At 39.8% G+C, this 243,793-nt stretch overlaps 2 protein-coding genes across 2 annotated transcripts; both read left to right on the top strand.

Annotated features, from left to right (window-relative positions):
* The first annotated feature begins 1,686 nt into the window (after window positions 1–1,686).
* Window positions 1,687–97,859, top strand: ZCWPW2 (zinc finger CW-type and PWWP domain containing 2). The gene is given in 11 exon segments (XM_047876548.1): window positions 1,687–1,707; window positions 1,709–2,022; window positions 13,181–13,340; window positions 38,599–38,713; window positions 51,251–51,297; window positions 74,733–74,791; window positions 75,881–75,948; window positions 82,142–82,266; window positions 85,610–85,772; window positions 96,344–96,420; window positions 97,506–97,859. Coding segments are annotated over 9 exon segments (1,071 nt in total). The 3' UTR covers window position 85,772; window positions 96,344–96,420; window positions 97,506–97,859.
* A 31,328-nt stretch (window positions 97,860–129,187) lies between these two features.
* LOC125175454 (ATP-dependent RNA helicase DHH1-like) lies at window positions 129,188–144,560 on the top strand. Its single transcript, XM_047876035.1, has 3 exons — window positions 129,188–129,324; window positions 129,874–130,154; window positions 144,304–144,560. Exons 2-3 carry the CDS (start codon window positions 129,885–129,887, stop codon window positions 144,430–144,432), a joined length of 399 nt encoding a protein of 132 aa, XP_047731991.1. The 5' UTR covers window positions 129,188–129,324; window positions 129,874–129,884; the 3' UTR covers window positions 144,433–144,560.
* The last annotated feature ends 99,233 nt before the right edge of the window (window positions 144,561–243,793 follow it).

The following is a 243,793-nucleotide window of genomic DNA, read 5'->3' as shown; positions in this document are numbered from 1 at the left end:
CTCTCTCTCTCTGTCTCACACACACACACACACACACACACACACACACACACACACACAGGAGGAAAACACACATAATGTGATGTGAAATGCAAAATAATGTCTTGCCCAAGGACAACTGGTGAGTAGCCGAACCAGGAGTTCACATATAATTTGCCTCTGAAGTCTGAACTCAGCAACTTCTGCTATACCATCTAGTGGCCCAGAGAATAGGGAAGACTAGCCATTTCAACTGCAATCTAAATTGCAGTCTTGCTTCTTGTAAATTTCCTCACCAGTTAAATAACCAGAAATCTTAAATTAATATTATTAACGGAGTGCCTTGATGGCTCAGTTGGTTAAGTGTCCGACTTAGGCTCAGGTCATGATCTCACTGTTGGTGAGTTTGAGACCCAAGCCAGGCTCTGTGCTGACAGCTAGGAGTCTGGAGCCTGCTTGGGATTCTGTGTCTCCTTCTCTGCTCCTCCGCTGCTCATGCTCTCTCTCTTTCTCTCTCTCCCTCAAAAATAAGTAAACATTAAAAAAATTAAAAAATAATTCTAATTAATATTATTAGCAAAATTTTATATTTATCTTCCAGAAGATTTGGTCTTCATGTTTTCAGATTTTTCCACTCTTCCAGTATGATAAATAGTGCCACACTATATATTCTTGGGTCTTCGTATATGTAGAATAGTCTCTTGTAAGTTTATTTTCTGTGGATACATTCACACGAGCAGTATTAACAGGTAAAAAAAAAAAATGTGAGCCATGGCTATTGGCATATGTTGGCAAATTTCTAAAGCAATTTGTGGTGACCCTGTAATACGATAAGTAATTGAGTTTCTAAACATATGATTAACTCATGAATTAAGAGCTTGTTTAAATGGTGCTTATACTTGGAGAATGGTATTTTACTAACTCATGAATATGGTACATTGACATCATTCTTTAAAGTAGGTTTTTATTGCAAAATAAGTTGCTAATATTTTTACTTTATTTTAGTTATATTATTTTTAGTGCACACATAATTATTGAGCCTAGAAGTTGGAGGCTTAATCATATAATTCTAATGTTTTGTATGTTAAAAATTTTTATAATAAAATACTCGGAGAAATGTTTTTTTCAAACCACTTGAATTAATGGATAAAAGGCAAAACTGTATAAGCAAAAGATTCCTTTAGTTTTAAAAGGAGATTTAAAACTTTGATATGGTGAAATATTTTGTTACACTTGATTTTCATCAGAAGTAGAAAAGGGTTATCACATAATTTCATATACATATACATCCCAAGAGGCAGTACAGTTTAAGTAGGTAAGACCACAGAATTTGGAGCCAAATTGCCTGCATTTAAATCCCAACTCTACCATATCCTAGCTCTGGGACTTCAAACAAATTACTTTTCTTAGCTTCAGTTTTCTCTGTAAAAATGGTCATACTTATTTTTATTTTTATTTGTTACTTAAAAAATTATTTTTAAGTTTGAAGCATTTTATGCCCAGAGCAATTGATGCTTCTATTTTGTTCCTTTCTTTCTGGGTAGGTAGAAACATACATTGTTCAAAATGTATAGTCTTTATGGGATAGAGAAGATGTAGACAAAGAAGGTATAATAGAGCTGTTTCTCTGATTTTAGTTTGAACTTTCTTTCCTCATATTCTTGAATATTTAGTCTTTTCTTCTGGTTTTCCAGATTAAATGCATTTATGGAAAAAGAAAAATTGGATGGTAATAGTAGAATACTGTAATGCTGCAATGGATTCCTCAGCGGAAAACAGTATGTACGTAAACAAATTGTGGGTTCAGTGTGAGTATGAAAGCTGTTTGAAGTGGAGATTGTTGTCAAGTGAGGATGCAGCCAGAGTTGATCACAATAAACCATGGTACTGCTTCATGAACACTGATTCAAGATACAATAAGTGCTGTGTTGCTGAAGAAGACTTTCCTGAAGAGTCTCAGCTTCATCAAAGAGGATTTAAGATTGTCTATTCACAACTCCCTCTTGGAAGTCTGGTTTTGGTAAAATTACAGAGTTGGCCAAGGTAAAGTTTTTGTTGTTGTTTTATAATAAACCATTGAGTTACAGTCTTGCTAAGTTTATGAATTTTTTAAACTTTTCAAACAATCAACTTTTTTCTACTATTTGTCTGATTTCTTATTTACTGTTTCCTGATCTCATCACTATTATTTCCTTGATACTTTAGGGTCTGATTCTTCTTTTTCTAATTTTTTAAATTAGAAACTTTAGGTAAATGATTTAAATCCTTTTTCCTCTTGAAATAGGCAACCAAAGCTATAAATTTATCTTTAAGCACAGCTTTAGCTATTATCCCACAAATTTTGATATATTGTATTTTATTACCTTTAGTTTCAAATATTTACTAATTTTCTGTGTGATTATCTTCTTTCAAATGAGCTGTTAGAAGTGTATTTTTAAGTTATGTAATATTTGGGGATTTTTAAATATCTTATTGATATTGAGCTCTAGTTTAAATATATTGTACTCAGTTTCTTTGAATCTTATTTTATGGCCCAGCATAGTCTGTCTTGAAAAGAATGTATATTCTATAATTGTTGACTAGATGCCCAAAATATTTTTTTTCTTTTAGATTCTATAGATTTACTATTGTATAGCTCAGCGTTTCCCACACTAGACTGATTTTCCCAAATGTGCAATATGTACTGTCGTTTGTCTGGGAAACTGTTTATCGCTCCTTATATTCTGAATGATAGCCTTGCTGGAGTATTCTTGGTTGCAAGTTTTGGGGCTTTTTTTGTTTTTTTGTTTTTTGTTTTTTTTCTTTCAGCACTTTGAATGTATCATGACCACTCCCTTCTGGCCTGCAAAGTTTCTGCTGAAAAATCAGCTGATAGCTTCATGGGGTTTCTTCCCTTGTATGTAATTGTTTTTTCTCTTGCTGTTTTTAAAATTCTCTTTATTGCTATCTTTTGCCATTTTAATTATTATGTGTCTTGGTGTGGACATCCTTGAGTTGATTTTTTTGAGCATTCTCTATGCTTGCTGGATCTGGGTGTCTGTTTCCTTCCCCAGATTAAGGAAGTTTTCAGCTGTTATTTCTTGAGATAAAATTTCTGCCCCTTTTCTCTGTCTTCTCCTTCTGGGACTCCTTAATGCAAATTTTATTATGCTTGATGATGTTACTGAGTTCCCTTAACCTGTTATCATTTTTTATTATTCTTTTTTCTTTTTGTTATTCAGTTTGTTTGCTTCCCGTTACCCTGTCCTCCAGATGTTATCTGTTCTTCTGCCTCGTCTAATATGCTACTGATTCCCTCTAGTGTGTGTGGTTTTTTCTTTAATTTCAGTTACTGAGTTCTTCATCTCTGACTTGTTCTGTTTTATATTTTCTAGCTCTTTCTTGAAGGTCTCACTGAGATCCTTCACTCTTTTCTCAAGTCCAGTGAGTATTTTTATGACTATTACTGAATTCTTTATCATGCATATTACTTACCTCTGTTCCATTTAGCTGTATTGCTGTGGTTTTGTACTGTTCTTTCATTTGTGACATATTCCTCTGTTTCCTCATTTTGTCTAACTCTCTGTGTTTGTATCTATGTATTAATGAAGTCAGCTATGTTTCCTGATATTGAAAGTGGTGGCCTTATGAAAAGGAGGTCCTGTTGTGGCCTGTAATGCAAGGCTCCCTGTTCACCAGAAACAGAGGTGTGTCCTGTGTGATTTGCTTGCACCCTACTAATGTGGCTGAGTTGCATTTGCCTTAGTCCAGTTGGCTACAGTGGCCCACTTTGCTTGTGGGTGCACTAGGCAACGTTTGGTCCTTGTGCCATTAAGGGGTCAGTCTAGGTTGTCATGGGCTTGTGGTTGGGTGGTGTCAGCAGTCAGACCAGATGTCTGTCCCCAGTCTGCCTGCTGGGGCGACAGTTGGACTGATCAACAGGGCACCCTCTCTGTGCTGCCAGCTATAAAGTTTGGCCACTGGGACTGTGGGGGCACTGATATGTGTGGTTATCTTCCCCTCTCCCTGGGGCAGAAGTCATTTTGGAGTGGTACCAGTTCCCCTTGGAGTTGCTTGCAGGCTGTATTGGGGCAGGAGCTGCTTTGGAGGGACTCATGCTGTGTCTCTTTCATTTTATATGACATGAGTTCTGTTCTTTAAGAGATTTTTTTCAGTCTGTTTTCTCTCTGTTGTTCAGATTGGATCATTTCTACTTTAAGTTCACTGATTCTTGCCTCTTTCATATTCACTCTGCTGTTGAGAGTATCCATTGACTTTTTTGTTTTGGTTATTGTATTTTCTGTTGTAAAATGTACATTTGGTTCTATCTTCTATTTATTTTCATTTTGGATTTTATTTAAATCTGTTTTAGCAGGCTGCTCCTACTACTGCACTGAAGGGATATGAGGGAACCTCTTTTTACAGCCAGGTGGCAGTTGGAAGCCTAGGTTTTCTACTCAGCTTTCACTTAGTCTCTTGGAAGGGAAGGGTGTTTCATTACTGGTAGGCAGGGATGAGAGTTGAGCCAAGTCACCAACTTGGCTGAGAGAGGTAGAGTATCTTGTTACTCACCTCCATTGATACCATGGGGGGAGAACCATGTTAATGCTGGAAGGTGATAACAATTCCAGCTTCCCAGTAGGCCTCTTCTGCCACCACCTGAGTGGGAAGGACATGGGGCTTTATTACTGCTGGGTGTATTGAAGTGTAGGCTCACCATTTGACCTTTGTTGATGGGGATAGAGTTGGGATCTGCAGATTTTTCCATGGTATTTAGCTGTTTTCCCAGCTATTGCTTAAAAGTTTTCTGTCTTGCTAGGCTTTCCCTATGCTGGTCCTTTGACTTGAGAAAGCAGGCTTCATATGGACTTTTTGTTCCTTTGCATCCATTGGTGTCTCTGAGTTGCTGGCTTCGTTAGCACCCAATCTAGGAGATAATGAGGCAAAAAGAACGCTCAGGCAGCTCCCTGTCATATCATTCTTCAGGTCCCAAGGTCCTTATCTGGCTTATTTTCTCTTCATCTTTTAGAATCTTCTTACGTTTGTTTGAAATATAATACCCAGAAATTTTTGGTGTACTTAGTGGGAAGAATATAGAGAATCGAGTCTATTTCAACTTGTCCAGAACTGGAATCTGAAGAATAGATTTTCTTTAGCCTTTTTGTCTAAATCGTATACCCAGAGCCCCTTATTCTATTATTTTCTCAAAGTATCAAAAATACGAACTTGTTTTCTGAAATTTCTTAGCATTTTTCTTTTCACATATTTCCTCCCCAGTTCCACACAACCTCACATACTATCAATATCCCAAAACAGTGTGGCACATTTGTTACAGTGTGTGAACCGGCATTTACCTATCACTGGTGACCAAAATCCACAGTTTACATTAGGGTTTGATCTCTGTACTGTGTATTCTGTAGGTTTTGACAAATGTATAATGACATGTATTCACCATCATAGTATCATACAGAATCGTTTCACTGGTCTAAAAATCTCCTATGTTTCACCATTCATCCATCCCAGCACCCCTGGCAACTGGAGATCTTTTTACTGTATCCATAGTTTTGCCTTGTCCAGATTGCTATATTATTGTAATCATGATATGTTGCCTTTTCAGATTGGCTTCTTTCGCTTAGTGATATGCATTTAAGTTTCCCCTATGTATTTTCATGGACATACGTGGTTGTTTTTATTTGTATTTCCCTGATGACATGTCATGTGGAGCATTTTTTAATATGCCTATTTGTCATTTGTATATCTTATTTGGTGAGATGTCTACTCAGATCTTTCGCCAATCTTTTAATTCAGTTGTTCATTTTCTTATTGGGGAGCTTAAGAGTTCTTTGTGTATTTTGGATATCATTTCTTTATCAGATATGTCTTTTGCAAATATTTTCTCCCAGTCTGTGGCTTATCTTCTCATTCTCTTACCAATGTCTTCTGCAGAGCAGATACTTTTAATTGTAATGAAGTCCAACTTACCCATCTTTTTTTCATGGATGGTGCTTTTGGTGTTGTATCCCCACTTTTATTTGTACCTTCTCTTTCCTTTATCTGTATTGATCCTTTCTTCTTTGATTTGGATTATACTTCCAGCAATTTCTCATCAGTGTAAGCTTTTGTCCTGATAAAGGAGTTTTTTGTTGGTTAGTTTTAAGTGTTCATAGGGCCCAGACTGCTCCGATACCTTCAGGTTTTGTTGTAACCCCCCTCGTAGTTTGGCTGCTGTGCTCACGTTGACTTGCTGCACTTTTCAATAAGTACTTCTTTCAGTTTTGAGGTTCTTATTTCACAAACCCATCAGACCTCTGGTTGCCTTCCCCCTCCCACCGTTTCCCCTCATACAGATGCTAGTAATATGTGGGTCTTGTAACTGTCAGTAGTTTGAACCTGCCTGCTCTTATTTGGGTAGTTTATGTGGATAGCTTATCACTTAGTTTTGTTATAGATGTTGTGTGTCAGGTTTTGGCTTTGCTATTATAGTTGTTCCACCCGTACTTATGGGGAAATTTCAGGAGATTCTAAAACTACAATAACATTGGCACTATCTTCCCAGAATCCCTTGCTATTTTACATTGCATTCTCATACTTAACATTCTCAAAGCTAGGATACTCTGCCTCATATTACCTTGTTTTCATTCACAGTTAGCTATTCTTCATGAAGAATATAAGATGTTTTCTTTCATAGAGAGACTGTGATGGACTCACGTTAACATACATATACACATTCACACACACACACACAACACACACACACACACACACACACACACACACACACACACAACACATACATAAGAGGCCTTCAATTCAATACCTACATTTATGTTCTTATTCTGTCACTTACTGTTGTGGGCTGAATTGTGGTCCCCAGAAAGTCATACTTTCAAGCTCAAACCTCAGAAGTGACTGTATTTGGATTCAGAGCCTTTAAAGAGGTGACTAAGTGAAAATAAGCCATTAGGGTGGGCCCCACACCAATCTGACTAGTATTCTTATAAGAACAGGAAATTTGGACACACAAGGAAACACCAGGGATGCACATGCATAGAGGAAAAACTATGTAGAGATACAGTAGGAAGGTAGCTATCTACAAGCCAAGGAGAGGCTTCAAGGGAAGCTATCCCTGCTGACCTATTAATCTTAGATTTAAAGCCTCCAAACCTATGAGAAAATAAATTTCTGTTGTTTATGCCACTCACTCTATGGTATTTTTTGTGGCAGCTTTAGCAAACTAATGCATTTAATGTCTTTGCAAATATGGAAATCTCTCTGAGATATGTACCATTTGCTACTGAGTACTTTTCTAGAGATCAAATATGAAATATTGTAAATATATACATATTATTTATTTAAATCATAAAAATATTATTTTCTTCTGTAAAATAATTAGGATTGGCATGAAGAGGAGCTAGATAGCTACGTAAAAAAATATTTTAAAGGACATGAATATTGGAGCACCTGAGTGGCTCAGTTGATTGAGTGACCAACTCTTGCAGTTCAGGTCATGATCTCAGAGTCGTGGGATCAAGTCCCGCATCCAGCTCCACCCTGAGTATGGAGCATGCTTAAGATTCTTATTCTCTCTCTCTCTCTCCTGCCCCTCTCCCCAACTCACTTGCTCTTGCTCTCTAAAAAAAAGGCATGAATATAAATGCTTATTTTATGATGTTACTTATGACAGTATTTGTAGTCCCATGTCATTTTTCAGATCTAAAATTAATATTTTGAAAGCATAGAGGTTTTATTTTCTAATGGAAATTCTTAAGGTTCAATAACTAATTCAAGAAATGTATTTGTTTCTTGTCACTAAATCTGAAATATTATGTTATAAATCTGATTAGGAATTTCTTTTGCAGTTTTGTGCTTATAACTGAGGGTTAGAACTTGAAATACACATGAAACATGTTTTACTCCAGCCCCTAAATGTGTCTAATCTATGATTAGAACCATCAGAATACCTGCAAAATGCAGCTATATCTACCTTCTTGCTTATTGGAAAGAGTAGAATGCGTTTGGCTGAGTAATCAGATGTATTCCTCTTTATGAAATAAGTATAGTTGAATACAGGCTTAAAATATAACTTTAAAATATAAAAACTCAAATCTAGTTATATTTTTTTATTTGTTACTGTAAATACGTACAAAGATTATAACAGGATAAATTGCAATAGCAGAATATAAAGGTAGAATTAACCCACTAAAAACAATCAAACATCAGTTCTTAATTAAGCAACATTAAAGACGTTGAAGTTTCAAGTGGGAAGACCAGCTAGGTGGCTATGGAGACACTTAGGAAGTAACATTATCTGGGTCAGTTCTTGTTAGCCTATGGGTCTTAACACTGAGCTTTGAAGGCTCAGAAATTCAATCTTATCAACATCTCAGAGTTAGTCTTTACAAAAGAGTTGACCTTTTCTAATAAAGCTGAAAAAGCCGAAGAGAGACTGATACAGAATCTAGAAAGGCCTATTTAATCTTTATGTAATAAAAACAAATAATTGTCAAGAGAAAGCACTTTGTCTATGGGCAAACCCCATGGAAAATCAATTTATAATAGTTACATTTACCTCCGCATTGTGAGATACCTCCACACTTACATGCTTACAAAAGTACATATGTTGCTTCTTGTCTTTGATCTATGCATGTCTGTTGTGCTTAGGGTGGGGATACCTACATGTACTAAGAAGAGAAAAACTATCTTCCTAATGTTTAAGCACCCTTAATTTTTAAAAATCGATCAAATAGCATGGTATTCAGCTAGAAACGGCATAGAAGTTAAAAGTGAAAAATAATGGTGCATACTTTCCTTAGCAGAAGAAGATACATTGTCAAGCAGAAACTAGGCTCTATTTAGGGTAACTACCTTGGGCATATTTACACAGACATTTTACAAAGTTTTTCATAAATACGAAAATAAGTTTATAGAAAATATATTTGCATTATAATGTAGTGTACTAGTAAAATTTAATAGTAAAATATGCCTTTAAATTAACAAACAAATCCAGTGATACATTTTAGATATAGTATTTAAATTTCTAAAATGAGATTTCTACTAGATCCTTTCACTATTATAAAATATTATTTGATTACTTCTTATTTGCATTATTTTGCCTATAGATTAATATACTTATAATGTGGGGGGGTGGGGATGGGGAATCCTCTCTTCCCATCAGCCCCCTGTAGTTGGGTACAGCTTAGAGATTTTGTGGCAAGTATAACATTCAGTTAGTGATGATTCCAATTCATCCATTTTGTTTCCCACAGATAAAGAAGGAGGCCCAAGTAAAATCTGCTCTCCTCTTAAACATCCAAACCATGGTTTGAAAATAACAGTCATGTACTTCTCACTGAGTATAAATACACAGCAACTGAAATCATGCTTAAGCTTCAACTTCTATTGAAGGCAGTAGCTATCTTATTAAAGATCATTTCTGGGGCACCTCGGTGGCTCAGTCGGTTAAGTGTCTGGCTCTTGGTTTCAACTCAGGCCATGACATCATAGTTTGTGAGGTCGAGCCCCATGTTGGCCTCTGTGATGATGACACGGAGCCTGCTTGGAATTCTCTCTCTCTTTTCTACTCCTTTCCTGCTCATGCATGCTCCCTCTCTCTCTCAAAATAAATACACATTAAAAAAAAAAAAAAAAGATCATTTCTACTGGATGAGAAATGTGTAAGACATCAGTTTCTTCATGGTATATTTGCACTTGAAGTTACCTGTTGTATCCAAATTTCTCCTTTTCTCCAAGTGGATTCCAATACATGGATCTATTTGTGTTGTATTTGTGTATTTTACCTCCCACCGCCCACAGATTCTAAAATTTATCACACGACTTTTCTTGTAATTCTGATACCTTCCCATCGGGTTGCCATCTCTTACTCTCCCTCTCTCCCTCTAAGCCCACAGACAACACTTTAGAATTTCTCAGCAATATGAATGTGAAAAATCGGGGGGTGGAGGTGCACAATGCAGTGTCATTGTTGACAGTTTTAGAACTCAAATGGAGTTCAGAGTGAGATCAAAAAAATGGACATCAGCTTTCTTCAGTCACACGGAGTCAGAGAAAATGATGGCTGTCGCATGTGGAGAGAGGTAATCTTGCTTTCTGCAGCCATTGCCTCTCCTCAGCCTCTCCTGCAATTTGGTACATTCTATCTAGTCCTGCTTGACTAGGAGTCAGACAATTCCTTTGCACTGCCTGAAGAAATACTAAAGTGCCCCAGTTATTTGGACATTTGAGGATACTTTTCATAATTCATCTGTAAACCAGCATGCAAAATTTTCTATAATGTAACATGTTTTAAATAATGAATAGAAGCTTTTTTCTTTCATTGGCATCTAATTATTTTTAGGAGTCACCTCTATTTTTATTTATATTTTTTAAAGTAATAATTTAAATTGAATACTCTTGGGCCCAATAGGTTTGTGTGTAAAAGAAGTTGTATCAGAATTTGTGTCAGAAAAGCTTATCTTAAACAGAGTAACTGCAAAATTTCTTTTCATGTCTCAAGTGTTATAAATCCTGTGATTGTTTTACACTGAATGGAGTTGATGCTACTTATAATTTGATATTGCTTGGCAATAATCCTTTTTAAAATTGCTGTGAGGTGCAAATCACCTAGTATTAAACACGAACCCCTTACGTTTTACAGAGCAGTCAACAAATATAACAATCACAATTTGGCTTCTTTTAAAGTAGTTATTAATCCAGTTGGAGGACCTACTGTTTCTTGATTTCTGATAAGTAAGAAGTGTCCAATGCAGCTGCCATTCATTCTTAATCATTTATTTGGCTATTGAAATCTTTTTCTTTTGAGTGGGTTCCTTCAGAAATGTAGATTTCCAATGTAGGTTTAAAAGATAAACTCCACTCAAGGTTTCTTTTAAGCACTCTTGAGCCCAATAAGATTGCCAAATAGCAGTGATACTGTGATGTGAACCTGATCGTAACTAGATAGGTCCTGAACCTCTCTTTCACTTTTCCATTATCATTTCCAGTTTTCCAAAGTATTAGACTTCTTTGGGTTCTATGTTGTCTGACTCAATTTGTGATCCTCCAGCCCTTCCTCTTCCCTGATCTAGGGCTGCCAGACAGCCCCTTCTCCTAACTCAGAAAGGCCCAAGAGTCAAAGAACTCTGCTCAGCATCCTGTTCAATTCACATACTCCACCATCCCTGGTGACTGGTGCACCCAAGTCATCACCTGGCAACTATACTTGGGATGTGTCAGCTTCTTGGAATCAAATTTTTTTTTTTCATTAATACTAACTATGACATATTGTGTTAGTTTACATTGTGTTATTTGTGATCTGTAAAGACTTTTTTTTACAGTGGTATGGTAGATGTATTTCTATATTTAGGACTTTGTAACTTTCATATCAGTAGATAATTTAGTAGAAGATCAACCATCTATGGTCCTCAAACCCAAGAAATTTGTAGATTTTGCATTTTTGTGATTTCAGATTCTTTATAGCATGATTTGTATGCTTCCTCTAGGTTTTAAAATTACCTAAATGTCTAATTTGTCCAGTTTCTAAATAAATGCGGCAAAATAATGCTTTGTATCATTCTTCCTACTTCTCATTTATACCAACAATCTTACTGTATATGATTGTATTAGTTTGCTAGGGCTGCCATAATGAAGTATCAAAGACTAGGTAGCTTAAAAATAACAGAAATTTATTATCTTACCCTTCTGAGGCTAAAATTCTCAGGTCAAGGTGTGTCAGCAGGGTTGATTTCTTCTGAGACTCTCACCTTGGTTTGTGGATGGTTTTCTCCTTGTGTTCTTCATATGGTCTTCCCTTTGTGCATGTATGTGTCATAATATTCTTTTTTATAAGGAAACTAGTCATGTTGTATTCGGGCCCACCTTTTAACTTAGTTATTTCCTTAAAGACACTATCTCCAAATACAGTCACATTCTGAGATACTGGAGATGAGGACTTCAACATGTGAATTTGGTGAGGGGAACACAGTTTGGTTCATAATGATGGCACTCTACAATATTTTGATTTGCCAAAACCCAAAAAATGTATAAAGCATGTACTTGTTTGAATTTTATAACTAGGACAGTGAGGAACCAGAGTCATAGCAAGGCTTAGTTACCTGCTTGAGGCCTCTTGTCTGGTAGAAGGCAGAACAAGAGCCTGAATCTTCTCATTTGAACCTGACTACCTTTTTTCACAAGAGAGCTGCAAACCGAAGTAGAACTTGGCATTCCTTAGTCACAGCTTCCTGACCTTATTTGCTGTCTTCCTTTCCTGCATTAGTCTCCGAACAGTAGGTCAGAGTCTCAAAAGATTGCTAAAACAGTCAAAACTTAATTGATGTATATATATATATATATCTTAAAAACATCTATATACATATACAGATATATATACCTTTATATATATAACATATATATATCTTTATATATATCACATATATATGTGTGATATATATATCTTTATATATGTAACATACATATACATATGATATATATACATATATACATATATATATATATTTATATGTTTTTGCCAAATGGAAAAATGAAACCTATCAAGGAATTTCTAGAGGTTTATGTCACGAAAGAACATACCTCTAAAGATTTATTTTTAGTAAAGGATAAATCTTATTTCTAGAACTAAAAATTTTTAGAAATTTGGTCTTCCAGTGGAGCAGATGCAAGGAAGGGGCAATATAGAACTGCTGAGCTCTGTTTCTGCATTTCCTACAGTAGTTAGAATTTTTAGTGTTATCGCAGCCTAAGCTGCCAGTACCCCTTTGGCAGCCCTGAGCCCTTTGGCTCAGGCCAGCTCTCTTCTACCCTGTCAGAAACTGTCAGTGGGTTGACATTTTAGTAATTAAGCCTTCTGATTGGTTAGAGTTGATTCAAAGCTGCCATGAATCTTACATTTCCTATTAGCCCTGACTAAATGTCTCTTACAGATCCTGGAGATCATCCTTCTGTCTTATAATTCTTTTTCCTTGTATCTTATGTTTATCTTAAATATGTGACTTTTCCAAAGCTTTCTATATCTACAAAGATACAACTGATTACATCTATCAAGTGAATATCCTACTTTTAAAGGATACAAGTATGAATATGTTTAATTTGGGGGAGTTTTAAAAATTCCTAGGAGAAAGTTTGATATATGATTAGAACAGATGTATTGATTTCTGCCTTTTTTTTTTAAAGCATCAAAATAATTAAAACTACTTTCTTTTGAAAGCTGGCCAGGGATACTTTGCCCAGATCCTTTTAAAGGGAAATATGTGACCTATGACCTGGATGGAAATGTTGAACAGTATCACGTAGAATTCCTGGGTGATCCCCATTCAAGATCATGGATAAATGCAACATTTGTTGGACATTATAGTATCACATTAAAGGTAGGTACAGTAACATCCGAGTTTTATTCTTCTTGTGCTTGTTTTTAGTTATGTCCATTTTTGTCTCAGAACCTAAAAGATACATAATTATTTAGTTTTATACTTATATGAACAAAATAGTATATACTATTTGTTTAAACCAAATATTTGGATTTTTAAAGAAGTTTTTTCGAAGGAAGTGTGAAAACTAGAGCAGTTTTAAATTTTATTTTTCTAATGGCAATATAGTATGAATCAATGGAGGACTTTACATAATTGCCTTTTGAAACAATTTTAAGATTATCAGTTGGTAATTTTTTAAAATTTCCCTTGAGAAGACTCTAAGTTGTAGCCCTAGCTCATAGGGAAAATTAATTGTGGAATGCAACCAGAGTTTCAAATTTCAAACAGAATATTTCATTATACTAACTCCTTCAGTATCTTTTTAAACTTTAAATCACACACTACAATTAATGAATAGGCTGGACTCTCAGGTTAATGAGAGTAGGTGACGTGGATCTATTTCCATGGGTTTGGTTTAGTTATTATAAATCAATTCAATTATCTGTGTCTGTTTTATAATATTGAAACTTTTCATCTGAAAACCATGCTTTCATTAGAAATCTGATTTAAAAATAGATGTCAGAAATGTGGATTCCTTTGTTTCTATTTTATGGTGAAGCATATATATGTTCCAATACACATATAGGTGAATGTACATTTAAACCACACCATTTAATCCACAGTGTAAGTAAATCTGTGTAAATTTGAGGTAGTTTAAAACAGGCTTTTACTATATCTTTGGCCTAAGCACTATCTTTTTTCCATGCAACTTGAAAGAAACTGGAATGGAAGGCCATTTTAATAAAAATATTTAAGCATGAAATAACATACATACATTCATTCCATGGTAGTTGTGAGTCAGTCATCTTAATGTGAGGCACCTTCTCTGCTTTGACATTTTGGATGTGTTCCTAGCCACTTCTGCTGGCAACCACAGAAGACAGGAAGAATTGTTCTCCCTTCTGTGCCCTTCTCCCCTTTCCTAAAGGACGGGAAAACCTTCTAGCTCTCATGAAGCAGGCCTTAGAATCTTAGACATTTGACAATATGGTAAAGAGCAAGGCATTCTTAAGAAATTATATTTAAATGTAAGTGAAAACTAGAAGTGAATTTTTAAATTGTCTCAACTAATATTTCTCTCAAGATTTGAATTCTGTCAGGATTAATTTAAGTTGATTCCAGTGAGCATACCATTAATCCCTGGGACAAGGAAAAAAATCTGATGCTAAACAAAGCTAAACTCAAGCATCGGGACCCAGAAGTTTTTAACCTTCTGAAAGCATTAAAGCAAACTTGGAAATTCTTGCAAAGACCATCAATTCAGGGCTCCTTAAATTAAGCAGACCCCTAACAAGGATGAGAACAGAGAAAAATATTCATTTCCCCTTTTCCTTCCCCCAGTCTCCCAGCTAGCCAGGTACTCTAGGTAGATAACCCATTGGGTGCCCACAGGCTTGGGCAGTTCTCTTCTCTACTGTCACTCAGGGTACCTTTCCTACATGCTCTTTTGTGTGTGTGTGTGTGTGTGTGTGTGTGTGTGTGTGTGTGTGTCTCACTCTTTTTGTCTGTATCTTTTTCTTGTTCCCTTGGAGCTGATAATAATAGGGGTGACTTTCTCTGTGGGTCTCTTCATTCAAGGCTAAAATTTTAATTCCCTTCTACCTAATTCAGCTGGCACAAGTCAGATTATTCCTTTGTGCTCTGATTCCCCACTCCTGCCTATCTAAGGATCTCCACTTACCAGGATGGGAAGACTCATATTGAAGCCTCATTGCCCCCAAACTACTCAAGAAACAGAAATGAAGGAGGTTGACTCCAGAAACCCTGCCAACCAAGGTAGAAAAATGGTAAACAAAAATGTTACATATGAGAAATTGGTTGAAAAAGAATAATTTCAATCTATGTATTATCCAGGGATAGCTGAGATTTCCCTGTCCCTGGGAGATGGAGATAGTATTAGTCCCAACCTACAGTTCTCTTGTCTAGACTTCCCAGAAATTTAATATTTTAATGGTCCTTTCTTCACTGGAGCTCCCATAGCATCATATTCTGTCTCTACACTATACCACATTGATCCAGATATTAAGTTCACACCCCTTCCTCCATAAAAAAGGTCACTCACATGAAAAATACTGTATAGTAGCCAATGTGGACTTAAAGATTTTTCTAGAATTGGAAGAGGATGCACATTGTACAAGTTGTCTGATCTTTTTTTCTAAAACTGGAAAAGGATTTATAACTTTCACTGCTTAAACCCAACTCTTATTTCATATATTATTTTAACATCATTTTATCCTAATTTGTATAAGCTTAGTTTAACAGGTGATTAAATATTTAAGAGTTTTCACTAAATATGGAGTACAGTGCAGTGTATATGTTAACGTGGGAGAGAAATATGTAACCCTACAAAGACATTATATGCACCTGTGAGAAAATGAAATATTGTTATATTTTAGATTATGAAACATTTAACTCTTTTAGTTCATGTTTGTCAATTTTTTTTTGAATAGTCAGTTTCCCCTGGTTGATATATTTATGGGACCACTGACTTACTAATTTTATCGTTGAAAGCACAACAGAGCTCTGTCACTGCCTATTGATAGGTATAGAGGATAAGTTTTTCCCCAACATATAAAACTTCTCATAGATACACTGGATATACTTTAGAAAGCAGTTGAAGGCAATATTTAGATTGTATATTTGTAATTTATATTAGTTTATTCATACAGTTATTTTTTCATTTACTATAAAATCAGCAGCTCTATAGACAGCTGAAACCCATCTCCCCCCTTACTTAAAATAAATATGAACATGTACCAGATGGCTATTTTCTTTAAGAGTTGATACACGGAATACAGTTCTTTCCCCAATTAACCCAAATGTTGTTCTTTTGTATTTAGTAGATACATGTCTGCAGAACCCATTATTTGCAAGTTTATTTTTTAGCTTGACAGACTATATGACTTAGTTTAGCATTTCTGAAGCCTGGCTGTGCATTAGAAAGCTTTACAAAATAACAAGAAAATGACAACAGCAACAACAATGTGGCAATGCCTGAGCTCTACTCTACTGGATCATTTCGATCAGAATCTCTTGGTGTAGGGCCAGGCCTCAGTAATTTCAAGTTCCTCAGATGAATCTAATGTGTAGGCCAGAGACTAAATTTTCTCAACTTGAGGCAGAGTTTTGTTGGCTTTATCTTGACTAGTGTAGTAATATAACTTTGGTTATGGCTTACTGTTTCCTGTTGGCTTCTATTTCTTTGCTTAGTCTTTTACTTTGGTTTGCCTGGTGATTATGCTTACTGCCATATGTTCACATGTCACACCCATAATAATCTGTTTGATTGAACACAACTTTAAGGTCATTCCTGTCACTCAACATTCTGCATAATTTATAGATATTGCTGATAAAGCTGATATATAATTTGAATTTAATTTTTAGTAGGTTTAAGTTGATCATCCATCTTATTGGTTGTATAGAGTCATTATAATTTTTCTAGGACATAAATAATGCACTCCAACCAGTGATTGCTTGGCCTGCAGTTTTCTAGTTTTTCATATTGCCAAGAAAACATAGATAGTTCACCCCTGATGCTATGATGCTCCAATGCAAAATTTAAGGGTTTATTTTGTCCATGATGTGAATGGATTTTTTTGGCTTTATATTCTAGTGGTCTGCTTACTACTGTATGTAGGGTGTACCTGTAGGTATGCAACTATGTCTTTGGATATCATTTGTGTGTTAACCCATTATATTATGGAGTTGCCTGTATTTTCCAGGAAGATGAGCAAGGAGCAATGCCATATTGCTAAAGTTGAGCTCTGCAACTCCTAATTCTGTTTCCTAATTGGAGTAGCATTAATAATGCTCTCCAAAAATTTCCAGATTTCTTTCCTCCTATTACAAAGAATTGCATATTTGATACTTGTGGTGGGGTGGGGCCAGTGAGTTGTGTGGAATTGATGAATGCCACCTTTTTGAGCACATAGTGTGTGCAGGGCAACATCCTCCAGAGTTCACTTTCCCCGTGGCACTGTGACCAAAAATGTTTGAAATGTCGATTTGCTACTCTCTCAGCCTGGATCCCTGAATGACTGCTACTGCCCCCTCCCTACCAGATAACAGATAAGCAAAGTGAAGAAGATACAGGCCTTGTTTAGTTAAGCCCATGGGATTATTCCAACAAATGCACTAATGATGGCACAAAGGATGTCCCAGTTCTTTGTAACTTGTATCTTTAGATGGACCATTTTGAAATTTCAGTACTCTGAAGAATTTGGCCAAATGACTAAAATCATAGTACTCTAAATCTTCCAGTCTGTAAATAGAAATAACACAACTTGTTACCCTGTAGTAACTTATAAAGTAAGTTTATTTCTTTTCTGTATAATGATAAACATATGAGTAGAACTTACCAACTGATGATCAATTTATTGAATATAAATTGGGTCTAATAAATATCCTCCAACAAAGGGCTCCGATGTCAACATGCACTGTGATGACTCAAATGACTAAAAGAGCCCACAGACAGCAAAGATGCAATGAGTCTCTGCCATAGGCCGTGGGTTGAGTAGATCCTTTTCATATAAGTTTTAAAGTCTCATAGCAATCCCATGAAGATTGTCACTATTTGACATATAAAAGAAACCAAGATTCAGGCTACTTGTCTAGCCCAACATCATTCAACTACCAACAGATGAGATAATGATTAGAATCATTGTCTAACTCCAAAGTCCAAATTATTTATCTTTCTATACCATGCCAGTACTTATGCATCAGCAGTGGCCTGGTTTATTGTGAATGTTTTCCCCGCATTTGCCTACAAAATGAGGAAAATTCTCATCTTTTAATTCTAAAAGGTTGAATCGTGGAAGTCTCTGGTAGACTTGCTCTTTGTTTGCCCCTTGTTGTTCCCCTTTGGAGGACTAGTGACCAAGCAGAACTCTTGATATTTTCAAATTACATTTGCAATCATCATAACAAGTGAATATGGATTAACATCTATTTGAGCAAGTGTTTTGCTTATTAGGATCCAAATTCTAAGAGTGTAGTTTGTAATAAGGATTAGCAAATTAGTGTATAACTAGATCATCAGGCAGTGTTTTGCTCTTAGAGTAATGGAATAAGACTGGATGCAAATCTGTTGACCTAACTCCATGGAAAACTACATTTGTAATATCAATTATATATATGTGTGTGTGTATGTGTATGTATATATACATATATATATATATATATATATATATATATATATATATATATAAAACCCATATTTCTTATAGTGTGGTTACATTCTGATAAAACCATAATAAGTTGAAGATATCATGAGTCCAAAATGTATTTAATATTTCTAGCCTACCAAACATCATAGCTTAGTGTGGCCTACCTTAAATGTGCTCAGAACACTTACATTAGCCCACAGTTGGGCAAAATCATCTAATACAAAGCCTAGTGAATAATAAAGTGTTGAATATTACATGTAATTGAATACTATACTGAAAGTGAAAAAAAGCATAGTTGTATGGGTATGGAATGGTTGTCAATGTACCGGTTGTTTACTGTAGTGATTGTGGCCTGACCAGGAGCTATGGCTTGCTGCCACTGCCCGGCATCATGAGAAAGTATCCACCACGTATCGCTAGCCCAGGAAGAGGTCCAAATTCAAAACCTAGAGTATGATTTCTACTGAATGTGTATCATTTTGCACCATTGTAAAGTTGAAAAATTCTAAGTGGAGCCATCATAAGTTGGGGATCGTTTCTCTATATGTGTTTTTGCACCGTGTTCCTGCTTGCAAATAATCTGCATAACAAGCAAATTCTCATAAGTTTTTATTGTATGAATTCCATATTTGATATAAAATTTGCTGTAAATTTGGTATTATCGGATTCAGATTTTTTATTTGTGTGCTTGTTTTCTAAGCATTCTTTAGTTCTTGGCCTGGAGAAAGGTTAAGAAAATTAGAGTATGTTTCCATAACTGTGACCTTATTTGTGACTAATATGCCAAGAAAACTTTTGTAGTAATGTATATTAGGAAAAAAATTAACTTGTCATAGTAGTTCAAAGGGCAAGCCCTAGAGCCAGGCTCTTTGGGTTTGAACGTTGGCTGTGTTACCTACTAGATGATTGACTACAGGCGAGTCACTGAGTCTTTACATACCTCATCTTAAAATGGAGGTTATAATGGTATCTGCCTCCTAAAGATACTATAGAGGCTGAGATAATACATGCAAAACATTTGTCACAGTGCTTGTCATGTAATAGGTTCTTTTTAAATTATTATTATTGAAACATAGTTGACTTAGGGGCGCCTGGGTGGCGCAGTCGGTTAGGCGTCCGACTTCAGCCAGGTCACGATCTCGCGCTCCGTGAGTTCGAGCCCCGCGTCAGGCTCTGGGCTGATGGCTCGGAGCCTGGAGCCTGTTTCCAATTCTGTGTCTCCCTCTCTCTCTGCCCCTCCCCCATTCATGCTCTGTCTCTCTCTGTCCCAAAACATAAACGTTGAAAAAAAAATTAAAAAAAAAAAAAAAAGAAACATAGTTGACTTACAAAGTTATATTAGTTTCAGGTGTACAGTATAGTGATTTGACAATTCTATACATCCCTTAATGCTCATCACAATTAGTGTAGTCTCTGTAGTAGGTTTTTAATAAACATTAGTTGATGTTCTTCACTGAAACTACAGGTGAAGTATACATTTAAAATTATTTATTTCCTTTCCCTAGAAACCCACATCTACAGAAAGGAGTACCAAAAAGATACCAAGAACAATAAGATAGGAGAAAAGATCTTTTCTTTTGATGAAGATCATATGTGAAAAATGATACAATTTTAGTGTTTTTTATCAACTAACATTATGTTCCCAGAAATGGGAGGAAATAAAGCTAATTGATCATCTTATCCTTTAATTCTTTAGCACATGACTGAAAGAGGCCATTGCTGCAATGCTTTTCTAGTTGACTATAAACAGAAGTGCTCTGAAATATTGAAAGCAGGAGATAAGTTAGAGCCTTCTTAATCTGACTCCTTGGTGAGTGAATAGTCCCCAATATCAGCAATGTCTTGAGAATACTTCGGATTTGTTTGATGGAATTTGGAAGGAGAATAGGAAATATTATCTTTCATGTTCTTTGCAACTGAATGAAACCAGTTTCTTTCCCTATCTCTATTTCTGCTTTTTGATTCACTCACATTTATGTATGCTGACTTTGCTGCTCCAAATAAATTCTTGAATTCACCTCTGTCATCTTCCGACTTCATCTCTTATGAATTTAGATAGCTGTGAACTTCTACTGAAGTTAAAAAGTCCAAATTCAAATAATACGACCAACTTTATACTCAGATTATAAAGCATAGAACAAGTGGCTACCTTTCCCATCATCAAATGCATGAAAAATGTATTAAGTATCACCTAGGTTTCTCATATTGACTCTTCACTGGAACAGTAGTAATCTTTTCTAGGAAATTCCAATATATAGCTTTCTCAATTTTCTAGAAGTGTTTAGTTTCTGTTAAAGAAATCAGAATCAGATCATTGTTCATAAGCCAAAATATGAGGCTTACTAAATTGCCTTCAGAGTCATATCCCTTATTAGTAAGCCTGCTTTAAAATGAGTCTTTAGGGTGCCTGGGTGGCTGATTTGGTTGAATGTCTGTCTAACTTTGGCTCAGGTCATGATCTCATGGTTTGTGGGTTTGAGCCCTGTGTCGGTCTCTGTGCTGACAACTCAGAGCCTGGAGCCTGCTTCAGATTCTGTGTCTCCCTCTCTCTCTGCCCTTCCCTCACTTGCATTCTGTCTCTCTCTTTCTCAAAAAATAAACAAACATTAAAAAATGTAAAATAAATAAAATCACTCTTTTAGGTTGATGTTCTTAAATTTGTAAATAGTAGTGGAGTAACTTTTTGGTACATTCTTCCATTAGGGAATTGTGAAGTTCAAAACTCATAATCATATAACTGAAAGTTTACAATTGATCTATTAACTTTCTTTTTTCATTGTTTTTAAAAAATTCCCCCACATATTGATTAATTGTATCACATCTTCTAGCCAAAAGCCAGGACCAGTCTATGACTCAGACAAAACCCATTATCGCTAAACCCTAAACAATACTGATTGGACTAACTTTGAAAATAAATTTCAGAATTACGACTTACTTACCATTTGTTTAGCTCCCAGAATATGTGCTGATTCTGCATCACATATTTAGCCATCCTCTTCTAGAACTCCCACCTGCTTTTATGATTCTATCATGAAGCAGAATCTGGGCATCTGTTTGTAATAAATACAACTATTGTTTTCCCATAAACATATTCTATTAAAAATAAACAAGCAAATGTGGGGCAGAAAATCACAACCAGGATGCCTGGGTGGCTCAGTCTGAACCAACAGACTTTTACTATCATTTTGATTTGGCCATCCCCATAAGGTTGAAGGAACACATGAAATAATGTGGATTTCTATTTAACGAATAATTTTCTAAAATATTCCTTCTGATATGGTGCATCTGAGCGGCTCAGTTGGTTAAGTATCTGACTCTTTTTTTTTTTTTTTCAACGTTTATTTATTTTTGGGACAGAGAGAGACAGAGCATGAACGGGGGAGGGGCAGAGAGAGAGGGAGACACAGAATCGGAAACAGGCTCCAGGCTCTGAGCCATCAGCCCAGAGCCCGACGCAGGGCTCAAACTCACGGACCGCGAGATCGTGACCTGGCTGAAGTCGGACGCTTAACCGACTGCGCCACCCAGGCGCCCCAAGTATCTGACTCTTGATCTCAGCTCAGTTCTTGATCGCTGGGTCATGAGTTCAAGCCCCACATTGGGCTCTGTGCTGGGCGAGAAGCCTACTTAAAAAAAAAAAGAAAAGAAAATAGCATCCAACTAACTTTCCTTTAGGTCCAGGTCTTGATAACCATACATACTGTTGCTTAAAATCTGTTAGACCAATCCTGGCATTTTTAAGCCCGGGATAAATAAGCACATGTTATTTTCCTGGTTGATTTAAACCTGTTTTCCCAGTTCTGTTGAATGTCCCTAGCTATAACAGGCAGCCTAGCTAGAGCAGTGCTTTAGATGAGCAGAGGCCTTAAAAATTATCTATTGGCTCAGTGCTCACTTTGCTTCCTGTGCTCTATTTCATCAATATATTAGTAATACTTCATTACTAACAATTTGTTACTAATACTGTCATTTTACATAGCAGTATTTACAGCAGCTCTCTTGCTGTAGACTCAGTGATATACTTAGTTTTGCAAAATAAAAGTCTACAACTTGGAATCAGAATATGTAAAATTCTTTAAACTGTACGTAATAAATAAAGTTGATTTAAGTTTTTGATTCTTTTTAAAAATTGGGATCAAATATATGTAACATAAAATTTAATATTTAACCATATGTTCAATGGTGATTTAAGTTTTCAACTACTGATAATAATCCTAGAAAAAATTTTCCTAAGTAGTGTAAATATGACCTGATACAGAAAATCCAGATGGCAGTTTTCTGTTATTTTCAGTACACTGTATTTCTTATGATATGGGCTATGAGCCTTTTCATAACACCGTCTTTGAGATTTGTGAAACAGACTTGCCTTTTATTGAAATGAAATTTTATAGTGGTAGAGCCCATGAATTCTGGAGCTTGATGTGTATGAATTCCAGCTCTGTCACTTACTAGCTATATGAGCTTGGGCAAGTTCTAAACTCAGTGCCTCAGTTTCCTCTTTTGTAAAATGAAGATAACAATAGTACCCACCTCCTGAGCTTGTTAAGAAGTTAAAATGAGTTGTTTGTGAAGTGCTTAAAACTGTACTTGACACCTAATACTACAGAAGCATTGATTGAATTAGTAACTTAAAAAATTAATAATAGGGGTGCCTGGGTGGCTCAGCTGGTTAAGCATCCGACTTCAGCTCAGGTCATGATCTCATGGTTCACAAGTTCGAGCCATGCATTGGGCTCTGGGCTGACAGCTCAGAGCCTGGAGCCTGCTTCAGATTCTGTGCCTCCCTCTGTCTCTGGCCCTCCCCAACGTGTTCTTGCCTCTCTGTCTCTCTCTCTCTCTCTCTCAAAAATAAATAAAAACATCAAAAAAAATTTTTTAATTAGTAATAGACTCTTTAATAGAACTCCAACAGAAATAAAATGTATACTCAGTCAACTCCTCCCTACTGTGAATAGAGTTCCTATCTCATTTTCTAGGATTGCATAGACCAAATGATAAATATTTATGTTCTGATCACTTATGACATTACTAATGGACATTCAAAAAATGCTTTACATTTTATAAAGTACTTTTTACATACACTATCGCATGTGATCTTCATTCATTGTTAAGAAAGTTGAAGCTTAGGTTAAGTGACTTGCCTGAGATCACACAGCAACAGAACTGGGACTGAAGCCTAGGTCTTCTGATTACAAACTCCAGGTTTTTACATTATATGTCAACCTTCTTGACATTTTATTGAGCCATCTGCTTCTAATCTTCAGTAGCATACCAAATTTATAATAAGCTATCATCTGTAAACTGGAGTATCCCAAAGTCCTTCTTACTGATATCATGCTGTTAATTCAGCCTACTTGATTAATTAACTTAACCATAAACCAGAACTTTTCAAAGTTTGACAAAGGTGTAAAAGCTTTTTTCTTCATGTTTAGTGTATTGATTCCTGGCCACAGATTTAGAACCTCTCCATGGCTGTCATTAAAGCTTAGTATTTATTTTATTCTCTTGTAACCTTAGAAGTAATTGGTTATCATTTAATACAAACATCGGTGCTTGATGCCAGGATTTGTGTTTTTGTTTTTTTGTTTTTGTTTTATACTCTACTGTTGGTTCCCAAAATTGCTCAGTATCACATTATCCCATAGAGCTCTTTAAAAACATTACTGTTCTTTGTTATTGAGCCATTAAAAAAGATAAGGAAATTCTACCATTTGTGACAACAGGAATAGACTTTGAAAGAATTATGCTAAGTGAAATAAGTCAGACAGAGAAAGACAAATACTATATGACCTCACCTACATATGGAATCTAAACAACAACAAACTCAGAAAAAGGGATCACATTTGTGATTATCAGAAGTGGAGGGTGGGAGGAAGGAACTGAAGAAGGTAGTCAAAGGGTACATACACACTTCCAGTAGAAGATCAGTAAGTACTAGGGGTTATAAGGTACACCATGATGACTGTAGCTAACACTGCTGTGTGATTTATAGGAAAGTTGTTAAGAGAATAAATCCTAAGAATTCTCATCATATGGAAAACAATTTTTTTCTTCTTTCTTTTCTTTTTATTGTATCTATATGAGAAGATGGATGTTAGCCAACCTATTGCGGTAACCATTTCACGATGTATGTAAAGCAAAACATCCTGCAGCTTACCTTAAACTTCTGCAGTGATGGGTGTTAATTATTTCTCAATAAAACTAGGATAAAAAATACACACACATGTGTGCATATCTATCTAGCTATTCCTGAACCTACATACTGGGGAGTGTTCTGTGAATCTATATAGTTCCTTGGTGAATCTGAAGAACCACTATATAGCAGGCTATCTTACCATAAATACCTACTTTCTATCTTTATTAGAATTAGCTAAAGAAGGTGTTTATGAAAATGTTATTTTTTTAAGTTTATTTTGAGAGAGAGAGAGAGAGAGAGAGAGACAGAGCAAGTGGGGGAGGGGCAGACAGAGAGGGGGACAGAGAATCCAAAGCAGGCTCTGTGCTGACAGCAGACAGCCTACTGTGGTGCTTGAACTCTCACAAACCATTAGATCATGACCTGAGCTGATGTCAGACATTTAACTGACTGAGCCACCCAGGCACCGCCAAAATGTATATTTTTAGTGTGTGTGTGTGTGTGTGTGTGTGTGTGTGTGTGTGTGTGTGAAATGTGTAAATGTGTTTATGAGTTTGTGGTGCTAAACAAGCCAGACAAATCTTTAGCAAAATTGTGATGTTAGACTCCCCTGTCCATTTAAATAGTTTCTCTCCTTTGGTGTTGGTTGATTTTCTCCCTGCAATGACACCTGGAGCCCTCTTAAGACTTTTTCTCTCCTCTCAAAATCTGATTTCAGGTCCATCACACTAAATGACCGATGTATTGTTTGTATAAAAATTGTTTTCAGAAGGATGTCAGTGTAAATAATAGACCAGCCTAAAGTGTCAGACTGAGACTTCTTAAAAAAATAATAACCACAGCATATAGTAGTTGTCTATCCTAATAGGAAAAGAACTTATATATTCAATATCTAAGTAAATAGACATTATGTTAGTAAATATATGTTAATAAAAAGTTTATATCATAGCCTGCAATTTTTTCATTTTCCATTCAGACTATTTTAAACTGCTTGGTTTCCTATCCCTCCCTCTATACCCAGCTTTGCAAGGAATACTCAGTTCCTGTTTTGGTTATATTTGGTAATATTTCCCAATATTTCAAGCCAAGTAATGGAATCGTACTTTAATTGGACTCTCAGATTTCCTTATTCTTTCTTCCTAATTTCTCCCCTAGTATTCTTTGCATTCTCAGTATTATCTCTCAGGGGTGATACATAGTCTCTCAGATCTCTGTGAAGGATCAGACTAAACAGAACTAGAACTTTTTTATTTTTTTTTGTCAATCTAGCTAGTTCACACTTAACGTTAGTGTGGGGAGAGGGGGACATAAATTATTTTCATCTTAAAACCCTGCTGAATTAGAGTAAGCAAAATTCCTATTTACGTCTTTGGAAACTTAGAGTAAACAATAAATAAGATCTTAAAAGCAGTATTTGCTTCTGGTGTTCAAAAATTGGAATAAACTGTCTAAATAATCCAGAGTTGATTATATGAAGATTCTATGAGCCTATGTTAAAGATGAGAGATGAGAGTGGAGGGTATTAGGAAGCCAAGGAGTGTGTGATGCACATGGGTGTGCTGTGACTGACCATCTTCTAGTGTGCATCCAAGGAACAGGAATGTTCTTACTGTCTGGATTACTGGTTGCTTTTGGAGAAATCCAATTTAAGGAGGACAAGATATCCTTGTGATTAACTTTCTACTGAATTGCTGTAAGTGAAAACAATCTTCCCAACAGAGGAGAAGAGCGATAGCTTTGATGAGATAGTAAATAGAACCATGCATCAGGGCAATGCATGGTTAGAGTCAGCGAGCTGCACTGCAAGTTTGAATGTATAAATAGCAGCAATTAACGTAAATCACTAGGCAGAATACCTTAGAATAGGCAGTAGTGTTGATCCCCAAACATTTAGTGGAGATGCATCCCAAAGGAAAATTATTTTGTATTTTTTTAGATTATGAAATGTATGAATTATATCCTTATGTTTCTAAAGACATATTATGTAAGAAATAACTTAAAGTAATGGTCAATATGTGAAGTCATTTCAGTGAATTTATGAAGCTCAATAAAGTAGGCTAAGTACCTATGATTCTAGTTTTTCAGGTCTTTAATATATGCTGAACGTTGTGTGTAAAAAATACATTTTGTAAATTATAAGTACTTATTTTGCAGTTAACTTTAATATTGATATAGCCAGAATGATAATTTTGGATCATAGATGTTACTGTTGTATCTACAGAATTGTAGTGAGACTCTACCCTCCCCAAAATAGGTCACATTAAAAATCATTTGATTGAATTACTTTAGTTTTAAAATTAGGTATGAGTTTTTGCATATTTAAAGGACTTGAAATTAGACACACTCTTTTTCCTAAGAAAATATATACTACTAATATCATGGGCTAAATCAATGGGCCCATGAAATATTTTACAGATCTGAATTCTGTATAAAAACTGAAGTTCTGTATTGTCTTTGATAGTTATCATGTTTATAAATTTTTCTTCTCCTTTTCTAGGGTTAATCACATAATTCAGGATTAAAATATAGTAGCTTTTCATTTTCATCTCCAATTTTCTGACTGGATTGTATCAATGCCACCCTGAACAAAAAAAAAATCTATTTTTAATAACACTTACTGAGCTCCTATTGTTTGTGACTCTTCTAGGCTCAGATGTAAATAAAACAGACAAAATTCAAATGCCCTCATGAGACTTAAATTAATAGGGTAAGACCCATAGTAAACAAATAAATGACAATAATGAAAGATAAGGTATGTTAGTTGTTGATGAGTGCTGTGGGGGAAAATGAAGGGAAAGTAATAGGGGGGATAAGGAAGCAGGGTGCCAAGGGGAGAGGAGGGAGGAGGACCTATCTATTCTAATACTCAAAGTCCCTTAGCGAAGAAATTCTTCCCCACAGCCAACCAAACACCAATGGGTGGTTGATAATACTTGTTTTGATTGTGTCTTCCCATTTCATTTATTCTAAAAGGTAGTCAGGCCCCTGGTGCTCCCCGGTCTCAGGGGAATTTTCTGTTGTAGAGATCAAAAGCAGAGCTTGCCTGTCTTCCTGACCTGAGTCCCTCAAGGGTGGGAAGGGTGGACTGGGTACAGAGAAGTCAGTGCCTCTGAGAGGGACGGGCAGGGGCATCTGTGCAGAGAAGAGCCTCTCTGACTTGGAAGAGGACAAAGTCTGTCAGTGCCCTGGGCAGCAGCAGTACCTCAGAGGAAAATGGCACTGTGTCACCCAGAGGGATGCTGAACTCATGCCATCAAGGTTCCCAACTTCCAAAAAGCTTCTTTTGCCTCAGTGTGGCAAAGAAGCTGTTAGACTGTCTGACTTCAAGGGACTGGAACAACAATGTTGTTATTCTTGAAACCACTATGGGTTGTAGAATAATGATCTGTCTTCACTCTTCAGGCATCATATATTTCTTTCCAATTTATAGGAACCTAAGGAAAGTAAGGGGTGGCTCCCAAATGCCTGAGATCAAATTTCTTATCCTTGTTGGATGTGGGATATTACATTGATTTTTATTTAGCAAAAATTGGTAATGGAACACTGCTTACACATTCAAGTTTGAAGCATAAGATTTATCCTGCTAGAGCTTCAGGTTTTTGTACTTTGAATAACTCATAGGTGGGGAAGCAATCTTAAAATACAAAGGAACAAAAGATACGAATTTCTGCTGGATTGCAGATTTCACTCCTCTGGCTTTCCTGGGTGAACAGGCACATATACATTATTTTCTTTGACTCTGCCACTCCATACTAGTATGTGGTGATAGCACAAACCTTATTCAATGAAAAGGGACATTCAATTTCTTCCTCAAATCCTGGGAAATGTAAAAATGATATTAAGTCCTTTCAGTCAGCCAATAACACTCAGTTGAAACAAGATCACATAAAACAGTACCTTACAACCTTTTCAGTTTTGGACATAGCTGGGAATTTTCCCAGACACAGGGTACTGTCTTCCTTGTCTAACCATCTGTCAGAGTCTCAAACCTCATCCTTACTCCAAATATTTACATGTTTATTCATCCACCAAGAATACATCTATCAAGAATCTCTTATTTACATTCATAAATTCACACAAATTTTTAGACTGTGAGTCTTCCTTTTCTTTCCATGATGATTACTTCTTTTTCTCTATGATTACTTATTTTTCCCCTTCACCCTAAATTTAATAAACTGATTGATAAACCTCAAGTTGCCACAGTAATATAAATGTAACAAAGGAATTGATATTCTGTCTTTGCATCATAGAATTTACTGGGATTTGAAGATGTCCTGTCCTTTCTATGATCTTACGTAAAGTTATTGATCTTAATCCTTCACTTTATAACCTTGAAAGTTTGCTAAAGAGCTGCGTTTAAAATTTCCTTCTTAAACAAGTATATTTGAAAACTTTTCTGTGTTTTGTTTGTTTTGGGGTGGGAGAAAATTTGGAAGTTTTAACATTAAAATATATTCAGGTTTTAGTGAAATACATTAAGTCTTTAAGACTACAAAAGATGAAGACAAAAATAACTTTTCACATTGCAAACTAAGGTACAAGACTTTCACATTGCAAAGGAGGGGCTAAAACTGGCTTGGCAGCCCTTTGCCTAATTTATGCAAGGATATAAAAGGTTTGAGGTTGGGGGCGCCTGGGTGGCGCAGTCGGTTAAGCGTCCGACTTCAGCCAGGTCACGATCTCGCAGTCCGTGAGTTCGAGCCCCGCGTCGGGCTCTGGGCTGATGGCTCAGAGCCTGGAGCCTGTTTCCGATTCTGTGTCTCCCTCTCTCACTGCCCCTCCCCCGTTCATGCTCTGTCTCTCTCTGTCCCAAAAATAAATAAACGTTGAAAAAAAAAAAAAAGGTTTGAGGTTGAACATACAGGAATTTCTTTGGAGAAAGTAATGATATTCTATGGCATTTTCCCTATACCTCCTCACTACCCATTTTGTGAAAAGGAAAGATGTTCATTTTCCTGTATGAGGGATTTTTTGAGAGCATGATGTGTGTACTCTTGAGCTTGAGCAACACAACATACTGGTGCTTTCCTCTGAGTAATCTGAGTGAGAGTGCCTGGTTATCAGGTCTAGCAACAGAATGAAAAGATTTAGAGGCACTGAGAATGGCCAGCATTCCCATGGTTTGGGGGAGAGAGGATGCAGGCAACATGGGAAAAAGAATCGTAGTCATTTTAATTTTTTTTAATGTTTATTTATTTTTGAGAGAGACAGAGTGTGAGCAGGGGAGGGGCAGAGAGGGAGGGAGACACAGAATCTGAAGCAGGCTCCAGGCTCTGAGCTGTCAGCACAGAGCCTGACCCCACAAACTGTAAGACCATGATCTAAGCCGAAGTCGGACACTTAACCGACTGAGCCACCCAGGCACCTGAGTAGTCATTTTAGAAGGGTCTTCTAGAAATGGCTTCCTCCATACAGAGAAAGATACCATATGTTTTCACTTTATGTGGATCCTGAGAAACTTAACAGAAACCCATGGGGGAGGGGAAGGAAAAAAAAAAAAGAGGTTAGAGTGGGAGAGAGCCAAAGCACAAGAGACTCTTATATAAAACTGAGAACAAACTGAGGGTTGATGGGGGGTGTGGGGGGGGAGGGTGGATGATGGGTATTGAAGAGGGCCTCTTTTGGGATGAACACTGGGTGTTGTATGGAAACCAATTTGACAATAAATTTCATATATTGAAAAAAAATAAAAATTAAAAAAAATAAAGATGGCTTCCTGCTCCCGTGAAATCTAGACAGAGCAATACAGAAAAAGTGGTAATGGGGTAGGGGGTTGATTGAAAGCAGCCAGCTCAAGAAAGATCTCCTCTGTCAGGGAAGTTGTTCCTAGTTGGTAGAAAACATTCTCCAAAAACCAACAAAGCACCCCACAATAAAAAAAATGCTTTAAGCCTAGAAAGCACCACCCCCAAACTGCTATGTAGCAGTCAAAAATATTTATTGCAATTTCTCTTCCATTCTCCACACCAAATCTTTTCAATCCCAGAGAAGCCAGAAGATGTGGGGAGAGAAAGAGAAACACATGGAGGAAAAGGAGGACCACTTTAGCCTACAGTATGTCCCTAGCTTGAGGAGGAACAGGAGCTTTAACTTCAAATGCAGTTTTGGAATTTTGTTTCTTACATGCAAGTAGACATTGTAGTTTTTGAATTTCAGGGAACTAAATAAGTAACTCTGGGACATTTTATTATCCAAGAGTTATCAGGAAAGTCACAAGAGTTGCTGTAGGTTTCAGTCAAGTGTTAAACACCTCCACATTGCAGTTGATAGAGTGAGTTTGAATGGCAGTTACTTTCTGCTTGAGTTTGAATCCTATTTTCAATACCACTTGGTTTTGAAAAAATCTTTGTTAATCTAATTATCTTACTTGACTTTTGGCTGCAATAGTAAATTTAAATGTTTTCATGCCTTTAAAAGATTATCTTTGTTTAAAAAATTTTTTTTTCTTAAAAAAAACAGGAAAAGGTAGTTTTTGCCTTAGTTTAGGCTTATTCAAAATAGAATTGTTTCCTTTGCTGAATTTTGTCTAAAATGTAAACCTTCAAGTTGAAGATTTATCTCATTAAATACTATAGTATTTTAATATTGAACCTAATCACAGTGTTATTACTGTAATTCATTCAAGCATGATGTTCATTCATCCTTTACAAATTTTGCCCTAGTAATTAGTGTACGGAATGAATCTATTATGTTTGGTGAAATGCTGTGTCTTTATTTCTTTCTCATCAATCCAGAAGCCCTTTCTTGGCAAATTCCAGTTGAAAGATTATGATAATGTATTAAACAGTTTAGTATATGAAGGTGATTACAAATAAACATTTCTTTTTGGTAGCTTCTGCAGAAGAAGTCTATTTAAATAAACGTGAATCACTTCTGCATGTCTTGAAAAATACATGAACTCATTCAACTGAAAGTTCTATTTTAATTAGAGAAGACATTGGTTGTTCTGGTAGGAAATTTGGGTTTTTAAAAGTATGTAAGATTACTACAATTATGTAATTGTCCTGGTAGAATTGGCTAATATAATTAGCCAAAGAAAGGAGCCAAAGTACATATACAGGAAAGAAAAAAAGCAAGATTATCATTATTAGTAGATAATTGTTTACTTGGAAAACCCATGGAACTCAAATCTAAAAACTATTTTAAACAATAAGAAAATTCAATTATATGGCAGTTACAAAATTAGTATACAGAGGCAACCAGTGTGAAAATATGAATGGATAAAAGTTCCCATTTATAGCAACAAAGCATACATAACACACTAGAATAAGCTTAAGAAGCATATGTAAGAGCTATGTGAATACAACTTCAAAATGCTACTAAGAGACAGAAAATAAAACCTAAGTAAATGGAAAGATATAATCCTCTTTTTGGTTTAGAAAATTTAATATGGAAAGATGTCAATTCTCCCTAACTTATTTTTAATGTAATCTCAATTTTAAAAAAGGGCTTAAGATGAATGCTAAAATGTATAGGAAAATTAAACATAGAAGAGGGAAGTAGGCCTATAAAATACAAAATTATAATAAAGCCCCATTAGATAAAGCAGTTTCGTGCTAACAGTGATTTGACAGATAAATAGAACAATATAAAGTCCAAAAATAGACTCCAAAGTACTTGGAAATATAGTTAGTGGTTAAGATTGTATTCAAATAATTAAAGTTGTATTATTAATAAATTGTATGGGTACCAATGGCTACTTGGGAAAAACATAAAGTAGAAGCTATACCTCATAACTTACACACAAATTAGTGCTAGAAAGATGAAAGATTTAAATGAACAAAATGAAAATACAAATATATCTAAAAAATTAACTGTCAACAGGAAAAGATACTTGCAATACATGTAGCAGTGTATTACTTTCTTAATTTATACAAGACTCTTATAAACCAATAAGAAAGAGACCTGTATAAATATTAACACAGGACTTGAACAGTCACTTGTAGAAAAGAAAACATAAATGGCTTTTAAAAATGTGAAAAATTGATGAATAAGATCTGGGATCTAATGTACAACATGGTGACTAAAGTTAATAATACTGTATTATGTATTTGAAAGTTGAAAAAAAAAGCAGATCTTAAATGTTCTCACCACACACACACACACACACACACACACACACACACACGAGTTATTGTGTGAGTTGATGGAGGTGTTAACTAACTCTATTATGGTAATAATTTTACAAGATACACAGGTATCCAATTATTATGTTGTGCTCCTTAAATTTGCATAGTTATATGGCAATTGTACCTCAGTAAAGTTGGAAAAATATTAAAAGTTTCTCATAATTACTAAATTTAAGAAATGAAAATGATAATAAAAAAGAAGTACTGTATTTCTCTTAAAATATTGACAGAGATCTGAAAGTGTGGTCACAGAAGTCTTCTCCAGGGTGTGAGGAAACATACTGTTTGTGGCATTGTAAATTGTGACCATCTCATTCAAGAGTGAATTCACAGTAACTTCCAAAATTTAAAATACACCTTCAAACCTGGTAATTCAACATCTAGGAATTTACTCTTCTTACACTTTCACATGGGCAAAGTGATATATGCACAAATTTTTTTATTAAAGCATTGTTTCAAATTACATAAGATTAGAAATAGCTTAAATGTTCATAGCTAGGGCATTTGTCAAATAAATAATGGCACATACAAAGCACGTGTGTGGATATACCTTCATCTGTTTCCTCATTACTTTGGTTATGTCATCCAGTTTCTTGGCTTTAAATTCTGTGTGTGTGTGTGTGTGTGTGGATGATTCATAAATATTATCTGCTGTTCTCATTTCTCTCCTGAATTTCCTTACCACACACTTACTTGGTATCTCCACTTGGATGTCACAATAGACATCTTGTACCAACAGGTCTGAACTCTTGATCTTCCCCCCCAGAATCTCACTTCCTTGACAGCCTTCTTCTCACTTGACAGCAAAGTTCATCCTTCTGCTAGTTCAGTCCAAAAGCCTTAGGGTCATCTTCTGCTTCTCTCACACCCAATTTTCAGTTGGTCAAGAAATTTATTTTGCTGTAACTTCAAATTATGTCCAGAATCCTACCACTTTTCACCACAATGACTGCCACTATCCTGGTCTATACCACCATCATTTCTTGCCTAGGTTATTACTGGTAATCTTATATCTACATGCCTTTGTATAGTTTATTTTGGTCAAAACAATCAGAATGACACCAAAAACCATAAAATACCTAGGAATAAATCTAACCAAAGAGGTGAAAAATCTATACACTGAAAACTATAGAAAGCTGGGGCGCCTGGGTGGCGCAGTCGGTTAAGCGTCCGACTTCAGCCAGGTCACGATCTCGCGGTCTGTGAGTTCGAGCCCCGCGTCAGGCTCTGGGCTGATGGCTCACAGCCTGGAGCCTGTTTCCGATTCTGTGTCTCCCTCTCTCACTGCCCCTCCCCCGTTCATGCTCTGTCTCTCTCTGTCCCAAAAATAAATAAACGTTGAAAACTATAGAAAGCTTATGAAAGAAATTAAAGAAGACACAAAAAAATGGGAAAATATCCTATGCTCCTGGAGAGGAAGAACAAATAGTGTTAAAATATCAATACTACCCAAAGCAATCTGCATTTTCAATGCAATCCCTATAAAAATAACACCAGCATTCTTCACAGAGCTAAAACAAACAATCCTAAAATGTGTATGGAACCAGAAAAGACCCCGAATAGCCAAAGCAATCTTGAAAAAGAAAACCAAAGCAGGAGGCATCACAATCCCGGACTTCAAGCTGTATTACAAAGCTGTAATCATCAAGACAGTATGGTACTGGCACAAAAACAGACACTCAGATCAATGTAGCAATAGAGAACCCAGAAATGGACCCACAAATGTATGGCCAACTAATCTTTGACAAAGCAGGAAAGAAAATCCAATGGAATAAAGACAGTCTCTTCAGCAAGTGGTGCTGGGAAAACTGGACAGCGACACCCAGAAGAATGAACCTGGACCACTTTCTTATACCTTACACAAAAATAAACTCAAAATGGATGAAAGACCTAAACATAAGACAGGAAGCCATCAAAATCCTCAAGGAGAAAGCAGGAAAAACTCTTTGACCTTGGCTGAAGCAACTTGTTACTCAACAGGTCTCCAGAGGCAAGGAAAACAAAAGCAAACATGAACTACTGGGCCCTCATCAAAATAAAAAGCTTCTGCACAATGAAGAAAACAATCAGCAAAACAAAGGCAACTGACGGAATGGGAGAAGATATTTGCAAATGACATGTCAGATAAAGGATTAGTATCCAAAATCTGTAAAGAACTTATCAAACTCAACACCCAAAAAACAAATAATCCAGTGAAGAAATGGGCAAAAGACATGAATAGACACTTCTCCAAAGAAGACATCCAGATGGTCAACCGACACATGAAAAAATGCTCAGCATCACTCATCACCAGGGAAATACAAATCAAAACCACAATGAGATACCACCTCACAGTTACATTAACATTAACAACCCTTACAACAACAGATGTTGGCAAGGATGCAGAGAAAGAGGATCTCTTTTGCACTGCTGGTGGGAATCCAAGCTGGTGCAGCCACTCTGGAAAACAGTTTGGAGCTTCTTCGAAAAATTGAAAATAGAACTACCCTACAACCCAGCAATTGCACTACTAGGTATTTATCCAAGGGATACAGATATGCTGTTTCAAAGGGGCACATGCACCCCAATGTTTATAGCAGCACTATCAACAGTAGCCAAAGTATGGAAAGAGCCCACATGTCCATCGATGGATGAATGGGTAAAGAAGATGTGGTATACATACAATGGGGTATTACTCAGCAATCAAAAAGAATGAAATCTTGCCATTTGCAACTACATGGATGGAACTAGAGGGTATTATGCTAAGCAAAATTAGTCAGAAAAAGACAAATATCATATGACTTCACTCCTATGAGGATGTTAAGATACAAAACAGATGAACATCAGGGAAGGGAAGCAAAAATAATATAAAAACAGGAAGGGGGACAAAACATAAGAGACTCTTCAATATGGAGAACAAACAGAGGGTTGCTAGAGGGGTTGTGGGAGGGGGGATGTGCTAAATGAGTAAGGGGCATTAAGGAATCTATTCCTGAAATCATTGTTGCACTATATGCTAACTAATTTGGATATTAAATAAATAAATAAATAAATAAATAAATAAATAAATAAATAGTATAAAAAATCATAATGTTTTAAAACACTGAATCAAATCAAATGTTATTTTTCTGCTCAGAACTATGGAATGGGTCCCATTTAGAATAAAAGGCAAGATCCCTGCAATGGCCTGAAAGGACCTCCATGATCTGGCCCCTGTTAATTTTGTGATCTCATTACCTGTTACTCTCCTTCTTCATTTAGCCTCAGCCACCTTGGTTTCTTCGATGCTTCTTGAATATACTTGTATCCTCCCACCTTAGAGTATTTTTTTTCTCTGCTTGTAGTTCTCTTTTTTGGAATATCTGCATGGTTAACTCCCTGTCCTCTTTCACGTCTTTGCAGATGTCACCTTTTCAATGAGAGTTACCCTACTTTTTTGCCTTAACTTTTCTTTATTACATAGAACTTGTAACCTCCTATTAACATACTGTAGGTTTTATTTATTTGTTATGCTTATTGTAGATTGTCTGTTTCACTAGCTAGAATGAAGGTAAGCTTTATCTACCTTCTTCAGTGGTAGATCCCAAGGGTTTAGAATATGTCAAATCAATCAATAAACGAAGCAATCTGCAAGAAAAATTGAAAAACTCAAAGTATATGTAACTGTTCACAACACTCTGTAAAATTAGATATATTCATACAAATGACATAAATGTTTGTAGATCCATACGGTAGCTGTGAAAGACTGTGAAAGAAACTGGTAATAATGGGTACCTTTGGGAGAAACAATACCAGCGATGGATATGGTGGCACATTCCAGCCTTCAGGGTGTGTACACACCACTTTAGTTGGAAAATACAGTGCATAGTTGAGCCTAATTGTGGAATTCAAAATTCTTTATAAATTAGTCTTAATTTTTTGTTTCTTTGAAGATGTTTGATTGTACTACCACTAGATGGCACATACTTCCTGGTAAATTCTTAAAGAATCTCAGACACAAGTTTTTAAAAAAGCTTTTTGGTTCCCCAAACTCACCGAAGTTTACTTTAGCTATCTATAGTATTGATTTTTCTCAAGAAATTTTCTTAACATCAATTGTTTAGTGCCATATCAGCTTCTAAGCTATTTTTCACTGATTTCTTATTTAGCACCATAACATTAGAGCTGCAGAAATATCTTAAACATGCAGATACTAAGTTAGATATTCTTAGTTTAAATTTTCTAATGTCTATTAAATTGTATCTGCCTAACTCTTTTTCTATGAAACTAATGAATGAAATTTAAATATTTTGTGCACAAAAGTAGGTTTTTGAAAAAAAAGTAGGTTTTTGTTTGATTATATTCTTTGACTCCTTTTTATAAATAAATCATTGTCTAGAACAACATGCAATTTAACAAGCACTTTCGGAATGCTTACATAATATGCAGTGAGATTAGGCAAATGGGTACTATGGAGGATAGAAAGATGAAATATTATTTACTGCCTCTGTCTTCAGGGACTTTTCATTTTATGGGTAGGGGCAGTCATGAATACAAATAACTATAATACAACTCAGAATGTAGTGAATGATTAAATGAAAATATTAAGTGTAACAGGAACAGATAGTTGATATTAATTTGGGGACTCCAAGAATAAGGTGGAGTTTGAGAAGAGCTTTAAATATATGGATAGTTTCATTCTCTAAATGAATTAAATATAGGTGTTATATAGATTTACATTTCTGTATAAGGAGTAAATTATGTATCTGAGATAAAGATATGATTATTATATGTAAGTGGCAAATATGGAATAATAGAACAAAAACCCAAAAAAGAAAATGGTGGTATGAATTTTATAATTTGTAACATTTAAAAACATTATAAAAAGTTTTTTAGGCAAATTCTTGGGTGCTTAGTTGGCTCAGTCAGTAGAGCACGTAACTCTTGATCTCAAGACTGTAAATTCAAGACCCACGTTGGGTGTGGAGGTTACTTAAAGATAAAATCTTAAAAAAAAAAACTTTTTAGTCAAGTTCTAAAGTAACAATGGAAAAATTAGTGGGTCAGATAATTTTTAAAGTCATTTTTAACCTAGAGATTCTTTCACTCTTTTTCTCTTTAAAAATTTCTGTAAAAATAAATTACATGTAGAAAAAGTACTGAATTCAAGTAGAATAACATTGATTGAGTGCTTGCTATGCCAGAAAACTGTCATCTATTATTTCATTTAATACTTCTGAAACTTTATGATTAGTATATGCTGTTATCCACATTTTAGAGATGAAGAAATTGGGGCAAAAGTTTAAGGAACTTGTATGAATAGGTCACTTTTCTGCCATAACTCAAAACTGGATGTGAATGGAAGTAATTTTCTTACAATAAGAAACTTGGCTTTTCAGTTTATACCACTTCAGTATCATTGTTATGTTACTTAAAAGAGAATCAAATTATGCTAACAAAATATATTAATACTGACTACTTTGTTACATTGGTGGTCATAACTTTTTGTAACTTTTTAAATGTGAGAGGAATTATATTAAAATATTATCTTAGTGAATCAAGAATCTAACCCTTTGTCTTTTAATGTACAACATTCCCACAACTTTGCTATACTCTAATAATGAAATAATAATTATATACCAAAGTCTACATAATGTATGTTACAATGCTTAAATCTGGTTAATTTCAGCTCAATAGCTAAATCAAGTAGATATTAAAACAAAATTATACATTTAGAAATGAGTCATTATTTTTCTGTGTTTCTTTAGCTAGGAACATGTACGAAGAAAAAGAAATGGTATAAAAGTGCACTACAAGAAGCATACCTTCTCTATGGACATTCTCACGAGCGAAGACTGGAAGTGTGCCGCCTATCCAAACAGGGTATTTGAGTTTTTTTATTCTTTACCACCCCCAAATGAGGATTTATTCAGATGCATGCTTTCTGAAATATATTTGCACATTTAAAAAATTTTCTTTTCATAGGGATAGGATATATCTTTGTCCACTGAAAAATTGGTTTTCTATGGATTAATAGTATGTATTTCACCCTCTGAAACTAAGCATACACTCTATTTAAATGCAAGGGTTTTAATTAACGCTTCTATCATCTTCTTTACTCTTAGACTATCTACGTAAGTTCTTTTATGTATTTCAAAGTATCGTATTTCACAATTAGAAGCTATGTCTTTAAAATATATTTCTGGGATGAAACTTTCATTTGCATGTGCTGTATTATTTCAGACCAAAGTATTTTTCAAAATGTTTTATTTGTGAACACATTCAAGGCAGAGATAAAAACAATCATCAACTTTTTTTTTTAATTAGGTAAAAAAATATGGTAAGATTTCAGGTCATTTTCAAAGAAAGTTCTTTTGAATCATCAATATTCTGGTTTATAGATAGCTTTTTAAATGAATTCATCATAATGATACAGTAGGTAGGATACATTTTTAACTCTGAATGTGATTTCACATAAAAATGATGATTTTCAATAAATTTAAATATGTTTTTAAATTTTGCTGCTTAGCGATAATAATTATCACCTTAAGTTCTAAAGATTATGGAAGGATCTGGCCTTCAGTGCTGACTGAATTTGAAAGTAAGAGTGGTATTTTTTTCCTCCCTTGGAGAAGCTTAATATATATTTTTAAAAACTTATAGGTGAAAATATTTTATTTAAGAAAAATTTAAATATTAACCCAGGTATCTAGGTTTAGATTTTAAAGGAAATAAGTAGATTTAAAAACAGTGGAAAAGAATGACAAGCACATTACTCTGGTTTACTCTGAAACTGGGAAAAGGGACATTTATTACCATGAATGTGATTTTTATTCCTTGTGCTGAAAATATAATGTCTCTGTTTATTAGCAGTAAAGGTTGAACTCACTGTATTGTCACAAATGCAATTTTATTCTTTTCATGGATTATACATTTTTTTTGTGTAACCAAAATAAACTTTGAAATATTTAGGGTTTTTTAATATAAATACTGTAAACTAATATAGTCAGTTATTTTTTAAAATTATATTACAGCCATTTCACACTAGCAATGGATACACTCTTTCAATAAATATGGAACTGTGTCTTTGTCATTGTTGTGTGTGCCAGAGTATTAACGTCTGGGTCCTTTGGCATTCTTACTTGTCCAGAGTCTATGGAGAGGGGTTATTTCTCATTGGTTTTGTAGCAGACCATTTTTTTTGCTGAAAGACTGATGATTTTTGCATGCAGAAATTGATGTAATTCAGTCTGAATGTAGAGAATCCATGCCTAGAGACTTTCATTTTGTTCATCTTATTGTTGAGTTTTAAGAGTTCTTTGTGTATTTCAGATAACAGCCCTTTGTCTGATATGTATTTTGCAAATATTTCTCTCACTCTGGATTATCTTCTGATTCTCTTGACAGTGTATTTTGCAGAGCAGAAATTTTAATTTTAATGAAGTCCAACTTACTAATTATTTCTTTTGTGGCCCTTGCTTTTGATGTTCTATCTGAAGTCATTAGCAACCTAAGTCATCTACATTTGTAGATGGGGGGCATGAAGAGACTTGCAGGAATTCAGTCTTTGCCATAAGAGGCTCGCTCACTTCAGACTCACTCTTTACTATCTCCAAAAGAGACAATATAGTCCTTGCTTAGCTTCTAGGGTGAATTCTCGTACGTATCCAGCTTCTTACTTTGTTCAAAAGTGGTTTTGAGACATAAATAGCCATTATTCAGATATTTTACAAAAGGTGAGTAGTTTAGAGGCAAACAACTTATTTCATCCCAACAACTTTGAGAATTTCTTCACCCCAAAATTTATTTTTCCAACCCAGAAATAATAATGACTCCTAATTTCTTGGCCTGAATTCTCCCTACACTGCAGACATTGACACACTATTATGTTTGATGCAACTCTTTCAGTGTTGAAATCTGCCGGGTCAGTAAATGATATGTAAAAAATACAGACCTGCTCATACTGTAAGAGATTTCAAAGTCCTGTCCACATAATTCAGTTCCCCTGTTTTTTGTTATATTAACTATTACTCCAAGTAAGTGATTCTTTTTCTGAGTATAGAAAGATTTTTCTTATGTAGGAACATTCATTATAATTGTATTTTTAAAATGAGTAGGGTATTATCCATATAGTCTCTTTATAATTTAGCTTTAGGATTTTGTGTTATTTGTAGGATTAATATTTTCTTACATGCTTTACATCTTAGAGTGGATGTTCCTATTTCTACCTTTTTTTTCCTAGAATTGTTTTGTTTTGTTTTAAATAAACTATTTTTTAGAGCAGCAAAATTTCGGGTTCCCAGAAAAATTAAGCAGTAAGTACAGAGTTCCCATAAGCCCCCGCCCTATACCCATACAGTATCTTCCACTATCAACTTCTGGCCCCAGAGAAGCATGAACCAACACTGACATATCATTATCACCCAAAATTCAGAGTTTACATTAAGGTTCACTCTTTGTGTTGTACATTCTATGGGTTTTGACGAATGTATGATGATGTGTATTCACCGTTGTAGTATCATACAGAATTGTTTCACTGGCCTAAAAATTTTGTGTTCCACATGTTCATTTCTCCCCCACTCCTACCCCTCTGCCAACACCTCACAACCTTTTCTTTTTAGTCTCCAGAGCATCATATAGTTGGAGTCATATAGTATGTAGCCTTTTCAGATTGACTTCTTTTACTTAGTAATATGTGTTTACATTTCTCCATGTCTATAGATTCTTTAGCACTGAAAATAGTCCATTGTTTGTATGTAATACAGTTTATGTATCCGTTCACCAACGGAAGGACATCTTGGTTGTTTCTAGGTTTTGACAATTATGAATAAAGCTGCCATAAACATGCAACATAGGTTTTTTTGTGCACATAAGTTTTCAGCTCATTTGGGTAACTACCAAGGAACACAATTGCTGAATCATATGGTAAGGGTATGTTTAGTTTTATAAGAAACTGCCAAACTATCTTCCAAAGTGGCTGCATCATTTTTACATTCCTACCAGAAATGAATGACAGTTCCTGTTGCTCCACATACTTGCCAGAATTTGGTGTTGTCAGTGTTCTGGATTTTGGCCATTTTAATAGGTCTGCAATGGTGTTTTAATTTGCAATTAAATGTCATTAGAAAATGACATACAATGATGATGAACATGCTTTCATATGCTTATTTGCCATCTATAAATCTTCTTTGCTGTGGTGTCTCTTCATTGCCTGCTTTTTAATTCAATTGTTCATCTTGTTGACTTTTAAGAGTTCTTTGTATATTTCAAATAACAGTCCTTTTGTCAGGTATGTATTTTGCAAATATTTTTTTCTCACTCTGGATTATCTTCTCATTCTCTTGACAGTGCATTTTTCAGAGCATACATTTTAATTTTAATGAAGTCCAACTTATTAATTATTTCTTTCATGGGCCTTGCCTTTGATGTTATATCTAAAGTCATCAGCATATCCTAGGTCATCTACATTTTCTCCTGTGTTACCCTCTAGGAGTTTTATAGTTTTGCATTTTTCATTTAGATGTGTGATTTTGAGTTAATTTTTATGAAAGGTGTAAGGTCTAGATCTAGATCCATTTTTGGCACATAGACATCTAGTTGTTCAACACCAGTTATTGAAAACACTTTTCTTCATTATATTGTCTTTGCTCTTTTTTAAAAGATCAGTTGACTATATTTATAGAGTCTGTTTCTGGGTGGTCTATTCTGTTCCATTGATCTATTTGTTATTCTTTTCCCAATATCACACTGTCTTGATTATTGTAGCTTTAGAGTAAGTCTTGAAGTCAGGTAGGATGAAGTCCTCTAACTGTCCTTCAATATTGTGATGGCTATTCTGTATCTCTGTCTATTCATATAAACTTTAGATTCAGTTTGTTGATATCCACAAAATAACTTGTTGGGATTTTCATTGAGATTGTACTGAATCTATAGATCAAGTTGGGAAGAACTGACGTCTTGACAATATTGAGACTCCTCATCCATAAATATGAAATATATCCACATTATTTAGTTCTTTCATTTTGTTCATCAGAGTTTTGTAGTTTTCCTCATATAATCTTGTCCATCTTTTGTTAAATTTATGCCTAAGTATTTCATTTGGGGGGTGTTAGTGTAAATGGTAATGTGTTCTTAATTTCAAATCCTACTTTTTAATTGCTGGTAAATAGGAAAGTGATTGACTTTTGTGTATTAACCTCGTGCCCTACAACCTTGCAATAATCACTTATTTGTTCCAGGAGTATTTTTCTTGATTTTTTGGATTTTCTGCATAGATATTCATGTCATCTACTGAGAAAGGCAGTTTTATTATTTCTCGATCTATACTCTTCTTCCTTTTTTCCCCCTTATTGCATTAATTAGGAGTTCCAGCACAATATTGAAAAGAGTTCTGAGGCAGGAACATCTCTGACTTATTCCTAATCTTAGGGAAAAAGCTTTGAGCTTCCCACTATTGAGTATGATGTCAGCTGTAGGATTTTTATAGATTCTCCTTATCAAATTGAGGATGTTTCCCTTTATTCCTAGTTTGCTGGGAATTTTTATCATGCATGGGTGTGTTGGATTTTGTTAAGTGCTTTATTTGCACAACTTATATGATCATATTTGACTTTTCTTTTTTAACCTACTGATGTCATTGATTACGTTAATTGATTTTGATTGTTGAAGCAGCCTCGTATACCTCAGATAAATCTCACTTGCTTATGGTGTGTAATTCTTTTTATACATTGTTAGATTTGATTTGTAGTATGTTGAGAATTTTGCATCTATGTCCATTAGAGAAATCGGTCCATAGTTTTCTTGTAATGTCTTTGTTTGGTTTTGTTATACTGGCCTCAGTGAATGAATTAGGAAGTATTCCCCCTGTCTATCTTCTGGAAGAGCTTATAGAGAATTGCTATAATTTCTTCCATAAATATTTGGTAGAAATCACCAGTGAACCCATCTGGGCTTGGTGTTTTTGTTTTGTAAGGTTATTATATTGATTCAATGTTATAAAAAGATACAGGCTTCTTAGATTGTTTATTCTTGTGTGACTTTTGACAGATTACGTCTTTTAAAGAATTGGTCCATTTCATCTAGGTATCAGATTTGCGGGCATAGAGTTATTGACAGCATTTCCTTTTATTATCCTTTTAATATCTTCACATCTGTAATGATGCCCTCTCTTTCATTTTTGATATTAGTAATTTATGTTTTCTGTCCTTTTTTTCTAGTTAGCCTGGCTAGTGTCTTATTTTTATTGATCTTTTCAAAGAAACAGCTTTTGGTTTTATTTCCTCAATTGATCTCCTGTTTTCAATCTCATTGGTTTCTGCCCTAATTTTTATTTTTTGTGCATACTTCGTATTTTAACTTGCTTTTCTTTTTCTAGTTTCTTAAGATGGAAGCTTAGTTTATTGATTTTGGGTCTTTGTTTTTTCATAATATACACATTTTAATGCTGTAAATTCCTCTCTAAATACTGCTTTTACCGCATCTTACAAATTTTCATAAACTTTATTTTCATTTTCATTTAGCCCAAAGTATTTTTTTTTTAAGTTTATTTATTTTTGAGACAGAGAGAGACAGAGCATGAACGGGGGAGGAGCAGAGAGAGAGGGAGACACAGAATCGGAAGCAGGCTCCAGGCTCTGGGCCATCAGCCCAGAGCCCGACGCGGGGCTCTGGGCCATCAGCCCAGAGCCCGACGCGGGGCTCGAACTCACAGACCGTGAGATCGTGACCTGAGCTGAAGTCGGACACTCAACCGACTGAGCCACCCAGGCGCCCCTAGTCCAAAGTATTTTAAAATTTCTTTTACGATTTCTTTTTTGACCCATATGTTATTTAGAAATGTGTTGTTTAATCTCCAAGTATTTAGAGGGTTTTATAGTTATCTTTCTGGGGTTTTTTGTTTGTTTTGTTTTGTTTTGTTTTGTTATCTAGTTTAATTCCACTGTGGTCTGAGAGCAGACTATTGTATGATATCTGTTTTCAAAAGTGAGTTAGGGAGTATTTTATGGCCCAAAACATAGTCAATCTTGGTGAATGTTCCAAGTGAGCATGAGAAGAATGTGTATTCTGCTACTGAGGTTGTAGTCTGTAGGTGTAGATTATATTCAGTCGATTGATGGTGTTGAGTTCAAAGTACAATAGTTTCCTCTTATATGCAGTTTCACTTTCTACAGTTTTAGTTATCCGTGGTCAGCTGTGGCCTAGAAGCAGGTGATCCTCCTTTGATGTTTCATCAGAAGGTCAGTAGTAGCGTAACAGTATGTCACAATGCCTCTGTCATTCACCTCACTTCATCTCATCATGCAGGCATTTTATCTCATATAACAAGAAGGATGAGTACATTACAATAAGAGATTTTGAGAGACCACATTCACACAATTTTTATCAGAGCATATGGTTATAATTATTCTATTGTATTAAGATCTCTTACCCTGCCTAACTTATAAATTAAACTGTATCATGACTATGTATATATAGGAAAAAATCAGTATATATAGGTTTTATTACTATCCATGGTTTCAGGTGTCTACTGGGGGTCTTGGAACATATCCTCCACAGATAAAGGGGAACTACTGTATGTCCTGACTGATTTTCTGCCTTCTGGACCTGCTCATTTCTGATAAAGTCTCTAATTATCATAATGGGTCTATCTATTTTCCTTGAGTTCTATCAATTTTTGTGTTACATGCTTTGACACTGTTGTTAGACACATTTATATTAATAATCATTATGTCTTCTTGGAGTAGTAACCACCGTATTATTAATTAATATTCTCTTTATCCCTGATAACTTTCCTTGCTCTGAAGCATTCTCTGTCTGAAATTAATATAGCTTTCTTTTAATTAGTGTTAACATGCTATATCTCTATTTTTCTACTTTTCACCTCTGTGTGTCTTTGTAGTTAAAGTGAGTTTTTTTTGTAGACAGCATATAGTTGATCCACTCTAACAGTCTTTGTTTTTTAATTGGTATAATTAGACACTGAAATTTAAAATAGTTATTGATATAGTTGGATTAATAGCTACCATATGTGTTACTGTTTTCCATTTGTTTTTCTTTGCTCCTATTTTTTCTTTCACTCTTTTTCTGCCTTTTGTAGTTTAATTGAACATTTTATATAATTCTGTTTTCTTTTCTTTCTTAGCATATCAATTATGCTTTCTTTTTAAGTTTCTTTAAGAAAAAAAACTTTTTAAGGAGATGGTTTTCCTAAATTGAGCATATTGTTGCTGTTATTACTATTTTGAACACATTGTTTTCAGTTAAAGAATAAGAAAATTAAAAGTTTATATTTTCCTTCACTTAGTCATTCCCTGATGCTGTTCCTTTCTTTATGTAGATACAAGTTTCTACTCTACATCATTTTCCTCTCTCTTTTAACATTTCTTGTAAGGTAAATCTACTGGTAACAAATTCCCTCAATTTTTCTTTGCCTAACAAAATATATATGCCTTTATTTTTGAAGGATAATTTCACAGGGTACTGAATTCTAATTTGGTGGGTTTTTCTCTCACAACACTAATTATTTCACTCACTCTCCTCTTGTTCTCACAGGTTCCGAGGGGAATTGGATGAAATTCTATCTGCTCCTTTACAGATAAGGCACACCACCCTCCCCCAGGCTTCTTTCAATAATTTTCCTTTATCTTTGCTTACCGCTTACCTTTGGCATTTATACTGCTTGTCCTCTGAGCTTCCTGGATCATTATTCGGTATCTGACGTTAAATCGGGGGAAATTCTCAGTCATTATTGCTTCCAATATTTCTTCTGTTCCTTTCTCTATTTCTTTTCTGTCTGTTATTCCCATTACACATATATTATACTATTGTGGTTTTCCCATTGATCTTGGATATTCTGTTCTTTTGTTTTCCAATTTTTTTTCTCTTTGCTTTCAGTTTTAGAAGTTTCTATTAATATATCCTCAAGCTCACAGATTCTTTCCTCAACTGTGTCCAATCTAGTGATGAAACCTGTCAAAGGTATTCTTCATTTCTGTTACAGCATTTTTAATCCCCGGCACTTCTTTTTTATTATTTCTTAGAATTTCCATGTCTCTACTTACAATAACCACTTGTTCTTGAATGTTGCCTACTTCTAACGCTAAAGCCCTTACCGTATTAAGCGTACTTGTTTTAAATTCACAGTCTGATCATTCCAGCATCTCTGACATACATGGGTCTGCTTTTGATACTTGCTCTGTCACTTCAGACTGTTTTTTGCTTTTTGTATGCTTTGTATTTTTTGTGGAAAGACAAACATGATGTACCAGGTAATGGAAACTGTGGTAAGGAGACCTTTAGCAGTGTAGTGGTAAGGCATGTGGGACTAGGGAAGGCATTCTATATTTCTTTGTTTGTTTGTTTGTTTGTTTGTTTGTTTTGAGAGAGAGAGAGAGCGCGCGCGCTAGTGTGAGGGGGGAGGGGCAGAGAGAGAGAGAGAGAGGGAGAGAGAGAATCCCAAGCAGGCCCTGCACTGTCAGTACAGAGCTTGACATGGAGCTCAATCTCATGAACCATTAGACCATGACCTGAGCCAAGATCAAGAGTTGAATCCTAACCAACTGAGTCACCCAGATGCTCCAAGCATTCTATGGTTCTATGATTAGGTCTTAGTCCTGGGCTTTGAACTGTACAAGTGCTTCCCATTTTTTTTCACCCCCTTACATGGTACATAATGGATAGAGGGGATCCCGAGTTGGTATGTCCCTTCCCTTGTGTGGAAAACCATAGAATGCTTGATTTGGGTATTTCCCTCCCCCACTAATTGGTCAGGCTCTGAGAAAACCAGAATAGGTTAGGCTCTGGTAAAATAGTTTCTCTTCAAAGCAAACGGCTAAGAACTGAATGCTCTGGCATATTTCAAAATGGTTACTTTTTTCTTCCCACTGAGGAAGTGCAAAGGTGTTTTTCTCCAGTCTTTATTATGAGAACCCGATATAGCTCCTGGAGGTAAATGCATAAAAGTGTGCCTCCCTCCTGCATGACTGGGTCCCCCAAGAATTTTTCTCTCTCAGGCTTGTTCACATTGAGGCTCCAGCAATTCATCAATTACAGTTCATGTGTTCCTACCCCAGCACTAGTTCCTGTGGAGGTTTCTGCTCCATTAAGTTGTGATTCTTTGTATTCACCTGTCTCTCCAAATTTGGGGGCCACGGTTTGCCCTGTGACCTCATTTCTCTAAGGGATCTAAGAAGAGTTATTGATTTTCAATTTGTTCAGCTTTTTACCTGTTGTGAGGATGGAGTGTGACTTCTAAACTCTTTACATGCCAGATCGGAAACTGGAATATCCTCTACCTTTTTAAGAACATGCTTTCAGCTGTCACCTTTAAAGAAGCATATGCTAACAGATTTTCTGAGGCCATCAATGGATAAGCTTTAAAAAATATTTTTTTTAAAAAAGAAGCCACTGATTTATGTTAATATTTGTACTCCTTTCTAATACGGTTGTAAATAAAAAAAATTTAACATCTGTTATGAGTCATGAGGCATAACCACCTCTACTGATTCGGAACATTTTCATTTTCTACCTGCAGCTCCTCTTTTGCACTTTAAAACGATGATATGGATGTAGCCCAGAAGAGGAGTAAAGGCCCTTTTAATTATCCAAATCTACATTTCCTGTTAACTGCTTTTCACTCTGTGTGAGGGTCCCTACATGCAGAGATTTCTGAAGGGAGGAAATTAAACCTTTCTCACTAGGGAAAATTCAGCTCTTAGAAAGTGTTTAATGTTGCTGAAGTTGAACACGGACCTACTGTTATTAATAGGAAAATTGCTAATGATTGTAATGTTTTTCAGCATTACATCAGACTTTCCCTTTGGCAAATCCCTTTGAAAATCAGAGTGGCTGTTGTTACCCCCTGAAACACTTCTATATTGCACTGGGAGATGGTTGTACAACGTTTCAACATAAAAAGTTCCTTGAACAACAGTTTGGATATTTCTGTTCCAAATGTGTCTCCCTACTGGAAATTTTACATAAGAATGATGTATATTTTGAAGAGAAAAATAACAAAATTGTATTCTTTTTTCACTAACTGGAAAAAAGACCAGTATATGACCAGGGTCCATTGGATCCAATTTTAGTTTTGAGTTTCTTTTATGTGCATTTTCAACTGCGTGTACAGATTGATATTTCATCATGACTTTCATTGTTATTAGAGGTCTTCAAAAGAAGAAAATGAAAAAAAATTTTAGATACAACAAAATTTATTCTATCTTGTAATTATCATCAGGGCTCTTTTGTAAATCTGAAATGCATTATGGAATTTTACTAATCTTTGCTATTTTATCATTACTCATCAGTTTATTCCCAACTATGTTAAAAAGACTAAAACAATTATTTAAATGGTAGAATGATGGAATCACTTAACAAGATGATACAACAGTAACATGTATAATCACTAACCTATTTTTCCTAGTATTGCAAGGGTTAAGATCTCTCTGTATGTGTCTCTGTCTCTCTCTCTCTCTCACACACATGCACCCATACCCCAGAATGTCTTTATTAGCTAAATGTAAAAGAACACTGTTAATAATCTATTATCTACCACACATTGTTTTAGGAGTTTTATTTACATAAATTCTGTTACTTGAATCTCACAATATACCAATAAGGTAATAATTATTACTCCTGGTTTATCAATAAAGAAACTAAGGGTCTGAGAACATATATGGTGTTTTATATCTTACGTTGTCTAGTATAGTAACTTACACCATGTAAATGTTGTATGTATTTTTTTTTAATTTTTTTTTTAACGTTTATTTATTTTTGAGACAGAGAGAGGCAGAGTATGAACGGGGGAGGGTCAGAGAGAGAGGGAGACACAGAATCGGAAGCAGGCTCCAGGCTCTGGGCCATCATCAGCCCAGAGCCCGATGCGGGGCTCGAACTCACGGACTGTGAGATCGTGACCTGAGCTGAAGTCGGATGCTTAACCGACTGAGCCACCCAGGCTCCCCTGTTGTATGTATTTTAACTCGTAAGTTATATTAATTTGTTCAGGTAAAATGTGTATTTCAGATCCATGTGAGATTTTGAATAAGATACATGTACATTTATTAATTATAAAAAAAAACTGAGCACCTACTGCATATAAAACTTGGCCCCTGACTTTAAGGCACATTCTAGTTTTGTAGGGTGCTTTGACGTATATAGAAGTAACCATAAGACAAGGAAGAAAGTTCTGTGTCCTGTCATGACTGTGGTTTTGCAACAAAGATGGTTATTTCTCCTAGTTGGAAGAATTTTCTGTGACAGTGGATGGTCTTATACATTCATCAGTGGGGAGAAAAAGGGTATTCCAGAAGAAGGGATTATTTCAAGCACACAGCTGAACATAGGAAAGAGGACAGTTTACATGTGGCCAACTAATTATAGGCATAAATATAATAACCTGCTTCTCTGGATTTGTATGCTTTATGCCAATAATTTTTTACTGCAAAATTTGCTTTTAGATAGGCAGCATTTATTTACTCTCATATCCATGGATATTTATTCTCTTTGTTTGTTTTAAGTTTTCATTGTGAATTATAGTCCTACATTGATAAATTAAATTTTTGGGTATTTTTTAATGTTAAATGTAACCCTAAAACCTTATTATTAATGTCCATAATTCTCTTCATTTTTCATTACCACAATATTAAGGTTAATAAAACATATGTGTGAATAAAAATTTATGTACAACTCATTTCGTTGGAATTCTACATTGAACCCATAAAAAATATAATTTCTTAATTATTATTGCCAATAAGTTTTACTAATTCACACGCACAGTTTTACATATATCAAAATTATATCTTAACATAGTTTTCTACGTGCTATTTGTTTATCATCCTCCTTGCTGAGTGTTGCTTAAGGGTCCTGCATGGAAGCTGCAGACATAAAGATTAAACACTTGCAGTCAGATGGGTCTGGCCCCACTGCATGGCCTCAGGCAGGGTACTTAGCCTTAACTTTCTTAGCTGGGAAATGGACTACATACTTTTTTGCAAGTTTATCATGAGGTTTAAATAAGAGATTGTCTATGTAATGTCTTTATCCATGTCTGGCATAGAGTAGATGTGCAAGTGGAGATAGCTGGGATTTCATTCCAGGTCCTGTATACTCCAGAGCACATTAGCTGACCAGAACCTGGAATAAGATACACTAGTTGCTAACTTGGAAACATCCAGCCAACCAGTTAGATTTAAGGGAGGAGGCTTGTCAAATAACTATGCAGATCCCTGATATTATTACCTTTGGATTATTTTGTTATACTCAACTTGGAGAAGTTGAGTTTAATAGCATTATGATTAAAAAATCATTGAAAACACATATCACAGCATGAGAAAGTAGAAAATTCTAACTGTATAATGTTGCATTTATTTGAACAGGAGTGTAGGCACTTTTTTGAAACAGCCATACTTTATTATCTTACAGATAAATCCAAAGCAGATGGCAAAGTTGCTGTGGTAGCCAAGAAAAGGGTAAGATCATGTTTCATTATATAAAATATGCAGACTTCAAATTCCATTTGATTAAAGCTATTTTTAAAAGAAAATTGAATTAATATTTAAAAGCAAAATGACATATAATCAGTATTTTCTTCTAAATGTTAGTTGAGTGCATTTTTCCTTTTTTAGGTTAACACTAGAAATTTAATTTTTATGATTACTTATATCAGTGTTACAGACTTATGAGGAATTAGAATGATAGCAATATTTAAAGTTAACAAGTAAGTAATTGCTTTTATTTATATTTCACATACAGGGGTGCCTGGGTGGCTCAGTCAGTTAAGTGTCTGACTTCAGCTCAGGTCATGATCACAGTTTGTGGGTTTGCGCCCCACGTCAGGCTCTGTGCTGACAGCTCACAGCCTGGAGCCTGCTTTGGGTTCTGTGTCTCCCTTTCTTTCTGCTTCTCCCCCACTCATGCTCTGTCTCTCTCTGTCTTTCAAAAATAAATAAACATTAAAAAAAATTGTTTTTAAAAGTTGTATTTCACAAACATACTCTCCTATACTAAAATATTTTTAAATTTTTTTTTCAACGTTTATTTATTTTTGGGACAGAGAGAGACAGAGCATGAACGGGGGAGGGGCAGAGAGAGAGGGAGACACAGAATCGGAAACAGGCTCCAGGCTCTGAGCCATCAGCCCAGAGCCTGACACGGGGCTCGAACTCACAGACTGCAAGATCGTGACCTGGCTGAAGTCGGACGCTTAACCAACTGCGCCACCCAGGCGCCCCTAAAATATTTTTTGTATACCATGTTATTGGAATGTGTGCAATCTCATGGAAGATTTAAATAATTAAAATTCACAGCTTAATATGGACTTTACCTTGAAGTTGAGAACAGTATCAGCCATTTGTATAAATCTAAACATAGAATCTTTGAATAAAATTTGTTTTTTTTTTATTTTTTTAATGTTTACTTTTGAGAGAGAGAGAGAGAGATGGAGAGAGAGAGATGGAGTGCAAGCAGAGGAGGGGCAGAGAGAGAGACGGAGACACAGAATCTGAAGCAGGCTCTAGGCTCTGAGTTGTCTGCACAGAGCCCAAGGCAGGGCTGGAACTCACGAACTGTGAGATCATGACCTGAACCGAAGTTGGACGCTTAACCAACTGAACCACCCTGGCACCCCTAAAGTTTGTGAAGTCAAGAGCATTTTAAAAGAATTCTAACACATCAATTTGTATATGCAGGGAGATGTTTAACTCTACCTATTGTCAAAACTTGATTGGGATAGGATGAACCTTTGACATTCTCCTCAAGTGACAGTATTCTTAACAGGACACTACTGAAAAAAGAGAAAGAGCCAATTCTTAAAACAAATTCTTTTAGACAAATAATATATTGGTGTCATAAAAAGAACTGTGATTGAAAGGAAAGCCTATCCCTGTAGTATTTCCTGGGTTGAATGGTGGTGGTGGTGCAGGGTGGACCCAGGAAAGGTTGAGTGTAACCTGGAAGAACAGAAAAGATGTTGGACACAAACCTATAGATGAACAGGCAAGGAAGTAAGTGTTGTTTTTATATTCTGAGTATGTATATAGGTCATGGGCCTTTTTAAAATCAACTCTTTTGCTTTTTGACTTGTAAAAGTAGTCTGTACTTTTCACTGGCTAAATAATGTTGCTGCACCTTTGCAGAGAGGAAGTCAATATCATAGAAGACAAGGTTGCCTTTTAAAAAAGAAAGAAGGGGTGCCTGGGTGGCTCAGTCGGTTGAGCGTCCAACTCTTGATTTTGACGCAGGACGATCTCAGTTTGTGGAATTGAGCCCTACGTCTAGCTCTGTGCTGACAACACAGAGTCTACTTGGGATTCTCTCTGTCCCTTTCTCTCCGCCCCTCCCCTGCCTGCACGGGAGTGCGCTCTCTCTCTCTCTCTCTCTCTCTCTCTCTCTCTCTCAAAATAAATACATAAGCGTTTAAAAACAAACAAGAGGAAATAGGACTTGTGTGTATGTCTGAAGATTTAGACAGGAATTTTTGAGATAGGATTGTTAATGTGGGTAGAATTGTTTATTTTAGTCTCAGCTAAAGGATATTTAGAATAAAAAATGATAAGGATAATAACTAACATTTTTATATACTGTTTTATTTTTACCAGTGATTCTCAGTGAAAGCTATACTACTGTCTTTAGGACAGTGCTATTTAAAGTGTGGTCCATGGACCAGAGCTGGTCTGCAAACTATTTATTATTGGTCTGCAATGAGATAAAAGCCAAAAATGAGAGGAACCATTTAGAAACTTGTATAGTAATTCCACAGGGTCATTTTTTCTGTTGAATGTAATGATAAAATAGAACTTATATTTTATATTTGTTTTCTATTTCACTTTTTTCCTAGTAACTTGTTTCTGTTTTTAATTTTGTATAGAAGTATAGATCTTAGGCAAATTAGGGACAAAACGTCCTTTAACACAGATAATTTGAGAGACATCTCCCTATGAGATAGGTTAGGAATTTGTAGAAGTGTCTTGGGTTATAGTAATTTGGGGAATATGGGGCATTTTGTTGGGCAAAGGTTAAGGAAACTAGATATCTTGCAATGCATGGAACAGAACTATTTCACAAAAACTGTCTAACATTTGGCATGATTTTTGAATGTGCTGCTAGACTCAGCAAACTACAGAGATACAATTGACCCTTGAACAACAGAGGTTTGGGGCACTGACCACTATAGTCAGAAGCCCATGTATAACTTCTGACTCCCCCAAAACTTAACTACTAATAGCCTATTGCCAACTGAAGGCCTTACTAAAAACGTAAATAATCGATTAATACAGATTTCTGTATGTTATATGTAATATATACTATATTCTTGCAATACATTAAGCTAGAGAAAACAAAATGTTAAAATCATAAGGAAGAGAATCTACATTTACAATACTGTATTGTTAAGAAACTGCATGCAAGTGCAGGCTTTTTATGGAGTGGAATAAACACATTGTTCTTGAAATTATTGAATAATTTACTTATTTTCTATTCAACATATTGTAATGTATCTAAGTATATATTTAGCTGTAAGAATAGAAGTGCAGTTACTGAGAAATCATGGAAAACATTTATAAATCTGTAATAGGAAATTTGAGATGACTTTTAACAGTCTTAAAATCAAACATTACTAAACACAGATACATGAAATGTATTGATCTCTTTGTATTTCAAAAAAATAAACATTTAGAAATATTTCATAGTATTGCTACCCTTTCCATTTGTAAACACTTTACAATAGTGATAAGAAATCTATGTTTAAATATTTACATATTGAGATTATTTGGGAAGAAGGCATAACAGACATTATCATCATCATCTTACAAAGGAGATCATTTATAGTTAGAGAAGTTAAGGAATTTGCCATACTCCCACAGTGCTCCTTAGATAATTTTACTTTATCTTAGTTTTTCTTAGTTCTTATTAAAGTTTAGCAAGCTAGTCCTATTAGAGTTTGAGTGTTAATTTCAACTAATATGGTAGCTTTTATTTTTTTATACATTTGGATCTATGGATATCGAAGACAGTATTTTTTTTAAAGATAGAACTGTTTTGGGGCGCCCGGGTGGCTCAGTCGGTTAAGCAACTGACTTCGGCTCAGGTCATGATCTCGCAATTCTTGGGTTGGAGCCCTGCGTCAGGCTCTGTGCTGATAGCTCAGAGCCTGGAGCCTACTTCAGATTCTGTGTCTCCCTCTCTGTTCCTCCCCTGCTTGTTCTCTCTCTCTTTCTCAAAAATAAATAAAGGTTAAAAAAAATTTTAAAGATAGAACTGTTTTATATAAAACACTATAGGTGGACAAAAGAAAGTTGCTGGTGTGAAAGCAAAAGATGATGATGATGATGATGATGATGATGATGATGATGATGATATGTGGGGCACCTGGGTGGCTCAGTCAGTTAAGCGTTCAGCTCAGGTCCTGATCTCGCGTTCATGCATTTGAGCCCCGGGTGGGGCTCTGTGCTGACAGCTCAGGGCCTGGAGCCTGCTTCAGATTCTGTATCTCCTTCTCTCTCTGCCCCTCCCCTGCTCGTGCTCTGTCTTTCTCTCAAAATTAAATAAATAAAAATTTTAAAAAATAACAGTATGATGTATTAAGTGCCTACAAAGGCCAGGGATACACATACATTACTTCATTTGATTCAACAACAATTATGTGAGGTAATCATTGTTGTCTATGGTTAATGAATAAAGAAAATAGGCATAGGGATGTTCACCACTGCAAAAATTACATTACAAAGATGAATGATAAAAACAAGTAAGGTAGTTTTCTGTACAGCCCCTTACCCTGGGTTGCAAGTCTTAATAGTCTATTTTCTTTATTTATATAAACAGAGGTACATATGTACATGTATAAATGCTTTGTGATTGTCTTGTTTTTACAACAATGAGATCTTATTATATATATTATTCTACAGATTTAACTACTTAAGCAGATACAGATCTGTTTTTAGCCTTCTACATAGCATACCATAACAGATATATCAGTTTTAATCAGTGACCTCTATATTGATGAATGTTTGGGAGTTTTTCAAGTTGCTGTTGTGGTTTGATACTGCTACATGCAATGCTTTAATAAACATCTTTATGCATATATTTTAAAATACTGATGCCATTATTTTTAAAGGATAAATTCCCCAAATGGGCTTGATAGATTAAAGCTAACCACAGTGTCACTTGCCTCCCTTGAATCATGAAATGACCTTGAGGAATAAGTTGTCAAAGTTAGGTGTTGGCCTGTGCTGAGTTGTAGTGGCAGTCTCTACAACCTGTTTGAACCAAGGTATAAGAATGTTCCCACCTTGAATACTGTTCCTAAGTGCCTATTAGGAAAGTGCTTCTTGGGTCAAGTATCAGAGCTCTATCTGCAAGCCTCTGCCATTCCCATAGGCCCCTTCTTTTAGCTCTTCAGCCATATGTTAAGATAGAGGTGAGTAGTAAAGGTGCCCACACCTTTTCACCTGACCACTGCTCTGCCCAATGGCAGCAGTCTGAATGAAAAAGAATTAGAGTAAGTCTCACCTACCTCTGAGTTCCGCTTGCAAAAAAAAAAAAAAAAAAAAGAAGGGGAAGATCTGGATTGTCTCCTAAGTCCCTTCCTGCTCTAATATTCCATGAAATATTTATAACAGCTCAGTAAATACTTTCAGAATGTCAAAGGACTTGTGCAGACCAGAGTAAATATCTGGGTCACTTGGCCCAAGAAATAAATAAAAGAATAAAAATAGTAGTGTATGGGGAAGATAGGTGGAGTAGCTGATGGTGTTGCCTGTTACGGTTCTGCGAGATGTTTGAATATAAAAAACAAAGATTCAGGAAACACTATAGTGTGGGAGAAGGAGTAGGAACTTATGAATGAACCAGATCTGCTTTCAAGGGCTAGTTCTGCTACTTAGTTGTGTGACCTTAGGCAAGTTAACATCTTTGTGCCTCATTGGATTAATCTCTGATTTGGGAACAATAAGAATTACCTTGTATGGTTGTTATAAAGGTTAACATGAAAAGCAATTAGAACAGCATAGAGTTTGCTACATTTTGTAGGTACTTGTTTAATAAATGCCTAGTACTTCTCTAATTTCTTCTTAGAAATAGGAAGGATTTAAGAATATTTAAAATTTTCAGACTTATAATAGCATCATAGTCTATTAGTTAAGATTATGTAAAAGTCTTTTTTTCAAGGAAGTCCAACATTTTAATCATAATATAATTTTTTTCGAAGTAATATAATAACATTGTATTTGGAGAACAGAATTTTTAAATCATCCAAAATCCATCCCCTCAATTATAATTTTTAATTAATTTTATGCATTTGTTTACAGTTATTTCTATATGCATATGTTTATTTGCATGGCTTTAATCATTGAGTAATGTACCATTATTGTTTTCATATATGCATTATATCACAAATCTTTTTCATGTTGTTTTACCATTCTTATTACTTTTAAGAGTTTTTTTGTTTTGTTTTGTTTTGTTTTTAATTAAAGAAGTAGCATTGTGAAAAAAAAAATAGGGGCACCTGGGTGGCTTAGTCACTTAAGCGTCCGACTTCAGCTCAGGTCATGATCTTATGTTTCATGGTTTCAAGCCCTGCTTTGGGCTCTGTACTGACAGCTCAGAGCCTGGAGCCTGCTTCAGATTCTGTGTCTCCTTTTCTTTATGTCGCTCGCTCCCCCACTCAAGCGCTGTCTCTCCCTCAAAAATAAATAAGTATTTACAAAATTTTTTTAAACACAAAAAATAGGTATAAACCCTTTCCCAGCTATAATTTCAATTTTAAAAGAAAAGCAACTGTTAATAGTTTTATATACTTTATGCATGTATAGATATAGGTATCATGTGCACAAATAAATGCTTATGAATAAATAAAATATGTATATGTATACATATATGTACTTTATTAACATAAATGAATTAAACTTTTTTCATTCAATAATATATTGTGGGGGCGCCTGGGGGGCTCCGTCGGTTAAGTGTCCAACTTTGGTTCAGGTCAGGATCTCACAGTTCATGGGTTAGGCTCTGTGCTGACATCTCAGAGCCTGGAGCCTGCTTTGGATTGTGTGTCTTCCTCTCTCTCTGCCCCTCCCCTGCTCACACTCTGTCTCCCTGTCTCAAAAATAAATAAATATTAAAAATAATAATAATAATAATAATAATAATATATTTTGGACATCTTTTCAAGTCAGAGATTTACCAGGTCTTACCCAGTAGCATAGCATATAATTTTATGGAAATGTCTTCATGTAGAACACTCTCTTGGACATTTAGGTTGATTCTGAATTAGTAAAGTTATAAATAAAAATGCAGCAACATCAGTATATACAAACCTCTTTAAATGTTTCTGTAAATATTTCTACACTAAAAATTTCTAGAAGAGGGCTTGCTGTTTCAAAGAGTAGGCACATTTTAAATTTTGCCAAATTGTTAAACATCTCCCATCCAAAATATTCCCCAACGTTATTTTACCAATTACTGTCCTGTTATTAGTGTAAGAGAATATCGAGACTGCTTTAACATGCCAACTCTAGCCATTAACAGTCTTTTTTCTTTATAATTTGTTTTATTGTATTTTTATTATAAACTTATGTAATACATACTAGGGAAAAAATACCAAGGAATACAAAAGTGTTTAAAGTGGAAAGGATAAGTCATTTTCTTCCCGCTTGTTACTTCACCTCTAACATTTCAGGATTTCAAAATCTGGAAATAAGCATCCTTGTCCATTTTTGCACATTTGTGCACAAATTTCAACAGAATAATTCCTATAAGTGAAATTGCTTGGGTAAATGATGTGGGTGTTTAAAATCTGGTTATGTATAAGGAAAGATTGAAATATTGTTACATATTGAAGGAAACAAAAGGCCATAACAACCAAACGTAATGCGTAATCCTAGTTGGATCCTGAAACAAAAAAAAGGACATCAATGGAAAAACTGATGAAATTTGAATTAGATCTTTATTTAGTTAAGAATTTTATAGCAGTGTTATTTTTTTGTTTTGATAATTGTACTATGATATGTGTAGTGTTAACAATATTAGGGGAAGCAGGGTGAAGGATATATGGGAACTCTTTTGAGCTAATATGCAATTTTCTGCAATTCTAAAATTACTTCCAAATAAAAGTTAAAAATTCTAGTAAAGTACTGTCAAACTCTTTTCAAAACAGCTATATCTGAATATTCTTACCAATGTTTTTCTCACTCTCTTGCCAGCTTTAGATATCACCAATCTTTACATATTTGCCAATATTTAAAAGGTGAAAAACATGTCATTGTTACTTTCATTTGCTGTTACTTATTTTTTTTATTTTAATGAAGTTGAGCATTGTTTAATGTACTTATTGGACATTATATTTCTTCTGAAAACTGCCTATTTATACTCCTTCCTGTTTCTTCCATAGGCTGTCCTCTCTCTCTCTCTCTCTCTCTCTCTCGATTTGTAGGTGCTCTCTTTAGTTATTGATCCTTAATACTTTGTTAATATGCTGCAAACATTTTTTCGGTTTGCCTTTTAAGTTTTTCTCTAGTTCTCTTGCTGTGCTTATATATAGTAAAACTTTTTCTTTTAGGACTTTAGAGCTTTCGTGACATGATTTAAAAGACTGCCCTTTATTAAAATATGTTATGATTCATTTCATCTTTCTCCTATTGCAGTTGGTCACACTTTGATGCAAATCTCTGTGAATATTGCTTCCTTTCCCACCACATGTTTTGTTTCCTTCTGATAATTCCCAGTAGAAGGATCCCTAGGACAATAAATAGAAACATGTCAGGTTGTTCAGTCTCATCAGCAGTGCATGCAAACGCCACAGTCATCTACAGGTGTTATTACATAAAGATTTTGTTGCCAGGGTACATCATACTTTATTCTTTTAATTTGCATTTCTTTGACTTGAGGTAAATTGTGCCTGAGTTCTTAATATTTTCTTACAAATTTATATGAACATTTTATTTATTTTTTATTTTGTAATATTTTGAAATGTTTTTTTTAATTTTTGAGACAGAGAGAGACAGAGCATGAGCAGGGAAGGGGCAGAGAGAGAGGGAGACACAGAATCGGAAACAGGCTCCGGGCTCTGAGCCATCAGCCCAGAGCCTGACGCAGGGCTCGAACTCACAGACTGTGAGATCATGACCTGAGCTGAAGTCAGACACTTAACCGACTGAGCCACCCAGGCACCCCTAGATGAACATTTTATACACTTGTAATGAAAATATTAATTTTTTGTCATAGTTTCAATATATGCTTGCTTTTCTGTCATTTTTTTTCCTGGAAATACAGAAGTATTTGTATGTGGTGTGCTCACATCTACATTTCTGAGATTTTTTATTTACTACTTAGCATAGACTTCATAGATACCAATGCAGTAGAATGAGTACGGAAGAGGACATCTAGAGGTAGACTGTCAAGGTATCCTGGCTCTGTCACCTTCTAGCAGTGTGGTCTTAAGTTAGCTGCTTACCTCTAAGCTCTCAGTCTCTTCCTGGTAAGTGGGAAGAATGGAAGTATTGCAAAGTAAGACTGCTCTGACAATTTGTGTAAAGCGCAAAGCACAGTGCTATGTCCTTTATGCATTTCATAGCTTTATGCATTTTCCTATTATTATGGGAATATGGATTTATTTTTATATGAGGTGTGAGAATAGGGTGTAAAAATTTTACACAAGTTGCTAATGATGGGGTTTGGGACATGCTACCCCCAAATATGACATCTTGGTATATTGAGTATTTCAAGTGGAAGGAATTTGTGAAATGGCAGGTGTGGGAAGGATTTTCTGACTTTCCCTGGAGCAGGTTATAAGAGCCTCTTGTGAGATGTCATCCCTAGACTGGAAGAAAAGGGGCATTCTTGCCTCTGAAGACAAAGGGAGCCCAAGAGGAATCTGAGGGAATAAGCCTTACTGCTTCCCACAGTTTACTGCAATTAGCTCCTACCCTTTCCTGTCCTGTCACATATTCCCATGACCTTCCACTCTTCAAGCGTAGCATAAAAACTCTCAGGTTTAACTGCTTCTTTGGGTCTTCATGTTCTTAATGAAGGCTCCTAGGTCACATAAAACTTAAATTAGATAAATCCGTATGCTTTTCTCTTGTTAATCTATTTTTTTGTTACAGGGGCCCCAACTGAGAACTTAGAAAGATAGAGGAAAAAGACATTTTTCCTCCCCTATACTGCTAGCTATTCCAATACCATTCATTTAATTTTTTTTAAGTTTATTTATTTTGAGGGCGTCAGAGACAGTATGAGTAGGGAAGGGGTAGAGAGAGAGGGAGAGAGAGAATCCCAAGAAGGCTCCATAATGTCATCACAGGGCCTGACACATGGCTTGAACTCACAAAACCATGAGATCATGTACTGAGCCAAAACCAGGAGTCGGATGCTTAACCTGAGCCACCCAGGTGTCCCTCCGATACCATTTATTGACTAACAAGTAATCTTTCCCTTCTTTACTGTTTTGAATCTTCTTTATAATGTATAATATATCTTCTTCATAAAGTAACACATGACATTTAACATGTCAAAATACCTATTTCTATATCTATTCATCTATCTGGTCTCTGTATTTTAAGTTTATTTATTTAGTTTTGAGAGAGAGAGAGAGAGAGAGAGAGAACATGCACACACCAGCACAGGCAGGGAAGGGGCAGAGAGAGAGGAAGAGAGAGCATCCCAAGCAGGCTCTGCATTGTCAGCACAGAGCCCAAGGCAGGGTTTGAAATCACCAGCCATGAGATCATGACCTGAGCCATGATCAAGAGTCAAATCCTCAACCAACTGAGCCACCCAGGTGCCCCAATCTATCTGGTCTTAAAACAGATTTCAAATTGCTTTAATTATCGTTTATCTTTAATGTGTGAATTCGTGATCCTTCATGACTAATTTTTCAAAAATTGTTTTCCTGGTTTTTGTCTGTTTACTTTTTCAGATTGTATTGTGTCTGTGTATACGTGTGTGTATGTATATTTCTGTTTTCTGTATATTATGATGTTTTGCCATTTAAAAAAACCTTTCTAGTGGGCGAAGGACTGCCTCTTTTAGGTAGCAAAGGGTACATCTTTCATAGGCAAACCTACCAGTCCCAAACCCATATCCCTCAACCACCTTCTTACCAAACTCTGAAACATGAAGCCATTATTTCCATTGCCCTAAATCATCCCAGAATCAAGTACCAGGCAACTGGAGACCATTCCCATAGGCCAGAGCCCTCCAGAATTATTCAAACTAGCCAATCCTGAACAGTTCACCCTACCCTATCTTGCCTTTCCTTTAGCAGTCCCAATAAAGGCACAATTTAAATTTTTTTTTTTTAGTGTTTATTTATTTTTGAGACAGAGAGAGACAAGGCATGAACAGGGGAGGGCCAGAGAGAGGGAGACACAGAATCTGAAACAGGCTCCAGGCTCTGAGCTGTCAGCACAGAGCCCGACGCGGGGCTCAAACTCATGGACCGCGAGATCATGACCTGGGCCGAAGTCGGCCGCTTAACCGACTGAGCCACCCAGGCGCCCCAATAAGGGCACAATTTAAATAGCTTCAACTACACACAAATGAACTTTAGAGTTATTTAGTGAAGTCCCAAGAAGAATTCTCTTGAGATGATGATTGGCATTGTAGAAAATCTCTGTATTAATTTAGGGAAAAAGTACATGTTTATAATTCTAAATAAACGCATGCAGAAACATAACTGTCTATTCATTTCTCTTTAGTTTTTTTTAGTGTAAAATTTTATATATTTCTAATTAAGGCTATCTCAGATTCTGTTACTAATTGGAAAAGGATCTCTTTGTCATTTGGCTTTCTAATTTGGCTTATATACAGAGATTATAATGTGCATGTATGGGTATCTTTTTTTCCTAACACTTTGCTTTTATTAATGCCAAGACTTTAACTTGTAACACTTTGAAAGACAAAATTAATGATCACTCTCTTGATTTATACATTTCTGTATGAGGAAATCAGGCTATTATATTTTCTGATGAAAAAAATATTTTCCCCTAAAATTATTGCAAAAATTCTTTATACTAAAGCAGGAAATTTTCATTAGCCCAGTTTCAGTATAAGTTGCTTATATTTTATGACTAGATGTCTAAATATTTGTGTTAATTAATAAGCTTGCTGTTAATATGGAATTCATGTACTGCAACTCACTTGATTCACTAGCTTTATATGCATCTTTCCCCAAAGATAAATATTATAATAGATCCTTACTGCTGGCTTCTAGCCCCAGGCAGAGAGAAATCTCTGAAAAGAATAGTAAGCAGAAGAACCCCTTGGGAAGAGTCACAGTCAGAATTCAAAACTCATTTGGTTTCCTTTTGGATTCTTTGTGGGTGTCGTTCACCTTTCCATAGACAGGCCAGTGTTCCCCAAACTTGAATCATTCAGGTATTCTATCACCATTTTGCCATTTTCTATATTGTTAGTTACTACAGTTTTCTTCATTTGACTTACATTTTTCTTAATTTAATTTTTGATTGAGGTAAAATTTAAACACAATGGAAGATCTTAAGTGTAGAGTTTCATGAGTTTTTAAGTGTATACAATCCTGTAACTACCATCCCTGATCAAAATAGAGAATATAGGGGCACCTGGGTGGCTCAGTCTGCTGAGGGTCAGACTTCCGGCTCAGGTCATGACCTCCCGGTTTGTGAGCTCAAGCCCCACATCCAGCTCCCTGCTGTCCTTGCAGAGCCCACTTCTATCCTCTGTCCCCCACTCTCTGCCCCTCCCCTGCCTGCGCTCCCTCCCAAAATCAATATATTTTTTAAAAAAGAGGAATATATTTTTATCACCCCAAAACATTTCCTAATCTAAATTTTAAAATGTAATTTTACTATTTTGTTGTGCATTTGCATTTTTCAAATACATATAAATATATATTAATGTAGAAAATCATCCATTTATCACTTTAAATCATCTTTTTATACTAATTTCAATTATCCTGTACCACTATAAAGCAGTGTTGTGAAGTAGACTTCCAGGGAAGTGATTTTTTTTTTTAAGATTTTATTTTTAAGTAATCTCTATTCCCAACATGGGACTCAAAGTCACAACTCTGAAATCAAGAGTTTTATGGTCCCCCGATTGAGCCAGCCAGGTGCCCCTGGTTTTTAACAAGATACTCTTTAGTAAATTAATAACTAAAATGCTTAATTAGTTTGTAAGATTTCCCTCTTTATCTTGAAATACAATCTATGGGAGTTCTATAGGTAACTATTAGCAGTAAAATACTAAAATTAGAAAATGGATTGATCTTGGATATCCAGAACTTTTTTTTTTTTTTTTAATTTGAGAGCAAGAGAGAGTGCACCAGTTGGGGAGAGTGGCAGAGGGGAGGGAGGGAAGGAGGGAGGGAGGGAGGGAGGGAGAGAAAGAGAGAGAAAGAGGGAGAGGGAGGGAGAGAGGATCCTGAGCAGGCATCCACACCCATCTCGATGTGGGGCTCAATCCCATGACCCTAGGATCATGACCTGAGCCAAAATCAAGAGTTGGACCCTCAAAGAACTGAGCCACCCAGACGCTCCCCAGAGGTTTTTATATACCACTTATGAGAGCAAACAAAGATCCCTTGACTCAGAGTACCTGTTTTCTGGTGTGAATGATTATATTTGCTCCTTAAATTTTTGAACAAAGTTTACTTTGGGACTTAAATATTTGCCTAACTCTTTCTTTGCTTTGACTTTCAGTCCATGGATCTGACTTTAGCCAAATTTGTCTCCTTGTCATTCTAATAAGATGGTCAGTGGGAGTTGGGGGATAGGGGGGAAATGTGCCTTATCTTCCCTGGAGATGAAGCAACAGTGTCCTAGTGTGAAGGTCATGCATGCTATTCTCCAAGTTCATGGGGCTTGCTTGCTGTGGAAGATGTGTTGGCTAGCAGCTGGCTATTCAAGGCATCTTTACCATCTCAGGGCTGTTGGGCTGCCTGTTGTTGTTGGGGTTGTAGTTCTCAGGGGTGCTGTAGAAGGTGCAAGTGGAGAGGAATATTGGTGATGCCTTCTTAAACCAGTAATTTTTCCAGTGCAGTGATTATCTGAGAAAATTCAAGGTTTGTTATGCAGATGTGGTACTTGGTAAACAGAAATTTATGTTTATCAATAATTTTCTCTCTTTTAAGAATTGTTTTTGTCCCAATTACTGAAAACAAACAAAAAGTATCATTTTTGAATGTTGACACTAAAATAATAGAAGTGTTGAACAGAATAGTTTTTGCTTCTGTATACATAATACCCATTTAAACATTCACTCAAAATATTAATTCACTTGGAATTTGAGTTCTTACATACTTAAAAAAATTCAAAACTTTTCAACTATTACTCTCTTTGTTTTCTACTCCATATTTTAATGTTGAGCCAGAAGGCAATAGAGATAATTCTACAAAATGTGATTGCTCTTTTGTTAACAACAAAAATCTCTTCATGTTGAGTCCTGGTTATCACATGAAGTTTCTAGGTATTGTCCTTTCTGTTATTTGGAACTAAAGGTTATGTTATGCAGCTTTCTTCCACTAATTTTGCTGATTATATTCATTACAAGTATTATCTTTTCTTTCTGATTCAGAGACCCATCGGTCATGTCTCCAACATCAACCTATATACAAGATGAATCTGTTTTTCTTCTAAGACTTGGAATATGTCTCATCCACCATCACCTTCCTTATCCCATTCCATTAAAACCAAAAACAATGTTATTAATAAATAGAGAGTGGTTATTGATTTAAGGTATAATAGGAATTTGAATAATGAGTTTGTATTTTATAGACTGTAGGTATTGCACTAGATATTAAATGATCTTTCTATGCCTAATAGTAATAACTACTGTTTTTCTATTTGCAAAGGGAAAGAGTTATCATTGGAAAAAATAAAATGTCAGTGAAAATTAGGAGAATTTACTCATAACGTATTAGAATTCATCTGTAATTTCAAATTTATAAACATTTGGCTTCTTCCAACAAGCCTTCCAACTTTTCATTTATATTAGACAATGCAACCCTCTTGCCTTCTTGAAGACCTATAAATTATTACCTTTTAATCCCTTAAAGTTATAATGACTTTGAAATGATATTTATCTTTCTTTTTGCTTGTGTATTTAATACCTTCACTTTGATCCCAAAATAATTTGCTGTATCATGAAATACATATATTAGGCACACATCTTAAACTGTATGCCCCCTACATAGTGGGGACATACATAGTCATACAGATTAAAGGGAGATATATCCTCCATGCCCTCCCATGAATGTAAGTGCAAGAATGTCTTCCATTTCAACTTCTGAAATCCTCAGAGAGTTGATTTAAAGACTTGGATCTAGACAAAATTTCTTAAAGAATATTTTTTTTAAATTATGCTCTTGTGTAGAGTCTATGTATTCCAACATAGAAGAGAGATCATCTTCTTTTGCACAATGCTGAGGATAAAGGCTCAGAAGATTTGACAGTGTCCATGGGTCAAAGAATCAGGCTGGTTATCTTTACCACTCAAGCTGATGGAGCAAAGAAACAGATAATGAAGCTCTCAATGTTCGTTCTTTTATCCAGAACAAAGGTGTAATATGGGTACTATAACCATTGGATGCTCTCACGCATCAGCTTTTTTAGCATTTAATTGAAATGCAGGCATACCTCATTTCATTGCACTTTTTTCTATTGCACATCACAGACGTGTTTTTTTAACAAATTGAAGATTTGTGGCAACCTTGCATTGAGTAAGTCTATTGGCGCCAATTTGCCAACAGCATTTGTTCTCTGCCTATCTCTGTGTCACATTTCGGTAATCCTTGCAATATTTAAACTTTTTCATTATTATTATATTTGTGACACTGATCTGTGTTCAGTGACCTTTGATGTTACTATTGTAATTGTTTTGGGGTGTCAGAAATCATGCCTGTGTAAGACGGAAACTTAATTGGTAAACGCGTTCTGACTGCTCCAATGACCATCCATTACCCTCTTTGTCTACCATCCCTGTCCTTGGGCCTCCCTATTCCCTGAAACGCACCGTATTGAAATTAGGCCAGTTAATAGCCCTATCGTGGCCTCTCAGTGGTCAAGGGAAAGGTAGAATTACATGTCTCTCACCTTAAATCCAAAGCTACAAATGATTCAGCTTAATGAGAAAGGCCTGTCAAAAGCTGAGACAGGCCGAAGGTTTGGCCTCTTATACCAAACAGCCAAGTTGTGAATGCAAAGGAAGAGTTTTTGAAGGAAATCAAAAATGCCACTCTAGTGAACACATGAATGATAAGAAAATAAAACAGTCTTATTGCTGATATGTAGAAAGTTTAGTGCTCTGGATAGAAGATCAAACCAATCATAACATTCCCTTAAGCCAAAGCCTAATCCAGGCCCTGTCTTCAATTCTACAAAGGCTGGAGAGGTGAGGAAGCTATAGAGGAAACAGTTGAAACTAGCAGAGATTGGTTCATAAGGTGGAAGGAAAGAAGGTATCTTTATAACATAAAATTGCAAGGTAAAGCAGTAAGTGCTGATGTAGAAGCCATAGCAAGTTATCTAAAAGATCTAGCTAGCATAATGTATGAAGGCGGCTCCATTAAGCAACTGATTTTCGCTATAGATGAAATAGCCTTATATATAGTGGAAGAAGATGCCATCTAGGACTTTCATAGCTGGAGAGAGGTCAGTGCCTGGCTTCAAACCTTCAAAGGGTAGGCTGACTCTCTTCTTAGGGGCTATTGTACCTGGTGGCTTTCAGTTGAAGCCAATGTTCACTTACCAGTCTAAAAATTCTAGGGCCCTTAAGAATTATGCTAAATTATCTGCTCTGCCTGTGCTCTATAAATGGAACAACAAAGCCTGGATGACAGCACATCTATTTACAATATGTTTTACTGAATATTTGAAGCCCACTATTGAGACCTACTGCTCAGAAAAAATGATTCCTTTTAAAATATTACTGCTCATTGACAATGAATATAGTCACCCAAGAGCTATAATGGAGATGTACGATGACAGTAATGTTGATTTCATGCCTGCTAATTCAACATCCGTTCTGTAGCCCATGGGTCAAGGAGTAATTTCAACTTTCAAGTCTTATTATTTAAGATACGCATTTCAAAAGGCTATCGTTGCCATAGAGGGTGATTCCTCTGATGGATCTGGGCAAAGTAAATTGAAAACCTTTTGGGAAAGATTTACCATTCTAAATGTCATTAAGAACATTTGTGATTTATGGGAAGAGGTCAAAATATCAGCATTAACAGGAGTTTGGAAGAAGTTGATTATAATCCTCATGGGTGACACTGAGTTATTCAAGACCTCACTGGGGAAAGTCACTGCAGATATAGTGGAAATAGCAAAAGAACTAGAATTAGAAGTGGAGCCTGAAGATGGGACTGAATTGCTGTCATCTCATGATAAAACTTGAACAATTGAGGAGTTGCTTGTTATGGATGAGCAGAGAAACTGGTTTCTTGAGATGGAATCTACTCCTGGCATAGATGCTGTGAAGATTGTTGAAATGATGACAAAGGATTTAGAATAGTACATAAACGTAGCTGATAAAGCAGTGGCAGGGTTTGAGAGGATTGACCACAATTTTGAAAGTTCCGTTATGGGTAAAATGCTGTCAAACAGCATCACATACTACAGAGAAATTGTTTGTGAAAGGAAGAGTCAATTGATGTGGCAAACTTCACTGTTGCCTTATTTTAAGAAATTGCCACAGCCATCTCAGCCTTCAACAGTCACTCCTGTGATCAGTCTGCAGCCGTCCACATTGAGGCAAGACCCTCCACCAGGAAAAAGATTAGGTTTCACTGAAAAGTCAGATGATGACTAGCATTTTTTAGCAATAAAGTGTTTTTTTAATGTTTATTTATTTATTTTGAGAGGGGGTAGCATGCATGTGCACATGCAAGTGGAAGAGGGACAGAGAGAGAGGGAGAGAGAGAATCCCAAGAAGTCTCCACCCTGTCAGCGCAGACCCCTGTGTGGGACTCGCTCATGAACTGTCAGATCATTATCCAAAACCAAGTCGGGTGCTTAAGAGACACCCAGGTGTCCCTAAAGTGTATTTTAATTAAGGTATGTACATTGTTTTCATAGGCATAATGTTCTTGTATGCTTAATAGACTACAGTATAGTGTAAATATAATTTTTATATGCACTGGGAAACCAAAAAAATTAATTTGACTCACTTTATTGCAATATTCACTTTGTTGCGGTGGTCTAGAACTGAACCTATAATATCTTCAAGGTAGGCCTGTATGTCAATTCTGGGAAGTCTTCCTTAGAGACTCTATGTTATCCTAACATTCCTCTTGCTTTAGGAAAAACTATGTGCAAATAGGAATTGTTTGCAACTGACTTGGATTCTTAGAATATCAAAATAGAGATGAAATAATCTAATTTACTGGTACCATTTAATCAGATAAACAACTGTGACATAAGTGCTGCTTTTCATGGGGGTCTTTGAGTCTCTAGACACCCTGTTTTTATTGGCTTTTAGTATTCTTAATCTCTTTATAGATATAATTGAAATCTTTCCTATTTTTTTAAAAACCATAGTGAATTTGTGTGTTATATCCCCGCTATAGATAGTAAAAAACTATTAAAAAAATTAAGTCCAAGACTTTAAAAATTGTCAGTGAAGTAGCTAGTCATAGAGTTTCTTGAAGTATGCTGTTACTTGTATCCTCAGCCAGGATTGGGAGGTGTTAATAGAAAGTCTTTCATGCCTTCTATTTAAGGTGGTCTAGTGGTCAACTTCTATTTTTAGGGAAAATATTCTCCTGTGTCTCAGCTCACTGCTTGAGTACACACTCCAGTGTTTTCTCTGCTAAGCCCCTCAAAGCAGAGAAATCCTCAGTACTTTAGTGAGAACTTAGACATGGCTAAAGATAGTGCAGGGGACAGCAAGATATTTATAAATCGTATTGCCGAGGACTGATCTCTGATATTGTCCAAATCTTGCAGGAATACTGAACTCTAGTGAGAGTGACTGGACTGGAGCATATGGTAATTGACTGACATTTATGTAAGAAGCACTAGATTTGTATTCTATTAAAATCGTGTTTAAAATAGAGCCAGAAAATGATTATTTAACTTTCCCCCTTTTCAAAGAAGATTGAAAAACAATCATTATCTAGGTCCGAAGACTTAACTTTATTATTTGTACTCTCCAGATACTCAGATTAAGTAATAACCACCACTTACAATGCTGCATAAAACTGGTTTTCATCCTTATTCCAAGCATACTTTCCCAGTAGATTTTCCAAAGGGAAATGAGAATATTGGCATTTCCTTCTATATGATAACTTTTGACAAGGAGTTTGTGTACATTATTCAAGGCACAGATTCATGTTTGGAAATTCTGTCAAAGTAAGCATCTCTTTAGTGATCATTGACTGATAATTACTCTCAATGGAAGGTTACAAAACATATTTATGTCTTCTATGAGCATAAAATGCTGAATCAAAATTTTATGTCCTCAGATTTAACACAGCGAACAAACTTGTTCTTCTTAAAAATAAAATGATTTTCATTTAGATGAATAGTGATTTAAGGAAATGGACAATGTCAAGTCACTTGATGAAGATTATATAAATCTGATGTAAACACAATTCCTATGGATTATTTGATCTTGGCAATTAGAGGCACTTCTATCACTTGCAATTCAAGCCAGTAATCCTAATTATCATTATATATATGTACACACACACACACACACACACACACACGTTTTTTCGCAGTAAATGGCATTTGCCCTCTTTATGTATGTCTCTTGTTTTTTTTAGATCTAACAACAAAAGAATTAATACTTGCTTTGGTTTCCTTATAATCAATGACAATATATAACATATTTGTATGGATGGGTGTGGGCTAGATAGACTAATGCCTGAAAAACTCCAGTTTGCATACAAGTCTTCTGAATAGCTTATTTAAATATGGATTTCTGGACCCCACAGTAGGCCTAGGATGGACATAAGAACCTGCATGTCTAACAAACTCTCAGTTGTTGCTGATTCTCACATGGTGGTCCTGACTCTGAATAGCCTGGGGCTCGACGACATAGGAGAATCAGCAGTGTAAAACAGGAAGAGAAGTGGAAGGGGTGGAATAGATAAAGATTATAGTGTCTACTTGTGGGTGAATAGCAGCCCCCAAAAGTACCAGGAACCTCAGAATGTGACCTTATTTGGAATAAGGATCATTGCAGATATAATTAAGGTAAGGATTTTTATGTGAAATCATCCTGAATTAGGTGGATCCTAACCCAATGAAATTGTCCTTAAGGGTCTGTCCAGGGGCACCTGGGTGGCTCAGTCAGTTATGCATCTGACTGTTGATTTCAGTTCAAGTCATGATCTCCTGATTCATGGGATCAAACTCCATATTGGGCTCTGTGCTGACAGTGTGGAGCTTGCTTGGGATTCTCTATCTCTCTCTGCCCCTCCCCTCCTCATTCTCTCTCTCTCTCTCTCTCTCTCTCTCTCTCTCTCAAAATAAATAAACATTTTTTTTTTCAAACACACACACACAAGAGTCTGTCCATAAGAGACATACTTCTATCCTACAGCCCTATAACAAAATCAATTTCTGATGCTTTACCAAGTTCATGGTAATTTGTTATGGCAACCTTGGGGAACGAATGGACCATAAGTCCAACCATACCAAAGTGCTAATAAGTTCCATTTGTCATATGCTTTAAGGAAAAAGGATAGAATTCTGACACTAATCCAGTGGAGTAGTCTAATAGTTAAACAAACAATGATCAAACGTAGACTAATTGTTGAGTACTGTTAGATACTTTCTGGCATGGTATTTAATTTCATCTTACCCCTAAATGCTCTGAGGTAGTTATTTATTTATTTATTTATTTATTTATTTATTTATTTATTTAAGCAGTAGTTGTAAAAGAATATCCTGAAATGCAGAATAGCCATTTAGTTGGAAAATATTTGTTAAGTGTTGACTTCATACCAGGCTCTTGCTAGATATTCCAGTGGTCAGTGACTTACCAAAAGTGAAACAGGTAATAAGTACCAGGGATTAAATTCAAATCATGATCCTGTCATTCCAAATCTAGTGTTCTTCTCCATCACGTCATATTTTATCAAAGCCCTGGAGCAGGAAAGCACAGGACATTTGGTGATACTGACTAGTTCATTTTGGCTGCTGTGGAATATTTAACAAAGTAGGAAGGAATTTATTATCTCTAACAGAAATCTTCCTGATTTATGGTAGCTATTTAACAGTATTTCTTTCTATTAATACCTATGAAATAGTTTGTACTTTGTTACCTTAATCTTATTTCCCCTTGTAGCAACGCTTTCACTCTAAACTCAAATATGCACATAATTTAAGCTGATCCTTAATAATGAGTTAAAAATAATAGCTGTACATTGTCTTTATAGAGATGTAGATCAATGATTTAGACAATCTAGTTCCATATACCTTTTTACCTTATTTACTTTCATATATATATAAAACAAATGGTGGAAAAAATATTTGAATACTAACTTGAGGTTGAAGATCACAAAAAAACACCTATTTTTTTGGCATCATAATAATATGAATTCCCTGAGTGTTTTTTTACAAACTTCCCTTGAATGATTATTAAGGTATTTAAGCTATTTAATAATGTTTTGAGAGTTATTAAATTCAACCTTCATCTCATTATAGTTAATGCGTTTGAACATAGCAATATGAATGGCACTCTGCTAGCTGCTAAACATTTAGTATGTTAGAAAAAAAAATCCCACCCTTGCAGTGTGGATACTTAATTCAAGATCAGTAAAATTAAGATCAGTGTAACTATGAAAGATTTAGACAAAATGGGCTGAGACACTGCTCACTTTAGCAGGTAAAAGTGAAAAGACAAATAAAAGAAGGTAACAAACATAGAGGTGAAAGTGGCATTGAGGTTCTGTCTTAGGAAATGAGGGTGAATCGTACGAATTCCTTAAAAGCCCAAATCGACAAACAGGACAGTTCAGAATGGACGGGAACACTGACACTGTATTCTCCTTGTGATATTTGTGTTTATTGTATCTCTGTCTGAACACTTACTCATTCATTTGTTCCACGAACACTTTACCTGCACCTATGGCATGCAGGGTATGGCATGGAGACAAATGTACTACCAAGTGAGAAGCTAAGTCACATATACCAGTAACTAAAATATGAGACAAGAACTCTGACCTAAATGACATAGATCATAACTCTTATCACAGAAAGGTTTATGGGACAGTATAAATTCTTATACATCTATGAATTGATTACAAATTTTATTCACTTATCTTTTGGGGTTTGATTTCTTAATGTATTTTAGTCAGTGAATATGGCTCTAAAACAGCGGTTACTATTTTTGAGGCTTCCTTTGTGACCTAGGAGGTGGTCAAATTTGTAAATGTTTCAAGCTTGAAAACAATATGTATTCTTTAATTATTCAGTGCCAGTTTCTATATGTGTTTATTAGAGTCAACTTATTATTTGTACTGTTGAATTCTCCTGTTTCTTTGCTAATTTTTTTGCTTTATAAGTTTTTTATGGGAAGTAAATAAAAATATCCCATTTTAACTGTAAATTTATCAGTTTCTACTTGTAATTCTTTTCTGTTTTGCTTTATGTATTTTAAGGCTAAGATTTTATGTATAGACAGGTCAGAACTGTTATACTTTCTAGGTGGATTGTTTCTTTTTGCATTAGGTAATAGCTTTTTTTTTTTTTTATCTCTGATTATGCTTTCTTCTAACAGTAATATTGCTACATTGGGTTCCTTTTGCTAGTCATTGATATATTCTATCTCTTTACTTTCCATTTTTCCATTTCACCAAGTTTTTGAAAAAATTATACCTTTATTGAGATGTAATTTAGTCACTCTTTTTAAGTATACAATTCAGTGGTTTTTAGTATAATCACAGTTTTGCAACCAAGACCACTTTATAATTTTAGAACATTTTTTCATCACCCTCAAAGAAAACCTCATACCCATTGGCAGTCACTGCCCATTTCCCACCTTTTCCTAGTCCCTGGAAACTACTAATCTTTCTCTGTCTCTATGGATTTGCCTATTTATGGACATTTTGGATAAATGGAATCCTACAACATGTGGTCTTTGGTTCTGACTTTTTTCACTTTTCGCTGAGCAAAATGGTTTCAAGATTCACCCATGTTTAGTATTTTTCAGTATAATTAGTCATTGTTTTTAAAGGTTAAATAATACTCCATTGTATGGATAGATCACATATCATCTCTCCATTGATAGTTGTTTCTACTTTTTGACTATTATGAATAATTATGTTGTGAACATTTATATACATTTTCTTGTATGGACATAATAGTTTTGTTTCTTTTGGGTACATACCTAGGAATGGAATTGCTGAATCACATAGCAATTCTACATTTAGCATCTTGAAGAACTATCAAGTTATATTCCAGGGTGGCTCCACCATTTCACCTTCCCTTCAACAATGTAGGGAGCTTCCAATTTCTCCACATCCTTCATCTCATCTTTGCTTAGACATTAAAATCCCAAGCCCTTTGGCCCTATCCTGGTATACACTTTTGGTAGGCCTTCACCATGTCAGTTCCTATCTATAGTTTTGCATTCCACATGTTTCTGGCATCTGAATAGTTCTTTCTTTTTTAAAGGTCATGTATGTATAAAAATGTAAAGATTGTTTTACTTTGTATTATTATGTGTCTGTGAAGTGAGGAAGGGAAATAGATATGGGAGATGGGAATTCATATTGGATTAGTCTACCATTCCTGGAAGTTGAGAAGATTGGTGTAATTGTAGTGACTATGAGGTGGTTGACTTAGAGTTATAGGTGTGGTTGAGACCTACAGGTCAGAGTTTTTCTTCTGGACTAAATTACTTGGGCCATTTGGACTCATTATCTTACTGAACTCATCTAGTCTCATTTGAACTAATTCATCCTTTTGTTGTTATTTTATAGATGCAAGTTTCCAGAAACACTACTGGCAAAAAGAAACCAAAATTTAGAAGAAGGATAAGGTATGGGTTTTTTTTTTAATTGAAAAGTATTGTGATGAAATTTAAGTGTATGTAATAGATTTAATTATTATGACATTTACCCCTGATTCTTTATTCTTTTTCTCTAGGGACGCATTAACATTTTCTAAAAGAATTAAGGTGATAAGTAATAGTCTTAGAAGTATGGAGAAAACTTTATGTTTATATAAATATGTTGAACCAGAACAGTATAAGATTAATATCGTGTGAGCAACCATATGAGAAGCAGGTGTTTAGTTTAAAATAGTGCAAACCAGAAACAGGCCTTTATAATGAATTGATAAGCCACCAATGACAAGTTTTAGTGTTTATCACTGAACCAACCATACAGTTTATTTTTTTGATGAATGATAATTAGTGCTGTATTAAGAGTAGTCCTGCTTAAAGACAAATACTGGCTCTGATATGATAGTCCTCCTCTTATTCTTTGTCCTTTTTCAGAGGATGAGTAATTACCTTTTTTTTTTTAAAAAGACTTACTGCCTTATCTTAGTTATATTTCACAGTAACCTCATCAAATAGGTAGGGGGTATGTTATAATCATCTCTATTTAAAATATGAAAACTTTATGACTTAGAGAAATTAAGTGGCTTTCTCAAGATCTTATGGTTAGAGAAAATACATTTGAACAAATGTTTTCTAACTCTAAATCAGTGACACAGGTAGTGGAAAAAGCATGGATTTTGCAGTCTGAAAGAATTTAGCCCTGTCATGTTCAACCATTGCCTACATTGTCAAATTTCTCAATTTTGCAGAGCCTCAGTTTCTTTATAAAATGAGAGCAGCAATTACTTAGTAGGTTTTCGGGGCGAGAATTACATAAAAAAGCCTGTGTAAGGTACTTGGTAGATCATTAGTGCTTTTCACCTAGTGAGGGCTCAGATCAATATTATTCCCCTTTGGTTATTCACTGCATCATGCTGCCTTACTGTATTAAAAAAACCAAGGAAAATTACCTCAAGATAAAGAAATACATTCATAATTTACAATGATCAATGAATATACATAAATGGCCATTTAAATATATGTGATTAATCTTTTGAAACTAATTCTGTCAAATCCTTTTTCTAGGAAACCTATTTTAAAATACTCTTTCGAAAATGTTTGTTCAGATGATGCCATGTCAAAGGAAAATGTGGGTATGTGAAGGCCTGTCCTGCTTCTGGTTCTTATACCTCTAATTCTACCGAATGTAGTTGCTGTTCTTTGAAGAAAAAAAATGTTGTACATATATACATATAAGAGAACTCTTAGTGAGTCATTTTGGTATTAATTTTCATACTAGGTATTTGGGTTGTCTTTGGGTTTCTATTCTCTTGCATTAAATTTGGCTCTGTCATGTATTTAATTTCTTTTAAAAATAAAGCACCAGCAGTTGTGGGAGGAAATACCTACATCAATACATTAAAATTCAGACCTCCCCATTCCAAAATTATTGGGGGCCTAGGGGTGCCAATGGGAGAGAAAGAAGAAAAGCAGCAGCTTGGGGCTTCCAGCTGAATTAATTGCCATTGGTATTAGAACACAGTAGGGTGAATGTGGGGAGAAAGTTTAAGTTTTCAAAACCACTTTACTCTTCCTTCATTTTTGTTAGTCTTGAAAAGTAGGCAAATGCTTATTTGCGAGATGGAACTTTGGCAGCCACACAAAGAGGTTTCAAAGCCCACTAAACCCCAAGAAGTTACCCGCACCATATTCCCTCTCCTTTGTGGCCACCCCCAGGTCCTATGGCACTGCCTTTCAAATGGCTAAATCAGCCATTCATTTTTAGTCTTATCAAAATAAAGGAAAGCAGTCAGAAGAAGGACAGAGTGGTTATTTTTTTTTAAATCCTTTTGTTCCTGTCCTAAACCACCACAAAATTCTGTTGTTTCTATCTCTTCTTAAATGTATTCCGCTGCTGCTTTCCTGCTAACTCAGGTGCATTTTCTTGGCCAAGTTGTCCCTTTGCCTCCCATGATTAGTTCAGATATTGCTGTGGAAAGGCAAAAGTCTGCTCATCCCTGGACTGAGTTCCCACTAGGAGACCTTGGCACTGCAGCTGAGGGCTCCAATGCTGGGATCCTTTCCCCCTCTGACTCAAATGGGCTACCTTGGAAGAAACCCCAGGACATCACAGCCATGACTCCATTGACTGGAAATCACTCTTCTGTGTAAATGGGTGAATACATCTCCATGGATATCCACTGATACCCTTTTAGGAGTCTCACATTCTGAATGGCTCTCAAGTCTCAGTAGTTAATTGTTCAGACCGTGAACCTGATCTGTGTCTTACTCTTTCTTCACATTTTGAACAACTAAAAAACAGAAATATCTAGTTTACTGTGTTCTTTGCAAGAGCTGACTATTTCTGGAAAGAGTGGTTCTTCTTCAGTAAATTAACCCTCCTCAGTTTTTTTACCCCTACTCATATTTCCATGGATCCCTTGATCTAAGTCTCTGATATCACTCCTTTTCTTCTTAGCCTGAGGTAGGATCAGTCCTTGATCAAGTGAAAATTCTACCGTCGTCTTCTTGAATGTCTGCCCCACTTTTTGGAGCCACTTTCCTTACACTCCCAAGTGCTAGAGTCTCCCAGGAGCCTACTACCCAGATTTGCTGTTCCTTTCTAATTTTTAAGCTCTACCCATTTCTTTTCTCTGTCCTTTAGTTAGAGATCAGGAGGAGAGCTAACTAAGTGCTACTTTACCTGTCCAAGTATCAGTTGCTTCATCTGTAATAAAGACATGCAGTAGAAGCCCTCTTACCCAACAAGGAGAGAATTTCTGGAAATTAATAGAAAAAATTGAATAGAAATTAATAGAAAATTAATAGAAATCATTAAATATTTTAAACTGTAGCCCATGGCTATATAGATTTAATCTAAGAAATAACTACTTGTGGAACATATCTATGTTTTGGGGAAAATTAGCACCAGGAATATTATGTACTATATTTGTATTGTCCCTATAACTCTTTTTTTTTCAGTGTTTAGGGACAAGAAAATTCATCTATAATACCAACACCTGTATCAATTACTCTGTGTCTTCACTGTTCTAAACACTGTGAATATATTAGTGTATTTAGCCCTCACAAGAGCTATCTATATAAGATAAACAGTTAGATATTATTATATCCCCCATTTTATCAATGGGGAAACTAAGGCACTTAAGAGGTTATATGGTTTTTCTCAGTCACTATCTTCCTTTTTTTAATGTTTATTTATTTTTAGAGAGAGAGAGACAGAGTATGAGTGAGGGAGGGACAGAGAGAGAGGGAGACAGAATCCGAAGTAGGCTCCAGGCTCTGAGCTGTCAGCACAGAGCCCAGTGCAGGGCTTGAATCCAGGAGCCGTTAAGATAACGACCTGAGCGGAAGTCGGAGGCTTAACCGACTGAGCCACCCAGGTGCTCTTGTCACATATCTTCTTAAAATTAATCAAAGTGTGCAGCTGTTTCCTTGGTTGCTTTGAGTATCAGGAAACTTAAAGCGAAATACAGGGGGGTTGGGCACAGTACTGGTAGTTGACCTAGGCACTTTTAAAATCTCATTATTGCCCCTTGTATCCCCCTTAATGAATTGGTTTTGATTTCTTTTGGTCTTTTGGTTTTAGTAATTCGTTTTGTTGTATCATTGTTTTTTGTTAGAAAATACCTCCTTTATTCTTGGGTAGTAAACAGTCTATAAAAGTTTAAAAAAAGATTGGCAGATTACCCCAGACCAACCGATAATCTATGACACTCATTATCAAATTAGCAAAGGATGTGTTCATCAGCCACCTGAGATAGATAAGCATGGAAAAAGATGGTTAATCTAGGAAAGGTCTGGATCATGGGGTGAGCCCCAGGGGAGCATGAAGACCTTAGGGGCTGGGGCTGGGAGGTAGAAGGGGGACAGGGAGACAGGTGATTTTTTGCTGCTCAGGACAAACTTTGCCCACCTACTCTTGGTTTGGAGTCAGCTTTAGCCTCTAGGGTAAAAGGTGGGGTTGGCCCACATGCCCCTTTCCTAGAAAGCTCCTTGCCTCCTATTTCTGTTTGTGTCTCCAGGAATGGTGCTCTCTTCTTCATTACATTCTAACTTGTATTGTACTCATCTCTACATTTAAATTGTAAGCACACAAGAGGAGTGTTTGTGGTTATTTAATAACAAAACAAAACCAAGTACTTTTTCTTCCTCCTCAGCCTCCTTCTGTAAGAATGCTTTCAAAATTTCAATATTGAAATGACCCTGCAAATTTATTTCAGATGATATTTTTCAATACCAGCTTTGGGGTATATAAGGAAATAAACAGCTTCTTTAAACATTTAGTAGAAAAATACAGATTGGAGAAAACCCCATAAGTATACCTTGAAGGCTTTTAAAATAGTGACTGATTTATTTAAGAGACAAACAGTAAGCTATTTCTTATCAGGAATGGAAAAACTACACAGATTATTTTATAAAAATTCATTTTTAAAATCCAGGTATGGACTTCAGTATAAGAGATATATTTTTCTTACCTTTTTGAAAAAAACTTTTTCTGAGTGATGGAATAACTGTAATGCTACCACTTTACTCTAAACAGCAAATTGAAACAAGTCAGGGAAACCACAGGATAATCAGTATTGATAGAAGATGATTGGTCATGCAATCAGCAAAGGCATTCATTCTGCCTCTATCTTTGGAGTATATCATTGGCCAATTTTGATAACCTAGTTTGTACATTACGGTAACTGCTATTTCTTGAGAATTATTTTTGAATTCTGTCAGTTTACAATATAGAAATACCTATTTAGAAAAGCAAACCTCCCATTGCTCTGGAAGCAGAATTTGACATCAATCAAGTTGGTGTTATGAACCCTAGTTGATTTATGAAGTCATCCATTACTTTGTCTACCCTTTGAGCAGAAGGCAGTGTACATATTTTTCCAGATCACTTGAAAACAGAGAGCCTACAATGCCATTTGGCAATGACATTCATTATCATAAATTGATTGTATTTTAGCCTAGCCTTAGAAATATAAAGATGTTTGTGTCCATTTTTCCTTTACAGCATAGCTCAAAATTCATCTTCTCAACGGTGCATTAAATGTCAGTATCAATTTCCATAGACTCAGAATATAAAGTAGGAAAACACAACATCTGTAAGTGGGACTGGAGAATCAGTCTGAAGATAACCACAAGTAGTTGTCTGTTCAGTAACAGGTTACTAGTAAGAAATCTATCATAAAGAGAAGTCAATTCGTTAAACAAAATAGCTTCAATAAAAATGTACATTCCTCTAGAAAATCCTGATTCGGTAAACATGGGTTGCATTCATGTATTTTTTTAGTAAATTCTCCCAGTGATTCTTATGCCCATCAAATTTTGAATAGCACTGTTTTAGAATGCAATAATTAAAACTCTGTGTTCTTATGCTTTACCAATTACCACAGAACACATATCTATGTGGACACAACTAACATGTCAGCTACAGTTTTTGTTTTGGTTTTAAACATAGGAACTGATTCTAAGGTGTGCAAATGGCTTATCAGAAAGCTACTTTCAAACTGTTTGGAAAGAAGTCTACCATAGAGAAAACCTGAGATTGGCTAGGAAGAGATGATGGCCAGGAAGGCTCGTTGGTCAATGCCTGCTCTTGAGTCCCTCGCCCTTTGTAGGCACATAATTGATACTTGTTGACTGAATAAAAAAGTACTTGGGGCAAGTGATAAGTACTGACAGAAAAATTATTTTTGTAGACAAAACTGTGATGTGAAAAATGTTAACTAAAAATTGTTTTTTAATACTGTAGTGACAACCAACAAAGGGAAAATTTTCTATTTCATAACCTCCCATGACTTTGACACTATTATTTAATAACATTCTAGCAGAATTTTAAACTTTCTTTCTTACGAGTACTAGATAAGAGGAAATTACCAACAAAGAAGATTCTAATAAAACATGGATTCTTTTGAACTGGAGGAAACAGTGCATAAGACTTTTCACATTAATAATCTCTGGTTTTTACCTTTAAACATGCTTAGTTTACAAGGATACTTCTGTGTGTGTGTGTGTGTGTTCACACACACACACATAAAGGGATGCATATACATATGCAATCTTCCTAAACATGATTAGTTAGAAGAATTTTAAATATGTTCAACAATTAGATTAAAACTGAATGTTAGTGCTGAGAATGCCCTGCTTGCATATTCACTGATAATAGGTTAGCTCCAAAGCATATGTCCTGCGTGGGTCTGTTTTCGTGTTCCATGAACTTTTAGATGTTCTACGTAGTGGGATTTTTGGTGTCCTGCCAAAGAATGGTGGATAATAGAGGGTACTATGTCCAGTTTTTGTCACCCGAGTGGAAAATAATGGGGTGTGTATTCATGGCCTTTCGCTTTGAATCGTGTTGCCTTTGGAACGACTTCTCAGATGCTCCATCTGTCTGTTGTGCAGGACAGCAGGCCACATGTGGCTTCCTTTCCTTGATTTTTACTTCAACAAGTCTATATGAAACAAAAATGTTTATTTTATTTAAGTCAGGAATCCAACTGCATGTTATTAATCAGTAGTTGAGTCTATAGAGTTATTTAATAGGAGTTAATTTCTTTTGTGGGGATATTATTTTATGTCCGCAAATTCAGTGAATTCATGTCACAGTAGTACACACACACACACAAATTTTGTAAGTGTGGTATTTAAATATATATATATATATATATATATATATATATACGCACACATATATATAATACATATATTAGGCAATTAAGATGTGTTGGTATTCGGATTAGGAGTAGACTAGCCTCTGTTTAGCCTGACCACTTAATTACATCGTCTCTCCTTTTAAACAGTAGTTTTAATAGTTTATTGTAGGCATGGCAAACTGGCCCACAGGCCACTAGTTTTTGTAAATAAGGTTTTATCGGAACATAGTCACTCTCATTTATTTAGGTACACGTGTATGGCCTGCACTATAGCAGCAGAATGAAGTCGTTGTGACAGAGACCACAAACCCTGCAATATTTACTCTGTGTCCATTCATGGGAAAAGTTTGCTGACCTCTGGTTTATAAAAAACAATTTAGTTTGGCCTTGATTTAAAAAAAAAAAAAAGCAAAACAAGACACTTCTAGTGAGCTTTTTATGATCTACACATAGCAAGAATATCACCTACATTTTGACAGGAATAATTGGAAAATATTCACCTGGAAATCCTTAATTATTTTGCATTAAGCAGAGCCCATATGTGAGAACTATACAAAATATTTGTTTTTTGTCTTGTAACATTTAGATTTTCTCTTTTGAGTTGGTTAAGATTATGGATTAGATTGAATTAATTAAAATGTAGCATTTTTTCTATTATATTAATGATGATTTTTAGTTGTCTCTGAGACAGAAGTTTTACTAAAAGAGCTGGAGCAAATGCTACAGCAGGCACTAGAGCCCACAGGAGCGCCTGATGAGTCTGAAGAGGAGCGTGGAGAAGAAGTGAATACAGGAGAAAAGGTAGCACCGGTAATCATTATCAGGCCTAAATAGCAAGTCCAGATTCTGTCAATGGCAGAAATTGTTCCTGGCTGTACATTTTAGTTATATGAAAAACATTTTTCCCTTCTGAAATTTGAGCCCTTGATTATCCTGAAGTGAATAAACTCGTAACCTGTTGAAAGGTCAGAATACAACTATCAGTTTTTGAAAAAAAATCTGTGAGTGTGGAGGAGCCCTTTGTTTTTTGGATCTTTGAGGTTGGGATGAAGAAGGAGTGGAAGGAGCTCACAGTAGTCGGTCGGGTGCCACTGTAGAGAGAACTGCCTACCGCTGCCAATTTCACAGTCAGGAGAGGAGGCTGGATAAGAGCAGCTTGCTAGGAAATCTGCCCTGCCTGGTTCATGCACAGAGACAACTTCTGTAGGGACAAACCTCATTAACACACTGGAGGTAGAATTTTTCGTTGGAATACTTTTCACCATTCATAACTAGATTTGTCTTTTTTTTTTCTTTTGGCTAGCTATGTTGGACTGAGAAAGGCCATGCATGCTTACTTTATTCAGTTCTTATATGTGATAACATAAATTACCAAACTTCCCAGCAAATCAGCTCCATGTTTGTGCAAATAAAATGAGGGTACAAGCCTAGGTCATTAATACAGAGCAGCAGTGTGGTAGGTATGAGAAAAAGAAGTCATAAGGCAGACACTTCTTCAAGGCAGTACAGCTGTTCTCCAGATAGGAAGAAAAATGGCAGCAAGAAGTCATGTATCCTTAAGGTTTCATTCATTCTCTCATTCACTCATTTAGATATATGCTGTGCCTGGAGTCCAGAGAACACTGGACTTGGAAGTTGGGAGTTGGGAGTTGGTTGGGAGTTCTTACTCTGGAATATAATACCAATGTCCTAAGCCCAGTCCTGCCAGGGAGGACTTGTGTAATTTGGCACAGTTGCTTATCACTTGCCCAAGAGGATTTCTTTGTGGGTTAAATAAGGCAAACCGGGAAAAGTACTTTGCATAGTAACTGACACCCAAGGTTAGCTGTTATTACAGATGAGAATTGGCAATGGCAGTCCCTGGAGAGAGTAAGTGCTGAGACTTCCTTACTTCCTCTCTTTTCCCACATTCTCCTGTTGAGCAACTGCCCATTCCAGAGTCTGTCTCTTCTCAGATGCTGGAAAAGGTGGATTTATACGTGGACAAGGTTGTTTACCCACTTTGGCAGACTGCCCAATTGCATGATTTCATTCAGAACTTCAACAAGAATAAAGATGATTCATAAACACCTCCTTTATCGAGTTGGAAATCAAAATATACAAGATTTACAGTTAAAGAGAGCAATACACCAAAAGGAAATAAAATTAATGCTAAAAACTCTTACCACATTGAAAACCATAGTTTTCTTAAGTAGCACCAGCAATATCAACTTGTGCCTGAATTTGTACCGTTGTGAATGCCATTTTTCCAATTAGAGTTCCTTTTTGAAAAAAAAATTTTTTTTTCTTTCTTAGATCTTACCTTTTGTCAAACAGGATCTGTAGATTAGCAACATATATGTTATAGACATATAATTAATATACAGTTAGTCTTTTCCAGCAAATGTGTGCTTTCTTTGAGCACCATATGGTTTTGTGCAACACGTTTTCAGTGTTTGCAGTTTCTCTTCTCAAAAATACAGCCAGGTTGATTTTTTATAGAGATGTCCTGGAGCTTTTACAGCCACAGAATTGGCTTCTATTTTACCATTATAACTAGTAACTTGATAGAACAGAAAATTACTTTGGATTTTTATTCCTTAAGGTAAAATACATAGTTTTAATATATCACCAGGCAGGAGCTTGCTTTTTGTTTTAGATTCTTGTAATATTTTATGCTTTCAAAAGCCACTTAAGAATTATAAAAATTAACCATCTTAACTTGCTGGCAGGCAGGTGAGTGCCTCCTGCAGACTGGTTCATAAGCCATTCTCCACACTGAGCTTTGTAAGTCTGGCATTCACACCAGGTTCTGTATATTTAGGGCCTTGTTCACTTTTAAATGAGAAGAATAGCAATGAAACCAACTATCAAAGCTGGGACAATTTTCAGTTTAAAAGAAAAGAAGTGATCACCACAAGGGTTTCTTTTTTTTCCTTCTTTCTTTCTTTCTTTCTTTCTGTCTTTCTTTCTTTCTTTCTTTCTTTCTTTCTTCTTTCTTTCATTCAGTTATTCATTCATTCATTCATTCAAGTTAATAGGGAAAATTAATATGGCTTCCAAAGTTAACACTGCTTAACGCTGGAGCTGTGTTTTATTTGTAGGAGAAAGTGGCCTCTTATAAGCTAACACACCAAAAAGAGCCACCTGATAATTTTAAGGTGCTAAGCATGTTTATTCTCTGAGCAGATTTGGTTAAGCTATTTTCAAAGTTGTAAATTTGATGGTATTTTCATTCTTCATTTCATGTATCAGGTTTGAGGTTGATAACTCTCAAGCATTTATACCAATGAGCGAGAGTGACAACATAAAAAAGAAAGCATACACACATGGATAATCAAAATTCGTTTCTATTTGTCATTGAAATGTTTTATGAGAATATTTTCCTCAGTAGAGTCACCTTCCTAATTATGCTCTTCCTTAGCTAATATTAACACTGGTTTTCATGCCCCAACTTTGTAAGCAAGAAGAGGAAATTAATATCAGATTTTTATAAAATCTTCCAGAATAATTCACAAATTAGATAAGCCATATACAAATAAAACAGAGTTTGCTGAATAATTATTTGTATTAAAAGGTACAGTTTTTGATGTTACATGAAAATACTTGTATAAATTACATGTATTTTTTTTTCTTAATTTCATGGAAGTTATCTCTACCTTTAATGAATCTTGAAGTTATAAATCTTGTATGTGTTTATGTATATCTGCACTGTTTTTACTTGTGTCTCTTCCCACCGAGCTAGATCAAGCTATCGCTATTTGTAAGTCATGCAGAGGCTTAGGAGAAGATAGGCATAGAAGGTGTGACTCAAACAGTTTTAAGCTGTATTCCCTATAATAATAATTATAAAAATAAATAAATATAGAAAAGTCATAGAATGAAACTGATCATGTTTTTCCAACACGTAATATTAAACCTAAAAATGTATAATGTTGGGGGAAAGAAATACGACCTGAATAATAAGTTATTCTTATATGAATACATTTCTTGTACATTATACTCTACATGGGGATCATTATTTGACCACCAGCATAACAGAACACTTTGGGTAACTGCTGTGGCTTGTGGAGTTACTGACTACTTTACATTTGGTTCAAATAATTAAGCCGGTGTTCCAGTAAATTTGATATCGTTCTGATGAATTGTATGGTTATTTTTACAGTTATCTGAATGCAGCCCTGAAGTTCCTGCAGGCGGTCCATTTGAAAACCACTATGAAGAAGACTGTCTTGTAATTGATGGGATGAAATTAAAAGCTGGAGAATGTATTGAAAATATAACTAACAAGTTTAAAGAAATAGATGCTCTAATGTCTGAATTTTAAGGTATTATTGATATTTTCAAAAGTTAATTATAAAAAGTTACGTGTTTATATTTTTCCAAAGTCAAAAACTTGAAAACATGTAGGGAGATAGGTATATGTTATACCAAAGCTGCTATTTGTAACAACTTCCTGTTTTACGCTTTTGAATATCCATTGTTTTGAGAGCCAATCAAATGGTATTCAAGTTAGTGTTAAGATTTAACATTTTAAAAAACAATTTACCATTTAAGAAACCCTGATATTTGTATTTATAGATTTTTTTTCTTGTTTGCCTTAATTTTAAAATGGTTTATGAAACTTACTGTGCAAACACGTGCTTTACAATGATTATTTAGGCCCTTTATTCAAATGTGGCTATTTAGATGGCTGTCAAGGCTATTATAATTCTTCCATATAATTCAAGCATAGTAGAGATTGAGTATGTGTATTGGTAGTGGAATTAAGCTACTATAAAATAAAAGGAAATAATAAAAAAATTATTGTATATTAGAGTTGGGGTTCTTCTCAAAGGTGTCAGTTGCCTTATACTGGAAATAATCATTTCAACCATGATTCCAAAACCTGATTAAGTGGAGGTGGGAGGCTGTGGAAGATCAGAATCCTGGATGCTTCCCTATTAAATCAGTATCTCTGAAGGTGAGGATGGGAAACATGGTGAAAAACATAAGATTAAGTTAAGCATACTCATAATAAAAAAATTCTCAGCATTATAGGACAGCAAAAAGTACATCCTACAATACCACTCCTTAACGCCTCCCTGAAACCCCATTCCATAGGGATTCCCATGAGCAGTTTCAGGGGGTGTCCTTCCACATAAGTGTTCTAACGCACATCCATCTCCAGTACCCACTCTCGCTCTCTCTCCATGTCTCTCTTGGGAGTATGGGATCAGGGAAAGGGCATTCCAAGCACATCGAAACAGAAAACAAAGCTTGAAGAGAGAAGAGAAAGCAATTCAGCATCTTGGACCTATTGCTAGTTGAATTAGCTGGAGTAACCACATGCTGGTGTGAAGGTAGCCACAGCAGATGAGTAGCACTGTGTACACAGGCTAAGGAACGTGTACCTGTAGGGGCCAAGTGAAGAGTTTTAGACCGTGGAGTCCCTTTTACGTTTCAGAAAGATCACACCAGCAGCAACACAGAGAATGGAGTGAGCAAGAGAGCACTGGAGACGGGGCTCCTTGTTAGGAGGCTGCTTGGGAAATCCAGTTGCAGGATTATGCGCACCTGAATATGGTGGTGCTATATGGAGAGAGCAGAATGGTTTCCAGCTGCATTAACATCAATGAATGGATTATTAGGATTTTGAGAATGGAAATAGGCATGCGACAGTAGGGGGGCGGTGGGGTCGACTTCAGGGTTCTTGTATTCACAGTGCTGTTCACCGAAGTCAGAATAGGTGCAGATTAGAAGCGTGGGGCAGATACCAAGTTTGGGGCTAAACTGTGTGAGTTCAGCAAAGGTTCGAAACTCTTCATGCTTTGACAGAGCCTGCCTTTCAGAACCACGCCATGAGCCAGAGTGACTATGACTACTCTCTCACTGCATCATATTTACTTCTAAATGGTATCAAACAGTGGAAACTAAGGCTTCCTCTTTTTCTTCTAACAGAATTTACTCCATAGCCTTTCAGAAAAACTTTGCCTCTTTCTCTCACCGCTATGATTTTATATTCACAGCCTACAAAATGTCTCAAGAAGTAATCGATCCCATTTTCCTGTTACTTCTTAGAATCAACAATAAAATGACTACAATTGTATTTGAAAGACTTTACCCACAATTCGAGTGTTTGATCTAAGCCCCCAGGTGGTAGACTAATTAGATCACTTGCAGCTAATTCCTGTTGGTGGAATAGCCAGTGCTCTTCCAAGTTAGAGTCCACGGGTAAGACACTGAAATTTCCAGACTGAATTCATCTCTGCCATGTTCTAAGCTGCAGAAGTCCGGAATTTCCACTGAAGTCTTTGTGCACTTGGGCAGTTCAAATTGGTCCTGAGGACAAACATTTGGGTTGGCTCTGTCTGCAGAGGAAACTTCAATCTTCTTCCAAGAAGAGGCTCTTAGGGAAAAGGCCTTTTCCAAGAAGAGGACAGAGGGGAGCCTCTGTCCATGTGAGAATATAGCCTTTCAAATTTCCAGATAGAATGTGCTCAGGAAAACGGATGAAGGAGCAGTCAACTAACATCTCTGTCCTCAAGGCTGAGAATCCTGCCTGGCTGGCAAACCCTACCTGCTGGTAAAGACCCCATGTTCAGGGCAGGCCGCTCAACATACACCAGGGCATAGCAGTGGGACTGTGGAAACACGATGCCTGCCTTCAGGTCCTGGTGCTGCCGACGACTCATTGGGAGACCTGAGGCAAGTTACTTGACTTCTCTGAGCCAGGGCTTTTTTCCATCTATAGAGTAGAAGTTGCTGTGAAAGGAAATGTATGAATAGACATAAAATGCATAGAGCATTCTTAACACACAGAAAACTATGCAAGTCATGACCATGATTGTTGTCTCAAAAGCATTTCTCTTCTGACTGCCTCTGCCTGGTTATCCTAGGCCTAAAGCCTAAAGCCTAAGTGCTTCTTTCAGCAGAACCTGAGGTGATACACCTGCTTCTGGGGGACTGGGGCCAAAGACTTCTCTGACTATGCTGACTCCCAGGGCAGGCCTGGAGGTGGACAGTACCCTGCCTCTATAGCTAGGGCCTCCTGCTAGGCCCAGAGGAGGACATTATAAGGAAATTGTATCTGCTCATCAAGGGAGATTAAATTCTAAGCACACTAGTTATACCAAGTTTGATATGGGAGCTATAAAGCAATATGTTAGGACCTTCTGCCTGAGCCTTTGGGTTGGAATAAGACCTCCTCTTTGTCTAGTTTGAGGAGTGGCTGACTAATCCTCTTTGCAATGAATTGAGCAGCTAGTCGTAGCCTCCATGAACCTATGGAAGGGCTGGGTCCACCAGAAGCTGAGTCCCCACTTAGATCTACAGACTGTGGAAAGTTAAACACCAAAGCCAACTCTGTTGCCCTATATTCTAGGAAGTCCTGGTCCATTTGCATCATGCAGAAGCTGAATTTATGCAGGTATTTCCAGTGGTAAGAAGCTTAGCTCTATCTTTAGTGGAGACAGGCTACGTATTTTGACTTGTTGCCACCAGTGGGATAAAGAGAAGAGTGCACCCTTGCACTTGCAAAAGTCTGTAGTGTCTACAGCCTTGAATTTCCTGGCTCTGCAGTGGAGGTGATGAGTCACAGATAGTTAATATGTCCACTAATAGACCTAAGCACTATCATAAACTATCTAGAGGCTTTGTGGAAAAAATTGGCAGTTAGCTCTTTTTGGAGGAAACTTTTATTCATGAAAACTGAAGTGAACTGTGTATTGCTTTTCATGGAACGAAACCATTCTATAACCTAATGCCTCTACCAAATAGCTGGCATTCCATAACTCCACCACTTATTGGGGTTAAGAATTGGTATAGTTCTGTTCCAGATACTTCCAGACCAGTAGAATTTGCATCTGTGGACATTCCAAGGGACAAAGGTAAGATTTTGAAAATCCAAAATAGAAATATCCAAATCCTGCTCTATTATTTCTTCCTCTGTATGGTTCCAAGAAGAGGTCTAAACATAGTGCAATTAAAAAAATTCTAAGTTCTTTTTTAGGGCTGAGCCAACTCTTGCTGTCACTTAGTAGAATTCTGAAAGAGTTGTTTAGTAAAGACAAATTTGACGTTAAGGTCCAAGTGGGATATTCTATGTACGCAAATCTAAATATTAGGATTTTCCCACCCACTGAGTGGTTGCATGGTATAGGCATGCAGAGTAGTGAGCAGCAAATGAAAGGGTAGGGAAGAGAGGAGAAACTTGTTTCCAAGAAAAATTCTGAAAGAATGAGTTGTTTTCTTTTAAATGCATATAGGAAAAAACTATGAGAAAGGAGATATGCTCAGAACCAAACAAAATAAAACGCAGTTTGCAAGCAGCCCAGAAGTTGCTGGGTTAAAAAATAAAACTTTTTAATCTTCAGCCTCTCCAACCAGAAAAAGATTCTCAAATTAAAATGTAGCCTGGGGACAGTGATCAAGTCCAGGGGTTGGTTGTTGAATCACAGAAAGAGAGACAAAGACCAAATCTAGGGGGCTTGCAGGAAAACATGGCCTCAGGGTAAGGACCCAATCAGGGGTGTGGCTAATAACATTACAAACTATTACAAAATGACTTTTAAACCTCCTGCAAAGCTTAAAGGTATAGTAGTGCAGCCACCTGACATGCCCAAAGTGCTGGTAATTAAATCTGGAGAGAAAAGCCAGTCTTGAAAATAACTGTGGTTTTGACACATAGAATAGACTAGAATCAAATACATAGAAAACCCACTAAGTTGTAGAAAAACTGACACCACCTTAAGTACTAATAGCCTGAACTAAATGAGACTGAAACTGTTTGAGAGGGGAAAAAAGACCCCTGAGCCCCCAGTTTTCTATGTAGGAAATAGGCTAGGAAAACTTAGCCACCCAAAAAAAGTAGAAGTTTCAGTGTCCTCTTCAGAAGCAAATGAGGAAGATGATGGAAAAGGAAGTCTCAGAGGACAGAGCTAGGAGCTGTAGAGAACAATGGACCAAAGATCTTCCTCCTACACTACCAGATTCCACCCCACCCCCAGCTCACCTTCCCTTCCCCTGGGAGCAGGACCAAGGTCTGGTGAAGAAACATATCCTCCTCCTTTGGCAGGGAAACTTGGCTAATTTGCCTAGAAGGATTTCAGAATCACTAAGGAACAAGTTTCTTCATTTTGAATGAGGTGTTTACTGTGATTTTCCTGTCTGTGTTATACCAATGCATATTGTGTGGGTGTGGAAAGGGGGTGGGGCCTGTGATTTGTCTTCTCAGTTTATAGGTCCAATTCATATCTGGACCAGATGTAAATCATGAAGTCCTAAATGTTGAGCCTGATACATGATTGGGTGAGACTTGTGGTGTCCTTTGATGGGGATGGGCTGTTTTCATATTGGAGAGATGTGAATAATGTAGCCAAGCAGGTGGACAGTCATTGATTGAGTTCCTGATCCAAGTTCTTTGTATCTCCCTGCATTGTATAATTATCATGGCTGTATCACAGACAGAGTATAGTACTACCGGGCCTTGTGACTTTGCACTTGGCCTCCTGCTTTGATCAATGAAATAGAGCTGGAGTGATGGGGCCAATTCATAGTCAAGGCCTTAAGCGGCTTTTGGTGTTTCTTCTTTACCTCTTGTACCTCTTTCCAGCTGTGGCAGCTTTCCAGCTGTATCTGACCCATGGGTTGTTTTCTCCTTAGGGTGGAGCTTCTATCAAAATAGCCCTGTCTCCTGGGTTGGACCCAGCGTGCTAGCCCAACGCCTGCCCAGTGACCCTTCCAGCTTTTTTTTTTTTGGATCAGGCCCAGATGGGCTCTTCAACTGATGGGGCTTAGCCCATTCCCTGCCCAGCCTCAGGTTGCTTTATCACGGAGGCAGCATATATAGAGATATTATAAGTTAATAGGATATCAGCACCACCAAAATATCACTAAGGGTTCATAAGAGTGGGTCACTTCTTTTTTTAAGTATTTTTAGACTCTATAATAATTACAAAAGGTAGATAGGCCCATAATGGTGAAATGTCTCATTTGGCCAAAAAAGAAAAAAAAAGTGTGCGTATATTTCCATCCCCTTTCTGTTCCTCGAGTCTTCCAAGTCTTCCTTACCCTTTTGGTATTGTATCAAAGGATTTTAAGTTGCTAAATCTAGTTTTGGGTTCAGATTTTACCAACTTGCCTAAGTCACATGACCAATAAATGGAAAGGCCAGAATTTGAGTACATTTCTGTTTGTTCAGATCCCATTCCCTCTATAACTGTCTGTATTGTTTAATGATGTGGTTACTAGGTGGGTGGTGGAGTGATCATCTAGTTTCCTCCTATGTAAAATGAGGATGGAACTATCTAAACGAAAGCGTTGTTGTGAGGAATAAACGAGATCTTATGTGAAAATGCTCTGTAAATCAACTTTATCTTCTATTTAGTCTTTCTGAAGGAAACTGAGTATGTGCTTAAGTACACTGCAATTAATTATTACTGAGATAAAATGTAATTATGCATTTGAAATGATCACTTGTCTTACTCTTGTATCTCTCCATCTACCATCATCAATACCAGAATTTTTTTTTCTCTTTTTTAAAATTAAGTTTTGGAAACCATCACTGGTGGCATGTGACCCTCTCTCTGATGGGCATGTTAACAGCAATGTCTGTCTTTTAAGGGACATCTATCTCACTGTTAAATTTAACTTTTTTTAATGTTTATTTTTGAAGGAGAGAGAGACAGAGCATGAGCAGGGGAGGGGCAGAGAGTGAGGGAGACACAGAATCCGAAGCAGGCTCCAGGCTCTGAGCTGTCAGCACAGAGCCCGACACAGGGCTTGAACTCACGAACCTCAAGATCATGACCTGAGCTGAAGTCGGACCCTTAATCGACTGAGCCACCCAGGCGCCCCTCACTGTTGAATTTTAGCTCTGGCTTTAAATCACCTTGTTTTCTTCATTCTGTTAAAAAAGAAAAGGGGTGGGGGGAGTCTCAGTATTGATGAGTAGTGGCAGATTCTGTGGCATTTTAGATGCTTTCCTATAAACGTATGGATGCCTTTCACAGGGAGCACGGGTTGTATTTCAGCATGCCCTCCTCCAAGTTGGAATTTAGGCCCTGGCTCCAAAGACCTTTTGAAAGCCAGAAAGCTCACCAAAATATATGGCCAGAGTTAGTCTATTTTGGCAATGACACTTGCTTATTATGACATACAATTAAATTACAGAGATTTAAAATTTTGTACAACAAGCCTCTTGCAGTTTGCAGAGGGAAAGGAGCAGGCAGAAGAGAAATATGAATATGGTCATGCTCCTCTCTTCTGGAGCTTACAATCCAGTGATGGAAGAATGTAAATAAATATAGGTGCTCCACAAAGCAGCAAATGCATTTGAAGATGGAATGTCTAAAAGCAGAAGGGAGTTCTCTTTCTCGGTAGCTGAGAGTCAATAATTACAAAATCCTTTAATACGATTCCTTCAGTCTCAGGTGCCCCCTGCCAGAAGTGAGAAACCACCCTACGGAGTCTGACGTCTACAGACAGCTTTAGCCCTCAGCTGCCAACAGCTATGCATGGAGGGAGTTAAGCCAGAACTAGGGCTCCCCACTCAAGCCCTCCTTTGGTTCCTCTTGAATTGCGGAGAGGGCCAATGACAATGACACCTGATCTTTAAACCCCATAAGGTCTTGACCTAAGGGGACTCAGTGCTTTTACCAATACAATTGGATCAGACCCCAGGTCCTCTATGGGATCACCATCATTTATGCTCTCCACTTCCTGTTGAGTCTCCTGGCTGCAATCCATCGCCCCCTGTTCCTCCGTGACCTCCATAACTTCCCCTGCTACGGTGATGAAGCCAAAGTGTGGGAGGCCAGAAGGGGAGGTTGGCAAGGGACACTCCTCCTGGATAGGAGTTCTAAATGCGCCAGCAAGCTCTTGGAGCCCTTTCACTGCAGAGGGGAGCAGCCTTGTGCTTCTTCAGGGTAGAGGACTGGCCACACAGCCTCCAACTACCGCCAACGGTCTTTCTTCCACCTCCCCCATGGACTCCTAATTTCATCTCTCAGCAGCAGCTGCTCTCAGGCAACACCAGAGCTGGAAACTACCTGATCTATGAAAGCCTGACTTCTTCCAAGCAAAGGAGGGTTAGGGTGTGGATGTACAGAGAAGTGTGAAAGTGCAGATTATTTGGAAATGGGGGTCCAATCTTACGAGGTTATGTGTTAGGTACTTACGTCTTAAGTACTGGAGTAGACCTGTGAAAGGAGAGGAGAGGAAGATTAATTCTGACTGCAGACACAGCTTCATGGTGGCATTTTATTCATTCCTTCACTCAATACTATGGGCCAGGTTTCATGCGAAGCGCTAGTAATACAACAGTGAACAAGACACACATGATCTCCAAACCTGTGGAGCTGATTCTGACTTTGAGCAGTTTGCTTTAGCCTCACTTTCTTCATCTGAGAATTGGGATGATGGTGATGATAATAATAGTAATAACACTCATCTCCTAGAGTTGTTGAACAGAATAAAATGAGTTAAGATGGGCAAGGTGCCTAGCAAAGTTCCTGGCACATTGCATGTTATGTAAGTATCACTACTATTTTTACAGTCTAGTTGGGGAGAGACCTGTGAAGCAAAGCCAGAATTGGAAGGTGGAAGAGTGGGCTGGCTGGATACGATGAAAGTCACAGTCTGAACAAAGCACAAAGGTGGGAAAAGCAGGAACAGCAAATACCTAAGCCGAGTAACCAGAGTGCAGGGGGTGGAGGGTGTGATACGAAGAATATTGGGAGTTAAGGCTAGACCAGGCAGGTTGGGCTTTGCTCAAGGAAAGCCTTGTATATCACACTAAATGGCAGCTCTTCATTCAGCAGGGGAGCCAGGTTAGTGCAATGATGAAGAGCGGTGACCACCACAATCTCCAAGATCAAACACCCAAGGGTGCTGGGCACCATGACCAGCTTGGAACCAGACCATTGTGCGATTTGCATGCACGGAGGGGCAGCAGGCAGACATTGCTATGCCAACCTGTGCCCCTGTGTCTGAGGAAATCCGTGCCCTGATGTTAGCTCGGATTGTCAGCTTCCACAGTGAGTGCCTTAGGGTTGCCAGCAGGCAGCCGGGGACCGGAAGGTTAGGTGTCTCTGCGAAGTCTTATTAAACTCTCAGCTGCCTGGGAATAATGCACCACAGCAGCAGAGTTTTAAATGGCAAAGGGTCTCTGGCTGTCAGCAAGGTTACAGGTAGATACTTTCATTTGTCCTCCATGAAAGCTTAATATCATTTTCTTCTGTTCAAGTCAGCTTATAGACCTCATTACTTCAAGTTCATCGGGCAGCTGAACAGACTTTTTGATTTTACTGTGCTTTCAGAATCATGTTGGAGAAGAGCTAATGCATTTTTAACCAACTTCAGCAAATTGAAGCTCTTTGGTGCTGTAGTGTACTAATACAATTGCTGCTAACTCTCTGAGAGCAGCATCTGGGTCCGGAAATTCCCGCTATTGCGGTTGTGAGCTCCAGGAGGTAGGGCCTACATGTCCTTCCACTTGTGACCCACCCAGACCATAGCATAGTGCCTGGCACATGTGAGAACAGCAGTTCTATTTTTAGATTGATGTTGAACTTTCTGCCGGTCTAGCCTGTTCAAAAATGTTTTCTAACAAGCTCTATACTCAAGCACCTTTGGACTGAATCTCAGGTGGTTGTTGCTTTTTGATTCCAGTTCCCCAAACCCTGACAAGCTCTAGCTCTATCCGTTATCTATCGCGACAGTGATGCAGGGTAGTAGGTGACCACAAAATGCCAATGGCAAACAACAAAGCACGTCTCTTAGCTTGGGAGCCTGAAAAGTTCAGCCAATTTGGCTACTTTCAGGTGATCTCACTTGTCTGTCTGTGAGCAGCTGTGGGTCTACTCAGGTGTGGTTCTTCTGTGGCTCATACTAGGTGGGCTCACTTACCTATCAAGGACCAGCTAACAGTCTTAGATGGGGAAATGGGGCAACTCAGCTCTGCTTTATGCACCACCTGTCATCTTGCAACACGCTAGCCCAGGCATGTTGTCCTGGAGATAGCAGAGGAACAAGAGTAAGAGAAAATTCCAATAAGAAAATCCAAATCACCTGCAATTCCACCAACTACAGATAAATCACTGGTGACATTTAAAAATTTCTTACAATCTTATTTCCAAATAAATATGTACTCTTAAATGCACATAAGGAGCAACAACCACATAGTTATTTCCATAGCCTTTTTCTCTTTTTTATAATAATTACTTTTTTTTTCAACGTTTATTTATTTTGGGGACAGAGAGAGACAGAGCATGAACAGGGGAGGGGCAGAGAGAGAGGGAGACACAGAATCTGAAACAGGCTCCAGGCTCCGAGCCATCAGCCCAGAGCCCGACGCGGGGCTCGAACTCACGGACCGCGAGATCGTGACCTGGCTGAAGTCGGACGCTTAACCGACTGCGCCACCCAGGCGCCCCATAGCCTTTTTCTCTTAACCATATATTGTGAATGTAGTCCCATGCCATGAGATATTGTTCTACAACATGATTTTTAAGGATTGCATTGTATTTTTATCCATACAACAAAATACTCTCTTGATGGATGTTTAATTTGTTTTCACATTTTCTTTTCTTTTTTTCTAATTAAAAAAATTTTTTAATGTTTATTATTTTGAGAGAGAGAGAGAGAGAGAGAGAGAATGAGCATGAGTGGGGGAGGTGCAGGGAGAGGGGGAGATGCAGAATCCGAAGCAGGCTCCAGGCTCTGAGAGTCAGCACAGAGCCCGACATGGGGCTCAAAGTCACAAACCTCAAGATCATGACTTGAGCCAAAGTCGGACGCTTAACTGACTGAGCAATCCAGGTGCCCCTCCAGATTTTTAATTATACAATTATAAACCACTCTGTCATGAACATCCTTATCATTTTATCTTTGTGTACCTTTTCTTTCAACTCTTTTCTAGAAGAGGAATTAATAAGTCAGAGTGTCTACACAGTTGCAAGGCTTTTTGTGGCTATCATCTATTATCTTCCACCAGAGGTGTGTGTCTATTTCTCTGCTAGACTGGGGTTTGGTTTCTACTTGAATTTTATGTTACTTAAAACAGTGCGTTGGGTTAATCTCTGTCTTAAAGAACATCGACTAAATGACTATGAGATGGTAGGTTTTTTTTTTGTTTTTGTTTTTTTCTAATTCCTTAGAGAAGGCTGAAGACTAGCATTAACATAGGCCATAGACTCAGGCTGAAAGGTGACTGAGATAAGAATAATAAACCAGGTAATGGGCAAATGTGAAAAGAAACAATGGTCACTTGATTTAGACATTGGATGTCCTTTTGGTCAATCATTGTGACAAATACTAGGGCAGAGTCATTGGTCTGGAAAACGTTTTGGTCGGCTGATAAAATTAAAAATCTAGGAAGTTGCATTCCAATTTGGGAGGAGTAGGGAAATCGAGGTGCTTGAGAGAATAGACAAGTTTTCACTGAATACTTCTATTAAGGTAGTCACATGGCTTCTGCTGGTGTATTATAATCACGATTGGTGAGTTTTTGATGTTAGATTACTTAGGTGATGATTCCTAAAATCCACCTTTCTTGTATTAAATTGAAATTGCTTATAATGAGAACATGAAGACTTTTATTTTCCATCCACATATGTGCTTATTTTGTGTATCTGTAATTTTTATTTTTAGTGCCCAGAGAAAAACTGGTTTTGGATGATAATTCTTGCCCTGCAAAATGTATTTAAATTCATTCAAAATGATTATTGCTCCAAAATTATGACCTTCCACACAATGGACTATGAGTACTCCCTTCCCAGGGTCTGGGCTTTATTCATAATCTGTGGTCCTAGCACAGAAAACAGGGCCTTAATAAATATTGTTTATAAATGTTTAAACACCCTTGCCCAAATGAGGGTTAAATTTGCCATCCAACTTAGCCTTTCTAATTATATAAGTCTAGATTCTCAAAATTAATTGAACCTTGAATGTTTTTACCATGTAGCACTTAATTACACATGGGCATGTATATGCCATTATTTATTTCATGTGTGGTAGCCAGTCTCTAAGACGATTCTCACCTGGTGTTCACACTCTTGTTTGGCTCCTTCCACACTGAACAGGGTTCGCCTGTGTAACCATCAAAATTTCTCAAACATGACAGACTCTGACCTCTAAGCCTGGGTCATAAAAGACATTGTGGCTTCCACTTTATTCTCTTTTTGGATCACTCATCCAGAAGTAGTCAACTGCACGTCATGAGGACACTCAAGCAGCCTTAAAAGAGGTCCACGTGGTGGAACTGAAGCCTTCTGCCAACATCAGCACTAACTTGACAGCCACCTGACTAAGCTCTTCTGGAAGTAATGCTCTGGCACCAGTCAGGCCTTCAGATGACTACAGCCCAGGCCAGTATCTTGACTGCAACCCCATGAGACACTCTGAGCCAGAAACGCCCAGCTAAGCACTCCTCAATTCCTGATGCACAGAAACTGTGTGTGATAATAAATGTTCATTGTTTGAAGTTACTAATGTTCTGGAGTAATTTGTTACACAGCAACGGATAACTAATATAATGTGTGACAGGCTTTTACCAACAAATAGATTATAAGCATCTTTAAAAAAAGAATCATATCTTTCATTTCTCATAGTGACCTGCATGATATTGAGATATTAGCCAAAATAAATGATGTTAATACTTCACAATTACCTTCTAGTCAAATCAACAAATATTTAATGCCCACCAGACACTCTTCTAGGAAAGCAGTAAACAAAAAAGAACTAAGTAAATGCTAGTGGATAAGACATATAATCTTTGAAAATATAAATATGGACCAGGTCAGTGAAGATATGAAGCTCAGAACAACAATAAAAGATGGGCATGCTACTTTATATATTTGATATTGGGTGTCAGGAAGGCATGATGTCTGATATCAAATGTCATATCAAATGTCTGTCAAGACATTTGAGCAGAGAACTGTGCATGTACCTGTGAAGGAGCATCCCAGGCAGAGGAAATGGCCAGTTCAAAGGCCATGAGACTGGAAGAATGTGGCACATTCAACTGGGCCAACACGGCTAAGGCTGAGGCCGCCATTTGTTGCCGATTTCACGAGTTAGCTTGTTGTATTTCTCGCCAGTCCAACTACACATTTAAATCTGTCTCAGGGGCTCGGACCCCACTTTCCCTTGGTTTTCTGAATTTGAACAGGGCACCAGATACTGGTGTAATTTAAACAGACCTTTTTATGTAAATGAATCATGATATAAACAGGAACACAGCTAATGAGTCAAAATAGGCTAATATTTGTAGCCGGAATGAAGAATTAGACAATTCACTGATTGCAATCTTCCTTTCATTACTTCTGCACTTGAAGCTTTCTGACTTCATTAAAGCCATTAGTGCCCACCAATAAATTACATAGCTTTGGTAGTAACACAAATATGTGTGAATGTTTCTGACATTGCAGGAAATAATCAGGCTCAATCAATATATGTTCATCAAGACATTAGGTCTCAAATCGATGAGTAATTAGCTCTCCCAACAGAAGAACAAATAAAACTGTGTTTCCTAAATGTTCTGTCATTCTCTGCTGCAAGTTTCACCTCCTTTCCCTCTCTTGCTGGAGGAAACACATGTCACAATGAATCGAATGATCACTGAATAATGAGTTCTGCTTTGATTACAGCATGTTCGTGATCATAAATAAATGAAATTGTGTTTGTATTTCATAGACATCTGAATTTTTTAATCTTGCATTTCACCTCAGATAAACAAGTTTATCTTTAATAGGTAAACACCCCTCTGAGAGGCATAATGCAGAACTTAAACTCACATTCAACATTTTAAATTATCACGTAAACAAGAGCTCCTGCACGTTCTCCTATGGCAGCAATCGCTGTTCTCTTGATACAAAGGTGACTGATTTTCTTTCTTGCTTGCTCTGTTTCATAAACAATCTTGGCAAATTAATGAATTATTTTATTTGTGTTTTAATTCTGAAGAGTAGATTTCATAGAGAGGGAGACATAGGGGAAGGCAGGGAGTAGGGTAGAGGGAAAGAATCAGAAAGGAAGCCAGAAAGAGACACAGAAATAGATGCAAAGACAGAAATACTGGAGCATGTGCACGTGTGTGTGTGTGTGTGTGTGTGCGCGCGCGCGCCCGTGCAGGGGAAAGAGAATAGAGAGATTGCCACTGAGATATAACTAGAAAGGAGAAAGGACAACTATTTAAAGACTAGGATTTGTTTGTGGGAAGGAATAACAGTATGTTATTTAAAGAAAAAAGATGAGTACTGAAAAAAAATTACTGTACGTGTTTTTCTTCTTAAACAAGAGGCTATTCAAATTATGAGGCAAAATATTACAAATAACCAAAAGACAATGCACTTAATAAATACTTTACCCAGAAACCTACTGCTGTACATTTTTATCAAAGCAAATTAATTTAAAATACTTGACGACCAGGCATATGTAGTATCATTTATAATGAATTTTTTCTCAGTTCTAAATGTGTTTACTGTATCTCATAGGTTATGAAAGCGAGTTCTTTAAATCTCTACAGAATTTTTTTATTAGCCTAGTTGTGCATAGGCAAAGGAATTTTTAACAAAATCTCTCTGTGGGGTGCCTGGGTGGCTCGGTTAAAAGTCCAACTTCGGCTCATATCATGATCTCACGGTTCGTGGGTTCGAGCCCCACAATGGGCTCTGTGCTGACAGCTCAGAGCCTGGAGCCTGCTTCAGATTCTCTGTCTCCATCTCTCTCTGCCCCTCCCCTGCTCACACTCTGTCTCTCTCTCAAAAATAAATAAACATTAAAAACAAATTTTTAAAAAATCTCTCTGGTGCATATTTAATTAATATGAAGTGTTTAAAATATAGAGACACTTGAATATGATAATGATTTACCAAAATCATTAACTTCAATGGAAAGCAAGCAAATGAATTTTAAAAGTAAAGAAAGTTCAATCTTTCTTTCAAATGATTTTTTTATGAACTGTAATACCAATGACCTTATAAATTTGGCATAAATGTAAACATATGCTGAAATCTGTTCGTGTTAAATGCATAATCCTTAAAGACATTTGATTTAAGAACATTAAAACAATTTTTTTGGATTGACAGAAACTCAAGAATTTGGTTCTCTAAGTAGCAAGAACTTTAAATATTTATTCTCCAGAGAAATGGTTGTCTCTAAACAGCAATTTAAAGATAATTCAAAGCAGGGGCGCCTGAGTGGTTCAGTCAGTTGAGAGTCTGACTTCAGCTCAGGTCATGATCTCACGGTCCATGGGTTCGAGCCCTGCATTGGGCTCTGTGCTGACGGCTCAGAGCCTGGAGCCTGCTTCAGATTCTGTGTCTCCCTCTCTCTGTCTCTCTGCCCATCCCCTGCTCACACTGTGTCTCTCTTTCAAAAATAAACATTAAAAAAAGAAATTTAAAGATAATTCAAGGGTAATTTTACTGAAGAGAAATTTTCGGCACTCCTTTAACTGTTTTAAGTAAAACAACAAGCAAACAAACAAAACAAAGCAGTAAATCCTCATAAATATTTTCTCCCAAGGACTCCTTTCTTTTGGAAACTATATTTCAAAGGAAACTTAATCTGTGTTCCTGATTCATTTATACACCTCAGATCCATTTGAAACACCAACACATCTTATGAACCTTTTTATAAGGCTTTTCAAAGGTATTTTTATTTGAACCAGAAAGTCATGTTTTGTTGGCAGTAAATGGAGCTTGGGGTGTGAGAGAAAAAGTTAGCTTGGAGCCCACAGAGTTCAAGTGACTCTAAACAAGGTCAAAGCTGTTCTCTCAGTCTCAAATGAGATTGAAATAAAGAAAAGAAATGTTCACTGTGTGATAGCATTTGTGAGCCAAAGGTTTTTAAAAAGAAATAAAAAGTTCTTCAGAAACCATTAAATATCTAAAGCTCAAAACAAATTCTACGAATAAGTTGGAATTTCTTGAGAAATTTGCTTGGTGTGCGTTAATATATATATTGTTTTTTGAGAAAAAGAGAAATTGAGTGCATGCATGCAGGGGAAAGGGGAAGAGAGGGAGAGAGAGAGAGAGAGAGAGAGAGAGAGAGAGAAAATCTTAAGCAGGCTCCACACTCAGTGCAGAGGCCAACGTGGGACTTGATCTAATGAACCATGAGATTATGACCTGAGCCAAAATCAAGAGTCTGGTGCTCAGCTGACTGAGCCACCCAGGTGCCCCAATAATTTTTTTTTATTTCAGGACAAATATGTTTTAAAACACATTTTTGTAAATTGTGTGTTTGTATTGCTGGTTGTCTTAGTTGGAGTTTCCCCCAGAATCAGATAAGACTTGGGCTCAAGTGGTTTATTTGGGATAGCTAACACAGATCATTTGTGCCAGAAAACAGTATAGTAGGAAGGTGGGGAAGTGACACAGGGAAGGTAAGAGGTCACCGAAGCTGTGTTGTCAGCAAGCTACCCCCACGGGCAACTGGAGTTCAGTCCTGCTGGGGAACCCTGGGAGCCAGCATAGGGCACATGCCTCAGAGCTATCCCACCTAGGGGGTGAGGAACCCGGGGTATTTATACACCCGTTCCCACTGGTTAAGGGCTTCTGAAGGATGGTAATTCCCCAGGCCTCTGGCCTGCTGTGCACATTAGAATGGACTGAGATGATCAGGCTGGTGGTAACAAGGTGATAGGAGACACGCAGACAGCATCTACTAGTCTGACACTCATTCTGTTTTATTTCAGAGTAACAACCATGGGAAGTTTATGGTGGAGAATCAAGAAAAGCTAAGTGAGTTTTTAAAAAATTTATTTATTTTAATTAATTAATTTTATTTATTTTAATTAATTTATTTTTAATTTATAGAGAGCATGAGTAGGGGAGGAGCAGAGAGAGAGGGAGAGAAAGAGAATCCCAAGCAGGCTCCACACTTTCATTTCAGAGCCCGACGTAGGGCTCAAACTCATGAACGATGAGATCGTGACCTGAACTGAAATGGAGAGCTTAACCGACTGAGCTACCCAGGCGCCCTCGAATTTGTGGTTTGTTTTTTTTTTTCAATTGAATGTTTTTTTCAAGAGAAAGAAAATTTGTGATGGGTGTAAATGGCATTTTGAAGGCCTTAATTATCGAGAGTTTAAAAATCAGACTTGGTGTGTATTTGCTTTGACACTCCACTTTCCTTTACGTGAATGATGGTAGTTGACTTCACTCGACGCTTATTATGTTCCTGGCACCGTGGTCTGTGCAGAGGCTTGAAATAACACATTTAATCCTCATAGTCTCTCAGTGAGATGGGCATTGCTACTGTTCCTGTTCTACAGATGAGAAAACTGACACACAAAAACCTTCTGTAACTTGCCCAGTCTGGTAGCCAAGCAGGGGTTCCGATTCAGCCAGGCTCCGGAACTGTGGCCTTCCACACGACACATACTGTCTTGCTCCATAGCCCAGTGTATGTGATTTGACCAGTCTACATTTCTTCTCATGGTGACTACCAGCCATACTAATGCCTGAGGCTAGAGAGATGCAGGACGGCTGTGCCCAGCCCTATCTGCTTCGTAAGTGCACGTTTGAGTTTCATGCTCTGCAGCCATTTGCAGAGTTCATTGGTGTTCATGGCTAACCGTTGCTAAAACATAAGTGCCAACACTGCTGACTTGTCATCTATTGATGAGCTTTCCCAGTGACTGCTGGGCCTGTCCCTGGGTTAAAATGGCACATCGGTGCCTTTTCCCACTCATTTTGGTGGAGGAATGTGATGAGGAAGTTATTTTTGGAACATGTGTTCTTTCTGTGCCCTGGCTTTCACTGAGTTTTCAAGCTTTTAGGAACTCATGGTTATCTTGAAGTCAAATTAAACTTAAAAATAAATTTATTGAGGCACCTGGCTGGCTCAGTCGGTAGAGCATGTGACTCTTGATCTCGGGGTTGTAAGTTCAAGCCCCACCCTGGGTGTAGAGATTACTTAAAAATAAAGTCTTTAAAAATAAATACAATTGCAAAACAGAAAAACACCTTTGGAGCCAAATAAAGAGCTGAAACTGTTTAGCAAATTGGTTGGCATGTCTTTGTCTAAAATGATCAAGTTGATAGGGTGCCTGGATGGCTGTTGGTTAAGCATCTGACTTTGGTTCAGGTCATGATCTCATGGTTTGTGGGTTCAAGCCCCGTTGGGCTCTGTGCTGACTGCTCAGAGCCTGGAGCCTGCTTTGGATTCTGTGTCTCCTCTCTCTCTGTCCCTTCCCCGCTCTTGCTCTGTCTCTCTGTCTCTGTCTCTGTCTCTCTCTCAAAAATAAACATTAAAAAAGATTTTAATGACAAAGTTGCATTATCACTCCTTATAGCATATTTATTCATGGTTTTTCAAATGTTTATTTATTTATTTTTGAGAGAAAGGGAGAGAGAGAACACAAGCAGGGGAGGGGCAGAGAGAGAGAGAGGGAGACACAGAATCTGAAGCAGGCTCCAGGCTCTGAGCTGTCAGGGCTGAGCCCTACATGTGGCTCCAACGCACAAACTGTGACATCATGACCTGAGCTGAAGTCTACACCTAGCCTTCTGAACCACCCAGGCGCCCCAGTTCATATGTTTTTAGAAGAGTTGCTATATGTCCCCAAAACAGGAGGTGGGTTACAGAGAAGACATTGTGAGAAAAGTAGCACAGCTTTTCAAGAGTTACTGGCTGAATGGCTTAAGTTAGGTAAGTCTAAGTATTTTCTTTCCAGTTTGTAGTAGAATAAATGAAAATCTGGTATGAAGGAAGCTCCATTTATCATGCATCTTTTTTTATGGTGCACTTTTTTGTGTCCATTTTTCAATTATTTGGTTTTTTTTTTAATGTTAAGTCCTTAATTTTTTTTTAAATGAACAGTCAAAATTTCTTTTGGTCTCAAATCTATTAAGACAAAGTTAAAATGTGAGTGCAGGGAACTCAAAGTTGGAAATACTCATTTATTCTCATAAAAAAAGAAAATGGGGGGCACCTGGGTGGGTCAGTTGGTTAAGAATCTGACTGTGGCTCAGATCATGATTTCATATTGTGTGAGCTTGGAGCCCCACATTGGGCTCTCTGCTGTCAGTGAAGAGCCTGCTTTGGATACTCTGTCCCCCCTCTCTGCCTCTCCCCCTCTCATTCTCTCTCCCTGTCTCTCTCTCTCTCTCTCTCTCTCAAAATTAAATAAACATTTTTAAAAAGCCTTAGAAAAAAGAAAATGTGGTTATTTAAAGTGGCCAAGAGACCAAAATTAATTCTGTATTCTGAAAAGAGAATAAAGTGGTCCCCCAAATGATAGAATAGTGAGTTTTACCCCTAAGCTCCAGAAAAGATGTTTTTTAGATATTATTTCAAGACCTCATACTACAATGTGGGAAAAAAATAAACAGGGAAACACAACCTTTTCTGGAAGGGAAAATCATTCTAGCTATTAAATTCTTGAAAAGAGTAAACAAAAATGGCATCCCTATTTCACAGGACTTTATGAAATTAGTTTACTTGGATTTTAAAGGCTATGATAAGGCTTTCAAATGAAGCCTGTGACAGGCTCAAGTCTCCATAAGCCATGTGGAGCATCCAAAGGACACAGAACAGCTACCTTTCGGGGTACAAAGGACCAGTCCCAGCTTGTCCAGGGAAACAACCTTTTAAATGCTTTTTTAAACTTTATTCATTAAAAAAAAAAAACTTTATTCATTTTTGAGAGACAGAGCCTGAAGTGGCGGCGGGGGGGGGGGGGGGGGGGGGCGGTGGTGGAGACAGATAGAGAGGGAGACACAGAATCTGAAGCAGGCTCCAGGCTCTGAGCTGTCAGCACAGAGCCCGACATGGGTTAGAACTCGTGAACCGTGAGATTATGACCTGAGCTGAAGTCGGATGCTTAACTGACTGAGCCACCCAGGCGCCCCGATAGTACTCTGTTCTTATTACCATTTACTCTTCTTGATTGATGACTTTGGATCTGGAATGGGGTGAGATGTTTAACAGTCTGCAGTGCATGGAGATACAGGTGGAAGGAGGAATCACTCACAGTGTTTGGCCTGGGAAGATGGCCCCATGGTGGCAGACATTTTGGAAAGGTTTTCTGGCCCCTGAACACAAAGAAAACTATCTTCTCTGAGGGTGTACTCCATCCTCCCCAGCTATTTGTCCCTCTCAGTTTAGAACTGGAAACAGAAGCAGAAAGGAGGAGTTGCTGCAGGTTAAGGGAAAGTGTTTGTAGAAAAGGTCTATCAACTTGAATGCTGGGACTCAGCCTCTGCCTAATTCCTGTGACATCACTTAGCTCTAGCTATGTAGCAAATTTCCCCAAAGTTCTGTGGCTCACACCAACGAGCATTTATTAGTATAATGCACACATTTAGTAGTTGTCTGTCATGCATCATGGGACTGTCTGGGGGCTCTGATTTTAACTGGGACAACTCTATTCCATGTCTGTCACCCACTCACGGGGCAGAGACCTAGCTGAGGCATGTTCTTCTCATGGCAGGAGCACAAGAGAACAAGCAGAAACATGCAAGGTTTTCCAAAGAGCAGGCTTGGAATTTGCACACTGTGATTTCCATCTCATTCTATTTGTCCAAAACAACTTACATAGCTGAGCACAGTCGCAAAGGCAGGGGGATTGACTCTGTGTCTTCAGGGAGAGGAATGACCAGTACTCATGCCATAGGGAGAGGTGAGCACCGGGGCCTTTGATGCAGTCCTCTATGCTGCTCTGGGGGCATCTTGGTTGCATTGATTGCTTAGCCTCCCACATCTATTCAACACGTTCACTTCTTTTCCCTGCCTCATGAGTAACAAGGAGGAAGCACATCTGAGACCGCTGCCCCTTAGCACTGCCGAAGGAATGAGCCCTACTGTGGTCCTGGCTTAAGAGCCAGTTGTCATATCCATGGCATCGGGTGGAAGAGGCAAAAGACCATGAACCAAACTCCAATTTATTTATACTGGCAGTCCCTGGGACAGGGAAGGTCGAACAGTTCTGTAATCCAGAACATCCCAAAACACATGGAGTTCAGTTTTTAGTCAAATCCTCAAACTCCTTTAACTCCATCCAAGTCACTGCCTGCTACCTTCCTCGGGGAAGTCCATCCCCCAGGACCTTCCAGTAACACTGTGTATTTCCATTCCCAAATCAGGCACCTCCTTGTATCACTGTGTCATTAAAATAGAAGGAGTGATTTGTTGTCCTGGGACATTTTATTTGGTGATGACTCCCCCAGGGCTCAAGATGACAATGGAATATGCCTGGACAGGGCTAGCTTTACCGGTCTAGAGGAATGGAGACCTTTTTCTGATTGACACACAAGTGTCACCTAAGTCCTAAAACCCCTGGCTTTCTTAATTCTTCTTTGGTGATAATTCTAATGCTGGGTGATTTTTCTTCCAAATTAGTGCAAACTGTAGATGCCTTGTGGTTCAAATTATTCAAAGAACCAACTTTTACCATCTGGTATTATTTATAGCCACCAGTTGGTCTTTAAAAAAAAATTTAAGTTTATTTATTTGTTTTTGAGAGAGAGACAGAGAAAGTGAGCAAGAGAGGGGCAGAGAGAGAGAGAGGGAGAGAGGGAATCCCAAGCAGGTTCCACACCAAGCCTGATGTGGGGCTCGAACTCATGAACTGTGAGATCATGACGTGAACCGAAACCAAGAATCGGATGCCTAACCAATCGAGCCACCCCAGTGCCCCAACCACCAGTTGGTCTTAAACTGACTTTTTTTTTTTTCCTAACTCTCCTTGTATTTTTGTGCAAACCTATTTTCCTTTAGAATGTTAACTGTACTTATTTCATAAGTGCTACTTGGACTTGAGCATACTAATATATTTTGTTGTCAATTTTACTGCCCATCTCTAGCTGAGACTGACTCTGGCTACTTATATGCAAAAGGATCTTAGCTAATACCTCAACCTAAGAAATAGTGCAAAGAAGCACCAGGATTGCTTAATCAACATGGCGGCTCTATCTGCAAAAGTTTAAAAAAAAAAAACAACGCCAACGTAGTCTTGGCTGTATTAGCAGCATCAGGCAATTACAGAATCTGCTGCAATAAATGGCCAAGGTTATGACACCCATAAAGTTTAATTTGCATTCTGAATATCACGATGTGTTCACTGAGAATGCAAAGCAGGTTCTGCAGGACGGGAGCAGCTAAATTCGAGTGCATTTCAGGATTTCTTCAGTTGGTGTAAAGGCAGGAGGGAATGACTTGTTTGGTGTGTGGTCAGCCTCAACCTCTGCCTCCTTCAGCCGAACGTACAGAGCATTGAAGCAGATGGTCCTTGTGGGCTACCCTTGGAGGAGACGGAGTCACCAGATGGTCTGATGTGCATTGTGACTAAGCGGCACTGCAGCCAATTGGATTATCCGGTCGTTTTGGGGATTAATGGAGATGGCCACAAGATTTATTGGGTTGCCATGATTGGAACCTGCTGGCAAGAGGATGAAATGATTGAGCCAGTTGTGCCAAATGTGTATTCCAAGTCACCCAGGGAGAAACTGAGCTGGCATCGTGCAGAGACCCTGCAACCAGATGAGGATCTCATTGCTGGAGAACTAGAACGTATAGGAAATCGTATTTCCAGGTCAACGGAATCACACTTCTACAGGGGAGATCGCCCATAACACTTTCACACAGCTTCACGCATGGGTCAGTGGGCAAGGAGGGGAGGCCAGGGCTCTAAACTTCTCTGTTTGACTGCATAAATCTCCCCATCTTCTTTTCCCCATTCCTGGGCACCTTCCACATGTCAGCGTTTCCAATGAACCAGTGTGGAACCGAACCTCCAATGAACCTCCCCGTGTGGAACCAGGGATGCCCTGTGTCTGCCTGCTCCACACCTAACTTCTCTACCATGACCACTGGCATAATGGGCCTCAGACTTAAAGAATCATAAGGAATTCCTTTTTGGTGAAATGAGATGGAGTTTTAGGACACGGGAGAGAGAGAAAGAGTGAAAGACTGGCCAGAAGTATTTCACCATCCTTTATTCCCTAAAAATGCAGTGTGCCAAGCCAACTCAGACATGACCCCAATAGCAGGTGAAGGGCCTCTGCTGTTTAATGCTCCAGAAACTGAAGAGTGGCTCAGAAAACTCAGTCTTGCATGTAAGGGGAGGGCAGGGGAGACGGGGAGAGAAGGCAGTAATGCTTCCTACCTGAGCTCGACTCTCTGAGCACCAGCACTCCAGAGGGGGAACTGACCTGGCCACTCTTCCCGAATTACAGAGGGCAACAACAGGGACCAGCTGTGACCTCTAGAGCTCCCTTGACTCATTTGAGACGTTTATGAGCAAGGATTTAAAAATTTTTCCCCTCACTCCCTTAATGATAATAGAGTTTCTTAGATAGTTGGTTTCTTAGAAAGTGGGTTTTTTGGTGAGGAATTTTTATTGTGGTATCTTCTGTAATAAAGCGAAGTGAACAGATTAGCGGCCAAACAAAAAAGCCTATGGAAAAGAATGTATGCAGCAGACCAAACAGTTTAAAATTATCGTTATATAATCACTGAGAGGAAAATATAACCTAGGAAAAGGAAAATAAAAAGTATCCATCATCCCCCACTTGGATGTGCATATATTCCCTTCTGGCCATTTTTCTAGGTGGGTGTGAATCATTTTATAAAAATTGTAACATTGTATACACATACACATCACATATACTTTTCCATTTAAGATTATAGGACAATCTTTCCCTCATATCATTAGTCTTAAACACATCATAATTTTGATGGCCATACTATAACTTTCTATTCTTTTCATGGTTTTTAATAGGGAACATGTTTTTATGCTCATGAATAATATGTTTTTAATTAAATTTGTTTGAGAGAAAGAGAGCGTGTGGGAGCAGGAGAGGTGCAAAGGGAGAGAAAGAGAAGGAGGCAGAGGGAAGGAGAATCTCCAGCAGGCTCCATGCCTAGCGCGGAGCCTGCTGCAGGGCTCGATCCCACCACCCTGGGATTATGACCTGAGCCAAAATCAAGAGTCAGACATTCAACCGAATGAGCCACCTAGGTGCCCCACTCATGAATAATATTGAATGAATATCTACTTATATAAATGTGTGAGTATCTTTCAGTTGATTTTTTTGGTATTTGATTACAGGATTGTAACTAAAGTTGTATTGCAGAGATAAAAGCCGTCAGGGAGACAGCAGTGGTGAGAGATAGACCCAAAGGTGCCGTGGATGCCAGCATGCCCACCTTTCCCTACTCCACACACCATTCCCAGACCACAGGCCACTGACTACAGGCCTGCCACCACATACTTGACCCCCATTGCAATCCCAGCCCCACTGGGGGATGTGCTTGCTAGTTCCACTCGTCCGCCTGTGCCACAGTCCCTGTTACTGACATTCCTCTGGTCCTTTGATGTCCCTTTTCCAGACCCATACTTCTCCAGTCCTCCCCACAGTGCTGTAAGGTCTCATTGCTTTAACACATTTTTTTTTTATTGTGCGATAGTCATGGCGGTTCTGCTTCCCTGATGGAGTCCTAAGGTGTGCTTGGACTGCTTCATAAAAAGGGTCCAGTGAATCCAGGCTTTACTTTCGTCGTCCTCCTCCTCCTCATCATCATCATCACCCATCTGCCCAGTACCTACTTTAGGTCTATAATTTAATGCAAGCATGCATCTTAGCTTTTTTTCTTAACTTCAACAAAAACCCACCCACAGAAACATTTGTAAAGTATAGTAAATTGTACCGACAGGTGTAGGAGGATATGAAGGAGGATTTTCTGTGGTAGCTTTGAAAACAAGTCCACGTTGAAGAGCCAGACTTCTTATTCTTATTCTTGACTTTCTTCTGCTGACACTGGGAACTCTCCCTGGTTCTTTACCTGATGTACCCAAAATGCTTGCCTCTTCCAGGCTGTTCCCCTTTTTCTCTGCACTTCTCATCCTCAGGTCTGTTTTCTCCTCTTTCCCAAGAGTAAACCCTACTTATTCTTATTTTGCCCTGCAGACCAGCTTGGCCTTGGCCTTGTTTCTTGGACTATTGTAGTGGTTCTCAACCAGGAGCATCAAGGGGGCATTTGGCCATGTCTGGGGACGTATATGGTTGCCCCGACCGTGTCTGATACTGGCACCTGCTGGGTAAAGGCCAGGGCTGCTGCTAAACATCCCGCAAGGCACAGGAAAGGTCCTATCCCTAACTAAGATTTGTCCAGGGGAAAATGTCAAAAATGCTAAGATTCAGAAACCGCATACTAGTGCAAGAACCGTGTTCTCACAGCCTCTCTGTGACCCCAATTAGCTTACCAAGCTAGTTTTCCAAGGAAAGGTACTTCTCTCTCCATGAGGTGTTTGGGAAAGGAATTGTATTTCCAACTCTGTATAAACCGAAGCTATGGCTATCTCTACCCTGCGATGCCACACATGTTCCAGTGTCTCAGCTATTGGGTTAGTTTCTAGAGCTGTGCTGTCTAATATGATAGCCACTTGATACGTGTGGTTTTGAATTCATTAAAATTAGAGTTAAAAATTTGTGCCCTCAGTCACACTAGCCACATTTCGAGTGGCTACCAAATTGGACGGCACAAATATGGAACATTTCCATCATTCCAGAAAGGTCTATTGGACGGTGCTATTGTAGAGCTTCTGACGTATATCCTTTCCTTCTGGGTCCCTGGACCTCTCTCTTCACTCTTTTTTATTCACTCTATAGAGCACTGTGTTCATGATGATCCAAGTTAGCAAACCAAGGCAGGTCTTGCCCCCATTACCAGGGCCAGCTGAAAAATCTGTCTCCAGGAAAGGCATTCTGGCTTACGTATGAGGACAGTAATTTAAAGATGCTTAGGGTCTTTGAAAGGAATTGTAAGGACCTTTTCTTTCCTTTTTTAAATTTAATTAATTTTTTCTAATATTTATTTTTGAGGGAGAGAGAGACAGAGTGCAAGCAGGGGAGGGGCAGAGAGAGAGGCAGACACAGAATCTGAAGCAGGTTCCAGGCTCTGAGCTGTCAGCACAGAGCCCGATGCAGGACTCGAACCCACAGACCACGAGATCATGACCGGGCTGAAGTCAGATGCTTAACTGACTGAGCCACCCAGGCACCCTAAGACTTTTTCTTTCCTAAGGATCCACAGCACATAGCATGGTGCTTGGTGCATGGTCAGCATTTAAGAAATAATTGTTCAATGAGTAAGTGAATTAATTACTTTATGTAGATTGTAAGAAGTTATGTATCTGTGTGTTGGCCTGAATCTTGGGCACTCCAAGACTAACCAGAATTGGCCCTCAGGTTCATGTAGCTGAGAGTTACATGGCAGTGTGGAGGAGTGAACAGAGAATGGGAGTTTGCGTTTGAAGGCTTGAATTCCAGCTCCTTCCCGGCAAGGTGACTTCGATTGCTCAACCTCTGGAGCCTCAGTTTCCTCCTCTGTAAAACAGGGATTTAATATTTGATTTCTCTACCTCCTGGGGTTTTGTGAAGCATGAATAAGGTAGCATATGTGACAGCACTTTGTAAAATATAGACAATAGTGATTTTAGTTATCACTGTAATACAAAGTCAGTGGTTCTGTAGAATTAGCAAGGACCATGTATTTCTTCCCACCACAGAACTCTGTCTTTCAGACTCATGGTAACATTTGTTTATCTTACTGCTGAAAAGATTCTTCGTTACCTTGAACTTATTCTCTGACCCTCTTTCACTTCCTTTATTAAAGAAAAAAAAAAGACTCTAGTGCACAGGGCTTTTGCTCAGGAATAGCTAATAAATTACAGATGCCGTAAATGCCAAGCAATGACAACAGGCTTCTCTCCAGGGTTCAATGTCATTGAATTCCACCACAGCAGTCTCTTCCACTTTCTTTTCTGCTGGCATTTAATGCCACACCTGATGACATCCTGGTCTCATCTTCGGAGAGTGGTGTAACACAAGTTAACACTTTTGTCATTATCCATTGAGCTGATGTTGAGATTCCTAGGAGGGTTTAAAAGCAAGAGCCTCTGGATCCAGTCATAGCAGATACTCTTTAGAAACCTGCTCTTCTGAAATAGCGAACAAGGCTGCATCTAGGTCTATAATGGAATTCATCAGAGCTGCTGCATTTCCCTTTCATTGGGGGGCTGTCCGAGTTTAGGGCTTCCTACTATGAGACTTTGAAGTTGTAAGCATTATTTCTACAGCATATATTTCCAAGCCCTTGCCCTGATTGCGTTGCTCTTTATTTCACTGTATTCACATCGTTTCCACCTTTCAGGGTCCGTTTCTTTCTTCTGTTCTTCGGTGGACCTCTCTGGGAATATTACTGTCATTTTTTTCCTTCCCTGTGGTAAGAGGATGGAATGACAGACACTTGACATTGGAAGGGATCTAGAGGACCCTCTAGCTCAAATATGCCACAGTGCTTGAATCTGTGCTAACTAATTGTTCAACAGGTGCTTGAGCCAAATATGATATCAGTCCTCTTAGAGTTTATAAAAGTGGTTCTAATGATCTTGTAACGTAGTTTTTACTCCTCAGTGAAAGAGATATGGGTTGTGCCTTCTTGATCTCTTTCAACCCTTAACATAGTGCTAGATGTTAGTATTTGTTAGGATTGCTTTTGGCTGCATGTAACAGAAAACTGAATGACAATGACTTAAACATATAAGGTTATAATTTCTCCCATAACAAGAGGTCTCAGAAATGGGCATTGCTCCTGTTGGTTCAGGGGGTCAGTGATGTTGGGGGCCAGCAAAATCTTTGCTATGGATCTCTTTGCTGGAACAGATGTCCAATGGCCCCACGATTGTATTCAAGGCAGGAAGTGGGAAGTTGCATCCGTAACTTGTTATCAAGAGAACAGCAGCTTCTCCAGAAAATTTCCAGTAGATTTTTGCTTATTTCTCACTGCCTAAATTGATCATGCTACCCTCTTGTAGTTACAACATTGGCTAGGAAAACAGAAAATAGGATTGCCCTGTTTGGCATATCCCCCAGATAATCTATTTCTGGGGGATGGGCTTACTGCCTCTCCTCAAAATATTAGGGTTCTGATAGCCAGGGAAAAAGGGAGAATGGATATTAGGAAGACTGCTGCCATAGGCTGTGTTCCTCCAGAAGCTGATCATGAGACAAGCTTGCAAGGAAAAGGGGGTGTTTTATTTAGAAGGTGATCCCCGGAAGCATTGGCAGGGAGTGGGAAAACAAGAAAAGGGAGAGAAGGTAGCCAATTAAATGTATACTAATGAGAAGGTGAGTGCTGTAGGCAACTGGGACTCATTCCTGCTCAAGACCTCTGAGACACCAGCATAGAACATGCGTCTGACCGGTCTCACCCAAGTGGTCAAGAAACTGGGTATTTGTTCACCCATTGCTATCCGGCCTTGGCCGAGAGCTGCTCCCAGGCCCAGTAACTGCCCAGTACCCCCAGCCCACCCCATGTAATGACTCCGTGTCTCCCTCAAGCAGAGCCTCAGATGCTATCCATGTAGTTTGGAAGAGTGAGTTCCCAGGGATATGCATAGTGTCTTCTAAACTACCATCAGAGCCTGTCACAGTCCTTACGAGGCACTCAATAAATACTTTAATTCAATGAACATTTATTGAGTACTTACCACTTGCAAGTACTGCACAAGATATTTACTAATTAATTTATTCTTAGGCAGAATTTCTTGGTATAAATAAAATAAAACAAGTGGCATTTGCACTCAGATTTTGGTAATTGTAAAATGCACTTGCCTGGAGGCTGTGACCCTTCTCCCTTCCCTTTTCAACATTGGCATGTAAACTCCTTGTTCCTATCGAAAGACTCAGTCAGTCCTAGAACATCTTGTCACAGCACGTAATGCAGTTCTTAGGAAACAAGTTGTTTTATTTAATGAAGTGTTTAGCGTTTCAGAGTTCTACTTTGTCCTTAAGAGCAGACATTTACTAAATAGTCCATTAGTTGCCTGAAAGAGTGAATGCTTCTTTTTCTATTCTAGACCAGTGATTTACTGCCATGAGCTATCTGGCATTATAACCATCATTGTTCTTTTCTTAATAATTAAAATCAGGAAGTGACTGCCATGAATGTAAGACTTGGCTTTAATCCTCCTTAGGAGTTATTGTTGGTTACCCACTACAGCAGGAAGAATATAATCAACCTACCATTTGAGGCCATTTGCTTCAGTGCGAGGTTGTCTTTTGCCTAGTGAATTGAGTCTGATGCTGTGCTGTGACTGTTTTGTTCTCAAATTCTTTTGCTTCCTTTTTCTCCGGCTTTATCCCCCTGCTCTCATTGATAACTGATTCAGCAGGCTGTTCAGTGGGCACCAACGCCTTGCTGGCATCTGCCCCATCCCTTTTCTGTTGTGGCAGACATGTGGTTTCATGGCATCGACCACGCCCCCTACACACACATACACACACACACAGATTCAGGGACAGGACATGATTGGCTTACATCAATTAGATTATCATATTATGTTGGCCATGCTGATTAGTTCATGGGAGGGTGTGCGATGTAATTTAGCCGAATAAGTGTGGAGCCAGCCAGAGGACAAAGATTATACAGCAGAGAGAGACAGATCGAAGAGAACAGTAGTGAAACCAAGTTTCCATGGACCCATCTTTACTGAAACAGATAGCTTGTACTTCCTTTCTGGTGGCAGCCTTGAATTGAACCCACATTTCACTCCTAATCCCTTTTTTGTTTCGTTGGATTCCAACTCTGGATTCCAGTCTAACATGCATGGCCCGACCTCCTAAAAATGTGGCCAGTGCTTGACCAATGGAAGGAGTCAGTTATCTAGTTGACTAAGACTTTCTTAGACATAGAAATTTACCATACAACATATGATAATTTTATCTTGTAATAGTGAGTCTTTCAATTGTATGCTCCAAAATGGTTGCCTTGTTCTAAATATATATGCAAACTCTGAGGAAAGAAAATGTTGAAGATAAGGCCAGTTCTGGAATTGGTGTTCAGGGTTGTTATTCCTTCCACTGTAAGCCAAAAGTCATGTATTTATAAATGGTGAGTGATTAGCTCTGGAACCTGAAAAGTGTAATTTTCAGCAAATTATATTTAATGTCTTTCACCTTGTATTGATCTCTGAGGGAGAAGTCATTTCCACTTATAAGATTCAGTCAAATGCAATGCCTTTGGTACAACAGGTATTCTCCAGTGCTCTCCAAATAGCATAAGAGGAGAGAGTTTCACTGGGCCATATGAGAGAGTTACAGTCGTTATGAGGAAGCTTTTCTTCCTGGGAAGAGGCTTAAGAACTGGATTGGGTCACTCAAGGATGTTTAGGAACATATCCACTCACATCTTTAAAAATAGAATCAACAGATTCTTAATGGTTGGGTATGGTTAATTGGGGAGTTGCTTAAAGACACTAGAAAATAGACTCTTGGGACGTTTGAGGTTTAACACAGAAAAGCCTATCCTTAGTTTCATGTCTAAACACTCAAGTGAACCTTCAGGACGAGTAACACTGTAAACGCAGAAGCAAAACTTTACACCATCTTGAAGGTGTGGGCTTTTCCTCTTTTCTCCTAAACAATCATTCCACAGAACTTGTTGGCCTCCGATATTCTGGTGTGTAGCTGATGCTGAAATAGGTCAGCTTTGGTTGAAATCTGACAGCTACGTGGCACATAGATTTTGCTCTCACTTTGACCATTTTTTGAAACCTTGTTGGATGTACTCCCGTGTGGTCAGAGGATATTTATGGTTTGCTCAATAATCTTAGAACTCTTAATTTAGAAGCAACAGGTACATGTAATGACTCACCCAGTCTTGTTGATTATCTTTCTGATTCCAATTTAGAATGCAGTGCTTTCTCTTCTTTCTATGTCCACTGACTTGTTAGAAATCTTATTTCTTGCTTCTGTTACTGCTGTAGTGTCGTATTTGGTTTCCTTGACCTCTAGTCTTACTCTTGTCCATAGAGTTGTCATAGAAATCCCCTCCGTTTTCTTATTTCCAGCTTAAAATACCACAATCATTCCCCCGTAGTATGCATGGTCTCATGTCTGAACTTCTTACCAGGACACAGAAATGCCTTCATGATCTGGATCCAGCCAACTTTTGCATCAACCTGATGCAATTCTTGCACACACTTGAGGTTCCCATAATGTGTCACATTACTCTCATCCTCCATGCTTCTGTACCTGTTGTTCTTGATACCTGGAACAGCACGCTCCCTCCCTTTTATTCTTCCTTGTTAACATTTCCCCATCCTTCCAGATTCAGCCTTGTGCTAATTGTCAGTCTCCAGGTCTCCCGGAGGGCTAAAGCTGTGTCTTGATATTTTTCTTAGTGCCTGGCACAGGTCCTTGAGAAAGGTTTGCGAAATGAACGGATGAGTGAATGAGGTTGACATTGTGCTTTGCATTTTCATTTAGGGAAGAAGAAGTCAATGAGTCACGCTCATTATACATAGTCCTGAGAAGTTTGGACTATGGTTGAGCAAAAATGCTGTTCTCAGAAGAAGACCATGGTTGGCCTTGTTTTGCTGATTAAAAATGTAGACTGTACTATACAAAAAGCACAATGCCATGAGTTCTACCATTTAGGCATACGGAGAGAAGACCAGGGCCCCAGAGCTTGTCCTACCTATATAGAAGGGTACCTAGATTGATACAAAGTTCCTATGCACCCAAGAGTCTGGGAAAGGTAGGTGAGGGCTGCAAATGCAGACAGCAGCATTCTTGATCACTGTGTCCTAATGTATCCCGACTAGAATCTCCTCTGTGAAAAGTAAAAGTTTCAGTGAAGGGATATTTCAAGAGTGGATCTACTAACATTTACAATTTGCAGTTGAAATGGAATCTAATAATAATCCTTAATGTGTATTAATAAGTGTGATAGGGGCGCCTGGGTGGCTCAGTCGGTTAAGCGGCCGACTTTGGCTCAGGTCACGATCTCGCGGTCCGTGAGTTCGAGCCCCGCGTCGGGCTCTGTGCTGACAGCTCAGAGCCTGGAGCCTGTTTCAGATTCTGTGGCTCCCTCTCTCTCTGACCCTCCCCGTTCATGCTCTGTCTCTCTCTGTCTCAAAAATAAATAAACGTTAAAAAAAATAAGTGTGATAACTAAGAGCTTGAGGTAATGTTATAACTTAACCCCCATGACCCAAAGGTATAGGAACTATTATTATACCTATTTTACAGATTGGGAAGCTGAGGCCCAGAGACATTTAATAATTTAGGTAACTTTCCAAAGTCATACCTTTACTGGTGGTGGAGTTAGGATTTGAAATGATATGATCAGACATCAGGGACTTGTACTTTTAATTAATCACCTCTCTTAAGCTTAGCTACCAGGGAAGGCAACATGTGCACATTCTCAGTTCTTTTTATTGATACTGTGTCAACAAAAGCATATGAGGTTTTAACTATATAAACAAGCTAGCAAGATATGAAGCATCAAATATTTAAAACTAAGAATCTGGAATATAAGTAAATATGCAGAGAAAATATAATTCTAGCTGTGCAAGACAGAGGTTATTAGTTGCAAGGTAATGACGAAAAAACTGAGATCAGAGAGAGGTGTGCTGAGTTGTCCAAGGTCATAGAGTAACTGAGGTGGGATTTGAACAGAAGAGCCGTCTTACTCAGAAATCTTCACGGGGCCCCCACTGTTGGGCACTGGTAAGGCTCTCACTTAAACTCGTCACAAAAATATAGAGCAGCGATAAACTTACTGCCAGAAATCCTGCTTATTATTTACCAATGACCAGAAGATGAGATTGAGTTGATGATTTTTGCTACCCAAAGCCAACTGTTCTGGTATTAAAATGAGCTAAGAACTACCATGAGGTACCACTGCATACCCATTACGGTGACTATTATCAAAAAGACAGAAAATATAAAGGGTGGGCAAGGATATGGATAAATTAGAACACTCCTGTGTGGTTGGTGAGGATGTATATGTGCAGCCACCAGAGAAAACAAGCTGGTAGTTCTTTAAAGAATTAAAAATAGAATTACCGTATGATCTAGAATTTCAGTTCCATGCATATGCCCAGAAGAACTGAAATCAGGCACTAAAATCAGGGACCCATGTCCCTAGCAGCATTATTCCCAATAGCTAAGGCCCCATCAGCAGATGAATGGATGAACAAAATCTGGTACATACATACAATGGAATATTATTTATTCTTAAAACGGAAGGAAATTTGACACGTGTTGCAACATGGATGAACCTTGAGGACATTAAGTGAGATAAACTAGGCATAAAAGGACAAATACTGTATAATTCTACTTACATGAGGTAACTAGAGCAGTCAGATTCATAGACAGTTGAATGGTGGTTGCCAGGGGCTACGGGTGGGGAGAATGAGGAGTTGTTTCATGGGTACAGAGTTTCAGTTTTGCAAATGAGCAGAGTTCTGGAGATGGATGGTTGGTGATGGCTGTGGAACATACATGTATTAGTGTCACGGAACTACACATCTCAATACGATTATGATGGTAAATTTCAGGTTAGAAGTATTATATAATAATTAAAAATAACTTTAAAAACTGAGCTAGCTGGATGTATCAGTTGAGGTCCAATCAGCAACCCAGATGCCATTGTACTCTTTCACATGGAAGGGATTGTGCTAGAATTGGTCACATGTGGCAGCCAGAGGATGTTGAGGGCACCAGAGGCTAGCCAGAGCAAGAGGTTGGTCCCATCCCTAGAGCTGGAAGCCCATGGGGAAGGAGGATGTGTTACCTCATCCCAGAATCTGGGGTTATACAGTGGGAATGGGAGCCACAGAGGGTACTAGTACCCAACCAGACATCTGGGCTGTTGCTGGACACAGGCAAGGCAGACAGATGGACGAAATACCCCAGTGTCTCCCCCCCTTGCACCCTCTTGTTTTCTACCCGTGCATCCCATGGACTTAAACCAACCAGAGACAAGTTAGCAAGGGAGCCCAGAAGTGTAGTTCCCTGTGACACAGAGCAGAGCAGGAGATGCAACTAACCCAGTGAGGAACAGGTTTGAGAGCAAGCTGGCATGGGGTCATGCAAGATTTCTTTCCTTGTCATTTAAAAAGCTCTCCAATTCCTGTAAAGACTTTAAAAAATCTCTCTACATTGACTTTCAAACATTACAATGCTCGGTGATACTGGTTAATCCCAATTAAATTAATTTACCTTCTACAAGTTAGACACATTCAAAAAGAGTCCATGGAGAAATATATTTGAACAGAGGCTCGGCTTTGGGCATCATTCGTTGCTTCAGAGACTGTCTTGTGGCAGACCAAATGAAACTCATCCTGAGCTAAATGTCATTCTGTGCAATAAATATTAAAATATATTTATAAAATTTATAAATATATAACTATGAACATTCACAAACACATGACACAGATTGTGTATATATATATATATATACGCACACATATATATGTATATATATACACACAGACACATATATATATGTCTGTAATGTGTGAGTGCTGATGGCATAAAACTCCTACTATCCCTTTAAATGCACTGCCTTCTTCCTTCACTCTCCCAAATGTAGGATTGAGTTCCATTTCCTTGCAACTTCTACACCCTGCAGTGTACTTGGAATATAATGCTGATAACAATCGTAAATTGTACATTTTTTTGTTGATTTGTCTATTTCTGCAAATACCTATACATTGCTTGAGAGCAAAGGCAGAAGATATGTGAACATATATGTGTACGTGTATACATATTATTCATACATATTTTTGCGTGTGTGTACTATTGTATCTGTATCACTAATAATTAACAACAACCAATGCAGGACCAGTTACATCGTAGGTACTTGATAAATGTTTTTGCAAGAATGAATCCGCTATCTGATGACAGAGAGCCGACAGGTTAGAAGAAATGGGTGTGGGGCCACAGGAACAGGAGGAGTAAAAGCTGCAGGTGAGCCGTTCAGCGATGGTGACTGGGTCGATGGTGCTGATCATGTAAGTATGAAGAATCAAGCGAGGCTTGACTTCAATAAAGTGAATTAGGCTTTTGAAAAATTTGAATAGACAATCAGAACTGTGGAGCTGGCTTCAGAAGAGATGTCAGGACTCGGAGGTAAAGAAATGAAAGTTATCTTTATAGTAGAGGAACCACGCTGTGGCAGCTTGTTTTGTCGAGAGATGGTTGCGACAGTGTTTCTTCCTGGCCTCCATCCTCTTCTGGTACCTTCCTATTTCCCCATTGAGAGGTGGAGTCTACGTTACCTCCCCTTGAACATGGACTCTGTGTTTGCCTCAACGGACGGCATAGCAGAAATGACACTATGCGACTAAGTCATAAAAATGCCTTGCACTTCTGCCTCCCTGTATTAGGTTCTTTGCTTCTGGAAACCAGCCACCATGCTGTGAAGAAGCCCAAGTGGCCATTGGCGAGGCCCAGGTGGAGGGAACGGAGGCCCTGAGCTCCCATACAACGGCCAGCACCAGCCTGCCAGCCCCATGAGTGGAGCCTCCAGCCCCAGCTAAGCTGCCCCGGCTGGGGCCCCACGGAGCAGAGGCATGTCATATCCACCGAGCTCTATCTGTACTGTAGATGTGTGTGCCACAGAGACGATGATGATTGTTGCAGGCCTTGGGTTCTGGGGAGGTACATTACACACCCGCAGCTGACCTTTCGGTGGTGAAAGGATCGTGCAATTTGAGTCAGCCATGCCTGGGTTAAAATCTCTGCTTCTGCTACTACCAGGGTTGTGGCTTTAGGCACGTTACCCAGACAGGCAGAACCTCTGTTTCTTTGTGCATCAGATAGGATTAGTAATGGCTGCCCCAGAGAGCTGTTAAGATCATTAAAGAGATGCCATAGGTAAACGTCTAATGTTGGGCTTCATCTCTCTGGTGACAGTGAGCACTATTCCCCGGGATGAGCAAGCTGAAGTTCTGTGAAGAAAGAGTATTCGTGGAGTAGAACAGGTCATTTGGAAACAGATAGGAAAAGAAGAGTTAAAGAGACGGTAGGGAATAGTCAGAGGGTGAGGAGGGAATCGAGGCTGAGTAGCTTTTTGAGAAGGTTGGGGTGAAATATGAGACCGAAGGCCAGCTGAGATCAACAGCTGGAAAGGTGTTGATTTCAGCAGCGGGGAGGTGACTAGTGACACATAACACAGCAGTGTCGACAGAGCACAGCCTGGAAGCCTGCATGCCGAGGAAGTAGTAAGAGGAAGCAAAAGTTGGTAGTCACTTGCACCTTAATTTCTAATCATATACATGATATTCTTAAAGAACCCGAGAATACTATTCTATGAAAAAGGCATATAACACCCATTCAAATTTCAATTTCCCCACTAGAGTGGTCCTTTTCTCTAGAAATACATTCAGGTGAATCTTAGAACTCATCACCACACTCTGTTGGTTTTCCCTAGGAGCTCATTTATTATATTTACGGCTGTCTCCGTGGCTTGTTTCTTGTTTCCTGCTTACATTTAGATTCTTGGTTTTCCAAAATGTCTTGCCTAATTTTTACTATAGTTGTACGTGTTGCTTCTCCTCTGCTTCCAAAATGAAAAACACAGTGTGCAAATAAGGACATAATGACCAGGAGACCAATGGCCGTATCTAGAAATAGGAGATCTGCTATTTAATAGATGAAAATGAGAACATATTGTTACAAACGCCAGAGTTTCCTACTCTCACTTGATTATTGGATGCTCTCTGTGTGCTCTTAACTGGTCAGAAAATATCTACTCTTGTTATCTCAGATCTTGGAGCTGAAAGGAAGGATAGGTCCCTCAATTAATAAAAAAGGAAATGAAGGCTGAGACAACGTACTGCAAAGTTAATGGTTATTTTCTTTCCTGTGGTAATTCAGTGAATTTGAAACAAACACGTGACCACAGTAAGTCCATGATGGAAACCTACTTTCCAAATGGCCTATTCTTGTTTTACTTTCTTGAAGACTAAATTTTCCCAGATGAGATGCAAAGTCGTTTCTAAGCCTTCGCATAAAAGGTCTTTAATATTCATTCTCAAACATTTATTTAGTCCCACCATGTGCAAGGCACTGCATGAGGTGGGTCTTCTAAAATATACTATACAAGGGAATGAAAGATAATATATGGTTTAAAAAGACACATCATGAAAATGTAATATTTATTAGGCTCTTATAAGATAAAAGGCACTTGCTAGAGCACCACCTCTGCAAGCTTTACACCTCTATAAAATGTCTGGTTTGCTCAGTTGATTCTAGCATGATGCTAATGAGAGCCAGGTCAGGAGTTTAATTCTTGACAGTTTTGTACGAGGAATGTTAATTCTGACCAACCACATCTAAGACCCAACAAATCAGTTCTACAATTGAGGGGAGTGTGATTGGTAGAGCTGGTCATTGCCTGGTGACCACACGGGATCGATGAGTGGATATGATCGATGGGAGGAAATGGAGCTGTTCAGGGTGGGCTCCCAGAGTTCCCGCCCACCACAGGAGGCACCATGCCGTGAGGAGGGTTGGGACATAGGACTTGGGACAAATATTGACGCAGAATTTGTTTGGGGGGGCTTACCACTTCTTCCCTACTTTTGATGTTTCTTTCCATATGTAGGGAATCCAGGACGCTCCTGGTGTGTCCTCTTTTAGTCTCGGTCTTGGGTGTCTTAACTGCCCAATGAATTTGGGAAAAATGAACTGAGCTTACAGGCCTCTCTTCCTTGTACCTTCTGGGAGCTAGCCGCCTGCAGGGTGCATGCAAAGAAAGCTTGCAATAGCCCCAGAAGGCTGTGACTGAGTGGATCTGTCTGCCTGATCCGGAGTTCAAAAATAGGAAGACCATTTGCCTACAGATGCAAGCTACGTACTCCAAGCTGCTCTTTATTGGTAACAAAGGTGACCTTTTGGCACCAGTCGAGTCTAGAACTAGCTCAGCATAGCCGACATTCTATCTTAGATGTAGGAAGCCACATAGGCGCTCACACTTTGCAGAGCTGCTCCAATATTGCCAGAGCAGATATGGCACTGCCCTTAAAACTGCAACGTTCTGGAATATTTTCAGGTGACCCAGAAACGAAAGTTCAGAATCCTTGGAAATCCTATATCTGTAAACTACACCTATAACTTCAGCCAAGAAACATGGGTGCGTTTGAATAAGCAAAGGGTAGGGGAATCCTCCAAATGTTGCCTGGAACAATGGTTAGAGGTTGTTGGCTTTAATCAGCTGCGTTGTTAGGTGTGGGGTATCAGCAAAGTGGTACAAACGTAGAACCGGGTTTGGCCTTTGTAGCCCATCAGGGGCAAGGGAGTAAACATTTTCTTTTTCTTTCACGGTTACTCTGCCCCCCTCCCTTCTGAGGTAGACTGATGTGGACTTTTAAAGAACTTGCCCTCACTTTCTGAAGGAAAGGAGTCTGGTTGAGGGGATCTGAAGATGCCTGCGTGAGAGTCAAAACGAGTTCCAAATAGCCTCCGAGTTGGCGGCCAACCTCCTGAAATCATATTGTCTGAAGTCCCTTGGAGTTTCTTTTCTGAGGACAACAAGGGCAGTCTATTTATTGGTTTCAGTTGCTATGAAGTGACCGTCCTCAGAAGTGAGGCTGTTGCCCTTAGCTACACATTTCTTTGTGGGCATAATCTTGTATCACACAGTACCAAATCAGCAGCCGGGCAAGGCAGAGACCCTGATGAAATATGAATACGGCGATGATGAAATATTTTTCCTAGTGTTAGCCTCCTTTTGTGAGATAGGTTGTGGCCAATTCAGCTTGGAAATGACACATGACCTTTTCAAAGGCAAGGGCTGACTTTAACACTGTCCTCTTCCCTCTCAAGTAGGGATTTGCTTTTCTATTCTGAGATGTGTCAGTTAAAGTGATGTCCCCCGAATAATCTCTTTCCTGATCATCTGCTCCTCAGGGGGTTTTGTTGGGAAGGCTGCAGGGGCATGACGTAGGGAGCGCCAGGCAGCGCTAATGTGATGGTGTTTGCTGCTTGTTATTTTCATCCTGGAGAAGGGAACACTCAGGCTGCTGGTGCTGGTCCTTAGATCCTGAGCATTTTGATTTCATATTCTCCTCCCTCCCTCTCCGCTCACCCCTGCCCTCCTGTCCTGTCCCATTCCACAGCTTAGGTACTTACATTCAGGGTAACTGTTGGGTACATTTCTACTTTGAATTTCATTTGCTATCTTCTGCCACCTAAGCTCCTTGACCCCTCCTTTGTTTTGTATCTCATCTTCCATTTCGAGAGGAATCTTCAAGTTTTATATTTATTTCCCACAGAGATCCAGTCTTAATTTATGCAACTTTCCACTATGCACCAATAAGATGCTGGGGGAAAGGGTGTCTTCATGGGTCTTCTACCCAGAATCTACTTGCACTCTTTTGTCTCTTTTTCTTAAGGCAGCTCCAATTACACCCCGTGTATGCTGGTGTTTGAAAAGGCTGTAAAATTAAAGCTATGTAGCTATAAATACTATGAAAAAGGTTTTGACAACTTTTGGTGGCATTTAATTCAAGTTAAACTCCCCTCATTCAAAATAGTAAGCATAATGTTACCTATTATGTAAATGAGGTGGCAAGGCAGATGTTTTTCCTCCTGATATACTCACTGGGGATTAATACATACAAAAACTGAGCAGGAGGGGCCTGTGTTCAACCTGGGAGTTTGAACAAGGGTTGAGCAACAGGAAGGATGCTTACTCCAGAGCTGCTCTGTTCAACAGGGGAGCCAATAACCACACAGCGCTATTTACATTTAAATCAATTAAAATTAAATAAAATTAAAATGAAAAGTTTCCCTGTCTTAGCCATAATTCATATGCTCGATAGCCACATGTGGCTGGCGGCTACTTACCGAAGAGCCCAGATACAAAACATTTCCATCACTTCAGAAAAGTTCTACTGGACAGTGCCGCTAATCACAGAAGTTATTAAAACAGAGCCAGGATGCTTGTGGATTCCTCCTCTCAGTTGGAACTTTATCTGTAAGGGTTCTACAAACTTCTTACAATGGGTGTAGATCCGTAAAGAGCCAAGAGACAAATAAAGGAGTTGGGATCAGGTTGCTGCTGTGGATCTCAACTTTAAATGTGCAACTTATCACCTGGGGATCTTAAAGTGTAGATACTGAGTAGGTCTGGGGTGGGGCTAGAGAGTGGGCATTTATATCTGGCTCCTGCTGGTATGGGGATTGCGCTTGGAGAATCCCTGATTTATAGCACTGATTTCCAGTCTTGGCTACCTATCATAATTACCTGGGTAGGTTTAAAAACTACTGGTGCCTAGCTCTCACCCCCAAAGATTCAGGTCGGATTTGTCTGGGGTGTGTGTGTGTGTGTGTGTGTGTGTGTGTGTGTGTGTGTGTGTATAGCCTGGGCATCGCAGATTTAAAAAATCCCCAAGTGATGATTCTCCAAGTGATTGAAATTTAACAACCATTGATGGTGATAAAGCAAGTCTGTTAGATTTGAGGACCTGATCCATTGGCTTTACCTGGAAGTTTGTAGAAATGCAGATTCTCTGGCCCAAATCCTGTCCTGCTGAGTCATAACCTGCATTTTCCACAGCTTTCCCCAGGTGATACCATGTACCTTAAAGGTGAGAACTACTGTATTGGATAACCTTTTAAAGTAATAATTTATTGATCCACATGTATGTTCTTTAAAGAAATTCTTTAAAGTAACAAGTTCTTTTAGTTCCTAAAAAATACTGGGGCATATAATTTAGTCTACCGTTATACCAAATTACTGAAGCTTTATTAAATGATCATTTTATAGGCTCAAACTTGGTGGTTTCTGCTTCCATTGTAACAGAAGGAAATCAATAATCCTGTCAGAGGAGGGGAAACTGTGGACTTTCAAATCTCAGAGGTCAAAAATAACCAAAGCTTTTAAGGAACTAATTTTACATGTTTGCATAAAATTTGTCATTCAAGATAAAATGCTATTCCCTTTTTAGGTTAGTGTTGTTTTTAAAAAAAATTTTTTAATGTTTATTTTTGAGAGAGCGAGAGCGAGCATGAGTGGTGGAGGGGCAGAGAGGGAGACACAGAATCCAAAGCAGGCCCCAGGCTCCAAGCTGTCAGCACAGAGCCTGATGCAGGCCTTGAACTCATGAATCGCGAGATCATGACCTGATCAGAAGTCAGACACTTAACAGACTAAGCAACCCAGGCACCCCAGGTTAGCGTTTTCTGATGTGAGAAAATGATATACTTCTAATCCACTTACCAGTACACAACATTGTTACATTCTTAATTTGTGTACCTTCTCATTATGCAGCACTAAGATCCTGGGAGGGGAGGGCAGGAAGGGACAATAATGTTTTGACAAAAAAAAAAAAAGTTTCTATGATTGTGTTTTCCTAATAAGTCTCTTCCAGTAGTGTTTTAGGAGAACAGTGCCAAAGATAATTATAAAGTAGAAGGGCCAACTATGTGATGTATTACAGCTTCTCCAATTGCATGTGGTAGGAATCCCGTGGGGATCTTGTCAAAATGCAGACTATGATGTAGCAAATCTGGGGTGGGGCCTGAGACTGTACTTCTAACAATACCCGTGTTGAGATGCTGCAGGGCCACTGATGACATTTTGAGTAGCAAACGATTAGATGGTTCTTTCAGGACACCTTTTTGTAAACTCTCATTTCAATGACCCAAAACATCAAAATGGTCTGGTATAAACAATAAGAGGGGTGATTTTGTTGGCAGTCCTGACTTGCTAATTTGAATCATCTAAAAGAGAGACATCAAAAGGTCAAAATTATTCATAGATCCATCACTATCGGGAAGCTAATCGGGAATGAAGTCATTTAAGGCAAAAGCAAAATAGTACCACAAATACCTCAGATGACTACTAGGGCAAAATTTTCAAAATGTTGCAAGCTGTCTGCATGCTTGAAGTAGCAATTTACATGCATAATTAGGTGCAATCAACAGTTTTGAAATGTAATATATTTTCTGAGCCCATATTTACTTATGACAGATGCAAAAAAAAAATATCTGTGTCCCCCAAAAAAATAGAAGGGCAGAGAAAGAAAAATATTTGCATTTAACAGTGGGACTCTTTGCAAGCACATACCTAAATTTAGAACAGATTTAGTGGAAGTATTGTATCTTTATTTTGATTTAATCTTCATTTAAGCCTTGAAAGAAGTTCACAAATACATTCGAAAGTGACAAGCATGTAAGCATCATAACTTACCGGTCGGCTGTTCCAGATCCTGTTGGGCCTGACATGTAGTTTTTACTTCTACACTGGAAGGAAAATCTGACAAATTCAAAACTTTATTGCACAGAACACCACACCGACTTTCTTCCTGCCTTCAGAAGGGACTTCATTCTTTGAAGATACCAAATACCTTTGAGAATAATTTATATAAACAGATTAAACTGACGATTTCCTCTTCCTAAATCAAGGTCCTCAGATGAGTGTCACGGTGAATTTCTATCACCTTACTATTTTCAGCATAACAGGTAATGATTGTGGAGTGCTCACTGTGCACTAAGGCACTCTGCTAAGGACTTTACACAGATCTAATTACCGTTGTAAAAATACTAGAAGACTTGATTTATAACAATATTCTGGGGAGGAGATGGAGAGTAAGGACTTCTTTGGAGGCACATAGCTCTCTAGATTTTTGGCTGGTATATTACTGCCTAAAGGGTCATATGTCATTTAGAAGTACAGTGGATTTCATACCAATGCAAGCTCATTTTATTTTTAACAAGTTCCCAAATTCGAAAATGAGCTTGAAATCCAGTTTTCAGAAACTCTGAAGAAAAGCAAATCAGTAAGTCAGTCCCCAAACTTTTTCTTTCCAAAAGCATGCTGGCGTTGCAACATCCAGATTGGCTGTCTACACCGATTAAATTAAAGTGGCAATTAATTTCGGTCACATTTACAGGCAGAGTCAGAGATTAAGAGATTGCATTGAAGGATAGGACCTAATGACGTGTCCTTGTGTAACTGCATGTATTGAGACAGTGTGTCTTGATATGGAAAAGTCTTTAAGTTAGTGCAAAGCAGTCACGAACAATGCAATTTTCTAGTTTCATTAGGTAAGCGTTATCTGCGATGCATTATATGTTATGGTGGGGGGGGAAGCCACCCTCTGCTAAGAAATGCATGAATAGTTCATTTATCTGCTGATCCATTTGGGGGCATTATGGAACTCAAAGCCCAGAACAATGGGCTCTATTTAATATTAAACAGGTTCTTAATAACCTGCTATTTCTCTCCACAGCTGCTGGAGGGTCCCCTCCTGGAAGCGCAGAGTTGCAGGAGCAGTTCCCGTGAAGTTGTAAGCTACTCCCCAGGACCAAGCGGCGTTAAATTTAGAAGTCATGCTGATCACCTGACTGTCGGCGAGCCCCGATTTAAGAAATTCCAAGTCTACCCTTGTCACCTCTATCTGTCTATATTTGCAGACGCAGCTCGCCGCCCGGCCTGGGGTCACCACCCGAGCCTCCTGGAGACCTGCCCTGCGGAGGACGCCCTTCCAGCACCGGAGGGCTCGCCACTTGGGAGCGGCGGCGCCCAGTTGGCGCCCACCCCGGGACACACTGCAGTCAATGCCTGGCAGCGACTTCTCGCTTCGCCCTCAGCCTCCCCCATCGACCCTCTCTGGCCGACCTTTACGCCCAACTCGGGCGCGCTGCGAGCCTCGCGTCCTCGCCGTCCACGCGGGGCCCCACCCCTTCCCGGTTCCTGCCCGCGATCGGGTCGGAGGCGAGGGTAGGTCGATCTCCTGCCCGGAGCCGGCCGCCGGCTCCGCTTCTTCACTCCAGTTCTCCGGCGCTGAGCTGTGCGGCGCGGAGCCGGCGGCGGCGGAGCCGACCGAGGCGCGGGAGCCCGGGGACACACTCACGCACGCTCCGGAGGGCTGACCCCGGAGACGCGCGCGGCGCGGCGCGGGGGGCGGGGCGGGGCGGGGGAGAGCGGGCCGGCGTGGAGGTGGGGGTCGCCCGGCCTTGGGGTGGGCGCGCCTGCCCCCGGCCCTCCGCGTGCTCGCCTCCTGCCAGTCCTCGCCGCCACCACCTGGCGCAGGTCGGAAACCCCTCCATGCCTTGGCTCCTCGGCGCCGGGGCGAGGGCAAAGGTGAGGGGTCGGCGCTTGGTCGGCGGGAGGGGATGGTAGGGCTCACGCGCACCTGGCCGTCCCCATTCCTGTCCGTTTCGCCCGGCCGTTCTTCCAGTAACTTTGTTCCGAAGGTTGGAGGGGAGGGGAGACGCCGAGGGGCCCCAGGAGAGGCTGCAAAGCACCGCGAATCTGGAGGCCCGACTGGAGAGCAAGTCCCCGGGCGGCCCCGGGGCTGGGCGCGCGGCTGGGAGGCGTCGCCGCCGCCGCCGCCGCCGCCGCCGCCGCCGCCGCCGGGATGCGCTCTGCTTAGCGGGGCTGCCGGGGGCGCCCGAAGGCCACCGCTCCAAGGACACGCGGCCCCCCGCGCCCCGCGCGCCCCGGCCCAGACGCCGCCAGCGCCGGAGCCGAGCGGGCGAGCGGAGCCGCGGGGAGCGCGGGCGAAGGGCGGCAGGAGGGAGGGCGCGCGGGAGGCGGCCCCTCCTCGGCGAGCCATGCGTGCCACGGGCAGCTGAGGAGCCGCCGGGCGCCGCTGCCAAGTCCCCGCTCCGCTTTTGTCTTGCCCTCCAGTGAATGGGAAGATGGAGATGGATGTTGAGGGAGTTTCTCCGCGCCCGGAGCCCATCCCCCGCTCCCAGGGGGCTGGCGGAGCCTGCCAGGCGCCGCCACAGCCGCCCCAGCCCCAGCCCCAGCCCCCGCCGCAGCCGCCGCAGCAACAGCAGCAGCAGCAGCAGCAGCAGCAGCAGCAGCAGCAGCAGCTGGCTCAGGATGAAGTGCCCGGCGAGAGTGCTGGCGTGGAGGACAGCGACGATCCCGAGGCGAGACCCAACAGCGAGAAAGGAGAGAGCAAGGTAGGTCCACAGTGTTGGAGCTGTGACACCTTTTGGACAAAACCGAGGATCTCTCGTAGTGGCTGTCACTTTAACCCCCCCGCTCCCCCCCACCCCTTCCCTCGTTTGTGTGGCGGTGGGGGTTGCAGAGGTGGGGAAGGCGTGAGATCGAGGGGAGTCGACGGGAGAGAGTGACTTTCCGAACTGGAAGGCGTGTGCCGGAGCCTGTCCTGGTTTCCGTATTCAGAGGTGTGTGCAGGGAAAAGTCTTCTGGTACTTGCGGTGTGATGCCCGGGGTAGAGCAGGGCACTCGGGGAGAGCCGTGTGGGGGGACCTCTTGTTGCCCACACAGTCTGACCAAGGCTTCTTGAGATGATGTAGGTCAAGGGGAAGCGTGTCTTCAGGAGCTGCCAAGTGGCTTCTGAGACTCCTTGGAGGGAGGTGACATCAAGCTTAAGATGGCAACAATGGGAGCAAAGTTTGGCTCCTTTGCAGAATGGAGAGCACTGCCTAACCCAGCTCTAAAGTCGAGGCCCTCCTCCTCAGCTGGCCCCCTCCTCGCTAGGAGGGCCGGGACCAGGTGCCTGGCAGCAGAGGAGCCCTGGAAATCTTTCGCAGCCCTGCTGTGTCATTGTAGACCAGGGGATAGCTACTTCTTACTGTGGCCGGGGGAGTTCTTCAAGTAATTGGATTCCAGTAAGAAATGGCTCAGATGCCATCATTCTCTGGTGCTGATGTTTCTTCTGGAGAAAATTGGGAAGTGAAGGAAACAGCATAGAGAACAACGCTCTGGTAATATGATTGGAGTGTATTTATTACAGCTTTGTCTCTGAGCCTATTTTTCCATTCACGCTTGGAGTTCTGTTTTGTGCAATGGAAGCTAGTGTTGTTTAGTTGTATCTGTGTCAAGCGTACACGTGTGGTTGTGAATACATTTGGAAACTGCCTGCTAATGTTGGGGAAGAGTTGGTGCAACAAATGAGAATAGTGGAACCAAAGAAGGGTCTGTCCGAATACTTTCTTACTTTGCATCACTTAAGGAAGCTACAACAAAATAGCTACTTGGGCTGGTTAGAAGAGAATTGCATGCGTTGAGTGCTTCCGTGAGTGCTCCTCCTACAAGATTACCCTGGTTTCTGTTGGACCTTTCCGAAGGTACTAGTGGATTAAACAAATACCTGAAACACACGGGGATCATGTGGAGTGTTGCTGTTCTGTATTTGGAGACAAGCTCACTTAACAAGTTGGTATTTGCAAATGTTCCAGATTGCCTTGCATTTTGAAACTGAGGTAAGGATTGACATTGTTGTTTATCTGCCCAAATCAGTATTGTAATTTAAATGGCAGTCGACCATGGAACTTGGAATCTGGGCGCCCACTAGACCCAATTGGAGTGCCTTACGAATGCATACAGCATTTACATTGTAAAAACTATGATGAATTTTAATAGTCCACTATCCTGTGCTTTCCAGTGGCTCTTGATTTCATGAATATTTAATTCTGTCATGAGTGCATATTTACTACTTTAAATGACTGTGTGCGCTCAGTTTTATGAAATAACCATAACTGAGCATTGTCTTATCGAGTCAAACTTAAAGTCTCTTTTGCAGAATAGGTGTGGGGAATAATTAAAATACATAGCCGGTGCTGCCGTTTCCGTATTGTTGGTTCATATGCCCTGAGCATGAGAAATTCCTGCCATCAGCAAAAATCTGTGCTTATTTGTTTCCCTTTGATGCACCATGCAGACTGTCTAATGTTCTACCATTTGTGAGGAATAAGGAAGGCAACGCACTACAGAATTACAGCAGGTGAAGACAGGCCTGAAAGCGGGTTGATTACATATCGTTAATTAGCATGTTCAGTTAATTGAGTATTCCACTGATGTGATTTGCTTTAGGTTTGTCTGCAATTTCTTGAGGTGGAAACAAGATACCACTTTTTTCCCTCCAGGTGTTTGCCTTAAAAAAATTGTGTTGCATCCTTCTCTTAAGCCAGAAATCAGCTGTTTTAACCCTTCGTTTGCCTCTGGCGCTCTCCCACTGGTCCTTCTGAGTTTGAGGTGTTTCAGACTTTAATAACTCTTTTTGTCTTTGATGGATGCTAAGGCAAGTTATCAACTGATTTTTCTGAGCAAATCCTGGTTTCATTAGTGGGAGGGCCTTTGGATGTCTGACCAAGTTATTCTACTAAAATATAAATGGAAGACAAAGTGGGATAAAATGGAATGTGGTTTTACCAAGCTGCTTGGGGTGAAGCGGGGATATTCGCGTGATAGGATTTAAACACAGTAACGTACAAATATAATGCGGTGAACTATTGTGGTTTTTTTCACTTGTGAAAGTAATAAAATATGAATTTTGAATACTCTATCTTAAATCCGCCTCTAAGCAAGGGTACTGTAAATAGAATGTCAGTGGATATGACTCCTCTCTCCCTCAAATGAAGTGTCCAGGGAGTAATGGCATTTTTTTTTCTTTTTTTCAGTTTCTGATTTGGGGCCACGATTTACTTTCTCATGAATTTACCCCAGTTGTCTTATTGGAGAAGAAATCAGAGCTTAGTGCCAGATCAGCTTGTCTCCTGAATTGCAAGTTTATGCTTATACATCCTCAGAAAGTCTCTGAAATAGGAGGAAAGGTTAGAAAACTGGATCAGTCAAAGGATTTTTTACACCAGAGTTTCATGATGTGACTGGCACTCTCTGTTCCTAGAATAACAATGCCTGATCCCTCTCTACCAACTACTCTTTGGAGAAATGTTTTAAAGCAGCTACATGCTATGTATGCTTTGATTCCATGAATTGGAGTAGACCCTAAATCGACCATTTATTTCTCCTCTGTGCTCTCACGCAGGTTTATGTTAAACCTTTGCAAAAAAGTTTCCTTTTCTTGCAATGACATCCAAAGACAATGTGGTCTCTCCCTTTTGGGGACCTAGTGAGGTATTTTCTCACCCGTTATCTCAAGCACTTAGTCGTCGTGTCAGAATAGAGTTTCTCGGGGCGCCTGGGTGGCGCAGTCGGTTAAGCGTCCGACTTCAGCCAGGTCACGATCTCACGGTCCATGAGTTCGAGCCCCACGTCGGGCTCTGGGCTGATGGCTCAGAGCCTGGAGCCTGTTTCCGATTCTGTGTCTCCCTCTCTCTCTGCCCCTCCTCCGTTCATGCTCTGTCTCTCTCTGTCCCAAAAATAAATAAACGTTGAAAAAAAAAAAAAAAGAATAGAGTTTCTCTAAACTGTACAAACCTCTTTTTTTCTGGTCTTGCAGATAAAGATGAAATGGTCATGCCCTTGAGTAAGAGACCTTCCCATCCTTGAAAGAGTTCCCGACCCTGGATCTGATCATCCCCAAAAGTTTCTTGCAGAGTTCTCTGTAGGCCTAAGATATCCCATTAAGAAATGTGCCTTTTAAGACCCCTCTGAAGTGCTTTGCTTATGCCAAGTGGCTCTTGGATAGGTATTTCTGAAACTTTCTTTGGAAAAGTTAAAAAAAAAGAAAAAGTTCCTTGTGTTGAGGACCAGCACCTAGTAACTCACTCCATTTGTGTTATGTAGTTACTGGTACAGATGTGTGAATTCTTCGCCTGATCCCAGATGAGTGATGTAAATGATTCTTTCTTGTCTGCTTTAGCTTCATCTCATTCATGTATTCTCAGCTTTTCTCCCCTCGTCTTCCCGCCGTTCTCTCACACACAGACACGCATACCATTTACCCTGAAGCATATATTTATGGCCCAGATGCGAGGTATCATGATCAAGCGCTCTTTTTTGTTAAGTTCTCATTAAAGCTTTGGTTTGCAGAATATGTTTATTCTTGTGGTTTTGGACTAGAGAGACTCTGTGCTGCTGCCACCAATGATACTTCATTGATGAGCATGACTCAAGATTCTCATTTCAACTGCATTTCATCAGTGATGCTGTCTAAATCATCAGTCTTACAGAGGATGTAATGCTTATTTATTTTTGAGAGAGAGACAGAGTGTGAGTGGGGGAGGGGGCAGAGAGAGAAGAGAGAGACAGACACACAGACAGACAGACAGAATCTGAAGCAGGCTCCAGGTTCTAGGCTGTCAGCACAGAGCCGGATGCGGGGCTCGAACTCATGAACCGCGAGGTCATAACCTGAGCCGAAGTTAGACGCTCAACCGACTGAGCCACCCAGGCGCCCCATTTTTTAAAGCTTTTAATTTTGAAATAACTTCAGATTTATAGAAGAGTTGCAAACATAAGACAGAGAGTTCCCATATACCTCTTACCCAGCTTCCCCTCACGTTAACCTCCTTCTTAATCATGCTCTGTGTATCCCAATGAAGAAATTAACGTTGATACAGTACTTAAGCTAAACTTGTCCAGTCAACTTTTGTTGAGTGAAAGTGCCAGCATATTGATGTTCTTCATTTTATCCTTTTAATATTTTCTTTACACCTGAAAGGTGTTTGAGAGAGTATTTAAGAGCCAGGTTTAATTGGGGTTAACTATTCTCCCTTTTCTTCTGGTGGGCTGGAGCAGCTTGCAAAATACAAAGGTTGAGGTCCCCCGAGCTGTGCATTCTGAGGCAGTGAGCCCTATGGGAGTTACACCTTTGGCAAAGCTCTTGAGTGCTGTTAACTTATGGGGAGTGAGAGTCTTCTTTTTTTATTTTATCCTGAAAAACATTCCTGTGCCAGGTAAGATAGGGTTTGTCAGTACACAGAGGACAGCATAGTCTCAAGTGGCAAGTAGAGGAGAAAAGGCAATTGATAACATCAAGACAGTTCACTTTGATGCCTAACCCCTTGGGTGTTTGTTTCTGGTGTGAAAAATAATGGAAGCCCTTTCATTTTTGTGTTGTATTAGCCGGGTGAACTCTGATTTCCAGCACAGAAGCGGAAACTTGCCCACGTTAGGAAGGATGTCATTGTGATCAAGTGTGTTGGCTTTCTGATTAAGAGAGAAATCAGAAAGACCTGCATTTGCTCTTGGCTCTTTTATTGCTCTTAACCTCAGTGAGATCCTGACCTTTCCAAATCTCAGTATGTTCATCTGTGAAATAGGCATAATTAATTTTGTATGGCTTGAATGAGATAAGCTGTATACAGTTTGTAATTCAGTGCTTCATAGGTACTGACTGCTTGGTAATTGTGATTATTATTGTGATTATTATTATTATTATTGTTCGTATTGTGATCCAGGGTTCTGAAAAGGAGAATGAGTTGGGGCTCCAAGTTCAACTAGAATTTTCAGTTTCGTAGAGGGTTGTGGGGCTGGAAATGATACAGGTATACTATTTTGGAATCAAAACAAGTTGGTGCTCATTAACCTGATTTTGCCCTGGGGAGCCTTGAGGTCCTTTTCTGGTGGGCAGGAGGTTAGGAGAGAATTATCCTTTATCTTGACTTGTCAGTGGACCTCTCCTCACTTATCAGGAAAGCGAGGGAGGACCTGGATAGAAGGCCCCCACATCCCAGTCCAAGCCCCAGGGGTACACGCAATAACAAAATAAAATAATAAATAATAAGTAATAAGACAATAATAAAGCAATAATAAAATAATAATTGCCCTGCTTTTACACATTTATGGCTTCTTAGGAGAAGTAGGTGGGAAATTTTAAGACTTAAAAAAGTGATTGAGCTAAAAAGTTGTATTTTCTAGGCCTCTCTGTTTGCAAGCAACAGAAACTGACTTGCATTTTATTGTAAGGTTGTAAGGTAATCGCAGAATCAAAGGAGAAATGATACACCTGGTTTGGGAAACACTAAAGCCAGGAATCTCAGAAGATCTATGTAGTAGAAGGTGATGAACCGTTTCTCAAGGGCACTGACACAAGAGGAATAAATTCCAGTCATCTTTTTGCCTTTCTGTCACTCTGCTCAAGAGCCAGAGTCCATGGCAAGGTTATCTAATTGACCTTGCTTGGATCAGATAGCTGCTTCTTGGTCAGGGAAGTAGTGGGCATTACATTGCATGTTCTTGCGGTTTGTATTCTTTGGAAGGGGTACAGTTCAGGGTGGGGTGGGGGTGGGGAATCAAGGTGCTGTTGCCAGCTCAGGGAGACTGGGTATCAGGGGCAAAACACCTGGGATAACTCCCCTCCTGGAGAGGACCAGAAGGCAGTGGGAGGAGAGGGGGACAGAGAGGGAGGTATTAAGGGAGGGAGAGAAAAGAAAAAAGAGAAATGGAGGCAAAGGGAAGAGATGAGAACCAGATGGGCAGATACAGAGGCAGAAAAATACACAAGAACTTGGAATTTTTTTTTTTTTTAGCATTTATTTCCTACCATTTGAAAACAGAGAATACAGAGGAAAATTAGGTATTTTATTGCTTGTGTATAGGTTAGTTTCCCCACTTAGAAAATGAAATTAGTGATACATTTCACATCTGCTGAACAGATAATCTCAGGATGAATGTGATGGGGCTCTGATGTTTTAAAATATGGATCGTCCATGGAACTCATGTCCATTAGAATGAAATACATTAACATTTTTTTGTGTCTGCCCCTAAATTAAAGCAAGTTGGTTTCCTGCTCCAAGCCCTAATGCATTTTCTTTGACTTTGGAATCTACATGTCAGGATATTTCTGTTTTTACATTCGACGTGTCCTCCTACAGAGGGAGTCCTATAGGAGGAGGCACCATTTTCCTCATTTTTGGATGGCTGATGTTGGGGGTGAGCTGTTCATTCCTGCTCACACTCTCTTCCAGCACCATGCCTGGCACTTAGTGAGTGGGCCCTCAGTAAATAACAGTTTACATCGAATGGTGCCTGGATGTGTCAGTCAACACTCGTTATATACCTCCTAGATGCTGGGATTACAAAATTGAAAGAGAAACCCACAGTGTCACGGAGGAGGCACACTTATGCGCAGATCATGATGCAGTAGGACATGAGGACTATCAGAGAGATGAGAACATAAGGAAATTCTTTACAAGTGGGGCCACTTCACACACTTTTTTGCAGCAAAGTGTTGACCTGTCTAACAGGCACTGGAAGTAGCCAGATGAAATGAGACTGGGCAATATGGAGATACTAGCTAATAAACGAATCCCCTATTCTTGGTTTGCTCTCCCGATAACCAAAAGTTCAAGTCAAGCCCCATTCGCAAAACCAGTGGCAGAGTTGACCCTGTCCACCCTCCCATGCTTCGTCCTCCATCCGTTTCCCAGGATTGCATCCTCCTTCCCGGGTTAGACCCCTTGTATCTTACAATCTATTTGCTTTTAAAAGTAAGATTTCCTGGCATAATTTGCAGGTAGTAAAACTCACCCTTTAAAAAAAACTTTTGCTTTTTTGTAACATTTATTCATTTTTAAGAGACAGGGAGAGACAGAGCATGGTGGGGGAGGGCAGAGAGGGAGACACAGAATCCGAAGCAGGCTCCAGGCTCCGAGCTGTCAGCACAGAGCCGGACGTGTGGCTCGAACCCACGAACTGTGAGACCACGACCTGAGCCGAAGTCGGACGCTTAACCAACGGAGCCACCCAGGAGCCCCAAAACTCACCCTTTCTAAATGTACAGTTCCGTGAGTTTTGACAGTTGTGAATACTTGGGTAAAGGCTACTTCAAACAGGATGTGGAACGTTTCTATCACCTCCAGAGACTTCTGTTGTGTCCCCCTGCAGACAGTTCCCTCACTCCACCCCAGCCTTTTCCGAAATTTCATATACATAAAGTCCAATATTCTACAGTCTTTTGCACCAGACTTCTTTTGCTTAACGAAGTGTATTTGGTAGTCACTCGCTTTGACCTTTGTACCAGTAGGTTCCTTTTTCTCACTGCCTAGCATTTCATTGCATAGAAACACCACACATTGTGTATCCATTCACCTGTTGATGGATATTTGGGTTGTTTACAGATTTCGGGCTTTTATTAAGAAACAGTTTTTTGTGGACATACATTTTCATTTGTCTTGGGCAAACTCCTAGGGATGGGACTGCTGGATTGTAGGATAAGTGTATTTAACTTTATAAGAAGCTGCTAGCGTGTTTTCAAATATAGCAAATGTACCAATCCAGCATGCATTCCTGCTGTCAGTGCCTGAGAATTCCAGTTGCTCCCTAACACTGTCAACACTTGGTATTGTCAACATTTTTAATTTTAGTCATTCTTGTAGGTACGTAATGATACTTTGCTGTGGCCTTAATTTGTGCTTCCCTAATGACAAGTGATGTTGAACATCTTATGTGCCTGTTGCCATCCATCTGTATTTTTCTTTGGGGAAAAGTCTGTTCAAATTTTTGACAGGTTTTAAAAAAAATTGGGTTGGTTGTATTCTTATTATTGATACAGCCTATTATTTTCACATAGGTTTAGAGTTCAGAAACCCTGGTGGAAGTTTGAGGAGATTACAAAGAAAGGAAATTTTGAGTTTCCTTTCTTGGGGGTTTTTGGCGAACTAACATTTATGGGGTGTTTTTCATGTGCCAGTCATGGAGTGAAGTAGATTCACATTGGGTGATCTCATTTTATGCTCCATGGTAATCCTGTGAAATAACTATTAGTCCTGAGGTCACACAGCTAGTATATGGCAGAGGAAGAATTTAAATTTAAGTCTGGCGGACTCTTTCTCTTTCCACTTCATCAGATGTGACTCCAGGCCTGTTCTCCACAATTTACTGGTTAGGTTCCCAGCCCAGACTGCTTTCTCTGCTCTGGGTGTTTTAAAAGCAGCCCTTAGGTGAAATAACACTGCTGGCATTGACATGCAAATCAGGACATTGAGCTTAAGGCAAAAAGAGTGCTCCCAGTTTTATTTCAGTCCTGAAAAAACCCTATTCACTTCATAAGGTAGAAAGGTGAGAATTCTCCAGAGAAGTAGAAGGTTTGAGGTATGCATTTACATTTTAGTACCCAAAGATGTCCATCTCGCTCAGCTAAATTGTGGTGCTGTGGTTACCCACAGGGCTAGGGTAGGACTAACCCCTGGGAGTCAGATCCCCACTCAGACCCCAGTTTTGACCCTGCAAGCTCTGAGGACTTTGGGCAAACCACATGAACACTGGTTTGAATCCTCTTATCAGTTAAGGTGATTGGTAAGTCCCTAGTTATTGCCACATCTGAGTGTTACGAGGATTGAATTGCCTGGAGAGTGACCACTCATTCGCTCCCAGGACAGTAGGTCACTCTGATTACAGGACACATGCATAAGTTGGTGGACCATTGCAGACTCTCGGGATATGAGAGCTGTCACTGTTGAAAGTGCTTTGGGGCATTCAATCCATGAAGTCTGAAAATGACTCATTCTATTTCAGAACTAATGAGGCCCTGTGAATGATTCCAGGTTCTCCAGATTGACTTAAAAAAAATAGTTGAAAACAAGACTCTGCATTTGAATTGGACGAATGTCATAACTTTTCTGAATAAGTGGCTATAGAACTTTCCAAAGCAGCTCTTTATGGCCTCCCACTCTGAAGTAAGTGTGTTTTAGGAAGTTGCTGAGGTCTCCCTGGCTAGAGAAGAAGAGGCTCTTTGGGGGTGGGGGGGAGGGGTGCCTTCACCGGCAGGACAAAAACCTCAATAAAAATTTTTTTAAAAATGCATGGTTGGAAACTTCTAGAGGAGAACACAGGCAGTAACTTCTTTGACGTTGGCCATAGCAAATTGTTTCTAGATATGCCTCCTGAGGCAAGGGAACCAAAAGCAAAAATAAACTACTGGTACTACATCAAAATAAAAAGCTTGTGCACAGCCAAGGAAACAAATCAACAAGTCTAAAAGGCAGCCTGTAGAATGGGAGAAGATATTTGCAAATGACATATTCCATAAAGGTGAGGATCCAACATATATAGAAAATGTATAAAACTCAACACCCCAAAAATGAATAATCCAATTACAAAATGAGCAGAAAACATGAATAGACATTTTTCCAAAGAAGACATAGATAGCTAATAGACACATGAAAAGATGCTCAACATCAGTTATCATGAGGGAAATGCAAATCAGAACTACAGCGAGATATTGTCTTATACCTGGAAATGGCCAAAATCGAAAACACAAGACACAAAAGGTGTTGGTGAGAATGTGGAGATAGGGGAACCCTATTGCACTGTTGGTCAGAATGCAAACTGGTACAGCTGCTCTGGAAAACAGCATGGAGACTGTTAAAAAGAACTACAATTCTACAATTGTACAACTAGGTATTTACCCAAGGAATACAAAAAATACTCATTGAAAGGAATACATGCATCCTAATGTTTATAGTAGCATTACCTACAATAGCCAAATTATGGAAACCACCCAAGTGTCCACTGAATGATGAGTTAATAAAGAAGTGGTAATTTCATATATATGTGTACACACACACACACACACACACACACACACCAGCCATGAAAAAGAATGAAATCTTACCATTTGCAACGACATGGATAGAGCCAGACAGTATTATGCTAAGTGAAATAAGTCAATCAGGGAAAGACAGATGCCATATGATTTCGCTCATATGTGGAATTTAAGAAACTAAACAAATGAGCAAAGGGAAAAAAAGAGAGGCAAACCAAGAAACAATTCTTAGCTATAGAGAACAAACTGATGGTTACCAGAGGAGGTAGGAGTGGGTGGGGGGAATGTTAAATAGGTGATGGGGATTCAGAGATGCCCTTATTGTGATGAGCACCAGATGTTTTGAAAGTGTTGAATCACTGTATGCTACACCTGAAATTAATATTACAGTATGTTAACTGGAATTTAAATAAAAACTTAAAAAGAGTCAAAAAAATTGCATGGTTGGTGGAGTTGGCGTCACTAAGGATCAGATTCAGTATTTTCCCTGGGACTCTCAGTTGGAAGGAAGCCGCCCATGTAGGGAAGATCATGGGACCTGGGTGCTATGACTTTGAATCCTGGTTGTGCCCTTTCTAACTGAAGTCTTGGACAAGTCACATTTTCTTTGAGACTTAGGGTTGTCAACAGTGAAATGGGGATAGTATTTTTCTCTTTCTAAGGACTGTCTAGATTGGAAACAAATTCAGTAGTACATGAGCAGAGTGTTTTATAAGCTCTTAGAAAACTCTGAGTGTGTGTGCATAAGTCTCTTCGATTTTGTCGGATAAATGAGCCCCCCCCCCACGTGGTTTTCTGTGACCCTATTTAAGAAATTGAACAAGATTATTTCATTAGAGTTAAAGGTGTTTGAATCTGGGGTCCACAGGACCGTGTGGTCATTCCTGGGAAGGATGCCCTCAGGTAATGTTGGGTGGGTTCAGGCTCCTGCGAGGTCCAAGGGGCTGAGTTTTGGCTGCAGTACTTTGGGAACATCACCAACTGACCCTGACAGTCAGCTCTCCTGCCACTCTGCCTTGCTTGCTCTTTGGATGACAGTAATATTGGTGTTTTTGTTTTCATTTATTTAAGTTTCTGGAGTTCACCCTGTCCTACCCAGAGCCTTTGCCGAAGCAATTTACTTTGCCTGGAATACTCTCTCCCCCACCCCCTTCACTTCCCTCTCACCCAGTTAGTCCCAATTCAGCCTTCGAAGAAGTTCAGTTCAACACTTCAAAGAAGTTTTTCCCTGTTTGCACCTTCCCCTGTCTACCGTGTGTGAGATCCCTGTCAATATGGTATCATACATTCTTAATTGTATAATTAGCTATTGAATATAAGCCATGAGGACACGGACCAGGTTTGTCTTTTTCACGGCTCTTTCTCCAAGCCTAACACGGTACATTGCATGTAGGGGACCTGCAAATATATTTTTGACAACTCCTTCTGACAATCTTTTATTTAATGCCTAGTTTCTAGCCCAGAATGGTCCATGTTCTGATGCAGCACACATTCTGCTGGGAGAGACAGACACTAAGCGAGTAACTAAACTAAATAAATATGACAGATCATAAATAAATAGCTAAATAAATAATATGACACCAGTGGCCCCCTGGCTGTCTGGCTACAGGCACATATTTACAGTCCCTGCCTAACCATGTTTCTGGTTAGCATCCACTTAGGGCGGTAAAGAAATAATGTCTGTTTTCTAGATTTGCTGTCTATCTAATGGCCTCAGAACCTGGTCACCTGCTCTGCTTCTCTCTACTTCTTCTAGCAGGTGTGTTCTCCCCATACTGGCTTTGTGAAATCACAACACACGTGCCACCAACTCCCCTTCTGTGTTCTTGTGCCACATCCCTCGTTCACCAGAGCACACTTTCCTAATGAATTCAGCCTCAACCTCGGAAGCAGACTTTCTTTGACAGTCAGTTGGAGGGGGCTCTGCCTGCCCTGGGCTTACAGCTTTCCTGGCAGTACTTCCTCACTTGCCTGCACAGGACACTCAGTCCTCAGCACTCCCCTCCTCAGTTTCCAAACCTGCATTATCTAATATGGTAGTCAGTAGACACATACGGCTATTTAGCATTAAATGGAATTACAAGGAAATAAAATTACAAACTCACTTCTTCATTTGTACCAGCCACACTTTAGGTGCTCAAAAGTTCTAAGTCTAAAGGCGTCCTGTTGGGCAACTTTCTATCATTGCAGAAAGTTTTATTGGGTAACCATCTCACAGACTGTGACTTCACCTCTCCAGGCCTGCCCTAGCCATCATCGACAGAAATCCCTTTGAGATACCAATCCTTTGACAAGGATGGAAATTTTATAGGTTCCTAAGGTTTGGTTTAGGTTCTTGGTGAATTACTTACTAATTGCCTTTGAACTACGTACACTGTTGTATGTAGAGGCTGCCTGGAGGAAGATCTCATTCAAAAATTTTGTCTAGTGGTGTTGCTATTTTTACTTAGGTGTTCCACTGAATCTTGGTATTTGTCCTTGGCTGTTATAGAAAACAGTCTCTGGTAAAGTGGTTCCAAGAGATGGCTTTTCTATTATCCAAGGTCAAAGCCTTTATTAGTGGGTAGTTGAACCTGTGGCTGAAGCACCATTGACACCTCTTCTTTGCCATTTACTAATGATTGTCTTCTCACTGTAGGGATTACTGTAATGACACTTGTCAGAACCCACAGGCAGAGGAGTCTTGCTGAGAGCCCCAGTCTGATATCATCACAGAGCCCCTGTGCTTGCAACAACAATGCAGGGAATAATTTTCTAATTATATAATGGATAAGGAGTACTAAGTTACAAAGTCATACCCTTTGAAGGTGGCCTATATTTCTTTTTTCATTTTTTTTGTATCTCACTAAATATCATTCCAAGTTCATTATGATTACTAGGGGTTTCAGGTGTGGATAAATAAGAAAAAGAGAGGATATGAAAAAAAAGTCTGATAATGAAAACTACGTTTTTAGATCTCTTTTGTATTTCTTTTTTTTTCCATTCACGAGTGAGAAGAGTGAGCTTGTTAAGATTGGAGGAAGGACTGGGGAGTTAGTCCTAAAAGATGCTAATATGGGACTTGCTGTGCCTTTGTCTAGCACATTACTTGCGTGTCAGCAGGAAAAGAGATGGGAAAATGGCCCCAGGGTGGGTGTGGTGAATTTCCTCCCTGTTAGCGAGGATGAAAATTTGAATGACACCTTGAAGTGATTTAAAACTCTTTTATTTACACATCCAGTTAGCTGGGAGGCCCCTAGGCATCACATTCAGAATGTAGCAATGCTTGGAAAATGGTGAGAGATGGGACCACGGGACCACGCTTTCCTCTACCCCAGCTGTGGCAGGTAATCTGGACCAGGGAGTGAGAATGCAGTCATGGAAGAATCGTCAAGAAAGAAAAGGGCCTATGGTGAGGCCGATAATCCTGACACCTTTGGGTATTTTTATGTACTATTTAAACAAGTATCAAACACACAGAGGTACCAAAAAATTAATATATCTGCCAAAAGTTAGAGTTGTAGCCAAGGCAACCATAATTGCCCATTAGTCATTCCCTTCTTATTTCTTTATGTTTGAGCTAAAGACAGGAACTGGAGCTCATTTTGGAGTCTTATGCATCAGGGAGGGTTCAGTTTTCACCACTGGGAGGTCTTGAGGTGAAGGACGGAATCCTGGTGTCTGTGTTGTCAACAGCTTCAGGCAACTCAGGGAGGCGGGTGTCCCCGGGAGCAAGGCTCAGGGAAAGTCGGCCGACGGGTGGGTTTTAATCCCTGGGGCCTCCTTGCTTTAACCACTGTCTCCTCCCAGTCTCATTGCACTCAGAAACGTGCCCATGTTACCTGCCTGCTGCGGTAACCAAGGCTCTCAGCTCAGAGAGCGACAACCTGAGTGTGGGACGGCCACGTGTCCACTGTTTTTTCTACTTTCAGCTTTTAGGCCATTTTGGAGTTCAAAGAAACCCGCTCATTGATGGCACAGTTCCTGAATTCTGTGGGGATTTGCTGTCTGCGACAATATCAACATGTCACATGTTGCTTCGCTGGTGTGTGTCCCTCTAGTGAAGGAACAAGAGGCAGAGAAGAAAGGAAATCCTTGAGGGAAAAGCAATCCCGAAGACTTAACATTTCACTGCTGCTGTGATGTTTGAAAACAGACGTGAAGTCTTTATTTTGATGCATCAGTTTAATTGTGGCCTCGAGCTGAGATTGGCATCTCTGAGGCCATCAGATGTAGAAATACAATAATAAAGTAACACCACGCACTTGGCTCCATTATTTAGTTTCACTTTTTCCCTTTTTCTTTTGGTGGCGGTCGTAGAAGCTGTCTTGAAGAAACCAGAAGTTCTAGAAGGGGTTAATTTCGTGCTGCCTTAAGTACTAAGGTCTAACCTTCTTCAGAGCCAGACCGTGTGTTTAGTGCCAAGTAGGTAAAGCAGAGTCCGACAGAAGTAATGTTCCTGCTGAGGATCATATCACTCTCTGAAAAATAGTCTGGCTTTCTGCTGATGATTCATCAGAAAAATGAGCACGGTAATTGAATTGGGGATTTAAAAGGATCTCAAGGAAAACAACCACATTCGACTGTTGGCTCTGTCATAAGAAATTCTGTTAATGTGCAATATGTAAGGCGATAATCTATCGCAGGGGACCCTGTAGCAAACACAGGCTACTTAGATGTTTGCCCCGATCAGTGACAAGAGGCTGTGCCTCACGGCTGTTGAATCAGGGAGGGGTTTGAACACACGGAGTTGAAAAGGGAGGCTCGCGGTGGATGCCTTCTCCATGTTGATTACATTGTGGGAAGGGAATCTGGGTACTGCAGCAAAAGATGACAATCAGAGAGAGAAACCAGCCCAGAGGAACTAGCCCAGTAGTCCTTAGCTGAGGGCCGGTTTGTTTGTGCCCCCCCCCCCCCCCCCCCCCCCCCGCCGCTCCTGCCCCGCCTCTGGGGACATTCAGTAATCTCTGCAGACACTTTTGGTTGTCATCCAGGGTGGGGTCCTCCAGGTGTTTACCGCGGAGGCCGTTGATGCCTGCTACACATCCTATAGTGCGTGAGGCAGCCTCCTACAGTGATGAATCATCATGCCCAAAGTATCTGTCGGTGGTGCCAAGGTGGAGTAACCCTGGTCTAGGGAATGTTCTAGATATTTGGGTCTTGACTATGTATATACATTATGTGGATAATATTTTGAGTAGGTGTATGAAGCAGAAAACATCTAAGCCTTTTCCTTGTAATAGAGTGCCAGGGTTCCCACATAGGTAAATTCATCCTTTTGCCAGATCTAAGAAGAGATGAGTCTGAGAAGAAAGTTCTTTATACCAAGGATTCCAAGTATCTATCGTCTTTGTAACAAAACTGACACTCGTTGAGACTCTTTCTGTTGCCTTGAAGGTGTAAGATGGGAATCCTCCTCCCTAGACTGTAATGAAGGTTTTCTCTTTAACTGCCAAAATGTATATGCTTTGTGTTTCCAAACCAGTGAATTCAAATCCTGTAGCTGTTACACTCTTATTAAATTTTGCTACAAGCACTTTCTTATCTTGTACGATATGGATTAATCCGTGCTTATGGCTTCACATCAAGAAAAACACTGTGTCTGAAGTAGTTTACATGTTTTCTTCTTAAAACCACAATATAAGGCTAAGAGTATTTAGCCCTAGAAAGTATTGGTGACCAACTAAGTAAGACATGTTGGAAAAAAGGCAGCTACTTAAACTTACCCAGTGGTTTAAAAGCTGTTGAACAAGTGGATGAACAGTCCAGATTCCATCTTTTAAAATTTCGGTAAGCATGAGTAAGGCAAAACTTGGTTAAGAAGGGAATTTCTTTTGACTCCACCCAAAATCTTGAAAGATTCGATCTACTACATTTGTTATTTTAACGTTATTAATCCAAGAAATTAGGGACCAGTGTATGTGACATAACCAGGAAAGGGTCCGACATCAGTCTAAACATTCTGAGCCCAAAGTGAGAAGTGTGATACTTTATTTCAGGGGTTGGCAAACTCTTCGTGCGAAAGGCCAGAGAGCAACTATTTTCAGTTTTCTAAGCCATATAGCCTCTGTCTCAGCCACTCAGCTTTGGTGTTGTCTAGTGGAAGCACTTGCAGACAATTTGCACTCCGATGAGATTTTGTTTAGAAAAACAGGCACTGGTCCTCCTTTGGACCTCGGGGGCCAGTGTACTTCCCTCTGTTTAATTTGACCCAGAAAGCCTTATCCATCCTGGGCAAATGTGTAATTCCTGTTGCATTTTTTTTTTTTTTTTTTACAATGATGAGGAAGCCCAATATTATCTTCAGATTGGGACTCCAGATTGGGAATCATTGCAGGATGCACTTAAGTATTTGGTTTATATGCCTTCTGCAACCTCAAAGGCAAAGAAGACCCTATACACACAAATTGATTTTGTTAAAAAGTGATATGGTGTTCATGGAAGTTATCTACTAGAGGTTCATGGAAATTATCTACTAGCTTATTAAAAAAATACCATGTCATTTTTTAATATTCGCTAGGTTTCTATTTTGTGAAAAAATCAGGCTGGAAATAACAACAACAACACAGCCATGTCAAAGGAGGATTCCCCACAGACTGGAATTGTGCCACTGACTGCTGGTCACAACAGTGGCTCTTACTCAACAGTCGTCAAACATTGCTGGGCTCTGCCCTTGGTAGTATGTACTAAGGTATGGCCCTGTCTTGTTCGGCTATGTTCTGGGTCTTCCTGATACACTTTTCTGATGTGGGGTTCCGCTATTAGGCCTCGCCAGTGTGTCAGCTAGTATAATGTAAGGGCGAGTGACGGTTCCTGCAAACTGTAAAGAGAGAAATGAGCCACTGTAAGTTCCTTGCTTTCTAGTCCTCAGTAATCATGCCGGTGTGATCAAACACTGTGACATTTCCAACAAGCCAGCTAGTCGCTATGTGGAGGCACTGAGATCCCCGCCCCCACCTCTTAAGTGCCCTCAGTCAAGAAAGATAAAACTGAAGTAGCCTTGTGTGAGGGTTCTCAATCATGGGATGGGAGAGACTCAGTGTCCCGTGTAGCAGCACGAGCATAAAATTGCCCTGAAGTCTTCATTTTATGTGAAATGTGAGGCTCTTAAGAAATAGTGTCTGATTTCCTGAATGAAGTATCTGCTATGTTCAATTAGCCATGTTTTTTTCCAGTCCACCAGGATACACACACACACACACACACACACACACACACACACACACAGAGAGAGAGAGAAAGAAACCTTTGAATTTTTCTGTTCAGATGAGCCAGTAATCAGTTCATGAATAAAGTCTTTGCTGCCATGTTCAAAAGAGTGTGTTACACGTACAGAACTGATTTCATCATATGACTGGGTTGAAGCAAACCCAATATATTACTTCCATGACCTCTGGCACAGTCCTCCCTATTTCCAGGAAACCTTAAATTTTTTTTTAATGTTTATTCATTATTGAGAGACAGAGCATGAGCATGGCAGGGGCAGAGAGAGGAGGAGACACAGAATCCGAAGCAGGCTCCAGGCTCTGAGCTGTCAGCACAGAGCCCGATGTGGGGCTCGAACTCACAAACCGTGAGATCATGACCTGAACTGAAGTTGGATGCTTAACCGACTGAACCACCCCATTCCAGGGAACATTAAAAACAACTAGAGGTAGGCAAAGCTTTTCAACCTTAGGTAGAGCTATCTAGCTCTCTCTTCTCCCTCCTCCTACCCTCCCCCTTCCCTCTGCTCTCCTTCCCCATTCCTTTCTCTCTCTCTTCTTCTAAAACAAGCTAATGAATTGGTTATCTACTGCTACATAACAAAATCTACCCCCCCCCCAAATTAGTGGCTTAAAATTGGTAAGCATTTATTATTTCCCAGTTTTTGTAGGTCAGGAATTCAAACAACTTAGCAGATCAGGGTCTCTCAAGGAGCTGTAGCACACAGATGTTAGCTAGGGCTGCAGCAGTATGAAGGCTTGACTGGGGCTGGATGAACAGCTTTAAAAAAAAAGTTTTAATTTTTTTTTTAATTTATTTTTGAGAGAGAGAAAGAGAAAGCACGAACGGGGACAGGGCAAAGAGAGGGGGAGACAGTATTTGAAGCAGGCTCCAGGTCCTGAGCTGTCAGCTCAGAGCCCAATGCGGGGGCTTGAACCCACGAACTGTGAGATCGTGACCTGAGCCCAAGTCGGATGCTTAACCGACTGAGCCACCCAGGTGCCCCTGGATGACCAGCTTCTAATATGGCCTAGTCATGTGGCTGCCAAGTTAGTGCTGGTTGTTAGTAGGAGGCCTGAGTTCCTGGCCATGTGAATTTCTCCTTAAAGCTGCTTGGTTATCCTTATGACATGGCAGCAGGTTTCTCCCAGAACAAATGCTCGGAGAGAGAGGAAAGTGAGAGTCACAGTGTCTTTATGACTTACCCTGGGAAGTCACACTGTGTTATGTTTGCAGTACCCTACTGGTTACACAGCTCAGCCCTCTTCAGTGTGGCAGGTGTGAATTCACAAGGTGTGAATACCAAGAGGTGAGAATCTCGGAGCTGGGCTCCTATGGCCAGCTACTTGGAAAGATTCTTCAAATGACTACCTGTCCTGAGTTTTCATTTGCACGGAGGTGGAAACAGCAGCAGAGATCCTTTCTAAACCTATGGAAATCATAACTACCCTAGGCTTTTCACATAAACAGATATGACACTTAGCATACACCCGATGGATTCAGAGTTGTTTTTTTTTTTCTCTGTTAGTAACACCTGTCAGGTATACTGGCTGGACATTGTAGTGGAGGCCAGTTGTTCAATTTCTAAACATTCTCCTAAAGGTGTGCAATTACATGTATCTAGATTTCATTGGTTGCTTAAGTGTCCCAACTGGTCCTATGGACTCAACTCTTTTGTGTAGCTTTCCTCCTAACTAAGAGAACTATTGTTCTCTTGAACTATTGTTAAAAAAAAAGAAAGACCTAAAGATGTATAATGTCTCAAACACGATAAAACTTAATTTCTCACTCATGTTCCTATCAGTCAGTGGTGGCTTCTCTTCATGCACTGAGGCAGGGATCCACACTCCTTCCCTCTGATGGTTTGCCATCCCTGAAGGCCAAACTATCCTTTGCATCCAGTCTGAGGAAGGGATAAGAGTGTGGAGGAGGCAACGTCACTAAGATTCTGTAGGACGGAACTTGTCACAGGCTATGGCTTGTCCAAGGTAGCTGAGAAATGTGACCTCATGGGGCATCAGCTTCCCAGATATAGGTGTGTTCTCCAGGAGTGGGGTTGGGTGTTGGGATGGCTTTTGATAGAGAGACAACTATGTCTACTCAGTTGAGATGCCAGACTTCAGAATTTGGCCTGTCTGGGAACCGTCACATTTTATGAGATCTGAAAATATGCATATGTGAGATTTTGTGACAGAAGTTAATATTACTTCACTTTATGAGTCCAGGTGAAAATAATGTGAACCCAAACCCATTGTAAAAATTTTAGCATGAAACACAGAATTTTGTATTTGGTGGTCAAGTCCATCGCAAGCTGTTTATGCTATTGATAAGTGGTGGGGGTAGGAGCCACCACTTTGGACTGATACAACATAAATGCCCAGCATCTTTTTTTTTTTTAGGATTATTCTAGAATAATGTGAGGTCTTCAAGATATCAACCCTTCCACAGGAAGCAATCAGCCTTGTTTACCCCAAGTGTTCTTGGACTTAATTGTGTGTCCCTGTGCCCCGTAGTATTACCACTTGCATGTCTAAACCACGTGTTTTGTCCCAGTGTTGACATGATCACCATCTAGTTGTGGTGCTTCTGAGCAATTGCTGTTGTCATTGCCTTCTAATTGCTATTGTTATCATCAGCCACACCACTTACCTGACGCTTACTGGGGCCAGGCATTGACCTAAGTGCTTTGCTTATCTGTTATCTCATTTAATAATCCTCACGAAACCTTAGAAGGTAAGTGTATCGCCCTCATTTGACCATTAAGCTAATTGTGTTTCAGAGAGCAGGGCACAGTTAGTGGTGGAACCGAGATTTAAATATATGCCATCTGGTACATCGCTCTTGCCTTTCTTCCACAATATGGTGTGCATCAGACTAAGAGTAATATGGGGAGGGTATTTGTCTTTTTGGTCTCCTATCTCTAGGCTAAATTAACTCACGCATTTCTCGATCCTTAAATCACACTATGGCGGTGTTTTCCTACTCCTTTTAAAATCATTCCTGATCCCAAATATGGCCTCCTCACTCTCTGAGCAGAGGCATTTTCTTTCATGTGGTGCCTTTGCTCACAAATGCTTTAAACAACCTTTTCCTTACTCTTCCTTTGAACACGGGTCTCCTTTGTGAATGAATTTGCAAGCATCTTGAAGAAAATGGAGCACTGGGCAGTAACCATTTTTGGCTTTAAAGAGGAGAATCCAATCTCTTGTGACAAATAGTGGCAGGATTGATAATTCTTGTGAGGGCAGCCTAGAAAGAATTCCTCTATTACCACCTTTAGCAAGGCTTTTTTTTTTTCTATCCCCCACTACTAAGTCACCAGTAAACTAGTAAATGGATTTAGCTGATACGGATTTTCTCATTTGCTGGGCTCACAAACCCATGTTGTCTTCAGCAACTCTTTTCTTGGTCTAGCTTCTTTGCATCCATCTTCAAAAGTGGTGAAAAGGACAATCTTTCAAATCAGGCAGCTCTTTTGGGTTGGAATCCTGGCTCAGAAACTTCACAGCTATGTGTGATGTTTGAGAGATTACTTAATTTTTCAGCACGTCAACGTTCGATTCTGCAAATAGAAAGGATGACACCTAAAGATTAGAGAAAGCAAAACAAATAAAAATAGTATAGTGTCAGGAGACTGGTAGGTCTCCAGTAGTTATTGCTACATTAATTGGTTGATAAAAATATCAGTTCGGAAGGTGGCAGGCAACAGACAGTGTGAAACATAGCTAGAAAAACCATGGTTGATTTTTCTCAGCTAATAAGTCTGCAGATTGGTGACTGCCAGTGTTGTTCAGGAGCTGTGTGACATTGGGGCTGTAATATCTGTGGTGCTCTTGCTTTTGCCCTCATGTTGACAAGATAGCTTCTGCAGCTCCGGATATCAAGGTGAGAGGCAGAGGGAGGTATTAGCTGTTTTGTTTTTTTTTTTTTTTCTTCTACTCTCAGGAAAACACAACAATTATGCAGAGATTGCCTAGCAGTTTTGTGCTGATGCCTCATCAGCCGGGCTATGTCCTGTGAGCACCATCCCTAGCTGCAAGAGAGACTGGGGAAGTGAGTACTTAGCCTTCCTAACTTCTGCAGAGGACCGGGGCAGTGGCCCAATTCATAGTCTCCTGTGGGGATACGAGCAGCTTAAGAAGGGGGATGAAAAGTATAAGAGAGGAATGTGTGTAATGTGAAAGCAAGGTGGAAAATATGACCACGCAGGAGTGAGGCTGAGGCTTCATTATCAGAGAGGAAAGAGTATTGAGAAAGATGCTAAAGAATGGACTCTAAGCAGAGAAGAGAGAGGGGAGTTTACAGACAGTAGCAATGGGATGCAGGGACACGTGGACACGGCATGCATTTCGTGCTTGGGGGACTCGGTGGAGACTTGGGTCTGGAGTGTGTGTATTTGGGGGGGGGCATGATGTAGTTGTTGGTGATGGGGGGATGGTTAAGCTGGATAGATAAGTTGGAACTGGATTTTGAAGAGCCTTGTACAGAGCAGAAAGCAGTTTGGACTTTGTTTTAAACAGGGGTGGGGTGGGTACTAGATTGTCTTGCCCAAGGATGAAATAATGAACATATGTTTTGAACTAGAAAGAAGGAAGAGGTATCAGATGCAGGTTAGGGATGATGGAGGATTGGGTTAGGGCTGTGAGAAAAAAAGAGAAGATAACAGATACCAGCGGTATTTAGATGGTGGATATAATTTGTTCTTTTTTTAAAAAAAAATTTTTTAATGTTTATTTTTGAGAGAGAGACAGAGTGTGAGAGGGGGAGGAGCAGAGAGAGAGGGAGACAAAGAATCCGAAGCAGGCTCCAGGCTCTGAGCTGTCAGCACAGAGCCCAACGTGGGGCTTGACCTCATGAACTGCGAGATCATTGACCTGAGCCGAAGTCAGGCGCTCAACCAACTGAGCCACCCAGGCACCCTGGACATAATTTGTTCTAAATTGCTTGAAGAATATTAGGGAGGAGTTAAAAATAACCTCGCGATGTCTATTTTGGGTGCATGATGATGTCATTGAAAAGAGAGAAGGAATCCTGGGAAAGAAGCAGGCTGGTGGGGAGAGGGTGAGGAATTCAGTTTTCGACATGTGGAGTTGAATGGGTCTGCAGGACTTGTGGACATTGGACATTCGTTCTGAGGGCCAGAAGAGAGATTAGTGGAGCACACAGTTACAGAGCGAGAGCAGAGGTTAGCCTGAGGTAACATGTAGAGCGGTGGAAGCCAAAACTGAAGGGACAGGCAAGGGGATGGGAAGAAACCAACTGGGAGTGACATTCTAGAGAAGTGAGTGTCAAATGCTTTAGAGAAGTCACGCAGAACAGAAGAGAAACCGTTGACTCTCAACCCTCACTTACCTTTTCATTTGCCGTGTCTTTGCCACATCCCCCATTTTGGGATGGACCCTGTCTAGACCCTACTTTCTTTGTTGTCTGCACTGTTGTGTTTTTCTACTTAGTTTTGTACAAAGCAGCAAGTTGTCTTCCTTAAGAAGTTTCCAAGGATAAAATAACTACTAGATTTTTTTTCTACTACAGAAGCAGTATATGCTCACTTCAGAGAAAAATTGGAAAATATTCATAGGTAAACATATAGGGGCAAAAATATCAACATTTTATTACCCAGCAAATAACCACTACCACGATCTGGGTATGTATTTTTCTGGACTGGTATTTTTAGACACACATGCAAATATATATACACTTGAACATAAATCAGAAGTCTGTACCTGTAGTACCACAATCTACTTTTGTTTTCAATGTTTATTTTTTTTATTAAAAAAATTTTTTTTAACGTTTATTTATTTTTTGAGAGACAGACACAGAGCATGAGCTGGGGAGGGGACAGAGAGAGAGGGGGAGTCACAGATTCTGAAGCAGGCTCCAGACTCCGCGAGCTGTCAGCACAGAGCCCGACATGGGGCTCGAACTCCTGAACCATGAGATCATTACCTGAGCCAAAGTCGGATGCTTAACCGACCGAGCCACCCAGATGCCCCTCACTGTTTATTTATTTTGAGAGAGAAAGAGAGAGAGCGAGAGAGTGAGCAGGGGACAGGCAGAGAGAAAGGGAGATACAGAATCCGAATCAGGCTCCAGGCTTCCAGCTGTTAGCACACAGCCTGATGCGGGGCTCAAACTCACGAGCCGTGAGATCATGACCTGAGCTGAAGTCGGACACTCAACCGTCCGAGCCATCCAGGCACCCAGCCTACTTTCTTAATATAATATACTGCATCATAAAAATATTTGTGTTAGTACTCATGTAACAGGATTACTTTTCATGGATGAATAATATTCCACTCAATGTGCTCATAATTTTAAACAATTATGCCATTAATAGTGGACTTTTAGGTTGCTTCTAGTTTTTCCCTATTATAAGTAGGGCTGCAGTGAACACCCTTGCAAATAGATGTTTGTACTGTTAGTAAATAAATGTTGATGTTAGGGAATATCTTTAGGATAAATACTTAGAAAGGAATCGTTGGGTCTTCTTATACCCTTTTGATAATTGCTCTCGGTTTCCTCCACCACTCCTGCATATCTCAGAGACCCCATGATGTACTTCTAGGTCCATTGCAATTAATATGAAGGTGCCTCTTTGCTCTTCTCTGCACGTGACTTATTTTCATGATGCAGAGGGTTTCCTGGGGAGCCACCGGTGAGTCTGGCGTGTTGTAAAGGGAGAACCAGAAGCAAAGGTCAAGCAGAACAGCAGCTCATCCTGAGAGCAATTTGATAATGCATTTCCAGTAAGGCAAGAGCTTGTCGCTGAAGCTGGATCAGCAGTTACCCTCGGAAATCAAAAAGAGAAGAAACAAGTTAAATCCCTAGGGTGGGTGATTTAAGTTACCTACCTGGACTCATTTCCTGCTAGTGTGGGCTATTGAGCTTTGAAATGTGTTCCTGGGTGTGACTTTGGAGTCTTATCTGGAGACCTTTCAGCATTTTTAGAATCTCTTTTGGCAGAAGTGGTTAAGTGGACTTGTGTTAGATGAGATGCCCCTCTCGGTGACCTCTTTAGGTTATTGCTAAGTGCATGAAGTCCCTTCGACCAGGGAGATGTGCCATTACGCAAGGTTTATTGTACTTGGTTCAGGTGATTATCATTTAAGCCCGTTTTCTGTGTATGTTTGTGTGAATCACTCTACAGAGTAGATTGAAATCTGAAGTTATTTTTCCACTTCAATTCCTTTGTCCATGAATAGTGCTTCTTTGAGAAAAGAGATCAGTGTTGTTTATTGCTGCTGCTCTTGTTTTCTTATAGCTGGAAGCTTTTTCCATCAATACAAATTCCAATGCTTTATGAAAGATTACAGTTAGTCACAAGGAATCTGTATATCCAGGGTTACTCTAAATGACACCATTTTCAACCTCTTGCAAAAATCACTTCCATTTTAATCTGTTTCTTCATTTCTTGAATTTTGGGCTTTCTTTAGAAATATTTCCCTGTTTCCTCTTTCTTTGGGGCTAAATGCCTGAAGGAGAAAGTATAGGCGGTAGGTGAATATTTTCCCCTCTAAATAAAAGATCACAGAAGGTGCCTGAGGAAATTTAGACCGCGGGGAAACTAAAATGAACATTTTAACTCACTCTTCTGGGACTATGTTACATTTTGGGGGGCCTTTGCAATTTTTTTCTTTTTTTCCTTTAGGTAGTTTGTCAGTGAGAACTAATTTAATTTTCTAGTACCACAGTGATGGCAACATGTGATTAATAAATAAAGAAGGTAAGGGTTTTAATTCAGGGAACTATGGCCATATCGTATTGGACTTTCCACACTGAAGCCTTTATTCAGTTGTAGAAAAATATTTAAAAGGTAAATATGAAAGTATGGAACTACCAACTACTTTTCCAAAAGTCCCTGATTTCTTGTACCCTTGACTGTATCTTTCTCCATCACTGATAGGTGAGTTTTTGGTGCTCCCCCCTTGAAAATTAACAGCAGGCATCACAGGGCTGTGTATCGTTACTTACAGTAAAGACACTGGGTTCACCAGAAAGGGACCATTTTGGGAAACACCTGATCGCAGATATGCACCTTGCGGAAAGAAAGAAGCTCACTGACCTAGGATTTTGGAGACCTGTGGTCTGTTCCTAACTGTGGAACTAGCTCTCAGGCCTTTCTTTATCATCCTGGGCTTTACCCTGTTCACAGGGGGCCTAGTCTGAGAGTCAGTGATCCTAGCTTCTCATTTGTGGCCTGCTGCTAAATTACTGGATTTATTTGTATAAGCAAGACTTTCTCTCATCATTTTCTCATCCATATAATAATAGGAACACATACTTCCAAATTACAGATACATCCAAGTGAGCATTGAGTGTCACAGGTTATACAGTTTCCTTAAGTGCCCCTAAATGCTCTGAGTGTATTTAAGTGTCACTTTTGAAATCACAAAACAAGTCTGAATTTGTGAAATGTGGAAGTAAGTGTTACTGATTACTAAAATTCTGAATTTTTAAGAAACCGAATCTCTCTGTGATGAACCAAGTCATAGGAAGCAAATGATTACTTGGTTGAGAACCCAGCAGGTAGATGTGGGGCATGTGGGAAAAATAAAGAGGTAAGAGACAAAGAATTAGGCTAAGGTCCCTATCTGCTGTTAGTTGGCACGTCCCGGAGAAGCTGAAAAGTTGGGTGAAATAGAACATCTTCTAGAGAGGGTGTGCATATGTTTTTTGTTCTCCCCCAGGTAAGGCCTCACTCTTGTTTTTTGTTCATTTTCCACCTTTGATCCTTAACACCTTTTGACCCTTTTCAACTTTCCTATTCCACATATGTGCTTTGTTTAATGTGTCCATTCTTTTTTTTAATTTATTTAATTTTTAGTGTTTATTTTTGAGAGGGGGTGAGGGGATAGAGCATGAGCCGGGGAGGGACAGAGAGAGAGAGAGGGAGACACAGAATCTGAAGCAGGCTCCAGGCTCCGAGCTGTCAGCCCAGAGCCCAACGTGGGGCTCGAACTCACAAGCCATGAGATCGTGACCTGAGCCGAAGTCAAACGCCTAACCGACTGAGCCACCCAGGCACCCCTAGTGTGTCCATTCTTAAAAGTACGTATAAAATGTGTCATCCTGTGGTGCACCTGGGTAGCTCAGTCGGTTAAGCGTCCGACTTCGGCTCAGGTCACAATCTCATGGCTTGTGAGTTCGACCCCACGTTGGGCTCTGGGCTGACAGCTCGGAGCCTGGAGCCTGCTTCAGATTCTGTGTCTCCCTTTCTCTGCCCCTCCCCTGTTCACATTCTGTCTCTGTCTCTCTCAAAAATAAATAAAACATTAAAAAAAAGTTTAAAAAAATGTGTCATCTTGTTTTGTGTTTTATACTATGGTTCTCATTTGGTTTCATATTTTACCCCACGTGAGGTCTCTAACGTCTACCCATGTTCTGTGTACAGCTGGTTTGCTTCTTGCAGCTGCAGAATATTCCAAGTGTGTATCCGTCACATTTTGCTGATTCATTTCCCCAGTGGTGGGCATCCAGAACGCCTCCACATCCCAGCCACCACAAGCGATGCGCCATTGTGTCAGAATGTCTTTGTGGGCGTATATTCAGGGTTGGATTGCCTGGCTATAGCATATGTACATGGTGTAAATACTGCCATATTGCTTTCTGGAATGGCTATACCTGTTTATCTTATATCAGCAGTGCAAACAGGTTTATGAAAAACATATATGAGAATCATTCTTACCATCACTTGAAATTTTCCCCCAATGGGATTTAGTTGCATTTCTCTTATTAATAGTAAATTTGAGCATCGCTTGTATTTGTTAGCCTTTTGTTTCTCCCCTTCTGTGATGTAATGTGATGTGATGTGAGTGTGTGTGTTTGTGTGTGTGTGCACGTGCATATGTTTAATTTGGATAATTTTGGAAGCTGCCCTCATTCTTTTATTTTCTTTAAATTTTTTTTTCAACATTTTTTATTTATTTTTGGGACAGAGAGAGACAGAGCATGAACAGGGGAGGGGCAGAGAGAGAGGGAGACACAGAATCGGAAACAGGCTCCAGGCTCCGAGCCATCAGCCCAGAGCCTGACGCGGGGCTCGAACTCCCGGACCGCGAGATCGTGACCTGGCTGAAGTCGGACGCTTAACCGACTGTGCCACCCAGGCGCCCCTGCCCTCATTCTTAATAGCTTCCTTATCTATCTAAAGGAGTCAGCTCTTAATCTCATTAGTAATTTACTCTTAATAAAAGCAGACAATTAGTAGGATCCTTCTTCCATCCCACCCCAACTTGATAGAGTTAAAGGCTTTCTTACCACCAGTTTCAAATAGCCAGGAAAAGTTTCCAGGCTCATTGGAGTTGTTTGATTGCATTAATAGAGGTGTTGGTTTGATAGTCAGAGACTAACTTCTCATGACTTGCTGCTAATTTCTTGGATATATTTGTTTAATATTTTCTCTTTTCATTTTGTCATATTTAAAATAAATAACAGGAATAGATGTTTCAAATCACAGACACATTCAAGTAACCATCTAGAATTAGGGGCATTTTAATTTCCCCTTTTCTTGGTCTGGCATGTAAAGAGTTTGGAGTCCTGTCTACACAAGAGAAAAGCTGAACCAACTAGAAGGCAACAGCTCTTCTTAGATCCGTCAGAGAATCGAAGTCACAGGATAAACCACTGCCTCCCAAATTGGAGAGACAAGTGAATACAGAGAATTACTACTTAGAGCAGAAACCTCTGTGGGAACTAATGGCAGAGTTGGAAAACCTAAACTGTAATTGCTGAAGGCTAAGTGTGGAAGAGTCTGAGAGTTAAGAGTTCCAGGGGACCCTGGTCTTAGAGGAGCTCCCACACTTGTGTGTATTATCTCCAGGAGACTGCCAGGCTCTCCAGTGAAGATGGGAGAAAAATCCCTGTGTGCTTCTGCCAGGGGGAGGGGAAACCTCACCAGTTTGAACTGTGCTAGAGCATTCTCTTCTGCCTGCCCTCAAGTGAAACTGTCACCAAAGCCTAACTGACTGGTGTTTTACCAAAGCGTGACCTACTTGGAGGAAGGTAGGCACCGTCTCGCCTTTCTGTCTCACCTAAGAAGGGTGAGGTAGGGACCGAGAAGCATGACATGAGGTCATTGTCCAGGGGTACAGACTCAGTGAGAGGTCAAGACTAATCTCAGGGCTACAGAAAGCTTCCCCTCCTGTCCTCACCACCACCTCACCAAAGGCCTTTCAATAAAAAACCACAAGGCATACTATAAGGCAGAAAACACAGTGCGAAGAAACGGAGCAAGCATCAGTGTTAAACTCAGAACTGGCAAGGATATTGGGATTATCAGACTCAGAAGCCTAACTATGATTAACCTGTAAGGGCTCTGATGGAAAAAGCAGAAAACCTATAAGAACAGATGAGTAACGTGAGCAGAGAGATGGAAAGTTTAAGAAAGAATGAAGAAAGACATGCTACAAAAGCACTGTAACAGAAATGAAAAAAGCCTGTGACAGACTCATTAGGAAACTTAAGTGCCTCTACACGTTGTGAGTTTATTCAGATGTCACTGTTGAAGTTAACAAGTTTAAAATTTATTGTAATTTCTGGAAAAACTTTGCTTTTCATGTAATACATTCCAGTTCTGGTCATGCTGCTCTTTACTTTAAAATGTTCAAGGGGTGCCTGGGTGACCAGTCGATTGAGCATCTGATTCTTGATTTCAGGTCAGGTCATGATCCCAGGGTCATGGGATTGAGCCCCATGTTGGACTCTGTGCTGAATGTGGAGCCTACTTAAGACTCTCTCTCCCTCCCTCTTTCTCTGTCTCTATCTCTCTTTCTCTCTCTCCCCCCTTCTGTCCCTCTCCCCCATTTAAGCTCTCTCTCTCTCTCAAAAAAGAAAAATATCCAAAGACATTTTTGAGCTTGAGGAGAAATAGGAAGAGGAAGAGAGCATAGCACACTGCCTTTGGATACATTATATGCAACTAGAAATTGATTCTGGATGAAATTGGCAAATTGTCCTATAGAAATTATTTGGTGAGAAATACTCTTGCCTGAGTGAAGATGAATTCAGATTGTGGCATGAAGTACTCTGACATTAGGTATGAAATTTTGATACCTAAAATTGGGGAGGTGTGAATATGAACATTATAGGAAATAAAATGTTCTAACATACAATACACATTTTCTCAGTGTATTCTATCAACACTTCTTTTTCTGGAGAAATTTTGCATTTCATGCATTGTTACTGCTTGATATTAATTGACAGTAGCCATTAACTCTGTCTGGTTATGCAGAGATTGAAAATTTAAGAAAAGTAGGAACCGAAAAGAAATATGTTAGAAGCATTTTATAATATGTTAGGATAGTAGCAAGGCACATTATTAATGTACTGTTTTTATTTTATTACTTTTTTCATTGGGATCATCTAAAACATACCTTTGTGCAACTTGCTTTTGTCAGTCACATATCGTGGGCATCTTTCCCAGTCATCACAAATAGATTTGCCTCATTCTTTACTCACTTCATGGATGTACAGTAGTTTGTCCAACTGTTGCCCTGTTTATGCCATTGCCTATTTATTTGCTTGTAGGTAGAGTGCCTTGGTAAACATAATTATACAATATGTGTTTAAGTTGTCATGCTAGTGTTTCTGTAGGGTATGTTATAAATGTGGGATTAGAAAGTCATGGATTGCGGACATTTACCATGTTGGTAGTTACTGTCAAATTCCATCCAAAAAAGATATCCCAGCCTCCTTTCTTCTAAGATCAAAGTGCCTGTATCTTACACATTTGCCGTCACCCAGCATGATCAATCATTTTAATGTGTGTCAATCAGTAGGCTTTAATTGGTATATGGAGGCTCTGGCTCAAAATGCTAGACCGATGATCTGCATCTAACTCTTCTCCCATTAAAATTGTTGAAACATAATTTTAAAAAGAGTAAAACAGTAAGGAGAAAAGTAAAGTTACTGTCAGTGGCCAGAACTTTGGAAAAATATGTAGAAGGTAGAAAACAGACGTGATCAGATTAATGGCAACAGCTCAGTAGAAATACAACGCAGAGCAGCTTCAAGCCTGGGGTCAACAAAGAGCTAGAATGGGCCATGGAACAATCATTAAAATTGTTCATTGTGTAGAATGGTGTTTCTAACAGCCTGGACCTTTGGTCATTCCCCCTATTCCTTGTTAATCAGAACAGCTTGTAGGAAGGGGCTTCTGCCCCTTAGCTAAGGCAAAAGGTCTTTCCTAAAGAAAGTGATTGATCTTAGGACAGATCGCAGAGAGAATATAGGAGTCTATATGTGAAGCGGGCATATATGTGTAGGAAATCCTGATCTTCACAACAGACATGCCAGGGAAAACAAGAGATATGGGTGGGTGCCCAGGAAAAGAATTCTAGCAAACTATTCTATCCCTATAGTAACTGTGGCTGCCCCCACACCACGAAACCACAATGTCTGATTGCCCCACGTCCAACCATAATCTAGGATGTGTGCCTGTTGACATCCTCCCATACTCCGTTGGCCTACCTGTATTCAGTCTCTCCATTTAAGGGAGAAATGCTCATGTAAGCAAATGTATACAGATCTAAAGTAAATTCATTCTACCTGTCTTAAACCATATATTGAAAAATATGAATGGACAAACAAGGTTTGCCAGATATTTGATGAAAACCAAGAGAAAAAGCACAAGAGAACAAAGATGAGCAGAGCAACTCATTTAAATTAAAAATAAATGATTCAGGTAATGGGCAAAAAAATTCAAATTCATGTTCTCAGAGTAAATAAAGAGGTTTCATCCATAAAAGAGGCAAGAGTGTCTGAAAATAAAAAAAAGTAGTTTGCTGACATTAAAACAAAAATCAATGGATGGGCTTAATAATAAATCAAATGGGATTGAAGACCTTGATGGTGTTCTTGGAGATGGAATCAAGGAGACCTTCCACACTGTCCAGTAAAAAAGTCAGAAATTCAGGAAATAGTGTTAAGATGTGAAGCAGCTGCCTAGGCATCCAATATGATTCTAGCGGGAGTTACAGAAAGAGGCAGTAAGAAAGAAGAGAGGTTGTAGCTAAAATATAATAGAAGAAAGTTTTCTTTTTTTCTTCCTTTCTTTTTTTTTGTGGATGAAATATAACTCTTTAGATTGAAAGGGTTCAGTAAGTGCCAAACAGAATGAAGGAAAAGAAAACCTGGTGCTAACTTAGGAGACTTCTGTTGTCTCTTCAGCCTTTTTACCTTTTTTGATAGCTTCTCTACCTTATGCTAGAACTGGCCAATTAATGCTTCTTAGGGAATCCATGGAGAAGCTGGAAGAGACTGGCTCTAACCCTTTCTGAGGTCTCCAGTGCTTAACGACCCAGCGACCATGAAACAAAGAGGGGCTCTTTTTAAGGAGAGTATTAGCCTGAGAAAGAATCCAACACATAGGAGGCCAGGTCTGAGGATGGGAAGAAAGAGACCCAGACCTAACAGCCTTGTTTAAACCATCCATAAGGCCGCATCTGATTTTAGCACTACGAACTGAGTAGTTTGGGATAGATTTCTGTCACAAAAGTCATGGTAGTAGACTTAATATATCCTAAGGCAATTCCAGTGCTCTGAGGATAGAGAGAAGACCCTAAAAGCTTCCAGAGAGAAGAGGAAATGAACTATTTACCAAGGCACAAGAATTATAATGATATCCTACCTTTATTTGATTGTGACCCTGGGTGGTGGAAGATGGAGAAGCAGTGTTTTCACAATGCAGGGAGGGTGGGGAAAGGTTTTGAAGCTGCAATTCTATACTCAGTCACATTAACAACCAAGCATGAAGGCAAAGTAAAGATATTTCTGGAAGTGCAAAAATTTAGGAAGTTGATGAGCAGATGATAGTAGTTTTTCAGTGTTATGAGAAAGGAGTAAGGCTTAAAAGAATTGAAGGAATCTAGAAAAGAGGTACGAGGTCAGTCGGAGTGGGTGTCTGAAAACATCTCTGACTGGAAGTGATTTAGGTATTCCTTGTGCATCAGGCCCCTTGGTTCTTAAGTGAATAATCTCTACCTACACATTTATAAAAATCATAAGAGGTACTCTGTTGGTTTTCTATTTTCAGAATCAACCTATATGGACAAAGCACAGAGGTGGATTTGACTTTGATCTGAAGACAAAATGTGTATGCTTTAGAATGCAGTCATTGCAATCGGGTACAAAGTGATTTGCTTTAAACAATTATGAAATAAATACTACTGCTCTGAGTACAGTCTGGTGGAGTGACATCTGAATAGAGAAACGACTATGAGTCCACCTTAGAAATAGGGCAGAGGGCAGATGGGGACACATCCGTGAGGAACAATGTTGTGTGACCTGAGACAGCTTCCTCAGAGGAGAGGCTTAGGCGTGCCAAGCCGACTGGCTGGGGCCACCGTTTGCTGTCTAGGAAAGCATTCAGGCCATTAGACCGTCCTCGTTTTCCCCCTCCTGTGGCCCCGTCATTACCCAGAATTGAATATGTAGTTTTGTTGTCAAAGTGGTTTTGCCTAGAAGATGCATAATGTAGTCACTTTTCTGGGAAGGAGCATTATATGTGATAAAATGATTCCTTTTTAATGGACTGGTGTTTTATCCTAAATATTTAACAAGAGAAAGGGAGGGAGAAAGCTGAAATGTCCTGCTTTCATTTTCCCCATGTGAAATCCATGTGAGAGGGCTGAGCCTCTTTCCAGAGAAATTAGAGTCTAACTCACAAAGTGCATAGACAACAGAAAAGAGAAACAACAAAAAAATGCTAATTGGCGATTAAAGGGGAGAAGTTCAATATTTTCTGACTGTATGGCAAAAGCTTATATTCTCAAGAATAAACATTTCTAATGAGGTCCAAAGACTACAGGGCAAAAAGAAAATGGGATAGTAAAGACTTTTTAATAAGCTAAAATAGCTAGGGAGAAATAAAGACCATTCTAAGGCTCGATGTGCGCCATAGCAACTCAACTGGTTGAAAGATGAAAAATTCAGCCTAAGCATGAACGGTGTCTGCACCATAGCAGATAACTTCCTCTATGCCACCCTTTCTCCTTCTCAATGGCTGGTGATTTGGTTTTTCTGACTTCAGATCCTATGAGGTAAAGGAAACATGAAATCTCTAGGACATGAGATGGACCTTATCTCAGGCTAGGGTTGGGCAAAAGACAAGGAATGGAGTCATCTCCAAGTGAGGAACCAAAGAAGATTCTAGAAGCATGCTACTGAGAGCAGGCACTTTGTGTTCATGGAGTGTCATTCTGGGACAACTTTATGAAACCCACACATGTGAAGGCAGCATTATGAATTAAACAATATAGGAAGAAACACGGAGAATGGTTTTGAAATTGATGTATTAAAAGAATGATCCAAAGACCTACTTCTGGAAAGGAGTTCATTAACAAGAAAAAATGCTCAGTGAAAGGACATGGGAAGAAAAACGAGAACACAGAAAAACTCTGTGCGTCTCTTAGGCACAAAGAGACAGATCTCTGTCTTTCCTACATATAAAGGCACTAATCGGGTCATGAGGATCCCACCCTCATGACCTCATAGAAACCTAGTGTTTTAATCCTGCTAGGATAATGATGGTGAAAGGCCTTTTCTAAGATAAAACATTCTGGAGATTTACAAGTAATACAAGTAATTTAAAACCTAAGAGTTTTTGGAAACCTCTGTTAGTATATGACCTCCCACACCTATCAATGGACATATATTTGATTTACACAAAAAGACTTGGAGTCTGTTGAGAAAGGGGGTGATCCCTCAAATAATGGCTGATATTTGGAGAGTCCTCACTCTGCACTGGGCACGGTGCTGAGTGCTTTTGATGTGTCAGCTTATGTAATTCTTACTCTAGTCCTAGGAAATAGAAGGTCTTGTACAGATGAGGCTTCAACGGGTGCAGTAACTTACCCAAGATCTCACCAGAAAGTAGTAGACCAGGTGTTTTGGTCAATTCAGACTGCTGTGGCAAATATCACAGACCAGGTGCTTAAACAACAGACATTTGCTTCTCACGGTAACGGAGGCTGGGAAGTCCAAGATCAAGGTGCTGGCCGATTTGGTACCTGATGAGAGCCTACTTCCTGGCTTGTAGACAGTTCCCTTCTTTTTAAAAAATATTTTTTTCTTGTGAGAGGGAGAAAGAGAGGTTGGTAGGGAGAGAGAGAATCCTAAACAGGCTCCAAGTTGTCAGCGTAGAGCCCCTCACAAACTGAACCGTGAGTGAGATCATGACCTGAGCCAAAACCAACAGTCAGACACGTGACCGACTGAGCCACCCAGGCGTCCCGACAGCTGCCTTCTTGCTTTGTTTTCCCATTGCCTTCCTTGGTGTGTAGGCACAAAGAGAGAGATCTCTGTCTTTCCTACTTATAAAGGCACTACTCGGGTCATGAGGATCCCACCCTCATGACCTCATAGAAACCTAATTACTACACAGAGGCCCCACCTACAAATGCCGTCTCATCTGGGGTTAGGACTTCGATGTCTGAATTTGTAAGAATACCACCAGCATTCATTCCATGATACTGGATTTTGAACCCAGACCTTTGAGTTGAGAGCCATGCTTTAAACTACCTTGTTACTAATCATGGCATTATTGCCACTACCGTTATAGTAGTGTCAGTAATATTTTCCCTCCCTAAACAGGAATGTTACCAATGCAAGGAGTAACATAATTTCAAGGACTAACATTTCTTTTCACCTCAGCATCAAATAAAATAATATTTGATAAATAAAAATTGAAATAACACCTCTAATTCCTGAGCACTTAATGTATGCTGTGTGATGTGCTTTTCGTGTATCATCTCATTTAATTATGTCAGCAACCCTGGGAGGTAATAAGTAAAATGACTAAGGAGGCAAGTTGGCATCAGACAGCCTGGGTTCCAGTGCCACATCTGCCAGTTCCTGGGTGTCCTTGGCAAGCCTTCCAGTTTTCCTGAAGCTCAAGTTCCCCGTCTGTGACATGGCAGTAATAATAATACCACCTTCATTCTAAAGTGGTGAGGCTTAAATCCCTAATCAGAATAATGTTTGAAACACAGCGATTTGCTCAAATGTTAGCTTTAAACAAAAAATTATTCCCACTTATAGGTGAGAAAACTGATATTCAGAGAAGTTAAATAACATGCCAAGGGCAGTAGTTCTTATACAACAAAAGTAGGATTCTAATCTCTGCGTCAAGGCTCAGTCCTTGGTCTTAAGCCCTTTGCTGTAATGACGTCCTAGGGTTTGGCCTCCCACCTCTGTGTCCTAAAGACCATTCAGGATGCTTTCCCCCCAGATTTAAACTCTGACACGGATTGTCTGTGAACAGGTTGCCTGGTGTGTGTAGGCATGTCAAGGTTAAGGCAATGAATAAATTAGGAAATCGACACAGTTGCAGGTGACCCATTTTTAACGATCGAATTTAAAAGCACTTTGTCTTCAAAAGAAACAGGATTAAGCGGAACTGCCCTGTTTTGCTAAAACACGGACCGTCTATTTGAAGAAGCATTTAGGATATTTTATTTCCAATGGTGGCTTGTTCTTAAATGCATAATGTTAAAGAAGAGAGCAGAGCTTTTAGTTTTAGTGACTTTGAAGTAAAAAAAAAAATCACTATAGATTCTGTAATCCATATCTGAAGAGCAGAATAGCATGAAGACGTGCAAATAAAGCATGTCCTGAATTGTTATATTCAGGGAAATCTCTTTGTAGGGGAGCAGTAAAGGGTGGTGTAATGAAATCTTTATAGGTTAACTGTATGACCTTAGGCTTTTATTTTCTGTAATTTTTTGCTTTTTTAAAACTGTTTTGGGAAGCCATGGAATATTAGAGACCGTAAGTTGGGTAATGATGGGCATTTCACTAAAAAGAAAAGGATAGAACCCAGTCAGTGACACTGTCCAGGATTTCCTGCCCCAAACCTGCTGGGGATCTCATCACAGGATGGCATTAATTTTGTGAATTTGTCACATTCTGGGCCCAATCCCAGTAGGCTCGGGACACTCATTTGTCAGGGCACTGCTGGTGGTGTCTTCTCTTCCATGTGGATTCATAAACTCACAAACTCCTGACCATAATCTGTAAAGCCGGAGAGCCAACTGGTGAACATACAGCAAGCCATGCTTGCCAAAGGGGTAGACACATGCCTCTGGCCAACCCCTTATCTCCCTAGAGACACAGACAGCACGTTTTAGTCAGCTGGTTGTGCAGCTGTAACCAGCCAAGGTGAGTGAGTTACTTGCTTTAAATATTCAGTGGCATGAGGCTAAGGCAGTTGGTTATATTCAAGTCCACCAAAGAGTGACATGTGCCACCAGGACCGGATTTCTTAAATAGCACTTGGCTGGGCACTGCTTTGTGTGACCTTGGGCAAATCACTTGCCTCACTGTGCTTCAAGCTCCCTAGCTATAAAAATGTATGAATAAATGGTTCAGCAAAGTACTTGAACTGTGGAAAACCACTGTTTTTACCATCCATGCTTTAATTGCCCAGCAGCCTCCATTTTCACATAGAAGTCACCTGTAGCTTTAAAGTGACTTTGCACATCTTTGATGTTAAAAGTTTAACTTACAAGAGGAAAACAGTTTCCCTGACTTCCAAGTTCTGGTAGGTTCTAGGTAAAGGAAACAGTGATAATGAGGTCTTTTTTTTTTTTTTTTTTTTTTTTAAAGGCTGTCTATGTAGCCAAGTTAAAAATCATTTAGGCTCTTTCAGTGTTGATAAAACACAGGACATTCTGTCAAAGGTCTGTAGAAAGCGGACCTGTCTATGTAAATCATCCATTTAACTTCCAGAAGACTAAAGTATCCTCTGGCCTTGTGGGTTTTTTTTTTTTCTTTTCCTTAAATATTTGTAATCCAGATAAAAAGCCTCACCTTTTCTTGAGTTTTCCCCAAGTATGTTTCACTTTGCAACAGAGGACCGGAACCAGCTTGCTGCTTTCCCCCTGACAGTGAAGATTGCTACCAGGGAACAAAGACTAGACAACAGGGCCTTCTTGCTGCAAAGACAATGGATAGTAACTGACACCTGCTTGATAACTATTACTGCAACGAGGTGTTTAATTCTGCCGCCTTTGGTTTTAGCTTTTTATTAGAAAGCAACCTTTGCATTCCTCTGTAAATCTTATACCTCTTTTCCCTCTTGGCCTCAGACTGTGTACTTAGAAAGCATTATCCCCCGTTTGGGGTCAGACATTTGCTGGGGAATGTATGAGCCAGTCTCTTTCAGGATAAGGACAGCTATTGCCCATGGTAACGTGGAGCCAGACTCAAAATTTAAATGCATTTTATTTTGAACGTTTGGCGGCCATTTACTTGTTTTCATTCAGATCGAGGAGTTAGAGTCTCAAAGTAAATCATTTTCCTGTTATGAGTCTTGACTTCCCAGTGTTTCCCCTTGACGTTTCTGTGAAATGTGTTATCCTGGATTAGTACAAAATCAGGCACCAATGCCTCAGCATTAAATATCACACGGCTGTATTAACTTTTTATGAGCTGAAGCTGAGCTGCAAAACATTATGTGTGGATTTTGGAGAGGATTGTTTCTGACTGGTGAGTTATGATGACTGAGTTTTTATCTATAGTACTAGAGTAGGGCTGATCGGATTAATGCATTTTAGGCATATAAACCTGAATTACAAAGACGAGAAATATGTTCTCATAGCAAGCAATCCTTTGTAGGTAATGGTGTGACTGTAGGAGTTTTTTAAGCTATTGAAATATACTCTGGGTGATTGGAAAAGGCTTATATTTCTCGATTCCCTGGGATACTAATATGCATATCTCTAAAAGGAAATGGAATATAATGGCCTTTCCAGGGCTGTCTGTAGTTGATGGGACACCCAGCGCCATCAAATCACGGGCTGCACTAAATGTGATTAGGAGCTGTCACAATACATTTAGCCCTCATCGGTTAGAGAGAGAATCTGGGCCAAAGGTCATTCTCTACAGCAAAGTGGGCATTTAGTGCTTTTATTTGCGCTAATGGTAAATGATAGTTAATGAAAATCATTTATAAACCTTGTCCAAACCAGTGTTTCTCTCCTGAAAACGGCGGCTGGCTGCCTCTTGGAAGGACTGTAATTGCAATACGGTTGACGCCATGTGATAGTAATTGGGCTCACAGCTTAATGAACTCTGTGTCCGGGAACTCATTTCCACATAGTGGGAAAACAGGCTGAGGTAACAGCCCTCCCTTATGGGAACTCGCGCTCCTGCTTCCTCGGGTGGACCTTTGTCACTTTGCTCTTTGAAGTGAAATATTACCACCTTTGCAATGATGTGCCCAGTCTGAGGCCTCCTCCTTTTGGATTGTGGTTGACACATCCCCTAATGATGATTAATAGCCTTTTCAAGTATACTAGTTGTTTTAAAGGTCATTTAATCTTTATGTAGCAGCTTTAATTGAAATTTTATCCTTCTTACACACCTGGCGTTCATTTGGGGGAGGAAAAGATGCAGTCACTGCAAGTTGATGAGAAATCATTTATTTGGCATTCCTTCTCTTTTCCTCAGACTTTCACTGTGTTCCTTTGAAAAAAACTTTACATTCATTTATTTTACTTCTTTCACAGTAGTTGTGCTGAAGTTTCTCCCGGTGAATACAGGGCTTGCAGCTTCTTGGGTTGATTCCGTTTCATCCGCCGGCTGCTGGGAAACGATGCCTGGCTGCTTATCCTTGCTTTCGAATCATGGATGTCTGAGCGAGAGAACGGTCACCTGCTTGAAGGACTACTATTTGAATGACAGTGTTTCTAAGGACTTTCAGCATTCTGTAGAAGACTCAAGATTTGGAATAATTCATACAGAAGACCTAATAATCACTAATGTTTATTTTTTATTTTTTAAAGCATATTTTTAAAAAATCTATTTTGAGAGAGATAGAGACCAAGTAGGGAAAGGGCAGAAAGAGAGGGAGACAAAATCCCAAGCAGGCTCTGCACTGTCAGTGCAGAGCCCAATGCGGGGCTCAAACTCAAAAAACCATGAGATCGTGACCTGAGCTGAAATCAAGAGTTGGACGCTTAACCGACTGAGCCACCCAAGTGCCCCAGTCACTAATGTTTACTGAGTACTTACTATAATAGGCTGAGCCCTGAGTTAGGCCTTTGATGTGAGTTAACCCATTTAATTTTTGCAAGAATCTTAGGAGGTCTGTAGGGTCTCTCAAGTTTACAGATGAGGCTATGGGAAAGGCAGGTTAAATTACTTCCCACAGCTAATTAAATTACTTCAGGCAGCTAATAAGCAGGACTGCGCTTAGCCATGTGGCACTCTGTGCAAATTAGGGAAAGGCTCTCACTCTGGTGATGGCTTGGCTGGCGCGGGACAGGGTGGATTTCAGTCCCTGTTTGCACCTGCTGCCAGGTGCCCTTGTGCGTTGCATAACCCACACAGCCTGTGTGGCAGCCTGGCTGGTGAGTGACAGATGTTGAATCAGACTGTGTCAGTCAGAGCCGTGCTGTCCAATGGAAATCGAGTGCCATCTTAACTTTTCTAGTAGTCACATTTTAAAAGGAAACAGGCGAAAATATTTTTAAGGATGCACTGTATTTAACCTAATAGATTTAAAAAGTTATTTCAACCTATAATCAGTGTCAAAATTATGGACATATTTTACATTCTTTTTATTTCTTTAAAAAATTTTTTAAAATAATTTTAAAAAAAATGTTTATTTTTGAGAGAGAGAGAGAGAGACAGAGATAGAGTGTAACTGGGGGAGGAGCAGAGAGAGAGGGAGACACAGTCTGAAGCAGGCTCCAGGCTCTGAGCTGTCAGCACGGAGCCCGATGCGGGGCTCGAACTCTATACTACCACTTCTGGTACTCTTCAGTGTGAACTTAGACACATTTCAAATGCTCAGTAGTCACATGTAGCTGGTGGTTGGGGCGGTGCAGTTGGAGAGCCTCAGGTGTAACCTCCCCCCACCTGCATTGATTCTGAAAGAGTTAAGTTGAATTCACTCAAACCATCCTCAATTAAGAAAACCTTGTAAGAAACAATCAGGTAGATCAGAAATTCCCAACATGGTTCCCTGTGGCTGCTATCAGGGTAATTATGAAAGCTTTGTTTTTGCATACAAAGGGTACATCAGCACTATTGTTAATGTAGTCACGTCTTGGTGGTGCAGAGTCTGAATATCTATATTAATGGGTTGTCAAACTCTGTGGATCCTTTCCTTGCTGTCTTTTTGCCATTCCTTCTGTCCTTTGCCTCAGCCACAGGATGGGCAGAGGTCTCCAGAGGCAACAAGACCCAAACCAAAGAACTTTTCAACGTCTCAGCATCTCCGCTAAGAGTATTGTAGCCCAGTTTGAAGACATTTCTGGATGACTGGTCAAGGACTTTCAATGTTTATACCCTGTAGAGTTAGACAAAGTTACCAGAGGCACAGAAATACAGGCTGAGCCTTGTTTCTTCTTGCACTGCCTGCTAGCATGATTTAATTAATTAAATTTAATTTATGGAATTTTTTTCTTAAATAATCTACTTCATTCTTTTTGGTAATAGGGTATGAATCAGACTGAATGTCATCAGTGTATAACTGGTCATATCTTTTTGGAAAACATTCAAGATTCTCTTGAAACTCTCTGGAAAGTGGTGACATCACTTAAAAGGGTTTGTAGAGCTTTAATTACTGGTTGATTACTACGATTGCAGTCTGGGAAACCTGCCATCTGATGGTACTTTGGGTGGCATGGCCCAGTTTTCTGGAAGCAAGGACAGCTGTGAGTAGCACAGCATTTGAGGAAGAAGACAGGCCTTAGAATCTTAGGTTTGGTACACCCTTAGTTTTCCTATCAGTAATGTAAGAGAATGGCCCCTGCTACGTGTGGTTGTCTTGAAGAACTGATGAAAATTTAGGTGAAGCATACAGCTTTGTGCCCAGCAGAGATTAGACAATCCGTGAATTGCAGCCATCATCATTACTAATAGAGACGATTGGCATACCTTTTGGAGTTGGTTTTTTTTTCATCAAAACATAATTAGTAACATTTATGGTTTGTTTTTAACAGAAGCTATTATCTAGTACTCAGGGTCGTGATCCCACTTATAAAGCTAGTGTTATTAGAAACAGTAACACTAAAAAAGAATGAATTGAGAAGTTACCAAAATAAATTAAAATAAAGGTGATATTGATTATATAAGACTGGTAAAAAGCATTGGGTAGAAAGTAGAACTTTTTGGTGTCATAAGAGTAGAAAGTTTGCTAAAAAACCCAAAAACATGTATATGTTTTCCCTGCAAAATAGTGTTAAAAGAGATTATGATCTTTCTTTTTTGCCTTTTTTGCTCTTTTTTCCCCTTCCCTTTCCTTCTTTCTTTCTTGGAAGGAAGTGGGTTTGGTCGGTGGAAGGTTTGGGCTTGGGGTCTTGTGTGTAGAGCAGGGAGTCCTGTGACTATAAAAGTTTATAGTCTCTCATCAGGGGCTATGTGTGGATTTTGACCGTGGGGATATTTTTGTTCAAGAAATGCTATTACTCTGAGACACCAAGGTCTGGATAATGGGTATAAGCTGAAATACTCCTTATCTTAATTCCTATCTGTTACTGAGCTGTGTTGCTCAACTCTTTGGAGTGGCTACCAAGTATCTTTCAAAGAATGAAATGTACTTGGGGCATCTGGATGGCTTAGTTGGTTAATGTCCGGCTTCGGCTCAGCTCATGCTCTCACAGGTTGTGAGTTCAAGCCCTGCGTCGGGCTCTGTGCTGACAGCTCAGAGCCTGGAGCTTGCTTTGGATTCTGTGTCTCTCCCTTCTCTGCCCCTCCCCTGCTCACGCTCTGTCTCTCTCTCTCAATAATAAATAAAAAACGTTAAAAAAATAAAAAAAATAAGAATGAAATGTACTTTAGAATAAGAGTCAAAGAAATACAAGCACCGAGGTGCAGTTGGACACGTCATTAGTTAAAAGCCTCCTCTGTCCTAGTTAAGACATAAAAAAGGAGTTTAGAACAGAGACACTAAGTAGATGGCAGGGTGGGTAGTAGACTGAAGAAGGATACTTGGCAATAGATTAAGGAACAGGCAGCTCTTGGCATCCAGCATTAGGATCCAGCATTTGGACCATGTTCTATCATTTATGATTTTGTGCCACTTTACTCAAGATTGGGAGTTACAGTAAAGTGTCCAGTGGCTGCTACTTGGATTAGTTGGGGTGCGCCTGGGTTTATAATGTCACGGTGACCAGAGAGTACATCTGGATGCTGAGCTGCCAAGGCCATCAACCAGTGAAGGTCCACTACAGGTGCGCTTTTCACTTAGGAGCAACTGCTATTAACCGCTGCTTCCACCTGTCCGAATTTTCCTGCCGCTCTCTCTAGCGCTGATGCCCTCATTCACTTTGCCTCTTCGCAAACGGTCAGAAGGGTTGTGGCATAGCCAACTGCCATGTTGCCAGTGGTCTTCTTCCAAACCTTTGACCTTCTTGTGGCAAACCACAATCTCAGCAGCTGTTGAAAATTTCTCAGTGGAATGGTGCTGTTTCCCTTCCAGTTTTCTGGTTCTGTATCTCTTATATGCCAATAAAAGCAAGCAGAGAGTCGAGAAAGAACAAATTTTATTGCAGTTTAAGTCTACATCTGCAGAATCAAAACACAGCACAATTTATAATCATCTTTATATGCTGAGCTTCTCTTGGCAATTAATAGTAGTCTTATCCCTCTTCTTATTTTCTGTGTTTGTAGGCTACCTTTAACACACACACACACACACACACACACACACACACACACACACACTACCATGATTATGAAACTGTCATTGAGGTGATTTTTTTTTCTACCAGCAATGAAATCTGATCAGTGCCTTTGTAAGTCAATGCCCATGGATGGTGTTGAACATGATTGTGCAGTTAATGGATACAGTAGAGAGGCTGGCATGGTGTTTCCCACACACGTCTTTGAGGTGCTGCAAAGAAAACCCTGGCATTTTAATATAGTGTCAATACACATCATGATTCAGAGAGCATTTTGTGTGATGCTAGGCACATAATAGAAGGTCAATAAATTCATGTTACTGATTGAGTGATGCGGTATTCGTAGCGTGTAATTACTCATCCTTTAAGACAGTGATTAGGACTTAGCTGGTAATAGAAATTGCGAAATACCATAATTTTGTGAGAGTTGGTTCCTTTGATTTTTTGCCATTTTTGAACTCCTGTAGCCATAGTGGTGGGTTTAGGACATTCTCAGAGTGAGGATATGAGGCAAATCATAGAAGACCCAGGTTGTGTTACAGTGTCAGATGCAAATGGTCATATATTTGAGGGAAAGAGGCCAAACTCTAAGTTGCACCAGAAATTCCTGCATGTGTCCCGAAAATTTGTCAGTGACTTGTAGAGCATGGCTGTGGTTTTGTAGGCCATCATCCATTTATCTCCTCATGAGTTTTCTTCATATAACTCTGGTTCGAATGTTCAGGCATGAGTGTGTGAATCCACATCTCCAGAAATGAGATGGGGCTCTGATAGTTTTAAGATGAGGAAATGGAAACTGCTGGTGAGAAAGAGATGTTGGTCACTGGCAACCTGCCATCATGGGAGTTATTTTAATCTCCTACCCTCAAAAGAGTCTGGTAGCACTCTTTCAGTTGCTAATGATAGGAAACCGAGCATAACCAAGAGAAGTGAAATGTGTTGGCTCGCATAATCTGAAGTTCTGGGGTAACACTGGCCTCAGGCTCGGTGGAGTTCAGGGCTCAAATTAGATTTTCGTTTCTCTTTATGTCTTGGCTCTACTTTCGGTGCATTTGCTCTGTGTTCACACGGTGTCTTCCTTTCTGGTCACAGTTGGCTGCCAAACATGGCACCATGTTTTTTTAGGAGGACTTTTGGAAGTCTCCACAGCTTTCCTGGCTCCGATCGGGTTGGGCATTATATGCTCCATGCCTGGAGTTTGGGGTCGTAGTCCCTCTCTAGCTACTTCCAAGTACGTTCTTGTTGGCATACTGTATATATGTTCTCTTTTCAAATATAATATAACACAGATGAGATAGTAGGAATAATAAAACATTAAAGATGGCTGTCAAGTGGTATTACAGGTGATTTAAACTTTTTTTGTTTTTGCTCTTTTTGTGGTTTCTAAGTTTTCATATGTGAGAGTGAAATTTTTACAAGTGGAAAAATTACATATATTTTAAGTGTATTTATTTATTTTGCAGGGGGGAGGGCAGAGAGAGAGAGGGAGAGAAAGAATCCCCAGCAGGCTCTACCCTCTCAACACAGAGCCTGACACGGGGCTCAATCTCATGAACTGTGAGATCATGACCTGAGCTGAAATCAAGAGTTGGACGCTTAGCTGACTGAGCCGCCCAGGCACCCCACAAGTAGAAAAATTATCTTAATTGTAGTTACAGCTTAGTACTAAAAAACTCTATTATTGCATTCTTTAAGAAAATAAGATTTTTTGCTTCTACCTCTTCAATTGCATCTTTTCCTACAAAATTTGTCTTCCAGATAAGTTAAATATTTACCTATGCTCTATCATTTATACATTATTTCTTCAATCCATTTGGAATTTGTTGGGTTTGTGGTATAAAGGTAAGATTCTAATTTGATTTTCTTTTTCCAGATTAGCAAATTTTCAGACTATTGGTTTAAAAATTCAGTCTTTCTTCATTGATTTAGAAAGTTTACCATTTTATGCTACAAAAAAAGATAACCCTGCTAAAGTTCTAGAAAAATTCTGCGATTGACCATATGTCATCCAACCTCACGTGGCCAAAGGAGAGAGAAAGCAAAAGGGAAGATTTAGGAAAACAGGAAAGAGCAAGCTAGTGTTCCCTGCTTAGAAAGTTGTATGGTTCCTTGGAAGGAAGCATCACTTCCAAAAACCAAAATTCAGTAATCATGTGATAGCCTCATTGTCTCTTTCCCCAAATCCTTCCTACTGTAACACCTGTTAATGTAGGGAAGAGCAGTTGATTAAACATGGAAGCTGTTTGTAAGCACGGCTGCAATAATCAGTAAAAAGCTTGGCCAAATTGCATCTTGTCCCATGTGGCAAACTTTATAGATAGAGAACTCTGGGAAAAATATTATTTATAGTCCAAGGTGGTCCATATTTGTGCATACAGTAGACATTTATTTGAAACATATTTTAGTTGTTCATGTGTTTATAGAGAACCCATTTTTAATTTTGCCAGGAAATGCTTATAATTTCAAAGTGTATCCTTATCATTTTAGAACAATTTTTGGTATGGTCTTAAAAGGAAAGATTTCAGTGTAATACAGATATGAAATCTTATGAATGATTAAAAAGAAAGCTTCCTAGCATTTCCCATAATAGTGACCCCTGAAAGAGAAAATTGCAGTGAACATATGTTGGTGATATAGTCAGGGAGAATTTTTAAAGGCTTGATGATCTTTCAGTTACTATGTTTAAATCATATGTGGAACCATCACCAAAGTTATTTCAATTTTAGAAGTTCCACTGAGGTCAATAGGAATCTTGCTTGGGAAGGACTGCATTTTTAAAGATAATATTTAATATGTTGTACTTACACAAGTCAAGAATACTGTGGATTTTTGCTAATAAGGTAGAATTTTATTTCTAAGTCCTCTTGTACCCCCATTCCAGTCTACCTCCATCCTAACTCAGTTTTCTTAAATTACTTATGCAAATATTGGTGTTACTCTTTTTAAAAGACTCATTATATTTAATGTCATGTCTCCCTCACTTTGTAGGGGATAACATTTCCATGAATGGGCTAGAGTTTTCTCTCTTGAGATTTGTGGACTGAATGAGGCCATCTGCATAGATATGTTTAGCATCTATTTAGATGTTTTTAGAGTCTGTTTAATTGACAATCAAGACTGAGGCCTGTTGATTGACAAATTCATTTCTCTTTTAGCGAATTGTGTTTCCCACGCTAAAAAGCAAAATTCCCCATGCCAGATCTCAGATTTCTTAGGAAATTCTGTATTTGAAGTCAGTTGTCGTGTTTAGTTTGAGTCCCTATGATAAAATATCTAATACATGTCAGATGCTGGCTCTTTCTGGGAATTGGAAGGGGAGAGGCCATTTCACATCTCAGATAGTCATACAGGAGTGAGTTTACGCTTATATTCCATTTGACTTTCTGGTTGTGAACCCCGAGTTGAGCCTATGCATAGGGCTGGTAAAAAGTATTTTCTAGATGTTCCATTCTTCTTTGCTTTGGGGACCAGCTGTACTGCCAGGTCGTTGCCTCCATGTTGGATTTTTTCCTTGCTCTCCTATTTTGTCAGTGGGAACACATGAAACACTATGTATTCTACCTATTATTATTATTTAAAAATTTTTTTGTTTACATTTTTATTTATTTTTGAGAGACAGAGAGACAGAGCACGAGTCGGGGAGGGACAGAAAGAGAATGAGACACAGAATCCGAAGCAGCCTCCAGGCTCCGAGCTGTCAGCATAGAGCCCGATGTGGGGCTCGAACTCACAAACTGTGAGATCATGACCTCAGCCTGAGTCAGATGCTCAACCAACTGAGCTACCCAGGCGCCCCTATTATTATTTTTTTTTTCATGAAGTGCTATGTGCTTCTGAAAACAAGGTCACTGTGTTATTAACTGAGGATTATCTGTCTGTTGTAAATACTCATTAAAAAAAAAAAACAACTAATGCCACAAAATGCATTATTATTTGGGTAAAAACTATTTAGTATATCTTATTATAATTAAAATTATGTAATATGTCTTATGTATGTGATATATATGATGTTTTTATATATCTTGGCATCTCACTAAGAATATTCATTTGTTTTTCCCTCATGAGTCAGAATTGTCAAAATTCCTGTAATCCCACTGCAGAACTCAGGAGCTTTAAATACGTGTTGCTAGATTCAGGCAGATGGATAGAAACCCAGTTGAAAGGTGGGATAAAGCCTAATAACAATGGGGTCCATCTCTGGATGGAGAAGGGACGACGATGTGATCCTTCTAGTGGGAAGTTATCTTTCATTCTTAGGTTATGTCATGGTTAATTCTGTATTTAAAGCTATGTAGTACATGTAAAAAGTCACATGGGAGTCATTCATCTGATTGAGTGGTTAATGGGGAGGAGCAGACTCAGGGCTCTCAAAGGGCCACTGTCATCAGAGACCCCTGAGGTTAGGGACTTCTATTTCGGGAAATTTATATAGGCAGTACACCCAAAGAAGGAAGTTTGTTCTAGAATTTACACCTGAATCCAGCAGTAGGAAGCTTCTTTCCAAAATAATTATATTAGTGAATATTACAGAATTGATGTAAAGAACGAATTCCTGTTAATATGCAACTTTAGCTATTCACTTTCCTGTAAATGAGTGGAACCTTGTCTTATTAAGAAATACGACATATTTCTAATACAAAATGACCACGCCACATTTATTTAGATGTTTACCCGAATGAGAATCTGCTTTATTGTTAAAATAATTATATATATATATTTTAGCACTGTAAAGGTTTTTCTCTGTACCTGAGTATAATATTAATAGATTGTGGAAGATAAAAACAATCATTATTTTAATAGCTGGCACCAGAGTTCTTTTCGGTGAAGAAACCATTTTTGTTTAGGAATTATTCAGGAAAAAAGTGAAGCCTCATAGGCAAGGTCTGTAAGAAAAGTATTAAACAAATATGTAAATGTATTTGTTTATCAGTGAACAAAAATGGTAGTTGATGAAGTGGATTAAAGACAGAAGAGTAGAGAGAGCAACGGGCAGAAGGAAGTGAACGAGAGACAACATGGCAGGAGGGCTGTAGTCTACAAAGAGGGGTGGCCAGGGAGGAATTCCTGTTGTTAGGTTGGCTGAGGGATATTTGAATATGAAAAAGTCTGATCATCAAATTTATGTGTATAGGTACATTTTAAAGTCATAAGTAAAGTCTATCACACATCCTAACGCATGGTTGGGGTTATCATAGTGTCTGAAATCCATGCCCGGGTTGGCACAGAGCCAAGAGAGGTATAGCATGAGGTGAAGTCTCATCTAGGATGTGGAAGACATCTGGTTGACCCATAGTGACCTTGAGACAAAAATCCCCCAAGACTTTTAAGAAAATCTCTGGAGGATACTCTGCTTTTCTTAGAGGTCTGGGATGGAAAGGATGGATGGAAGGGTAGGTAGGTGTGTATGAAGAAGGATGCCACAAGCAGAAAGGCGTTGCTTGGTGAATTCAGAGTTCTATAATCCACATTTTCCATCTCTACAGGACAGTGGTATAATTCTGGCCAAATAAGGAACTGGAGGGAAGTTTGGAGGAATCTAGAAGAGGCTTTCCGGTTTAGAGGGGCTCTGCACGGACTCAAACAGCCAGTGTGTGTAAATGGCCTCTTGGGATCCAAGTAGAAGAGTAACCTGATACCACACCCCTGCTCTCTTCATTCCAAGGGGGCACTCTCCTTTAAGGTTCTATGTATTATATTCATAATATACCTGCCAGTATATACCTGCCAGTCCCCAGAGAGAGACAGACACACAGACAGACAGCAATACTTCACTCTCACTTGAAACCCTCCTCTCCAGCCAATTTCCTCAGAAACACTTCTCTGACTCTCTAGATGGGACTGAGGACGCAATTCGCTGTCAAGAAGTTGAATTAATTAACTTGATAACTGTAAAATAATTCATTTTAGTCCTATTGATGTGTACAGCTCCGAAACATTCAACAACACATTTTCTTTTCTTTAGTTTCCTATAGGCCAGTCACCAAACATCACCAGAAGTCAGTGAGCTCAATTCAAATGCACATTCATAAGTGTCCATATGGAATTTTAATGATCCTACCTGGGAACAATTTATTCAAACTTTTTTTTTTTTAATTTATTTTGAGAGAGATGGCAAGCAGGGGAGAGGCAGGGAGAGAGCGAGACAGAATCCCAAGCAGGCTCCATGCCCGCAGTGTAGAGCCTGATGCAGGACTTGAACTTAGGAACTGTGAGATCATGACCTGAGCTGAAATGAAGAGGCAGATGCTTAACTGACTGAGCCACCCAGGTGCCCCTCAAACTTTTTATTAATAGAGAAGATTTTGGGGGTTCACCTGGTGTTAAAGAGGGTTAATTTTTCATGGAAGAAATGGAAACAAGTACTTAGCTTGCTCTTTGGTGATCTTTTTTGGTGTTGCGTGGACTAGTTGTTTTACCTGTGTTACTCTTGGAATGGGCCCTTGTCATATCCTGCTTGTGTTCCCAGAAGTACCTCACATCCTTTTGGGACACACAGCAGACACTGCATAAAGCCGTGCTGAATTACATTCAGCCATGAAAGCAATGCTTCGATGACGTAATGTATAATCTCCTATCCTACTCTTGGTTTCCTGAGAATTTTGTATTGAATCTTAACTATAAACACTTTGAGTCCATGAGTGATGTCGTTTCCTTATCAATTTTGAATTGCATGCATCTCCTGGGCAGAGATTTTAGTGGATTGATTATATAGTGGAGAAATAGGTAGAAAAGCATAGTTGCTGACTCCCTGGGTCATCAGATAGCTTGCTTGCCTGTCAGTAGCTGAATGACCTTGGAAAGTTACTTACCCCTCTGCAACTCAATTTATTAATTTATAAAATGGGAATAATAATAGTTCCTACCTGATAAGTCTGCTGGGAAGATGAAATGAATGAATATATGCACAGCTGCAAGAGTAGTACATGGCACATAAGTGCAATAATTAGCACAGTAGCTATTACTGTCAGTAGTAGTGAAAATCCTCAGTATTTCATGTGGTGTGAGTCAGGGCACATCTCTTTCTTCTTCTTTTCATTCATGACGTATATGCTTATTGTTTCTCTGGACAGTGACTTGCTGTGAAAATTGGAGATAGAAATTGTGAATTTAGGGTTTTCCCTGAGTGGCACTTTATAAATAACAGTAGCCTTCGCCCAGCTCCTGGAAGCATCTACATGCCCATGACCAGGGCTGCTCTTGTGTTAAAAGCAAAAAGGCCTAAACTTGTCCAGGAACTCCCCACCTGCGTCCATCATTCTTTGTCTAGCTGCAGCCCGAGTGGGCGCATTTATCCATTTTGATTAGAAGGCGGATCAATAGCCAAGCATACAGATTCCCTGAGGCTCAGTCCCAGAGCTGCCTTTGGCTTAAGGCAAAGGAAAATATTCTTTTTCTCTCTTTGTATCATTTCTTACTGGAATCAGACTTGGGATGAAGAGCCTTGGGTCCCTAATCCTGGATGATATATTAAGAGAGGATGCACATTCCTCTAATGCCTGTACCCCCTTCCAGTTTTTAGATCATTTAAGGATTCCAGATTCACTCTTTGTTTGTTTAAGAAAAGCCTAAATGTCAGGTGATCATGCCCCAGAAATGTTGTCGGGGAATGTGATTTAGCGTGGCCTCAAGGACTGAGTAGTTATAATGGTTTTGACCATGTGAAGAATTCCAACAGGAAACTCCTGTGATGAGTCATTCAACAAATTTTTAGTGAGCACTTACTATATATATCTAGGCCCCATACAAAGTGCTGGGCTTACAGCAAGGTCACTGCTTTCTTGGTACTTACGTCCAATTGTGGCAAGACAGAGGTGCTACTTATTTTCCATTTGCTACTTCAGTTCTGGACATCTACCCTTCTCAGCTCTAATCTACGTCCTGGGAGGCTGACTTGAATGGTTTATGTCAGGGACCAGCAAACTGTGGCCCATGGGCCAAATCTGGCTAGGCACCAATTTTTGTATGGCCCCCGAACCAAGAATGATTTTTGTAGTTTCAGGTGGATTAAAAAAATAAAAGTTCCAAAGATTTTGTGACATGTGAAAATTTTATGGAACTCAAATTTCAGTTGTCTATAAATAAAATCTTACTGGCACACAGCCACACCTGTTTGTTTACTTTCACTCATGGCTGCTTTCTACCCTAAGGGAACGGATCTAAGGAGTTGCCAAAGAGACTCTAGAAAAGCCTGAAAAGCCTGAAACATTCACTGTCTGACCCTTTACAGAAAAAAAGTGTGGCTCCCTGGCCTTCATCCATAGACCCCTTGCCCTCTTCTTGTTGAACTTGGCAAATGGGGAGCTACTGCTGGAAATCTGAGGATGAGAAGGAGGGACTTTGGGGGCATCACTTCTCTAACTTCCTCTTTTTGCAGTCCTTGTGGGTCGGCTGAATGAGCTTCTGAAGGTCACAGCTCCTACCAGGTGGTCCTCGAAATACAAAACCCATTCCTTCCCTGTGCTGGCATCTGCTCCCTCCCTCGCCCCTCCAAGGCCCAGAGGTAATACTGTCCTTCATTGTTCTTAGGCCCTGGGGACTGCACTGTCCTGTGCTTTCCCTCCACTCTGCCTCCACTCTAATTAGCCCCTTAGTAAGCTGTGCTCTAATAGCCCAGTTTGTAATCTCTGTCTTGCGTGGGCCCTAATGGGTAGAATGATGATAAAGAAATCAGAGATCAAGGTAAGTTTAGATGGTGAAAATAAAATATTAAGTAGAAAACAGAGTGAATGGTCAGGGCTCTTGTGGAGGTGAAGTCTGAATGCTAAGGAGAAAAGTGAAGAAGATCTGGGGAAATGCCATTTTGTGAAGAAGCAGCTGGTGTAAACTTCTTTAGAGTATCTCATGACGCAAAGGGCACCTGTAGGCTAGCGGACAGCGTGTGAACTAAGATGACGAGGGAGAGAAGCAGGGACCGGTTATGTGGAGTTGTGGATGTGTGCCGACAGCTTTTATTATAAATGCAATGGAAATATTTAACAAGGATGGCATAATCTGATTTGTGCATTTTTAAAACATCATTCCAGCTGTTGTTTGGAGAAGGCATTGTTTGGTGGCAAAAATGGCGTGACAGATACTGGTAACAGGCGGAGGTGATTGCAGTAATGGGCAAGCCCACAACCAGAAGGCCATGGCTGGTGGTGTTCTGGTGTTTGCTAGAGGAACCTAGGCGATGTTACCATAGACTTAGTGGTAAGGGATGTTAGAGTTAGAGGCGGACAGTGACAATTGGAATGAGGTTTCATCGAACATGTGGTACGTCCTCCTTGATTTTCCACAGAGAGGACATTGTATTTCTCTGTTTCTTTGGGTGATAATGTCTCATTTTCCGCATTCATAATTCCTTCTAAAGCTTTACAAGCCATAAGCTACCCTGTCTACGGACGATAAAGAGTAAAAGCTAGTTGGGGATGTTTTCTATATCTGGTTTCTATGAGAGCGAAACAGGAAAAAATTCTGTATTAGGGCAGGCAGTTTGTGATTGTGTTTTGATTGCACTGACTGGTTTGATTGTACTGGATTCTCTGTACTTCTCTGAATTGTTCCTTTGGGTTTCTTGGTCAGGGTACTGTGGTTAACTTTTGTATTCTATTTTCAGTGTTTCAGCCACGTTTATTTACAGTCTTACAAAGGCTGGTATTCATGCTCTCTGCCTCCACCTCCCCACCCCTAAGTACACACACGCACACACATGCTTACTCACTCTTAGGGCCATTGTAAAATTAGGTCCTTGCTGGCATCTTGTGATCGTTCCCAACATCCTGGATGAGACGGATGTCCTGTGGTGGGATTACACTGCACGGGCATGGGAATATTTTGTTGCTTCCCTTCCTGCCCCTGTTCCATGTAGTTTTGGTCAGGCCCGTGCAAGAGATTTTGCCCCTTTCTCACCCGGAGCTTCTTTCAACCTGGATGAACAATGTGAGCCCAGAAGTGATCCCCCCATTTTTTAAAATTTATTTTAATGCTTCCTTATTTTTGAGATTGAGTGGGGGAGCAGGGGAGGGGCAGAGAGAGGGGGAGACACAGAATCCGAAGCAGGCTCCAGGCTCTGAGCTGTCAGCACAGAGCCCGATGTGGGGCTCGAACTCAAGTACTGCTAGATCATGACCCGAGCCAAAGTCAGAGCCTCAACTGGCTGAGCCACCCAGGAGCCCCCAGAAGTGATCCTTCTTAAATACCTTGGGCATTTCGACAAAACTCTTCCAGTCTTTGCTTCTATCCACTTAGAATTTTCTTTTCTCCCAAGTTGTGTGTTGCACTTAGCTTTGCCAGTTTCCTGTGGTGTATGTGGTAAGTTCTTTTGGTAGGTGCTATGCATAGTTTAAAGCAGAACCATAAGCATAAGCACAATTCATTCATTTATGTAGCACATATTAATTGGATGCCTAATATGCAGTAGGCCCGGTGCTGGTGAGTGGAGAGTCTTTGTCTCTAAGGAGCACATGATGCTGTGGGGGAATTATAAATATAATTCAGTGTGGCAAGTGAAATAGACAGATGATGGTTGTAATAGAAGCAGGAAAGTATAGTGCTGGACAGCCCAGCCTTGGTTCAAATCCCAGCTTCACCACTAATTATCACTGTGATTGTAGGCAAATTACTTAAAGCCTCTGAACCCTATTTTCCTTATCAGGAAAGAGGAGATACTATCAGGTTTAAGAGAGCTAAGGGAGCAAAACAACTGTAGAGAAACAGAAGAATGACTGGTGTATGTTAAGTGCCTAAATAACCATTATCTATTATTATTAATGCCCCCTCATAATCCTCACAGGATTAAACTTTGGGAAGGAGGATAGAATTTAATGTGGTTACATGGAATCTGTAGACTTACTCAGAGCGGTTAATAAGAAGCCAATTTCTGGGTTGTGAGATTATTTTTAGTAACTAAAAATACAGGATTGAACCATTAAAGATACTTACAAAATATCTCCCCCCCCTTCTCAAACCTTCTGAATCTGGTTTGCTATGTTGTAAGAAGAATAAATGAATCTTTTCTGTTTACTGATAGAGCCAGTTGCACTTATGTTAGGGAACATTTTTCATCATCTAATCCTGGACTTCAATGCCTACCTTTTAAAATTAGCTGTCTTCGTTCAGGCTTTCTAAGGAAATAGGTGACTGTGAAAACTGGATATATTGGTTTTAATTCCCATTTTTCAGTGCTGTACCTCCTAAGCGGCGTATGTAGGGAGAGCCTTCAGAAATTCCTGCAAGTGTGAAGTATAGAGAGCGTAAACATCAGCTGCCTAAACATCAGCAGCCTTTCTACCGGCCACTAATCCCAATCTTTCCAACGTTTTTCTGAAATCTTTACACCTGCCAGCTTCTTACTGACACATCCTTTCCGTTGGCATCATGAGGGATTGTGTCTGAGGGATGCTGTTGAATCGTCATTAACTACTAGCACATATTAGCTGCTTAATCATTGCTGAATAAACAGATGAGTAACTGATTTTAGTGTTTGGGTCTGTCATAAAGTATGTCTAGTACCTACCCACCTAAAGAACTTACTTTTCTATTTCCTTCCTCTTTCTGTATCTTATTTGATCTTATATCTTATCTTTTATCTTATTTGTATCTTATATCTTTCTGTATCTTATTTCTGTATCTTATTTGATGAGAAACGGCAATATTTTATCCCTCTGGTGGGACTGCTGAATACAGTCGTGTAGTTTTGGTATTGCATAGAAGCATCCGGACGGGAAGACAGGTTGGCACTGAAATTCAGCCTGTGCTGTGCTTACCTGGTCATGTGCCCTGGCAAGGGGCTCTATCTGATCAAAGGTAGGGGTGCCTTTCTTCTGCCCTGGCACAACAGTACTGTCCACTGGCCAATCCAAGTGTCAATGGGGCTTTTCTTTTCCACGGACAGGTACCATGTACTGACTCTTCAGCACAGAGGTGACATCTTTATCTAGTTTTTGTACAGGTATCATGCAACCTACTAGTGGCCATGGCAGTAAATTCAGTGTTCTGTTCCTGGGTTCCATGATTACCAAAAGCAGAAAGGGAATAGGAAGAGTAAATAAGTGCCTTGTTTCATTAAGCCTGTTGCCCCAAGTGCAGATTGATCACAGTATGATCCTGTTCTGTCAGCCAGATCTGTGATGTACCCTACCCTTTCAGAGCAGTTTGCTACTATGTTCAAACGGTTTCATAATCACATGGATAACTCATTACAGTCTTTTCCTCTCTAAAGTATTAACTTAAAAAATTTTTTTTAATGTTTGTTTATTTTTGAGAGACAGAGCGTGAGTGGGGGAGGGGCAGAGAGAGAGAGAAAGACACAGAATCTGAAGAGGCTCCAGGCTCTGAGCTGTCAGCACAGAGCCCGACGTGGGGCTCGAACTCACAAGCCGTGAGATCATGACCTGAGCCGAAGTCGGACGCTTAACCAATGGAGCCATCCAGGCGCCCCTAAAGTATTAACTTTAAAAGCATCTCCTGTTAATGATGAGTTGTTTTAGCACCTTCTGTACGTAGGTAAGGTGGAAGGAATTTAAAAGTAAAGGCCCCACATAATCTCTTAATTGTCCTCTCAGCCGAGATTTTTCAGCTCATGCGCCCATAGAATCTGTTGGGAGAGCTGCTGGCAATTAGAAGAAATGAACAGTTTGTATCTTTTGCCTGCGCCTCTCCCGTTTGGCCCTGCTAAGGTCTGATGAATGGGCTGGAGAGCAAGCAGGAGGCTGCAAATCAGTCAAGCCCTCATTGAGCTCCTGCTGGGATGTGAGGGGTACAAAGAGGCAGGAAAACCTGGCCCGGCTTTCCCGGAGTGCTGGTCCAGCCATGGGCCGACTGCTTCGTGCAAGTAGCTGCTGTGCTTCCCTCTTGGCTGCTAGTAGGATTTCAAGTGCACTTTTTAATTTCCCCCCCAAAAACGATGGATTATGGGATTCAAGTGGGTACCGTCAATAAAGGAGGAGGCTGGCACGATACGGAGAGGATGTGGTAGAGATGAGGGTAGACGGGTGAGCCCTGGCTCCTAACGGGAGCAGTAGCCAACCCCATCCCCCGGGGGACTTCCAGACCTTCCAGCATTTTCTCCAGGAAACTGGAGAATCTAAATTTTGATGTGAAATGTAATGAATTCTTAAACGCTGGCTCAGCCTCTTTTGAAACAACGCGGGACAGATTGCTCTTACGGTGGGGATTTAGCCCTTTCGCTGGGCTTGCGACTCGTGAATTAGTTGGGGTGGGTGCCGTGCAGAGGCCTGGGTTGGCCTGTTTTTAAGAGTTGTTCCCACGGGACCCTTTACCACAACACGGTACAGAGCGTCCTGGCCTTGGGAGGCCAAGGATTAATAGGGGGCGGGCTTACCCGTGAGGGTATGTGTGACGGGAAAGGGGGAAGGGTGCCTGCTCAGGGAACCGAGGGCCAGCACCTCTTCCTGGAGCTCTTCCTGGAGCTTGGTGCCGGCCCCATGCTGTGATGGATATTGTCACATACTGCACAGTTGGCTAAGAGCTGACCACACCCTAGCCCTGAGGAGGAGGGGGCCGAGAGATCAGTCAGGGTTCCCTGGCGGACTAGGAACAGTAGGCGATACATAGATATACATGTGTATATGTACATAGGTATTTTATATTTATACACTTGTAAATGCATATTTTTAAAAATCTACAAGGGTATAATACGCATATATAAATGTGTGTGTGTACATATGCACATATGTACATATGATTTATTTTAAGGAATTGGCTTATGTAGTTGTGAGGCTGACAAGTCTGAAGTCTGTAAGGCAGGCCAGCAGGTTGGAAAATCAGACAGCAGGTTAGAAATTCAGGCAAGTTTTCTATGTTATGGATTTTTTTTTCTTCCAAGTTTTTAGTTAAATGCTAGTTAGTTAAACAGTGTAATATTAGTGTCGCATGTAGGATTTAGTGATTCATCACTTACGTATAACACCCAGTGCACCTCACAAGTGCCCTCCTTAATACCCATCACTATTTAACCCATTCCTCCCCCCCGCCCCACTTCCCTCCAGCAATCCACAGTGTATTCTCTGTAGTTAAGGGTCGGCTTTATGGTATGGTTTGCCTCTCCCTCTTTTTTACCCCCTATGTTCCTCTGTTTTGTTTCTTAAATTTCACATATAAATGAACTCATATGGTATCTGTCATTCTCTGACTGACTTATTTCGCTTAGCATTATACTCTCTAGCTCCGTCCGTGTTGTTAGGGTTTTGAGGGAGAATTTCATCTCTCGGAAGCCTGTGTTTGCTCTTAAAGCTTTCCATTGGTTGGATGAGGCCTACCCACATTATCTAGACTAATTTCTCTTACATCCACTGATTGGAGAAGTTAACCACATGTCTCTATTACCTTCACAGGAATATCTGGATTGGCATTTGATTAAATAACGGTACTGTGGTGCAGCCAGGCTGACACATAAAACTGACCATCATATCTAGGTTTGTTATTATGATGTCAGGAAGTGGAAACCATGAGGTTAACATGGGAGTCCAGTCCAGCACTTAGTACAGGGCCACACACACTCCGTCAGCATTGCATTTGAATGCAGTGAATTAATTCTAACCTCAGCTAGAGGAGCAACTGTCTGGCAGTGAATAAAGTTGAGAGCTTCAAAAGGCCTCTGGCTTGCACAGGATCCCTCCAAAGTGCTGTACCTAATTTTGTGTTCATTGATGAACACATTCATTGTGAACGTTGAATTCTGTTTCTGGGTCATCCCTCCTTGCAGAAACTCTAGACCCTTTAGTATCTGATCGGCCACAGTCAACTCTACCACTATTTGTGTGTGGCCGCAGCTGGTCCTTCTGTGTCTCTGAGCCTCAGTTTCTCCATTTGTGAATTGGGAAGACAATGCCGAGAACCCTCTGGGGTTCTTCCAAGGATAAGAGAAGAGGCTGTGTAATTACGAACATAGAAAAAAATCCAAATGCTTTCTTCTAGTTTCTGCTTCTCAAAAGCGTTCTAATATTAGTTATTTTGTTAGCTAGAAAAGTAGAACCACATTCTTGTACTCAATAAAGTAGGTAATTGAAAGCATGAGAATGTACAATTCCCCACCCACAGTGGCATAAAAAGCTATTTTCATTTTGAATAACTAGCTTTCCAGATGCTTCACATTGGAAACATAGACATCATGTAGCCAGGTATATGGTGTCTGGGGCCTTCAGTAGGTTTTGCCTGCAACCTGGCGCTGTGCTGAGGGTCTCACACATGATTATTCAACCTGCTTCTCATGGCGGCAGTGAGGTAACTGTCACCATCCCCATTTTCCAGATGGGGAAACTGAAGCACAGAGAGGTTAAATTTCACTTACCCAAGGTCGCATAATCAGCAGAGCTTGAGATTCAAACCCCATGGTGTGGTCTTGTGCTCTGTTAGCATGAGACCTAGAAGTAGAAAGGTAAAAGCAGCTTCCCAGAGAAGTGAGGAGGGCATTTGCTTATGGCAGTTGTTTAACCAAGTAGAACAGGTCCTGGGCACCTGCTTGAAAAGGAGGAAGCACTTCTGCTTCCTCTAAGGGAGCCGACTCAGGGCTGCTTTGGATGGTTGTGCAGAGTGTGTATTGCCCAAGTCATCTGATCCTGGACAAGCAGAGGCTGAAATCTCACCTGTGCTTCACTGTGAATAGAGGCCACTGGACCTCTGCAGGGGTGTGTTTTCCTCACATGCAACATTTTGTAGAGCTGGGGCCCTGGCCGGTTATATACATTTTTCCCATTCTTTCTGCCGTTCCGCTCTTCTCACCATTAACCTGCTCTCCCTATTCCTTTCTAAACATGTCAGTCTTCCCAATTTTATGGGCCATCTCCTTTGTGCAAATCCTCCTGACCTCCTGGTTTACTGTGCTATGATCTTCATCCCCTCTCAGTAACACTTATTCATTCATCAGCACACATCTATTAAACATTTGCTGTGTGCTCTGTACTGTCCCAGTGTTGGAATTAGAATAGGGCTAAACTCTGAGGTGAGTGAGAAAAGTCTTAGCAGTCACGAAGTTCAGGTTCATGGAGGAAAGATGATTACCAAAAACATAGTCATAACAGCAATAAAATGCTGCATGTTCCCTATGTGCTGGATATGTTCTAAGTGCTTTGCTCGCGTTCGTTCATTTGAACCTTCCAGTAATGCCATGCGTGTTATGGTATGACTAATGTTCCCATTTCATATGAGATTGCACCATGGCAATTGCTGTAATGATTGAGGTAGGCCCACACGGGTGTAGACTGGCAGAGAGGTGGGCCCTACGTACAGTTCCGTGCCCAAAGCCTCTCACATAGCAGTGGAGTGAAGCTTAGTTCAGGAACTGTGGCTCTGAGCCTGTAGTCCTAACCCCATGTTGTGCCGAGCTGCCTGATCATTGGAGTGTTAGTGCTCAGTGGAGGGGTAGTGGCTGGCTGTGCCTGGAGAAGTCAGGAGGGCTTTTCCAAGGTGGCACCTGTAGTCCTATTCACTGTTTCTTGACTGTATCTACCCTATATTCTCGGGTGGCACAGAGGGGCAGAATCTTGTTCTTTACCCATCTCCTACATCACAGCTCCTGGTCCAGAGCCCAGCTCTTAGGAAGGACTGTGTAAAAACTTCTTATTTGATTGACACTTTTACTGTCAGTGTGTCTAAGTTTTCTGAGAGAGAAGAATGTGGATATAAAGAATATAGGGTTGAAGGTAAGAATTCAGGGTTTAGGAAGAGGGAAAGAAACAAGTCAAGCCGCTAAAATATTAGGGAAACTAAAAGTTTTTCTGGATAAGTAATATTTAAAGTAGTAAATAATAATATTATAATAAATTGTCTAAGCTGAATGTTCCTAGATAGGCAAAAATTGGATGCTTAGAGTATTAAAAAAACAAGTGAATTTGATTTGTTTAAACTTTTTTTTTTTATGTTTAGTTTTATTTTTGAGCAAGAGAGAGACAGAGTGTGAGTGCAGGAGGGGCAGAGAGAGAGGGAGACACAGAATCCAAAGCAGGCTCCAGGCTCCGAGCTGTCAGCACAGAATCCAATGCAGGGCTCGAACTCCTGAACTTCGGAATCATGACCTGAGCCGAAGTCAGTGCTTAACCAACTGAACCATCCAGGCGCCCCCAATCAAAAAATTTGATTTTTAAAGGAATAACATTTTTATAGTACAGCTTCACACTTTCTCATTTTTCTATCTGTTCTAGCCCAACCTTGCTACATCAATGTATCCTAATTCTCAGTGTCCTTATGATACAAGGGTCATTCTTATGGGAAGAAATCTCAAAAGGTGCTTGGTGTTTAAAGTGCATAACTTCATGCTAAGCTGAGAAAATAGAGTTTTTTAAAAAGAGATCCGGGTAGAGATTAGAGCAGAGAACCAAGATTTAAGTACATTTTCAGGGTGCCTGGGTGGCTCAGTTGGTTGAGCATCCAACTCTTGATTTCAGTTCAGGTCAGGATGTCAGGGTTGTAAGATCAAGCCCGGCATTGAGCTCTGTGCTGGGCACGGAGGCTGCTTGAGATTCTCTCTCCTTCTTTCTAGGCGCCCCCCCCCCCAAAAAAAAAAGATTTAAACACATTTCCATAGTTACTTTAAGCAATTGGGGTAGCATTCCCTGTATTCATACTTGATGAATGGTTTCCCCAAGAACATTTTTTTATGCATATAATAGTGAATCCATTGATGATATATACATACGCTCATTTTAACATAATCTGAATCTGCTAATTATGGAGTAGTTTGTGTTGGCAACAGGATTTTATGCTTCCGCCTTCTAGCCTATTCCTACTTGTCTTGCCAACCATGGGCACACAAAAGAATGACAAACATTCTGTAAAATTTCTGAGAAGGTCTTATTTTTATGATAAAAGATTCACCCTTCAACACGCCCTCTGGTAGATTTTAAATTTCCTCAAGTTAGGTTGAATCACAGTAGACAACCAAAAAGCATATTGTTACTATCTTTTAATCCACTTCCAAGCAAGTCACTGAGGTTTATAAAGTCCCTCTGTTAGCAGTATCTGCACCTACGATATCCCATTAAGTGGTCAATATACCAGTAGATATGTCATTCTCCATACGGGAATGGGGGCATTTTTGCTGGTCACAGCTGGCAGCATGGAGAGTGCTAAGGGAACCTAGTGGGTGGGGACCAGGCTTGCTACTCCACATCATACAATGAGAAGGACAGTCTTCTCCAACAAAGACTTCACCAGCCCAAATGTCAATGTGGCAAGGTTGAAAACCCTGCCCTGGATCACTATATAGAAGAAAACTCTGATAGTAGATGCATATATATCAGGACCTTAATGTTTAACAGATGGAAGAATATGTAGAAAAAGTGTAGCTGGCTTATGCAAGTGGTGGGTTACTTGCTTTCGATAATTGTATGTAAACGTGCAAAAATGGTCATTTCATTTTTAAAAAATGACTTTAAAATATAACTTATTTGTTTGAAAGGATAGTAGCCTCTTTGCCCCATTTTTTAATCTAAAGAGTTTGAATTTTATTCTAAGAACTCTATTCTTAGAACTCATGAAGAAGTGATGAAGTAGACTTAAGAAGTTTTAAAGTATATACGTTTTTCCTGAGTCAATAAATTTGTCTTAATACTTAAAATCTTCAGAAAATTCTGAGGAGCCTTTCTGAACAATGTAACCTATTTTCCGGGCAAGAGATATACGGGGACTGTTTCTACCGCTTGTTTGAACCTTTCTTCCAATCCATGAGCACGGAATGTTTTTCCATTTCTTTGTGTCTTCTTCAGTTTCCTTCATAAGCTGTCTGTAGCATGCAGATCTTTTACATCTTTGGTTAGGTTTATTCCTAGGTATTTGATGATTCTTGGTGCAATTGTGAATGGGATGTTTCTTTATTTGTCTTTCTGTTGCTTCATTATTAGTGTATAAGGATGCATCTGGTTTCTGTACATTAATTTTATATCCTGCAACTTTGCTGAATTCATGTATTCTAGCAGACTTTTGGTAGAGTCTATCAGGTTTTCCATGTATAATATCATGTCATCTGCAAAAAGTGAAAGCTTGACTTCATCTTTGCCTATTTTGATGCCTTTGATTTCCTTTTGTTGTCTGATTGCTGATGCTAGAACTTCCAACACTATGTTAAACAACAGCGGTGAGAGTGCACATCCCTGTCGTGTTCCTGATCTCAGGGAGAAAGCTCTCCGTTTTTTTCCCATTGAGGATGATATTAGCTGTGGGCTTTTCATAAATGGCTTTAATGTTTATAGTAGCACTTTCAACAATAGCCTCATTATGGAAAGAGCCTAAATGTCCATCAACTGATGAATGGGTGAAGAAATTGTGGTTTATACAATGGAATACTACGTGGCAATGAGAAAGAATGAAATATGGCCTTTTGCAGCAATGTGAATGGAACTGGAGAGAGTGTTTTGTTAAGTGAAATAAGTCATACGGAGAAAGACAGATACCATATGTTTTCACTCTTATGTGGATCCTGAGAAACTTGACAGAAGATCATGGGGGAGGGGAAGGGGAAAAAAAAGTTAGAGGGGAGGGAGGCAAGCCATAAGAGACTCTTAAAAGCTGAGAATAAACTGAGGGTAGATGGGGGGTGGGAGGGAGGGAAAGGTGGGTGATGGGCATTGAGGAGGGCACCTGTTGGGATGAGCACTGGGTGTTTTATGGAAACCAATTTGATGATACATTTCAGATTGAAAAAAAATAAACCTCTTTCTTAGGTTTCTTCTCACACTATACTACTGTCTTCTCCACTAACAAGAACTTTCTTGCACATCTCCACCAGGGCTAGAGTAACCTTGTTTCCTACACACTGAGAGATTTGTTTCCTGGAAGCATCCTCTTCTTCCAGTAGGTAATGCCTATAATCTGCGGCATTCTGGCCCACAGTGTGCTCGTGGTGCACTTTGGCATGGGCTTCCTTGCTTTTGCTTTCCGATCATTGGGAATTCATCTGGACACACCCCACCGCATCTCTCTTCAGAGCCTCCTGTACTTTGTTTCTGGTTGAAATTCTCCCAAGGCCTGTATCCAGATGAGCGAATCCACGAAGACTCCCGCACTGCTCTGCACCACCTACACACCACTGGTGACCTTGTCCTTCGCAGCCCTTGTTCCTGCTGAGTGGGTTTGGCACCTGCAGAATAGCAGCTGGTCAGTGCGATAAGCCTCAGCGTGGCCTGTCAGGCCATTCCTCACACTGTTTTTTTGGGAGTTGTTGGAGCTGGAGTGACACCCACATCTTTTAGCAGGCATCTGACTAGGTCGGTCTCTTCTGGTAATGTGCTTACCTAGCCATTCTCTTGTATTTGTGTATGTTCCTATTATTCCTCCCTTGGGCTACCAAGAACGTCCAAACATAGAGTCCTCAGAACCTTCTTGTCTTTGTCTCAGTTTCAGTTGGTATCACTTAGAGGAGGAAGCCTTATCGTTGACTTTACCAGACTGTCTCCTGCTGAAGAGAGACCCTGGCTTGGCACAAACCCTCGCTGTGACATGTTAAAAACACTTGATGTTTAGTGTTTCTTCAGAATTCACAAGGGATACATGTTTGTTCTAGATAGACTTTGGAAAATACATGAAGATGGAAAATAACATATAAGTAATTAGAAACTGCCTATAATTTTTTTTTTACCACTTACTGTTAAAATTTTAGGCACATTGTTCTATATATGTCTGTGTGTAAATGGACATGGGTGTTTTATGTAGTTTGAGTAGCATTTTTTAAATGTTTACCTTATTTTGAGAGAGAGAGAGCTTGTGTGTGTGAGAGTAGGCGAGGGGCAGATAGAGAGAGGGAGAGAGAGACTCCCAAGCAGTCTCCTTGCTGTTAGCACAGAACCTGATGTGGGGCTCGATCCCATAAACTGTGAGATCATGACCTGAGCTGAAACCAAGAGTTGGATGCTCAACCATGAGCCACCCAGGTGCCCCTTGGGTAGCATTTTTAATAACTGTATAGTATTTTCACAGATAACTGGAACACAGCGTACGTGCACATACATACACACATAAATACAAATCTGTTTCTTTACCAATTGTTTTTGATCTGTGTTTTTATTTGTTTTACCTTTCTCACTGAGATATGTCCTGGCATATTTGTTCACATTTGGTTGCTTATCTCAGAGGTGAAGTCCTATGCGTGGAATGGATGGTTAAAAGGTTGCGAATGTTGACTCAGATTGCACAGTGTCATCCTTTTAGTGGCTGTATAATATTTCATTGCACCACATCTAGCTTATCCATTTGTCTGTTGATGGGCACTTGGGGTGCTTCTCTATCTTGGCTATTGTAAATAATGCTACAATAAATGTAAGGGTGTATAAGTTGTCAAATCACTATGTTGTATACCTGAAACTGAGGTACACTGTGTGTCACCTATACTCAAAATAAGATAAAATAGCCTGTATGATTAATGACTGCTCTTGCTACACTGATGTAAATAACACAGCTATGTCTTTTGAAACTTAAAAAAAAAGGCTGGGTGGTTTTTTTTAAGGCTTTTGATACATGTTGCCAAACACCCTCTGCAAAGATGTTTGCCACTTACTTCGTCGTCTTCTTCTGAGTTGGCTAAAACCTTCTATTCATCCTTGATTTTTTATCTTTCTTCCAATGCGAGTTTTCTGCTCTTTCATCATTACTGATCTTGTATTTCAGAAGTATCTGCTGTTTGAATGTCTTAAAACATGTTTTAACAAGAAATGGAAGCTGGATTTGATCAGATGCCTTTTGGGAGTCTATGTTATCCTGTGATTTCTGTTATTGGGTTTATCAGCAATGAGGGATTCTATTATTACCTTTCCTGACATTGGGTTGTCCTTGCCTTTATTGCCCCTTGAAATTTCGTAGGTGCTCCTGTTTCAGGGGGAGGGGGCCTCCCATGTGAAAAGGGGGCTGCAGAGCTGTCCCTGGGCTCATGGCCTGTGGGATGGGCCAGCCATGTCGTCCTGACACAGTCAACTTTCTTCGCAGCTCTTTGCCTACAGTTTCGATAATTCTGTCTGTTCGGTGTCTTCTGCCCGAGGAGTGCCGTGGCCTCCAGTGCTGTTGATAGGAGGGATGACTTCATTCCAAGCAGGCTTTCCTATCCTTCTTGAGACTCTTCTGTGCTGATTTCTCACCAGGACCTCAAACCTGAGAGACGTCAGCGTTTCCTCGAATACTGGTTACACTGCACTGCTGTCTCAGGTAGGGGAGATAATATCAGATTTTGATATTTTCTTTTAGCTCAAATGAGATGATTTATGGCCACTGTGCCTTCTGGTTTATCATGGAAATTTGGAACCATTGCCTGGTTTCAGTGTTGATGATGTATAATTCATTATTGATGTATTCATTTTCATCACTGTGTAGGAGATTGATTTTAAAAGCCTGCACTTATAGCAGGGTATACTCTAATACACTTGCATAAAGCTTTCCAAGGAAAAAAAGACAAATATAATGTGCAGTCCTAAACATGTGTTGGATAACCAAAAAAAAAAGCTTAAAAATATGTCTGTTTTTAATTTCAAGCATTAACTGATGTGCAGATAATTTAAAACAGTAACATATCTGAAGAGAGCCATCAATGTAACGGCAACAATGAATGTGGCGTCATTCTAATGCATACCGGCACTATCTGAAAAATTTTATTTTAGCCACTCCAATTAATCCAGTCACTGAGGCCGGAAATAATTTTTCTGAAAACTAGATTACATGTCACACAGTTCACCGTTTTAAAAGTATGGAAAGAATACTATTTTTAAGACACCATTTTGAGAGCTTTCTGTAGACTAGCTTCTGTGGAGGAGTGTATTTTAGGCCAAGTTCATGGTAGAAATTTGGTGTCCAGAATCTAAATATGCCCAAAGCTTTCAATCGTTTTTCTCCATCTCCATGAATCTATGAAAATATACATGGGAAATCTCGTGAGTGCATGTAAAGAACTTCTAGACGTGTCCCTTAGCAGTGGAAAAAGATGTAATTTGAAACCTTATGATGTGTCAAATACAGGAGGCCAAAGTGACTATGATTTAATGGAAAACAAATTTGAATGTTTCGAACAACTCCGAATGTATACACTGTGGAAGTTATCAAACAAAGCATTATCTGAGAAGCGTCTTTGTAGATAGGAGGGAAAACAGATAGCTACACGTTGACAGTGAATGCTAGGTTTTAACAGTTTGCTTTACTAAAGCCATGTATTCACAGCAATTCTCAGTGGGGTTGATCACACTTCTAATAATACTTGTGAATCTGCATTTTAGAGCTACTCTAAACATGAGAAAATCATTCACAAAGTACTCATTTTAACTCATAAGCTTTAAGCGATTTCATAATGGATTGATAGCTTCATTTAAAAAAAAATTGAAAAGTAGATATTTTGATTGAAATATACCCAGAGGCAGTTTCAAGTTTTCTTAAGGTAGTAATCTCATATAATTGTGTCATCCTCCGTGTGATAGTGTGGAAATTGCAGATTGAATACAGCCCCGGTTTTCTGTGTTCAATGAATATATTGCTGTTAAGCTATATGTAAATCACATTTAAAAATCAATTGAATCATTTTAGATACATTAGAGGATCTGTGTGTGAAAGAATCCATTTGGGAGAGATTTTATAGACTGATGTGTCATCTCCTAGTTTATAGTATTTAAATATGGATTTTCTCAGACTTGTTTAAAGTGTGCATTGTAGTTAATCATTTTGACACCCTGACTAGACTGGGCCACGTCACGTGGTCACTGAACATTTCTGGGGAGGAGAGGCTATAGAGGTGAAACCGGATATGGAGCTGACAGCTGAGAAGGGGAACAGATTCCTGCATGTGTGTTTTTTAAAATTTTTGTTTGATTTTTATACTTTCAAGCTTACATATAAATAATCAAAAAAATATACAGTGCTACAAGATTCACAATAAATGTCAGTAGACATTCTTCCCCTCTTCTTATTTCAGTTCCCACTCCCCAGAGTCAACCAGTCCAGCTTTCAGGGGTGTTTTTCCTGAGTTTTACCTCCGTGTTTTCAAAAAGCAAGGTTATACAGCCGATTCTTGATTTGTTTTATAGTTTTCGATATTATCTATTGATGTTCTCCCTTGGAAAATAGGGACTTTGCTCTTTCTCTGAGCCCCACTAAATTGTTATATAAAGTGTTTAAGAACCAATCTTTAGTTTCATAAGATTTGATTACATAAGTGCAATAAGATACTAAATTCTTTCTCATCCAAGGTGCCATGTAATAAAAGGTAAATTTCCAGTTGAGTTGTAAGACCGAACTGAATGTCTGAAGACTAGCTGCTTGTATAGGATATTGAAGGAGTGTTTACTGTGTTGGGAATATTGCTGAGAGAAATTCGAGATCAGTTATATGGAAAGATAGACTCAGAGTTGAATGGGGCAGAGACTGCAGAAGAGAATCCTGGAAACATGTGTGGGCCCTGGAGGGAGGCCTGGCTTGGAGCCATTGTCATTCCTGCTCAAGGTGATCCCCGGGTGAGACAGGGTGACAGTGTAGAGGAGGAGTGGTCGAGGTGGTCTAGGGGCTTGGGGGATTGAGTGAGTGATTTTTTGACTTTCAGCCATTCTTCTCTGCTTCACCTGCATCTTTCGTGGGCATCTGTTGCCCTTCAATCCTGGGTCCTTTGGGGGCCAGCAGTACAAATTCTCTTAAGAGACAGGATTTCCCCCACTGCTGATACTTCTTCTGGGACTGGTTTCATCTGCTCTCCAGTTCTCAAGATTTAAGTGTTGTTTTCTCCTCTTCGATGTCTTTTTTGCATTACATTTTTTTTCTCCTGTTAAGAGTTCTGTGGTTTTGACTCAGACTGGTAATAAACATGTGTTCAATGTACCACATTTAGTTGGCATCTCGAAATCTACTCTAATATAAAGGTGTTTGAAGGTGGTTCCTATCCATAGGATAAGAAAGCAAATAATTATTGACCTCCTTTGTAGAAACAAAGATATTTGAATATTTGTGCGTTTCTTTTTTTTATGTTCCTGACGTTGAGTCAGCTGTTTAATGCTTCTTGGAGGTGGAAGAGAAGTTAAAAGATCACATTCAGAGTTCCTCAAGATGTTGCTTTCCTGGATAGCGGCCACTACAGAGTCACATCACATATTCTACTTGTACAAAATCAACCATTGGAAAGAAAAAGAGCTTACAAAAGATTTCCCTTTGCCCCATGGAGTTGCATGTACTCCCTTTCTCAAACATTTAACAAAAAATACAGAGAAAAAAAATGAGAATCAGTTCTTGGCTTTTGTGCTTTCAAGGACACAGGGTGGAGATTTAAAGACGAATTAAGAGATTTTTCAAGGGGCACTTTTTCTACCCTGAAGTTTTGCCCTAAAAACCTCATTTTAGTCCCTAACTCTGTGTCACATATGAAGCCATTATAATTGTTCTGCTCCACTATTTAGAACCAACATACCGAATGTATTTTATTCCTGGGGCTGTATGACGTCAGGAAAAAAGTTGATCTTATAATTCATATAACCTTGGGTTCAAGCTCTAGCTATGCCATAGTGGACATATTGTTTAACTTTCCCTAATCTTTAGTCTTTTTGCCTCCAGAGTGATTATAGTGATAAGCTACTGAATAGGTTCAAGCCTTAATACTGGGCAATATTCTAAGCACTGTGAAGTGCTGTGTACACAGTAGATGCTTAAAAGATTAATATTCTGGGCCCACAGCCGAAAGTTCACTTACAGTTTTTCATGGATCCGGTGTCTCATTATTTTCAAGATTTTTTGATGTAGGCCTGAGAATATTAGCTTGCATTTATTGAACCCATAGTACCTCACATTGTTTAAGTTCTTTATATTTATTGACTCGTTAATTCATAGAAACACTGTGAGTTACCTACAGTTGCCATTCTTAATTTATGCATAAGTAATCCGAGGCCCAGAAAGGGCAAATACCTTATCCAAAGTGGCAGAACTGTTCAATGATAGAGCTGGATTATTTGAACCTAGGATAATAGTAGCATTTCTCAGCCTGATTTAGGAGAAAAGATGAACTGTACCCTTTTGTTATTCTTTGACCTTTTGGAAAATTCCTGTTTGTTTGTCATATTAGTTTAATGGAAAAATCATAGGAAAGTCCTTTTGGGTGGTATACGTCCATATAGGTTACATTTTGGGAGTTTTAAATTAAGGAAACCAAACTCGAAACTAGTTTGGGCAAAAAGGCAGATTTATTGGGATTCAAAGAATGATTGCGTCACCTGTGGAAAGGGCGCACATGCCTGCTGGGCTCTGGAACAGCCGGCACCAGGGAATTGAACCTTACCAGGGTTTTCTTGCATGTTCCCTTCATCCCTCGCTGTGCATGCTTACTCTTGCCTTTATCATTATAGACAGGATTTCTATTCAGTGCAAAAACTATTGCTGTTGATGACCCAAGTTTAGCGTTTTATATAACTGTAGCCATGTGAGAGGGCTGACTTTCTGCCTCAGATGAGATTCCAAGAATCCCAGGAAGGTTCTGAGTCAGGTCCTCATATTTAGAGCAGGTGACTGTAGTCTGAGAGTACAGTCCTGGAGAATGTGGCTTCTCCTGAGGCAGCCCTGTAGACTTGGGGTCATGGAAGGCGAGGGCAGGTAAGTCAGATAGGAATGCTTTCGGCTGCAGGTAACAAAACGGTGTGGATTAGTGTTGGCTTCGCACTTATTTACTATTACAACAAAAAATCTGGAGTTAGAGTTGAACCTTTATTTCAATAATAACATTAAGAACCTTGTAGCATTCTCCTTTTTTCTCTGTCTTCTCTAGTTAGGCTTTTCATATTCCTGCTTGTCATTTCTTCATTATATGGCTGCCCGACATCTGAATACCTTGTGTCCATTAAAAGCAAGAATAGAAAAGGTTGCATGTTACCAGCATTTATTCTTCTCTCATTCTGTTTTATCTACTTTTTTCAGAAGTCCACACCAGACTTCCTTTCATGACTCATAAGCCAACATGGAGCCAGGTGAAGATCTCTACCTGTGAGGGAGTCTTGGAAAATGAGCAACTAGCTTATTAGTCTCCATTGTGAGAAGCAACAATTGGGTAGGGGTTAGAAATGGCCATTATTTTAGCCAATCAACATTGTCTGCTCAACAGCACATTAAAAAGATCATACGCCAGGATCAAGTGGGGTTTATCCCAGGGATGCAAGGATAGTTCAGCATACACAAATCAATAAATGTGATGTATCACATTCACAACATGAAGGATAAAAATAATCATCTCAGGTGCAGAAAAAGTATTTGACAACATTCCACATCATCTCATGATAAAAACTGTCAACAAATTGGGTATAGAAAGGATGTACCTCAATATAATAAAAGCCATATATGGCAAGCCCACAGCTAACATTGTACTTGGTAGTGAAAAGCTGAAAGCTTTTCCTCTGAGATCAGGAACAAGACAAGGGTATTTGTCTTGCCACTTCTATTCAACATAGTATGGGAAAGTTTTAGCCAGAGCAATTAGGCAAGAAAAAGAAATAGAAGGCATCCAAATCAAAAAGGAAGAAGTAAACTTATCACTATTTGTAGATATCATGATTTTATATATAGAAAACCTCAAAGACTCCTCAAAAAAGCTGTTAAAACTGGTAAATTAATTGAGTAAAATTGCAGGATACAAAATCAGCATACAGAAATCTGTTGCATTTCTATACACTACCAATAAGCTATCTGAAAAAGTACTTACAAAACACTATTTACAATAGCATCAAAAGAATAAAATATTTAGAAATAAATTTAACAAAGGAGGTAAAAGAGCTGAACACTGAATATAAAATATTTACGAAAGAAGTTAAAGACACAAATTAATGAGCAGATGTCCCATGTTCAGAGTTCGGAAGAATTAATATTATTTAAATGTCCTTCCTATGCAAGTGATCTACAGATTCAACTTAATCTCTGTCAGAACTCCAATTGACATTTTTTTACAGAAATAGAAAAAAAAATCTTAGAATTTATAGAGAACCACTTAGGACCCCAAATAGCTAAAGCGTTCTTGATCAAGAAGAACAGGGGCACCTGGGTGGCTCAGACAGCTAAGTATCCAACTTTGACTTAAGTCATGGTCTCACAGTTTGTGGGTTCGTGCCCCACGTCAGGCTCTGTGCTGACATCTGGGAGCCTGGAGCCTGCTTCGGATTCTGTGTCTCATTCTCTCTCTGCCCCTCCCCCACTTGTGCTGTGTCTCTCTTTGTCCCTCAAAAATAAATAAATGTAAAAAAAAAAAAAGAAGAGCAAAGCTGGAGGCCTTATACTTCCTGATTTTAAACTATATTAACAAGCTGTTGTAATCAAAACAATATGGTACTGTCATCAAAACAGATACATAGATCAGGGGAATAGAATCAAGAACCCAGAAATAATCACATGCATATGCAGTCAACTAATTTTCAACAAAGGTGCCAAGAATACACAGTAGTAAAAGGGTAGCCTCTTCAATAAATGGTATTGGAAAACATGTCCACATGCAAATGAATGAAATTGGATCTTTATCCTACACCATACACAAAAATCAACTCGGAAGGAATTAAATACTTAAATGTAAGATCTGAAACTATAAAACTTCTGGAAGAAAACCTAGGGGGAAAGCTCCCTGACATTGGTCTTGGCAATGCATTTTAGGATTTGACACCTAAAGGCATAGGCAACAGAAGGAAAAATAGACAAGTGGGTATACATCAAACTAAAAAGTTTCTGCACAGCAAAGGAAACAATTAAAATTAAAAGGTGATCTATGGAATGAAAGAAAATATTTGTAAACTGTATATTCAATAAAATGTTAGTTTCCAAAATATGTAAGGAATTTTACAACTAAAAATAGGCAAAGAATCCAAAATTCTTTTTCTGCAGAAGACATACAAATGGCCAACAGGTATATGAAAAGATGCTTGATGTCACTAATTATCAGGGAAATGCAAATCAAAATCACAATGAGATATCAGTTTATACCTGTTAGCATGGTCATCATCACAAAGTCAAAAGATCACAAATGTTGGTCAGAATGTGGAGAAAAGGGAACCCTTGTACAGTGTTGGTGGGAATATAAGTTGATACAACTGTTATGGAAAGCAGTATGGAGGTTCCTTAAAAAATTAAAAAGAGAGCAAACGTACGATTTAGCAGTCCCGCTTCTGGGTATATATGCAAAGGAAATAAAATCAGTGCCTCAAAGAAATATCTGTATCCCCAAGTCCATTACAGCATTATCCACAATAGCCAAGGAAACAACCTAAATGTCCATCTATGGGTCAAGAAAATGTGGTCTTTATGTGTGTATAAATATGGATATTTTATATATATATATGGTGGAATATATAACAGATATATGATTATAAATTAAAAATGTATAATTATTATATATATAACGGAATATTATTCACCCTAGTAAAGGAAGGAAGTCCTGCCATTTGTGACAACATGGATGAGCACGGAGGACATTATACCACATGAAATGAACCAGAGACAGAAAGATAAATACTGCATTGATCTCACTTGTGTGTGGAACCTTAAAAAACAAACAAACAAACAGAAAGTTGGACTCCTAGTAACAGAGTAGAATGGTAGTTAACAGAGGGTGGGGCAGTGGGGTCATGGGGAGTTATTGTTTCAACAGTACAGAGTTTCACATTTGCAAGATGAAAAGGGATCTGGTGGTAATGTTTGTTCAACAACAGGAATGTATTTAATACCACTGAATTGTACACTTAAAAATGGTTAAGGTCGTAAATTCTAGAGGGTGAAAAAAAACCACTCTGGTTGAAAGGGGTGGGCAGACTTCTCTGTTGGTATGGGAATGAGAGGAAGAGTATTAGGCAGAGAGTCTCACAAATATGTACTACGTAATATATAAAAAGTCCTGATCTTAGACCTCGGCAATTTGAAACTGCCTTCAAAAGAGCATACCCAGCCATTTGCACTTTACTCTTAACCTCCCATATAGGATTTGGGCCTTTCTGCCTTTGGGCTCTGTTCATGTGACTTTGTTTCCAACTCTTTTGTTCTTTCTTTTCCTCCGTAGGTGCCAGAACTTTCAACCTTATTTCAAGGCCCACTTCAGTCTGCCAGGTTCATGGTGGCATCCTGTTCCTTTGAACTCATACTACTTCCTGATCAAACAACTCTTATGTAATATGCTACCCGATGACCACTTAAATTTTGATGCTTTGCCCTGTAATTTAGCTTTTGACACCAAGGAGTCTGATGGTCTAATCTAATGAGACTGTAGATTTGTTTCACAGAACAACCCTTCCTCTCTTCCTTTGTGAAGACTGTAGCAAAAAGCAGAACGCATAGTAGGTACTCAATTTATGTTGGTTGATTCTTCTTTACTGGGGTATGTAATTAAAGCCTAATTCTCAATGAAGAATAATTTTAATTTATGGCATGTCTCTGAAGTGCTTTAGAAGTGAGAACTGGGGGGGGCGCCTGGGTGGCTCAGTCGGTTGGGCGACCGACTTCGGCTCAGGTCATGATCTCGCGGTCCGTGGGTTCGAGCCCTGCATCGGGCTCTGTGCTGACAGCTCAGAGCCTGGAGCCTGTTTCAGATTCTGTGTGTCCCTCTCTCTCTGACCCTCCCCTGTTCATGCTCTGTCTCTCTCTCTCTCAAAAATAAATAAATGTTAAAAAAAAAATTAAAAAAAAAAAAAAGAAGTGAGAACTGGGGGAGAAAATGCCGTTAATGCACAGTCTTTTTGCCTAGCTCTAACTTTGCTTTAGGGTATCTACTGAAATGCCGTCTTCCACCTCAAAACGTCGGATGGTTCATCATTGCACAGGTAACAATCAATAAAGACTATTTCTCTTCCCAGTCCAAGATGCTTTTGGGTTTGTATTATGGACCAAACAGTTTCTGTGCTATTTTGGTCCTGCCTGTTTTTGAAGTATTTGCGGTTATACCCATGGATTGCCCATTTTTACTTTCTCTGGAGTCAAGTGACTATTATGCATGGGCAGAAAAGGAAAGAAAAGAATTTAATGTAAGCACTGCAGTTTTTCAAAAGAAGTCAAGTTCTTTTGAGAAAGGGGAGATCGCAATGGGAAGTGTGCTGCTCTGTGAAAAGGTGAGATGCTGAAAACCAGTGGAGCCAGCAATGGGCTCCCTGTTTGCTTAGTATTTGATGAATGAAAATTCTATTTGTACTTGAGGATGATAGAATTTGAAATGGTTGTATTCCAGCTTCATAATATTCTTGAGAGTGTGGCTGCATTTTTTTGGTGTCTTTTTTTTTCTTTTCATCTTCGATGTCCAGCTGGTATTTTGAGACAAGAGTATGATTATGGAATTGGATTTGAAGAGCAGCACTAAATCATTCTCACTTGGTACTTGACCTTCATCCTAAACAGAATAGATTTCATGGGAGAAATCAGGTTGGGGAAGATATAATTTAATTCTGCCATGGGTCAAGCAGAAAGGTTAAGTCTTTTAAGTTCCTCATTCTATGATCCTGCTTGGTGAGGTTTCAAAGAAGCGATTTTTAATACTGGAACCATTCCGTGCCTGTCCCATGTTTTTTATTAATTATTGTAATATGCAGGCACATTTGAAACAAGTTTTCCTTGCTAGTGTTTCTTCTTGTATCTTTTAGGAAATGGGCAATTTTTTTTTTTTTATGAATTAAATTTAAAAATTGCACTGATTTCTGTATTGACATGCCAGGTGGCTACTGGTTAGTACTTCAAAAATATAAGGCTGTGATTTGACCATCTGTTTAAGAAGTTATTGGATTCATTTATTTCCTTCCTCCTCTATACCTCAGAAAAAGATGACTGACGAGGGTTATTGTGAGTTGTCTTCTGTACCTTTCTTCTAAAGGTTTTATGTAACCTGGTGTTGGATGCTTGTACCGAGGAAACCACAGCTTCTTTGCTTGTTAGAGTCCACCTTCGGGAGGAAGTTCTCCGCTGCCATTCCGCTCAGATCTGCTGTGTCCACAATATGGTGCTAGTCTGTTTTTCCCTTGGAGGAAAAATCTGGCCTCTGGTAGGTAGACTTCGTGGCTGTTAACTGAGGATACTAAGCTCCCAGGTGCCCTTGCTTTGGATGATTTCTTTGAAGACATAGTTGTGTCTATACAGTCTCCTCATTTCTTTAATGAATATGTGGAATTTTAACCTTTCCTTAGGCATCAGAGCCTACTCTTCATCACTTTGCCTTCTTTTACCTCCCATCTCCTGACGTGTTCAAAATGGAGTGCTCTAAACCGTACATGCCATTCCAAGGAGGTGGGCTCGTAATGCTTTCCTTCTCTCTAAGTAGTACCTGCCATGTGAATGTCAGGATGGTGCTGACCTATTGCTACTTCTTGCAAGTCTGTTTCTTGACTCTGACCTCCAACTTTGCGCTCACTCTGCAAGTTCAGATTGAACCTGTTACCAGTCATTTTCCACCCACCCCCAACTCTTTATTTAGAATGGCTATTAGTTAACATTCTCCCAGCTTTTGTGTGTTGTTTTGGAATGCCTTAATAACTGCTTCCTTCAGATATAACCAGATTTACTTGGTGGTTAGTCTTATTTTGAGGGGAGATAGTATCCATGGGTGCTAATGCCACCTTCCTATAAAACTGCAGATTATCTGTTGGGCTAACCTCCTTTGGGTACAGTGAATATAATGGTTTGGGCACATTTGAGAGTGCTTAACAGCGTAATTGTGTTAATTTTCTGGAAGGCATGGGGTCACAAAAGCCAGCAAGGCCTGATCTGATTCTTGTGTATGGCTTTCTTATAACAAAATAATGATGAAATAACTATCCGTTAGCATTCCTGTGACATATACTGTAGATCAAGATTTAAAAGGAACCACCGAAGGCAGGTATCAAAGGCACAGTTCTCCTGTCCAGGATTGCACCATAGGTCCCCTGACCCCACATAAAACTCAGAGGCTCATGCAAGGGCAACAGTCTCAGTGTGCCACACAATAACTCAGTTTTTGAGGGCAGGGTCTCGATTTTCTGGTCTCTCCCCTATGGCATTTGGTACAACGCTTCATACCTGGTAAACATTCTTAAAAATTTGTCAAATGATGAGTTCAGAGACAGTAGTACCATGAAATGTCCTTAGCACATGAGGCAACAGGGTCCACAGCATGGTTGGGATGAGAAGCCAGACCTCTGTTCCCATTCTGACATTCCTTCTTCTGCATCCCAGTATCTCTTCTGTCCCCATCCCCAACTGTATACCCTGGGTCCTCCCTAAGGTTTCTCCAGAGGAGGTAGTCTGGTTTGCAAAACCTTAAACATCAGGTACGGACTTCAGTCTGACCGCCATCCCATGGTAGTAGCCAATGTTGTGTCTTAAATCCATTTTGAAGAGGCAGACCACTCCAAAAATTGTGTAGATATAGGTATTTCCTCTCTCGTCTTCTCTATGTGTCGCCATACCAACACATATCCCTTAAGAAGCAGTTGGTGCTGTATCAGGTGAGGTGTATGGGGGACTTTCACTGCTTCTTTGGTGGTACCACCTTTTAAAAAATTTTGTGTACTTTTGGCTTCCTTTGCCCTCTCACTGTCCCATTCATAGCCAAAAGACCTAGGTGGGTCTGTCACTCTTGACATTGAGTCATCAAAGATTCATTCTTTGATCTGACGCACACGCTCATGAGCATCTGTGTACCAGGTACCGTTCTAGGTACTGAAGACAGAGTGGTAAAACAAATGGATAGAGAGTCTCTACCCTTATAAAAATTGTATTCTAGGAAGAGCGGCAGACAAATACATAAACAGAAACTGTAGTATGTCAGATGGTAAGTGCTGTGGAGAAGAAAAAGAAGGGAAGGGGGATTACTGGGAGAGGGGGCGGTAATACTTATAAACAATGAGGTCAGGGAAGGGCTGCCTGGAAAGGGACCTTTGAACAAAGACCTGAAGTAGGTGAGGAATCGGGCTATGTGGAAGCTAAAGAAAGAAGATACTAGAATTCATTCTTGACCTGCACACATCTAATGTCCCATAACACACTGGATCAAAGGTGAACTTCCAGGAATTCTGTTATATGGCAAATGTAGGGGATATTGCAATAGGACAAAAGCCAAGGCAGATGCCATTGGATAGTGAAGGACACCTCAGCATGGCACAGTGCTGAAATGAGTGGTCTCAGCTCCCTGCAAAGGGTGTGTGTGTGTGTGTGTGTGTGTGTGTGTGTGTGTGTGTGTCTGTGTGTGCGTGTGTGTGCGTGTACATACTGTAGCTCACCTAGCTCACCACGATCTCCATTCAGGGTTGATCAGTTTGCTCCTTGGGCCTCTGTAGGTATTTGAGTTCATGACTTTGATTTATAATATCCACTATTTTGAAGAAATACCAAATTTAGAAAGGTGTAGGAGTGGGATCCAAGGGATGTTTCCAGATTTCTGATTCTTTATCTAGAGTCCAAACTAATTTCCTATCCCTTTTGCTTTTTCCTTATTCTTTAGCCTGATCTTCCACCAGGGTCAGTGCAGCTGCCTGGATTGAATATGTCTTGATGTTCCAAGACATGAGACCAAATGACCGATAGAACAAAATGCAATGAATGGTGTGTGTATGTATGTGTATGTCAGTGTGTGTGTGTGTGTGTGTGTGTGTGTGTGTGTGTGTGTATAAATTATGGCAAGAAACAGAACTTGAAGCCATGCTTATTAATTCAGGTGGGAGGATTAGGGGAAAAAAAACTTTAAAAACTAAAAAAAATTAATCTCCTTTGTTAGTCAGTTTATCTTTGTGGCCATAACCCTGTCTGTTAGGAATATACTTTCCAGACTTAGGCAAAAGAGAGTGTTCCCTGCCTGCTGTATATGCTGTTGAATGAGATGTGTTTTCTACTGCAGTCATTCCCCCATTAGGTATCTGGGGCTGAGAAGATTTAAGCTGGAGATGTGGTTTGGGGTCATCAGCAGATATATGGTCATCAGTGCCATGGGAAGGAGTGCACTCTCCCAGGGGGGCGGGAGTGTGCAGGATGATGGCGTTGGGTTGATGTAGATACTCTGTGGACTGTGGCATGTGGTCAGAGACTGGGAACTGTGTGCACCATAGAAGCGAAGACCTTTTTACAAGTTACTCCTATCAGATGCTGAAGAGGGGGCGAGAAGGGTGCACACCGAATGAACCCATTGAATTTAGCAGAGGTTCTGAGTGAGAAGGCCAAGACCCTCTGACATAAGCTCAGCAAAATGCAAGGAAAGAAGCTCCAAGAAAAAATGGTCACAGAAGCAGAGGAGGAAAGGGTCAGCACGGTGTTTAATGCTGCCATAACATTTCCAGCGTCTGTGAATAGCTTGTTTTTGTTCTTCTGCGTGGCGGTTCAATGAAATCAGAGAGATCGCTCTCACATTAGTGAGCTCTCCTTTGATGTAGCCCACTTCTGTGGGAAATCCATTTCCGAGAGGAGACTCTGTTGTGCTCTGTTGAAAATCAGCCTCCGGGAAACTCATATGGGAATTCTGAGGAGAAAGGAAAAGCTTCTAGGGAGATGTTTTGAAATCCTTTGAGCTGCATATAATCAGTGCAAACTTTACATGTATATTGACTGTACATTAAGAGCACTTTATGCAGTAAAGACCTCAAAGGCACTAGTCCATTATGAGAACAAACAGCAATTTAAAGCAATATTTTCCCAGAGAAAAGAATCAGGAGGAACCAAGATGCCAGAGTTGGGGCTTTTTTCCCCTGTTCATTTGTGAGAAAATGTGCTTTTGATTGATATCTACCAAAGACTGTGTTCAGCAATAGCATATTTTTGATGGTTAATGAATGTTCCGAATAGTAATTTAAAACATTTGGGGTGGTGCCTCCGGGCACTTTTTCCAATACCTCTTTTATTCTTTCCAATATCTGGAACACGAAGACTAGAATGAAAATAATTGCACTCTCTCTCCTCTGCTCCTTTCCCATGAGTCTGAGTGCTCATGCTCCGTGTATCAGCAAGACCTTCTATTCTCACGAATTCTTTGCTTTCATTTTTAGTAACAGGGCTGGAACTTTTTTCGGTGCAAAGGAAGAATATGCCATCCTGTAGAAGCTGAGACCCACGATGTATCCAGTGTACCTCTTTTTGCATCTTTTTCTTTGGAATTCTCCCAGTGGGATGTGTTTATAAAAATGTGGGGATTTGCATTAAAGAAAAAAAAACCCCTAAGTTTCTAATTCAGGTCAATGTACTGAAATGAAAAGATTTCTCCCACATTTTTGTGTGTTTTTCTTCTCCCTGATTTTGCAGTCACACATTTTACGTTGGTGGCATTAGGTAGCAAGACACCACACAAATGAGATGCTACTGAGGACTATCAGACCATGACAACTTAATAGCATCTTGGTAATATGTCCAGCTTCCAGCTTATATCTACTTAGATTTGTATACGGCATAATTTCCTACGTAACTTAAATAAAAATAAGAAACACCACCATTATACAACGGACCACTAATTTCAGGCTTCATGTACACACAAGTAATGCTCTACTGTTAAATAAACATTAAAGAGCTTTCTGTTATACTCTGTAATGGCTGAAAAACATTGGTCATATAATAAAGCGGCCAGCTAATATATTTGTCTTAAATTAGATAAAGACATTTAATAAAAAGAAATGTGTGATAAAATGAAAGAACCAGAAGACATCATTGCTTAACCACTAAGATGTGTTACCTCTTTAAGATGTCACAAAAGTATTTCAGATACTGTACAGTTTTCATGGGCATAGTTTCTAAACAGCATGGCATTTAAAGCATGCTAGAATCCTTGGAAGCTGCATAACCTTCTCTTTTACTGTGGTTTCTGTTTTGCTGTCAGGAAACCTGATGAATAGTGAGTATTAATAAAAAGAATAAGCTGCCATTTTTGGAAGAGTACCGTTTGCCGGGGAGTATGCTGGGGATTTTGTATATATTACCTCTGATCCTCTCAGCAATACAATTCCCATTGTATAGATAAGAAGACTGAGGCAGAGAATTTCAGTAACTTACTCATAGTGATAGAGAAGGGACTCGGATGTCCATCCATCTGTCTTTAAATTTAAGACCCTTTCTACTGGCCAATTGCATTAGAATCTCTAGTTGTAGGACCTGGCTAACAATATTCATTAGAGGGTTCCCTTGGGATTCTAACATAGAAAAAAGGCTACTCTTGCACAAGTAAAGAAACTGACTTTGACATTTGGCTCCTTTATGGGGTTTAGTAAAGAGATGCAGACAGGAAAAGAAGGATTCATCCTTTCCCATTCTTTCCAGGTTTCTGTTTGAAGTTGCTTCATTCCTTCCAAAGAGAAGAAGGGATATACTACGTATGCAAATATGTGTGTGTGTGGGTGGGGGGGACAGTTGGTATGTGTGTCTCTTGTGTCCTTAAGAATAGAAAGCTTTTGGGGTGCCTGGATGGCTCAGTCAGTTGGGCATCCAACTTTGCCTCAGGTCATGATCTCGCGGTCTGTGGGTTCGAGCCCCGCATCGGGCTCTGTGCCGACAGCTCAGAGCCTGGAGCCCGCTTCACATTCTGTGTCTCCCTCTCTCTCTGCCCCTCCCCTGCTCACGCTCTGTCTCTGTAGTCTCTCTCAAAAATAAATAAACATTAAAAAACTTAAAAAAAAAAAGAATGGAAAGCTTTTTAAAATGATAGATATGTAGATGGAACATTTATATGGAAAAATATGTGGAAAATGTTGGGCAAAGCTGATGCTCACTGATAACAAGGGCCAAGAAAAAAAGATTTGAAGCATTATAAATATATAATATAATGTTGAATAGATTCACGTGTGCGTGTGTCAGAAATCTCTTCCAGTTTAGTGTGTGTGTGTGTGTGTGTGTGTGTGTGTGTGTGTGTGAGAGAGAGAGAGAGAGAGAGAGAGAGAGAGAGAGAGAGAGAGAGGGATCTGAGTTTATTATTTTATAAGCCTAAAAATTAACAGAAGTCACTGGATTTGACAGCTGAATGCTTAATCTCCAGCTCTTTGAGCAAAGGTGGTCGAAGGCCGTTTTTTGGAGGGGAGTGGGTGAGTAGTAGGGATTTAGAAGGACTTGTTCTTTTCCCATCTCACATCCTGGATATTTGAAGTTTATGCCAAATCGTATTGTGCAAGAAGCTGGCCTGTGTTGAATATGTCACAGATCATCGATAAAGGTGGTTTCCCATGTAGAATGTTTAGTTTCTCTCCTTTGCTGTCTTTGGTTTTCATAGTAATGGAAAATTCTTTCCTACTTTTCTCTGCTGTCCAGATTATTTGCTACCCCAAATAATCCTGTTCATATCCTTTTTTTAATATTCTGTGTGGCTCTCTTCCATGCCCTGCCTACAAATCACCCCACTGAAGTTTATGGCTTTCACATCCATGGTTCTTTGCTGGAGCCTTGGGAAATTATCTAACCACAACAGAAGGCGTCCTGATCTTTAATGTCAGTAATACCACCAACACAGTTGGCTTGGAGGTGCTTCACTGTGTTACATTGTTAATGTATGTGGAATTTCAGGGTAGGCTGGTGCTTCAAGTTATCGGGTGAATAGGATTTAACATTATCATTCCTATTTTCACCAACTGTTGGTTGCAAGGAGATTCTGAAACGTTTAGTTGTTTTAATGCGTATTCCTTTTGTTCTGTAATGGGAAAGGATTACTACTGATAGTTAATTTGACCTACAATGAGGTTCCAAAAATTAGACATACACAGATTTTGCTAGATGAACAGAATTTGTTCTCTGTCTGGATTGGTATAAAGCTTAGAAAAGTTCATCGTCATCAGTAGGGCTGGAGTCAGAGACATGGTTAGTCATGGAGGTGTTAGCCTGAGGAGTTACAAGCCAATTTGGGTTCCCTGCACTTTCTGAACTCGACCGTTCTTTGATTCTATTAAGTGTAGGGTGAATGGAAATTTTAGGGTAGTGAAGAGTTCCACATGGTTCCTTATTCACTGTTAAGGATAATGTTCACAGAATATTTTGGCAACCCTCCACATTTTCCAGCTTTCTTCCCTATCATGGGTCTTTTTAATAATTCTGTGGGTGTGGAGACCTGAAGTTGATGTGCCCCCTCAGTGTCAGGGGGCAGAAAAGGACAAAAGGGACTCTCGCAGCCAGGGCTCCAGGCAGTTGATCAGTCTATTCAGCAAGAGAAAAGGGGTGGCCTGGACCTTTTGTAATTTTCTGGGTGTCCTGAGGGATATGGGTTCTTGGAAATAATTGTAACCCCTACCTAATCCAGTTGTGACTCCTACCCATGATGTCCTTGTGTGGCTTTCTTTGGGATAGGAAGGAGAAAGTTCTAATGTGCGGAGAAATGGAGATAAGGCAGGTAGGAGTCCTATATGAAGGGTATCTGGGGATATTGCTGCTTCTTTCTCAAAGCAAGCATGCAGGTATCTTATAAGAAAGGGCACCATGGCCTTTGGCCTTCATTGCTTATTTTAACGTTACTCCTGTGTCACCACAGATAGATGAAGGCAATACAGGAGTAACGCTAATGGAATTTCAAGCCCCATGGGCACCGGAGGATAATGCCCTTTGTAGATGAGGGAAGAGCTAGTCAGGTGGGGAGGGGGATGAATAGATTGAGCAGGTGGAAGCGGAAGCTGTAGCCAGGGTCGGAGAGACCCACGGGGACTTTCCCCAAGGCACGTTTTCTTGCCTTGAGACTGTTCATCTTCCTCTTCCAGTGTTTTATGTGCTCTCATAGGAATAGAACCCCAAGAAAGCTCATAGACACGTAACTTGAGTACAAAGCAAGATCCGTACGATGCCATTGAGGTACTGTGTCTGCTTTTCAGTGGTTTTTCTGTTTGCTTTCCATTTGGCCTGCTTGATTCCCTTCATATTCTGGGCACGTCGAGAAATGCATATTTTTGTAGTGGGCCTGTTCTATCTATATTTGAGTCTTCAGGAGGGTATGCCATTTGGAAAAGTTTTACTTAGTAAGAGTAAAGGAAAAAAAGACGACTTTGTGTTTGAAGTAGTGGCCTTGTTTCAATGACATTTAAAAGATGGATGTTCACCATCACGCATCTTTCCAGGCTAAGAATCCAGCATATCTTGAGAAGATGAATGTATTGGAGAGGCTGGTTAATACATTATCTTTGTTTTGCTGCTGGCTAGCAAGGGAGAAATGTTATGACGGCCAATAGGTTGTCCTGCTCTTGTTTTTATGTTCATGTAAAGTATCCAAAATGCTGAACACAAAAAATTTCCTATGGTACTTTAGTTCCTGGAGGGAACTAAAAATAGAATGGAAAGACTGAATGAAAGATAACCTGGCATTTTCAAGCCCATTCCCCTTGCTCCTGAATAAATCAGAAATAATTCTTATATGAATCTCTTTTCTAGTGCCCTTAGATGGGGTGCTCTGGAGGCTGCAAATAGTGTGTTCACGGCTTCATTTCTGTAGCTTTCTGTCAGAGGTGGGAGTTTGGAAATCTGAAGACAAAACTGATTTGCAAGAGGGAATTCTCTCATGAAGACAAGACTTTGCATTTGCATTTGATTATTTATATTTGATCAGATTAAAAAGGCAGAGGACTTAGAGATGGACACTTTCAGAAGTCGTGGAAGAAATGAATTGCTGACAGGTTGGAACCACAGCGATGAGAAGGTAACTATTTGGCTGTTGTGCTTTTAAAACAACTTAAGGTTTGGGAAAATATTTTAGAAGTAGATAAAAGTATTAAGACCATTTTAAACATTCATCTCCTCTCCTTGCTCAAGGCATGCTGTAGATACAAATCAGTGAGAGAATATATATGAGTTAGGCTGTACTGTTTTAAGAGTAACAGTAAAACCAACTCAAACTGCTTAGACAGTGAAAGAGGTTTATCTGTCAGTCATGTAATTTTCAAAGGCCACAAGCGTAGGACAGGTTTCCAGTGACACTTGATCCAGAAGGCCACGGTGTCCTTAGGACTCTGACTTTACTGTTTGTGATCTTCTTGGCCTGCCCTCCCTGGTGTTGTGATGTCATTCGGAGTCAGGCTTCCCTCATGGTAGCAAATGGCTGCCGCCATCCCAGGCCTTCTGTCGACACAGTGCCATCCAGACAAGGTGACTATGCCCTTGTTTCTTCCTTCTTAGGCCTGAGATTTCATCCTCATTGGGCTATTTGGTTGGCTTAGCCCAGGTCACTTGCTCACCCCTGGAGGGGAGAATAGAGTCAGCATTCCCAGAATCACATAGTCGCAAATGTACGTGGAGAATGTCAGAAAGGGCCGAACAAATGCTTTGGAGATAACCCACACGTGTCTAAAGGCAGTAAGGCACTGAGATAAAGAGCCTTGTAAGTTTTGTAGGCCATCTTTGGCTTCAAATGTACTTCTTTCCCATCACTTCACGTTTGGATTTATTTGTGATGATTGCTAACATAGCGTTATCTATGCAGCTTTTCAAGATACCCAGAAATGCCAACTCCTCCACTTTACTCTAGAATGCAGTATGGCATTTCATAGTCAACCATTCACTTTGCTTCTTCTTTCTTAACTTTAATAACTCTTGGTGTAATTTGATCCCACATTTCTTCTTTTTTAATAGTCACTGGAAAGAAAGGACAGCTGGCCTCGCCATTATGTATGGTACCCTTATATCTGTTTTCAGTGTTTTACTGCCACTTGTAATAGTTTTGCCTCCTGCTGTCATGGTAAAGTCAATACCCTTGTTTTCTGTGGGTCTCTGGCTTACTGTTTTGAGGCAAGTTTAACTGATTTATCTGAGGTCATGCTCTGACCTATAGGTGACAGGTGGTATTAATAGCCATAGCTCCAAAATTGTAAGAGTTGGGAAACTACAGCCCACTGGCCAAATCCAGTCTACAGCTTGTTTTTGTAAATAAAGTTTTATTGGAACACAGCCGCATTCATTCATTTGTATATTGTCTGCGACTGCTTTCACTACTATGATTGCAGATAGAATAGTTGTGGCAGACGCTGTTTGGCCTGAAACATTTAAAATATTTATTATCTGCCTTTTTACAGAAAAAGTTTACTGACCTCTGGATTGGATAAGACACATTCTTCACTTTAAAAACTACGCAAGAGATTTCACAGCTCGGTAGTTTAGTCTTCCCTTGCCTTTCTGGGTCTTTAAAAACGATCAAAGAATGTTGAAGATGGAAACAGTTTAAAGCGATTCATCTAGTCCTGATCTTTCATTCCATAGATGAGAAACTGAGGCTCAGAGATGACATGTGACTTAGGCCAGGCTCCTGGCATATTAGAGGGAGACAAGAGTATCCTCTATTTTCTCCACCTGGGTTTGTACTGGAAAAGTACCTGCTTCCAGGAAGCGGGTGAGGTCTGAAATATTTTAAGGAGTGTGTCATGAGGATCAGTGAAGCCCTGTCACTTACTGGTTTGGGCACATTACTTAATTTGGTTGAACCCAGTTTCTTCACCTGTAGAATGAAAGTAACATTAGTCCGTGCTCCCTGTGGTTACGCTTTGAGTGAGACATCCGATGTAAAACGCATAGGAATGGCTCAAGAAATGTTAGCTGCAGCTTTTACCATCATCATCGTTATCAATATCCCCGTCAACATTGTTATCTTCAAAATCAGCAGCAGGCTACATTAGTTAGTACTCATCCTTGCTTCTTTCTTGCCTGTCTTAGAGGAAAAGCGGTCATCCTCCTCTTCAAGGCTTAAATGCCCCTTTGGGAACTGGATCATTTCCTCTCATGTCCCCTCACAGACTTTATTATATCAGTTATCCCATTTTCCTGTACCTTCTTTTGCTTCCTTTCCACCACTCCTTCAAATTACTAACAAAATATAATAGCTAACAACGAACAAAATACAAGTCTTAGATGTTTCCATCACTTACTTCATCTTGGTGCAGCGTGTCATTTCTCGCCTTCACTTTGCTGCCCCAATGGCTTGTGTCTCACTTTATCCTCCCTTGAGTTTCGTTCTAAATCCAACTCTTCTAAAACTGTCCTATCCAAGGTCACAGGCAAGTCTGTAGGACTATATATAGTCTTCATCTGTCCCAGTCTCGTGTGGCATTAAAACTCTTGGCACCCTCCTTCAGGGGAGACTCTTTTTCTTTTGCTTTGGAATCACGATCCTGTTTTGCTTCTCTTCCCACTTCCCGATAAGTCTCTTTCCCAGTTATCCCTCTCTACCTTGTGTAGAGAGATTCCCCCGGGTTCTGTATTTCGAAGCTCTCCCCAGCAGTTGTACACTTAGCCATGTCTTCATTGATGGTCTGTGGAGGTGATAAATGTCCCTTTCTGAATGTAGCTGTAGAATTTATAACCTCCCAAACGTTCCTCCCAAACTACTTCTCTACTCACTTTCTTCCTCCTCTTCTTCATTATCATGATATTCTAATTCCTAATATATATCAAGTACTCGTTATGAATCATGTTCTGTATTCAGAGCTTTAAAATAAGATCATTACTTTTAAAAAATAGCCAAAGTCCATACTTTGTTCATATTTCCTTAGTTTTTACCTTTTTCTTAAGAACATTTTTTTAAAATGTTTGTTTATTTTTGAGAGAGATAGAGAGACACAGTGTGAGCAGGGGAGGGGCAGAGAGAGGGGAGACACAGAATCTGAAGCAGGCTCCAGGCTCTGAGCTGTCAGCACAGAACCTGATGTGGGCTCCAACCCACAAACCGTGAGATCATGACCTGAGCCTAAGTCCAAAGCTTAACTGACCGAGCCACCCAGGCACCCCAGTTTTTACCTTTTTCTCTTCCAAGATTCCATCCAGGACATCGCATTACATTTACAATTATGTCTTCTTAGGCTCCCCTTGACTGTGACCGTTTCTCAGATTTCCCTAGCTTTTGATAATATTCATAGTTACTGGTCAGATATTTTGAGGAGTGTCCCTTAGTTGGGATTTGTATGTTTTTCTCAAGATTAGACTGAGATTATTGGTTTTGGGGGGGAAGAGCATTTTTATTACATCATGTCAAGAGTGGATATTAGCAGCATGACTCATCATTGCTGATGGTAATTTTGATCACTTCACTGAGGTAGTATCAGTCAGGTTTCTCCACCGTAAAGTTACCTTCTTCCCCTTTTCCATGTTGAACTCTTTGGAAGGAAGTCACTACCTGTAGCTCACACTTAATGAGTGGGCGGTTATGCTCTACCTTCTTGAAGGTCGAGTATCTACATCAATTATTTGGAATTCTTTTTTTTTTTTAATTTTTTTTTCAACATTTATTTATTTTTGGGACAGAGAGAGACAGAGCATGAACGGGGGAGGGGCAGAGAGAGAGAGGGAGACACAGAATCGGAAACAGGCTCCAGGCTCCAAGCCATCAGCCCAGAGCCTGACGCGGGGCTCGAACTCACGGACCGCGAGATCGTGACCTGGCTGAAGTCGGACGCTTAACCGACTGCGCCACCCAGGCGCCCCAATTTTGGAATTCTTTTATACAAGAGCTTTAGCTATTATTCCCCATTTAGTTATTATTCAGTCATTTAGTTATATCAAGTTATATCAGTATAGACTCATGGATACTTATTTTATACTTTGGTTATAATCCAATTTTGCTTTGTCACTCAGCTTGTTCCAGCTTTGACCAATAGGAACTCTTTCAGTTAGCTTTGTTTCGTTTTGACACACTCACTGTGTGTGTATGCGTGTGTGTGTGTGTGAGAGAGAGAGAGAGAGAGAGAGAGAGAGAGAGAGAATTTCTTTTTGGAGTACCTTCTTACTTTTTAGCACCACAAAATGCTCGAAGCTCATCTTATATATTTCCTATCCTGATTCTAGACTCAGTCATTTCTCCAAGGAGCCCTGGCCACTTTTTTTTTTTTTTCCAACGTTTATTTATTTTTGGGACAGAGAGAGACAGAGCATGAACGGGGGAGGGGCAGAGAGAGAGGGAGACACAGAATCGGAAACAGGCTCCAGGCTCTGAGCCATCAGCCCAGAGCCTGACACGGGGCTCGAACTCACGGACCACGAGATCGTGACCTGGCTGAAGTTGGACGCTTAACCGACTGCGCCACCCAGGCGCCCCAACCCTGGCCACTTTTATTGGAGAATGATATTCGACACCAAGATCTGGGTTCTAGGTGTGCCCTTTCTACTGGAGTATCATTTCTTTTAGGCCTGCTAAATGGACAAAGCAGGGACATATATGTGTGTATACTAATCTGTGTATATACAATTACCTGTAACTATTTCTATGTGTAACTCATCTGTATCTGTATTAAGCTAAACATGGGTTTTACACTGAGGTCTCCAGCTGAATCCATTACCACATGGACCACTTTTGCCTTCTCCCTTTGCTTGTTGATAACCTCACACTTCAGTAGTGAGAAAGCTGGCTCCCGCCATCTGTCCTTTATTTTTTTTTAATTGTTCAAGGCCAATATACATTTATAGTGTTACCAAAATTGTAAATTCATATACTTGTGAGAAAGATCTTTATCATCTAGAGGACAAGGCTTATGTACAGTTTCTACTGCCTTTTTGTCTCACAGACCACTTATTCCGAAAGTCACTTAGGTTAGCACTATTTTTCCCCATCTGCATGAGGAACATTTCATACGTTTGTAATATGGTTAGATTGTTTTTTTACTTTTAGCATTCCATCCTGGGATCTCACAACCCCTAAATGATTTGTTAAAAGTCTCTGTACATTAAGGTCACATTTTGTTTTATAAAGTTGCATGGTTTTTGACAAATGCATGGTGACATGTATACACTATTACCTTATTGTACAGAACAGATTTACCACCATAAAAATTCCTCGGTGCCTTACATAAGGCACAGTGTTTCACAGTATCCAAGGGAATGTTCAACACTCCCTTCCCACCATTTTATCATTTTATTGTTGCTATACTTTTCAACTTTTCAAGAGTGTCATATAATTTGGATAATACTCTATATAGCCTTTTCAGACTGGCTTGTTTTTTCTTTTTAACTTAGCAGTATGCCTTTAAGATTCATCTGTGTCTTTTCCTGTCTTGATAGCTTACTTCTTTTCATTGCTGAATAATATGCCATTGTGTGGATGTACCAGTTTCTTTATTCATTCACCTGTTGAAGGACATCTTGGCAGCTTTTAGTTTTTACTAATTCTGAATAAAGCTGTTATAAACATTTCTGTGCAGATTTTTGTATGGACATAATTTTTCAGATAAGTTAGGTGATTCCCTAGGAGCACGTTGGTGAATTGTGTGGTTACAGCTGTGTTTCACTTTGTAAGAAACTGACAAACTGTCCTCCAAAGTAGCTGTACTGGTTTTGCATTCCCACCAGCAATAAATGAGAGAGGGTTCCTGTTACTCTGCCTCCTCACTTGTATTTGGTGTTGCCCATTTTGTGGGTTTTAGATACTCTAATATATATGCAATGGTATCTTGTTTTTTTTTTTTTTCAATGTTTATTTATTTTTTGGGACAGAGAGAGACAGAGCATGAACGGGGGAGGGGCAGAGAGAGAGGGAGACACAGAATCGGAAACAGGCTCCAGGCTCCGAGCCATCAGCCCAGAGCCTGACGCGGGGCTCGAACTCATGGACCGCGAGATCGTGACCTGGCTGAAGTCGGACGCTTAACCGACTGCGCCACCCAGGCGCCCCTGGTATCTTGTTTTAATTAGCAATTCCCTAGTGACAGATGATGTGGAACATCTTTTCCTATGCTCATTTTCCATCTGTATGTATTCTTTGGTAAGGTGTCTGCTCAGATATTTGCTCATTTTTTAATTGGGTTGTTTGTTTATTTATTTTTTGTTGACTTTATTGGCAGGGGATACGTTCCAAGACCCCAGTGGATGCCTGAAATTGAAGATCGTACCAAATCTGATGCACACGATGTTTTTTCCTGTAGTGTTCATACATACGTACGATAAAGTTAAATTTATAAATTAGGCACAATAAGAGATTAACAACAATAATGGATAATAAAATAGAACATTTGACAGTGCATTGTAATAAAAGCTATGTGAATGTGGTTTTTCTCTCTGTCTTAAAATATCTTATTGTACTGTCTCATCCTTCTTGTGATGATGTGAGATGATAAAATGCCTATGTGATGAGATGAAGGGAGGTGTATGACACAGGCATTGGGATGTGTATTAGGCTACTATTGACCTTTGACTCTACGTCAGAAGGAGGATCATCTGCTTCTGGACTGCGTTTGAACACAGGACCATGCAGAAAGTGAGACCTTGGGTAAAGAGGGATTTCTGTTTTTTGGATACAAGACCTTTGGATGCAAGTGTTTTACAAATATAATCTTTCGGGGAGCCTGGGTAGCTCAGGCGGTTAAACGTGTGACTTCAACTCAGGTCATGATCTCACAATACGTGGGTTTGAGCCCCGTGTCAGGCTCTGAGCTCAAGCCTGGAGCCTGCTTTGGATTGTGTCTCCCTCGTTCTCTCTCTGACCTTACCCGCTCATTCTCTCTCAAAAATAAATAAACATTAAAAAATTTACAAAAAACCCAAATACAATCTTTCACTCTGTGGCTTATCTTTCCATTTTCTTAGTAGTATCTTTGCAGAGAAAATTGTAATTTTTATAAAGTCCTGCTTACCAGTTTTTTTTCTCTCATGGATCATGCTTCTCTGTTCTCTTCTAGAAGTTTCTTCTGTATTTTACACTTAGGTCTATGACCCATTTTGAGTTAATTTTCTGAAAGGTGTAAGATACGTGTCTAGGCTTTTTTTTTTTGGTTTGTTTTTCATATTAGCATCCAGTTGTACCAGTACCATTTGTCGAAAAGACTGTCCTTTCTCCATGGACTTGACTTCCTTCCTTTGTCAAAGATCAGTTGGCCATATTTGTGTGAGTCTGTTTCTGGGCACTCTGTTTGAGTCCTTTGATCTATGTGCCTATACTTTTGCTAATACCATACTGTCTTGATTACTGTAGCTTTATAGTAAGTCTTGAAATCAGGCAATCTGAGTTTTACAGGCAGCATATTACCACTTAAAAATATTTTTTAAGTAAATTTTCAGTGACATGTAGCATATGTGTAGAAAAACGCTCAAATGATAATGGATAGCCTTATAAATTCTTACATAGTAAATATATTCAAGTAAGTGGCACCCAAAGAAGAAAGGACATTAACATTTTCAGACCTTCCTTTGTGATTCTTCCAGTTACTAAACCTGCATTCAGCGATCATGTCTATTCTGACTTTTAACAATGTGTATTAGTTTGGCTTGTTTCTGTAGATTATTTTAATGGAGTCACATAATATGTACTATCTGATGTCTGGCTTCTTTCCTCAGTATTGTGTTTGTGAGATTTGCCCATCTTTTTATGTATAGTTGTTGACTGCTTATGCTTATTACTGTATAATTTCCCATTGTATGAACACACCACAATTTATGGATCCATTTTTCTGTGGTTGGAAATTTGTATTATCTTCAGTTTTTTATTATTACACATAGGAACAGTATAAAATTCTCCTATGTATCATCTAGAGTTTATGTTCATATTTCTGTTGATATATCCCTAAGAGCGAAACTCCAAATCATAGGGTGTTGTACATATGTTCAACACTGATAGATATTGACACTCATTTTCCCAAAATGGTGCTCAATTTATGTTCCCACTACCAGTGTATGAAACTTTTGTTTATGCAGCATATATTCTAATCCTTAAAACAGCTCTGTGACATAGTTACAGTATTTTATTCTCATTTTACATTTGACTAAATCTGAATCTTAGGCAAGATAAATGACTTGACCAAGGTCATGTACTATTGATTTATCTCCAAGGCAATCTGAACTCAGACCACATATACTTTTTTTGGTAAATGTTTATTTATTTTTGAGAGAGAAAGTGAGCAGGGGAGGAGCGGAGAGAGAGAGGGAGACACAGAATCCGAAGCAGGCTCCAGGCTCTGAGCTGTCAGCACAGTCTGATGCAGGCCTGAACTATGAACAGCAAGATCATGACCTGAGCTGAAGTCAGACACTCAACAGACTGAGCAACCCAGGCGCCCCCAGACCACATATACTTTTAATGACTTTCCTTTCCTCCCCTTCTAGGTTAAGAATGCCATTATATACAGACAATCTTCTTTGAAACTTCCAGAGTTCGTTTAGGTAAAGCTTAATCCCAGCCCAGTGTATATCCATTTCTACTATGGCCAACAGATGGCGCTAACAGTAGTTTAAAAGTTGTCGCTTGGAGCTGTGAACAAGTGAACTCAGATACAGCCTCTTAGAACCATTCTTTCTTTATGTCTGAGCTGGTCTGAAAGCTAGAAATCTTGGGGTCATTCCTCTTTCTCTCTCACCCATGTAGTTGGACCATAAATCCCATCCATCTTACTCAACAGTAATTCCTGTATTTGCATCCTCCCTCCGTTCTCTCCTTCCTCTGTGTTCCCATTACCTTCTCTTCTTGTCTCTTAAATATGAATCTTGCACTCATAAGTCATAGCACTCATCACAGGTGGCAGTTTATGTGCCTGCCATGCCCTGCTAGGTTTTGAACTCCTCACTGTAGAGACTGAATCAGATTTATTGTGTGTCCTGGGGTCTAGCATAGTGCCTGGCACAGTGAAGGTACCGATGTTTGAGGAGTTAATCAAGTTCTCTTGGCAGACAGCAAAAAGTTCAAAATGACCATTCTTTCCCGCGGTCACATAAACTCAGAAATACTTAACTTGCCCTGTCTGCCCTGGATGACCTGGTATCATGCTCTGACCTCTGGGAGAACAGGCTCATTATCATACAGATCCCTTGCCCAGCAGTGTGGCTCATTCGTGCATTCCATCTCCCTTTTAAAAGGCTGGGGATGAGCCAAGGTACAAGGTCATTTCTTTTTTATAGGGTGGTTGCCAGAGAATTTCTGGTGGCAGACAGTAGGCATGACCAGATTGTCCACTTACCCTGGTTCAGATTGAATTGTTGGTAGTTCAGGACTGGGGATGGCATAGGTCAGCTTGAGATAAGGCAGCAGAACCACCAGGCACAAATCTGTCCCCTTAATGAGAAAGAGATTCCTGGTTATTGGACCATTTGTTTGTGGGCTGGGACTTTGATTTTAATCCCATAGCTTTATACACTTGGAAGAGGGTAGAGAAAAACATTAATAAGCACAGTACCAGTTAAAAAATATTTTCCTCCCCTGACCTTCTCATCCATCCTCTCCCCACAGCCATAACTTTTCAAGGTTAGTGTTGATGGTCTCTGCCACCCGGTATGTCACTATATTTGGGTCAGAACCAGACTGCTTGGGTGCAACTCTTGCATTTGCCGTTTCCTATATCTGTGACCTTGGGTAAGTTACTTAATATCTTTAAGCCTCAGGTTTTCATCTGTAAAGTGGGTTTAATAATAGTGCTTTTCTCCTATCGTTGTAATGGGGATTAAAAGAGTTAATATATAAAAAGCCTTTCAACGGTGTCAGCTCATATTAAGTGAGGTTGGTAAATATTGAGTTTTCTTTCCTTTTTTTTTTTTTTTATCAAACCAGATACAGCTATTTTGATGCTATCTAGAGCACAGAGAGCATTTCATTTATTATTATGTTTCATGTTGTGATAGCTTTTATTACCAGGGTGAAAATGGCTAAATGTAAATGAACTTACATCTGCAATATTTTTCTCACCAATTGTACTGGGTACTTTCTCTGCTCTTTTCTGTAATAGACTCCTGTACTCTCTACACATGTCATAATAATTCCTTATGTTTGTATTGCATCTTAAAGTTTACAAGCTACTCTTACTTACAAAATCTCATCTGAATCAGAAATCTCTGCAAGATGGACAGGGCCTGTTTTATATTCATGCCTATGTTATTTAAGAGCTGAGAAAGCTGTGTCTAGCTGTGATTAAGGGGATTTTGTGGGATCTCAAGGCTGGTGAACGATGGGGCTGGGCCTGCCATCCTTCTTGTTGTGGTACTTTCCACTCATTGTCAAGTTCTATGAGTTTGTGGACAATCAGGAAGCTGCAGTCAAATACCTAGGTGTCCATTAAGAAAATATGTGTGTATACAGTAGCTTCTACCCAGAAATTAGGTATTAGTACCCCTTGTAATAGGAAAATTCACATTCCAGGATATTGCATTTGAGATGGGTGGCAATAGACGTCCCAAATGAGTCTATGAAAGCCTTTAAAATTTTATGTTTACTAAAATAACGTCAGACAGCACCGTGAACAAGGACAGTATTGGTGTTTAGTGGGTAGAAAGGTAATTCTAGGTTCTGTCTTCCCAGTAGTTATAGTAAGTAGCTTGTATGGTTTTTGTTTTTTTGTTTATTTTTGGCAGGTACAATGCGTACCACAAGGGTTTCCCCTCCCCCCACAGCGGGTCTGCTTCACTAACTAAATATTCAATGCCTATCTGGTTTTATGACTCAGTATTATTGATTTCTGCCTTCCTGAGACCCACATCTGTCAGCCCCTCTTAGATGCCTCTCAGCTTTTTTCCTTGTTCGGACACTGCCAGAATGCAGTTGAAGGCTCCATTTCCCTCCACCTCCTTTCTCTCACCGAAGGGAGACCGGTTAAGACCCCTTTTCTTTTTCTGTTACTTCCTTCACCTCCTGTGTATGTCCTCAAACCCCAGGACATCTTTATCCATTTACCTGTAAAAGACTGATTTAGCATATTTTAGAACTAAAACCACTATTTCAGAATTATGAGTGCCATAATTTTTGTGTAAGATTTCATTCAAATCAGCGGAACAAATATGCATCCAGTTTCTTTGTATGCTATCATAGGTCCTCAGGAAAACTCCTGAGGGCCTAGAACGTCATGATTTATCCAGATTCATTCTGATTCAGTTCCCTTCTTGCGAAGCCCATAGAATGAATGAAGTATTGCTAATGTTTATCATTCTTAATTAAGATCCCCTGTGCTTTTCTGTTTTCACAACCCCTCCCCACCCAGAACTCAATAACTGTGCTACCAGAAATCTCTTGATGGAGCTATGTTTGTGTTTGAAAAATGCTTGCTAGCCCTTAGATGTATCCCTGTAAGAATGCTGGGGAGAAATCTGTGCCATTGTCAAAGCAAAGTTGTCATTGATAAGCACCCTGGTCCCAAGAGTTCTGGTCAAGGAAAGTGATGGAAGAATCCGAATCTCGGTCCCGTCCTCGGAAATGGAGGGGTGGATGTGTTGGTGTGCAACCCACATGTCTGCTTGGGCCCTCTGTGCGCCAGCTGTAGCCGGTGTGGGCCCCTGACAGTTCCCAGAGTTCTTTGTTTTTCCCTAGCTGCTGGCTGCTGAGAGTGGCTTTGCCCAAGGCCATGAACGCCCCAGGAGGGAAGGGGCAGCCAGCATCCAGTGACTTTGCCTCTAGAGCACAAATGTCAGGCTCCCTTCCCTCAGTTCAGGAAGGGAGGGCCCGTGAAGTTTCCCAAGTCTCCTGTGGGGTGAAGAGAGACTTCTGTTAAGAGTGCATCTCAGGTCAGCTCCTCCCTCTGCCTGATCCTGCTTCTTTCCCTTCCCTCCAGAGTTGATCCCAATAAACCTCTTGCACACACATCTCAGAGTCTCAGAGTTGGTTTCCCAGGGAACTCAGCCTCAGACAAATAGTCTGCTTATCTGTGCAGTGGGTTGGCTGAAAATTGAGGGCAGTGTCCCTCAGCATCCACCCCTGTTGCCGAGCAAACCACACTGGCCCAGAGCTGTTCTGATTCTTGAAATCCTGCGTTTGGCAGTGCGCTGAAATAGTACTCGTGACATCTGGATGTCACTTGGTGTGGGACTTCATAAGGAATACTGGCAGGATGCAATACTTTGATATCTCTTGGTGGAAATTCCTTCTTGCTATGCTCAAAGAAAATGAAGACTGGTGTGGCCTACAGAGACCCTAAATTGGTACTCTTTAAACACTGCCCTCGGTGTTGAGGCTGGACATACGGCAGTGAACAAGATAGATCCCACCCGGTCCTCGTGGTGGGAGACAGGCACGGGGGTGAGGTGAGAATAGGGGCGGGACGGTCGGCAGAGGTCAGAGCCTGCAGGACTTTATAAAACAGGTTGGAGGAACTGACCTGGATCCTCAGAGCAATGGAAAAGCATCAGTGGATTTTAGGAGGGGAGTCATCTGACCATATTTGCTTATTACTTCATGAGTTTAATATTTGCGAACTGAATTATGATCGTTTATAATATAGATTAGTACAGTCATGTTGAGCAAAAAACATCGAAGCCAGTGCCCCCAAAGTAGTCAGAGTGAGGGATTATTCTCCTCAGTGTGTATTCCTTGTGAGAGGCCTGGCTTTAAGGATCTGAGCGGATTTCAGGAATTCCAAGGACAGGAAACAGAGAATGTGGCAGCGGAAGGTAGAGGTACGGAAGCCGGGAGCCCTGGAGCAACTGTTGCTCTGTGTGCATCTGTGTGTGCGTGCGCATGTGTGTGTTTCTTTTTTTCTTTTTGTTTTTTTGTTTTCTTTCTGACTCTGTGTCTCTGTTTCTCTGATTTCTCTCTCACTGGGTTTCTCTGGGCAAGGCAGGCACTGAAGGCATGTCTATTAAAGAGATTCCCCTGCAGGCAAGTTCCCCAAAGCCCTTCCTAGCCAATAGCATATTCCATCTGGCTTACCAAAAATGCCTGGAATGGGGTAGCCAGAGTGGTTGTGAGCTCCAGACTTCACGGGAAAGGACTTTTCTGTCGGAGATTGTTTTAGGACTGAACGGCAAGCATAAATGTTTTTCTTTCTGTTATTTTATTCAGGTCTAAGCTCCCTTAATTAAAAAGTAATTCTATTTCCCCCCTGAGTATTTGATCTCAGTTCAGCTGATGTGCTGACATCCGTACTCGACAGGAAGGTTTCCCCAAACTCAAATCTGCTGTGGATGCCCCAACCCAAACCCCCCAAGGAGTCACAAGTTTTCTGCAGAAGTTCATTCTCCTTCAGATTGCTGGATTGTGGAGGAGTAACTGAAGGCACATATTGATCTGTTAAGAACAGATGAGAGAAAATGACCAGAACAAATAAACTTTGGGGAACCAAAGCAGAGAAATTTGTCCCCTTCAAAATTCCCATGCCATTCAGGTGTTCTGTATTTGCAGAAAATAGCAACAACAACAACAACAACAACAACAACAACAACTAAGGATACTGACTGATATACTTGCTAACATTTGGGGTTTGTTTTTGTATGAAGGTATTATTGGAGCTACTGCTTCTCTCTTGATGTTTGCCATGTGTGTTCCCCCCCTGCCGCCCCCCGCCCAGCTTCCTTCTATTTGAAGTAAGATGTTGCTTCACTCTGGCAATTTGGATTGCCTAATTGATGTTGCCAAGGAGGAGGCCTCTCTTGGTTACTCTGTCACTCTTCTGAACTTGGAAGTGTCTCTAATCCCTTTAATGATTATCTTCACGGCATGTGAGCACGTCTGATGCTGAGAGTGGAATAGTAGCTAAGGACACAGAGTGAAATCTTAGCTGGAATGTTCAGAGCCTGGAGTTACTTGAACAGACTGCTTCCTGATTACGCTGGAATCCTCGGCAATGTCCTATTTCATAGTCATTACTTGAAGTTTACTTAAACTTTAAAAAAATTTTTTTTAACATTTATTTATTATTGAAAGACAGAGACAGAGCACGAACATGGGAGGGGCTGAGAGAGGGAGAGACACAGAATCTGAAGCGGGCTCCAGGCTCTGAGCTGTCAGCTCAGATGCGGGGCTCAAACTCACAAACCGCGACGAGGTCATGACCTGAGCCGAAGTCGAATGCTTAACCGACTGAGCCACCCAGGCGCCCCATAAAACATTTTTTTTTTTTACATAAATGAACACCTTCCCAGTGTAATGAGGCTTTGGAAGCTGTGCAGGAGAGAGGAGTTGGGAGAGGTAGCAGGCTCTAGGGTCCAGGTCTGTTATGACTAATATGACCGTTAGGGAAGTCCCTGATCTCCCTGGGGGTCCTCTGCCAAAGGTGGTCACTCACCTCCTCTCCACATATCTAATACTCTGGTTGGATGCATTTGGGGGCCTAATCTGAGAAAGTTGTTCTTTCTCTCAAACAGTTCAGTTCTCCTTCGAGAACTAGAGATGACAGGAAAAAACCATGTCCATGGAGTTGGCGATTCTCATTCCTTGACTAGGGGCTAATTGATGTGTTTCTCATTCCAGCCACAGAGGAGTGGTATTCGGCACGGTATCACTTTCCTTTTCACCCAGCAGTTGGATAAAAAAGATGCCTGTGTATGTGGCTGTGAGTGAGTGTTGAGGGAAGGATGGGTTTGAAGGAGCTGAGAAAGAGCAGCTGTACCAGCAAAACGTGGTGATCAGCTTAAGGACCAGGCGGCCATGTCCCCCTCTCTTTGCCCACTCTGCCCACATCAGCTTCTATGCAACAACCGCTACCTTCTGGAACTCCTCCACTGCCCCATTCTTATTTTCTAGGCCTGCCAGGTGGGCGCTACTTACGAAGACTTTTTCCGAATTTCTCATAAGCCTCTGCTGCTTGCAGCCTCACTCTGTACCCAGCAGGCCCTTGGTAAAGACTTGTTGAATGGAACTGCATACAAATTTGTTTCAAATGTTAGCTCTTAGATGTGGCAACTCTTGAAGGAACCCTAAGCATTGGGGCACCTGGGTGGCTCAGTCGGTTAAGCGTCCGATAGTAGCTCAGGGCATGATCTTGTAGTTCCTGAATTTGAGCCCCGTGTCGGACTCTGTGCTGACTGGCTCAGAGCCTGGAACCTGCTGCGGATTCTGTGTCTCCCTCTCTGTCTGCCCCTCCCCTGCTTGCTCTCTCTCTCTCTCTCTCTCTCTCTCTCTCAAAAAGTAAGGAAACATTAAAAATCTTAAAAAGAAAGGAACTCCAAATACTGACATCCATGGGGGAAGAAAGGCTCAAGTAAGCAAACAGAGTTCCTGAAGGAGAGCAGTTGTCTTTTGTGCTGCCAGACCTGCAGACTTATTCCACTCATATTCTTCTGGTGGCTCCAGGCGATGGCACGTTTCCTCACCTCTGCCAAATTTGTAAGGAGCATGTATTAATACTTCTGAATTGCTCATAGATTAAAGGCTTTCATCTCTGTTGTCACTATTCTTCTACAAGCGCCAGAGTTCCTTGCCAGCTCCTAAACTAGGTAACCTCCTAGATTAGTGGTTGGAAGATTCCGATGTACCTCAACGTCACCTGGAGGACTTGTTAAAACACAATTACTGTCTCCCACCCCCAGTTCCCGATTCAGTAAGTCAGGGGAGGAGCCCCAAGAATCTGCTTTCTTCTAAGTTCCCTAGTGGTGCTGATGTCGCTGGTCCTCAGACCTTACACTGCGAATCTGTGCTGTCAGTAGTCTCCTTGCCTCCTTCTTTGGCCCCCAGACTGTATCCATGTGAAGCTAGAATGCTCTGCTAGAAACAAAGTCAGATGGCTTGTCTCCTCCCAGTACTTCCTCAAGTTCTTGCCCGGCTCACGAGGCCACAGGGGCTGACCAGCCTGGCTTTCCAACCTCGCCCTGCCCCATCTGCATATTCTGTGTCTTTCTACTGTGTCACCTGCCTCTTTCCGGGACAGCCCCATACCCAACCGCCCCTGCCCTGGCTCTTTCTAGCCTCCAGTTCTCCACGTGGTTTCTGCTCTGTGCAGGAAGCCTTCTTCTTTTCCCCCATTTTAGTGCCTGTACCACAGCACTGTCACTTCTTCAGAGAAGCCACACCTGACCATGTGAACAAAGGTCATGTTCCTGCTTGTTCTCTTGCAGAGAAGCTTTTCTTTGTGTCTTTAGCATAATCTTTTATGGTATTCATTTGTGGTTTTGCGTTATGAGTAGCTACATTTCTGCTTGGGTTGGGAACTCCCATGAAAAAAGGGGCATATATGTTTCGGTCACGGCTGAATTTCCAGTGAATAGCAGTACCTGGCAGATAAACATTTGTTCAGTGACTGGATAGGTGGATGGATGGATGAGGTTCTGGGATGCTTGGGAGTTGTAGGAAAAACTTAGGGGAACCGGAAGAAGAATTCCTGCCATGGAGCACTTGGCTACAGCTGTGTGCGCTGGTTTATCTGTCGATGAACATATCCGAGGTTTATTTTCGAAATTTTTGCTGAAGGACTCAGAATTGCCTGGAGCAGTCAGCACCCCCACCCATTTTGTTTCAAAACATGTGTATCCCTTGAAACTCCTTTCTTCAAGAAAATCTGATTCTGAATTTAATAGAGCCGTGTCTGTGACTCAAGGAACTGGTCCATTTATCTTTGTATCATAGTGCTGTTTATCCACGATCAAGTCAAAGTTTTCGAGAAACATATTTTTGGCTGAAAATAACAGGATTCTCTCAGAGATAGTTTTGTGCGATTTCAAATGCCTTCCCTTTGGGAGTTGTCCCTTGTCTGTCAGCATGGGCTATTTCTCTGGGGATCTTTTCCTTTCTTAGACTCCTTTTCTTCCTTGCTTGTATCTTTTCTGGCCAATCTTCTCTTCCAAGATGCCTTCCATGGAGCTTAAAGAGCATTCCTCTGAGTTCATGAGTCGATCGGATCATAGCGGTTACATGACAAAGCAAATTCTGAACCTGAGCCTCCTGCTTCCTCACCTACTCTAGGGTACCTCACCTCCCGGCCTACACGTTGGGTCTCAGTCCACCTCTTGAGTTGCGTGGACCCAAGGGTTGACAGAGGAGCAAAGTGACCACACGGGCAAAACTGTCAACTTCAGATACTTACAGAGTCGGCCAACTGTGGCTGGGACTTTGGAGGCAGGAGTTCATGGTCTGTACTCATGGTCCATGCGGACAGGTGGTTCGCAGTGATATTTTGTTTTACAGCCAGGACGTTGAGGTGTTTTCAAAGAACTGGGCTTCAGAGATGCATGTTTTCACATGGCAATAACTTTCTGAATTTGGCATTGAATCAATTCACCCAGGTATGAAAACAGTGTCAGGCACTCCTAGCAAGTAAAACTGAGTTGGGGAGCCAGACAGAGGTTTCACACACCCAGGTTAGGTTGTCTGCTCAGGGTTTTCCTTTTGGAAACAGTATGTTTCCTCTTTGGGGAGAACCACTTCTCACCTCTGTCATTCCTTGTGGTTTAGGAGCTATCGTTGGAAGACAGTTCTGTATGGCTGTCTTGCATTTTTGCACACCTTGTGTCACCTGGAAGAGAGAGACTGACTGGGTCTCCCTCCAGGTGATGGGTAGGTTTGTTTTCTGACCAGAATAATGAAGATGAAATTCTTGGATGAAGGATAGGCAGGCTTGCCAACAGCACCTAGTCGTGAACCAGAGCAATGCAGAATTTCCCAGAGGGGAGTGTGAATGCTGCTGGAGAAGACAGGCATGTGAGGCAGGCTGGACCATGGGAATGCTCTGGGGCTCCCAAGGCTGCTCCCACATGAGGAAGTTAGGAATTTGGCATTGTAGAGCTGTACATTTACATGGAATCTAAATCCTTTCCTCGAAGCTGTTCTGTGGCGCTGCATAGAAACGATGGTCAAGTTGAGTTTGGATTATCAATAGTGTGTTAGTCATTTTATTACTTGGTGGGCAAGTACTGGGACTTGGGATAGCACAGCGAACCTGTGACTGGTAGGCTCTTTCAGGGCCAGGTGGTGCTTTTTCTTTTCTTTTATCTTTCTCTGTGTAGACACCTATGCCTGCCTATTCATGTGTACAGGCATACACATGTATGTGTGTGCAGGTGGGTACGCGTATGTGTCTGCGTGCATGTGAGCACATGTATACGTGTGTGCCTGTGTGTGTGTATGTGCACGTGTGCCTGTTTATGTGTGATTTAGGCATTTATCTTTCTGTTTTGGCATGTAGAATCATACTCATCACCCCAGTGTTTCGTTACTAATTTCATGTAATCCAGAGTGTTCTTATACCAAAGGGACCTTTACCTTTTCAGTAATAATTTCAAGTGGTTGTTGAAGAAGGTACGTAAAGAGGGAGGTAAAGCTTATCGGGCAGAGTTGTAGCAGGGAATGTTAATAGATGCAAAGAGAGAATCAAAGGCAAGAAACAAAAAAAGGTGAGCAAAGAACCAATTTAAATATTAAACCTTTTATGAAATGGACATCTGCAAGGTTGTTTCAATTTATTTTCCAGACTTTTTTCTGACTTCTCGTCATGCAAACCACGTGTCTGTCACCTAAACCTGTTCTTACCTGTCCAGCCCTCCTCCCTTGCCCTCTGTGTCCTGCCTCTACTCTTACATGCACACTCTGCCTGAAATAATGCGCCCTTCCCTTCCTGGCTCCCTGGGTCTTACCTCACCATGGCCAGACCCACTCTGGGCCTAATGACACCAACTCTTTTAGGGTTCCTGAACCCAACCCTTCATGAGGGGTGGTCCCGCCCACAACAAGATCAGGGAATTCTCAGACACCAGTAGCATGTCGGAGGATTCAACTCAATCCTGACACTCTCTAGCTGGAGATAGCATCAGATTCCATAGGTTGGGGGTTCAGTTGTAGAAGACTGACCGCTAACCCCCCTTCAGATACCAGTTGCAAGCCCTGGGCCATCACCGGTGCTTTTGTCCAACTAGCAACAGATTGTAGGTTCCAGTGACATCCTCCTTAAGTTCTTTTAATTTGCTAGAGAAGCTCACAGAAGTCGGGGAAACACTTATGTTTACCAGTTTATTAAAAGATGTAATAAAGGATCTGAATCAACAGTCTGATGAAGAAATGCACTGGGTGAGATATGGGGAACTCTGTAGGGTATAGAAACTCTGTACCCTCTCAAGACACACCACTTTCCCTGTACCTCTACATATTCACCAACCCAGAAGCTCTCTGAACCTAGTCTTTTTGGATTTTTATGGAGGCCTCATTACATATTCATGATTAAGTCATTGGCCATTGGGTGATTCAGTCTCCACCCTCCCTCCCCTTTAGAGGTCAGGAGGTGGGAATGAACATTCCAACTGTGTCATCACATGTTTGGTCCTCCTGGCAACCAGCCCCTGCCCTTGGGTGGGGTCCAAAATTCACCTTCATTAATAACAAAACACCCGTGTCACCTTTATGGTTCTGAAAGTTTTCAGGAACTGAATAAAGATCAAATATATGAATCATCATCTGAATGACCAAATATATTATTTCTTTTAAATGACTATATTGCAGTCCGGATCTAAATTGCCACCAAATTCATAAATCCTATCATCTTTCCAGCAAGTGCCATTTCTTCCTTTCCCTTTGACCCAAAGGGATAAAGTATGTTGAGTGATGCTTCTCACTTCTTACGTGCTCTCTCTCTCCTGCCCTCTCTTTCTTTCTTTCTTTCTTTCTTTCTTTCTTTCTTTCTCCCTCTCTTCTACCTTCCCTCCCCTTCCCTCTCTCCCCAAGTTAATTTTAAGATTAGTTTCTTGATATTGGTCCTGGAACATGTCTCCAGTGAAGTGAAGATATACAGAGTATACAGAAGTTGGAGTCTCTCTATTTTTTTTAGAGGAATTTTCACTTGAGAGTAAAATTTTAATTGGACGTCTAAACTTCCAGATAAGCTTTTGTTCACCATTTGGCATGAATTTGCAGGGGGAAGGGAAAAAAAATCAATATTCTACAGTACTTCTTTCATCCCAAGGCGGTTGAAAGACTTTAGCTGCAAAGTGAAGAGATCAGAAGAGAAACAGATTTATAAAAAAACACCCCCATCTTAACAATGTCATTTGGAAGAACAGAACCTTTCTGAAGCAATTTCTGATCTCCTTTCCAAAGGCGATCACTTTTAATGGGCGACCACGAAGATGAGAAAAGGTACAAAGAGAAAAATACAGAGTGCAGTTTTCCGTTCTCTGCAGTTTTAGGGAAAGAGATCCCAGCTGTAAATGTAGACAGTTTGCAAACATTTAAGCGGGACCTTCTGCCAAATTTAAATGCCTTTGCGGATCAAGACAAACAGCATCACTCTTTGTTATAATTCCAAGCAGCTGGGAGGTAGCATAGAGCTGAAGTTCCCAAGGCTTGCTTCAAGGGGCCTCTTCCTAGGTGCACATCAGATTTCTCTGTAGTACGGTGATATAGTTTTATCACTTTGTCACCAATTGTGGCTTGATGAATATGTTTAAGAATTTCTCAGTTTCCTGCTGTCTGAATGCTCTGGCATATACCTGAAATGGTTTTATTTTGTTCAATAACTGCTACCAATTCGCTCTATCGACATCCACTTCTTATTTCTTATAAAACCACCCCACTGAAAGTTTTTAAGGTCTCAGTGTTATCAACTTAAAACTTTAGTCTTCTGTTTAATACACATTTCTTCATCTTACCCATCTTTCCTCGCTCTAAACTTGTGACTCTGGCTCCCTGGGTGTGGAGGGTTCTGGGTCACGATCTATTCTCTTACATAGTTTTCTCTCTACCTCTTTGTAGTGACCAATTTAATGTTGGGTCAGCGAGGAAGGAGACGGTGTGAAAATGTTGCCTTGCATGTCAGCCCGTGGTGGGGTTGCATGAGTCTTCTTGGTTGAACATACCTATTGACCTAGTTTATGATTAATGGGCTCCTTGAGGATGCCTGGTGACTCCATCAGGCCCTCCCGACAAAGGCTTCCCTCCTATGTGATTCCTTGTGCACAACTCAGCCCTGTCTTCTTGCTGATCCCAAGTTGGGGACATCACGTGATATTGCCTTACCCTATGCCTGCCCAGGTCGTGATACAGTGTACCTGGCATTGGTGATGTTTCCATCTTTGTGGCCTACTGGCAAGTTGAGATCTAACTTGCATGTATCTCGGGAACAAGAAAATTCTCAAGTTTTCCTTTCTTGTACCGTCTATACCCAGTGCTCTTTGCCTGCCTCCAGTGATCCAGGGACTTCCTGTCAAGCTCAGTGATATTGGTGTCCCACTGTGTCATCTCCTCTCTGCTTGAAGCCTCCCTCCCTTCTCCTTGTTGGGGTGAGGAGAAAGCTTCTCTGAGAAATCCTCCTTTCTGTCTGATTTGTGCTCTGTTTCAAACAGCAAGGTAGTATAGGGAGGCATGGGCTGGAGGGGACAAAGGTTAAGGTTGGTTCTGCTGATATTACCTTTCAACAAACCCTATGGGGAAGTGGTTAGTTCTTTGGCCTTAGAATGTCTGACAGGATGTGCATCTTCTCTCAATTACGAGGAAAAATAGCATCATGCTCTTATGCTATAGTTACTGCCTTTGACTAAAAAAGAGAAATAGTGAAAGGGAAAGTGTTGGAAAGAAGTAATGCATGTTTTCCTTATAATTGGCCGGGAAATGGTGACAGAAAACCCATGGATTTGGAATATCGAGACCTTTAATAGGAGGGACCAGTCTTCTTATCCCCAGTGCCCAGGACAGTGCCTGGCACAACTTACTGGGTAAATGTTGAAAGAAGGTTCCAAGTTGCCAAGGAGTTGGAAGGCATTGGTGCGATTCTGATGTGGAAAAGTCTGAGTTGGAGAAAAGTTACCTTGGAAGAAACATATTCCCAGTTTTTCTCCTCTCCTCCTTCTCTTCCAGACCTCCAGTGTTTGTTTCCCTTGCCCTGCCCACATCTAACTGTGCAGTGGGAAAATTGGAATTGTCTTTGAAGTGACCATGAATAGTGGTGACTGTCAATACTGAATAGCTATTTTGAAACCTTGGATTTAGCTCGGTATGGCAAAGTGAGTGTCATTAAGGCCCTCACTTCTGGAACATGATGGACTTAGGGATAAGCGCTGAGAGCTAGTGGTTCACGGCTCTACTGAGGAAGGAAATAAACGTCAAGCAGCACTTACCTCTCAAACTGGGCAAGAGGGGCCTCTGTCCTGGGCCACACACTTCGGAAGGCCTCAGGTTCAACACACACGGACTGTATGTATTTGGTAAAGAAAACACGGTGCCTCTGTTACTCAGGATTCAGTCCTCAGCGTTGGCAGGTAAACATCAACCCTCATGACTACTAATACTGTTCAGGCCCCAGGGACATGCTTTCCCACATCTCTTGCCCAATATTCTCAAACAAAGGGTGACTGCATCTGAATGCCGTGAGCATTTGTGGGTTGTGCTATCAGAAACGGGCGCTGCTTTGGAGTGTGGGGAGGATTTGAGTAGCAAAAGCACTTAGCTAAGACAAAAGACTAATTAAATTGTAAAACCTTTCTCTCAGCGTAAGTGCAGTAGTTTATTACATTAGCAAGTATTATTTTTCAATAGTACTGAACATTCATTTTCTTGCTTCCCTTCATGGTTCCGGAGGTACTTGTGAATTAGGGAGCTCTTTGCTCTTTGCAATAGTTGCACGTGGCGAATGAAGCACATTTTGCATTATTAACCAACTACTCCTCTCCAAATCACAGGTCCATCAGCGGAACACCCAGATGTGTGCAATAACAATTAAATTCAGCTGTCTCCAATGTTTTGCTGACTTCTACTTGTATGAAAACTGTAACTTCACATGCACTTAAAATTTTACAGTTATTGGGGCGCCTGGGTGGTGCAGTCGGTTAAGCGTCCGACTTCAGCCAGGTCACGATCTCGCGGTCCGTGAGTTCGAGCCCCGCGTCAGGCTCTGGGCTGATGGCTCAGAGCCTGGAGCCTGTTTCCGATTCTGTGTCTCCCTCTCTCTCTGCCCCTCCCCCGTTCACGCTCTGTCTCTCTCTGTCCCAAAAATAAAATAAAACGTTGAAAAAAAAAATTAAAAAAAAAATTGTACAGTTATGAAGTATTTCTCAAGGTAGGAGAATAGAACATGTTTTCTTTAATGACTCATTAGCTTTTATACGTAACTTACAGTATTAAGCACAGGGCGTAGGCTTTCTTTAGTATTCTTGCCGCTGCAGTATTAGGGGTGGGCCTAATGTAAATCATCAGGTCATACTAATTGCCTCATAAAAGTTAGCTTCCTTGCTCTTGCCGAACCCGATTGTCTTTCATAGTGGAAGGAGAGATATACCTCTCAAATTTTGGCAACATTTTGTGGAGATGGGGTATAAAAGTAGCCTGGCCTTTTCCCATGGAGTTCAAGACCAATTCTGCCTTAAAAAAAAAAAAAAAAAAGGAATGTGGTCTCTGGAATGTTCTGTTTGTTGGTGAGACTCAGTAACAAACAGGCCAGATTTGGAGCTTCTTACCATGTATTTAAATACAGGTTCTTTTCCCAACATGGATGTAAGCCTAGTCGGTTAGGCAAAATGCGCGTTTTGTCCTACCGTGTAAGGATCCGTTCTGTCTTTAACAACAGCCGTGGCAGCAATAATATTGACGGATGATGCACGAGCACTTTACAGTGCTTGGCGTGCTTCTGTATATTTTACCACCTGTTAATGAGTTAGGGAAGAAAACTGTGGCTTCTGACATTTTGATAAATTTAGTTGCAAAGTTAATGGCAATGTGGAAAGGTTTGCACCTCTATTTATTTTTATATTCTATTAACAAACTAAGCCCAGACATTAATTTCCATCTGGGTTATGCATTTCAGGACATTTTAAATTTTGTTTTCTTTTCATGGAAATGGAAACATAACTGTAGTCTTTGGAGTATGTTTATGCTGGGATGGTTTATTTTTCATTCTGGCAAATCAATAGCCAACTCTCTGTGGAAAGCATAATTTAGCGATTAGAGTGTTTGACCTTTAATTTTTCAGAAATCTTTGGGGCATTACATTTGTTGTTCGTGATGGTAGGTTTGGGGTCCGTATCCAGCTACATAAAGGGAGACAATGGGGATATAAGCATCAGGCAAGGAGTTGAGAAATCTAGGTTGGGGGCTCTCCTTGACCCTTTCTGAGCCTCATCTCTTCTGTCTGATAGCAGTCATATGCCTCATCTATGTGATATGGCTGGTGTGGAGAACAGATTAGATGATGTACACGAAAGTACCTTGAAAGCCACTAAGTAGGACAAATAAAATGTATCAAAAGTAAATGATATTATTATAGACCAAGGTGAGCAAATGGTGGCCTGAGAATCAAACCTGGCCCTCCATTTGTTTTTGTAAATAAAGTTTTATCAGATCACAACCACATTCATTCATCTATGTACTGTTGATGGCTACTTTTGTGCTACAGTGGAAGAATTGAATGGTTGCGACGGCATATGGTCTGGAAAGCCTAAAATACTTGCTATCGGGTTCTTTGCAAAAAGTCTGCTGATTCCTATTTTAGGCCACAGATTGTTTGGTTAGAATTCTCATATGTGAGGAAGATATAAACATCGGATGTCAATTTTTAGGAAGAACTATAATCATCTGCACTTGATGAGGGAAAGTTCTTTAATGAGGAATGGCAGCTGACAAATAAAGAAGTAATGACAGAATTAGAAAATCTCCATTCTTACAGTCCCTGTGAAATAATCGATCCAGACAAGGATTGTCAATGGCTCTAAAACCTTTATATAAAGTATTGTTGGGAAAAAGTATAGTCCTATAGAGTAAAAGCATGATGGTACTGCAGATCACTTGCTAATTGTGAAAGGAAAAACATAGCATTTATAAGCATTAAAATAGTGACTACTTTATCCATGTACTCAAACTTATCATCACTAATAGTGAGACAGGTGGATGTGATGTGCCTCCAAACATGACGCAAGATTTTGAAAAATCATTGTCTGTCAAATGTTTTTGTCAGAAATGTGTAAGGTGAATTTAATCAAGATGTAGACATAATTTCCAGTTTATAGCATATATTGAGAATATAGGAATCATTTAAATGACACCAAAAGGAAACAATTGGACAAGTCCCAAATAAAAAATACAGAGTTTCCTTTAGATTACAAGAGATTAAAAAAGACCCACAAATATGATGCGGAAACTTGGATTGGGTTCAGTGTGAAAAAAGGAAAGCTATAAGAGATATTATGGGTCAGGTGGGGGAAATTTGAATAGGAGCTGGATTTTGGATATGATTAGAGTATTATGGTTAATTGATATAATCTTGTTAATGTGATGAAGATAATTGTGGTTATGCGATGTATGTTGAAGTTTTTTGTGTCACTTCCAAATTCTTGGGTCAAACACACATGTAAACATGGCAAAATGTTAATCAGATCGATTTGATTGGCATATGAATGTTCATTATAGCATTCTTTTCACTTTTTAAATTCAGCAAGCAATTATTATTTGCCTCCTTGGTGGTGTTAAGAGCCCAGGGGACTGGCATCTACTGGAGGGGAGACATGGATTCGTGGACATCTGGTCGATAATGCTGCGCCATCTTGTTTTCTCTGGTGTCCCCTGTCCAACCCCCCAGGTTAGAGAATTAGAGATACACATTCTCTTTTCATGATTTTTTTCCCTGAGGATGTTCGTTCCTGCTGGTGATTCGTCTTCCAGCCATGGCACCCACCCAAGCAATATTTTTCCCTTATAAAATTTCATCTTACTAGCTGTCATTCATCATTCCAGCCTGTCAAAATCTTTAGAATTTTAATTCAGCCATTCAATCTGCTAGTTATCTTTCCCAGTCTTGTGACATCTAAATGGTCAGTAGTTTGCTTTCTGTGTTTTCATTCAAGTAGATAATGAAGGTCCTGAAAAGTACCCCCTTTCAAGTCTTGTAGTGCATGGTCCCTTCCAGGCTGTAGGGGATCTGCCCCTCCGCTGTCTTTGGGCCCCATGATTCAACCAGTTAAAAACACACCGGGCCAGCTCTCAGAACCCCTGTGAACCACTTCAGATCCTGTTGGCTTCAGAACTTCTTCCAACTTCTGCTCTGACCTCAATGTGGGCTGTCTTTGGCTCCATACAGGTGACTCTGATGGTGGCTGCTCTCATGAGTGTCCTGAGACATTCCTGTTGACACTGAAGCATGAGATGCCCTGAGGACCACAATCCTGCCCATGCATGGTCAGCTTGGAAATGTGAGGTTTTCTGCCCTATGGAGCAAAGCTTTGAACAAAGGGAGATTGAAGCCTGGAGATACATTCTTTGCTCTTTCTGCCCCTGGACGCCTGAGTAGCATCAGATAAATAGGTGGTAGGTAGGACTTGGTGGCTGTGGCTCTCCCTCTATCGCACTCCTCAGTTTGCTCACTCCTATTTCCCTTGGACCCACGCTTTACTTTCCGGAAAGCCTGGCGAAGATAGGTTCCCACTGTCATGAGTCTACATGACTCTAGTGTGTACCCAGGAATGTGGTAAAGGACTGCCAGATGCCTTTCTCAATCAAGACCACCTTGGATGGCATCTTCCTGCATTATCCAACCAGCAGTCCTTAGGTGCGTACTCATGAATATCAAGGACACATACATAGTACATAATGGGATCAGCTATGCTAAAATTTAAATTAATTTTTTCACATGCAAATTATACAGAGCCAAAATGCTTTTTAAAAATTTTTTTCAACGTTTTTATTTATTTTTGGGACAGAGAGAGACAGAGCATGAACGGGGGAGGGGCAGAGAGAGAGGGAGACACAGAATCGGAAACAGGCTCCAGGCTCTGAGCCATCAGCCCAGAGCCCGACGCGGGGCTCGAACTCCCGGACCGCGAGATCGTGACCTGGCTGAAGTCGGACGCTTAACTGACTGCGCCACCCAGGCGCCCCCAAAATGCTTTTTAAAACAATATCATGGTAGTAATATCTTTTCCATTTTGAAAAGCAGCAGATATGTATTTCTTCTTAGTGGTTCATAATTAATGATATGTGTACAAAGGTGCTGTTTCAAGTTCTTCATGCTTCTGCTATTGTTTGCTTTACTCTTTTTTACACATCCTTTTATTCGTTTTTGTTTTGTTTTGTTTTTTGTTTTTTGTGTTTTTTTTTGTCATCTTACACATTTCTAGAAGTTGGGGCTCCCAGAATGGCTCAGTCGGTTAAATGTCCGACTCTTGATTTCAGCTCAGGTCATTATCTCATGGTTAGTGGGTTTGAGCCCCATGTTGGGCTCTGCGCTGACAGTGTGGAGCCTGCTTGGGATTCTCTATTTCCCTCTCTCTGCCCCTCCCCTGTTTGTGCATGCGCATGCTTTCTGTCTCTCTCCTCTCTCAAATAAGTAAACATTAAAAAAAAAAATTCTAGAAGTCAAAGAATGTGATGAATGGATTTAAATGTTTTTGGTTATAAATTAATTTAAAATATCATTACTTTTAATATACACATGGGTAAACCATTCATATGTTAGTAGTTTAACATAATAAACTGTAGACTTTCAAGTCAGTAATGGCTCATTGCGAGGTAGTGTCGAGTAGTGGTTATGAACGCACATTTTAAATTAAGATTTTCTGAGTTCACATTCTTTCTCTGCCAATTAAATGACTTTCCCTCTGGAAATTTACTGTATTTAACCTCTCTGTGCCTCAGTTTACTCATCTGTATAATTCGCATATTATCAGTACTTATTTCACAGGGTTATTATGAAGATTAAGTGAGTTAAAATATAGAAAACAATTATGAAGGTACCTGACAATTAGTAAGTGCTCATTAAATGTGAATTGCTGTTATTATGATTATTAATTATTATTAAATTTATTATTACTACTACTGCCACTATGATTCTTTCTTTTCTAGAGGTCTTTTTTCTTTTGCCATACTTTATAAGAGGATAGCTATAAATATGATATAAGCAAAAATTGTCTCCTGAGTAGCTAAGATAAGTGTCATAAAATTATAGGACTAAACACAAGCTCCTTACTTAGATCTTCATTCAGAGCTTATTTGCTCTTATGCTACATTCAGTGCTAACAGATTTTTGATCTCTTTTTCTGGATCACAAATAATTGGAAGCGTCTTATTAGAAAGCTGGGGAATGGGGTTGTTGCCGAGGTATAATGAGAGAAAGCTTTGTTGTAGTGACAATTCACCCGTAAAACAGGAGACAATACATTAGAAAGTCGTAAGAACCCTAAGGAATGATGGCTGTGAATATTAATTCACCTAACAAATATTTATTGAGCACTGACTTTGTGCCCGGCATTGTTCTAGACCAAGAGAATACAAAAGTGTATGTGACTCACAAGGTCCTGACCCTCAGAAGATTGTATTCCATGGTTGGGTGGGGTGAGGGGGCGAGTAAATACATTTAAACAAGGCAGTTCCAGAGCATGGGAAGTTCTAAGAAAACTTGGGAAAATGGGAAGTTCTACTACAGGGTCATGTGGTAGAGAGCAACTGAGGTGGGAGAAGGCATGATTTAGTAGTGAAGGACTGAGGTGAGACCTGGAGGATGCAAAGAAAACAGCCTTGTCAACAGCTGGGGAACAAGTATCCCATGCAGAGGAAAAAGCAAGTGTGAGGCCATGAAGTGTGAATGAGTTCAGTGCATTCAAGCTATGGCAGGAAGACCAGAGAAGCTGGGATGTCGGTAGCCCAAGCAGGGGTGAGGGGTGGGGGTGGGTGATGCAGAATGTGAAGTGAAAATGAAGACTTAGGAAGGGCTAGCCCACAGGAGGTCTTAAAGTTGGTGATGAGGATATGGAACTTTATTAAAAGAGCGGGAGAATCCTGTGCAAGTTTGTAAGAAGGAGAGTGATGTGATCTATGTTGTAATAGGTATGTACAAAATATGCTGTGTATATATGTATATATATGGAGATTGTCATTGCTAAATATAGAAAGTATTGGAAGGGGCAAGGCTGAAAACAGATCCATTAGGAGGCTACTGCAGCAGTGTAGTTGAGAGACAGTGGTGGTTTGAACGAAGATGCTGCTGGTAGAAGGAGAAAGATTGATTTTCGAGGTTGAGTTGAGAAAATTCTTGAAGAAGTGGAAGGAGCCATTGGGGGTGGTGGGGGGTAAGCAGAAGGGAGGAATCAGAATCAGGGCTGACTACTTGCTGTTCCTTGTCAGTGACTGGGACGGTGGTCCTACTTCTTCTGCGATGAGAAAGAATGAAGAATGGGCTAAAAGGGAAGGAGTCAAGAATGCCCTTTGGCCATGTTTGGTTTGGAAGTTAACGGCCATATAGAAGAGTGAGGAAGGGGGGCGCCTGGGTGGCTCGGCCGGTTGAGCGTCCGACTTCGGCTCAGGTCATGGTCTCGCAGTTCGTGGGTTCGAGCCCCGCGTCGGGCTCTGTGCTGGCAGCTCAGAGCCTGGAGCCTTCTTCGAATTCTGTGTCTCCCTCTCTCTCTGCTCCTCCCCGGCTCATGCTCTGTCTCTCTCTCCTTCAAAAATAAAGAAAAACATTAAAAAGGAAGAGTGAGGAAGGCACTCGTCTCTGCAGTTCTATGGAAAGAAAATGAAGGACAGATGACTTACATATCTAAAGAGTATCTGAGGATTGATATATGGGAGAGCACAGGAATTTAATGAGGCTTTAAGCTTTTTGAGATAAATATTGGTGAGAGTTGATATAGGAGTGTGAATGTTGAAACCATCAACTACCTAGTTAGGCAAAAGTTGATTTTAGTATATTTATAAAGGCCTATTAAAGGTCTCCCTGAGTGATGTAGGCTTGTTTTATTAAGAAGACAAGGGGGAAAAACCATTTTTTTTTATAGGAACACCTCTCCATTCTAGGCTGTCTGATATTTACTAAAATTGTCTTTTAAAACTCCCCAAAAGCTCCTAGACAAGTTGTCTCTTACTTGTGCCTCCCTGTTTTCCTATCTGAAGAACAGAGGCAAGTGAACTCAACAATCTTGTAGGTGTACCAGACATTAAGTTTTTTTTGTAGATGTCTGGGTCTAATTAAGGGCTCCATTTAGTTAAAGCAATCACTCTTTTTTTCTTTTTTTTTTTAAGATTTTTATTTTTGAGTGATCTCTACACCCAATGTGTGGCTCGAACTTACAACCCTGAGATCAAGTGTCATGTGCCAGCCGGGCTCCCACAGCAACCATTCTTAAGAGGGGCTCAGAATGGCTCAAATGTTTAAACAATGGGAAAGCTCTGAGTTTTATTACGTGCACTTAGCATGGTGGGTAAAGGCTAGAATACCAGGGTCATCTGGCCTCGGCCCAGGCAGAGTGAGTGCCATGTTGGGGTGGG

This window comes from Prionailurus viverrinus, chromosome C2 (genome assembly GCF_022837055.1).
Source record: "Prionailurus viverrinus isolate Anna chromosome C2, UM_Priviv_1.0, whole genome shotgun sequence".
In the NCBI taxonomy this organism is placed as follows: domain Eukaryota; kingdom Metazoa; phylum Chordata; class Mammalia; order Carnivora; family Felidae; genus Prionailurus; species Prionailurus viverrinus.
The sequence above is the reverse complement of the archived record's forward strand: the minus strand, read 5'-3'. Positions and strand labels throughout refer to the sequence as shown.

Bases quoted from the DNA above. Each gene is read 5' to 3' on its own strand.
- LOC125175454 (XM_047876035.1), top strand. From the start codon at position 129,885: ATGGAGATGGATGTTGAGGGAGTTTCTCCGCGCCCGGAGCCCATCCCC. The intron at 130,155-144,303 runs GTAGGTCCACAG...TTCTACTTTCAG, and splicing joins GCGAGAAAGGAGAGAGCAAG to CTTTTAGGCCATTTTGGAGT.